We start from the raw sequence: 288,358 nt of genomic DNA on the forward strand, positions 1-288,358 counted from the left end.
CCTGCAACTCTGCACCTGGGGGTCCTTACTATAGTAGAGTTCCATCAACATTGGTCCATTGGATTTCGAGAAATCACCTGGACAAAATTTGTTGCAAGAAGAAAAATAATAATAACTAGAATTGCCATTGCAAGCAATAGCGGATGTCACCCTTCCCCCAATGGCCACTAAGCGGCAGCCATTTCAAAATTGTTTAACAGTGAATGCACATATATATATATGCATTGTAGTAAATCTTTCTGTAAATTTTCAGTACATCGAGAGCATTTTAGAAAATTTCACATTTTTGCTGTTTCCATGGCAACGGCAGCCATTTTGAAAATTCCAAAGTCAAAAGTCTCATCTATACATGCCAGTCAACAATAATATTAAGTTTCAATAAGTTTGGAGCATTTTGAAAATATTTGACATTTCTGCAGTTTCCATGGCAACGGTAGCCATTTTGGAAATTCCAACTCCAAAAGTCTCATGCAGACTTGACAGTCAACAATCATATTAAGTTTCATAACTTTTTGAGCATTTTGAAATTTTTGAAATTTTTGATATTTTGGCGGGTTTCTATGGTTACACAGACCATTCCAAATTTGTAATGGCAGATACCACATTGGTACATGGGAGGGACCATACCATCAAAGTTTCAAACAATTTGACCTACCATTTTAAGAAAGTAAATGCCACTTTAAGGTTTTTGGACCATTTTGACCTGTTTTGCATTGTTTCCATGGTAACGGCAAACATTTTCGAAATTCCAACGCCAAATTCCACCTCTACCAATGTTGCTCATCGTTACTGTGAAGTTTCATAAAATTTGGAGCATTTCCATATTTTTGAAATTTTTGATGTAGTATCCATGACAACATAGCAGTTCCAATGATTGCCAAAATCATCCAAAACCAGTATATGCCCGGCACCTACATTGTATCAAAATATAATGATTTTAAGTTACAGCATTTCCAAATAATTCATCAAAACCAAAAACTGGAATTTTCCATTATTTTTCGGTTTCCATGGTGATGGCAGCCATTTTTTAGTTCCAAAGTTGCACTGCAACTGGAAAGTCAGGGTTCCTTGTTATAGTGCACCATCATTCAGATTGGTTCCTTTGGCTCTGAGAAAACTGCCGGACAAAATTAGGTGGAAGAATAATAATAATAATAATAATAGTGAAAAAGAAACAGAGGAATAGCAATATGTCACCCGACATTGTCGATCGGGTGACATAATAAGAAAAAAAAGAAACGTAGAATAACAATATGTCACCCCAACTCCGTTGAGGGTGCCATAAAAAGAATCGAGCAATAACAATATGTCACCCGACCTCCGTCAGGGTGACATAAAAATAAAAAAAACAAAAAGAAACGTAGAATAACAATATGTCACCCCAACTCCGTTGAGGGTGCCATAACTAGAATTGCTATTGCAAGCAATAGCGGATGTCACCCTTCCCCCTATTGCCACTAAGCGGCAGCCATTTCAAAATTGTTTAACTATTGCCACTAAGCGGCAGCCATTTCAAAATTGTTTAACAGTAAATGCACATATATACATGACAATACATCTTTCTGGAAATTTTCAGTACATTCAGAGCATTTTAGAAAATTTCACATTTTTGCTGTTTCCATGGCAACGGCAGCCATTTTGAAAATTCCAAAGTCAAAAGTCTCATCTATACATGCGAGTTAACAATAATATTAAGTTTCATAAAATTTGGAGCATTATGAGAATATTTGACATTTCTGCAGTTTCCATGGCAACGGTGGCCATTTTGGAAATTCCAACTTCAAAAGTTTCATGCAGACTTGGCAGTCAACAATCATAGTAAGTTTCATTACTTTTTGAGCATTTTGAAATTTTTGAAATTTTTGACATTTTGGCTGGTTTCTATGGTTACACAGACCATTCCAAATTTCTAATGGCAGATACCACATTGGTACATGGGAGGGAGCATACCATCAGAGTTTCAATGGATTTGACCTACCCTTTTAAGAAAGTAAATGCCACTTTTAGGTGTTTTTGGACCATTTTTACCATTTTTGCATTGTTTCCATGGAAACGGCAGACATTTGGGAAATTCCAATGCCAAATTCCACATCTACCAATGTTGCTCATCGTTACTGTGAAGTTTCATTAAATTTGGAGCATTTCCATATTTTGGAAATTTTTGGTGTAGTATCCATGGCAACATAGCAGTGCCAATGATTGCCAAAATCATCCCAAAACCAGTGTATAGTGGGCACCTACATTGTATCAAAATCTAAAGATTTTAAGCATAACCATTCTCAAATAATTGGCCGAACTCTAAAATAATATTTTTTCACCATTTTCCCGTTTCCATGGTGATGGCAGCCATTTTTTAGTTCCAAAGTCAAAAAGTCTAAAGGAAATTCAGGGTTCCTTGTTATAGTGCACCATCATTCAGATTAGTTCCTTTAGCTCTGAGAAAGCGGGCGGACAAAATTAGGTGGAAGAAAAATAATAATAATTAAAAACCAATTGTTCAGAGAACAATTGAAGGTCTTTCCATATCAAAGAAATTTTGATAAGAAGATAGTTGTTCATACTGATACGATAAATAATAGTTTAATCATATTTTTAAGTGATATAAAGGAGACAATATGCTACTTCCGGTGAAATGAATGTCACTTCCGGTCTAATATGATAGCTTCTTTCACACTGATTCCAAAAATATATAGTTTCTATATACTTTTGTATTAAGAATGGGAGATACATGGTCACTTCCGGTTTGTTGGAAGTCATTTTTAGTCTTCAGTAATGAGTTTATGTATCTATATGACAAAATATATGGATTCTGAGTACTTTTATACGAAAAAATTGCAAAAAAGGTTACTTCTGGTTTTCTCAAGGTCACTTCCGGTAGTCATTTTTCAAGGTCATTTGTCATCCAACCTTTTGCACAAGGTCAAATGCCATTAAAATGGACTTAGTTGAAGTTATAATCAAATAACCTCATATCAAGACATTTCAGGGGCACTAACTCCTATTAGATGCTATTTAATTGTATCAGACCAAATGTAACATATCTTCATAACTATATAGCAATCATTTTGCACTTGTTCTTTAATATGTTCCTTTTCAAGGGTTGGAGAAAATGCAAACACATGGAAAATTCCGAATTTAGAACTTGACCTTGACCTTTGACCTTGACCCCATTTTCTAATAAAGGGCCTAGGGATCTCAAATAAATACATTCCAGGGTTATACGGTTGACAGTTTATTAGTTAATAACACATATTGAGAAAATAATTTTGTAAAGGTAGATAACTCCTATAAAATTTCATCGAATCGCTTCGATCCAAATAAGCCAAATTTTCCTTAGGATGTAACGAACAATTTGTAAAAAGAATTTTGTCGCTATCTTTTTTTGTTACGAAGGAGATGCACTCTGATGATAAACAGTGAATAGGGAGATAACTCTTACAAAGAAAAGTGTTTGGCTTAGCAGGGTTAAATGTAAAAGCGCATAAACTGTACGATACAATATGAAAAATATCTAAGCGACATATTGAGAAACAAACATTTGTCGCAATATCAAAATTAGGCGGAAGAAAAAAAAAAAAAAAAAAAAATAATAATAATCAGAAGAAATACAATAGGTCTTTCCACAGAAAGGTGGAAAGACCTAATAATAATAATACAGAAAAAGAAACAGAGGAAAAGCAATATGTCACCCGACATTGTCGATCGGGTGACATAAAAATAAAGAAAACAAAAAGAAACGTAGAATAACAATATGTCACCCAAACTCCGTTTAGGGTGCCATAATAAAAAGAAAAAAAAGAAACGAACAATAACAATATGTCACCCCAACTCCGTTGAGGGTGCCATAAAAAGAAACTAGATTTGCCATTGCAAGCAATAGCGGATGGCACCCTTCCCCCATTGCCAGGCCAGCGGCAGCCATTTAGAAAATGTTTGCTGTTTCCATGGCAACGGCGGCCATTTTGAAAATTCCTAACTCAAAAGTCAAGTCTACAAAAGCTTGGCAACATCTATTATAAGTTTCATTAAATTTAAAGCATTTTGAAGTTTTTCATATTTTTGCTGTTTCCATGGTAACGGCGGCCATTTTGAATATTGCAAAGTCAAACCCCCACTTTTCCCTCCATAATCATATACCATCATATACCTTTTAATATGTCTCTAGAATAAATTTAACATTGATGTTCTGGAATGTTCTGTGAAAATTCAAAGTTTTGACCTTTTTGCATTGTTTCCATGGTAATAACAGATATTTTGAAAATTCCAACGACAAATTCCACATCTTCCAATGTTGCTCATCGTTACTGTGAAGTTTCATGAAGTTTGGAACATTTTGGGATTTTTGAATTTTTTGGAGTAGTTTCCATGGCAACATAGTAGTTCCAATGAGTGCCAAAATCACCCAACACCTGTATATAGTGGGCACCTTCATTGTATTAAAATATAATGGTTCTGAGTTCAATCATATCCCAATAGTTCACCTAAACAAAAAACTGGATTTTTTCACATTTGTTTAGTTTCCATGGCAACGTCAGCCATCTTGATGATGCCATACCCCGTTTGCACAATTTCATATAGTGGACTACATTATGGCATAGTTTCATCAATATTGTTCAAGCCAATTCCGAGAAATAGCATGGACAAAATGTGTGGAAGAATAAAAATAACTAGAACTAGATTTGTAATTGCTAGCAATAACGGATGGCACCCTCGTCCCCCCATTGCCAGGCGAGTGGCAGCCATTTTGGAAATTCCAAAGTCAAAGAGTGCATCTACACCTGCAAGTTATCATTTTTGCAAAATTTCATTAAGTTTGGAGCATTTTGAAAATTTTGGACAATTTTGCTGTTTCCATGGTTACGGCGGCCATTTTGGAAATTCCAACTTCAAAATGCAACTCTGCACATGCCAGTCACTATTCCTGTAAAGTTTCATCCAGTTTGCAGCACTTATTTTTTTTTGGAAATTTTGAACATTTGTGCTGCAACCATGGTTACAGTAGATAATTCCAAAATTCTAAAAGGGTCAATGCAAAACTTGGCCCCAGTTTCCATGACAACGGCGGCCATTTTGAACTATCCATATATTGTCTTGACATCTTGGCATACTGGAGAACATTTTCATAAAGTTTCATCCAGTTGGATGTTATGACGAAAGAGTTAGAATTTTTGATATTTTAGCTGTTTCCATGGTAACGGCAGCCATTTTGAAAATTCCAAAGTCAAACTGGAAATCAGCACATGCCAGTTAACATTCATGTGGAGTTTCTTCCAGTTTGGACCACTTTGATTTTTTTCGCATTTGTGCTGTTTCCATGGAAACGGCGGCCATATTTTACCATTCCATAGCAAGGTGCACAACTTCAAGTGGGGTTCCTCATTATAGTTGAGTTCCATAAACATTGGTCCGTTCAATTCTGAGAACTCGCGCGGACAAAATGTGTGGAAGAAAAATAAAAATAATAAGAAAAAAAAGAAACGTAGAATAACAATATGTCACCCCATGTCACCCCAACTCCGTTGAGGGTGCCATAATTGCCATTGCAAGCAATAGCGGATGTCACCCTTCCCCCCATTGCCACTAAGCGGCAGCCATTTCAAAACAACTTAACAGTGAATGCAGATCTATTGATTGCGATATATCTTTCTGTAAATTTTCAGTACAATAAGAGCATTGTCAAAAGTTTCACATTTCTGCTGTTTCCATGGCAACGGCGGCCATTTTGAAAATTCCAAAGTCAAAAGTCTCATCTATACATGCCAGTTGACCATTATATTAAGTTTCATTAAGTTTGGAGCATTTTGAAAATATTTGACATTTCTGCAGTTTCCATGGCAACGGTGGCCATTTTGGAAATTCCAACTCCAAAAATCTCATGCAGACTTGACAGTCAACAAATATATTAAGTTTCATCAATTTTGGAGCATTTTGAAATTTTTGAAATTTTTGACATTTTGGCTGGTTTCTATGGTAACACAGACCATTCCAAATTTCTAATGGCAGATACTTCATTGGTACATGGGAGGGAACATACCATCAGAGTTTCAATGAATTTGACCTACCATATTAAGGAAGTAAATGCCACTTTTATAGGTTTTTTAAAGCGTTTTGACCATTTTTGCGTTGTTTCCATGGTAACACAAGACATTTTCGAAATTCCAACGCCAACTTACACATCTACCAATGTTGCTCATCGTTACTGTGAAGTTTCAAAAAATTTGGAGCATTTTGATATTTTGGAAATTTTTGGTGTAGTATCCATGGCAACATAGTAGTTCCAATGAATGCCAAAAATCATCCAAAACAAGTATATGCCCGGCACCTACATTGTATCAAAATATAATGATTCTAAGTCTAAGCATCTCCAAATAATTCCCCAAAACCAAAAAGTGGAATTTTTCACATTTGTTCCGTTTCCATGGTAACGGCAGCCATTTTTAATGGTCCTATGACCTACTGCAACCCGAAATTTTGTGTTCCTCATTATAGTTGACTATCACTAAGATTGGTTCCATTGCCTTCAAAAAATCTGCCGGACAAAAATCATTGGAAGAATAAGAATAATAATAACAAAGAAACGGAGGAAAAGCAATATGTCACCCGACATTGTCGATCGGGTGACATAACTAGAATTGCCATTGCAAGCAATAGCGGATGTCACCCTTCCCCCAATGGCCTCTAATCGGCAGCCATTTCAAAATTGTTTAACAGTGAATGCACATATATATATATGCATTGCAGTACATCTTTCTGTAAATTTTCAGTACATCGAGAGCATTTTAGAAAATTTCACATTTTTGCTGTTTCCATGGCAACGGCAGCCATTTTGAAAATTCCAAAGTCAAAAGTCTCATCTATCCATGCCAGTTAACAATAATATTAAGTTTCATTAAGTTTGGAGCATTTTGAAAATGTTTGACATTTCTGCAGTTTCCATGGCAACGGTGGCCATTTTGGAAATTCCAACTTCAAAAGTCTCATTCAGACTTGTCAGTGTACAACCATATTAAGTTTCATCAATTTTGGAGCATTTTGAAATTTTTGAAATTTTTGACATTTGGGATGGTTCCTATGGTAACAGAAACCGTTCCCAAAATTGAACGGCATATACCACATTGGTACATGGGAGGGACCATACCATCAAAGTTTCAACCAATTTGACCTACCATTTTAAGAAAGTAAATGCCACTTAAAGGTTTTTGGACCATTTTGACCTGTTTTGCATTGTTTCCATGGTAACGGCAGACATTTTCGAAATTGCAACATCAAATTCCACCTCTACCAATGTTGCTCATCATTACTGTGAAGTTTTATAAAATTTGGAGCATTTCCATATTTTTGAAATTTTTGGTGTAGTATCCATGGCAACATAGCAGTTCCAATGATTGCCAAAATCATCCAAAACCAGTATATGCCCGGCACCTACATTGTATCAAAATATAATGATTCTAAGTTAAAGCATTTCCAAATAATTCATCAAAACCAAAAACTGGAATTTTCCATTATTTTTCGGTTTCCATGGTGATGGCAGCCATTTTTTAGTTCCAAAGTTGCACTGCAACTGGAAAGTCAGGGTTCCTTGTTATAGTGCACCATCATTCAGATTGGTTCCTTTGGCTCTGAGAAAACTGCCGGACAAAATTAGGTGGAAGAATAATAATAATAACTAGATTTGTAATTGCTAGCAATAACGGATGTCACCCTCATCCCCCCATTGCCAGGCGAGCGGCAGCCATTTTGGAAATTCCAAAGTCAAAGAGTGCATCTACACAGAGTGCATCTACACTTGCAAATTATCATTTTTGCAAAATTTCATTGAGTTTGGAGCATTTTGAAATTTTGGACAATTTTGCTGTTTCCATGGTTACGGCGGCCATTTTGGAAATTCCAACTTCAAAATGCAACTCCGCACATGCCAGTCACTATTCTTGTAAAGTTTCATCCAGTTTGCAGTACTTAATTTTTTTTGGAAATTTTGAACATTTGTGCTGCAACCATGGTTACAGTAGATAATTCCAAAATTCCAAAAGCGTACATCTCATTGCCACATGTCATGTTATATATCAATACAGTTTCATTGACTATGGTGCACTACTCTCGGAAAAAATGCTGATTTTATGCATTTTTCCATAGGGTCAATGCAAAACTTGGCCCCAGTTTCCATGACAACGGCGGCCATTTCGAACCATCCAAATATTGTCTTGACATCTTGGCATACTGGAGAACATTTTCATAAAGTTTCATCCAGTTGGATGTTATAACGAAAGAGTTAGAATTTTTGATATTTTAGCTGTTTCCATGGTAACGGCAGCCATTTTGAAAATTTCAAAGTCAAACTGGAAATCAGCACATGCCAGTTAACATTCCTGTGGAGTTTCTTCCAGTTTGGACCACTTTGATTTTTTTCGCATTTGTGCTGTTTCCATGGAAACGGCGGCCATCTTTTACCATTCCATAGCAAGGTGCACAACTTCAAATGGGCGTCCTCATTATGTTATAGTTCCAACAATATTGGATCACTCAATTCTTCGAAACACGATGGACAAAATGTGTGGAAGAATAATAAAAATAACTAGATTTGTAATTGCTAGCAATAACGGATGGCACCCTTCCCCCATTGCCAGGTGAGCGGCATCCATTTTGAAAATTCCAAAGTCAAATAGTGCATCTACAGATGTCTAGTAACATTTTTGCAAAGTTTCATTAAGTTTGAAGCATTTTGAAATTTTGGATAATTTTGCTGTTTCCATGGTAACGGCGGCCATTTTGAAAATTCCAAACTCAAAAGTCAAGTCTACATAAGCTAGGCAACATTTGTTATAAGTTTCCTTAAATTTGAAGCATTTTGAAGTTTTTCATATTTTTTCTGTTTCCATGGTAACGGCGGCCATTTTGAATATTCCAAAGTCAAACCCCCGCTGCAATTTTTTGCCCTCCATAAACATATACCATTTAATGTCTCTAGAATAAATTTAACATTGATGTTCTGGAATGTTCTGTGAAAATTCAAAGTTTTGACCTTTTTGCATTGTTTCCAAGGTAACTACAGATATTTTGGAAATTCCAACGCCAAATTCCACATCTTCCAATGTTGCTCATCGTTACTGTGAAGTTTCCTGAAGTTTGGAGCATTTTGAGAATTTCGAAATTTTTGGTGTAGTTTCCATGGCAACATAGTAGTTCCAATGATCACCAAAATCATCCAACACCTGTATATAGTGGGCACCTACATTGTATTAAAATATAATGATTCTGAGATAAAGCATATCCAAACAGTTCACCAAAACAAAAAACTGGATTTTTTCAAATTTGTTCTGTTTCCATGGAAACGGTAGCCATCTTGAACCATTCCATGCTTCCTGCAACTCTGCACCTGGGGGTCCTTACTATAGTAGAGTTCCATCAACATTGGTCCATTGGATTTCGAGAAATCACCTGGACAAAATTTGTTGCAAGAAGAAAAATAATAATAACTAGATTTGTAATTGCTAGCAATAACGGATGGCACCCTTCCCCTATTGCCAGGTGAGCGGCGGCCATTTAGAAAATTCCAAACTCAAAAGTCAAGTCTACATAAGCTAGGCAACATTTGTTATAAGTTTCCTTAAATTTGAAGCATTTTGAAGTTTTTCATATTTTTGCTGTTTCCATGGTAACGGCGGCCATTTTGAATATTCCAAAGTCAAACCCGTGCTGCATTTTTTGCCCTCCATAATCATATACCATTTAATGTCTCTAGAATAAATTTAACATTGATGTTCTGGAATGTTCTGTGAAAATTCAAAGTTTTGACCTTTTTGCATTGTTTCCAAGGTAACAACAGATATTTTGGAAATTCCAACGCCAAATTCCACATCTTCCAATGTTGCTCATCGTTACTGTGAAGTTTCCTGAAGTTTGGAGCATTTTGAGAATTTCGAAATTTTTGGTGTAGTTTCCATGGCAACATAGTAGTTCCAATGATCACCAAAATCATCCAACACCTGTATATAGTGGGCACCTACATTGTATTAAAATATAATGCTTCTGAGATAAAGCATATGCAAACAGTTTACCAAAACAAAAAACTGGATTTTTTCACATTTGATGTGTTTCCATGGAAACGGTAGCCATCTTGAACCATTCCATGCTTCCTGCAACTCTGCACCTGGGGGTCCTTACTATAGTAGAGTTCCATCAACATTGGTCCATTGGATTTCGAGAAATCACCTGGACAAAATTTGTTGCAAGAAAAATAATAATAACTAGAATTGCCATTGCAAGCAATAGCGGATGTCACCCTTCCCCTATTGCCACTAAGCGGCAGCCATTTGAAAACAATTTAACAGTGAATGCAGATCAACGTATTGCGATATATCTTTCTGTAAATTTTCAGGACTTTTTGATCATTGTCAAAAGTTTTACATTTCTTCTGTTTCCATGGCAACGGCAGCCATTTTGAGAATTCTGAAGTCAAAAGTCTCATCTATGCATGCCAGTTAACAATAATATTAAGTTTCATTAAGTTTGGAGCATTTTGAAAATATTTGACATTTCTGCAGTTTCCATGGCAACGGTGGCCATTTTGGAAATTCCAACTCCAAAAATCTCATGCAGACTTAACAGTCAACAATCATATTAAGTTTCATTACTTTTGGAGCATTTTGAAATTTTTGAAATTTTTGACATTTTGTCTGGTTTCTATGGTAACACAGACCATTCCAAATTTTTAATGGCAGATACTCCATTGGTACACGGGAGGGAACATACCATCAGAGTTTCAATGAATTTGACCTACCATTTTAATGAAGTAAATGCCACTTTTTAAGGTTTTTTAAAGCGTTTTGACCATTTTTGCCTTGTTTCCATGGTAACACAAGACATTTTCGAAATTCCAACGCCAAATTGCACATCTTCCAATGTTGCTCATCGTTACTGTGAAGTTTCATTAAATTTGGAGCATTTTGATATTTTGGAAATTTTTGATGTAGTATCCATGGCAACATAGTAGTTCCAATGAATGCCAAAAATGATCCAAAACAAGTATATAGTGGGCACCTACATTGTATCAAAATATAATGATTCTAAGTTAAAGCGTCTCCAAATAATTCCCTAAAACCAAAAAGTGGAATTTTTCACAATTGTTCCGTTTCCATGGTAACGGCAGCCATTTTTATTGGTCTTTAGACCTACTGCAACCCGAAAATTTTTGTTCCTCATTATAGTTGACTATCACTAAGATTGGTTCCATTGCCTTCAAAAAATCTTCTGGACAAAAATCATTGGAAGAATAAGAATAATAATAACAAAGAAACGGAGGAAAAGCAATATGTCACCCGACATTGTCGATCGGGTGACATAATAAGAAAAAAAAGAAACGTAGAATAACAATACGTCACCCCAACTCCGTTGAGGGTGCCATAATAAGAAAAAAAAGAAACGTAGAATAACAATATGTCACCCCAACTCCGTTGAGGGTGCCATAATAAGAAAAAAAAGAAACGTAGAATAACAATATGTCACCCCAACTCCGTTGAGGGTGCCATAACTAGATTTGCGATTGCAAGCAATAGCGGATGGCACCCTTTCCCCATTGCCAGGCCAGCGGCAGCCATTCAGAAAATTATTGCTGTTTCCATGACAACGGCGGCCATTTGGAAAATTCGAAACTCAAAAGTTAAGTCTACATAAGCTAGGCAACATTTGTTTTAAGTTTTATTAACTTTAAAGCATTTTGAAGTTTTTCATAATTTTGCTGTTCCCATGGTAACAGTGGTCATTTTGAATATTGCAAAGTCGAACCCCCGCTGCAATTTTTTCCCTCCATAATCATATATACCATCATATACCATTTAATGTCTCTAGAATAAATTTAACATTGATGCTCTGGAATATTCTGTGAAAATTTAAAGTTTTGACCTTTTTGCATTGTTTCCATGGTAACTACAGATATTTTGGAAATTCCAACGCCAAATTCCACATCTTCCAATGTTGCTCATCGTTAATGTGAAGTTTCATGAAGTTTGGAGCATTTTGATATTTTTGAAATTTTTGGTGTAGTTTCCATGGCAACATAGTAGGTCCAATGAGTGCCAAAATCATCCAACACCTGTATATAGTGGGCACCTACATTGTATTAAAATATGATGATTCTGAGTGTAAGCATATTCAAACAGTTCACCAAAACAAAAAACAGAAATTTTTCACATTTGTTTCGTTTCCATGGTAACGACAGCCATTTTTTACCATTCCAATGTCTCTTGCACAACTTCACATGGCGGTTCATATTATGGTATAGTTCCATCAACATGGGTCTGATCAATCCCGAGAAATAGGATGGACAAAATGTGTGGAAGAATAAAAATAAAAATAAGAAAAAAAAGAACGGAACAATAACAATATGTCACCCCAACTCCGTTGAGGGTGCCATAATAATAATAATAATAGTGAAAAAGAAACAGAGGAATAGCAATATGTCACCCGACATTGTCGATCGGGTGACATAATAACTAGATTTGTAATTGCTAGCAATAACGGATGGCACCCTCGTCCCCCCATTGCCAGGCGAGCGGCAACCATTTTAGAGATTCCAAAGTCAAAGAGTGCATCTACACCTGCAAGTTATCATTTTTGCAAAATTTCACTAAGTTTGGAGCATTTTGAAATTTTGAACAATTTTGCTGTTTCCATGGTTACGGCGGCCATTTTGGAAATTCCAACTTCAAAATGCAACTCTGCACATGTCAGTCACTATTCCTGTAAAGTTTCATCCAGTTTGCAGCACTTAATTTTTTTTGGAAAGTTTGAACATTTGTGCTGCAACCATGGTTACAGTAGATAATTCCAAAATTCTAAAAGCAGACATCTCATTGCCACATGTCATGTTTTATATCAATACAGTTTCAGTGACTTTGGTGCACTACTCTCTGAGAAAATGCTGATTTTATGCATTTTTCCATAGGGTCAATGCAAAACTTGGCCCCAGTTTCCATGACAACGGCGGCCATTTTGAACTATCCAAATATTGTCTTGACATCTTCGCATACTGGAGAACATTTTCATACAGTTTCATCCAGTTGGATCTTATAACGAAAGAGTTAGAATTTTTGATATTTTAGCTGTTTCCATGGTAACAGCAGCCATTTTGAAAATTCCAAATTCAAACTGGAAATCAGCACATGCCGGTTAACATTCCTGTGGAGTTTCTTCCAGTTTGGAGCACTTTGATTTTTTTCGTATTTTTGCTGTTTCCATGGAAACGGCGGCCATTTTTTACCATTCCATATCAAGGTGCACAACTTCACATGGGGGTCTTCATTATAGTAGAGTTCCATCAACATTGGTCCATTGGATTCCAAGAACTCGCGCGGACAAAATGTGTGGAAGAAAAATAAGAAAAAAAAGAAACGTAGAATAACAATATGTCACCCCAACTCCGTTGAGGGTGCCATAATAAAAAGAAAAAAAAGAAACGTAGAATAACAATATGTCACCCCAACTCCGTTGAGGGTGCCATAAAAAAAGAAACGTAGAATAACAATATGTCACCCCAACTCCGTTGAGGGTGCCATAAAAAAAGAATCGAACAATAACAATATGTCACCCGACCTCCGTCAGGGTGACATAAAAAAAGAAACGTAGAATAACAATACGTCACCCCAACTCCGTTGAGGGTGCCATAAAAAAATAAAAAGAAACGTAGAATAACAATACGTCACCCCAACTCCGTTGAGGGTGCCATAATAACTGAAAGCTATTTCAAAGCCAATTACACCTAAAAGGTACATCATGTTATTCAAGACTTAAGTTTCAGTCACACATAAAACACCGAACTAAGAGTAATTGTAACTAGATTTGTAATTGCTAGCAATAACGGATGGCACCCTCGTCCCCCCATTGCCAGGCGAGCGGCAGCCATTTTGGAAATTCCAAAGTCAAAGAGTGCATCTACTCATGCAAGTTATCATTTTTGTAAAATATCAGTAAGTTTGGAGCAATTTGAAATTTGGACAATTTTGTTGTTTCCATGGTTACGGCGGCCATTTTGGAAATTCCAACTTCAAAATGAAACTCTGCACATATCAGTTACTATTCCTTTAAAGTTTCATGCAGTTTGCAACACTTTATTTTTTTTTGGAAATTTTGAACATTTGTGCTGCAACCATGGTTACAGTAGATAATTTCAAAATTCTAAAAGAAGACATCTCATTGCCACATTTCATGTTATATATCAATACAGTTTCGTTTACTTTGGTGCAATACTCTTTGAGAAAATGCTGACTTTATGCATTTTTCCATAGGGTCAATGTTAAACTTGTCCCCAGTTTCCATGACAACGGCGGGCATTTGGGAGTTTCCAAATATCGTCTTGGCATCTTGGCATACTGGGTAACATTTTTATAAAGTTTCATCCAGTTGGGTCTTATAACGACAGAGTTAGAATTTTTGATATTTTAGCTGTTTCCATGGTAACGGTAGCCATTTTGAAAATTCTAAGATCAAAATGCAGCTCAAGCAATGCCTGTTAATATTTAAGTGAAGTTTCGTGCAGTTTGGAACACTTTGAATATTTTCGAATTTTTGCTGTTTCCATGGAAACGGCAGCCATTTTGACCATTCCAAAGTCAGGTGCACAACTTCACATGCTGGTGCACATTGTGGTATACTTCCATCAACATTGGTCAACTCAATTCCAAGAAACTGCGTGGACAAAATGTGTGGAAGAAGAATAAGGAAAACTAGATTTGTAATTGCTAGCAATAACGGATGGCACCCTTCCCCTCATTGCCAGGCGAGCGGCAGCCATTTTGAAAATTCCAAAGTCGAAGAATGCATTTACAGATGTCTTTTAACATTTTTGCAAAGTTTCATTAAGTTTGAAGCATTTTGAAATTTTTGATATTTTTGCTGTTTCCATGGTTACGGCGGCCATTTTGAAAATTCCAACTTCAAAATGCAACTCCGCACATGTCAGTCACTATTCCTGTTAAGTTTCATCCAGTTTGCAGCACTTTATTTTTTTTGGAAATTTTGAACATTTGTGCTGCAACCATGGTTACAGTAGATAATTCCAAAATTCTAAAAGCGTACATCTCATTGCCACATGTCATGTTATATATCAATACAGTTTCATTTACTTTGGTGCAATACTCTCTGAGAAAATGCTGATTTTATGCATTTTTCCATAGGGTCAATGCAAAACTTGGCCCCAGTTTCCATGACAACGGCGGCCATTTTGAACTATCCAAATATTGTCTTGACATCTTGGCATACTGGAGAACATTTTCATAAAGTTTCATCCAGTTGGATCTTATAACGAAAGAGTTACAATTTTTGATATTTTAGCTGTTTCCATGGTAACGGCAGCCATTTTGAAAATTCCAAAGTCAAACTGGAAATCAGCACATGCCAGTCAACATTCCTGTGGAGTTTCTTCCAGTTTGGAACACTTTGATTTTTTTCGCATTTATGCTGTTTCCATGGAAACGGCGGCCATCTTTTACCATTCCATATCAAGGTGCACAACTTCACATGGGGGTCTTCATTATAGTAGAGTTCCATCAACATTGGTCCATTGGATTCCAAGAACTCGCGCGGACAAAATGTGTGGAAGAAAAATAAGAAAAAAAAGAAACGTAGAATAACAATATGTCACCCCAACTCCGTTGAGGGTGCCATAATAAAAAGAAAAAAAAGAAACGTAGAATAACAATATGTCACCCCAACTCCGTTGAGGGTGCCATAAAAAAAGAAACGTAGAATAACAATATGTCACCCCAACTCCGTTGAGGGTGCCATAAAAAAAGAATCGAACAATAACAATATGTCACCCGACCTCCGTCAGGGTGACATAAAAAAAGAAACGTAGAATAACAATACGTCACCCCAACTCCGTTGAGGGTGCCATAAAAAAATAAAAAGAAACGTAGAATAACAATACGTCACCCCAACTCCGTTGAGGGTGCCATAATAACTGAAAGCTATTTCAAAGCCAATTACACCTAAAAGGTACATCATGTTATTCAAGACTTAAGTTTCAGTCACACATAAAACACCGAACTAAGAGTAATTGTAACTAGATTTGTAATTGCTAGCAATAACGGATGGCACCCTCGTCCCCCCATTGCCAGGCGAGCGGCAGCCATTTTGGAAATTCCAAAGTCAAAGAGTGCATCTACTCATGCAAGTTATCATTTTTGTAAAATATCAGTAAGTTTGGAGCAATTTGAAATTTGGACAATTTTGTTGTTTCCATGGTTACGGCGGCCATTTTGGAAATTCCAACTTCAAAATGAAACTCTGCACATATCAGTTACTATTCCTTTAAAGTTTCATGCAGTTTGCAACACTTTATTTTTTTTTGGAAATTTTGAACATTTGTGCTGCAACCATGGTTACAGTAGATAATTTCAAAATTCTAAAAGAAGACATCTCATTGCCACATTTCATGTTATATATCAATACAGTTTCATTTACTTTGGTGCAATACTCTTTGAGAAAATGCTGACTTTATGCATTTTTCCATAGGGTCAATGTTAAACTTGTCCCCAGTTTCCATGACAACGGCGGGCATTTGGGAGTTTCCAAATATCGTCTTGGCATCTTGGCATACTGGGTAACATTTTTATAAAGTTTCATCCAGTTGGGTCTTATAACGACAGAGTTAGAATTTTTGATATTTTAGCTGTTTCCATGGTAACGGTAGCCATTTTGAAAATTCTAAGATCAAAATGCAGCTCAAGCAATGCCTGTTAATATTTAAGTGAAGTTTCGTGCAGTTTGGAACACTTTGAATATTTTCGAATTTTTGCTGTTTCCATGGAAACGGCAGCCATTTTGACCATTCCAAAGTCAGGTGCACAACTTCACATGCTGGTGCACATTGTGGTATACTTCCATCAACATTGGTCAACTCAATTCCAAGAAACTGCGTGGACAAAATGTGTGGAAGAAGAATAAGGAAAACTAGATTTGTAATTGCTAGCAATAACGGATGGCACCCTTCCCCTCATTGCCAGGCGAGCGGCAGCCATTTTGAAAATTCCAAAGTCGAAGAATGCATTTACAGATGTCTTTTAACATTTTTGCAAAGTTTCATTAAGTTTGAAGCATTTTGAAATTTTTGATATTTTTGCTGTTTCCATGGTTACGGCGGCCATTTTGAAAATTCCAACTTCAAAATGCAACTCCGCACATGTCAGTCACTATTCCTGTTAAGTTTCATCCAGTTTGCAGCACTTTATTTTTTTTGGAAATTTTGAACATTTGTGCTGCAACCATGGTTACAGTAGATAATTCCAAAATTCTAAAAGCGTACATCTCATTGCCACATGTCATGTTATATATCAATACAGTTTCATTTACTTTGGTGCAATACTCTCTGAGAAAATGCTGATTTTATGCATTTTTCCATAGGGTCAATGCAAAACTTGGCCCCAGTTTCCATGACAACGGCGGCCATTTTGAACTATCCAAATATTGTCTTGACATCTTGGCATACTGGAGAACATTTTCATAAAGTTTCATCCAGTTGGATCTTATAACGAAAGAGTTACAATTTTTGATATTTTAGCTGTTTCCATGGTAACGGCAGCCATTTTGAAAATTCCAAAGTCAAACTGGAAATCAGCACATGCCAGTCAACATTCCTGTGGAGTTTCTTCCAGTTTGGAACACTTTGATTTTTTTCGCATTTATGCTGTTTCCATGGAAACGGCGGCCATCTTTTACCATTCCATACCAAGGTGCACAACTTTACATGGGGGTCCTCCTTATAGTAAAGTTCCATCAACATTAGTCCATTGGATTCCGAGAAACACGACGGACAAAATGTGTGGAAGAAGAAAAAGAAAAATAAGAAAAAAAAGAAACGTAGAATAACAATATGTCACCCCAACTCCGTTGAGGGTGCCATAACTAGATTTGCCATTGCAAGCAATAGCGGATGGCACCCTTCCCCTATTGCCAGGCGAGCGGCAGCCATTTTGAAAATTCCAAAATCATAGAGTGCATCTACTCATGCCAATTGTCAATTTTGTAAAGTTTCATTAACATGATTAAGTTTGGAGAACTTTGAAATTTTTCAAATTTTTGCTGTTCCCATGGTAACGGCGGCCATTTTGAATATTCCAAAGTCAAACCCCCGCTGCAATTTTTTCCCTCCATTATCATATATACCATCATATACCATTTAATGTCTCTAGAATACATTTAACATTGATGTTCTGGAATGTTCTGTGAAAATTCAAAGTTTTGACCTTTTTGCATTGTTTCCATGGTATCTACAGATATTTTATAAATTCCAACGCCAAATTCCACATCTTCCAATGTTGCTCATCGTAACTGTGAAGTTTCATAAAGTTTGGAGCATTTTGATATTTTTGAAATTTTTGGTTTAGTTTCCATGGCAACATAGTAGGTCCAATGAGTGCCAAATTCATCCAACACCTGTATATAGTGGGCACCTTCATTGTATTAAAATATGATGATTCTGAGTTTAAGCATATTCAAACAGTTCACCAAAACAAAAAACAGAAATTTTTTACATTTGTTTCGTTTCCATGGCAACGGCAGCCATCTTGATGGTGCCATACCCCACTGCACTATAGAATGTGGTGCTCTACATTATGGTATAGTTCCATCAATATTGTTCAAGCCAATTCCGAGAAATAGAATGGACAAAAAAGTGTGGAAGAATAAATATAATAATAATATGAAAAAAAGAAACGAACAATAACAATATGTCACCCCAACTCCGTTGAGGGTGCCATAACTAGATTTGTAATTGCTAGCAATAACGGATGGCACCCTCGTCCTCCCATTGCCAGGCGATCGGCAGCCATTTTAAAATTCCAAAGTCAAAGAGGGCATCTACACATGCAAGTTATCATTTTGTTACATTTCATTAAGTTTGGAGCATTTTGAAATTTTGAACTATTTTGCTGTTTCCATGGTTACGGCGGCCATTTTGGAAATTCCAACTACAAAATGAAACTCTGCACATGTCAGTTACTATTCCTGTAAAGTTTCATGCAGATTGCAGCACTTTATTTTTTTTTGGAAATTTTGAACATTTGTGCTGCAACCATGGTTACAGTAGATAATTCCAAAATTCTAAAAGCAGACATCTCATTGCCACATGTCATGTTATATAACAATACAGTTTCATTTACTTTGGTGCAATACTCTCTGAGAAAATGCTGATTTTATGCATTTTTCCATAGGGTCAATGTTAAACTTGTCCCCAGTTTCCATGACAACGGGGGCCATTTTGGAGTTTCCAAATATCGTCTTGGCATCTTGGCATACTGGGTAACATTTTCATAAAGTTTCATCCAGTTAGGTCATATAACGACAGAGTTAGAATTTTTGATATTTTAGCTGTTTCCATGGTAACGGTAGCCATTTTGAAAATTACAAGATCAAAATGCAGCTCAGGCCATGCCTGTTACTATTTAAGTGAAGTTTCGTCCAGTTTGGAACACTTTGAATATTTTCGGATTTTTGCTGTTTCCATGGAAACGGCAGCCATTTTGACCATTCCAAAGTCAGGTGCACAACTTCACATGCTGGTGCACATTGTGGTATAGTTCCATCAACATTGGTCAACTCAATTCCAAGAAACTGCGTGGACAAAATGTGTGGAAGAAGAATAAGGAAAAAAAGAATCGATGAACTAGAATTGCCATTGCAAGCAATAGCGGATGTCACCCTGGTCCACCAATTGCCACTAAACAGCAGCCATGGTAACGGCAGCCATTTTGGAAATTTTAAAGTTGAATGCCGCATTTAGATTTACAAGTCGTAACGTTTCATACATTATTGAAGAATTTTCAAAATTTTGTTATTTTTGAACAGTTTCCATGGCAACATTTGAAAATTCCAAAGTCATACTGCTGCTTCATATTGTGCTCCCCATAATATTATACCATCATATAACATTTAATGGCCGTAGAATTAATTTAACACTAATGTTCTGGAATGTTCCATGAAAGTTTTCATATTTTTGCTGTTACCATGGCAATGGCAGCCATCTTGGAAATGCCAACCTCCGATTGCACATCTGCACATGGGGGTTAACATTATGGTAAAGTTCCATCAGCATTGGTCCATGCAATTCCGAAAAATAGTCTGGACAAAAAAGTGTGGAATAATAATTATAAATAAAAAAAAGAATCGAGCAATAACAATATGTCACCCGACCTCCGTCAGGGTGACATAATAACAATACGTCACCCCAACTCCGTTGAGGGTGCCATAACTAGATTTGTAATTGCTAGCAATAACGGATGGCACCCTTCCCCAATTGCCAGGTGAGCAGCAGCCATTTTTGAAATTCCTAAGTCAAAGACCCCATCTAAAGTTGTCTGTTAACATTTCTGTAAAGTTTCGTCAACTTTGGAGCATTTTGAAATTTTTGAAATTTTTGCAGTTTCCATGGTTACGGCGGCCATTTTGGAAATTCCAAAGACAAATACCATTTCTGTAAATGCCAGCTAATATTTGTGTGAAGTTTGAATCATTTTTGAGCATTTCAGTTTTTTTTCACATTTTTGCTGTTTCCATGGCAACGGTGGCCATCTTGAAAATGCCATACCCCGATTGCAAATCTGCACATGCTGGTTAACATTCTGGGATAGACCCATGACCATTGGTTCATCCAGTTCCAAGATATAAGCTGGACAAAAAAAGTGGAAGAATAAATAAAAATAAGAAAAAAAGAAACGTAGAATAACAATACGTCACCCCAACTCCGTTGAGGGTGCCATAATAACTGATAGCTATTTCAAAGCCAATTACACCTAAAAGGTACATCATGTTATTCAAGACTTAAGTTTCAGTCACACATAAAACACCGAAATAAGAGTAAGTGTAATAACTGATAGCTATTTCAAAGCCAATTACACCTAAAAGGTACATCATGTTATTCAAGACTTAAGTTTCAGTCACACATAAAACACCGAAATAAGAGTAATTGTAATAACTGATAGCTATTTCAAAGCCAATTACACCTAAAAGGTACATCATGTTATTCAAGACTTAAGTTTCAGTCATGAAGACATGAAAAAGTAACGAAGCAAATGTCGAAAGTTTGGAAAATAATTGATGCTTTACCCAACCGCATTATTTACCGATGACGCCAAGGGTAATTGTGGAATATAAATATGGTCCCTCGCTGAAATTGGGTGTCCATTTGGATGTGATGGGTGTCTTAATAAGCAGCTACGTCCGTTCAGATTTGTGACGATCACTTCGATGACTCGCATTGAAAGTGGCATCTGTACGTAAAAAACATTGCAACAACTCTTTGAGAAGCCCATAGGTGGCGTTTTGAAGGATAAGTCAATCTCTCACCACCATCTCATCCAGATCAACCTTAATCATTCCACCTTCATATTGTATGTTTTTGGTAATTAATAATGTACATGCATACAATATTTATCATAGGACGCTAGGAAAACAACAATCAATAATATTGCACGTGACTCATTCATTCCATTTATCATTTCTATTCTATTTTTAAAAGTTAAAATAAAATATGTAGAAAACCTGGGCTTCATAATTTAAGGCTAATATTCTTATCGTGCTGACAATTTCAAAAATGGCAAATGTTTAGACAATCACATTTGTTTTGTGATTCTAAGTGCTTGTAGGTATACTGACTTTGGTAGGATTGAATGTAGTATTTCATCAGAAATACTGATCAATACTACCACACTTTATTTTCGAATGAGAATTCTTATCAAGTCCGGCTATCAAAAATCAAGAAACACGGCAAAGTCCTATGGCTAAAAGTGTAAAACACATACGTGAAAAATTTTAATGAAATTCATATGGGTAGGTATAGACTTTAAGATGATTATAATTACCAGAATGACCAATCAGTTGGATTTTGGCATCACAGTAGAAAGACTACAATACTGTCCAGTGGCGGATCCATAACTTTTCATAAAGGGAGAAAGGGGGGGGGGTGGGGGGGGGGGGGGTGTGGGGCTCAAGTCATGGTTCAGTGATTCCTTATATAATCAACCAATTTTTTTCCCACGAAAGGGGGGCCGGGGCCAAGCCCCTCCCATAGATCCGCCTATGTTGTCGCAACGAAGCATACATGCAGTGTTAAAATGTGTAATGATAACGAACGTACCGTATGCCGGGAAATAAAGACACGTTGAACCATGTGTTAAGTTTTGCTTCTAGATACCACATAAACCTATACGATATTTATAAGTTTGTTAATTTTAAACAATGAATTTTCAAAAACGTAGGATATAAAAACTATGAGGCACGAAAACTTGTTTTGAATATTTAAAAATAGCAAGCATGCTTTTAAGTTAAGTTAAGCCTTCCAATTGACCAAAATATATAATTGATATTGATATTTTATCGTGTGTTTTTCTATGTTGTGATGTTATACTAATATTGTTTCAGAAAAGGGAAAAGGTTTGGTACCATTAAAACGCTTAATCCTGTTGCAAATATTTGCACCTGTCCTAAGTCAGGTATACATTGTCGTTTGTTTATGTTATTTGTACGTGTTTCTCGTTTCTCGTTTTTATATAGATCAGACCGTTGGTTTTCCCGTTTGAATGGTTTTACACAAGTAATTTTGGGGCCCTTTATAGCTTGCTGTTCGGTGTGAGCCAAGACTCCGTGTTGAAGGCCGTACCTTAATTGACCTATAATGGTTTACTTTTATAGATTGTGACTTGGATGAAGAGTTGTTTCATTGGTACTCATAGACATGATAGACAAATGGTGGTATACGTAAATATTGTCATTGGAGTCTTGAAAAGACTGGAAAAAAAACCATAAATATTCCGAAGATAACGAGGCTTTTTAAATAGGAAACAATGATTTAAATTGTTCTGATCGTACAACTCATCTAGGGATCACTAGATCAACAAAAGATGAAACCATCAGTTTAGCAAGAAGAACTGTATAATATTCTCTCTTAAAGACACTTTGTGTTGTATGTGTATCTGATGTTATTACATGTATGTTTTGTTTATTAATATCAGTCGGTTAAAGAGCTCTTAAGAGCTCATGTTCTTTGTTATTATGTATATATGAAACCCCGACTTTAAATAAAGATTACTTTACTTTACTTTACATTGCTCAAATGGTTGTAACCCTAAATCATCATATAGGATCCGATCTACCAAGAACACGTCATACCAAGACTGCTACATATTGTTTTTCGTTAATTTTTTTTTTAATGAAAATTAGGCCGTTAGTTTGAATTGTTTTACATTGTCATTTCAGGGCATTTGTCCACCTCGATATTGATATTTTGAGACAACTACAGTCTTTTCCTTAAAGCTCAGCATGTGCATCAGTATACCTACTTCTTGGAGCTCTACCGCTTGAAATGCTGAAATTCATAAAAGACATTTTTTACATTTAATTTACTAATTTATATGTGTATACACAGTACGTGTGGGTCGTTTATTCAAGGAGATACACATGAAAAATTAAGCGGAATTGATGCAAACCGTCTTTGGCTCTAGATATTAATATGGCCAATTTCCCGCGAAATCACATCGAACTGGACGGTCAAGATTTTAACCACAGCTGGGACATAATATATTGTAATTTTACTATTCCCAGGCCACGTGTAAGACATTGTTACCCAGAAAACGTCAATCTTCTTTCTTTTCTTCGTATAAGCTTCCTATTATAAGGAACACCCCTTAACGGGTAATATTAAAATATCAAAATATTTAAAAAGGGGGAAGAAACAAGGATAAAATATATTACATTAAGGTAAAATCCAGAGGTGGTGCACTATACATAGACAGTGAATTGCATAAAAAACAAAATCATATCATATAAAATATAAAATTATTTACATAAAAATGATAAACCGATCTACAGAAGTCATTTAAATCAAACAATTAGTCAATCATTTTACCAGTAAATAGGTTCTTATAGTTTTATAACAACACTGAATATTTGTTATAAAATATAGTGAAATAACTATATATACTATAACATTAGTTTATAAAATTTAGTCTTCTATTTGAATTTTCCATTGTCTATATTTCAGTATCTGTATCTTAATGATAACTGTCATTCGTCTAGCTTTTTCAGTAGAGATATCCTCTTGTAATGAAGCTTGAAACAGAAGTGTCTTGAAAGCGATTCCAGTTTAAGAATTAACTCTTCTTTGAATCCAAGTTGTTTCGTATATTTTGTACAATCCAATACCAGTTGTGTAACTGCTAGTTTATTGTTAAATAGCAGCTCCCAAGTTCCAGGGGGAGAGTTTTCAGTCACAAGTTGTTTAATGGGAGTGAAGTATTCTTTTCTCTCATTGCATAGAACTGGACACTGTGTAAGAATATGCAGTATATCCTCTATTTCCCTGTGGCATAGCAGGCAGATGGGGTCAATTGTATATTGGCTGAACTTGTGCTTGTCGGCTTGCACCATGTAAGTCCCTGTGAGCATCCTTACTTTAGTTGAGGCTTTTCGAATTTCTATCAGATTCTGCTCTACTGAGTCCCATACTGGATGAGTTGAGTCTGCATTGCCAAAGTTGAGGTTTAGAAATTTTAAAGAGGACATTTGTTGAGCTTCCTCTTTGAGTTTGAGGGTCCAGAGGGATGTGATTTCTGTTTTTACTAGTTTCTTCCAGGATAGTTTTGATGGAATTGAGATGTTTTTGTCAAAGATATCTGGTAGATTATATTTTGCTAATAATAATGCAGTTTGGAAGAAGAAGCTGTTGTTGTTGTCAAAGTTCACTGCTATTTGTCTGTTGATGATTTCTTTTATTTTATTGTTGGAGCAGGTTGTAAGAGAATGTAAGAATGTCAATTTTCTCTTGTGAATTTCTGCTTCTACCGGGAGAACTCCGAGAAGTAAGTATACCGCAGGTTTTGCTGTTCTTGTGGCAAGAGTTTGTATTGCACGCATTGTACCAATATGGAACCTCTCCAAAATCTGAATCTGGGTCTTTGTTAAACAAAGGATTTCAAGACCATATAGAAGTCTTGGTAGCACATATGTCCTATATATTGTGTAGGAGATTTTAGGGCTTAATCCATTTGTACCATGCAGTCCTGAATTCATAAGGGCATATTTCGTTCTTCGTGCAGATTTTATACGGTCTTCTATATTTACTTCATTTTCCTTTTTGCTTGATCTTTTTAGGCCTAAATGAGTAGTTTCGTTTGAGAGTTCAATTGTATTATCTGATAATTTCCAGGTGTTTGTTCTGTGATTCATTGCAGATCCGTAGCAGATAACTTTCGATTTTGTTGGGTGGATATTGTAATGATGTTGATTTGCATATCTTCCAATGGTGTTTAGCATAATTTGTAGTTCTGCTGGATCAGAGCTTATCAGGGCGATGTCATCGGCACAGGTAGGCGCTCCACAGTAAATATCTCCCAGACTGAATCCTGTTGCATTTTTCTCTAATTCTACAAGGAGATCCTCTACAAAAATTTTATACAGATGAGTTGATAGTATACCTCCCTGTCTAACTCCTTGGAGTATATTAAAGCTGTCACTAAGTTCTCCTTGCCATTTGACTTTGGAAGTAAGGCCAGAGTATAGGTCTTTGATGACAAACCATAGATCTGGGTGTATATTCCTATGACATTGATAACGAACGATAATTTAAACTGGTATTAAATGACAAAAGGGTTTGGCATGTGGGGTTCACAGTCCTGAAAGGTATATTTAGGGAAAGACCATTAAACTTCAAGTACTTTGGGGTGGTCTACATTGAGTCTATTGGAGCAATATATTAACTTAAAACAGTGCTTAATCAAAAATGTTAAAAAACTTTAGGGTAGGGGATAACAATTAGGGTACATATGTAGGTAGGGGTACAGTAAAAACACATACTTTTTGTTTGGCCACACACTTATTAGGACTAGAAGATGTGGTATGATTTAAATTTCAAATATTATATTGTCTTAATCATGATAATATTAAAGCTACTTAATCGTTAATTGTCGTTCTCAAACATTTATTAATATTCAAAAGAAAAAGTTGCAAATTCACTAAACATGAAAAAGTGATAGCAAAAGAAGGACAAGGTGTCCACTTATAGTCTTAGCAAAAGTTAGGCAAGATGTCCACTTATAGTCTTAGCAAAAGTCATATTCTTAGGATAAGGTAGCAAAAGTACGGCAAGATAACCACTCATATTCTTAGCAAAAGTAGGGTAAGGTAGCAAAAGTAAGGCAAGATGACCACTCATATTCTTAGCAAAAGTAGGATAAGGTAGCAAAAGTAAGGCAAGATGACCACTCATATTCTAAGCAAAAGTAGATTGTGTACTTGTCATTCTCAATAATCAATTATTAATATTGAAATAATAAAGCTTCAAGTTCACTAAACACGGAAAAGTAATAACAAAAGTAGGACAAGGTGTCTTAAGTGTGCACCACAGCATTAAGTGTGTTTTTATATCATCTTTTTTAAAGTTATATGTCACAGGAAATACACTTACATTTAATGTGATAAAAAGTACAAAAACTATCGCGTAATTCCTTTCTGTTACGTTCTGTCATGTTACCTGATAAAAAGTAACAGCACAACCATCATCAGTAACAGGAAGGATGTTAAAGACAATTGCACTGATAAATCGAAAAGTTAATCTACTATATATATGCCAACCATTTCATTTAATGTAAGTTATCACCACCATATCAAATAAATTTGAAAATGATATACAGTATATTGAATAATAAAATAGGTTTTTTGCTTTTGATAACAGCAGAGAACATTGTGCAATTCTTGTATAGTAGCAGGCACGGATCCAGAGGGGGGGTTCCGGGGGTTGGAACCCCCCCTTTTTTTTGGACGATCAATGCATTTGAATGGGGACATGTAATTGGAACCCCCCCTTTGTCCTGGGTTAGGAACCCCCCCTTTTTAAAATAGCTGGATCCGCCCCTGAGTAGATAGTAACAGAAAGGAATTTATTTTAGAATTTTTCATTACCTAGGCAGATTTTTCATCTTGCAAATACAGTTTCAAAGGATAAATGGCATTGTTTGCTGTTATCTTCCAATTGTGATCAATTTAAAATGATGTATTTTTCTTAAACTTTAAAATAAAGCAGAAAAATCCTTTCTGTTACCAACTCTGTCCTGTTACCGTTGTGCTGTTACTCAAGATCCTTTCATGTTACCGACATATCTGACTATATTTAAGTATATTTCTAAACCTTTTGTATTGCAAATGCTAAAATCAATAATCGGCATTTGATAAACTATTGCAGGATATACTAGTAAACCACAAATAGTGTCTTAAACTTATTCCCTATTCCCATTAGAAACTTTTTAAAATTGATTCACTTTGGTAACAGGAAAGAACTGGATTTTTTTTGTACCATTTTAAAAATTGCCATTGTTTCCTTATTAAACAATTGTTCGAATTACAGACATACAACAGTTCCTAGATCCCCAATGTGTGTTCTTCGATTTGTGCTATTAAAATACTGGGTCCTTTTTATTTCCAAAAATTAGACTTTTTCAGATATTGTCTCATATATATAAAGGGCTAAAAAAATGACTAGTGTAATACCAATCAAACAGGAAAAGCAACGGTCAAACACTTTAAACTTGGGTTAGAAGTTTGAGATGTGAAGACATATTGCACATCTTCACATCTCAAACTACTTACCCAAGTTAAATCAAGCTGTAAACATTTGATCTCAGTGGCAAAAATGCTCTGACATAACACATAGATCTACTGTGCAATTGAATAAGATGATATCTTTTTGCAGTTATTTCCCTTTAGTTATAATTTGAAGAAATTTTCAATGTTTTTGGATATTATCTAACAATTAAACAATAATGTATAGAGAGAAACATTGACACAATCTACAAATATTACTTTGGGGAGAGCCATATATAATGTCATGAATGTTACGGGATGGAACTAATTAAAATATATGTGAATAACTTACTTATTGTGACTATAAGGTAAAACATAATGTGATCCAGGCCTTGATTTGATTTGACTATATATATTCGAAAATAAAAATTGTTATTACATGTACATGTGTAACATAAAATATTGTCCCCTATGAAATATTGTCTGTCGGACAAAATTTCATATAAAATATTGTCCACTGACAGTATTTCATAATGAAATATTGTCTTGGACAACATTTCATTATGAAATAGTGTCCTTGTCCATGAAATTTTGTCACCTCCATCTGAACAATATTTCACAATGAAATTCTGTTCATGACAATACTTCACTATGAAATACTGTCTTTGAAAATATTTTTTAATCGAATTATTACACAATTAGAAATAGTACACATGCATGCAGCATGCACATTTTTTAGATTTATAACTGAAATTGTTTTGTATAGTAAGGAATTTAAATTATTACTAATAATGAGTTTCAAATTTGCATAGATACATTACAAATGGTTAATTTTAGATTAAAGAATTGTCTAACGTATGTTTCATTTTATAGTCATGATAGTGTACAAATATAAGTAATGACAATTGCTTATTTTGTAAATATATACACAGCCACGTGTCGCAGAAAAAAAATTCCTATATACCTTCGCTAAAATGAATATGTTGATAACCTCCCCTTCATGAGACAAAATCCCATGACATCTGTCTATGAAATATTGTCTAAATACTCACAAAATTTTAATCAAAATATAACCTCCCTTTAACAGGACACAATTTCATAGTATTCATCTGTGAAATATTGTCTCAATCCACACAAAATATAACCTCCCTTTAACAAGACAAAATTCCATAGTATTCATCTGTGAAATATTGTCTATATACAGATAAAATTTCTTTATGAAAATTTGTCCTTCTCTGGACATTTATTCATAGACGAGGACAATATTTCATGATACATAGTTATGAAATATTGTCTTATGGTACAATATTTCATAGGACAATATTTTGCTTTACACATGTATTGAGAAAAATAAATGTGAAAGGAGAAATTGAAAAAAAATAAAAGACTGCAAGATTTAGCCAGGTTATTTGAGCCAGTCTCCAACTTTTCTTTTCTTACAGAGCAGTTTTGATATAAATTATAAATATAATTCATTTTCTTTAAAGTTTTGAAATGGGAAGCCAGGGTAACGTTACAGATCTATTAAGAACCACACCAGGATAGAACATTACTGTTTGAATTTAATTCTGAATATATTTTATTTATATTTTGCATTTAATAAAACATATAAATTTTCAGTTGAGAATCACCTGTTATATCCTAATATTTATCCTATTGATAATACAGGTAGCCATTTCAAGTGGAAAACAAACGAACAAATCCAAAATCAGATTAGCCGTTATAATCACATGGTAAACATATATATATTTAAATACCAGATTTTGAAACAATATTCCCTGATAAAGCACAGATATGATTCAGCTGGTTTATGGTTGTCTTTATAAAACGGTAACATTTTGTTTGTGAAATATGTGTATTGGCCATTGTATAATGGAGAAATATCTGTCTTTGGATGCTAACCTTCACGCTTGACTGAACGAGGTCCAGGTTGCTAACGTCTTTGAGATAATACGGATTAGGAAAAGACTTGGAAAATCTCCCGTCACTTAACAGTACAAAGATACCGAGTCATTTTGGCGATTTATTGATTTATTTGACTATTTAGTATTTTATCATACATTTGAATTATCGTATCTTAGGTTTTGTTTTTGGATATGTCTAAAATTTTATTCCTGGATTAAGTTTTGTGGATTACGTGATTTTCTCTCTCATAAATAAGGATTAATATTTGTTGTTTTACTGATGGACCTGACACAAGAATAGTGCTGTAACAAGGATATATATCTGTGTTAACAAATTTATATTCACCTGTGAAATACGCCAATTTGATTTTCCCTGAGTTATCACCTTTTCAGGTAAGATTATCTCTTTGGTCATTAGGGTCAGTTAGGTCAGTTTTATTTTAAAATTTCAATACAAAATCATTGACTTTTGATAGTTTATTCGTTTTTATCTCAGATTTTCAACATTAAGCATTAAGATTTAGTAACATAATATATATAACTAGATATACATTATATAAAATTAAGTTTTTCTAGGAAGCATAATACAGTATATATAGAGATCTATAACTTGTAACATGTCAAATGAAGTTTTTTCTGGAAGCATGTAGAGATCTATAACATGTAAAATGAAGTTTTTCCTGGAAGCATGTAGAGATCTATAACTTGTAACATGTAAAATGAAGTTTTTCCTGGAAGCATGTAGAGATCTATAAATTGTAACATGTAAACATTCTACACTGGTATGATTATATTCTATGTGTTGTTTGGTTGTTTTCTCATTGACGTATGACACACTTGATCTTTTATAGCTCACCTGGCCAAAAGGCCATATATCTTAAAAACTACATAGGAAGAAACTATTTAAAGCCAAAATGATTAAAAAGTCCAGATCTTCTAATAAGACAGATGACCAACATGGTCAGTGGGCTCCTCACTGAAGTTATTGTCCTTAGTGAACTCCTTACTGAAGTTGTTGTCCTTAGTGAACTCCTTACTGAAGTTATTGTCCTTAATAGTGAACTCCTTTCTGAAGTTATTGGCCAAAGTGAACTCCTTACTGAAGTTATTGCCCTTAGTTGACACATTACTAAAGTTATTGTCCTTAGTGGACTCCTTACTGAAGTTATTGCCCTTAGTGAACTTCTTACTGAAGTTATTGCCCTTAGTGAACTCCTTTCTGAAGTTATTGGCAAAAGTGAACTCCTTACTGAAATAATTGCCCTTATTGGACTCCTTACTGAAGTTATTGGCCAAAGTGAACTCCTTACTGAAATAATTGCCCTTATTGGACTCCTTTCTGAAGTTATTGCCCTTAGTGGACTCCTTACTGAAGTTATTGGCCAAAGCGAACTCCTTACTGAAGTAATTGCCCTTATTGGACTCCTTACTGAAGTTATTGGCCAAAGCGAACTCCTTACTGAAGTAATTGCCCTTATTGGACTCCTTACTGAAGTTATTGCCCTTAGTAAACTCCTTTCTGAAGTTATTGGCCAAAGTGAACTCCTTACTGAAGTAATTGCCCTTATTGGACTCCTTACTGAAGTAATTGCCCTTATTGGACTCCTTACTGAAGTAATTGCCCTTATTGGACTCCTTACTGAAGTTATTGCCCTTAGTGGACACAATACTGAAGTTATTGCCCTTAGTGGACACATTACTGAAGTTATTGCCCTTAGTGGACACATTACTGAAGTTATTGCCCTTAATGGACTCCTTACTGAAGTTATTGCCCTTAGTGGACACATTACTGAAGTTATTGCCCTTAATGGACTTCTTACTGATGTTATTGCCCTTAGTGGACACATTACTGAAGTTATTGCCCTTAATGGACTCCTTACTGAAGTTATTGCCCTTAGTGGACAGTGAGTCCTTACTGAAGTTATTGCCCTTAGTGGACAGTGAGTCCTTACTGAAGTTATTGCCCTTAGTGAACTTCTTACTGAAGTTATTGCCCTTAGTGAACTTCTTACTGAAGTTATTGCCCTTAGTGAACTTCTTACTAAAGTTATTGCCCTTTAATGTCCATTTTCCCCCATGTTTTTCATTAAAAATTGCCTTTGATTTTGACAACTATATTTTGTATAATTAAATTGATAGATTGAAATATTTGATAGCAAAAATGATCAGCAAATGTATTTAGTCAACTCTTTTTTTCCCTTTAAAGATGTCTTTAAATACCATTTTTGGCAATTTTTGCCTAATATCATGTAAAGTTTAACAGATAAAAATGTAGATAGACACTTTTAAAATCAGAAATAATCAGCAGGACAAGAGTTGGAGGGGTCCTGATCTCGAAATCCCACTCTTGAAAACATGAAATCCAGAGGTTCAGAAAAAGGTCCTGCCCCCTCTTTTAAGGCTGTCCCTTCTCTAGATCTGTTTCAAAAAAACAAGCTATTTAAAAGACTATTATAAATATTAGTATATATGGAGAGTTGTCCAATTGGCACTTGTACCACATCTTCCTATAATTATATAAACACAATGTAATGAAACTTAAAAAGCAGAAAATAATGAAAGGTCTGTATGTATCCTTGTTTTGGAGAAATAATCAATTGAAATTTTGGCTGAACAGATTCTCTCCAGAGTTTTCTTAAATGTAACATTGGCACCTTTATCTTTAAAAAAGTATGAAAAAGTAAAGATTTTATTAGATTAAAAAAATGCCCTTTTAAAACTATTATAATATATTATAAAATTTTGAAAAGAAAAGTAAAGGTTTGGCTGGGAAATTTTATATTTACACTACATACACTACCAGATTCTGAATAACCTTTATAAGTTTGAGATGTATATAATATAATGTTTTTGATGAAAGAATAAATTGATGGTTAGCCTATTCTTCTTTGTCAAAAAATAAATTATAAAAGTAATATGAAGGTACAGTCAGAAAAGAACAGAGAATAAAAGTAATATGAAGGTACAGTCAGAGAAGAACGGAAAATAAAAGTAATATGAAGGTACAGTCAGAACTGAGAATAATAATGGTATGTTTATGGTAATATTACATATTTGTCAATGCATATAAGGTTGCAATTAAATACTCCATTTGAATTTATTTTGCATTAATTAAATTTTTTCTGAAGAAATGATTTAGAAATTAAAATGTAAAGGCACATTTATTTGTGTCTAGTTCTTCAAATTAAATTGAGTAGAATGGAACTAAAGTATATAAATTTATTATACGTACATTATAAGATAAAATTGAGAATGGAAATGGGGAATGTGTCAAAGAGACAACAACCCGCCCAAATAAAAAACAACAGCAGAGGGTCACCAACAGGTCTTCAATGTAGCGAGAAATTCCCGCACCCGGAGGCGTCCTTCAGCTGGCCCCTAAACATATATATACTAGTCCAGTGATAATGAACGCCATACTAATTTCCAAATTGTACACAAGAAACTAAAATTAAAATAATACAAGACTAACAAAGGCCAGAAGATGTTTGTTTGATGTAAACAATTGTTTACTTAACAACTTTCCTTGGAATCTTTTTAAAAACAAAAAAACAACAATTACAAACAGATTTTATTGGAATCTTTATAACTGTAAATCATTTGAGACTTTACAGATAAAATTGAAAAGGAAAGCAACATTTTCAACGGTTGCTATCTTTTTAAATTTTTACTATTTATTTGACTGTTTTTCTCTCTCATGAAATTCCTTTCCTTCATTTTTTAGGCTGTCATAACAAATAAATGGTTATTTAGTGGCCAGGGGCCTCTGTGGCCGAGTGGTCTAAGTAGTTACTACTGTAATCACTTGCCAGTCAACACTGAGGTTATGAGTTCGAACCCTGCCTGTGTTGGGGCACTAGACTCTAATCTTAATTGACTAGGATTGTCAGTTTTCCTATCGAAGGTCAGTGGTTTACTCTGGGAACTCCGGCTTCCTCCACCAATAAAAACTGACCGCCACAAAATAGCCTAAATGCGGTGCTAAAAAGTGGCGTTAAAATACTAAAAATCAAATCAATCAATTTAGTGGTTGTTTGTGGCATTAACTATTTGTATTAAACTTCATACTTTTAAAGACTTTTGTATCTTGAACCTCCCATTGGTATCTTTGGTATCTTTCGCCTTCCTTTGGAATCTGTCCTTCCCTTTGGTATCTTTGGCTTCTGCCTGGTATCTTTAGGCCTCCCTTTTGTATCTTTGGCTTCTCTTTGGCATGTTTTACCTCTCTTGTATCTTTCACCTCCCTTTGGTAACTTTAGCCTCTCTTTGGTATTTTTTGTGTCTCTTTGGTATCTTTTGCTTCTCTTTGGTATCTTCCGCCCCTGTTGGTATCTTGGTCTTCTTTTGTAGCTTTGGCCTCTCTTTGGAATCTTTGGCCTCTCTTTGGAATCTTTGGCCTCTCTTGTGTATCTTTGGCCTCTCTTTGGAATCTTTGGCCTCTCTTTGGAATCTTTGGCCTCTCTTTGGTATATTTCACCTCTTTATGGTATCTTTTGCCTCTCTATTGATTCACTTCAACAATTCAGTAGTATTGAACAAAGCTAAGTTACAACAGCCCCTAAATTAACTACCAAATATATTTCACCATAAACTGTATTGCATTAGACAATCAATGGGTAACACCAACAGCCCTTAAATTAAATACCTAATATATCTGACTATAACCTGTATGATAGACGGAGAGTAACCAATCTATCACACTATATAAACATTGTACTTTAATCACAGTTAGTGGTTGCCTTGTCTGATCACCATTCTTTACGTCTGAAAAATTGCAGGAAGTTTAAAAGTTTATCACATTTGAACATACAACCCTAAATAATTGAGTGTATTATCAATGATGTGGTATCTATGTTGTGATGATTAAGGACTGTTTAGTATTATGTATTTTATTGCTGTTTACTGTAGTTTGATATGACAAACAGTTTATATTATCAGTCACATAAGTACCTCTCAACACATTCTTGGGGACAATACAAAGTTTATTGAATGCACCAAAGTTTCCGGGGGTTTTACCTTTGCAACTAAGAATTTATATGAAGTATTTATGGTATAAACCTTAATGTAGTACTAGAAATTGCACTTTCATCTATTATGGACTGACAGTAAACATCAATAGTCAAATTTTAGATTAACTTCATTTTCAGATCTTCTATCATTGTCTATGATTCAGAGTCAATTTTTTGATTGCAGCTGAAATTAATTCATATTTTTCAAATCCTGGTGTGAATGATTCAACATCCTTTGATACTATGGTGTAAATGATGCAACATCCTTTGACACTATGGTGTGAATGATTCAACATCCTTTGACACTATGGTGTAAATGATGCCCCATCCTTTGACACTATGGTGTAAATGATGCCACATCCTTTGACACTATGGTGTAAATGATGCCACATCCTTTGACACTATGGTGTAAATGATGCCACATCCTGTGACACTATGGTGTAAATAATGCCACATCCTGTGACACTATGGTGTAAATGATGCCACATCCTGTGACACTATGGTGTAAATGATGCCACACCTTTTGACTTCATGGTGTAAATAATGCCACATCCTGTGACACTATGGTGTAAATGATGCCACATCCTTTGACACTATGGTGTAAATGATGCCACATCCTTTGACACTATGGTGTAAATGATGCCACACCTTTTGACTTCATGGTGTAAATGATGCCACACCTTTTGACTTCATGGTGTTGATGATGTCACATATTTTACATACTGATGCCACATCATTCACACCAGTATACTTGTATGAATGATGCCACATTCTTTGACTTCATGGTATGAATGATGCAACATTCTTTGCCCTCATGCTATAAATGATGCCACATCTTTTGACATACTGGTTTAAATGATACCACATTCCTCGACTTCATGGTTTTAATGATGCCGCACCCTGAGACAATGTTGTGATTGATGCCACATCCTGTGACACAATGGTGTGAATGATGCCACATCCTGTGACACAATTATGTGAGTGATACCACATACTTAAATTTAAAGGTGTGAATGATGCCACAACCTATGACACAATGGTGTGTATTGTGTCACTTCTTATGACGTAAAAGTGTGAATGATGCCACACCTTTTGACTTCATGGTCTTAATGATGACACATCTTTTACATATTGATGCCACATCATTCACACCAGTATATTGGTTTAAAGATGCAACACTCTTACTTCATAGTGTGAATGATGCCGCATTATTTGACTTCATGCTATGAATAATGCCACATCTTTTGACATACTGGTTTGAATGATGCCACATTTTTTGACATTATGCTGTGAATGATGCCACATTCCTTGACTTCATGGTTTGAATAATACCACATCCTGAGACACAATGTTGTGTCAATGATGCCACTACTGCTATATTTGTTTAAAAAATAAATATAAGTTTTATTTGAACTAAATGATTTTTTAACTTCATTTTATTATAAAATATTTAATTTGTCCCATGATTTGTTTTAAAATTAAATTGAGCATTTTGAGTCTGTTATAAAACATTCTTGTTATTTACTTGATCAGATATAATAAAGAAAGAAGGAATTTAAATCACCAATAAAACATCAATAATGAAAGTTTGTAATTATCTACTCAGAGGTTCTTTAAAGACAAATTAGATTCCATTAAACTATACTGCCAGCTGATCTGATCTTTGACACCTGACCTTCTATAACTTAAAATTGTACATTGAAAAACAATACAGACTGATATGTTAGAAGGTGTTAATCTTGACACTGATTAAGAATCAGTAAATACCCATCATCATCTGATGTTTCTACCTGAGCCTACCTATGTTTATGTTTACCTGATGTAAACACCCATCATCTTTAGATTGTTTGTTACCTAAGGTGAAGTTATGTTTACCATTTAAATATATTTATTGATGGGTTGTATTGTCTAGTTAAATCTATGTGAATGATGTCCTATTGTAACATATTAACATTTAGCACAGCGTCATCGTCATATTATATATCTCATTGTCAATGTCTCTTTAAAGTGTAGAATTCTAGGTGATCTTGATTGATATGTAATGATAACTTGTATTCTGTTTAAATACAAAGAGTCAGATTTTCTCACTTGAACGAGTCAAGCTGAATATAACAGTTTTGTATGTTAAAATTAGAGGAGTCGGATTTAAGATTTCTAAACCAAACAATCGTAATGAAATATTTTCCCATTTTTCAGTATGGTGAGATATTTGGATAGATTTTAGTATGTAAGTGTTTAAAGTTTGTCATATCCTCATCTGAATGCCACTGGATCCTGAGGATTTATACTATTTATTTGATCTATATGTGGACTGAATGAAAGTTCCAAGTGAGCATGCTGTTCCTTCATCTGTCTGAACCACATGGAGCTTTCTACCAAATATCAGGTTCGGATCAAGTTTGGATTTTCTCAGTCTGACTTGGTACAATTGCCAGGATGTTTTTTACTAAAAGAGTAAGGTTTTCTCTCCAAGTATAAGTTTTAATTTTACACCAGTCATCCAGGAAATACTTGAAATATTTGCCATTGGACATTAAGCGGGCAAAAATTAATCAATAAATCTTAACTCACTTGGGTTTTAATTTTGATGAATCTTATTTAGTTTTATTTTCATGTCACAAATTTTGATAATATATTTAATCTTTCTTATTTCAGAGTAGTGACAACAGATTTATAAGTGTAGGATTATAGTACAAAGAATATTGGATTTAACATTAAGGATTATTTTACACAGAGAGAATACAAAGGTTTGTACAATTCCTAAACCTAATCAAACTTATTTCCATTAACCTGCTTTTAATACCAAGAATAGTATAATTGTAAGTATCATTCTCCTTTATAGAGTCACCACCACCACATGAACTTGAAAATAAGTATATACCATGTGAGCTGCGTCTTAAAGAAACCAACCATTTGCAAGTGCATGTGTACATGTACATTTAGATGACCTCGATTAATTTTGACATTGAAAACAAATATTATTTTTGTCTGTTTTGTAGGGCTTCTTGTTTAAAAACAAACAGATGTATTGTATTCCCTTGCTTAAGATTGATTTAAATTGGACAGAGCTTATGCGTTACAGAACTTCTCATTACTACAAAGACAAAAAAGACAAACAACTGTCAACAATGTATTACACTACAGTGATATTGAATTCTAGTTATTGTACCCTGTAAACCATAGATTGGTCCAAATATAGATCCCCCTCCATTCCCCTCCTGGAATTTCTACACTGTTGTACCATGTAAACTATTGATTGGTCCAGGAATTTTCACAGTAAGGTGCTTCAAATGATAGTTGCTGTAGGTTGTAAACCATAAATTGGTCCAAATATAGAAACCCCCTCCCTCCCCCTCCTTGCATTTCCACAATGACAAGCTTACAATGACAGTTATTGCAAGACATTTTAGGTTGTAAACTAAGATATATTGGTCCAACTTTTATCAGGGTATTATCAATTAATTTCACATTTGCCTGTGTATAAACAATCTACACAATACCTGGGTCTGATAAATATGTTTATTTTTGTTATCCTTACAAGTCCTTATCCCCAAGTCAATAATTGTTTATTTTCCTTTTTTTATTCTGTTAAATGACCTTATCCTAAAGTCAACAATTGTTTATTTTATCAATCAATCCCTTTTTAATGATATAGTCAGAAGAAAGACATAAAAATTTAAGAAAGTGAAATAAATGTCAAATTATTCTGATTTATTATGGCCTTGACTACAAAAAAAATTGAAAACAACATGTTTGATAATTTATTGTGTCCAAATCGCTTTTCTAGATTTACCTTCATCAAGAACACTCAAAGCCAAACATTTGTACAAAGTATTCTGTCAATCAGTCTGTCTGTCTGTCTGTCTGTCTGTCTGTCTGTCAGTCAGTCAGTTGGTCTGGCCGTCTGTCCATCTGGTCATTCATCAGTCTGTTCATCAGTCTGTCTGTCTGTCTGTCTGTCTGTCTGTCTGTCTGTCTGTCTGTCTGTCTGTCTGTCTGTCTGTCAGTCAGTCAGTTGGTCTGACCGTCTGTCCATCTGGTCATTCATCAGTCTGTTCATCAGTCTGTCTGTCAGTCAGTCAGTCAGTTGGTCTGGCCGTCTGTCCATCTGGTCATTCATCAGTCTATTCATCAGTCTTGTCTGTCTGTCAGTCAGTCAGTCGGTCTGGCCGTCTGTCCATCTGGTCATTCATCAGTCTGTTCATCAGTCTTGTCTGTCTGTCAGTCAGTCAGTCGGTCTGACCGTCTGTCCATCTGGTCATTCATCAGTCTGTTCATCAGTCTTGTCTGTCTGTCAGTCAGTCAGTTGGTCTGGCCGTCTGTCCATCTGGTCATTCATCAGTCTGTTCATCATATAAAAAAGAAGATGTGGTATGATTGCCAATGAGACAACTATCCACAAAAGACCAAAATGACACAGACATTAACACTATAGGTCACTGTATGGCCTTCAACAATGAGCAAAGCCCATACCGATAGTCAGCTATAAAAGGCCCCGATAAGACAATGTAAAACAATTCAAACAAGAAAACTAACCGCCTTATTAATGTAAAAAAATGAACGAAAAACAAATATGCTACACATAAACAAACTAACCACTGAATTACAGGCTCCTGACTTGGGACAGGCACATCAGTCTTGTCTCTCTGTCAGTCAGTCAACACATAAACAAACTAACCACTGAATTACAGGCTCCTGACTTGGGACAGGCACATCAGTCTTGTCTCTCTGTCAGTCAGCTACACATAAACAAACTAACCACTGAATTACAGGCTCCTGACTTGGGACAGGCACATCAGTCTTGTCTCACTGTCAGTCAGCTACACATAAACAAATTAACCACTGAATTACAGGCTCCTGACTTGGGACAGGCACATCAGTCTTGTCTCTCTGTCAGTCAGCTACACATAAACAAACTAACCACTGAATTACAGGCTCCTGACTTGGGACAGGCACATCAGTCTTGTCTCACTGTCAGTCAGCTACACATAAACAAACTAACCACTGAATTACAGGCTCCTGACTTGGGACAGGCACATCAGTCTTGTCTCACTGTCAGTCAGTCAACACATAAACAAACTAACCACTGAATTACAGGCTCCTGACTTGGGACAGGCACATCAGTCTTGTCTCACTGTCAGTCAGTTGGTCTGGCTGTCTGTCCATCTGCTCATTCATCAGTCTGTTAGTCAGTCTTGTCTGTCTCTGTCTGTCTGTCTGTCTGTCTGTCTGTCTGTCTGTCTGTCTGTCTGTCTGTCTGTCTGTCTGTCTGTCTGTCTGTCTGTCTGTCTGTCTGTCTGTCTGTCTGTCTGTCTGTCTGTCTGTCTGTCTGTCTGTCCATCTGACCATACATCTGACCATACATCTGACTATTGGCCTCCATTAGTCTTTCAGTCTCTCTATCAGGCTTTCAGTCAGGTAGAATAAATTTTGACTTGTATGTCCATCAATCTGTCAGTCTGTCCATCAGTATGTCAGTAAATGTGTCCATCCATATGTCTGCATGATCTTCCATCAGTCTGTCCATTACTTTGTTTAAGCCTCCATAATTTCTCTATCTGTTCATCTGTCTGTCTGGCCCTCTATCTGTCAGTCTGCCTGTCCATCTGTCCGTCTGGGAATCCAAAGTAGGTTTGGAATATGGTTTGTGACTTGTCTGTCCGTCCCTCTGTCTAGCCCTTGTCAGTCTGTCTGTCTATCTGTTTCTCGAGTTATGTTGTCCCTTTATAAGGTAATATGGTTTGTGACTTGTCTGTCCATCCCTCTGTCTAGCCCTTTATCTGTCAGTCTGTCTGTCTGTTTCTCGAGTTATGTTGTCCCTTTATAAGGTAGTATGGAAAGGGGGCTTTGTCTGTGTCCCATTTATTGTTTCATGAATTTATTCACAATATCCACTCTTTTTCCACAGTAATAAGAAGTCTTAGTCATCAAACAATATTTTACTTTTTTCTACTCTTTGTTGGGTTGTTAGGTTTTTTTACACATTCCCTTTTTCTATTTTTTTTCTACAACTGCATGTATTTGAATACAAATGTACTTTTGAATAATTTATGAAATTAAATTTATTAATGAATATATTTTAAAATAAATTGAATGCTTCAGAGAAATTTGCACTTTAATTAAAGAAAAAAATCAAATCGTTTAGAAATGTTTAGACATTTAATGTAGAGAATATAATTAATGTTTTATGTTCTAATTCATTGAATATTACAAAGTTTTTGATCTTTGTTGATTGAATATGCACATTTAAAGTATGAGCCTTGAGATACAATTAAAAAGGCTCGGATAAAAAGGAAAGAACCATTCACAAACATAACACTGGAGTCGTATTATCAGTTAAAATGGTTGCGATGAAAAGGCTGTGAACCATTTACAAACATTTGAGCCGTATTGACAAGTTTTAATAAGATCTGATAAAACATATTTAGAAGGTGGATACCATTTAATGGACATTGTTCAATATCTGCAGAACAGTGCACTGTTTAAATAAAATGTATCCATGATTTATATAAGTCCTTTGAAATTTAATCACGATAAGGAAAAATAAATATTTAGTTTATCATTTCTATTGTATAATCATATGACGGAATATAAATGAATTAAACCAAGAGGAATGGTAGTCGCAAATTACCAGATTTTAGTTTAATTATATAATGACCAAGGCAAGTGTTGTTCACAATTGAATACCAGAATTAAAATATTAACGCTGGATCTGACCAAGGCATGTTATGATCTTAATTTATATATTATGTTATCATGCAGATTTGAGTTGACCTGGTGTGATTTGACCAAAAAATATTTCTGTCATAAATTCACCAGATATTAGTTATTTTAGCCTACTTTGATCAGGACATGTTTCAGTCACAATGTAACCAGATTTAAGTCTGAAATAGGAATAGAATTCCTTTTTGTCCATTTTACTAGAATTTTGTCACCTTTTCTCACTTTGATGCATGATTCTATATGTATCCCCACACTTTGCCCAGTGGAATCAGGTGCGGATCCAGGGGGGGGGAAGGGGTTGGAACCCCCTTTTTTTTGGACGATCAATGCATTTGAATGGGACATGAAGTTGGAACCTGTGCTTTGTCCTGGGTCAGGAGCCCCCCCCCCTTTTTAAAATGGCTGGATCCGCCCCTGGGAATTTAGGTTGTAAAGTACAGAATGTGGTTTATAGAATATTTCAGAAAAAAGGGGGGGGGGGGTTACCCACAGTGAAAATATTAGAAATTTTTAAAATAAAAAAAATTGGTGTACATTTATTTAGGTGTTTTTCATTCGTTTGATGTGTTTGAGCTTAAAATATTTCACGACATCATCACAGATGAAAAAAGGGCCAAAATAATTTTTAACTAGTTCACCAAAGTTCTCCATTAGTTTTAGGCCAAATTTTTTTGTAAATAAACCTTTACAGCTATGATGTAAATAACCTTCAATACTTAATAAATACCTTAACTGTAGCAAGAACAAGTTTTGACTTCAATATAAAGATAAAAAGATAGCATGTAGATTTGTAACATTACATATAATGAGTGAGTCTTTTAATTTGTTTAATGTATAATATTGTGAATAATTAAATATCAGTTGAATTGAAAGATATATCAATTAATTTCATGTCTTTACATATTCAGTTGAAACACCCCTTATCAGATTTCTGATATGAAAGTATCTAAGACCATTGAGATTTATTTTATGTCATAAGTTAATGACAATGTAATGTAATGTCTATTTACACTGACAATGTAATATAAAAATGTAGTATGATTACAATGTAATGTTATGATGCACTATAGTTTAATAGTAACAGTTAGGATTATTGATATTTCACTTTTACAATTATTGCAGTCACTATGGGACAAATTAAAATTTCAATATTTTATGATTTATGAATTGTGCCATGGTGTTATATTCCTACATCAAAGTGAGTAAAAGTGATTAGAATGGAGGGTTGAACCATTGGATTGTAAGTTGATCTCTATAATGACTTTATTGAAAGGTTTCTGTTTACGCTTGTTATTATTGTATTGTAAGTTGAAAGAAGGAAATATTTATTTTTGTATTTTAGATACTTTGAACATGTTGAAGGAGAATCAGTATTTAAAAATAGACTTGTGATTTGTATCTAATGTTGACTTTCATCTATGTTGAGAGAAAGTTATAGTGTTTGTTTATTTTTATGGTAAAGATAGATGGATTGAATAATACAAATGGTGAATACAGTTTTTTTTTATACCATAATATTTTTTTACTAAAAATTATATCACCTGGAGCTACATAATAATTTTGTGTGTAAAGATTCATATATATGAAACCCATTAGAATGTAGAGAAAGAAGCATTAAAGTATTAAGATCAATTAGGGCCTTGGTGGCAAAATGTTCTAAGAACTCCAACATCAGTGATAGCTAGTCTTTTAATAGCTCTTACTAGGTACTGAGATTGACCCTTGCTCATGGCTCAGGTGTTTTCCATTTAGATCTGTTAAGTTTATTGACAATTGGTAGTAGTTCTGTAGTTCCGTTCTGTCTCCTATTTGATATCAGAGAAAAAATGTGTTCAAGATTTAAAAAAAATTTAAAACATAAACAATTTTTGTCGAGCCTGCAACTTTTGTTGCAGAAAGCTCGACATAGGGATAGTGATCCGGCGGCTACGGCGGTGGCGGCATTAGCTAACTTCTTTAAAGCTTTATATTTTAGAAGCATAGATGCCAACCATTACAATTTTTCCGTAGTTTTTCCGATTTTGCGATAAAAACTAGGCTATTACGGTCAAAGTCGAATAGTTACGGATTCCCAATCATCGACGTTCAATTTTGTAAAACGCGGATTTTTATCATTACTTTTCCGTCCCGGTCCAGTATTTAGGAAATGCCAATGTAATGCTTCCGGTTTCTCGGGAGTTATCAACCTATTGTTGGGTAACTAACTGACTTCCGAAGAGGCAAACTTGCATTTTATTAAGTAGGTTTCCCGCTTTCTCTACTTCTCCTTGACAAAACAAAATTGTTTGAGTCGAGAACATCTGAACAATTAATGAATGGAATACATACTACAGACAACATGTTAAATGACAAATTTTAGTGTACATCACTTTGCAACCACTCGCCAGTAATTTTTATTGGTAAATGCACGTTTAGGAATGATTACTGAAAACTTTTCAAAAATACGGAAAATTTGATAGTTTGTTACTGATTGTGTCAAAAGGGGGTTGGCATCTATGTAGAAGGTAAAAGACCTGGTTTCTTCATACTTTGTATATAGATGCCTCATGTTACGAAGTTTCCGTCAGTCACATGTCCAATGTCCTTGACCTCATTTGCATGGTTCAGTGACCACTTGAAAAAAAAGTTCAAAATTTTTGTAATGTTGAATTCTTTCTTATTATAAGTAATAGGATAACTATATTTGGTATGTGTGTACCTTGCAAGGTCCTCGCCCGTCAGACAGTTTTCACTTGACCTCGACCTCATTTCATGGATCAGTGATTAAGGTTAAGTTTTGGTGGTCAAGTCCATATCTCAGATACTATAAGTAATAGGGCTAGTATACTTGGTGTATGGAAGGACTGGAAGGTGTACATGTCCAACTGGCAGGTGTCATCTGACCTTGACCTCATTTTCATGGTTCAGTGGTTATAGTTAAGTTTTTGTGTTTTGGTCTGTTTTTCTCATACTTTATGCAATAGGTCTACTATATTTGTTGTATGGAATGGTTGTAAGGTGTACATGTCTAGCGGGCAGATGCCATCTGACCTTGACCTCATTTTCATGGTTCAGTGGTCAAAGTTAAGTTTTTAAGTTTTGGTCTTTTTATCTAATATTATATGCCAAAGGTCAACTAATTATATTTGGTGTATGGAAATATATTATGATCTATATGTCAGTCCCGCAGGTTTTATTTGACCATGACCTCAATTACACGGTTCATTGCACAGTGTTAAGTTTTTGTGTTTTGGTCTATTTTTCTTAAACTATAAGTAATAGGTCAACTATATTTGTTGTATGGAAGCTTTGTTAGCTGTACATGTCTGCCTGGCATGGTTCATCTGACCTTGACCTCATTTTCATGGTTCATTGGTCTTTGTTTAGCTATCTTGGTTAATGTTAAGTTTATGTGACAGTTGTAATCAAGCTTTATACTTAGGACTATCAACATAATATCAATGATTAGTAAAGAAGGCCAGACGTTTCAGTGTGTGCACTCTTGTGTAAGATTATGCTCATTTTGGTTCATGTTGAAATCACATACATTGTGATGGTAAAAATCATTCATCAATATAAGTAAATATATCGGAAAATAGATTTAAGATGTTCCTTGACAAGTATGAACTGAGAAATTCTGTTTTAATGTTGTAATTTAAAATTTAACATTTAAACTTGAAATATCTGTGATTAATAACTTAAAATCTCAAATTTTGAACAACTAGATATTTTTATTTTATATCTTTAAAAGCTTTGAAGTGCATAAAACATGAACATTTATTACCATTTGAATTTAAAGTGCATTTTATTGCATTATTTATGAACTTCACAAACAAAATATAGTCAGTTATATGGAGTGAAACTGCTATAAACATTCTGAATTATATAATAAAACCCAGATGGTTGGTTAAGACAAGATGTTGTTAGGATAAAAAGGTCAATATAAAATACAACTACATTTACAAAACTACATATACATGTACTTTTGAGACTGGATATATATATATATCAAACGTCTGAATAATAGTCAACGATTTTTCCCACGTGGGAGCTGGATCGTTACAAGTAACGATACATGTACACAATAAAATAAATTATATAAACGCCTAAAAAGTGTACATAACAACACCAATGATATAAAAAGGAACTATAAATGTAATTATTTATAAATATTTCGGATAACAGATATCCTTCGTCAGTCAGATTCTGATGTTAAATGAATCATCTTTAAGTCTTCTTAGATTAAACTTTTACTAAATCTTGAAATTTATACAATAAAAAAGGCAAACCGAACATCAGTTAAGACGCTTGCACCATTCTAAAAATTTGTTGAATATGACATAGGTTTAATATATGACTAATTACATCAGAGAGTTCACATATATGCTTTAAATAAAAATAATAATGTGCGATGTGAACTAGCACAATTTTAAAGCTTTAACGGTGTCGATATTATGATGTTACAAGAAAGATTGCGTCAATAAGAATTCCAAATAAACAGCACTGAACGGTCTAAATTTCTAAATATTTCAGATTTGACAACTGTGGTGTAGTTACATTAGAGTCTACGATGTTTAAAACAAACGGCCGTTAAAATATAATAACAAATTTTGACTAAAGTAAAATAGTTGGACGTGGCTTGGTACTTATACATCCCTCAAAAAATTAAGCAATTTAAATTGTTATATTCAACAGATTTATTTTAGAGATGAGTAAGGTAAAGAAATAGAAACGGAGACTGTAATAATAAGTAATATAACCTAGATGTGAAGCACTGCATGGTGTCGAACTACATCTTTTCATTTATCCCATTTGGTGCCAAAGTTGTTAATTTTCTAATCCAAAATCTTTCCTGAGTAAGTCTATCCTCCCTAGACCAAGCAGAGTTGTGGTCAATGATAGTAATGGTCAGTCGATTGAGATCTGCCTTAGTGTGGCCAGGGGATCTCAAATGTCGACTAAGAGGGAGGTCTGGCTTGCATTGGTAGTCGCTACGATGACCGTTCATTCGTTTGTGAAACGGCTGTTCTGACTCGCCTACATACTGTTTACCACATTTACACTGTAGGAGATACACAACATTTGTAGTCTTGCAATTAACATTGCAAAATATGGTGTATTCTGTACCAGTGAAGTGACTGTTAAAAGTCTGGGTATCCAGTATTTGTTTGCAAGTCAGACATTGTTTGTTTCCACAACCCTTACAAGAGCCCACTGACGAAGAGCCTGCTTGAGAGGATAACTCAGCTCTCACCAGCAAGTCTTTAAGGCTTTTGGGCCTGGTATATATATATATACAACTCGTCTAAACATCAACCCAACAATGTTAGATCTGTTTCGAACCCATGCTACTGTGATATCATGACACCAAATCGCCTGCACTGCAGCCGTCCCGCTAGACCACACGACCACCTGGGCTCTCAAAAAAAGAGCTTTCGCTGGCCGTGTGTTACCTTTCCTCGTCAGTTTTAATCTAGCGGCGTACTACAGTACATGATATATAAGGCATGAAGATGTTATTGTTACAGATCAGCTAAATTATCTATAGTAAAGGATCCTACAAATTAATGTAATATATATACAGTCACAGAAAATAATTATATTTATAAATACGTCTGAGTCAGTGACAACTCTACAACAGATGTATCCATCGGATCGCCATCAATATATATATATATATATTATATATATATATACATTAAATTGAGAATTATGGAAATGGGGAAATTGTGTCCGAGACATTTGCACATTTTGAGACTGAAATTGAGAATGGAAATGGGGATCACTAGCTGTCAAATGGGTCAAAGAGACAACAACCTACCAAAGAACAAAATACAGTCATTTTAGGCCACCTGTCAATGACAACACAGCGAGAAAATCCTGCATGTACAATTGGAAACTGATTGTTTTCCGACATATTTCTCATTCAAAATTTTATGTACATTTGAGACTGAATATAATACATGTGTATTTGAGACTATATACTTTTACATTTTTGGTTAAGGTAACATCTAAACCATGAACTTGTGTAAATATGAACTTCAATTTTGGTATGTTGGTTCATTATAATATGTGGACTTTTTAAAACATGTGTCAAATCATATGACTATGACCTAGTTTCATGTTTTACTAAATATTGAAATCAGATGGTATGAGTGCATGGACAGGGTGTCCTTATAATGGACGCATATTAATGTTTACTATCATTAGCTGAATGAACTGCTGTTGGCACCATTATGTTTATGTATAAATAAGGCCATAAAGTTTTCTCCTTTGAATTGCATTACATTTGTCATTTAGGAGCCTTTTATTTCTGACAATGTGGTAGGAGCTTTGTTCATTGTTGAAGACTGTAAGGTGACCTAAAGTTGTTAAATTCTGTGTCATTTAGTCTATTGTAGAGTTGTCTTGCTATTGGCAATCATACCACATCTTAATTTTATATATATCATTCGAACCCTTAGACCTAATTTGAGACAAACACAGTTTTCCCTTCTCCTTATAAGACAAAGTTTTGTTATTATATATTTATTAGAAGCTATTGCAAAATCAAAACTTAATCTGCTTATTTGATATTTTATTTTAGAAGGTAGCTAGAAGAACATATATCACAGTCATTCAATAGTGAAAGTGTAAAATAGAGAGAGAGAGAAGATTAGTGATTCTATTGTAAGTATATATAAACAGTCCTGTCCTAAGTCAAGAATCTGATGTTCAGTAGTTGTCATTTCTTGATGCGGTTCATAAGTGTTTCTCATTTCTCGGTTCTTAAATAGATTAGACCATTAGATTTCCCATTTGGCTGTTTTTACACTTGTCATTTTTGGGACCCTTTATAGCTTGTTGTTCGGGGTGAGCCAAGGCTCTGTGTTGAAGACTGTACTTTGAACCGTCATGGTTTACTTTTATAAATTATGACTTGAATGGAGAGTTCAGTTCTCATTGGCACTCCTACCACATCTTATATATTCTATATATTCATGATTGTGTTCTGTTTATTCATATGGCGTTCAATCATTATAGAATTAGCAAAAATCATATGTAAAAATGTATAGAATTCACCTCTAACCCTGTTTTAAGGTGAGACACTTGACCTTTAACCTCATTGATTTACTATCATTAATTATGATTAGTCATGCAGTAATGGAGAGCTGTAATTAAACCCTGGATAATTTATTTAAATCTCAAATATAATCTTGAATTTTCTAAAGAAAACTGTTGATCAGGATATAAATAGAGGCATTTAACTGTAGATCATAGTTTATATGGAGATATTTAAGTTGATTAAAAGTTTGATATTGAAATTAAAGACAAGATATGGACAATGATATTATTTATGACAAGAACTGATTATATGTAGGGCCTTTATTGAGAGAAATAGTTATAAGTTTATAATATTCCATTTGAGTTTTCCATGAACTGCTTATAGAATAAAAAATGGAAAAAGGGAATGAGTCAAAGAGCAGAAAACAGCCCAAGGCTAACAATTGGTCTTCAGCCCCCATGCGCCAGACCCCCAGCTGGCCCTTAAAACAATAACGAAAAAATATGTTAGCAAAATGGATGCCTCATTTAAATCTGAAACATATTCCAAATGAACCAAATTAAAACAAAATAAAAACCACACACAAAACTAGAGGTTCTTGACAAAGGACAGGTCAAATAAGTGGCTAGGATTTTTATAAGATCTGTTAATCTATTGGCTGGAGTGATAATATAATACTAGGACCATGTCCTGGACAGAAAATTATTGTTGATAGGACAGATGAAGAATTCATTTATTTATTTATTTCAGAGACCAACAAGATTTCCTCCATAGCAAAGTCCTTCGACAATGAAGAGGAAGATGTCAAGGTCATCAAGATGCCAGAGAGTCCAGAGGAAAATTTAGGTACAAATATGTTAAAAAACTACAGTGGATTCATTATTATTTGTTGGATACCAATTTTCATTAGGTTTCGTGGGTACAGATGAACCACAAATTCAAATGTTTAATGAATTTAAAAATTTCTGTCAGATTTGTATGCACAAATTGGCAAAATTACAAAATCAAATATCCACAAAAATGCTCATTTAAATAGCCACGAAAAAAAATTACTTTGATTCCGCAGTATTAATTATTATTGATGGATGAAATTACAAACTAAAGGCTTAATACCGCAAAGTAAATAAACTCATCATAGATACCAGGACTAAATTTAGTATATACGCCAGACACGCGTTATAGATCAAGTTCAATTTGGGTTGTGGCACTAGTTACCATTCTTCTCATTAGTTATGTCCCTTTATAACAGTATTTGCCAGAAAGCTACATCATCTGACTTCCTAATAGACACATTCTTCATTTATTTTTAAATTATAATATCCAGTACACATACACTAGCTTAGTTTGTATATTATATTACATCACAAGTTTACTATGATCCAATACAGTGTTCTTGTCATATGTTATAAGACAAGTAGTTAATACTGTAAAGTAACTATGATACAACATCACAATATAGGTGATTTATATCAGTACCAATTAACAATTGCTAAGAAATTGTGAAGGTATTAAAATTTATTAGTTCGTGCATTTCTATAACTACTTAACCATGTTAACAACAATGGACCTGATGATTTATTAAGTATTAATTCAGATACAAGGCACAATCAATAAGAGTTTATCTAGTTTTAACAAATAAAGACACAGGTACCTTTTTCATTGACATGTTTAATTACATCTCAATTTTATCTTGGACATGTTAAGGTGGTACCCAACACATTCACTAAAATTTCTCTTTTTTAAACCACCTTAAACCTGTATACGTTTGCACTGTTTAAGCCACTAGTCCAATGCCCCAGACTTAAGTGAAATTTGGACTAGTAAGTTTTTGTAAAACTTTGTTTGGACAAATAAGAAAAAAGCGGAATATTTGTTTTTCAAACTAGAATTTGAAAAAGTTTTTGGTGCAGACTGCTTGTATCTCGCCATGTACAAGTACTTGTGTTACATACACACCCTTAAACTTTGTAGCCTGTATGTTTATTCGTGTATGCACACCAAAAAATATTGGTATTTCAGAATTGAACATTGTCAAAGTTTTAGAAGAATAGTTCTGTTGAGATATCATTGCATGATGTATGAACTTACAGCTGACTTGCTAATATATTCCCCTAGGTTAAATCTTTCACATTAACTTTGCACATGTTTTAATGAATATTTTATACCCAAAAATTACCAGTGACTTTGCACTTGTTTTGATGAATATTTTATACCCAAAAAAACAACAAGTAATGAGCATATCATAAGCTTTTACACTCAAATATTCTTCAAAAATAACCGCTTAAAATAATATTAGAAAAAGAAATAAATTACTAAATTGAATAATTTATGTAGCTTACTATGGCATGTATAGTTGTTGTTGGTTTTGTTTATTGTTGAAGACTATACCATGACCTATAGTTGGCATTGGTCTCTGATGAACAATAATTATTGGCAGTTACACCACATCTTATTAATTTTTTACTAGCTATATAAAAAAGAAGATGAGGTATAATTGCCAATGAGACAACTCTCCCCACAAGAGACCAAATGACACAGAAATTAACAACTATAAGTATGCATATTTGGTATAATCACACATTTCTAAGTGTACATACATTTAGTTTTCTCGTTTGAATTGTTTTACATTGTCTTATCGTGACCTTTTATAGCTGACTATGCGGTATGGGCTTTGCCCATTGTTGAAGGCCGTACGGTGACCTATAGTTGTTAATGTCTGTTTCATTTTGGTCCCTTTTGGACAGTTGTCTCATTGGCAATCATACCACATCTTCTTTTTTATAATTGTGGTCTTCTTGTTGCATGTCTATTAGTGTGTAAATTGGGTATATCTTTTGTTAAACAAAGACATGTTTTAAAGATATAGGAAGATTCGGTATGAGTGCCAATGACAATAAGACAACTCTCAATCCGAGTCACAATTTATAAAAGTAAACCATTATAGGTCAAAGTACAGTCTTCAACACAAATCTTGAGCCTTGCTCACACCGAAAACAGCAAGCTTAGTCCAGTTCCATTTTATAAAATTGAGAATTGAAATGGGGTATGTGTCAAAGAGACAACAACCTGACCATAGAAAAAACAACAGCAGAAGGTCACCAACAGGTCTTCAATGTATCGAGACATTCCAGCACTATATTAAAAGGGGGGATAGGAGGGGTTATGATCCCGAAATCCCGGGCTTAAAAACACGAAATCCCGAGGTCCCGAATTTAAATAAATAAAAATCCCGGATCCCGAAATTCGAAATAAAGAATTCCCGGATCCCGAAGAGGTAAATCCCGAAATCCCGAGCTTAAAAACACCCGATCCCGGAGTCCCGATAAAGGTCCTATCCCCCCTCTATTAAGTATATAGAGAAATGTTCTTAAAGCAAAGAAGGAAGTGTTTATCAGAAGACATAACAATATGTTCTGTTAATATTAAAAGTTATATGTATTTGAAGTCATGAGAAAATGTTGAGCAGAGTGGTGCATGACAGTGAAAGGAAACCTTGTCATAACATGGTGATACATTGAGACATTTAATAAAAGTCTTTGTCGGTAGATTTGTAAAGGGGGAACATTGCACCAATACAACCCCCTTATTTCTCACAGAAACATGTTTGATTAAACAGTTGTCAACATTTACAAACAGATAAAGAGAGTTAAATACCAATTTTATTATTGACAAAGTCAATATTTAGAAACAGATTGTTTTTCTCTTTCATTTGATACACCACTGTTGACATGTACTTGACTCTTCAGGGTTTACAAACTGTCCTTCAATAGATGAACATTTAAAGGGAACTTATAATTATATGTAATTTGAAGGCTAAATACTAATTTGCATATATTATTTTAATTTTTCATTTGATGCACTATTAAAATATTGACACAAACTTGACACTGGTTTGCTGAATCGTTTATGTTTTCAGTGAAACAAAAAACTTTTAAAATAAAGTCTTCTATAAATGGACCCTGGCCTTATAAAGTGTGTCTAGCAATAGACCATGGCCCTGTAAATTGTGTCTAGCAAATGACCCTGGTCTTGTTAAGTGTCTAGCAATGGACCCTGGCCTTATAAAGACTGTCTAGTAATGGACCCTGGCCTTATAAAGTGAGTCTAGCAATGGATCCTGGCCCTGTAAATTGTGTCTAGCAATAGACCCTGGCCTTATAGCCTTATAAAGTGTGTCTAGCAATAGACCCTGGCCCTGTAAAGTGTCTCTAGCAATAGACTCTGGCCCTGTAAAGTGTCTCTAGCAATGGACCCTGGCCTTGTAAAATGTGTCTAGGAATGGACCCTGGCCTTATAAAGTGTGTCTAGCAATGTACTCTGGCCTTATAAAGTTTGTCTAGCGATGGACCCTGGTCTTATAAAGTGTGTCTAGCAATAGACCTTGGCCTTGTAAAGTCTGTCTATCAATTGACCCTGGTCTTGTTAAGTGTCTAGCAATGGACCCTGGCCTTATAAAGACTGTCTAGTAATGGACCCTGGCCTTGTAAAGTGAGTCTAGCAATGGACCCTGGCCTTATGAATGTGTGTCTTGCAATAGATCCTGGTCCTGTAAATTGTGTCTAGCAATAGACCCTGGCCCTGTAAAGTGTCTCTAGCAATGGACCCTGGCCTTGTAAAATGTGTCTAGCAATGGACCCTGGCCTTGTAAAGTCTGTTGAGGAATGAACCCTGACCTTATCAAGTGTGTCTAGCAATGGAGCCTGGCCTCATTAAGTGTGTCTAGCAATAGACCCTGGCCTTGTAAAGTGTATCTAGCAATGGAACCTGGCCTTGTAAAGTCTTGAGGAATGGACCCTGACCTTATCAAGTGTGTCTAGCAATGGACCCTGGCCTCATATAGTGTGTCTTACAATGGCACCTGGCCTTATAAAGTCTGTCTAGCAATGGCACCTGGCCTTATAAAGTCTGTCTAGCAATGGACCCTGGCCTTATAAAGTGAGTCTAGCAATGGACCCTGGCCTTATGAATGTGTGTCTTGCAATAGATCCTGGCCCTGTAAATTGTGTCTAGCAATAGACCCTGGCCCTGTAAAGTGTCTCTAGCAATGGACCCTGGCCTTGTAAAATGTGTCTAGCAATGGACCCTGGCCTTGTAAAGTCTGTTGAGGAATGAACCCTGACCTTATCAAGTGTGTCTAGTAATGGAGCCTGGCCTCATTAAGTGTGTCTAGCAATAGACCCTGGCCTTGTAAAGTGTATCTAGCAATGGAACCTGGCCTTGTAAAGTCTTGAGGAATGGACCCTGACCTTATCAAGTGTGTCTAGCAATGGACCCTGGCCTCATATAGTGTGTCTTACAATGGCACCTGGCCTTATAAAGTCTGTCAAGCAATGGACCCTGGCCTTATAAAGTCTGTCTAGCAATGAACCCTTGCCTTATAAAGTCTCTCTAGGAATTGGACCTGGCCTTATAAAGTCTCTCTAGGCATTGGACCTTGCCTTATAAAGTCTCTCTAGGAATTGGACCTGGCCTTATAAAGTCTTTTAAGGAATTGGACCTTGCCTTATAAAGTCTCTTCAAGAATTGGACCTTGTCTTATAAAGTCTCTATAGGAATTGGACCTTGCCTTGTAAAGTCTTTTAAGGAATTGGACCTTGCCTTATAAAGTCTCTTCAAGAATTGGACCTTGTCTTATAAAGTCTCTATAGGAATTGGACCTTGCCTTGTAAAGTCTGTCATGCAATGATACGTGGCTTAGTAAAGTCCATCTAGCAATAAAACCTTACCTTGTAAAAGATTTACACCTGGCCTTATCTAGTCTTTCTAAGGAATGGCATGCAGCCTTATTAAACCTTGGTCTAGGAATGGAACCTGACCTAGTAAAAGTCTGTCTAGCAATAACACCTGGCCTCGTAAAACATTTATACCTGGCCTTATCAAGTCTTTCTAAGGAATGGCATGTAGCCTTATTAAATCTTGGTCTAGAAATGGAACCTGTATTACATGCACACAATGACATTCTTACAGTAATTATCATTACCTGGGAGGATTTAGTTATTGGCCTTCAGTAACAAAACAAAGAATTGATTTAAACAGTAGAAATTGACATCAAATAATCCATTATGTTGTCCAGATAATTGATTGTGTTTTTATACAATAGAAGATTCCATTCCAAAGGATTTATCTTGGCAGAGTTATTGAAAATCAACTGGACATTAACTCTATGAGGGTCAAGAACATTAATAAAAAGAGTTATTGAAAATCAACTGGACATTAACTCTATGAGGGTATAGAAAATTAATTAAAAGAGTTATTGAAAATCAACTGGACATTAACTTTAAAAGGGGTCTAAAAAAAGTATAAGAATAGGTATTGAAAATCAAACGAACTGGAGTCAATTTTACAATATTTCATCTAAGTTGATCTTATATACGTCATGAAGAATTCAGTATATTTACTATGGTCTTTTTATCAAACCAACCACTGAACATTAGCTTTAACAGGGTCTAAAAATGAAGTCAAAGTGAATTTAAGAGATCCAGAAAATATATAAGCAAAGGTACAGAAAGTCATAGTGAATTGGACATCTAAATGTTCTGAGGGTCAAGAAAATTTAATAAATGGGTTTATTTGGAAAACAAAGTTAGATTAAGAGAACCTATATTGAACAATCCCTGCAGCATAATACCTCGGCTCTGCAAATATTTGTACTAAAGACTAAAACAAATTTGACCAAATGTTAAAGATGATGACCAGCAAAAACAGACATATATTAATTTACTCTGACAAAATTCAAATATTCCCTCATCTGATTATATAATATTGATTGTGAAATCGTGTATTGAAATTTTTCTTTTATTGCTATAAAAACTACATCAATATAATTAGCTAGAAATTATTATTATTATTACAAACATGTTTCTAGTGTGTACTCTGGACAATTACTATTGCCTGTGGTCAGTTTGTCAATTATTAAACAAAAACATTTTTATATCAAATCTGCAGTATTATTTGATTAACCATACAGGTTTTTTGTGTGTATTATTTATACCTTAATTTTTTTCAGGATGTAATAGGATTTTTTATTCAATTTTTTTCCCCAGTTAGATAGAATTCTTTTTTTCTAACGAAAATAATTTCTGCACTGAATCATAAGGCCAAGCACAAACAACATTTAGAATCTCCGTCTTGAGTTAAAGATGTAGCTAGCATGAAGTTATTTTTGTCAAAAAAATTCAAGAAAGCTTGACATAGGGATAGTGATCAAGCATCGCACCAGCGGTCAATGGGACAGCGTAGTGAACTGACTAACTATCTAACTACCCCTCAATAAATACACTTTACACAGTCATATGTATTTGTGAACATACACAGGCGGATCCAATGGGGCTCTGGGTGGCCCCCCTTTCGTTGGAAAAATTTGGTTGCTTATATAGGGAATCACTGAAGCATGACTGGAGCGGTCCCCCCCTTAGGTCAGTCAGCGCCCCCCCTTATGAATGAATTAGCCACTGACATATAATGTTGACTGATGGTATAACATTATATTTATCTTTCATTAACAGCTAACAATCTTTATTGTATAATACTATTAATTTCATATTGTAAATCAAAATTTTATTTAATTAAGACAAAGTTCAAAGGACATTATTATTTGATACAAACTGAAATTTTATTGAATAAAACAAAATTCCCTTTGAAAATTTAATGAAGTTTTAAATTAAGTGCATTATAATTATGTATAAACAATTAACATGTTTTTAACAGTGGTCAATATACCTATAGGTTCCATATTAAACAATCAGATAAATCATTGAATTAAACCATTATAATTAAATACCTACATGGTGTTAACTGTTGTGATCCTTATTACGCTTTAATATATTTTGAATTACATGGTATTATAACAAGTCGAGTGGAAAACCTTTTGTGTAACATTTCTTCAATCTAGATTTATATTTCATTGTATGAGGGGGACAGATCGATAGATAGGAATGACTGCAGATTCACAATAAATCTTAGAGGTTAATAAAGGTCAAACTGTTAATGATTTCCTTCTGTATAAGGGGAGATAACTTAATTTATTCTAACATTTTTAATATTTTCTACCTTTGCTAGAGTAGTGTTAAATTGAATATCTGAATGACTTGAAAACATTAACAATTATGAATGAAACAGAGTACACTTCATATTAAGTTGCAATGAGATATTTCCAGGATATTTGGTCAAATTAGAGCTCCCAGGTGTACAATTCTAGACAGATTTTCATGAAACTTTGTGTCATAGGTTTTTATAAGCAATGTCAATTATGGCTGATCAATTAATTTTAATAGAGTCATGTTTCTTGGATACATTTAATCATAGGTTTAATCGGCAATGTCTTTTACTATTTGGAAAATAAGTTCTGATCAAATATATTTATTAAGTTTATATAATGTTTGAAAATATTAATCACATTGCAATTTGCTCATTTCTCCTAGATAATAATTTTAAAAAGTTAAAGGACAAAAGAAAAATCCTTTTTATACGTGACGGGACGTATTATGGTATACAAATGTCCGGTGTCCGTCCGTCCGTCCGTCCATCTGTCTGTCTGTCTGTCTGTCCGTCCGTCTGTCCGTCTGTCCCTCTGTCCGGCGTAAACATGTCGCACCGTAACTTGAGAACGACTTATCCAAATTTCATGAAACTTAATATAGTTGTTTCTTATGATGGTCAAATGATCTGTATACTTTTTGGTGAAAATAAGATTTAAACTTTTTGAGTTACGGCACTTTGTAACTAAAACAGGGGTGGTTTTTTTTTTCACATGTCGCACCGTATCTCAAAAACGTTTCTTGATTATTGCTTAAAACTTTACACACTTCTTAGTTATATTAATCTTAATATCTGTATACTTTTTGGTGATGATTCAAAATTTCATTTTTGAGTTTTTGAGTATTTTGTAAAAAAGGGGGAGGTTTTTTTTACATGTCGCGCCGTATCTCAAAAACGATTTATGATTATTGCTTAAAACTTAACACACTTCTTTGTTATATTAATCTAAAGATTTGTATACTTTTTGGTGATGACTCAAAATTTTATTTTTGAGTTATTGAGTATTTTGTAAAAAAGGGGAGGTTTTTTTTACATGTCGCGCCGTATCTCAAAAACAATTTATGATTATTGCTTGAAACTGTACACACTTCTTTGTTATACTAATTTATTACATTGGTTGCAATGAATTACATTGATTTCCCAGTTAGATAAATCCGATAATTTCACATGTGAAATAAACGTGGTTATTTCACTCTCTGACGTCATACAACAATAGGCGTTGTCAAGACGTCGATAACGTCGAAACAAAACATGCGTAGGAAAACCATATAGTTCCTTACATTTTCTACATTAATTTCATAAATAAAAGCAATTTGGCAATGTAATAAAAAGTATAACTAATCGCCGTATTTGAATATCAAAAATAAGACAACTTGTGACCGAACGCCGCTATGGATTAAACTCGTGCTGCGCACTCGTTTAATCCATGCGTCGTTCGGTCACGCGTTGTCTTATTTTTTATATTCAAATACGGCGATTAGTTATACTATAATTAAAGATCTGTTTATTGTTTGGTTTGATTCAAAATTTTATTTTAGTGATATTTGTAAAAAAAAACAGGGGGGGGGGGGGGGTTGGATTTCACATTGTCCCGCCGTGTCTCAAAACAGTGATATTGTTTGCCTCAAATTACAGCCGAAATTCGGCCTTTTCCCCTAGAGAAAATTTCCAATTACTAAAAAAAATGGCTTAAAATTCCTTCCAAAAAGTTTTACATTTTCCCCAAACAGTGATGGCATTGGTAGTAATGTTTGTAAATATTGTATTCATGTTATTATTTTGATATTAGAAAGCACTTTTTAGATCCAGTTTTCTGATCAGAATCATCATGGTATTTGTAACACATGTAGTTTTCAATGCATTAAGTACAATCATTGCTTCTGTTTCTTTCCCCTCTTCGAAAAGTACCTTTCAGATTGAAAATGTCTGACAACCAAAATATACACGAAAAAAACAGTGCAAAAAAGACAGCAAAGCCATAAAAAAATCAGTGATGTGTTTAGAATAAAATATACAAATTTACCAATTTCAATAAAAAAATATGCATTTTTCCCAATCAAAAACGGTAGAGGTAGTTTTGAAAAAAGACAACCATATCACTGCAAAAACAATAAATGGTTATTGCTTAAAACTTCTCAAAAACTATTTATGATTATTGCATAAAACTTCCACACAAGACGTCGGGCGTATCATGCGCTCATGGCGCAGCTGTTTATTTATAGTTATTGTCCTTGTGCTTTGGATAGATAAAATATGTACAAAATTGGTTCACCAGTTTAGAACGGTAATTCATAGCTACATTTTGTAGTTTCACATAGTTTCATTTGCACCATTTGAGGCCAGTATTTCGAGCTGGTTTTATATATGGTTAAAGGTTTAGAAATAAGATCCAGATATAAACAAAATATATGAAGTAATTTAGTATTTTATTGCTATAAAATTTAATATAATAGTTATATAAAACACATGTTGTGTTAGGCTCTGATCCTGTCCATAATGTTATAGTATGGTATTAGTTTTCTGTTTTGCTTTTTCCAATCATATTGTGTTGTAAAATGATGCCCTTTATGGGTTCTTGATTAGATTAATAAAATTCTTATCTTATCTTTTCTTATGGTTTCATTTACCATTTGAGGCCAGCTTAAATCAGAGCTGGTTTTTATTTGGTTTCATAAACTGGATGATGCAAGTTATTTAAAAAGAGCTAAGTTTAATATAATTTTATTTACTAGTTGAGGCCACTTATTCAGTTCTTTCCAAAGACTATTTCACCAAAAATTTCATCCCTCTTTCACAAAAGTTTTTATGACTAGGACAGTGAGTTTAAGTATTATTGATTGTGAGAAAATTTGAAATGTTCATATCGACTTACAAAGAATTTTTTTCAAAAATTTTTGTTGAGATGCAGACAGATAAAAATCTTTTTTTGTTTCACAAAAGTATCAATAAGAAATAATTTATTGGATAGAAATGAAGTGGTAATGGGACATTAAAATCGGCATTCTATATAAAAACGAAGAAATATTTAATTTATTTCCAATAGTCATAATAGTGAAAGGTTTTATGTTTTAGAATGCCGTAAATTAATGGTGATGGAATTGATTTCTATGGAGTAGAAATTTGAACTTAATTGCATAATTACCTGCCTTATTAAGCATGTCAAAGATCAGAATGATTTATGGGTTTATATTGGAAAAGGATAAGGTATTGTTTTGTTTGTCAACAATGGGAGTCTATTAGGGGAATTCATGTGGGGGTAAATTAGGGGAATTCATGTCACATTGAAGAGAAATAGGGGCAGATAAACCACTGTAAATTCTTGCTTATAAAAATTAGAAGATGTGGTATGATTGGGAATGAGACAACTCTCCACAAGAGACCAAAATGACACAGAAATTAACAACTATAGGTCACCGTATGGCCTTCATGCATTTATAATAAAGGGACACACTGTTACCATAGGGGTATTATTGGTTAAAGGAACTTATTGAGTTGTTTCCAACTGCCACCAGGACTGAATAGCCAGTCAAGGTTGTTAAAAACTCCCAATATCTGGAGTTGTTGAATAAGTGGTGTCTGTGTGTCAGGATATATATATTATATAAGGTCCAAGTGGAAGAAATATTCTATAATATTATTTCCATCATTCATACAGGACATTGTCATGTGGACTTAGGTGATAAAAAAAAGTGAAAGAACCAAAAAACTCAAGAGAAAAATTCAAAATGGAAAGTCCAAAATCAAAAGCTAAAAAACCAACGCAAATAAAGAAATCAATGTAAATGTAGGCATAATTTATGGTCAGAGGAATTGTTCAAGGGACTGTCCCGGACATAATTTATGGTCAGAGGAATTGTTCAAGGGACTGTCCCCGACATGATGTTAAATGTTTTGTATTTTTTTATGCCCCACCTACGATAGTAGAGGGGCATTATGTTTTCTGGTCTGTGCGTCCGTTCGTCCGTCCGTTCGTTCGTCCGTTCGTCCGTCTGTCCCGCTTCAGGTTAAAGTTTTTGGTCGAGGTAGTTTTTGATGAAGTTGAAGTCCAATCGACTTCAAACTTGGTACACATGTTCCCTATGATATGATCTTTCTAATTTTAATGCCAAATTAGAGATTTTACCCCAATTTCACGGTCCACTGAACATAGAAAATGATAGTGCGAGTGGGGCATTCGTGTACTGAGGACACATTCTTGTTTTATAATAAATGAAACGATTACGTATAAGACTCAAGTCTACAAATAAGGTATTTACTGTTCTCTTGTCCACATTGAGAAAATGAAATGTTATTTGTACATTTATAGTCCAAAATGTTTATTTATAAAACAGACCAGAAATGGGAGGGATTAAAGGTGAATATGGGGATTTATTTGGACAATAATGGGATTAGGGAGGGTTAGTTCTGTTTAAAGGGAGATAAGTATGTTACACAAAGTTTAAATACTTTACATATCTTTATCAAAAGGTGGAAAATAAATGCAATTTAAATTATTGATTTAAATATTTTTGCTTAATTAATACATTTAACCTATATATATATATATAATATATGAGTTAGACTGTTCCTCTGGTATCTTTAGACTCTCTTTTTCTCTCTTTTAGTCTAGTTTAGGAAAATCTTGATTTGCTTATTCAAAATATTCTTGTGGATAATGTGTATTTTAAAATATAGAATTCACTGCATAAATATGGAGACAGTTATTGCAGAGAATATGATAAAGTCAGATTAAATCTGAATATAATTAAAATAAATGATATGACATTGTGTTTGTAAATGAAATGGAATGTAGAAAATAAGTCAGACCCAAGTTGATTATCTCTAAACATCATAGTCAAACTATATATAGACATCAGTGTTCTAAAATGGATTTTTTTATCTCTGTTATTTTCTCCCTGAATGGAAACATTAAATGACCATGTAATTGATAGACATTCTTTATGTAATGCAGTCTAGAATGCAGTATGGGGTTTTACTCATTTATTGAATGCTGTACCATATAACCTATAATTGCTTAAACCAAAAGTCATTTAATAATGTACTCTAGCTGTTGGGATTATTTTTTCATTTGGAATCATACCACATCTTTGTTTTATATATATAGAAAGAGAAGAAGTAGATGTTATATATATATTGAATTATAGTGTTTCATATGAAGGAATGATAATGCTGAAAAGTTGCACACTAAATAAATAGATCTTTTTCTATGTTGTTTCACCATTGGAGAATTGCAGGCACCATGCAATGTATGACTACTGTACATAGAGAAATTTGAACATATGTTAGTATGGATAAAGTGTGGTTTGATTTAAACAGGAGGCACCTTACACGATTGTGTCATGGAAAAACTGCATGTAGCTTTTTTTGTGTGGTATTATTTGTAAATGAGTCTTTTTATATGATAGTTCTTATGCTAAACTAACTTAAATGGCATCCTAATAGAGCTAATTATGGAGTTATATCAATATTATATTTGTGGTTTATTTGATTTTCTATGGCAATGCAATGGATGGATTTATAGTTTTCTAAGTAGAAATTAAGATAATTCACAAGGATAAAAATAGTGTTTCATATCATCAATTATGATGAATTAGTCACTGGTGTTACGCTGCTATGTGCTTTCTGACCCGGCCTGAATTAGTGGTGTTAAGCCGCTATGTGCTTGATGACCCGGCCTGAATTAGTGGTGTTACCCCGCTATGTGCTTTCTGACCCGGCCTGAATTAGTGGTGTTACGCCGCTATGTGCTTTAAATTCTGACCCGGCCTGAATTAGTGGTGTTACCCCGCTATGTGCTTTCTGAGCTGGCCTGAATTAGTGGTGTTACGCCGCTATGTGCTTTCTGACCCGGCCTGAATTAGTGGTGTTACGCCACTATGTGCTTGATGACCCGGCCTGAATTAGTGGTGTTACCCCGCTATGTGCTTTCTGACCAGGCTTGAATTAGTGGTGTTATGCAACTATGTGCTTTTTGACCTGCCCTGAATAAGTGGTATTACACCGCTATCATCATCATCACAGTGCTTTCTGACCTGGCCTGAATTAGTGGTGTTACGCCGCTATGTGCTTTCTGAGCCGGACTGAATTAGTGGTGTTACGCCACTATGTGCTTTCTGAGTCGGCCTGAATTAGTGGTGTTACCCCGCTATGTGCTTTCTGAACCGGCCTAAATTAGTGGTGCTACGCAGCTATGTGCTTTCTGAGCCGGCCTGAATTAGTTGTGTTACACCATATAAATGAGAGATGTGGGATCATACAGATGCAGATTCTGGATTTTGAAAAAAAATAAGAGGGGAGGGACACCTGGCAAGCCAATATTTGGAGTGATAATTGTAAAAAGTATATGAAGCAAGCTACACAAGGGGTTTATGACATATGTCTCTAAATCTTTGATAGGGTTCCACTTTAATACTCAATAGATAAGGGTGCAGATGGGTTCTGTAACCCCACCCTTTTCATCTAATTAAGATTTTCAAAAAGTTTACCTTTTCATATATTGCATAGGTAAAAATGTAACATTTTGGTTGGGTTTTATGTGGTGTTTTGGAAATGTGGAATATCAAAGTGTCAAAATAGAATAACAACAGCATAATAAATAAAAATCACCTTTGCTCAAAGCCCAAATAATGAGGCTTTGATTCCTTCTGTAATGCTTTCTTATCAGACTTTTGACTGTGCTTTTCATTTAACCCGAGTGAGTAATCAAATGAACTTTATTGACCTTCTTGGATACTTGTAATAGATTTCCCTACCTAATCACATATTTTCAAGCTGGAAAATGTGACCTAATTCAGCGGTACATCCTTAATCACCTTGTATATAGGAATGGAATATAGATGTGAGTTATGCCCCTTGGAAATGTAAATTATGCAAAAAATTGGTGTGTAAAAATTATAATAGAGGATTTTGTATTGAGTGAGCCTGTAAAGAACAAGCACTTATTGCTCAATAATTGTGGCAACTTTCATGCTGTAATCATTTGTTGCATACTGTATAAAACATTCTACATATATGACAGCCAAAAGTGACATAAAACATCATCAAATGGATTAAAACTATTAAATTGATTCCATTCACAATTCTTTGCAATAATGAAAATAGATTTAGTATTTTGAGTTATCTCCCCTTGTACATACTCTTAAGGAATAGTGACATTGAAGATATTAATTGAATACTCAAATGATAAAATAAACAAGTTGTCTGCTCTGTGGTCGGGTTGTTGTCTCTTTTTTATTAAGAAAATATGAGATTTTATAGTTGTTTGTTGTGATAATTCATCAATGTTTAATTCCAGGTGAATCTGCTTTCAAATTTGTATTGCAGTTTGTTTTGTATTTTTTGAAGAAAAAGTCATCTTTCTGTAGTCAGTATGATGCTTGTGCTCTAATAAAATGTTGAGGAGAGAAAATGTAATGTGCAACATTTAATCTGCTTCAGATTGTTGAATTGTATCAAATCATACTTTAACTGATACTGACAATATAAGTTTGAAGAAGGAAGAAAAAAAATACTTTAATGAGAAAAAAAGAGAGCCATTTTATTGTTGTTTGTTCTTATAATTCATTATTGTTTAATTCCCAGTAAACTTGCTTTCAATTTTTATTGTGCTTGAGTCTGTTTTGTATTCTGGAAGAAAAACTCTGCCTTCTTGATTCAGTATGATGCTTGTGCTCTGATTAAATGTTCAGGAGACAAAAAACAGTGCTTCAGTTTGTTAACGTTTTATGAAATCTTATTTATGAAATGGACGGAACAGTATGGAAACTCAATTTCACATATTTCTTATTAATATTTCTTGCATTTCAGGTAAATCATGATTGATTTATTTTTGGTGGCTTATTGTCCAGAGCAGTAAAAATACGGCAAGTTTTCAAATCCATTTGACCAATAAATTCCTCTATTTCAGATGATAATATGAAGACTAGACTTGTGTGCTCTGCTCCTATACTAGAATGTCTGTCCTTACCCTCCAGCAGAAGTTCTTCCACAACTAGTCAGTCAATACAAGGTGGCAGTAAGAATGAGGACGAAGAGAAGGAAGAAAGAAATGAAGAAAAGACAGATGAAGGGGCCATAAATTACTCAGGTAATGATGAGCAACTTTTGAAAAGTTTTAGTTGTTTCCAAAGTACTGTAGATTCATTAATATTCGTTGGATACCAATTGTTGTGGATTTTGTTTGAACATGAAAATCAAATTGCAAATTTGCAGTAACCAAGAATTTAAATGTTCAACAAATTGCAAATTTGCGGTATGATAAACCACGAAATCAAATGCCCATGTAAATGCAAGTTTTACCTAAATCCAAGAAAATTGGTACCCACGAAAATAAAAGAATCCAAAGTTTTCACCATAAAGGAGTTCTTATGGGAAATTACTTTGCCTGTCTTCACTAGTACAATTACAGTACTTGCAACCTTAGGCGTTACTATTTCAGCGATCAGTCAGCGGTCATCGATCAGTCACCGATCAGTCAAGTTCGCGTCAAACTCACGTCAGCAATCCGTCAGACTTATAGTAAAAGTAATTGACTGATCGGACTGATCGGACGGATAGTACCGATCGACCTTGATGACGGATTGAACTTTAATACGTCACATGATAAACTAATACAAATTACGGAATCTGAGTTTCGTTTAATCTAATTAAAATGGCGACTATTGAAAATCGAACGTTCAATTATACATTTTGTTTATTAATTATTTAGCAAAGTTTTATGAATTGAAATGAAAAGAAATGTACAGATAAAACCTAAATTAAAATATCATCATTAAAGAATGGTCTTTTCCGTTTTATTTAGGTTATATATTTTCAAAACCGGCGAGTTCTAAAACGGTGTCTACATCGCGGTTTTTATTTTATTATTTTCCAAACATTCTCGGGAAAAACAAAATGAAAGAATCAGCTATTGAAAAATGTAGTCTATTTTTTTCAATATTTTAAATTTTTGTATCCTTATCATCATAAAATTCTTAAAAAAAAACCTATCATAATCACGGACTTTCTATATTCTCGTCACAATCGAAGCATTTAAAACAACAAATTACAAAAATAACTGCTTTTAACAAGAAATGGAAATAATTTTCAACAATGCAAACAACATTACATTATATTTTTCTGAGAGTCTTTTTTTTAATAAAAAAGATAACTACTCCTAAACAATAAAAAGTACATCATTACATCTCAATTCTAATTAGCAGACTTGTCTCAAGATGGTAAAATAACTGATTTCAAATAAAATAATATCATCTTTAACAAAAAGAAGAATAATTTTGGTTATTCTAAACAATGCGAATAAAATTTTAGTATGATTTCTCTGACATTCCTTTAATTTTATGAACAAAAAAACTATTTCAAACTATAAAAATTACAAAATCCAATGGCGGTCAATAATTTTCAGTAAAATGAAGAAATATTTGCATTTTAGGCAACGCATACAAAAATTTAATATCTTTTTCCTTAAAGTAAGCATGTTTTATGAGGAACAGCCAATCCTGATAAGTAATGAAATCATATGACGGTTAATAATTTGTATCAAAATAAATCAATAACTGCATTCTTATTCCACAAAAATAAAAGTTTAAGTATTTTAATTCTCATTATATCTCAATTCTAATAAGGAGACTTGTCTCAAGATGGTAAAAATAACTGATTTCAAATAAAATAGTATCATTTTTGATAAAAAGAAGAATAATTTTTATTATTTTAAACAATGCGAACAAAATTTTAGTATGATTTTTCTGATATTTTTTAAATTTTATTAAAAAAAACTATTCTAAGCTATAAAAAGTACAAAATTCCAATTTTTGATAAAAAGAAGAATAATTTTGATTATTTTAAACAATGCGAACAAAATTTTAGTAGGATTTTTCTGATATTCTTTCAATTTTATTGAAAAAACTATTCTAAACTATAAAAAGTACAAAATTCCAATGGCGGTCAATAATTTTCAGTAAAATGAAGAAATATTTGCATTTTAGGCAACACGTACAAGAATTTTATATATTTTTCCTTAAAGTAAGCATGTTTTATGAAGAACAGCCAATCATGATGTACAAAAAGTACTGAAATCATATGACAGTTAATAATATGCATCAAAATAAATCAATAACTGCATTCTTATTCCACAAAAATAAAAGTTTAAGTATTTTAATTCTCATTATATCTGAATTCTGATTAGAAGACTTGTCTCAAGATGGTAAAAATAACTGATTTCAAATAGAATAGTATAATTTTTGATAAAAAGAAGAATAATTTTGATTATTTTAAACAATGCGAACCAAATTTTCGTATGTTTTTTCTGATATTATTTTAATTTTATGAAAAAAAAATATTTTCAACTATAAAAAGTACAAAAATCCAAAGGCGGTAAATAATTTTCAGTAAAATGAAACAATATTTGCATTTTAGGAAACACGTACAAAAATTTTATATCTTTTTCCTAAAAGTAAGCATATTTTATGAAGAACACCCAATCTTGATGTACAAAAAGTACTGAAATCATGTGACGGTTAATATTAGTATCAAAATAAATCAATAACTACATTCTTATTCCACAAAAATAAAAGTGTAAGTATTTTAATTCTCATTATATCTCAATTCTAATAAGGAGACTTGTCTCAATATGGTAAAAATAACTGATTTCAAATAAAATAGTATCATTTTTGATAAAAAGAAGAATAATTTTGATTATTTTAAACAATGCGAACAAAATTTTAGTATGATTTTTCTGATATTTTTTTAATTTTATTAAAAAAAACTATTCTAAGCTATAAAAAGTACAAAATTCCAATGGCAGTCAATAATTCTTAGTCAAATGAAAAAATATTTGCATTTTAGGCAACACGTACAAAAATTTTATATATTTTTCTTAAAAGTAAAATTATTTTATGAAGAACAGCCAATCATTATGTACAAAAAGTACTGAAATCATATGACAGTTAATAATATGCATCAAAATAAATCTATAACTGCATTCTTATTCCACAAAAATAAAAGTTTAAGTATTTTAATTCTCATTATATCTGAATTCTGATTAGAAGACTTGTCTCAAGATGGTAAAAATAACTGATTTCAAATAAAATAGTATCATTTTTGATAAAAAGAAGAATAATTTTGATTATTTTAAACAATGCGAACAAAATTTTAGTATGTTTTTTCTGATATTATTTTAATTTTATGAAAAAAAACTATTCTCAACTATAAAAAGTACAAAAATCCAAAGGCGGTAAATAATTTTCAGTAAAATGAAACAATATTTGCATTTTAGGAAACGCGTACAAAAATTTTATATCTTTTTCCTAAAAGTAAGCATATTTTATGGAGAACAGCCAATCTTGATGTACAAAAAGTACTGAAATCATGTGACGGTTAATATTAGTATCAAAATAAATCAATAACTACATTCTTATTCCACAAAAATAAAAGTGTAAGTATTTTAATTCTCATTATATCTCAATTCTAATAAGGAGACTTGTCTCAAGATGGTAAAAATAACTGATTTCAAATAAAATAGTATCATTTTTGATAAAAAGAAGAATAATCTTGATTATTTTAAACAATGCGAACAAAATTTTAGTATGATTTTTCTGATATTATTTTAATTTTATTAAAAAAAACTATTCTAAGCTATAAAAAGTACAAAATTCCAATGGCGGTCAATAATTCTCAGTCAAATGAAAAAATATTTGCATTTTAGGCAACACGTACAAGAATTTTATATATTTTTCCTTAAAGTAAGCATGTTTTATGAAGAACAGCCAATCATGATGTACAAAAAGTACTGAAATCATATGACGGTTAATAATTTTTATCAAAATAAATCAATAACTACATTCTTATTCCACAAAAATAAAAGTTTATGTATTTTAATTCTCATTATATCTGAATTCTGATTAGAAGACTTGTCTCAAGATGGTAAAAATAACTGATTTCAAATAAAATAGTTTCATTTTTGATAAAAAGAAGAATAATTTTGATTATTTTAAACAATGCGAACAAAATTTTAGTATGATTTTTCTGATATCCTTTTAATTTATGATAAAAAAACTATTCTTAAATATAAAAAGTACAAAAATCCAATGGCGGTCAATAATTTTCAGTAAAATGAAACAATATTTGCATTTTAGGAAACGCTTACAAAAATTTTATATCTTTTTCCTAAAAGTAAGCATATTTTATGAAGAACACCCAATCTTGATGTACAAAAAGTACTGAAATCATATGACGGTTAATAATTTTTATCAAAATAAATAAATAACTACATTCTTATTCCACAAAAATAAAAGTTTTTGTATTTCAATTCTCATTATATCTCAATTCTAATAAGGAGACTTGTCTCAAGATGGTAAAAATAACTGATTTCAAATAAAATAGTATCATTTTTGATAAAAAGAAGAATAATTTTGATTATTTTAAACAATGCGAACAAAATTTTAGTATGATTTTTCTGATATTATTTTAATTTTATTAAAAAAAACTATTCTAAGCTATAAAAAGTACAAAATTCCAATGGCGGTCAATAATTCTCAGTGAAATGAAAAAATATTTGCATTTTAGGCAATGCGTACAAGAATTTTATATATTTTTCCTTAAAATAAGCATGTTTTATGAAGAACAGCCAATCATGATGTACAAAAAGTACTATAATCATATGACGGTTAATAATTTTTATCAAAATAAATCAATAACTACATTCTTATTCCACAAAAATAAAAGTTTATGTATTTTAATTCTCATTATATCTGAATTCTGATTAGAAGACTTGTCTCAAGATGGTAAAAATAACTGATTTCAAATAAAATAGTATCATTTTTGATAAAAAGAAGAATAATTTTGATTATTTTAAACAATGCGAACAAAATTTTAGTAGGATTTTTCTGATATTCTTTCAATTTTATTGAAAAAACTATTCTAAACTATAAAAAGTACAAAATTCCAATGGCGGTCAATAATTTTCAGTAAAATGAAGAAATATTTGCATTTTAGGCAACACGTACAAAAATTTAATATATTTTTCTTTAAAGTAAAATTATTTTGTGAAGAACAGCCAATCATTATGTACAAAAAGTACTGAAATCATATGACAGTTAATAATATGCATCAAAATAAATCAATAACTGCATTCTTATTCCACCAAAATAAAAGTTTAAGTACTTTAATTCTCATTATATCTGAATTCTGATTAGAAGACTTGTCTCAAGTTGGTAAAAATAACTGATTTCAAATAAAATAGTATCATTTTTGATAAAAAGAAGAATAATTTTGATTATTTTAAACAATGCGAACCAAATTTTAGTATGTTTTTTCTGATATTATTTTAATTTTATGAAAAAAACCTATTCTCAACTATAAAAAGTACAAAAATCCAAAGGCGGTAAATAATTTTCAGTAAAATGAAACAATATTTGCATTTTAGGAAACGCGTACAAAAATTTTATATCTTTTTCCTAAAAGTAAGCATATTTTATGAAGAACACCCAATCTTGATGTACAAAAAGTACTGAAATCATGTGACAGTTAATATTAGTATCAAAATAAATCAATAACTACATTCTTATTCCACAAAAATAAAAGTGTAAGAATTTTAATTCTCAATATATCTGAATTCTGATTAGAAGACTTGTCTCAAGATGGTAAAAATAACTGATTTCAAATAAAATAGTATCATTTTTGATAAAAAGAAGAATAATTTTTATTATTTTAAACAATGCGAACAAAATTTTAGTATGATTTTTCTGATATTCTTTTAATTTATGACAAAAAAACTATTCTTAAATATAAAAAGTACAAAAATCCAATGGCGGTCAATAATTTTCAGTAAAATGAAAAAATATTTGCATTTTAGGCAACGCGTACAAAATTTTTATATCTTTTTCCTGAAAGTTAGATTATTCTATGAAGAACAACCAATCATGATGTACAAAAAGTACTGAAATCATATGACGGTTAATAATTTGCATCAAAATAAATCAATAACTGCATTCTTATTCCACAAAAATAAAAGTTTAAGTATTTTAATTCTCACTATATCTCAATTCTGATTAGAAGACTTGTCTCTAGATGGTAAAAATAACTGATTTCAAATAAAATAGTATCATTTTTAATAAAAAGAAGAATAATTTTGGTTATTTTTAACAATGCGAACAAAGTTTTAGTGTGATTTCTGTGCCATTCTTTTAATTTGATGGAAAAAAAACTATTCAAAATATAAAAAGTACAAAAATCCAATGGCGGCCAATAATTTTCAGTAAAATGAAGAAATATTTGCATTTTAGGCAACGCGTACAAAAATTTAATATCTTTTTCCTTAAAGTAAAATTATTTTATGAAGAACAGCCAATCATTATGTACAAAAAGTACTGAAATCATATGACAGTTAATAATATGCATCAAAATAAATCAATAACTGCATTCTTATTCCACAAAATTAAAAGTTTAAGTATTTTAATTCTCATTATATCTCAATTCTGATTAGAAGACTTGTCTCAAGATGGTAAAAATAACTGATTGCAAATAAAATAGTACAATATTTGATAAAAAGAAGATTAATTTTGGTAATTTTAAACAATGGGAACAAACTTTTAATATCATTTCTTTGACATTCTTTTAATTTCATGAAAAAACAACCTATTCGAAACTATTAAAAGTTCAAAAATCCAATGGCGGTCAACAATAACCATTTTCGTAGAAATAAGTTCATGTTAACTGAGTCATATAATACAATTATGTATTATATGTCTCTGAGGTTTATAATATTTAATACGAAAATATTAATCAACACAAACAATTTAACGCTCTAAGCATCTTATTCTGTTAAACTATTTTTACTTTTTTATTGCAACCAATTTTATTACAAATTATAACGTGTAAATTAAGGTGTCCTCGTAGAGGTCCGCGTTCATCGATTGTAAACACTGTGGAGTTCGGTTTATATAAGAATTTTAAATATATACGTATCCGTCCGATCCGTGCATAAATTTAATTTACTGATTGATCGGTGACAGTTGTCAGGGTAACTCTTACATAGGTTATTTGACTTATCTGACGGATCCTATGGGTCACCGATCACCGATCAGTCATCGATCAGTCAAACATCCGTCACCGATCATTCAACGATCAGTCAAGTTCACGTCAAACAGTAACGCCTAAGGTTGCAAGTACTGTACTACAAACAACTGGAGATAACTCAGATCAGGAATAAAATAATATATTGTTGTTATCTCCCTTTGAATGGTAAGCCGATATCATATGCTTTAATGATCTGAGAAACCAAAACCTTTAAAATACATGTATATATTTTTTTCTGTTACAAACAATGTTAACACAGATTTCCATTTTGTGCTACTCACATTATTGAAGGTCTGAAGCATTGTGTACTTATCCACCATATAGTAGAACATGGAGTGCATCAAAGAATGGCAAGACTTGCTGTACTATAATGACATGTTTTATGTACAGGGTGGGAAGAATAGCCGTACTATAATGATGTGTTTCATGTACAATAGACTTTGAAATCTAGAAATCTAAATGACTGAAGCTAAATTCTACAATAAATTTTGTTTGATTATTTTGACCTGTGGACAGGCCTGACAATTAAGTTTCACAAATATGGTTTTGAGGTATTACTCCTGAAGTTTTTATTTGTAACTTTTTTGCTAATATAGAAATGGTTAGCATGGCAATAATTCTTAAAATTCTTCTTTTTAGCTCACTCAACTTGAAAGATTAAGTAAGCTTTTGTCTTGGTGTTCGTCATGTTCATCGTCGTAGTCTGTTAACTTTAACAAAAATCTTGTCCTCTGAAACCACTGGGTCAAATTTAACCAAAGTTGGCCACAGTCATCACTAGTGTATCTAGTTAAAAAAAAATGTTTCTGATATCCTGCCTGCCAACAAACATGTCCCAAATGGCTGCAAATAGAACATAGGGGTGAAAAGCAGTTTTTGGCTTATATTTCTGAAACTAAAGCATTTAGAGCAAATCTGACATGAGGTAAAAATGTTCAGCAGGTTAAGATCTATCTGCTCTGAAATTTTCAGACGAATCTGACAACCCATTGTTCAGTTGCTGCCCCTAAATTGGTAATTTTAAGGAAATTTTGCAGTTTTTGCTATAATCTTATATATCATTATAGTATCTAATAATATCTAATATCTAATACTATTATTATGATTTAAACCTTATTTTACATGATTCCCAAAGCATGATATAGATGAGCGACACAGGTCTTGAGAGCCTCTAGTTTTGAGTTATATGAAAACGACCTATAGCTATTTTTCCTTATTTTCCCAATTGTTGTCTGTTATAATGAAAACAATAAAAACTAGGTTTAAAGAATAAACTACAGAAAAGTTTCAGAATGACAACATGTTATTGCAACTGAATAAATATTTCTTTGCAATCATGATTTTTTTTTTATATGTGTCAATTTTTTTTCTTTCTCATATACAATTAAATTGCTGTTTAGAATCTGTTTTGATTCGAACACATTTTTTAAAAATTTTGATTTGGCTGTTTATGAAAATTTGTGTACAAAGTAGGGCTTCTTTAGTGTACCTGTCCCAAGACAAGAGTCTGTAGAGTTAGTTCCCCATTTCTGTACTAAGTGTACCTGTCCCAAGCCAAGAATCTGTAGAGTTAGTTCCCCTGTTCTGTACTTAGTGTACCTGTCCCAAGCCAAGAATCTGTAGAGTTAGTTCCCCTGTTCTGTACTTAGTGTACCTGTCCCAAGCCTGGAATCTGTAGAGTTAGTTCCCCTGTTCTGTACTTAGTGTACCTGTCCCAAGCCTGGAATCTGTAGAGTTAGTTCCCCTGTTCTGTACTTAGTGTACCTGTTCCAAGCCAAGAGTCTGTAGAGTTAGTTCCCCTGTTCTGTACTAAGTGTACCTGTCCCAAGCCTGGAATCTGTAGAGTTAGTTCCCCTGTTCTATACTTAGTGTACCAGTCCCAAGCCTGGAATCTGTAGAGTTAGTTCCCCTGTTCTGTACTTAGTGTACCTGTCCCAAGCCAAGAATCTGTAGAGTTAGTTCCCCTGTTCTGTACTAAGTGTACCTGTTCCAAGCCAAGAATCTGTAGAGTTAGTTCCCCTGTTCTGTACTTAGTGTACCTGTTCCAAGCCAAGAGTCTGTAGAGTTAGTTCCCCTGTTCTGTACTTGGTGTACCTGTTCCAAGCCAGGAATCTGTAGAGTTATATAAAAAAGAAGATGTTGTATGATTGCCAATGAGACAACTATCCACAAAAGACCAAAATGACACAGACATTAACAACTATAGGTCACCGTATGGCCTTTGACAATGAGCAAAGCCCATACCGCATAGTGAGCTATAAAAGGCCCAGATAGGACAATGTAAAACAATTTAAACGAGAAAACTAACGGCCTTATTTATGTAAAAAAATAGTGTGCCTGTCCCAAGCCTGGTAGTTCCCCTGTCTTGCACTTAGTGTACCTGTCCCAAGCCAGGAATCTGTAGAGTTAGTTCCCCTGTCCTGTACTTAGTGTACCTGTCCCAAGTCAGGAATCTGTAGAGTTAGTTCCCCTGTCTTGTACTTTATGATTTTGAAACAGTTGTTAAGAAATTATAACTGCTTAATAAAATGAATTAAATGAACCGGTTCCGCATGAGGTCATTTCTCCATGTAAATCACATTTAAATCACTGAACAGACTTTGACATTAGTTTAAACCATCATTATCTAATCGAATATTAATTGTTAAAATCAGGTGTGTGAATTTTTTAAAAGCTTGCTAAACTTGGGGGTATATTTAATACGTCTAATATCATTATGTAAACAGAATAATAAAAACTGTAACTACCATAACCTGTCATGGGTTGAAAGCCTCCAAAGATAAACCGTTTCTTTATCCAAATTTGTTTACTGTTAGTTAAGCTGAGTTAGGTTAATTTTCTCTTAGATCTTTGTCATTCGTGGAGTTTAAAATATACATTGGATTTTAAAAAGTTTCTCAAGGTAGAAAAGTTTTAACAGGTAGGAACAAAAGTTATCTTAGATCTATACATTGTTAAATTAAGTTTTACATTTGTAAAATTGAGAATGGAAATGGGTTTATTTTCACATGTACATTTTTTTTACTGACATTTTTTGCCTTTGTACATTTACTGATTCTTTTTCTTTACACTTTTTCTGTAACATATATATTGACCCTTGAGTTGTTCTGGTTGCTTAAGGATTAGAAACATGGATTATTTTTTAAAGTTTTTTTTTTATTTGAAAACACCTTTATATTAAGCCACTAACATCAGAATCCTCTGAAAACATACATACAAACAACTAAGAACTACAACCTCTTCCCTTGATACCATTTATAGTATTGTTTTAGCAGTTGAAACTTGCTTGGTATCTATAAAGAGTTTATTGCCTGTTATACATCCTGAAGACAGCAACCCAATAACTCAAAAATCTTAATGTACATTGACTTTTGCTGTACACATTTGATGAATGCCATACATTATTGAATGGTGATCTGAATGTGGAGAGGGCTTACATAGGCTATGCCTGTTGCCCAATCCAATTCAATTTATTTGAATAAAATATTGTTTAAACTAAATTAAACTGAATGTTGTCCTTCATCATGAATCAGTTCACTTAAAAAATGCAGTCTGTACCTATCATTTCTTATACCTATTACCAAAAAGTAAAATCACAAAAATACTGAACACTGAGGAAAATTCCCTAATAAAATGGCAAAACCAAATGATAAAACACAGCAAACAAATGGACAAAAGATCAACAAACCAATTGAAACTTAAATTCTCATTTACAAAGACATGTCAATATTGACGACTTTAAGTCTTATAGTTTTTAATGAAGTAGTCCAATCAACTTGAAACTTAGTACACATGTTCCCTATGATATAATCTTTCTAATTTTTATGCCAAATAAAGTTTTGACCCCAATTTCACAATCCACTGAACATTGAAAATGATAGTGTGCATGGGGCATCCATTTATTATGGACACATTCTTGTCAGATGTTTTCACTCCTTTGAGATCTTCCTTCAAGTAAAATATTTTTGCTTCAAGCACCCTCTTAACTTTCCATCTAAGACTTCAATAGCTTATAAAATGTCATTTACCAAAATTTTAATCAGATTCTAGATTTATCTTCTACAATTTGAGACCCAAATAATGCCTATGCCAAATATAAGGTTAAACTCAGAGTCAGCCCTTTCCAGCCTTGTTAGAAATTAATCATCTAGAAAAAGAGTTCCAGTGGCAGCATAAACTATTTGTATACATGAAGCTTTATATTTTAGAAAGTAGAAGACATGAATGCTTTATATCTTCTATGTAGGTAACCTTATGCAATGAAGTTCCTGTCCTTCACATGTCCAATGTCCTTGACCTATCATGGTCCAATGACTGCTTGTATATAAAATTGAGAATGGAAATTGCGAATGTGTCAAAGAGACAACAACCCAACCAAAGAGCAGAAAACATGTCTGTCTGACAGCATGTAATCTGACCTGTAGTTTATGTGATGCTTTTAGTAAAACATTTATCTTTAAGACTTTAAACATAAAATAAATGGTCAATAATTAAAGGGCCACGGTTTTTTAATTTGTTGGTTTACGGATTTTTCGCATAAAAAAGTCGGGTCGGTCGGTCGGAAAAAAAAAGAAAAAAAATATCTTTCAAAACAGAAAAAATATGCAAAATAAAATATATATTTCACCTTACTAACAAAATGTTGGTCTTATATGCTGTTTTGTCATCATTTCTTAACATTAAGTTACTTGAAATATTATTGATCAGTGATCATGAACATCGCATGACATCGTTTAATAATTTCCTGTAAAAAAGGGGGGTTGCACGGACAAAGACGAAATTAAATCGTCATTTTACAAACAAGAAAAACAGATTCGCGTAGCTCTCAATCAATTCCAGAAAACTTAGTGAATAATGATCTTCAAGCACAAAAACTGATAAAGAAAAAAATATAAAAACGTCGTACAAAAATAAGTTTCAACACACGTGTCGAAAAACGTAATAGACTCGTCCACTGGAAAAACGACAATATCAGGTTAATCAGTTGTCATGCAATCCGGTTTTTATCCCAATGATCGATATTTTTTGTTATCTATGAAACATGAAAATTTCAAATGATTTGTTAATATTCAGTACTTTAATTGATGTATTCCACCTGTCCACATTTGGACAAGTCTATTTCTCTGAGATGATGCATCTTACGGACTGATGACAAATAAGGGAAACGAACTTATTTTGTAAGTGGTTTTAAACACAGGTTTCGTTCCACAAAATTATTTGCGCAAAAGACATTTCAAGGTCAGTTATAATTGATTTGTCTATTTTTAGAAACGTAAATTATTTTTCACAACAGAAAGGGTTACAATCAACTTTGTTAATGATTAATGCATTTCATTTCATAATAAAGAAAAATTTAATTATTTTTCAGGGATAATGCATTTAAAAGGGTCGGCGGGAATAAAAAAGCATGAAAAGTCAATTTTATTTTTATTCTGAAAATCGGCAAAATCAGGTCGGCGGATCCGTAAACCAACAAATAAAAAAACCGTGGCCTAGCATACAATACATTGCAGTGTGCACACTCTTGTTTTAATTACACTTGACTTAATCCTTAGTTCATCAACTGGAAACACAACTTCTAAAAACTGATTCAATCAGTTAAGGATTATGCCAGGCAATAAGCAATGCAAAAAAAAAAGACATAGATTCATTTTCCAAAAATGGTTAAGGCTGTGTAGTTGTTCATACAAATAGGAATTAAACTCTGAATGGTTCTATGAATGGACATACTGCAGCAGTCATTAAAGACCAAAATGTTGCTAAGCTCATGTCCTGTAACCTCAATGAAAAATATATGACCCTCATAATGATGCAAATGCAAAATTAATTATTGCAATTCAAAAAATACAGTGTTCTTACATTTTATCAAATTTTATTTTTGCTATATATATTTCATCACCATTTTCATCAAATAAAAACATTGCAATTATTCTCTTCTTTTTCAGTATCTTAAGATTACACATAAGAATACAACTTTGAGTTATGACGAGTTCTTGAACATGTATATAAGTGGGAAATTATCTCCAATTAAAGGGAGATAATGACAATCTTTTGTATAAATAATTCATTCTATTCTTTAACTTCACTATACCTAATGTATATTTATTTTATTTCTTTATACCTTTTAAATGATTTTTAACCTTGGTATTTAGGAGAAGAAAATGTGGGGTACTTTAAGGGGTTGACTTTTTAAACTAATTCATTATTTTTGTTTTCGCAAGTAATTTATTGAATGTAACCAACGTGGCTTTTATCTAAAAAGAAAATTTACAATTTAGTTTTCTTTAATTCATTGTGGCTCCCTTCCTGTGAATTAGGGCTCCCTTGCCCTTGTGTGTCTAACTCTTCCCCCTTCAGAACACCTCTCCCTTGCTGTTAGGTATCTAATTCTTTCCCCTCAAGAAACCTTTCCTTTATGTCCGTTTTCATTTCACCTGATTATATTTTGATTGTAAATAGTAGCAACAATTAACAGCTTTAATTGCACTTTTCAACCATTAAATCATATTTAAAAATAAAATATTTTTGTGAGAGGCCTCAGACTTCAATCATTAAGTTAGTGTGTATAACATTAAACACTTTAACAGACATACTATTGTGAAAGAATACCCATTAATTGACTCAATAAAACCAGACTTAAAGGCAATGATTTTGAAGTATGAATTATTTGGGAATATAATAACTGTCTGTTTGGTAAGTCAAATCAAATCCTTAAAATAAGTAAACATGTTAACAATTTCACAATGTTACATGTATTATCAGGCCCGTAGCCTGAATTTCCAAGGGGGGTTCGTTGGACTCATTAACTCGACTTTAACAGTCACAATTTGAAAAAAACGTTGACTTTAACAGTGCTTATTTGATTCCGAACCCCCCCCCCCCCTCCTGGCTACTGGTATGGTATTATGGACTTTTGATTTTACCATTTCAGGTACATAAGTGTTCAAGCAATTGAGGCATGTATTCAACACATTGGGAATGTAGATATCACAGATATGTATTCCACACATTGGGAATGTAGATATCACAGACATGTTTCAAAACACACCACATTTTTTATGTACCTGTCCTAAGCCATGAGCCTTTGTAATTTAAGTTCAGTGGTTGTGGTTGGTTCATATTTTGTTTGTTGTAAATTTGTTTGTTATTAATTAGGCCTTTGGTTTCTCAATTGAATTGTTTTATATTTTCATGTTGGGGGCTCTTTATAGCAAACCATTTGGTATGGGGTTTCCTTATTCATGAATGCCATATCAGGTTGCCTTCAGTTGCTTACATCCATTTCATTTGAACTTCGATGGATGGTTGTCTCATTGGCTATCACACTACTTCTCCTTATTTTCATATGTATGAACAGTTGCTTACATCCATTACATTTGAACTTCGATGGATGGTTGTCTCATTGGCTATCATACTCCTTCGATGGATGGTTGTCTCATTGGCTATCATACTCCTTCGATGGATGGTTGTCTCATTGGCTATCATACTCCTTCGATGGATGGTTGTCTCATTGGCTATCATACTCCTTCGATGGATGGTTGTCTCATTGGCTATCATACTCCTTCGATGGATGGTTGTCTCATTGGCTATCATACTACTTCAATGGATGGTTGTCTCATTGGCTATCATACTCCTTCGATGGATGGTTGTCTCATTGGCTATCATACTACTTATTTTCATATGTATGAACACAGTGAAGTAGGACATCATCTTTTAAGATGAGCTGGTTTAGGTTAATATGTATGAACACAGTGACGTAGGACATCATCTTTTAAGATAGAGCTGGTTTAGGTTAATATGTATGAACACAGTGAAGTAGGACATCATCTTTTAAGATGAGCTGGTTCAGGTTAATATGTATGAACACAGTGACGTAGGACATCATCTTTTAAGATGAGCTGGTTTAGGTTAATATGTATGAACACAGTGAAGTAGGACATCATCTTTTAAGATGAGCTGGTTTAGGTTAATATGTATGAACACAGTGAAGTAGGACATCATCTTTTAAGATAGAGCTGGTTTAGGTTAATATGTATGAACACAGTGAAGTAGGACATCATCTTTTAAGATGAGCTGGTTTAGGTTAATATGTATAAACACAGTGAAGTAGGACATCATCTTTTAAGATGAGCTGGTTTAGGTTAATATGTAGGAACACAGTGAAGTAGGACATCATCTTTTAAGATAGAGCTGGTTTAGGTTAATATGTATGAACATAGTGAAGTAGGACATCATTTTTTAAGATAGAGCTGGTTTAGGTTAATATGTATGAACACAGTGAAGTAGGACATCATCTTTTAAGATAGAGCTGGTTTAGGTTAATATGTATGAACACAGTGAAGTAGGACATCATCTTTTAAGATAGAGCTGGTTTAGGTTAATATGTATGAACACAGTGAAGTAGGACATCATCTTTTAAGATAGAGCTGGTTTAGGTTAATATGTATGAACACAGTGACGTAGGACATCATCTTTTAAGATAGAGCTGGTTTAGGTTAATATGTATGAACACAGTGAAGTAGGACATCATCTTTTAAGATAGAGCTGGTTTAGGTTAATATGTATGAACACAGTGAAGTAGGACATCATCTTTTAAGATAGAGCTGGTTTAGGTTAATATGTATGAACACAGTGACGTAGGACATCATCTTTTAAGATAGAGCTGGTTTAGGTTAATATGTATGAACACAGTGAAGTAGGACATCATCTTTTAAGATGAGCTGGTTTAGGTTAATATGTATGAACACAGTAAAGTAGGACATCATCTTTTAAGATAGAGCTGGTTTAAGTTAATATGTATGAACACAGTGAAGTAGGACATCATCTTTTAAGATAGATCTGGTTTAGGTTAATATGTATGAACACAGTGACGTAGGACATCATCTTTTAAGATAGAGCTGGTTTAGGTTAATATGTATGAACACAGTGACGTAGGACATCATCTTTCAAGATAGAGCTGGTTTAGGTTAATATGTATGAACACAGTGAAGTAGGACATCATCTTTTAAGATAGAGCTGGTTTAGGTTAATATGTATGAACACAGTGACGTAGGACATCATCTTTTAAGATAGAGCTGGTTTAGGTTAATATGTATGAACACAGTGAAGTAGGACATCATCTTTTAAGATAGAGCTGGTTTAGGTTAATATGTATGAACACAGTGAAGTAGGACATCATCTTTTAAGATAGAGCTGGTTTAGGTTAATATGTATGAACACAGTGAAGTAGGACATCATCTTTTAAGATAGAGCTGGTTTAGGTTAATATGTATGAACACAGTGAAGTAGGACATCATCTTTTAAGATAGAGCTGGTTTAGGTTAATATGTATGAACACAGTGAAGTAGGACATCATCTTTTAAGATAGAGCTGGTTTAAGTTAATATGTATGAACACAGTGAAGTAGGACATCATCTTTTAAGATAGAGCTGGTTTAGGTTAATATGTATGAACACAGTGAAGTAGGACATCATCTTTTAAGATAGAGCTGGTTTAGGTTAATATGTAGGAACACAGTGAAGTAGGACATCATCTTTTAAGATGAGCTGGTTTAGGTTAATATGTATGAACACAGTGGAGTAGGACATCATCTTTTAAGATAGAGCTGGTTTAGGTTAATATGTATGAACACAGTGAAGTAGGACATCATCTTTTAAGATAGAGCTGGTTTAGGTTAATATGTATGAACACAGTGAAGTAGGACATCATCTTTTAAGATAGAGCTGGTTTAGGTTAATATGTATGAACACAGTGAAGTAGGACATCATCTTTTAAGATAGAGCTGGTTTAAGTTAATATGTATGAACACAGTGGAGTAGGAAATCATCTTTTAAGATAGAGCTGGTTTAGGTTAATATGTATGAACACAGTGAAGTAGGACATCATCTTTTAAGATAGAGCTGGTTTAAGTTAATATGTAGGAACACAGTGGAGTAGGACATCATCTTTTAAGATAGAGCTGGTTTAGGTTAATATGTATGAACACAGTGAAGTAGGACATCATCTTTTAAGATAGAGCTGGTTTAGGTTAATATGTATGAACACAGTGAAGTAGGACATCATCTTTTAAGATAGAGCTGGTTTAGGTTAATATGTATGAACACAGTGGAGTAGGACATCATCTTTTAAGATAGAGCTGGTTTAGGTTAATATGTATGAACACAGTGAAGTAGGACATCATCTTTTAAAATAGAGCTGGTTTAGGTTAATATGTATGAACACAGTGAAGTAGGACATCATCTTTTAAGATGAGCTGGTTTAGGTTAATATGTATGAACACAGTGAAGTAGGACATCATCTTTTAAGATAGAGCTGGTTTAGGTTAATATGTATGAACACAGTGAAGTAGGACATCATCTTTTAAGATAGAGCTGGTTTAGGTTAATATGTAGGAACACAGTGAAGTAGGACATCATCTTTTAAGATAGAGCTGGTTTAGGTTAATATGTAGGAACACAGTGAAGTAGGACATCATCTTTTAAGATAGAGCTGGTTTAGGTTAATATGTATGAACACAGTGGAGTAGGACATCATCTTTTAAGATAGAGCTGGTTTAAGTTAATATGTATGAACACAGTGAAGTAGGACATCATCTTTTAAGATAGAGCTGGTTTAGGTTAATATGTAGGAACACAGTGAAGTAGGACATCATCTTTTAAGATAGAGCTGGTTTAGGTTAATATGTAGGAACACAGTGAAGCAGGACATCATCTTTTAAGATAGAGCTGGTTTAGGTTAATATGTATGAACACAGTGAAGTAGGACATCATCTTTTAAGATAGAGCTGGTTTAGGTTAATATGTATGAACACAGTGAAGTAGGACATCATCTTTTAAGATAGAGCTGGTTTAGGTTAATATGTATGAACACAGTGAAGTAGGACATCATCTTTTAAGATAGAGCTGGTTAAGGTTAATATGTATGAACACAGTGAAGTAGGACATCATCTTTTAAGATAGAGCTGGTTAAGGTTAATATGTATGAACACAGTGAAGTAGGACATCATCTTTTAAGATAGAGCTGGTTTAGGTTAATATGTATGAACACAGTGAAGTAGGACATCATCTTTTAAGATAGAGCTGGTTTAGGTTAATATGTATGAACACAGTGAAGTAGGACATCATCTTTTAAGATAGAGCTGGTTTAGGTTAATATGTAGGAACACAGTGAAGTAGGACATCATCTTTTAAGATAGAGCTGGTTTAGGTTAATATGTATGAACACAGTGAAGTAGGACATCATCTTTTAAGATAGAGCTGGTTTAGGTTAATATGTATGAACACAGTGACGTAGGACATCATCTTTTAAGATAGAGCTGGTTTAGGTTAATATGTATGAACACAGTGAAGTAGGACATCATCTTTTAAGATAGAGCTGGTTTAGGTTAATATGTATGAACACAGTGACGTAGGACATCATCTTTTAAGATAGAGCTGGTTTAGGTTAATATGTATGAACACAGTGAAGTAGGACATCATCTTTTAAGATAGACCTGGTTTAGGTTAATATGTATGAACACAGTGACATAGGACATCATCTTTTAAGATAGATCTGGTTTAGGTTAATATGTATGAACACAGTGAAGTAGGACATCATCTTTTAAGATAGAGCTGGTTTAGGTTAATATGTATGAACACAGTGAAGTAGGACATCATCTTTTAAGATAGAGCTGGTTTAGGTTAATATGTAGGAACACAGTGAAGTAGGACATCATCTTTTAAGATAGATCTGGTTTAGGTTAATATGTAGGAACACAGTGAAGTAGGACATCATCTTTTAAGATAGAGCTGGTTTAGGTTAATATGTATGAACACAGTGACGTAGGACATCATCTTTTAAGATAGAGCTGGTTTAGGTTAATATGTAGGAACACAGTGAAGTAGGACATCATCTTTTAAGATGAGCTGGTTTAGGTTAATATGTATGAACACAGTGAAGTAGGACATCATCTTTTAAGATAGAGCTGGTTTAGGTTAATATGTATGAACACAGTGAAGTAGGACATCATCTTTTAAGATAGAGCTGGTTTAGGTTAATATGTATGAACACAGTGAAGTAGGACATCATCTTTTAAGATAGATCTGGTTTAGGTTAATATGTATGAACACAGTGAAGTAGGACATCATCTTTTAAGATAGAGCTGGTTTAGGTTAATATGTATGAACACAGTGAAGTAGGACATCATCTTTTAAGATAGATCTGGTTTAGGTTAATATGTATGAACACAGTGAAGTAGGACATCATCTTTTAAGATAGAGCTGGTTTAGGTTAATATGTATGAACACAGTGAAGTAGGACATCATCTTTTAAGATAGAGCTGGTTTAGGTTAATATGTATGAACACAGTGAAGTAGGACATCATCTTTTAAGATAGAGCTGGTTAAGGTTAATATGTATGAACACAGTGAAGTAGGACATCATCTTTTAAGATAGATCTGGTTTAGGTTAATATGTATGAACACAGTGACGTAGGACATCATCTTTTAAGATAGAGCTGGTTAAGGTTAATATGTATGAACACAGTGAAGTAGGACATCATCTTTTAAGATAGAGCTGGTTTAGGTTAATATGTATGAACACAGTGAAGTAGGACATCATCTTTTAAGATAGACCTGGTTTAGGTTAATATGTATGAACACAGTGACGTAGGACATCATCTTTTAAGATAGAGCTGGTTTAGGTTAATATGTATGAACACAGTGACGTAGGACATCATCTTTTAAGATAGAGCTGGTTTAGGTTAATATGTATGAACACAGTGACGTAGGACATCATCTTTTAAGATAGAGCTGGTTTAGGTTAATATGTATGAACACAGTGACGTAGGACATCATCTTTTAAGATAGACCTGGTTTAGGTTAATATGTATGAACACAGTGACGTAGGACATCATCTTTTAAGATAGAGCTGGTTTAGGTTAATATGTATGAACACAGTGACGTAGGACATCATCTTTTAAGATAGAGCTGGTTTAGGTTAATATGTATGAACACAGTGACGTAGGACATCATCTTTTAAGATAGAGCTGGTTGAGGTTAATATGTATGAACACAGTGACGTAGGACATCATCTTTTAAGATAGAGCTGGTTTAGGTTAATATGTATGAACACAGTGAAGTAGGACATCATCTTTTAAGATAGAGCTGGTTTAGGTTAATATGTATGAACACAGTGAAGTAGGACATCATCTTTTAAGATAGAGCTGGTTTAGGTTAATATGTATGAACACAGTGATGTAGGACATCATCTTTTAAGATAGAGCTGGTTTAGGTTAATATGTATGAACACAGTGAAGTAGGACATCATCTTTTAAGATAGAGCTGGTTTAGGTTAATATGTATGAACACAGTGACGTAGGACATCATCTTTTAAGATAGAGCTGGTTTAGGTTAATATGTATGAACACAGTGAAGTAGGACATCATCTTTTAAGATAGAGCTGGTTAAGGTTAATATGTATGAACACAGTGAAGTAGGACATCATCTTTTAAGATAGAGCTGGTTTAGGTTAATATGTATGAACACAGTGACGTAGGACATCATCTTTTAAGATAGAGCTGGTTTAGGTTAATATGTATGAACACAGTGACGTAGGACATCATCTTTTAAGATAGAGCTGGTTTAGGTTAATATGTATGAACACAGTGACGTAGGACATCATCTTTTAAGATAGAGCTGGTTTAGGTTAATATGTATGAACACAGTGAAGTAGGACATCATCTTTTAAGATAGAGCTGGTTAAGGTTAATATGTATGAACACAGTGAAGTAGGACATCATCTTTTAAGATAGAGCTGGTTTAGGTTAATATGTATGAACACAGTGACGTAGGACATCATCTTTTAAGATAGAGCTGGTTTAGGTTAATATGTATGAACACAGTGACGTAGGACATCATCTTTTAAGATAGAGCTGGTTTAGGTTAATATGTATGAACACAGTGACGTAGGACATCATCTTTTAAGATAGATCTGGTTTAGGTTAATATGTATGAACACAGTGAAGTAGGACATCATCTTTTAAGATGAGCTGGTTTAGGTTAATATGTATGAACACAGTGAAGTAGGACATCATCTTTTAAGATGAGCTGGTTTAGGTTAATATGTATGAACACAGTGAAGTAGGACATCATCTTTTAAGATAGAGCTGGTTTAGGTTTATATGTAGGAACACAGTGAAGTAGGACATCATCTTTTAAGATAGAGCTGGTTTAGGTTAATATGTATGAACACAGTGAAGTAGGACATCATCTTTTAAGATAGAGCTGGTTTAGGTTAATATGTAGGAACACAGTGACGTAGGACATCATCTTTTAAGATAGAGCTGGTTTAGGTTAATATGTATGAACACAGTGACGTAGGACATCATCTTTTAAGATGAGCTGGTTTAGGTTAATATGTATGAACACAGTGACGTAGGACATCATCTTTTAAGATAGAGCTGGTTAAGGTTAATATGTAGGAACACAGTGAAGTAGGACATCATCTTTTAAGATAGAGCTGGTTTAGGTTAATATGTATGAACACAGTGAAGTAGGACATCATCTTTTAAGATAGAGCTGGTTAAGGTTAATATGTATGAACACAGTGACGTAGGACATCATCTTTTAAGATAGAGCTGGTTTAGGTTAATATGTATGAACACAGTGACGTAGGACATCATCTTTTAAGATAGAGCTGGTTAAGGTTAATATGTAGGAACACAGTGAAGTAGGACATCATCTTTTAAGATAGAGCTGGTTAAGGTTAATATGTATGAACACAGTGACGTAGGACATCATCTTTTAAGATAGAGCTGGTTTAGGTTAATATGTATGAACACAGTGACGTAGGACATCATCTTTTAAGATAGAGCTGGTTTAGGTTAATATGTATGAACACAGTGAAGTAGGACATCATCTTTTAAGATAGAGCTGGTTTAGGTTAATATGTATGAACACAGTGACGTAGGACATCATCTTTTAAGATAGAGCTGGTTAAGGTTAATATGTATGAACACAGTGACGTAGGACATCATCTTTTAAGATAGAGCTGGTTTAGGTTAATATGTATGAACACAGTGACGTAGGACATCATCTTTTAAGATAGAGCTGGTTTAGGTTAATATGTATGAACACAGTGAAGTAGGACATCATCTTTTAAGATAGAGCTGGTTTAGGTTAATATGTATGAACACAGTGACGTAGGACATCATCTTTTAAGATAGAGCTGGTTAAGGTTAATATGTATGAACACAGTAAAGTAGGACATCATCTTTTAAGATAGAGCTGGTTTAGGTTAATATGTATGAACACAGTGACGTAGGACATCATCTTTTAAGATAGAGCTGGTTTAGGTTAATATGTAGGAACACAGTGAAGCAGGACATCATCTTTTAAGATAGAGCTGGTTTAGGTTAATATGTATGAACACAGTGAAGTAGGACATCATCTTTTAAGATAGAGCTGGTTTAGGTTAATATGTATGAACACAGTAAAGTAGGACATCATCTTTTAAGATAGAGCTGGTTTAGGTTAATATGTATGAACACAGTGACGTAGGACATCATCTTTTAAGATAGAGCTGGTTTAGGTTAATATGTATGAACACAGTGACGTAGGACATCATCTTTTAAGATAGAGCTGGTTTAGGTTAATATGTATGAACACAGTGAAGTAGGACATCATCTTTTAAGATAGAGCTGGTTTAGGTTAATATGTATGAACACAGTGATGTAGGACATCATCTTTTAAGATAGAGCTGGTTTAGGTTAATATGTATGAACACAGTGAAGTAGGACATCATCTTTTAAGATAGAGCTGGTTTAGGTTAATATGTTTTACAGCTTAACTTTTGACCTTTTCTATTAATTAATTAGATCCCACACAATAGACCATGCTTGTTGCCCTTGCTCTGTATAGACATGGATAGAGTTTGTCTTAAACTGATGTCTTGTTCTCTTTGAAAAAATAAATCTTGTATTTATAGACTATCGTTGAAGACCATATTTTGATTGTTAGATCCTTTTTTTTCCCCAGCATAATAGATAGAGTGTCTTGCCAGAAAAGATGTTATGCTAGGGGTTTCTTAATCTGTTTTTTTTGTCCTGTACTGCAAGAAAATGTGTTCCATGTATTTTACTTTATTTCCCAAAGATAGTGATAATTAATCATCTCCAAAGATAATTTTATATCAAATAATATATATGTGTTTGAGAAAAAAGATTACATTCTATTGTTTGAGACACATATCCATGTAATTTATGAGATAAGTGATGTGTAGTAAGATATGATCTTCAGGTATGATATTATGATTGTGCCAAGAATAAAAAAAATCATATTTTAAATGTTAAAATAAAATAATTCTAGTGTTATATAATCAGGCCAAGTAAAACGTTTTTATGGTTCTTATTTCATACTCTAAAAATGAATTAAGTATATATATTCCCTTGGCATCTAAAACTACAATTATTGTATGAAACATTTAGGAAAAGGTCATGGTTTTATTACTGTGTTCATTTGGAAACTGCACCAAAATAATTAGGTAATGGAGAACAAACATGATTTATTTATTGAAGCGTCATTGACATCTTGTTTTGGTATTTCTGGTATTATTTTAAATTCTTTTAAATCTTGTTAGGAAACACAGAAGCCACATGTATATAACTTTTGACCTCAGTGAAAACTTTCTTCTTTAATTAAAGCGAACAATAGAACACAATATTTCTTTAAATGTTTTCATACCTAAAATTTACTGAGTTATCTCCCATTGATCAACATCTAAATATATTGATACTCATTTAAAATTGTTAAAATCTTCCATAAAAGTTATTGGAACAACTATGCCAGTACCATTGTAGACTACCAAGGGAGACAAATCTGTGCAGGACTAGAATATAAACCATAACATTATTTTGTACAAACTTTTCTTCAACTCTTCATTGATATGATTTAAGAAATTATTAAGATATATGATAAATCCCTGAGGCAAAGTTGACCATAGAACAGTTTGAATAATTTTGATGATACATTTTGTTATTTAGGCTTTTAATATTACATCGATCCTTCATGTATTTCAAATGTTTGTGTTTTATCATTTCTGATGACATTAATCCAGAAAAGCAGGTTGAACCCAATACATGATTAAAGTACCACTTTCCTTTACAACAAATTAATTCCTCGCGTAAGATATTGACAGAAAATTTAATAAATCTGATTTATAAAATGACGTCTAATCAATCAATTGTGGATTTATAAGAGATTAATGGATTAATATTACAATATAGAATTGTTTTTTGCTTTATAAAGAAAATCGTTAATAATTTGCTGGTAGTATTGACTTTTATTAGTTATATTACACCTGTATAGATTATGAATTCATAATTGGATGAAATAACAACAAACTTAATTGGTTTTATTTAGTTTGGATATTATAGCTAGATGTATTTGGACTGATACGTTTGTATTGATGAAACGGTAAGCTACCATAATTTCTACTGAGTAATCATTCTGACTACTTCAGGGTTAATTTCCCAATTTAATGTAGTAGATGTTGAAACAGTCAAAATAAAGTACTCACTTAATTTTATCTAAACATCCAAAATATGAAATGTTACTTTAAGACGAATATTCTACCTAAAAGTAAGACATAGGCATTACTCTTAAAGACCACTATTCTACTTAAATATCCAAAATTAGAACATTATAATAGCCATTACTTAGAAACTACTATTTCAACTAAACTCTTCAAATATAGAGCATAATATTACTTCAAAACCCTTATTCTAGCTAAACATCCAAAATACAGAGCATTTATAACTCCAGAACCACTATTCTAGCTGAATGTCCAAAATATAGAGTATTACTTATAGACAACTATTTTTCTAAGAATCTTAATTTTTGGTGCAGTATACTTAGCATTACTTCACCTTGTAAACATTCCAATTCTCCTACGTTCACACCCCTCGTAGATGTAGATGAAACTCTTCATGACTATTAAAAAGAAGGTGTGTTGTGTATATTACATACTCTTTCACTTCAAAAAGTACTGTGATATTAAAAAGTGCTTAATTTAGAAATTGGATCTCAAGCATAAGAAATCAGGATATTTACTTCTGTCTAAAAGAACCAAATGAACACTTAATTATTTTGTGAAGATAGTCTTAACATGGAGAGTTCATCAATAAGGCTGAAATAAAAACAAGAATGTGTCCAAAGTACACGGATGCCCCACCATCATTTTCCATCTTCAATGGATCATAACATTGGGTTAAAAATCTAATTTGGCATTAAAATTAGAAAGATCATACCATATGGAACATGTGTACTAAGTTTCAAGTTGATTGGACTTCAACTTCATCAAAAACTACCTTGACCAAAAACTTTAACCTAGAGCGGGACAGACGCACGAACGAACGGACGAATGAACAAACACACAGACCTGAGAAAACATAATGCCCACCTACTTTCGTAGGTGGGGCATAAAAATATGTGTATTTTTATTGCCTAATTGATGTTGTTTTAACTTTCTATTAAGCAGTATCAAAATTTTAAATAAAATAGAGAAAGGAACCTGGGAATTTGTCAAAAGACAACAACACTATTAGAGAGCAGAAAACAGCACAAGGTCACAAACAAATGTCCCCCCTTTATATGATAGTATGTTAATATTTGTTCTTTTCTGCTCCAATCCAACCATATAGTTGATAAATAATATTAACATTGCATGGTTCTTCTTATAAGTTCCTAACACAACAATGAAGATAATATGTCTAATATTGTTTTTTTTTAGATCCATCTCCATCATGGCGGGAATCAATAAGAATACAGATGGAGGAGGAGTTAGAACAGCGTGTGAGAGAGGCTCTCGAGACTCCGCCCCTAGAACGTGCTAAGAAGGCAGATCACAACAGACAAGATCGTAAATCTAGTCAGACTTTAAATGAACTTAATTCTCATATCGTGTTTGGATTAGCTGGTAGCAATCGTGATGTTTTAAAATCCAGAAAATGGCGAGCGTTACAGGCTAAGAGACAAGTTCAAAGGTTAATGAGAATGAATTATATCCAGCCTACTCCGCCTGTAGATTACGTATTCCAGGACGGTCTCTCACGGTCCAATCAGGCTGAGTTTCCTGGAGTCTTTGGTCTATCTAGTCTATCTGAAGGAGTGAAGGACTTAAGACAGAGCTTTGACAAGTATCCTTCACTAACACAGATACAGAGACAGTTTTATACTAAACATGGTTTTCTTGCCAATTTAAATGGACAAGGCAATAATTTTAGAAATGAGAATGGGAAATATAAGGACCGTTATGGAGTTGAACGGGACCAAGATGGACCATTCTGGCCTAGTGATTGTGGTCCATTGTTTGCAACACCACGATTCAAATGGTTTAATGATCTACCTCCAGAACCCCTGTTCTTCCATGTACACAGTAAGTACCATATCAGACCTAAACCCTGAGCCTCAAGAACCAACACAGTAAGTACCATATCAGACCTCAACCCTGAGCCTCAAGAATCAATGTTCTTCCATGTACACAGTACATACCATATCAGACCTCAACCCTGAGCCTCAAGAATCAATGTTCTTCCATGTACACAGTAAGTACCATATCAGACCTCAACCCTGAGCCTCATGAACCAATGTTCCTTCATGTACACAGTAGGTACTATATCAGACCTCAACCATGAGCCTCATGAAACATTGCTCTTTCATTGTACACAGTAAGTACCATATCAGACCTCAACCTTGTGCCTCTGAAAGCACTGTATTTTCAGGTTATCATTAAGTACCATATCAGACCTCAATACTTAGCTTCGAGAACCAATGATCTCACATTTTGACTATTCCATTTCTTCTGAGTGTATCTCCTGTTTTAGTGGTTTTAAGATGTGAAGTAAAGTGTCTTTTAAAGTTTCATTGATTAGTGTCCTTTGTCTGTCATTACATTTATATTTCATCAGTCTGTGAAGCAACATGATACACCAGGTCTGTGAAGGGATATGATACACCAGGTCTGTGAAGGGATATGATACACCTGAGGTCTGTGAAGCGATATGATACACCAGGTCTGTGAAGCGACTTGATACACCAGGTCTGTGAAGCCATACGATACACCAGGAATAATGTTTTTATATTGATTGTCAATGATTTCTATAAATCTTAGTTCTTTAAACTGAAGACAAGTTCTAAAGTTGTAATGTCAGACACAAAACAGTTTCCTCGGTCACATTGGATTTATGTAGCCAAACTAAGTGATAATATTTTGTTGGGTTAGAACTCCGCCAGGTCAGGAAGAATATAAAAGAAAGTATTGCATATTACACACAAAATAGTTGATATGCATACATGTAGCTGTAAAGTACTTGGGTAAAAGCCAGGCTTAAGTTTTTTTTAACTTGGAATGACTGTCACTTCATTAACATCAGACAGAATGGCTATAAGTGCCTGAAATTTTGAACCATGAATTAGTGGCTTGATAATTAACAAGTACATGATTGGAGTAATGTAATAAAAGTAGGTAAGTAATGGTATCAGTCTTGTATTTCAACACCAGTTGTGAAATAAAAACAGTCCATTTTTTCTGGATTCAATTTTTTATTTCTGATTGAATAAAAGTTTATGCTGGATTGAAACATATATTAAGATTAAAACAAAACATTGCATTTTTTTTGAGACATCTTACAAGGAAAGTGAAATGATATCATGTTTACTGGAAGTGGTGTGGCCTAGGAAAAACATCAAACAGAAAGTAGAAAAAAGTTGTACGACTGCAGGGTTTCATAACTGTTTATTTTGTAATTAATAATATTCCTAGCTAAACTGTGTATGTTTAAAATTGTGAACTCATTTTATGCTGAAAAATTATATAAATATATAGTTAAGGAACATGATATTTAGCTAAAAAGTTTGCATTCAAAACGAATTGTATTCCCTTTACGCTCCAACCTGGATTAGTCATTGATGATAATAAGAGTTCTCACTGGGGTAATGCAGCAAAGTTCAGACAAACAATGAAAACTAGAGTTATCTTTCCTGTTTTATAAATCAGGTATATGGGAGATAACTCTAGTGACTTTCTGTGTTTTGCTGACCCTATGTGATATAGAAAATGATTTTCTGTTATATTTTTGAAGTTATTTTGATATAGATCAATACAATAGTACATTACCTTGTTTTGTAATACACATGTTTAAATGGTATTATAATTGAATAAACTACATTGAGAATGAATCAAGACAGTTTCTGCACAACTATTGGTGTTTATATTTTTTGTGAGGATTTAAAATTATGTTCAGAATCTCTTATTCATTTAGGTCTCAACATTTGCTCCCTTTAAATTCACTAAAATGATTAAATTTTTTTTCCCTAACCACACCCCTCCAAAAAAATCACAAGAATTTGTATTCCATGATGATCAATGATTTCTTCCTATAAAAAACCTGTTTAATCGTGCAAGTGTATGTAATCTATACTTCTGTAGATTCTACAACAGTACAAACAACTCAATGTTAAAAGTAAACAACTTTTAAAAACCAAGTAGTTTAAAAAGTAAGAAACAAAAGTTCCCAGAACTCAGCTAAAACAATTTCCCAGTATTTTAAACACTATATATGTAGGACTCTAAAGTGCGGTGGTACTCTAAAGTGCGATGGTCACGCTAAAATGCGATGGTCTACGCTAAAGTACGATGGTGTCTCTCGCTAAAGTGCGATGATACACACCCCTTACAGTGGTCATTGTAAAAAAATAACAAATAAAAAATTTGATTATTGTCGGAATATTTAACATAATTTACGCATGAACACATGCACATTTATTTAACCTACGTTACTTTTCAATGAAAGCGACAATATTATAACGGGGACCGCAAAGTAAACTGCAACATAAATAATAATTTTAATGTATCCGTTCGCTTCCAATAAAACAGGATACAGGATAGTTATGCAAATACAATTTTGTATCTAAATAGTAAAATGGTTGACTGCTGCGCAGGATACAAGTTCATCTTACATTTGCTTCAGACGACAAAGAACGGTTAGGTGAAATTAATTAAGTCATTGACATAACATATGGTTTAAAGGTTGTTAAATACTTGTAATTTATCTTGAGGTGTGTTCATTTTTAGCTCACCTGGCCCGAAGGGCCAAGTGAGCTTTTCCCATCACTTTGCGTCCGGCGTCCGTCGTCCTGCGTCCGTCGTCGTCCGTCGTCGTCCTGCGTCCGTCGTCGTTAACTTTTACAAAAATCTTCTCCTCTGAAACTACTAAGCCAAATTTAATCAAACTTGGCCACAATCATCATTGGGGTATCTAGTTTAAAAAATGTGTCCGGTGACCCCGCCAACCAACCAAGATGGCCGCCATGGCTAAAAATAGAACATAGGGGTAAAATGCAGTTTTTGGCTTATAACTCAAAAACCAAAGCATTTAGAGCAAATCTGACATGGGGTAAAATTGTTTATCAGGTCAAGATCTATCTGCCCAGAAATTTTCAGATGAATCGGACAACCCGTTGATGGGTTGCTGCCCCTGAATTGGTAATTTTATGGAAATTTTGCTGTTTTTGGTTATTATCTTGAATATTATTATAGATAGAGATAAACTGTAAACAGCAATAATGTTCAGCAAAGTAAGATTTACAAATAAGTCAACATGACCGAAATGGTCAGTTGACCCCTTAAGGAGTTATTGCCCTTTATAGTCAATTTTTAACCATTTTTCGTAAATCTTAGTAATCTTTTACAAAAATCTTCTCCTCTGAAACTACTGGGCTAAATTAATCCAAACTTGGCCACAATCATCTTTGGGGTATGTAGTTCAAAAAATGTGTCCGGTGACCCGGCCATCCAACAAAGATGGCTGCCACGGCTAAATATAGGACATAGGGGTAAAATGCAGTTTTTGGCTTATAACTCAAAAATCAAAGCATTTAGAGCAAATCTGACATGGGGTAAAATTGTTTATCAGGTCAAGATCTATCTGCCCAGAAATTTTCAGATGAATCGAACAACCCGTTGATGGGTTGCTGCCCCTGAATTGGTAATTTTATGGAAATTTTGCTGTTTTTGGTTATTATCTTGAATATTATTATAGATAGAGATAAACTGTAAACAGCAATAATGTTCAGCAAAGTTAGATTTACAAATAAGTCAACATGACCGAAATGGTCAGTTGACCCCTTAAGGAGTTATTGCCCTTTATAGTCAATTTTTAACCATTTTTCGTAAATCTTAGTGATCTTTTACAAAAATCTTCTCCTCTGAAACTACTGGGCTAAATTAATCCAAACTTGGCCACAATCATCTTTGGGGTATGTAGTTTAAAAAATGTGTCCGGTGACCCGGCCATCCAACCAAGATGGCTGCCATGGCTAAATATAGGACATAGGGGTAAAATGCAGTTTTTGGCTTATAACTCAAAAATCAAAGCATTTAGAGCAAATCTGACGGAGTGAAATTGTTAATCATGTCAAGATCTATCTGCCCTGAAATTTTCAGATGGATCCGACAACCGGTTGTTGGGTTGCTGCCCCATAATTGGTAATTTTAAGAAAATTTTGACGTTTTTTGTTATTATCTTGAATATTATTATAGATAGAGATAAACTGTAAACAGCAATAATGTACAGCAAAGTAAGACCTAAAGATAAGTCAAACATGACAAAAATGGTCAGTTGACCCCCTAAGGAGTTATTGTCCTTTATAGTCAATTTTTAACAATTTTCATAAAATTTGTAAATTTTTACTAACATTTTCCACTGAAACTACTGGGCCAAGATCATTATAGATAGAGATAATTGTAAGGAGCAAGAATGTTCAGTAAAGTAAGATGTACAAACACATCACCATCACCTAAACACAATTTTGTCATGAATCCATCTGCTTCCTTTGTTTAATATTCACATATACCAAGGTGAGCGACACAGGCTCTTTAGAGCCTCTAGTTAGTTTGTATAAACGACTGTTAACGTCATTATCAAACTATGTTTCTTATGTCTATACTTTCGCGGACCATCACACTTTAGCTTATGGGGGCATCGCACTTTAGCCTATACCATCGCACTTTAGCGTGACTATCGTACTTTAGCGTCCCCATCACACTTTAGAGTCCTACATATATACTGATGCAGCCAGCTAAGAATAAGATGTCTTTTATTTAACAACAGCAGGATTTTTTGTTCAAAGAATTTAGAATTATTGAAAAATTAAGCCCATCATGGTTATGAGTGAGCCCAACTCTTAATTTGTGAAGAAATAGTGTCCTTTATAATTTTGATACTTGAACACAGTGAGACATGATAACATTTACATTGTCTGACTTAAGGTCATTGGTGGGTCCTACACTATATGCATAAACCTGTGTAACATTCTTATGTTGGACCCATAAGGCATGAGGACATCTGCCTCTAAAATTCCTGAATGGTAATTTAATACTATAAGTGCAGAAATCATTCTTCATTATAGCTTTTTCTGTAAGCCATGTGGATATATATAACTGGTTAAACCGTATGTGCAGAAATGTTTGTAACTTTCTTCATGATGTTAGTGTCTTAATGTCTTAAGGTAAGGTGACATCTACACTGTCTCTGTCCCTGAGTTAGTCAAATATGTAGAAATCTTGATCATTTTCTTCATACAAAAAATTGTTCACCAGGTACCAATTAAGGCAGCAGATAGGATTCTATATCATGTCTGTTAACTGGACCTTAAGATAGAAATCTTTAACTCTCCTCATAATTTTGATGATTTAATGCATGAGAACATCTGGATGGTCTACCTATATATATATAACTGTTAATTTCTGTGTCATTTGGTCTCTTGTGGAAAGTTTCTCATTGGCATTCATACCACATCTTCTTTTTATACAAACCATATTGGTAGAAATCTAGACAATTTTCTACATAATGTTGAGACCGTAAGACATGAGGACATTCACAATGTCTCCTCTGGCAGGCAACCTTTACATGATTGCTTATAAAACAGAATATTTACAAGTAATTTGAAAAAAGAAGGTGCCCTCATAGTCAGAACTGTTCATATTTGTATAGATTCTAGGTGGCCTGAGTCTTCCTAAATTAAATTCTACAACCACAGACAGTTAGGTGACAAAAAGTTATTCATGTTAATTTAGAACAATTTATTAAGGTTATAATATATATTTTTTAGAGTTTTTTTTAAAACTTATTATGACAACCTTGCATATATATATTGTCTTTGTCAAGCTTAGATAACCAAACTACCTTTATTTTATAATAGGCCTAAAAAAGAAACATTGTGACCTAGTCAGTGCATTTTTTGGTATAATTAAACTAATTTGGATAAATAGAGTGGAAAAGAACAAAAGATTATTGTTGTAAAGTGGTATTGTTATAGTACCATGCAATGCATGTGTAGACCATTGAGTTAATGAACCATAGACAGACACAAACAATAGATATATCTTATATTAGATCTATTGTAATTACATATACCAAGGTCTTTAAAATACTCTCTCTGTCACATGTTGTATTCTGACTTGAAAGATAAGAATAGTTTTGTATAAAAGTGACGAGAGAATAAGACCTGTATCAGGCAGTGTCTAGCAGTATGCACTTAGTATTAAGTACTCATTAATTAGTTTATGTACAAAAGACGTAAGTCCTGTCATGGTGGTGTTACTCCTGAAAGGAGGAATATAAAAGTGACATATAAGACTACCACAGGCATTGTCATGACTGTGTAGAAGATGACTTGTTATGGGTTAGTTGAGGAATTTGTACAAATTGCATGTGTAAAACTTTTCATTATGATATTATCATTGGTAACAAAAAAGTGGTTATACGTAGACCCACTGAGTAAACCTGAGATTGATAGAATTTTTAAAACTTTACAGAAATGTTGTTATTAGAATTGCCCTATGTACATGATATACTGCAGGGTAAACACCAATGTGCTGAGCAGTGGCGGGTTTTTATAAGAAGGTGCCCACTGACTGCCCTAAGGAGGGGGAAGGGGCTTCCAGTTATGCTTCAGAGATTCCCTATATTAATCAACCAAATTTTTCAAACTGGATCCATCTATGGCTAGTGCTCATATGAAACAAATACTATACAATAATATTTTCATTGTTCCCGGCCCCCTTAAATACACTATTGGGTCCACCCATTTTTTGACAGATTTACTTGCCATTGTTTATATGAAATACAATGGGAGTGATTTTACTGACAAGTTCAAGGAGCCTTTTCTTTTGTTCTGATTCTTTGGTCTATTAATTTGTTAATAATAATAGATTATATAAGAATGTTACAATGCCTAGCTGTCCTTGATAACACCTTCAAAGCAGTGTAAGAATGTCATATGGATACAATTAATTTTGGTTTGGGATATCATTGCTCTATTGGTTAAATTTGATGTGGCAAAAGTATTAAAAATTTGGTATTTGTTGCTTCTCAACTTAGTTAACAACATTTTGAGGAATAACAGCAAAGACTGAGTGTTTGGATCCGAGTCAGAAATAATGGATCCCGATAAGGTCAAGTATCTTCCTGTTACCTTGAGAACTAGCATGTTACAAAAATCCTGCTCAGCATGTCAGTCTACAAATATAAAAAAGAAGATGTGATATGATTGCCAATGAGACAACTCTCAACAAGAGACCAAAATGACACAAAAGTTAACAACAACAGGTCACCGTACGGCCTTCAAACATGAGCAATTTAAGCACATACCGGCCCGCAAAGTCAGCTTTAAAAGTCCCCGAAATGACAATGTAAAACAATTCAAACGAGATAATTAATAGCCTCATTTACAGTACATAAAAAAAAAAAATGAACGAAAAACAAATATGTAACACATAAACAAACGACAACCACTGAATTACAGGCTCCTGATAAAGCAGGGATATGCATGTATACACTTACATGTTCTTGTCCTGAATATGAATATGAATATTGATTTGAAATTGAAAGTTAAGCAGCCATCAATCAACATCATCATCATCACATGACTGTCATGTGCATCTTCTTGAAATATTTTCCCCAATAATGAGGGAGGATCTGGGAAGTTTTGTGGGCTTGATCAAATGTATTTTTACGTGTGCATCGATCTTCTTGATATATTTTTCCCAATTATGTGGGAAGATTTGGGAAATTTGTGGGCTTGATCAAAGATCAAATGTATATATTTAACTAAATGTCAATCATAAAAACTGAAAAATCTTAAAGATCACATCATGTGAAAACTCAATTATAAAAACTTTAGCTACAAAAGTTTGTATGTATTAAAATGAAACGAGGTGAAGATTTTAATGGTAATTTTAATTGAATTTTACTGAGTGCTTTAAACTTCTTTGATGGTTGATATATTGTTAGTTAATTGAAATCAACATAACATTTTAGGTGCATATACAATCTTTATGTTACAACTTAACAAACTTTTGTCAAAAGAAAACGTAACTGGAAAACAGCGATGACAAATCACAGGGTTAGAAATCAGTTCTTTATGTAATTTAAAACATCTTATTCCAGAAATGAAAGAGTTGTCAAGGAATAGAAGTTCCTTCATAATATAAGTTCCAAAAGGAAGAATTATTCTGGAATATTATTTCCACAGGAATAAATATTACAGTATATGTTCCTAACGGAATAAATGGTATAGAATATTTATTCCAACAGGAATAGGTATTATGACACTATTTATAACAAAGTTTCCAGTGGAACTTCTGTTAGGCGGAACAAATATACGTTGACAGAGTGTTACAGGATCTTAATCAGTTTTGAACATTACATATTGGTGTTTGTTTGTTTATTCTACATTTGCTAGATGTACAGAAGGAGAGATGAGATCTCACAGAACAAGTTTGTGTCTGTCTAAAGTCTGAAGCCTATTGTCTTTGTTAATCTTGTATGTTTTTTAAAATTTAGTTCATTTAAATGTTTCGAAGTTTAAGTGTGACATCTATTTTCACTGAACTTATTTAAATACACTTTATTTAGGGGCAGACAGAAACCTGCCTCCAGGTGCCTTATTTTCTCTCTATGAAGCCCCATTGGTGTCCTATGGCTGTTTTCTGCATTTTGGTTTGGTAGTTTTCTTTTTGACACAATCCTCATTCCTTATCAATTTAATCATTGGGACTTAAACCTCTGCTTTAGGAAATGGTGAAACAAACTTGTTAAAATTCTTTGAAACAACACCATATTACATTGGATAAAAGGATTTGCTGGTCGTCAAAGTATCAGCCTAATTGGCTGTCATCAGAAAATAATACAAAGATCAAGATTATACAAGTTGAAAGTGTTTATATTGGAAAATATTCAATAATTTTCATAAAAGTTTTAATAAATTTCTTTATGTGAGATTTAAAACTTAACTTGTATATTTGGTAGCAGATAGTGTCACTCTATAAAGTAATCATGGATGATTGTTATAATTCGGAATAATAATTAAGTTTTTCTAAAATTGTTTTTTTTCATTGATATCTTTTGTGCTGTCAATTTGTAATCTGAGTGACATAGAGACAAGTGCTAAAACTAACACAAGGTTTGACATTATCATTATATTAATAAAAAGTTTGAAAGGGGGCACACATAATGTACATGTCATACAGAAGTAATTGTGGTTGTTTACTGACTTACCTTAACTGTGCAAGGGCTGTATTATCAAGTCAAGGTCGTTAAAAACTTCCATTTGTTGGGGTTGGGGCTGGACACAATACATGTCATTATTAAAAAAGTGATTGGGGTTTTCAAAAATTTTGTTTTGCTTCCATGATGATTATAAGAATGAAAAAACAAAAAGGTTCATGCAAAATCCACACAGACATTATTTGATATTATTTAGGACAACATATGGTGCACAATTAACAAAACATCTATTTATCTTTATCTTATTCAAAATGTGATCACAAAATTCTGTCCAAACATTCTCTTCAGCATGCATATCATACGTCTATTCAAGTTTTTGCTAAATTCCCAGCTTAGATGGATGCTGCTGCAATATTCATAATGGAAATACTTCTCAATCATCTTATAATATAGAGAAAAGAAAATGTTTATCTTCAACTTTTATGCATCATTATAAATGAGTTGTTTGGGAAATTCTTTATTAAGAATATGAGACTCAGACTCATGGTTATAAGTCAATATTGGTATGTTTATACCTATTTACATGATTTAGTTACCTGCAATCTCTGATGTCTGCCCAGAACTTCACCAATTTAATAGTCAATGTTATTTCAATTGTGACCTATATTTTCTAATGGAACTTAGATATGTTTTATTCATGTTCATTCATTTGTTTTAATTTTGATTCTTTAATCTGTTCATTATACTTACAGTTGTAGTTTTGATGTCATAATATGACGGTTGTTTACAAAATATCAAAACTATGTTTTTATCAGGGATTTAATAGTCTGACAATAGTCTGACCACTGTTTACCTATGTTTTATCTCTGATGTCATAATCTGACCATTGCTTTCCGAAGACCACAAAAAATATTGTTTGTCTGATGTCTTATTTGACTAAATTTAATCAAAGGACAACGTTTACATTTTAATCTAATTAAATTACAGTAAACAAGACTTTTAGGAATTTCGGTCCTCAATGCTCTTCAACTTCGTACTTTATTTGGCCTTTTTAACTTTTTTTAGATTCGAGCGTCACTGATGAGTCTTTTGTAGACGAAACCCGCGTCCGGCGTATATACAAAATTTAGTCCTGGTATCTGTGATGAGTTTATTAACCTATTTTCTAATTAGTGAAGAAAAAACACTAAAGATGAACAAAACTGTGAGTGAATTTAGTAAATGTTTTCATATAGACTTTCCTTTCTACAGATAATGAAAATATTGGTGCATGTATTGGTAAACACTGACTGGACGTTAAGTTCTCAACCTTAACAAACCTTAAAAGTTTGTAATTCTGGACCACCTGCCTCTCCCTTTTTCATATTTCTTAAAGAACAACATTTTATTTGTGAATACATCAACTAACATGTTCATCCAATAGGTCTTACTTTGGGTTCATCATTATTTGTTGCCATGGATACCAATTTTTGTGTTTTTCGTGGGTAAAGATGAACCACAAAATTAAATGTTCCAGGAATAACAAATTTTCAATAGGCAGACTTTGACTTAACTACGAAATTAAATATCCATGAACATGTAAGTTTTCCTTTATCGAAGAAAATTATAAGGTATCCACAAAAATAAATGAATCCACAGTACTCAAAATCAAATGAAATTAATGGGGGATGTCCTGTTTTATTCAGAATTCTTTCATAAGATATATTGTATTGTTGCAACTAATATAAGTTCCATTAGATTTTATATAGTTACAAATTTTTGTAGTACAATTTTATATAATGACCAATTTTAGTTGAAGATTTTTATATACCGTAGCAACCAAAATTCTGAGAAGATTTTAATTTAATGACCAATTTTCATAGTACATTTTTATATACACCCATTTAGAAAAAGATTTTACTTGAGACCGTTATGTTTTGAAGAAGGGGATTAAAATTGATAACAAACTAAAACAATGATCAGTATATTTGGACATTAGTTTGATTGTGATAAATTACCTTACATAAAACATTAGTATATTCCATTTTCAAATCTGACTTTTTTTAAATTTATTCATTGTATCAGGAGGGAGACTTTTGTAAGCCATTTAGAGGCAAAAAAAATAAGTCTTAAAAATCAGATGAATGATTAATTAAGAGTATATTTGGTCAGAATTTTATCCTCAAGAAAAATAATTTAAACAAATTTTTTGCAATTTTTTTTTTTAATGAATTTGTATAATGTATTTTTAGGGGGGAGTTTTTGTAACTCTTTACGATTATATTTTGTCTTCCCCAATTGTACGTCCAGTTTAGGTATAATTACCTTGTTGATTACATAGAGATAATATTTACACAGCGATTCCCTATTGTGTACCGCCACTTCGATCCCTTTCACTCTGTTATCGACAAAATGTTTTACCAATATTTATCTCCTCATAATATAACAAGAGACCGCTTAACAAAACTGACAGGAGAAATACCGTGTGATAAGGGACTATTGAATTGGTAAGGTGGAAGAAACTTTCTACTTTTAAAATACCAATTGCAAACTCGTTATTAATTTGAAAAACTTTTTTAGTTTCTGTTGACGGCGGTATATTATATAGTAGAGGAAAATACCAAACTCGTTATTAATTTGAAAGACTTTTTAGATTCTGTTGACGAAAGTATATATTATATAGTAGAGGAATTATTTAATACCTAACTCTATATTAATTTGAAATACTTTTGAAAATTAGATTGTTGACAGAGGTATATTATATAGTGGAGAAGTTATTTGATAGATTTGTGGAAGTTTAATTTTATATTGATATTAAAGGCTATCGTTGTGGAATAATAATTTGTAAGATTTCATGGATTAGTTTCTATGGATAATATAAGATACTGTAGGTTATTGTAATAGATAGTGGAAGTTTATTATTGAAAGTTGACATACTGCTTAATAAGCTTGCAAGTTTCTATAGACTAGTCATAAGACCAGCTAGTTGGTTGCTATAGAAATATATAGTCCAGCTTGTGAGTAACTGTAGAAAAATGGATAGTCCAACTAAGTGTGTGTTTCTATAGACAAGTGGATAGTACAGCTAAGCGTTAGTTGCTGTTAACAAGTGGATAGTCCAACTTTTAAGTTACTGTAGAAAAGTAGATAGTCCAGCGGATAATAAAAGTCTTATTTGACATGTGTGGCGTACAACAGATCTAAGTGATCCCGGAGTTTAAAAGACCAGTACAAATTCAACATGTATAAAACCTATCAACGATTCGCTTCATTAGTAACTTGTAATAAATGTAAAAGTTGGGAACTTTAAATTAAGAAATAAGAAAGTGTTTAATAGTGGGGAAAGTGTAAAGAATTGAATACATTTTTGAACCTCGAAGAATTACAATTTTTAATTTGATATTTTGAATGTCCAGGATAATATTTACACTAAGGAATTATCATTTAATGTGATGGATGTAAAAGTTTGATACATAAAAACCAGAAAGGTAGGTCTTGTATTTATTTCTCGTCAGTTAATGTATTCATAAAACAAGAAAAGTGCATAAATTCTAAACATTTGAACAATCAAAGATTAAGGATTTCTTGGTTTTAGTAAAAAAAAAAAAAAAAAAAACATTTCACAAGAAAAAAGTACTAGTTCTAAACAAAACAATCAAAGATTAAAAAAGTTAGTTAATTACACATTTTATTTATCTATAATGAAATATTTATAATTTCAAAATAAACAGATTTTCTTTCAATAGTTCATACTTTATCTTCTAAAGTAATATATGTATCCTAACATAAGCCTGTCCAATTTGTTTAATTTTATTTGACATACTCTGTTATTTTTCAAATGTAAAGTTTCATGAATAAAATAACCAAAGTATAATGCAGAGTATACTTTAAAAAAGTTCTAATCAGAGATCATACCAATCAAAAAGGCAAAAATAGAAATCTGAATTGACAAAGCCTCTGAGACTTAAACCCCTCCCCCATATGTTTGCAAAATGCACTGCTTTACAGGCTTATGATAGGATACAATGATTGTGTGTAATTACTGACTTTGATATTTTAGTCTCAAGTTATGTACAGTATAACATTGAAGGCTCTAGATTGTCTATCTTAGAGAGTTGTCTCCCTGTGGTATTTTAGTGGATCCAGATTGTCTATCTTGGAGAGTTATCTCCCTGTGATATTTAAGTGGATCCAGATTGTCTATCTTGGAGAGTTATCTCCCTGTGATATTTAAGTGGATCCAGATTGTCTATCTTGGAGAGTTATCTCCCTGTGGTATTTTAGTGGATCCAGATTGTCTGTCTTGGAGAGTTATCTCCCTGAGGTATTTAAGTGGATCCAGATTGTCTATCTTAGAGAGTTATCTCCCTGTGGTATTTTAGTGGATCCAGATTGTCTATCTTGGAGAGTTATCTCCCTTCACTGCTAACTTGGATAAAATCTAAAACAAGAAATGAGGATGAGAAGGATATTTAGTGGATAGTTGGTCATTGTTGATCAAAACTAAAAATGGACAGACACTGAAAGTAAATGATAATTGTTTGGTCTTTTAACTTTTTGGATTCAATTGATGAGTCTTTTGTAAATGAAACAAGTATCTGGTATCCCGACATAACAATAAGTAAGCTAGGCACTGGTACTGTTGAAGAGTTTATAATACGATTTATATACTTTATGTATATATCCATAAATATTTATTTTTTACTCAATCCATGAAAAATTAATAAATCCATAGATGTATCATCATACAGGTTTGCTCATTGTTGAAGATTCTACAGTTACCTGATGGGTTTTACAGCCTGTCATTGAGTGATAGTTCGTCTCCTTGGCAGCTGAATCATACCCCATCTTTTTTAAACAGTCATGTAACTTATGTAAATTAATTGGTCCTTAAATGTTCATTTAACTTTCAATTAATACCAACCTGAAAGTTTTAGACAATAGTCCTGATGTACCACTCCTACATATTAATGGCATCAATTCTTAAACCTGATACATTGTAAATCACTGCATCATTAAATGCATATTGATATCAAAAGTCAATGAATTTATTTTTGATGATATATTTCCCCATCATGAAACAATGATGTAACTGCATCGTTTGTCAAGGTTTGAGATCAAGGGCAAGTAATTCTTGATATCAAATTCAGATAATTTTATCAATAACGTTATTGCAACAGTATGACGTGGGTCATTTGCAACTGTCAAAAATTATCTCAATGCAATTCATATTGGCAAAATTAATATTCATATAAAAATATTGGAGTCAAATTAATTTTGATTACTAATTGTAAATTATGCCAAATGATGTATGACTTGTGTTTTAGTCCAGTTTTGTTATTTTGAACACGTCTGTTTTATTGGAGATTGGTGATTTAGATGAACTCAGCACTTTTTATTCCTTTATGATAAAGATGTAACCTTGAAAAGTTACAAAAGTTAACCAAACAGTTGTATATACTACTAAAATGACTTTTGTTTCATCGGTAGGAAGATTTAACCAAACAGTCAGAAACTCTATTACTTCTATTAGATTATGACTTTTGTAACATATAATATTATAGATTGAAATAAAACGGTCAGTTGTAATCCCTGGGAGAACAGCTAAATTCTTTGCGATATGATGATTGTTGTTACAAAGTGGTTTAAGTTAAGTCTAACTTATGTATCTCTAGCCTGTCAGATAAGTTGAATGTGGCAGCAGGGCTCCTACTCAGATCTTAACGGATTCAGATTGTCAGTTTTCATGGTTGAGACTCACAGATTCTGGCAACTTTGGTTTCCTCCATCAACTAAAACTGACTGCCAGAAAATAGTGTGAAAATGACATTTAACACCTATCAATCAATCGTGTTGCATTAGAAGGTAGATTTAACAGTTTGACACCCCCCGTAACCCCGGCCCCACCCCTCATCCTCAGAACAACTCAACTGTTGTGTAACAATAGATTAGGTCCCCTACTGACAGTTTTTTCAATGGTGTTAATTATCATTTGCCAAAAAATAAACAAAATATATAGTGTTGAAAGTGTTAATATGATTGAATTGATTATAAGTTTAAAGTTTGTTTGAACAAGGTTAGGTGTTTTTTTTCCCTTTTTGTGTCAGGCATTGAATGGGACCATGAAGATTTGAAATTGAGCAGTTTTCCTGTTGATACAACCTATATATCTATCTGCACTATAATTTACGATCTGTAATGTATGTACATGTTTGTTGATTTTATGATGATCATTCTGTAATGCATGAAGATATATTTGTACAACCTAATGTTTGTTGTTGGCACTCTAATTATAATTCTGTAATGATTGCATATATTTGTTGAAAGTATGATCATTATTCTGCAGATATATTTGTACTATAATTATAATTCTGTTATGATTACATATATGTTTGTACAGGACGCCCACTTCTATTTTTGGCTGCTGTTTCAATGGATATTTCTGCTTTATTACTTAAAAGTAAAAAGATCATGTAACTAAACATTAAATAAGAAATGTTGCTACTTTATTTAAATCATAATGAATATTTGAATTGAGGTTTACATTGTTGAATTAATTATATATTCCCTTCACAATTGAAGTTAGAGTATATATCAGATTTTGAAAACACGGTATAATTGAATACTGCATTAAGTTTGGTTACAATATAAGATTTTGCTAACATTGTAATTGTACCAATGGTTACAATAAAAACCTTCAGTTAGAATAAAAACCTTCAGAGAAGAAAATTAAAACCTTTGTAGAAGTTCTATATTAAACTATTAAAAGCGCAAAAAACATTCGTGATATAAATTCTTAATTGAAAAAATTATCTTACAAGAAGTTCTAAATATAATCTTAATAGAATAAAATTATGTCTAAACTAACTCTATTTAAATATCTGGTTAAAATTTAATGAAGCTCTAAATAAAGTATGTAAAGAAAGTAAATTAAACAGTCAAAACAGCTCCTCATAAAATCTGAATAGATTAAGCACAACTGACGCATTGTATTAAAGATCTATTAAGAATAAATTCAGATCCAGTTTTAGAAGCTCTATGTAAGATCTAGTTAAAGAGTAAGAAACTGTTTTAATGAATAGAGGCTCTATGTAAGATCTAGTTAAAAAATAAGAAACTGCTTTAATGAATAGAAGCTCTATGTAAGTTCTAGTTAAAGAATAAGAAACTGTTTTAATGAATAGAAGCTCTATGTAAGATCTAGTTAAAGAATAAGAAACTGTTTTAATGAATAGAAGCTCTATGTAAGATCTAGTTAAAGAATAAGAAACTGTTTTAATGAATAGAAGCTCTTTTAGATATTTGATTACTTAGAAACCAATTGGAGATGCTCAGGATCTTTTTGATATCTTATTATAATGAGAACGGATCTGAGAAGCTCATTTTGATATCATAGAAATTCTAAATCATCATTTACAGATAAAATTATGTTCTAAGATTGAGACATAACCTCTTTAAATTTTTACTCTTTTGATGATATTAAAATCAAATAAAACAGGAATATAAAGAGTAACTTGTATGACCTATAATAATCTCCAACATTTTTATTACCAAACTTTCCCAAAAATTCAATTATAATCATAAACATTTGATTCTTTCACATCAATTTATATTTGATCAAAAATGAAAGAAAATTTTAATATTAAAATGAAAATTGAGATAATTTATGACGGGTAATTTATAAAACTTGTAACAAAAATAAAATAATGTTGTAATAAAGTCTAATGATTTATGATGGTCAATTACAGTTTTAAAGGTTTCATTTAAATTTGTTAGATTATGTGATCAGAATGATATCTGATTTTAAAAGTTCCAATAAAGAAATATTTTATGATAACAGAAATAATTATTGGACCCACACATGTTGATCATTTGATGTTCAGGAGTTGTGGTTTGTTGATGAGTGTTTCTCTTTTCTCATCTTTTATATATAGATAAGACCATTGCGGTTTTCCAGTTTGAATGGTTTTACACTTGGAATTTTTTGGGCCCTTTATAAGCTTGCTTAGGTGTGAACCACTTAGACTCTGTGTTGAAGACTGTACTTTGACCTGTAATGTTACAGACCCATCAGTGGCCTTGGGCTGTCTCCTTTGTTTCTTTTACACATTTCCCATGTCCATTCTCAATTTAATAGCTTTCATCTTCAATGTAATTTGGTCTGATGGAGTAGTCACTAATGTAGTTATTTGGTAATATACCACATCTTCTTTTTATATTTCTAAGTGCATGATGTAAACAGCATCACCCATTAACCATGCAGGCTCAGATCAAGAAAACCATAAAAGGTTCACATTCCCATTTGAATTAATAAGTTTTACACTAGTCATTTTGAGGCCCTTTATAGTTGGCTGTTTGGTGTGTCAGCTGAGGCTCTGTGTTGAAGACTGTACTTAATTTGATCTATAATGGTTTACTTTTATAAACTGTGACTTGGATGGAGAGTTGTCTCATTCCAGGCACTCATACCACATCTTCCTATATCTACTGACAACAGATATTGATCTTTTTTTACATTTTTGGAACACAACATGTAAACAATTTGTAGGTCTAAGGTACCTACAACAATTGCTTTCATTTATAGTCCTTGAGATCTGAAGTCCAGTGAGACGTAACCTTCTGATATTCAGAAAGTACCTGACTTTGAAAAACTGCTGGATTGAGATAAAGAGTATTAACAAAAACGCTGAATTTCACAGGAAATTAAAATAAGGGGGAACCATAAAACCTGACAAAGTCAAATGGTCAACTATAACGGCACCTGAACAAAGCACATAGAAAACATAACATTCCTAACTTAGACATACTATTCTTTTGCTGTATTCTTGTTTTGACTTAATTCCTTATCAAAGTTAAAAAGAAAAAAGTAACAGTTTGGTTGAATGTAACTACATAAATATAAAATATTTGTTGGATATTTATCAAGTTATCAATATGAGAATTGTAATACTTTTGACATATTAAATAAATATAAATGTAGGCTAAAATTGAGAATGGGAATGGGAAATGTGTCAAAAAGACAACGTTACCCCTCTAAAGAGCAGAATACAGTCACACACGTGTACATACAGATCTATTTTAGACTTGAACTAGTTTATAATGTAATATCAGAGACATATAATACAAGTAGTATATGTCTCTGGTAATATATACGTGGGACTGAAACAGTTCATAAAGAACTAGCTTAGATGGGATTAACTATAATTCTGATAGATTTCAGTGCTGTTTGAACTATAGTTAATTTATGTACATGTATGTTCTAACTCTTGGCAGGAGATATTTATCTTGTGTTGTATATTTATTTTAAGAAAATGAAATTGTTATCAAAAAGAACAAGTACAAATATACAATACAATATAAGCGTGGGGATAAGAACTACTGAAATTGAATTGATTTACAAATAAGTAATTCTTTGATCTACATCACTGCATTCCTTGCAACACATCTAGGACAAACATATGTATTTTATAGGTGGATCATTGTAGTAAATATTGAAAGACCAAATGTTATGCCTCGTTCACACGTTTACCTTTAATTCGAATTGAATTCGAATCGAATGCAAATCAAATTCGCTAATCGCGTTCACACACTCTTCTTTTTTTTAATTCGAATTGATTCGAATTGGCTAATTCGAATTAACTAATTCTCATTCGAAATACATTTTTGTTAATCCTAATTAAAAGTTAACGTCGTTAGGACAGTAAAGCAAATTTGACGCACATTCCAATTCGAATTAGAATTGACGTTAGGACGTTGAAACGTTTCGAATGCGAATTAAACTAATTCGAATAAGTTAATGTGAATAGAATTCGAATTACATTGAACGCAGCATTATATTACAAGGTGGCTTTTTCATTCTTTTTATATACTCTATAAAGTAGCCATGCATAAGATACCTTTTCCTGTTTTCTATGAAATGGCCATATGATACATTCTCCTGTTCCCTATTAAATGGCCATATGATACGTTCTCCTGTTCCCTATCAAATGGCCATATGATACATTCTCCTGTTCCCTATTAAATAGCCATATGATACATTCTCCTGTTCCCTATTAAATGGCCATAATAATGTGTTCTCATGTTATCTATAAAATGACCATTTGATTGTTACATTCTCCTGGTCTCTATATAAAGGCTGTTTGATATATTCTCCTGTTCTCTATAAAATGGCCATAATAATGTGTTCTCCTGTTTTCTATGAAATGGCCATTTGATACATTCTCCTGTTCTCTATAAAATGGTCATTCTCAAATGATGTGTTCTCCTGTTCTCTATAAAATAACCATAAGATGCATTCTCCTGTTCTCTATAAAATGGCCATTTGATACATGCTCCTGTTCTCTATAAAAAGGCTGTTTGATATATTCTCCTGTTCTCTATAAAATGGCCATAATAATGTGTTCTCCTGTTTTCTATGAAATGGCCATTTGATACATTCTCCTGTTCTCTATAAAATGGTCAAATGATGTGTTCTCCTGTTCTCTATAAAATGGCCATTTGATATATTCTCCTGTTCTCTATAAAATGGTCAAATGATGTGTTCTCCTGTTCTCTATAAAATGGCCATTTGATATATTCTCCTGTTATCTATAAAATGGCCATAATGATGTGTTCTATATAAAATGGCCATATGATACGTTCTCCTGTTCTCTATTAAATGGCCATAAAATATGTTCTCCTGTTTCTATAAAATGGCCATAAGATGCATTCTCCTGTTCTCTAAAAAATGGCCGTAAGATGGCATTATAAATATGTTCTCCTGTTCCCTATAAAATTGTCATATATAAAACCTATAGAATGACCTCTATCATATGGTCTCATGTTCTCTAACATTGGCCTCATCATACCTTCACCTGTTCCCTATAAAGTGACGTTATGAAAGTTTTTACTGTTGTCTATAAAATTGCCCTTTGATACCTTCTCCTTTTCTCTATAGAATAACCTGGTCCGTACCTTTTCCTGTCCTTAAAAATACACTTTGATTATATGTAACCTTCTCCTGTTCTCTTTAAAATGGCCTGATGATACTTTCTCCTATTTGTTTCGAAGGAACTGCAAGCTTTTGCTATCACCTGGCGTCTGTCTCCACCCGTCATTGTATGGGTATCTAGACTATAGTTTGTTTTTAATTTTCTGTTTCGCCATAAACATAACCACCATGGCCAAAATAGAACATAGGAGTAAAATGCAGTGTTTGGCTTATATCTCAAAAACCAAAGCGTTTAGAGCAAATCTGGTATTCCCAACTAGACTCTGGGAAGAACTTTGTAGAATCTCCTTCATCCCTAGCTTTACTTCATATTCCAAAAAAGGAAATGTCCAAAGTAAATATGTGATAAGAGAAAAAAAGGAGAAATGATTTTTTATACTGATTTTAAATGGCTGTTGTACATAACTTAATTCAAATAAATCATTTATTCTTTGTAAACAGTGGAGTATACATTATATAGTTTCATTGTTGTGTTTAAAAACCTCCAATTTACATTGATGTTTAAACAACAGTTACAACTTTATGACTTCATTAAAAAAAGTTAGTTTGTAAAATGGCCACAAAGAAAACCTTTATTAACAAAGAAGAGAATAAAAGAGCATTGTATTTCTCCATAGTCTTGAAGTAAACCACAGCCCATGTTACTGTTAGATTGCTTTGTTAGACTTATCAGTAATGTAAGTACACGATTGCATGTCAATCTATTCTGACTTTTATAAGCAGGTGTATACCCAAGACAAGTAATTATATGTAGATAAAACACAGTACCTTTGTATCATCTGTATATACATGCTAGGTTGCTGTCTCATTGTTGTATGTCTCAACATCATGCTATATCTAAACTATAAGTATTATTTTAAAAAAAACCACGGGAACTGACATTGTTGTATAAAGTACATGTTGTATAAAGTACATGTTGTATAAAGTACATGTTGTATGAAGTACATGTTGTATAAAGTACATGTTGTATAAAGTACATGTTGTATGAAGTACATGTTGTATAAAGTACATGTTGTATAAAGTACATGTTGTATGAAGTACATGTTGTATGAAGTACATGTTGTATAAAGTACATGTTGTATAAAGTACATGTTGTATAAAGTACATGTTGTATAAAGTACATGTTGTATAAAGTACATGTTGCTTGTTGAGATTTGAAGTTTGATGCAACAATTTAAATTTGAAAAATGAACCATTTACCATATTCGATTCCATGATAAAGATTCATCAGACATCAAACATGCTTTTGTTTATTATGCAATATACCTGCAAATGTAGTTTTGCTCATTGTTGAAGGCTGCACAGTGCATGACCAATAATTGTAAAATTAACCTACATCATTAGGTCTTTGATGGAGAGTTGTCTCAATGGCAATCATATGGCATCTTCTAAAATTTTTTTTTATAAAACTCTTCCTTTCAAAATATTTCAATTTCCTGTAAAATGATGTGAACTCTGACCCTTTCATTGATCTAACACAATAAGCTGATGTTTACATTAGATGACTGAGATGTATATTTTATGAAGGTTTAATATTCAAAGCAAACTAATTTCCTCGATATATATCCATATAGTAAACTTAACCTGAGCTCCCCCATATCTATTGCTATAGTATGTATTACTGGTGGAATGTTTTGTTTTCACAAAGATTTAACTTGTCATTATTACACACTTTAATCTCTACTTATTAAAATAGAACATATTAAATTTGACAAATATTGAATGTAAACTATATTGTTGATAGCAATAACAAACAAATTAACAGAATAATATTAACTTCAAATATTTAAACCCAGACTCGTAAAAGTTATTTCTACTTTAACCTTTTGACCTGTCCAACATGTCTTTTAATTCTATAAATGCATCGTTGCATGAGCTCAGAAGGTATTTTAGGTAAAGTATTGACCCTTTTGAACCTCATTACCGAATCTGTACTGGTCCAAGGACACAGTTATCGTCCTTTGGTTTTTGTTGTCTACGAATATAGTCCCTAGTGTAAACAGTGTATAACTTGCATGTTTTATTTGATACACTTTCCCAATTTATTGCTTGATATTAAATGCATGAAATATTAAGTAGGGGGATGTAATTACATGTTAAAAAAATTTGGGTGCTGAATCTTTATGTTTAGTAGTGATTTGGTCCAGTATAAAAAGGTCAAATTTTATCACGTCTGAAGCTGTCAAACTGAATTTTACACCCCCTTAACACAGAATTGTCAATATTTTGAGTTAGAGCTGGTAGAAGTTTCTATAATTTTGATATTATTTGTCTCACTGGTAGTACACTACACTGTAAAAATCTTTTTAAGAAAGAGCAGGTGCGATTTTTTTAATTTGAATTTATTGTCTAAAAGAAATGCACTACAAAATAACTGTGTTCTCGGGCCTACTGATCTGGAATGAGCAACACTTTGGGTATAAATGTGGAGTAGGATCTGCTGCGTTACACTTCGGGAGGACCGATATTATTATTTCAACATCTACAGTTCTTGGTGCCCTTTGATTAATGTTCCTTCTCTAGTTTTCTATCTTGTGTTTTTGTAAAATAATGTTTTTTTGTGGATTTGCTGTGCATGGTATTGTCAGTTTGTCATTGACCTCAGAGTTTAGATATTGCTTTGGGATGTCTTCCATCTCTCTTTTTGTTTTCAATGTAATATTTTGTAGATTAATATTTGTCTTTTTTCTTTTTTTGGTTTGAGGTTCGCTTCTCTTTAACGTATGATTTTGTAAGGCATAGTTTTTACCTTAAATTGATGTTGTTTAGGTATGAAGAAATCTTTGTGTCCCTCGACTAGAATGTTATATGTCCCTTTGGGTTTTTGAACATAGCTTATTAGTACAGCTTTTAAATCTTTTTTCATAGTTGGGCACATTGGGATGATTAACGAAGAGTGTCCAGAGCGAGAAAGACAGATTTTACTCTTGGCACTTAAAAATGTAGTTCATTATTGTCAGATAAATGTGTGATTGGCCTGGACATTGTGTTGTGCAGGTGATGTAACTAGTATTTACTTATTTCCTACTGCACCTGTGGTTACTCTGTTAAAACTACTGCAATTTATTTCATTCTTTTCACTGTATGAAGTAAAGAAATGATAGAATTGATGACAATTGAGGTTAAATCTCCATTGTAATAATAAGATTGGTATATATCAATTCACCTGTCTTGGTATGTGTCAATTCACCTGTCCTGGTATGTGTCAATTCAATTGTATGCAGCAATGGTGTTGACTCAATGAAAAAAACATTGATCAAGGTCATACTTGTCATACTTGTACCAGATTTTTAAAGTTTTATGGTTCTTTACCAGAGAAAGATTAATTTGATGAATTATATTTGGTTTATAGAATAATTGTGAAGTGTATATGTCCTGGTACTCACTGGTGTTATTATGACCTTGACCTCATTTTCATGGATCAGTGTCAAGTTTTTCTGTATTGGTGTGGTACTCTGAAATGGTATGCAATAGATCAACTATATTTGGTGTATGGAAATATTTTACATGTACGTACCAGTCAGGCAGGTTTTTATTTGACCTTGACTTCATTTAGATGGTTCATTGCTCAAAGTTAAGTTTTTGTATTTTGGTAGGTTTTCATTAAACTGGTAAGCAATATGTCTACTATATTTGGTGTATGGAATGATTATAAGGTGTACATGTCTGTCTTGCATGTTTCATCTGACCTTGACCTCATTTTTTTGGTTCATTGGTCAATATAATTTTTCAAGGTTTTATCTGTTTTTGTATACAATAAGCAACGAGTCATATACACCATGTATGGAAGGATTGTAAGGTGAACATCTTTTTCTGGGTAGGTTTATTTGGTTCTAACCTCAGTGTCTCCGATAATATTTAGTTTATGTGAAACTTCATATTTAGGACTAAGCAACACAAAGTCAATGGTTAGTAAAGCAGGTTAGACATTTCAGTGTGTGCAAATGTGTTCACTGAATCAGAAGAGTTGGTATATCTCTCAAATTCTCAATTCAGGTCAAGTATCTTGCAATCTTCTTTAGGCCTTAATGTCGAACATCTCAGGTCAAATGTTAAAATAAAATATAATAATACCTTTATCAATTTTAATAGTGTGATAAATATAAATGCATTTCAAAAGAAAACTAATGACTTATTTAAATATCATAAAAATATACAAAGTAAATATATGTATTTTGACTTAATATTCAATGAATTAGATTCACTCATGTGAAATGAATTTTTAAAGTGTTTTAATGGATAGTAAAAAGAGTCTATTTTGTTAAACCACAGGAAATTGATGGGGACAAAAGTAACATGTTAAAAACCGTTAGCATTCGTTTAAAAGGAGGAAGATTTCTGTTGAACAAACTTATGAACGCTTGGTTTTAACTATCTGAATGTTTGGTTTGATTTAAGTTGTCTGACAGGACATATTTTAATACCCTATCTTTACAATGTTGTTTTTTGCACTCAGATTCGTGTATTTATGTGTTGAATTTACACTGGAAAGTTGAACAGAGAGTTGACCGTAGGTTATTAAACCTTTTCATGACTTGATGTCATATAATAAACTGTTTCACTTGTGGATTTAAAAATTTAGTGTTTCAGAAAAAAACAATGAATATTTGATATCGGATATAGTTGCACAATTAAACTGTTTGAATGAAATGTTCCATAGATGTTCAAAATATTATGTATGCTGAATAATATTTCATGTACCGAGTAATATATCATTTCTCAAGTGATATTTCATATAGGAGTGATATTATTTCTTTTACCAATTAGTACTATACTGAGTGATATTTAAAATGTTGAAATTGTTTGTCTTAATTGAAGTGGTACAGAAAACAACAAGGTTAAACCTTAATTGACACATAAAATCATTTATCTTCTCACAAAATATTTGATGGAAAGGAAATTTTAACAAGATTGTGAATTATTTGAATAACTTAAAAACATTTTTGTCAGTTGCAATGTAAACTGTAATTAGCATGAAATCACTTAGGAATACATTAATCATAATGTTAAAAAAGAATAGTTAAGTGCCATAGATGTTACTCCGTAACCAAATCTACGGATCCAAACTAATTTATTGAAATCGGCTGGACACATTTTACAAGTTTAGACAATTTATCAATGTTTTATTGATAACGTCGTGGGTGCCTCGGAAATTGAATTCTAATGACAAGTTTTTAATAAAAAGATAAGTGGTAGGTTTTGTGCATGTCAAATCTGATACTTTTTCTACAAACACTTGTCTGATTCTGATTTGACACTTTCTGTGGAAAGACCGTTGTCTGATTCAGTTATGACACTTCTCTAGAAGACTTGTATAAAAAAACATCTCATTATTTCTGTGTAATATAAAGTATGACAGAAGGAGGTTTTGAGTTATTGAAACTAACATCTCTTCATCACATTGGTGAATTCTCCTATTGGTGTTTAAAAGCTCGTCACAATTTTCAGGGACTCAATGATTTGAATATTGTGCAGATATTTGAAGACATAGCTTTAAAAAGTATAAAGTATCAACTGTTTACAGCTGGTCAAACCTTTTTTTAAATTTTTTCTTTTTTTTTTTAAATTTTGAATTAGATAGATATTCAAACTATTGAATTTGGCTTTGAATGTCCTCTGAGTAAGACATGATACGTCACATGATTGGATACAATTTACATTATATATATTCTGAAATCGGAAGACATTATAGTTAGCAATGAAATAATATAATTGTTTGAATGCATGACAACTGAAGAATGACTAGATGATTATCTGACTTAGTAATTACAAATTTTCATAACAAACCAACTAATTGTACAATAGGCAACAATTGATCATTTAAACCACAGTGGTTTTTTTTTTATCAAAGAAAGTCGTATAACTGCTTACATTTAGGACACACATTATACATGGTGTCTCTTTCTTTTATCTATATATAACTTATAAGGTATGATCTTCAACTTTCATTTACCACGGAAAACTTTGAATTAGTGTTGAAAAAACAAATACTTGACGCCTTTTATTAACACTTGAATCAGCTAGTATTGATCAATGACTCTTGAGTGGTTTTAGATTAGACCTATAGTCAACTTTATACTTCTCACAACGATCGGTCAATTTGCAGAATTGCCACTTGAATCTGACATGGATTTTTAATCGTAATATATCAACAGTTGAGTCCAAATATTAGTGATGTATGTCATACAATTGACGTCTTGTATTTTAAAAGAGTCCAAATATTAGTGATATATGTTGAACAATTGACTTCTAATATTTCGAGTCCAAATATAAGTGATGTATGTGGAAGAATTGACGTCTTGTGTTTAGATATGAGCTTTTGGGACATTTAGTTATACTCCAAAGTTTCGTTTGAAGTCTTGACTATTGTATGATTAATTATTCTCCACTGCATTGTATATGGAGGGTAAAACAAATTGACTTAAATGAGGTGCACCTAACATTAGGAGTTATTGAACGTGCAGCTGCATAGTAACATTAGAAAGTGTTAGTGACTATAGGTGGAATGTGTTGATAAATTATCGTCGTTGTCATTACGATCGTAGAGATGGTTTTCACTTTTAAAGAGTTAATCAATACGTTGTGATAGTATTCATGTAACTTACATGTTAAAAACAAAGAAAGATTGGCAGATAATTTTATAGACTTCATAGGGAAAAGTTTCTTCAATGAATTTCTGAGAAACTAATGTGGACGTTAATTGATAGTCTTCGAAGTCTGTAAATTTGAATTTGGAGTAAAACAGAACATTCTTTATGATATTTCCGAGGATTTCTACACGATTGTCAATTGATATCTGTAGGATGAATTGTGATAAGATGGATATATATGTTGACTATTAGACAGTATTTTGAGATTTAATTTGACAGATGTTTAATGTAATGTGGTAAAGTCATTTATTTATTGAATGGATGTTTGACATCCTGTATTTTTTTTCAATTTTTTGGTTGAAATGATTTTAGTTTTTGTTGACTGTTTTGGATGGTAATTGTTAAGTTATATGTGATGTCAGGAGTAATGAAGCGATATATGACGATATATATTAATACTACATGACTGATAATCTCTCCTTTTATTGGCTCACAGTCTATTGGATAACTACAGTTATTGTAGTGTTTAAATTTTTCATTTTTAACATAAAAAATCCTAATATACTTTGATGAGAAATAATACATTATGATTTATTCATAAAGCAGTTGTGTAGATGTTTGAAATACACACAATTTGTCATGTTCGTTAATACACTATTCTTTGAATAATGCGTTGACAATGGATTCAGAAACTGAAAAGGGGCATAAAACTCGACAATGTATCAAGATAGACAATCTAGGTCCAAACCATAACTTCAGACGAAAATCATTGAAAATAGCTCATCTTTATTTATCATCAGCTTCACTCAGAAGGAGGCCAGCAGGAGACAACCCAGGAGAAGAGCAGATGACAGAAACAGATCACATGACAGAACACATGACCAAAAAATAGGAATCATGTGATACAGAAGTGAAACTTATTTTCTTATAGTGCAATAATGATATTTGATTTGATTGAAAATTTGGAGTTATCTCCCATTATTTTGAGAAGTGATTGAAAGTGTTGTGTTAAAAAGTCGTTAGATTTTTGTTTTATTTCAAAATGGAAGTATTGTAATAGGTGTTGTTAGTTTATGATTTATGAAAACTTCTAATAATGGCGTTAGTTTCAACAGAAAAGACTAAAATAAATCTTTACCAATCACGTAATGAGTTACTAAAGACTAGTTACTGGAATTACTCAGAACAATTGGAGGATTTCATTGCTCGTTATAAAACTCGTCCTCCAGACATAAAATTCTGGCCCTATGGACCGTACTGGCCTAAATATCATGAAAGGGAAATACTTGAGACTCCACGATTTATAAAAACGGCACCAAATTTTCATGAAAAATTCATTGACAAATTAACCGAAGGTAAGTTATATATAACATGGATATTTATCATTGGCTAATTAACGGTAGGTACATCAGTTGAGAGTGGACACTATATCATGGACTTATTAACAGCCAAGGTAAGTTTTTATATAGATTCAAGATTCAAGATTTATTTTTACATTTTTTATTGTCACATTGTCTGAATATACATGCCACCAAATTTTATGTCCACATTAAATAAAAATTGTGAGGCACTCATTTATGTTTAAATACTGATAGAGGCCACCTTTGAATTTAGGCTCACAGTTTACATCGGTATTACTTCAAAGGGATATATAAAGAAGTGACCATAAAAAAGAAAAAAATTGTTTACCCTAACCCTACATACCCAAAAAATAGCTGCCTACTAAAATTTTGGATTTTCCTGTTGTGAAAAAGTATTTTTTTATTCAGATAGGCATGAAGACTAAAAAACATATGACACTTCAAATTCTCTTTGCTAAATAAGCAATAGAAAATGCCTACCTACCCACTGTCTCTACCTTTCGGTAGAGTTTGGACAAACCAAAATATTTTTAATTATGGCCCTAACAATACAGGTTTGTATGTAAAAGAGGTGCATGACCTTGAGAACAGGTTTTACTGTTTTTCATATTAAATTTTATAGTTGTAAATTTATAAGTTTTATTTCTTTTATGTTTTAACTCAACTTAATAACCCGTTATAAATTTAAAATTCAAATTATTATATTAGTTTGTTTATTAACTTTTATGGCTTATTTATATAAAGACTATAATAATATCTAACTTAAAATGCCATCATTTCAAAGATAAAAGATAAGCTTATTGATTTTTTAAAGTAAAATAAAAAGTTTGATGATAAATTAATTGTGTTAAGGTCAGTACCCAACACTTTCACTAAAATTAATTTGGCTCGTTTAATTTTCATAAAATTTTGCTAAGTATTTACTTTGACCCTTTAACAAAAATATAAAAAATTCAAAAAATTTGAACCAAGCGTTTTATCAGAAAAATTACACTGGTTATATAGCAGTTTGACAAACACTAATTTTGATCATTGAGAAGCTTTATATTGCCTTTACAAGGCAACGTAATTAAAACGTTTAACTGATATTACAGAGTTATCTCCCTGTAGTGTTAGGTACCACCTTAAAATATCCTAAGTCAGGAATCATATGTTCAGTAGTAAATGTCCTTTTGTTATGTGGTTCATATAAGTCTTTCTCGTTTCTAACAAATTGTTACTTGGATGAAGAGTTGTCTCATTGACACTCATACCACAACTCTGTATATATCTATTCACAAATATTATTGTTTATAGAGATACAATTGTTATGCCATCATACAGTAACGCAATAGAGCCAATTTGCAGTACTTGTATTCTTAAGATTCCCATACAGACCTTGAGTGAGGACTGCTATTATGAAAGATTCCCACCCTGATGCTATTGGCACTTTTTGTACTTTAATGAATCATAAAAAGTTGTGGATCTCTCAGAAAATTGAGGCAAATAGATTGAATCTCTACTTCTTCCATTATAGTATAAGCAATGACTTAAGGATGTATAGGTGAGGTTTGGGAATTTGTGTCAAATGTTCGGACTCCTTGGTGTTTTTCCATACTTTACAATGTAAAATATTTTGCCCCATAACACCCATTTATTTTTTTCATATAAGACTTAACAGCTCATGAAAAGTCTTTTACAAAAATTTTAGTAGACTCTTAATTTCTTTCTTTTGTTTTGAGACCTAATACCAATGCAAATATTAGGTAAAAGTCTGAGTTACTGCCTTTTCCCACCATATTTTTAATCTCAAATATCTCGAAAAAGAGGTCCATCACCTATCAATATTTTTAGCTTATTTTTATCCTTAAATGATGCTCTACCAGCTTATAGTATCAATTTTAACTTCTTAATTTATTAATTTTCACCTAACCTCACCTAAGTACATCCTTAAAACACTCTCAAGCCAGTATAATAGTTTTGTGTTTGATATAAATATAAGATATAGAATGGCACATACTAAACTGATATGAAAGTTAACTTATATTAAAGGTGAACAACTTATTTTATCAAAGATATATATAGATTATTACCTTTATAAATTAATAAAGGTTTTATAAATGGATAAATTTAATTTGATTTTTTCCTTCATTTATATAAAGTAATATTTCGAAAGTCTATATCCAACAGATTTAATATTAAATCTTTTCTGCCCTGAATAGATCCAAAATTTACAAATATCTTGTGGCTTTATCATTATTGATACTTAATTTAGATGTAAGAAATATTTCACATGGCTTAATCAATACTTTCTGCTACATTTATATCTCATGGAATTTCTGTTTACATTAATCACACTTCATTTCACCATGATAATCATATGAGAAGTTTTATAAAATCGACAATGGATTACTGAAACCAAAGATTATGGGCGTTTTACAAAAAAAAATGACATTAACTTATAAGGATCATCATATATATTATATCAGCATGTCATATATGTTAATATTGAGACATAAAATTGAGAATGGAAATGGCAAATATGTCAAAGAGGCAACAACTGACCAAATAGCAGACAGCAGCAGATTTTAAGGCCACCAATGGGTCTTCAATGTAGCTATAAAATCTTGCATCTAGGTGTAGTCCTCAGCTGGTCCCTAAATAAAGTCTGACTTAAGATATAGAAACCTATCTTCTTCTGATATAAAGATGATACATAATATCTCTTTCTGATAATAAGAGAAACAATTTATGCATCATATCAAAACAAACTTCAACCACAAAACCTTAAGAATGTGCAATTGTCAACTGTAAAACACTTTACATTTCAGATATAATCCTTTAAGTTTTTTTATTCACAATAGATAGTACATACTTTTATTTTACTTATAAATGAGTAAATTGACACTTTTATTCCTCATCATCTAATTATGTCTGCAAAACATTGTCCTGTGTCCACACTTATTTTAGATTTTAATATAACATTATTTTTTTCAGATCTTCAGTATCCTAAAACATTTGACAACCAAGTTACACATTTTACGTCTAAATGGCGAGGGGTGTTGATTGTGTACGACTCCGAGAGAAGTAGTCGGGACAGACAGCCACAACCAGTCCCTGAAGGATGTTGTCCGAACCTTGTCTTTGAATCTAGATTTGAGAGTGGTAACCTACGGCAGGCCAGGAGAGTGTAAGTTTATATATATCTTTGAATCTCCATTTGAGAGTGGTAACCTACGACAGGCCAGGAGAGTGGAAGTTTTTATACATCTTTGAAGATATACAAATCTCAACTTATTTTTTTGCCCTCCACAAAGTTGAGCTGATTTTGAGTATTTTAGTCTTCTATGATGACATTATCCCCTCCTTATAATGGCTTCAATTTTTATTTGTGAGTTTGGCCCTTCATGTCATTCTGACACATATAGCTTATGATCAGGTTACATCAGTTAACAAAGGTCAACAGTGTTAATGACGTCTTTTTTGACTCCCATCTTAGAAAAATATCATGGAAATAATTTGTAGCAAAAGAAATGTAACAGAAGTATTTTTTACTGGTTTGAGATGCAATTGTCTTCTATTCTATTTGGTCCGAGAACACAATTATTAGGTCTTTCCACCTTTCCGTGGAAAGACCTATTGAATTTGTTCTGATTATTATTATTATTATTATTATTTTTTTTTTTTTTTTTCTTCCGCCTAATTTTTTTTCTTGCGTATTATTGATGTTTCAAAAGATGTCGCTTAGATATTTGGAATATGGTATCGTATAGTTTATAAGCTTTAAAAATTTACAACTGTGTAACAAAATACTTTACGTTGTAAGAGTTATCTCCCCAAACACTGTTTTTCTTGTGGCCACTACTCCTTCGCAACCGTTAAAGATTACGACAAATTTATTTTACCAAATTGCTCGTTACATCTTCAGGATTAGGATATTCATTTGGACTGAAGCTTTACGGAGACTCCATATGAGAGTTATTCCCCCTTTTCCCTTAAATAAAGTGATATGCATTTCTAAATGGTAAACCATAAGTGATAAAGACATAGGGTCTTTAGATTTGGGGTCCTTGGTCGAAAATAATAAAAATGAGGTCAAGGTCAAAGGTCAAGGTCATATTCTAAATTTTGATTTTGGCTTATTTTCATTGATTTTCAAATACCTTATGACATATCGACAAATAATTTTTCATAAATTGTTAGTTGCGACATGTCCTTACTTGTATATTTTGATTGAAAGGGTGCGCAGACAATAAATAGGAGTTTTTGCCCATCTTACATTTAGAATTACGCGTAAAGTGATATTACTAATAAACCAAACATATTAAAGACCTTGGGTCTTTTGATTTAAGGTCCTTGGTTTGTGAACTTGAAATTGAGGTCAAGGTCATAGGTTAATATGACGTTCTAGATTTTGACCTTTGCTTTAAATTCATATAAATACATCATACAGCCATAGGAACTAACATTTTAAACTGATTTTTAATATTTCAATATCAAAAAAGATCTTTTCTAGTGGAAAGACCTACAATTGTTCTCTGAACAATTGGTTTTTAATTTCGTAGTGCATTTCTTTTAGAACATAAATGAAAATGAAAAAAATCCCACCTGCGCTTTCTCAAAGAAACTTTTACAGTGTGTTGTACTACTTTTGGGACAAATTATATCAAAATTATAGAAAACTTCATCGGCTCTAACTCAAAATATGCACAATTTTATGTTTAGGGCATCTTGAAATCTTTTGACAGCTTCCGAAGTGCTAATTTTCAACCTTTTTCAGCTGGACCAAATCACTACTTTCCTTTAAAATTCTGGACCCAAATATTTTTACAGTGTAAATTCACCCCCCTACTTGCAATTTGAGGCATTAAACATGGAGAAATAAATTTGGAAGGGGTATAAAAATTAATGGCAAGTAACCCACTGTCAACACTAGGGACTATATTTGTGAACAACGAAAATCAAGGGACGACAATTGTGGTCTCGGACCATTTAAAGAGTCCAATAATTTAGGAGGGTTCCCTCTACACTCATGTGCCCTTTCAATTTGACCTTATTTTCACCTGAAAGACTAAAGATTTATGGTCAACAGTAAATTGGCATTTAGTATGGCTAGATATACAGTTACTGTACTAATTGATCAAAAACTTTAAAATTTAATTTAATTATGAAATTGTATTTGAAAGAACTCCAGCCAGCTGCACCAAAAACTTTTTCAACTACTAGTCCGAAGACCAATATTCTGACATTTTTCTTATTGGGCCAAGCAAAGTTTTGCAAAAACTTACTAGTCTGAATGAAATTTTACTAGTCTGGGGCATCGGACTAGTGACAGACTATAACCGTGCAGACTGCCAGTGCTCTTTATTGTGATAAAAGGATATTATAATGAAAGTCATTTATCTGTTGAGTGAATCATTAGGGGGTAAAATTCTCATAGATACTTAGTTGCCAAACTTTCTTTTTAATATCACAAAATTAAAGTTGAAATTTAAATAGATAATAACAGATCAATAGTAAAATGATGTATTATAACTTTGAAAATCAAATTAAACAAATTATACATAGATTGAAATTGTATAAAACATCAATTATTGTAAGTGCTGTTGAAATATATTAAATTTATCTTTCCTTTGTTGGTTTGTAATTGTTAAAATTTCACATGGGAAGAAAACCCATTGTTATATAGTGTAAAATTTGAATTGTTAAAACATTAATGAAATTAGTAAGATATTATAAAGATGCCATCATTTATATTTAATAATGACTGAAACCTTTTATAGAAGAAATTTAATGATATCTTTTGTATGGAGAGAAATAATTCTGGCATATGATCTTGATAGTCACATGACGGACAAGAACATGTAATAGGGTTAAACTTTTCTTGTTAATATATGATTCCCTCTTTTAATTTCAACAAGTTAATATATGATTCCCTCTTTTAATTTCAACAAGTAGACCATGATCTTATTGTTACAAACAATAACTAATTTCCAGGATGTCTGTTATTTATATGTTTTGGAGTTGAGGAAGTTCGATCCTCATGTTTTTGAATATTTGTTAGATATTTGGAATCCTCTGGTTTTATCTATGTAGTGCCATTTAAAAAAATTGCCCATTAACCCCTACTTTTTTGTCCATTATTTGATTAAACATCAGTTTAAAATATCTTCTTTGAAAATCTTATAAAATCCTTGTTATTATTTCAATTGTTGTTGTAAGAAATAAGGTGTCAATGTTAAATATATGAAAAGTCTAGAGAGAATTATTTCCCGCCAAATTTTCAATAACTTATATCTCGAAAAAGAGAACACTGACCCATTTTTTTGTTGTTGCTATTTTTGTTACTTTTAAATAACTTTTTAAAAGCTTGTTATTTTGGAATAGTCTGTAGCGAACATTATTAAAGTGAGACATTCATTTTTAAGTGCCTCTGCATTTTGTACTACATGTGGGTTTAAAAAAAAATGCAACATTTTGGCTAATTCATGGCGGCTAGTTTTTATTGTTGGAAGAAGCTGGAGTGCCCGGAGAAAACCACCAACCTTTGATAGGAAAACTGACAATTAAGATTCAATGAGTCGAGAGCGGGGTTTGAACTCACAACCTCAGTGTTGACTGGCTAATGATTACAGTAGTAACTACATAGACCACTCAGCCACCAAGGCCCCCTGTAAGCAAGACACTGTCAAGCCAATGTATGATTCACTATATTATTTTCTTTCCCTTGCTTTCTATTATTTGAACCAAAAACTAGTTTAAGTCATTTGAATACTTACTCTGTAATTGTACAGCATTAGATATGATAAAGTGCATGCTAAAATCGGTGAACAAGTTAAAAAGTGACCTGAATTATATTTTAATGTGTTTTTTACAGTCTAATGCAAAATATTTAAATATTTCTTATATTAATTTTTCCTGTCTTTCATACAAATTTGTAATTTGATCCTGAAAATAGAAAGTAATTTAAACATCCAGCTGAGAGCTATTACAAATTGGACCATTTTTAAAGAAAAGTTGAAGTTGAAATCCTTTTATTTCTAAAGAAGACATTTGTTGTACATGCTCATTTAAATTTGATATTTGAAAATATAACTTTAGATTAAAACAAATATTTCATTTCGGTCATGGGGAGAAACTATATGTTTAGTTAAATTAGATATTAAAAATGATAATATAAGATTAAAAAAAAAGCATTTCAGTTCACTGTGGGTCTAAACTATTTGCCCCTTTAAATTTGATATTTAAACATGATAACTTTATATTAAAAAAAATATCTAATTATTTTTTTGCCATGGCCACATCATATTCATCATTCTGTTACAGTGTAATAAACCAAACATATATAGTTATATATATTTTGTTACACTGTTATTATAATGTTATATATATTTTGTTACATTGTTATTATAATGTTATATATCAAACACATTTCTATTTGGCTACAATGTTATAAACCAATCACATAGTTAATATTTTGTTACAAATATTATAAACAAAACATATATTAGTAATATTTTGTTACACAGGTTATAAACTAAACACATAGTAATATTTTGTTACAAATGTTATAAATTAAACACATAGTAATATTTTGTTACAAATGTTATAAATTAAACACATAGTAATATTTTGTTACAAATGTTATAAATTAAACACATAGTAATATTTTGTTACAAATGTTATAAATTAAACACATAGTAATATTTTGTTACACATGTTTTAAACAAGACAGTTTGATGTCAATTTGTTTAACACATGTTATAAACCAAACACATATTTATTTGTTTTACACATGTTATAAACCAAGCACATATTTATGTGTTTTACACATATTTTCGTACACATATTTATTTGTCTTACACATGATATTTTCTGTTATATTACAGAGGACAGTTTGAATATGAATTGGTGCTGAAAACTGACCTCTACACTAACAGACACACACAATGGTATTACTTCAGAGTATCAAACACAGTACCTGGTGTGGTGTACAAGTTTAGAATAGTCAATCTCCTCAAAAGAGATAGTTTATATAATTATGGTAGGTTTATTTACATTGAAGGTTGTGGTGTATAAGTTTAGAATAGTCAATCTCCTCAAAAGAGATAGTTTATATAATTATGGTAGGTTTATTTACATTGAAGGTTGTGGTGTATAAGTTTAGAATAGTCAATCTCCTCAAAAGAGATAGTTTATATAATTATGGTAGGTTTAAATACATTGAAGGTTGTGGTGTATAAGTTTAGAATAGTCAATCTCCTCAAAAGAGATAGTTTATATAATTATGGTAGGTTTATTTACATTTTAGGGTTAATGACAGATATAAATGTAACTAGCTGTCTAAACCATAGTACTAAAACAAGAATTCTGTCTGACTGTCACTAAACTATATTTCCTGTTAATATGGTGTTATAAGGTCCATTTCAGTCGTTCTTTCCACAAAAAAACTTTATTAAAACACTGAAACGATCTGGACCTAACTAAGTTATATTATTCTGTGGGGATCTAGTATAATGGATGTTTGGATGTGTTTAATTCCTAACATTAAAAAAGAGTGAAATGCATATAAAGAGATGATGGTAGCGCCGATGGTAGCATATATCAAGCTCTAAGATTTTTATGCTCCGTCTACGATAGTAGTAGGGGCATTATGTTTTCTGGTCTGTGCGTCCGTTCGTCCGTCTGTTCGTTCGTCTGTTCGTTCGTTTGTTCGTTCGTCCGTTCGTCCGTCTGTCCCATGTCAGGTTAAAGTTTTTGGTCGAGGTAGTTTATGATGAAGTTATAGTTGCATCCATTTGTAACTTTACATACATAGTCATTATAATAGGGAATTTCTAAAAAGTACTTCAAATTTAGGTTTTGGTCCTCATTTCATGGTTCATTGAACATGAAAATGAGATTGTGTGAAACAGCTCTTTGCCAGGTTAAAGTTTTTGGTCGAGGTAGTTTATGATGAAGTTATAGTTGCATCCATTTGTAACTTTACATACATAGTCATTATGATAGGGAATTTCTAAAAAGTACCTCAAATTTAGTTTTTATGCCCCACCTACGATAGTAGAGGGGCATTATGTTTTCTGGTCTGTGCGTCCGTTCGTCCGTCTGTTCGTTCGTCCGTCTGTTCGTTCGTTCGTTCGTTCGTTCGTCTGTTCGTTCGTCCGTCTGTCCCGCTTCAGGTTAAAGTTTTTGGTCAAGGTAGTTTTTGATGAAGTTGAAGTCCAATCAACTTGAAACTTAGTACACATGTTCCTTATGATATGATCTTTCTAATTTAAATGCCAAATTAGAGTTTTGACCCCAATTTTACGGTTCACTGATAGAAAATGATAGTGCAAATTTCAGGTTAAAGTTTTTGGCTTCAGGTTAAAGTTTTTGGTCAAGGTAGTTTTTGATGAAGTTGAAGTCCAATCAACTTGAAACTTAGTATACATGTGCCCTATGATATGATCTTTCTAATTTAAATGCCAAATTAGAGTTTTGACCCCAATTTTACGGTTCACTGAACATAGAAAATGATAGTGCAAATTTCAGGTTAAAGTTTTTGGTCAAGGTAGTTTTTGATGAAGTTGAAGTCCAATCAACTTGAAACTTAGTATACATGTGCCCTATGATATGATCTTTCTAATTTAAATGCCAAATTAGAGTTTTGACCCCAATTTTACGGTTCACTGAACATAGAAAATGATAGTGCAAATTTCAGGTTAAAGTTTTTGGCTTCAGGTTAAAGTTTTTGGTCAAGGTAGTTTTTGATGAAGTTGAAGTCCAATCAACTTGAAACTTAGTATACATGTGCCCTATGATATGATCTTTCTAATTTAAATGCCAAATTAGAGTTTTGACCCCAATTTTACAGTTCACTGAACATAGAAAATGATAGTGCAAATTTCAGGTTAAAGTTTTTGGTCAAGGTAGTTTTTGATAAAGTAGAAGTCCAATCAACTTGAAACTTAGTATACATGTTCCCTTTGATAAGATCATTCTAATTTTAATGCCAAATTAGAGAATTTTTTCCAATTTCACAGTCCTTTAAACATAGAAAATGATAGTGTGAGTGGGGCATCCGTGTACTGTGGACACATTCTTGTTTAAATTATTTTAAAATAGACCATCAAAAATGTTCAATCATGACCATACAATTGTTATCTTGACTTGCTCATGCATACAGTAGTCATATAAATGAAGGCTATACTCAGTAGAATTAGTTGCCATCTCACAATTTCGTCAGCTTTGACAATACTTTGTTTATGGTCATAATTTCTTCAGCTATAACAAACATTTTATTTTATATTGAGTTCAAATCTATAATATAAAGAACAATTTCATTGGAACTGACCAATGTCTAACCGAGTAAACATTAAAACCCTGTTTATACAAACAATATATGTACAAATATTCTTAAGGGATAAATATCAGCATGATCAAAGGACAAGCATGACATTAATTGATTTAATCCATTAACAAAGTAAATATTTATACAAAAAGATATTTGATATGGACTTTCAAATCTACGTATTAAGTTTTGTATAAATATTTAACGAACTTAATAAGTGTCAGTATCGTCATTAGGCTCGCTTCATTTACTCCTGGTAACACGATAATAATAAATATTTTGTTTTAAAGACAATCTGATTTATAGCTCTCTAGATTTTATCCATTCTAATTTTGTAAAAAAATTCTCAAATTAGAAACAGTTTAGTGTTACCACTAGTTTAACTGCACTTGTTTTCTACCTAACTAAAGTTATGAACCATTCTTTGTAATTTATTGTTGCACTTTGTTAAAGGTCACATGTAATCATGTCCATCTTCATTTATATAATTTGTGCTGTCTTCCAGTTATGAATTTTTGATAGGCATTGAACTTGTGCAACAAAACAATGTTCTGATAAAAAAAACTAAATTGGCAGGTGTGTTTGACTTCAATATTAATCTTAAAGGCATGAGATACAATTACAGTGAAGGAAATCATGTTGCTAATGTCAAATATAATTTGTCACAACGTCTCATTGTGGCATATCTGGAAAAGATGTAATTTTCATCAAAAATGGGATGTCACACTTTACACCAGAACATATATTATCAAAATTTAAAGAAAACTTACTAACAAAGGCCAGTGGCTCTCGACTACTTAACTGTTGATACCCTCAATAACTAACAATTTAGCATTTAGTCTATTTTGTTGATATTTATTTCAGGCATGCGTCCATTGCAATACTCAGAGAAAGAAGCCAAGTTACTTGGTCGAGGATGGATGAGAGCAGGTCATCATATAAGGTAGTTATCTCCCCTTATTGAACATAAGTTATCTCCCCTTATTGGACATTAGTTATCTCCCCTTATTGGACTTGTTGGTTTATATTGTTTATAAGCTTTTAATTCCAGTTTTACAAATTCTTGAGTGGAGGAAACAAATTTTGTTTTTGGTAAACTAACTCCTGAAAGTAGTGCATGTCAATGTGTCAATTCTACCTCCCATCTTTCAGCTCTATGTAGAGTTAAATCAAAAATTTATATAAGGGCATCATCATGTTCAGTGACTTTGAATTTATTAGCATATTTCAATGTTGAGCGTTTTGCTTAAGTCAGATTATTAGGAACATTATAATGCTAGTTATAGGAAAATAATATTGGTTCTATATAAAAAAAAGATTTAGAAGTTGTCGTATATGACTTCTAATGAGCAACGATTTGAATTTTGACAATAAACTGATGATAGATACCAGGACTAAATTGAGTATATACGGCAGACACGCGTTTCGTCTACAAAAGACTCATCAGTGACGCTCGAATCAAAATTCTTTTTTAAAAGGCCAAATAAAGTACGAAGTTGAAGAGCATTGAGAACCAAAAATCCTAAAAGTTTTGCCAAATACAGCTAAGGTAATCTATGCCTGAGGTAGAAAAGCCTTAGTATTTCAAAAATTTCAAAAATTTGTAAACAGTAAGTTTATAAATATAATCATATCAATGACAATTCATGTCAGCACAAAAAGTGCTAACTACTGGGCTTGTGATACCCTCGGGTAAATAAATCTCCACCAGCAGTGGCATCGACCAAGTGGTTGTAAATAAACTCACATACTGACAATACAGCACCCTCCACAAGACAAATATATGAAGGTGAACATAAAGGTGGTAAACTCTGATAATAAACAAAAGTCCTTTGATTTGCAATGTGAATAAATCATAGTCATTTTAACTTTTCTTTCAGTTACTCTCGTAATGTCATGCATTTACACTGCCCCTTACTGACACGAGGAATAGCATACTACATGTTGGAATGGCAAATGGTAAGTCAAATAAGCAGTAAAATACAATCAACAAATGTTACCACTAGATTATAGCACAAGTCTTAACAAAACATTTCACCACACTACTAACACATGTACTATAGAAGTGCTGCTATTGGTCAAGAACGATGTCGTCAGAGTAGGCGTGACTTCTATCTGTTGAAGATTACACAAACTATATCTTAATCTGCCAAGAGTGAAGATGAGACATGTTCATCCTTGGCTAGCTTGATGATGAGGATGATGTTTCTTAATTGTACCTTCACAATGAGAATAACCCATAATTATAGTTGGCTTTAAATAAACCAACATGAAAAATGTAAAATACAAATGAGGAAACTAACGGCCTAAATTATAACAAAAAAATTTATGAAAAACACACATGACAGACATGAACAATTGATAATTACCACTGATAAGTTGATAATTACTATATATTTTAAGGGTTTTCCACATGAAGATGATGCTTGCTACCTATTTTTTATTTAAATTGTATATTTTTCAGGATTTCCCACATGAAGAAGATGCTTGTTATCTGGCCCATTGTTATCCCTACACATTTACAGATTTAAAGGAGGATTTAGACTCCCTAATCAACGCACCAGACAGAAAGGAATGTATGAAGAGAGAAGTCTTGTGTGAAACACGAGCTGGAAATAGTTGTTTTCTTGTAACAGTCTCTAATTTTGGTATGTACAATTTATATGCTAATTTGACTGGAAGTAGATGTTTTTATTGGCATAGTTATGTGCCAATTTGGCTGGAAGTAGATGTTTTTATTGCCATAGTTATGTGCTAATTTGGCTGGAAGTAGATGTTTTTATTGCCATAGTTTCAAGAAGAAATAATTGTTAGTTTAGTTCAAGATATTTTGGTAACAAGTCATCTGGATCACAGTGTATTGTCTATCAGCTCATAGACATAATTTTGACATGTGGCTGTGACGTCAGGAACATTTTTTTTAATGTGGTGCATACTTTGAATGAACCTCTAAGTGGATAATTCAGTTAGCACCACATATTTTTCAGACAGGAAAAATATTACAGTCATTCCTTTAATAATTGTTGATTTCGTAATAGATTTAAAGGTAATTAATCATGATTGAATAATTTATAATTACATTTGGGTTGCTGTGACCTATATTTACTGTTTCTATATCTAGGTGCATCTAAGGAGGAACAACACAAGAAGAAGTTTGTTGTCATCACTGCCAGAGTTCATCCCGGGGAAACACAGGCGAGCTGGATGATGAAAGGACTCTTAGAGTACATAACCTCTAGTGACCCGGTCGCTAAGGTCAGTTGTCAACTACATTATTTTGATGCAAGATTTGATTTTAAACATATTTTATTCATAAAGATATAAAAAGGATTAAGCAACAGTCACATTCTATAAAAGCTCTCTCCATGTATGGTAACTCACTATTTTGAAGCAAGCAACTTTTTTTCTTGACAGTTTATAAATATCTCTAGTCTCTGTATGCAAGTGACAAAAATCTATTTACAGATTAATCTACCAGTAAACATGATTTTGTATAGATTCAGTAACATAAAATTCAGATATTTTTTGGGGGATGTTTTTATCATTGCAAAAGTGTGGGATAGGTTGCACAGAAATACTAATGCTTTAGATTTTAAACATATTTGTACTGTGCCTCTCTGTAATTTGCAACAATTATTATTGTGTCTGTTATTAAACAATTACAATAATATAAATTATGCACAAATTTCTAATTTTACAGTATAGCATATTCATATAGTATATAAACTTATCTGTCTTTTCTCCACAGGAACTTCGCAATAGGTTTATATTTAAAATTGTACCGATGTTAAATCCTGACGGTGTGATAGTGGGGAATTATAGGTGTTCATTGGCTGCTAGAGATTTAAATAGAAATTACAGACATCCACGTAAAGAAAGTTTCCCTACAGTATGGCATACAAAAACACTTATAGAAAAAATACTGGAAAGACACGAAGTAAGTAGGCTTTATACATCCACGTAAAGAAAGTTTCTCCACAGTATGGCATACAAAAACACTTATAGAAAAAATACTGGAAAGACACGAAGTAAGTAGGCTTTATACATCCACGTAAAGAAAGTTTCTCCACAGTATGGCATACAAAAACACTTATAGAAAAAATACTGGAAAGACACGAAGTAAGTAGGCTTTATACATCCACGTAAAGAAAGTTTTCCCACAGAATGGCATACAAAAACACTTATAGAAAAAATACTGGAAAGACACGAAGTAAGCTTGCTTTACATTTTTAAATGTGATTTCCAATTTAAGTGTAAGACACATTTTCTTTAATGTTAATATTTAATTTAGTGTATAGCATGAGTTTTTTTAAAGCTAATATTGAATTTGATATGTAGAGGGCATGTTATTAAATGTAATATTTGTTTTAGTGTTATACATATGTCTTAATGCAAATATTTAATATGATGTAAAGGGTACATATGTTCTCAAATGTAAATATTTAATTTAGTGTAGAGCACATGTCTTTTAAGTTAATTTAAATTTGATGTGTAGGGGGCATGTTTTCAGCAGGTAACACTGAGTATAGTGTGTCATGTAAATGTTTTTATAGTCTAAAAATCTTAAAACCAAAAACTTTTAAACTGAAACTAAACAAGCATGATTGAATTGGAGAAAACCCTACATATATAAGCTTTGAAAACAAGATATTATATATTCCAATTGTATTGCATCGCTTAAGACATTAACGTTCAGTGACAAATATTTCATATAGACAATATAAGAAATAAGTCATTCTTTGTTATTTGTTTCTTTTTATTGCAATCATTACCATAACGTTTCTCTACTTTCTCTACTTTCAGATTTTATTATATTGTGATTTACACGGACACAGTCGGAAACATAATGTGTTCATGTACGGCAATAATACCTCAGAGGAAGATGTCAATGGACTTGGTGCTGCTAAATCATTCCTTAATGAGAGATTATTTGGTTGGTTAATGTCCCAGAAGGTGGGTACATAGCGAAATGATGGATTGAAGCTGTTTTATAAATTCAAAATAGTGATAATGTCAAAAATTTAAGAGATGTTAAAATCTTAATCTCTATAAAAACAAACAAATATGTCAACGAAGAAAAACAAAAAGACATATAGACAAATTAAAGCACATGAGAAAAATGAAACACAAGAATACAAAAAAATATCGTCATAACATAAATGAAGGGAAGATAACTCAGATTATTTTAAATAGATATAAGAAGATGTGGTATGAGTGCCAATGAGACAACTATCCATCCAAGTCACAATTTGTAAAAGTAAACCATTATTGGTTAACATGGAGCCTTGACTCAGATCAAACAGCAAGCTTATAATAAAGTTGTTTTATGGCGGAGATGAAAATATTGAATAAAAACAATTAACAGATAGTAATAACACACTTTTATTCCATAAACATTACAACAACAAATAACACTGTTCCACATGTGACACTTGCCATGTTTCTTGTGATATGTTGGTAAATATTACTTCTGTTACACTGTCAAGACTTGACAATGTTGAAGGCCGTACATTGACCCATGATGGTTTACTTTTATGGATTGTTATTTGGATGGAGAGTTGTCTCATTGGCACTCATACCACATCTTCCTATATCTATTGACAACAGTAACTAATCCAGATGAAGTTTTCAAAGAAAATAGGTTGAAAGAATGCTTTTGTGACCTTCTGCTGTTGTCTGTTCTGGGGTCGGGTTGTTGTCTCTTTAAATCATTCCACATTTCCATTGTCAATTTTATTTTGTAAAAGTGATTTATTAGATAAAAGTTACAATGTTATTGTTGTTCTAAGAATCAATTTAGTCTTTATTACAGGCTCCTGACAAGTTTGCCTTCAAATCCTGTAAATTTAGTCTTTATTTCAGGCTCCTGACAAGTTTGCCTTCAAATCCTGTAAATTTAATCTTTATTTCAGTCTCCTGACAAGTTTGCCTTCAAATCCTGTAAATTTAATCTTTATTTCAGGCTCCTGACAAGTTTGCCTTCAAATCCTGTAAATTTAATCTTTATTTCAGGCTCCTGACAAGTTTGCCTTCAAATCCTGTAAATTTAATCTTTATTTCAGGCTCCTGACAAGTTTGCCTTCAAATCCTGTAAATTAAATTTAATCTTTATTTCAGGCTCCTGACAAGTTTGCCTTCAAATCCTATAAATTTAATCTTTATTTCAGGCTCCTGACAAGTTTGCCTTCAAATCCTGTAAATTTAATCTTTATTTCAGGCTCCTGACAAGTTTGCCTTCAAATCCTGTAAATTTAATCTTTATTTCAGGCTCCTGACAAGTTTGCCTTCAAATCCTGTAAATTTAATATAAAACGGTGCAAAGAATCCACTGGTCGAGTTGTAATGTGGAGGCAATTTAAAATACTCAATAGTTTTACATTAGAAGCTACGTTTAGTGGAACAATTATGAATAAGTAAGTCTGTTTTAACATTCAAATTTTATGATCCAGAGTAATATATTTAAAATGTAGGCTTGACAAAGACATTTTCATTAGTTTAATGTTGAAAAGAGAGGCAAAATATACCAGAGGGACATTTAAACTCACAACATAAACTGACAATAACATGGCTTAAAAAGAAAAAGACAAACAGATACACAGGCAAACTGTAGTACACAAGATAGAAAACTTAAGACTGAGCAGCACAAACCCCACCAAAAACTGGGGGTGGTGTCAGGTGTTCTGAAGTGGTTAGCTGATCCTGCCACACACGTGGCACCCGTTGTGTTAATAATGTTAGTACAAACCTGGTAATAAGTCTAATTCTGTAGGTCATATTCAGGAAGCTATGTATAATTAATGAACTATGAGCTTATACATATTCTTCATATTTCATTAAATTAGAATTGAATGTTATTCAAACAATAAATAACTTTAATATATATTATGGTCGGTTGTTTTCTCTTTTACACATTCCCATTTCCATTATCTATTTTATTCAGTCAACCTAAAATCTAGTATATTATGTACAATTTAAAATATGATTAATTCTCATTAAGGCTATCCTTGAGTGGCAAATAAAATATTGTTTTACTAAAATAATCTTCGATCAATTGGCCGTTTCAGAATCTAAAGCATCATGGGTAATTTCATTGTTCGTACCCCAAAATGAAAATAACGTCACGTCATTGGTTAAATTTTCATTGTTTATGACATTTTTAACCAATCAGGACGTTTTGGTGTACACTTGAAAATATTACCCAGGATGCATTAGATTCTGAAACGGTGAATTGTCTTACAAATGTATGATGATATTGTGTATAACTATGACACTTTCATGAGATTGAACTTTAATTTTAATTTAATTTCAGAAATGAATATCGCCATTTTAATGTGCATGATTTTCAAGAGATGGGAAAAGTCTTATCACAAACAGTGCTAGAATATCAGAGAACACAGGAAAATAATGCGTAAGTTCAGAGGTCACTTGGTTTCAATAGAAGATTAGCATAATTTACCAAATTTTTAGGAATCAAAAAAACAAACAATAGTAAGAATAACTACAGTTCACAAAACCAAAACTTTAGAAAGAGTAACATAAACCCAAACTAAAACTGGAGATAACCTTGGGCACTTTTCAAGGTTAAACAATTTCTATAGACTTTTGATTGTTGCATGTTTTATGGCATACCATAACACATTATGTTCTATGTCCACTATTTTGATGATTTAAATCATTTAACCAATGTAACCTACCTTTTCAAAATGAGTCAACATAAATAAATTTAAAATGAAACTGACTTCCTTTAAGCTTGTTGAATTAAAGTTTTCTAAAGTGCTAATTAACATCAAAGAATTGATAGAAGTGTATTTTGAATGTAAAAACATATTTAGAAAATGCTGGAACCTAATGCATTGTGAATCAGACTCTGAGGACAGTTACTGCTACTTTTTTATGAATCATTAGTCCATTAAAAGAACACTGTTATAACAGGCCAATGAGATATTAAACAATAGTACCATCAAGTGAGGTACTTTTTTATGAATCATTAGTCCATTAAAAGATAAGAACACTGTTATAACAGGCCAATGAGATATTAAACAATAGTACCATCAAGTGAAACAATAGCAGTAAGCACAGGGTCTTCAAGCTTTTGTGTAAAGTAGAAATTTGAACTCACCTGGCTGTAGTTAAGGTGTTGAAATAAGGAAGTTTATTTTTACAGTAAGAGAAAGCGGTAAGGAGATTTGAATCCAGTCACCTCTTTGAGTCGTACTCTAAATTAATATCAATCTGATTAAATTCCTGTGTCCATGCCTGGCTTACAATGATCTGACAACACCCCATTCTTACGTTTTATTTTCAATACTTTTCTACATCCTCTGGTTTTGTTCAAATGATACACTCTTTCCAATACTTTTCGTTCATTTTTTTTTTTTTTTTTTTTTTATACATAATAAGGCCGTTAGTTTTCTCGTTTGAATTGATTTACATTGTCTTATCAAGGCCTTTTATAGCTGACTATGCGGCATGGGCTTTGCTCATTGTTGAAGGCCGTACGGTGACCTATAATTGTTAATGTTTGTGTCATTTTGGTCTTTTGTGGATAGTTGTCTCATTGGCAATCATACCACATCTTCTTTTTTATATTGGCTGATGTAAATTACCAGAACAAAAAGTAGAATGGAGAGTTGTCAGATCATTGTAGGCAAAGTTTGGACACATAATTTGTATTTTAATCAGTTTGAATTAATGTGTACCTATCAGTATATTATACATGTATCCCTTGCACCATCTAAAATAATCTATTTTGTACTAACAAGGCTGTGATTGGTTACTTTTCACTCTACATTTCAGTTTGAAGTTTGAATCAATACACACTTACTGTTTGATTGACATATCTCCCTCACTTATGGAGGAGACTTTATATACAACATTGGAAAATACAAGTAAACTATTAAACCAATAAATTCTCTAATTCTTATCCACTAATCTCAGTTTTTTTATATATTGGTTAAAATTCAATAATGACATCAAATTTTCTTGCTGTCCTTTAAAATTCCCATCCTGATATCATGCAAAAAGATAACGATGCCATGTTGATCATGCCTAATGGAGTCAGGTATAGAGAACTTTTATTATTTCCCAGATATGGGAAAAGTTTGTCTGTATATAGCTTTCAACTAATTTAAAGAAACTGCTAGGTTCAACCATCATACCGTATTTTTTCACAATTGACAGTTGAAATTCGAAAATTGAATAAAGTGGAGACATATCATATCACACTCAATGCCATGGTAGAATCTAATACCTGCTAAATGTCACTATTTTCTGGGTATTTTCCCCATGGAAGCTCCCATTAGGACATCTTGAAAAAGCAGTTTTGTCCACATTTTGATACAACAAATTAATTTTACCATGGGTGTATCTTTTTTAAGTATGAAGAAGCAAATAAACAACATTAAAATAAATTTTGATGCCCCTTTAAAGGTTGTGTAGGACTAAAATGGAGAGCCATTTTACACATAAAACACACATGGGCATTTTGAAATGTTGGCAGGTATGGAACCTATATTCATACATTTTCTGGTTCAAGTGTTTTTCAAGTTTGTTTTATTTACTTTTAGTGTGTTGGCCTTTTGTCTTTTGTGTCTGTTGTCTGTGATGAATAAGTCAGGCTACAATTTATTCAGAAGAACTTTATATCCAATTATGAGTCATCTTTTGTGAACTACTTTTCTAATGATAATTTTTTACTAATTATTGTTTTAACAGGAAACAGTCAGAAATGGTGTTAGAACTAACGAGATATGTTACACAGCAAGTCATGGAACAACGAGGTTTGATGGAGCGACCTAAATTACCAAACTTTAAGTCAATGATGAGGGGAGACAAAAATGTTATTAATAATACAGGTGAGTAATAAAGAAATGTGATGCAGCAACCTAAATTACCACGGTTAATAATGAAGGCAGACTAAAATGTTCTAAACAATACAGGTAAGTAATAAATAGGTCATGCAGATGCAGCGACCTAAATTACCAAATTTTAGGTCAATGATGAAGGGAGACAAAAATGTTATAATTGTATTAATAATACAGGTACATGTAGTAATAATACAGGTGTGATTCATGGAAAGTATAAAAATGGTAAAAAACAGTGGCGGATCCAGAACTTTTCCTAAGGGGGGGCCCGCTGCCTGACCTAAGAGGGGGCCCGATCCAGTCATGTTTCAATGTTTCCCTATATAATCAACCAAATTTTGCCAACGAATGGGGGGGGGGGGGGGGGGGGCCTCGATCCGCCTATGAAAAAAAAATGGTAATACTTACAAGTCACAAAAGTACAAGGATATAGGAACATGATACAATATTAAACTTAAAGTCATGAATAAATGGAGAGATAAACAGAAATGTTATTGTCAATATAGAAATGTAAAAGGTTGTCACACTGAGACTACTTTGTTTGTTGCCCTTTAATAACCTAGTATTGCTATTGAGTGTAGCCAAAGGAGACTACTTCAGCAATATAAACACTTAAAGCACTGGTTCTATAATGGTTAGTCAAGGGGAGACAACTCATGAACCACAATTAAAAAACACCAAGCAGCTTTCTATATTTTCCTATAAATACTACAACAATAAAATACACTAAGTAGCTTTCTATATTCCCCTATAGACACTACAACAATAAAACACACTACGTAGCTTTCTATACTCCCCTATAAATACTACAACAATAAAACACACTACGTAGCTTTCTATACTCCCCTATAAATACTACAACAATAAAACACACTACGTAGCTTTCTATATTCCCCTATAGACACTACAATAATAAAACACACTACGTAGCTTTCTATACTCCCCTATAAATACTACAACAATAAAACACACTACGTAGCTTTCTATACTCCCCTATAAATACTACAACAATAAAACACACTACGTAGCTTTCTATACTCCCCTATAAATACTACAACAATAAAACACACTATGTAGCTTTCTATACTCCCCTATAGACACTACAATAATAAAACACACTACGTAGCTTTCTATACTCCCCTATAGACACTACAACAATAAAACACACTACGTAGCTTTCTATACTCCCCTATAGACACTACAACAATAAAACACACTACGTAGCTTTCTATACTCCCCTATAGACACTACAACAATAAAACACACTACGTAGCTTTCTATATTCCCCTATAGACACTACAACAATAAAACACACTACGTAGCTTTCTATATTCCCCTATAGACACTACAACAATAAAACACACTACGTAGCTTTCCATACTCCCCTATAGACACTACAACAATAAAACACACTACGTAGCTTTCTATATTCCCCTATAGACACTACAACAATAAAACACACTACGTAGCTTTCTATACTCCCCTATAAATACTACAACAATAAAACACACTACGTAGCTTTCTATATTCCCCTATAGACACTACAACAATAAAACACACTACGTAGCTTTCTATACTCCCCTATAAATACTACAACAATAAAACACACTACGTAGCTTTCTATACTCCCCTATAAATACTACAACAATAAAACACACTACGTAGCTTTCTATACTCCCCTATAAATACTACAACAATAAAACACACTACGTAGCTTTCTATATTCCCCTATAGACACTACAACAATAAAACACACTACGTAGCTTTCTATACTCCCCTATAAATACTACAACAATAAAACACACTACGTAGCTTTCCATACTCCCCTATAGACACTACAACAATAAAACACACTACGTAGCTTTCTATATTCCCCTATAGATACTACAACAATAAAATACAATAGTAGCTTTCTATGTTCCCCTATAGACACTACAACAATAAAACACACTACGTAGCTTTCTATACTCCCCTATAGACACTACAACAATAAAACACACTACGTAGCTTTCTATATTCCCCTATAGACACTACAACAATAAAACACACTACATAGCTTTCTATACTCCCCTATAGACACTACAACAATAAAACACACTACGTAGCTTTCTATACTCCCCTATAGACACTACAACAATAAAACACACTACGTAGCTTTCTATATTCCCCTATAGACACTACAACAATAAAACACACTACGTAGCTTTCTATATTCCCCTATAAATACTACAACAATAAAACACACTACGTAGCTTTCTATACTCCCCTATAAATACTACAACAATAAAACACACTACGTAGCTTTCTATATTCCCCTATAGACACTACAACAATAAAACACACTACGTAGCTTTCTATACTCCCCTATAAATACTACAACAATAAAACACACTACGTAGCTTTCTATATTCCCCTATAGACACTACAACAATAAAACACACTACGTAGCTTTCTATACTCCCCTATAAATACTACAACAATAAAACACACTACGTAGCTTTCCATACTCCCCTATAGACACTACAACAATAAAACACACTACGTAGCTTTCTATATTCCCCTATAGATACTACAACAATAAAACACACTACGTAGCTTTCTATACTCCCCTATAGACACTACAACAATAAAACACACTACGTAGCTTTCTATACTCCCCTATAAATACTACAACAATAAAACACACTACGTAGCTTTCTATATTCCCCTATAGACACTACAACAATAAAACACACTACGTAGCTTTCTATATTCCCCTATAGACACTACAACAATAAAACACACTACGTAGCTTTCTATATTCCCCTATAGACACTACAACAATAAAACACACTACGTAGCTTTCTATATTCCCCTATAGACACTACAACAATAAAACACACTACGTAGCTTTCTATACTCCCCTATAAATACTACAACAATAAAACACACTACGTAGCTTTCTATATTCCCCTATAGACACTACAACAATAAAACACACTACGTAGCTTTCTATATTCCCCTATAGACACTACAACAATAAAACACACTACGTAGCTTTCTATACTCCCCTATAAATACTACAACAATAAAACACACTACGTAGCTTTCTATATTCCCCTATAGACACTACAACAATAAAACACACTACGTAGCTTTCTATATTCCCCTATAGACACTACAACAATAAAACACACTACGTAGCTTTCTATACTCCCCTATAAATACTACAACAATAAAACACACTACGTAGCTTTCCATACTCCCCTATAGACACTACAACAATAAAACACACTACGTAGCTTTCTATATTCCCCTATAGATACTACAACAATAAAACACACTAAGTAGCTTGCTATATTCCCCTATAGACACTACAATAATAAAACACACTACGTAGCTTTCTATACTCCCCTATAAATACTACAACAATAAAACACACTACGTAGCTTTCTATACTCCCCTATAAATACTACAACAATAAAACACACTACGTAGCTTTCTATATTCCCCTATAGACACTACAACAATAAAACACACTACGTAGCTTTCTATATTCCCCTATAGACACTACAACAATAAAACACACTAAGTAGCTTTCTATACTCCCCTATAGACACTACAACAATAAAACACACTACGTAGCTTTCTATATTCCCCTATAGACACTACAACAATAAAACACACTAAGTAGCTTTCTATACTCCCCTATAAATACTACAACAATAAAACACACTACGTAGCTTTCTATATTCCCCTATAGACACTACAACAATAAAACACACTACGTAGCTTTCTATATTCCCCTATAGACACTACAACAATAAAACACACTACGTAGCTTTCTATACTCCCCTATAGACACTACAACAATAAAACACACTACGTAGCTTTCTATACTCCCCTATAGACACTACAACAATAAAACACACTAAGTAGCTTGCTATATTCCCCTATAAATACTACAACAATAAAACACACTACGTAGCTTTCTATACTCCCCTATAGACACTACAACAATAAAACACACTACGTAGCTTTCTATACTCCCCTATAGACACTACAACAATAAAACACACTAAGTAGCTTTCTATATTCCCCTATAGACACTACAACAATAAAACACACTACGTAGCTTTCTATATTCCCCTATAGACACTACAACAATAAAACACACTACGTAGCTTTCTATATTCCCCTATAGACACTACAACAATAAAACACACTACGTAGCTTTCTATATTCCCCTATAGACACTACAACAATAAAACACACTAAGTAGCTTGCTATATTCCCCTATAGACACTACAACAATAAAACACACTAAAAAGCATTTTTTTTATTTCCCTATGGATACGTGTTATTAGTCTTGTTATGGGAAGATAACTATAAGAAAAAGAAAAAGTGGTATGATTGCCCTAAGACAACTCTCCATCAGAGACCCAAAGACATATAAGCTAGCAAAGATAGGTCACTGTCCAGCCTTCATTTATGAGCAAAACCTATATAACATAAAGTAAGCCCGCATTCAAGGGCCTTAAAATGATGAATGTAAAACAATTCAAACAAACACTAAGACTGATATATTTTTTTCCTTATAGAAAACGGTAACGATTCTAGTCAAGAGAAGACAACTCCTGAACCTCATGTCAGTACTCCAGTTTTTAAAGAAGCGGTACTGACTGTCATGGATCACGAGAACAGTACATTTGTTATGGAGGATAAACGAGGGAAACGGTCAAAGAAGAGCGAGAAAGCTCAGTCTAATCTGAGTCGGAAGGATGTAGATAATCTGCTAGAAAATGCTTCACTGAAAACAATGGATGGATGTCTGAAAATCCTGGCTCAGTTAAATGTACGAGAGGTCATGCAGGAATCAGAGTGAGTATAATCCTGGCTCAGTAACTGTTGAATGTGTGAAGGTCATACAGGTCTAAGAGTTTGTATTATGTCTAAACTTTTCCTCATATCTAAGCTATGCAAAAAGTTTGACTGTGTAATGGAAGGTAGAATGCACACAATCACAATTGTAATGCAATAATTTTGTATCAGTGGTTCTTTCTGTCTATTTCCTGATAATCATTATGTTTTCTATCTGTTCACATACAAAAATGAAAAACATTATGTAAGCTATCTATTTACAGTAAAAAATAATAACCATTATCTTTGCTATATGTTCATTGTAAAAAATTGATAACAACTATGTTTTCTATTCGTTTACAATAAAAAATGATAAATATTATGTTTTCTATCAAAAATGAAAACCATAATATTTGCTATCTGTTTACAGTAAAAAATAAACCATTATGCATTTTATCTATTAACAGTTCTAGTGACAGTGACAGTGAATCTGAACCAGAAATGAAGATTATTGAATCAAAATCAAAGAAAAAGAAACGGAAGTCTCGTAAGCAGAGAGATAGAGAGCAGGCAGATAGAAAAAATGGCTCTGGTTCATCTGATAAAAAACAGGAAGAAGTTCGTTCTAAGTCTCTTACGGTATGATTTTTGTTTTTAGATACCTGTACGTAATGGCGTGTTTTATAACTGAACCTAGTGTCGTGGATTATTGTAGTTTTAAATTATGCATGAAATCTGATGTAGTTTTGCTATACTGTAAATCAATTAATTTTTGCTAGCATTTTATTTTCATGGCTTTGGCGAGTAAAAATATGACCCCAATAAATTGGCACATGCATGTGACAATTGATTATTTAATATTTTTTAATATTTAATTCATTGAAAACAAATAAATTGAGTGTATTTACTGTCTTCTGATTGGTTAAAAGTATTACTTTTATTTTCAGTGTTATCAATTTATATGGCGACACGCCCACTCTGACTTGTATTCAAACACCAACATGTGTGTACGTTGTTATTGTTAATTTAAATAAAATAAAAAGTTCTTTGAGCCTTATTTTTGATAGAAAGTTATTTATAATGAATGGCTATTATTTATTTTGAATTTATAGAACCATAAAATTAATTCTTGACTCTTTACATTGAATAATCTGCAAAGCCAATTATGTAAAATGTTAAGAGTCAAAAATTAATTTTATGGTTCTATAGATTCAAAATAAATAATCGACATTTATTAAATATTTGAAAATCACGAAATCCAATCTCTGGGAAGTGGGTTAGAAAGGGCTAAATGTGATAGTATCTGTGAAGATGTCATAACTTTTGTCTCTGGGAAGTGGGTTAGAAAGGGCTAAATGTGATAGTATCTGTGAAGATGTCATAACTTTTGTCTCTGGGAAGTGGGTTAGAAAGGGCTAAATGTGATAGTATCTGTGAAGATGTCATAACTTTTGTCTCTGGGAAGTGGGTTAGAAAGGGCTAAATGGGATAGTATTTGTGAAGATGTCATAACTTTTGTTTCTGGGACGTGGGTTAGAAAGGGCTAAATGTGATAGTATCTGTGAAGATGTCATAACTTTATCTCTGGGAAGTGGGTTAGAAAGGGCTAAATGGGATAGTATCTGTGAAGATGTCATAACTTTATCTCTGGGAAGTGGGTTAGAAAGGGCTAAATGTGATAGTATCTGTGAAGATGTCATAACTTTATCTCTGGGAAGTGGGTTAGAAAGGGCTAAATGGGATAGTATCTGTGAAGATGTCATAACTTTATCTCTGGGAAGTGGGTTAGAAAGGGCTAAATGTGATAGTATCTGTGAAGATGTCATAACTTTATCTCTGGGAAGTGGGTTAGAAAGGGCTAAATGGGATAGTATCTGTGAAGATGTCATAACTTTTGTCTCTGGGAAGTGGGTTAGAAAGGGCTAAATGGGATAGTATCTGTGAAGATGTCATAACTTTTGTGATAAATTAACCTTGTATTGATCTATTAGTTGATTTGCCGTATTGTAATAATTTGACCTTGAATGACCTTAACCAAACAAAATTGCTGGGATATATTGCTAGTTGATTCACAGTAGTATACTTCTGTAATAAAATGACCTTCAGTAAATAAAATGACCTTCAGCAAATAAAATGACCTTCAGCAAATAAAATGACCTTCAGCAAAATAAATTGCTAGGAAATATTAGTTGGTTTACAGTGTAATAGATACCTTTGTATTATTTTGACTTATGACCTTCTTGCTATTTGATGTTATCAGGAGTTGACACCAATATTCCCAGCAGAACAGGTAGTTAAATTCATACTTATAATGACATGCTGGTCAGACAATCTTAGGTCAACATTCAAATCAGGTTTCTTGAACATAACTTGACCATTAAAGCTGAAATTTTCTTTGAGAATATTCATTTTCTTCATTTTCTTATTTTGACATTTTGGAATGATAGCAAAAATAGATGGAAAACACTTTTTTGCATTCTACCTTTAAAACATGTCAGGAAGAAATAAATAGTAAAAAAATTACAAAGAATGATTTACTGACTTTCAAATGAGTATAGTATATCATATTTTTAGTATAACCTTGAGTATTATAACACATTTGAAGTATGACCTTGAGTAATACCCTATTTTTAGTTTGACCTTGAGCAATTTATCATATTTTTAGTATGACCTTAGATTGGATTGATCCTATGACATGTCTTAGTTATTAACTGAGGAGGTGGGATTATTATCTTTCAAAACTAAAATCATGGAAAATTTACTAAATTATCTCCCCATTATTAATAACAAAGAAACTTTCTTACTTCTATTATCTGATTAAATACTGACTTGAAAATCCACATCTTGTACTCTGTAATACTGTCATCTTATTATCAGTATATATTGATATTAAAATTTCTTATAGGATATATTCTTATATAATATACTTATTATTAGATAACATTCATGATTATGAGCTGTTTTGGCTAAAAAGAAGGGACATAACTCTTAGTTTGCCTAATGAGATTGCCAGTTGTTTGGCTGAAATTCAGTGTTTCTATCTAAATATACTGATTACCACAATGCAGAAAAGTGTTTAGAAAGTGATGTAAAGTTCTTTGTGTTTAGATCAGCTATGATAAGTTCTCCTTGCTTCAAATTTACATATGGAATTTTCCTTATATATCTAATCTATTCTCATATCAACTTCTAAGTAAATCTTATGTATAGATCTATATTATTATTTGTATAATTTGTTTACATATAAGTGACTCCAATCAAATACCTGAGTGGAACCAGGTTAAGAATAAAAACAATCAGTTTTCCTTTAATAATAGTGCATGCATATATATATATATATTTATACTAGTTATCCTAAGCTAAAGTTTTATTACATAATTAATAAAATTCCTCTTTTCATAGCACAGTAGTTATTTCCCTTGGAGAGAACACTAATTATCTCCCTTGAGTGATGACTGGTTGAACTAATAAGTAGCTTATTTTAAATCATGGACATGAAAAGTTTATTTTGACATTAAATGTAAATGAATTTTCTTGATCCCTATTACTAAAATAATTATCTACAATGTTGTAAAGATCAGTCTTTTCAGTCCATTATATTTATTCAAAGGGAAATAACTCAATTATGAAAGGAGAAATGAAATGTTTTCTGCATGTGTAACATATTAACAATGTAATTGCACACAGTTTGTGCTTCATTATTTGAATTTTTCTTGATAAACATCCTTTCAAAATAATAAAAAAATAGATTTGGAAAAAAAAAGATTCAGATGCTGATTATAAACATGAAAAGTTGTGCAATTACAGGTTTTATTATCTTTCTGCTTATTAATGTATTTTTCTGTCTTTTTTTATTTTACTTTGAACCTTCAACTTGCATGATGTTCTGGATTTTGACCTTTGACCTTTTAACATCAGGCCTTACCTAATATACCTGCCTGTTCCGAGTTGAGTGACAGAGATAAAGGAGATAAATCTCTATCAAAGCAGGTAAGAGTTATCTCCACTTCATTTTGTAACTTGGGGTTGTGGCAAAGACTTGCAGATGGTTTGTTTATTTCATTCGTCATGTTTTTATTACTGTTAATTCAGAAATTATTGCGATGATTTTATTAATGTGAAAAATGCGACAGGGTTATATTTTTATAACCGCAATAATTTAAACTTGCATTTTGAAATTTTTTATATGCTTTAAAAACAGAACTTTTCTGAATATCGCAAAAATAAAACCGCATTTTAGTCTAAAATGACAAAATCGCAATAATAAATGCAAGCAATAATTTCTGAATTTACAGTAGTAAATCTTTGAATAACTGTAAAATATTTGGTTACTTTAAAAACAATTGTAAATTTTTACATGATAAAGAGTTTGCACTGCAAGTAAAGCCCCTCCAATATTTTGAAGTATTATATTATCATTTTTCTACATTATGAACATATTAACCTTTTCACATTGCTATGTTTATTGCTAACAATTGATAATCTTGAACATTATACATTATGACATATATTTCCATTGCTATATGTACAGTGGTAACCTGATAATCCTGAACATTATATTTTGGAATGCTTTCTTGCAATCAATGTCTGTTGTATACATTTAATAATTTGAGTGTTTTTTCTTTCTCCTACATGTTTTGTTTAACTTTTAAACTTCTGTTTAATCTTTGATTTTACACTGGAGGCTATAGCTGGCACCCCTAATTTTATTAACCTTGTTTGATCTTTGAACTATATTTAGCTTGTACACATGAATTGTTGTGTGTAGTTAAATATGTGTTATATTTGACCTTTGAACTATATGTAGTCTGATTAAGTGTTGTGTATTTTCATGCTGCACGTGTGCAGAAAGCACCGATGGTAAAATCTTGTAGTTCTGGTGTTCTAGACGTAGCTGTAAAATATAATAAAAGCAATACATTGCCAAGATTTATAAGTACTGTCCCTTCAGTGAGACAAAGTAAACAAGCCAAACTGTCAAAACTTGACAAAGGTCTAAAATACAGTCCTTGTTTGGAAGTTGTGAAACCAAAACCATTTTTGGCCAAAAAATCATTTGTTTATAACCAAAATTCACTTGTAAAATTTGGAAATGAAAGTAAATTTAGTGGGCCTTTATCAACTGGACCTGTATCAAGTGGACCCCTTGTGCTGCTGTCTCGAGACCAATTAATGAAGATTTCTGTTTCTGAAAGAAATAACAAAAATGAGAAACCAAATGTTGAGGACAGTCAAATCAATAGTTTATCTAAAATGTGGAACATGAAATCAGAAAGAACTCAGATCTATTCACCAACAACATTCATACACTGTAAAGAAGGATCTGAGGTTACTCAGGAATGGAAAGTTCACAAGGAGAAATCTTTAAAGGGAGATAAATCAAATGAAGGAGTGATTGATGTGAAACCAAAGACATTTACATTAGATTTAAATGTTAACAACACCTTTACACAAATTAAACGTAATAAAACATGGTTACAAACTGGGAACCAGTTCAATAGATTACATCCAAGAGAAAGTAACTCTAGTCTTCTTGCTCATACAAAAAAGACAGATGTTGAGAAAGGTGTTGGGAATTTTAAATTTGTGAACTTGGACAGATGATTAACAATGACATACGTGTACATTGAAGTGTGCTATAAAATCACACTATTTTTCGTTATAGAATTTATAGAATAGCGTTTTAAAGAATTAGATGAACTTAAGCATTTGCAATTAAAATTTTAGCTGTAAACATATCATTATGTGTGTATGTGTTATTTCATTACTTATATTGCTTGTTTGTATGTCAATGATTCACTATTACTGAATTTACATTAATTCATAACATAAAATCACTACATACACTTGACAAAATAAGCTTTAATTGCTGTTCTTCATCTTAAAAGTCAGTGAGTGCTTCAACAAGTAAAAACAGTTTACACCTAATGACGAAGTACAGAACAAAATCCCTAGGAATGGTTGAAGTAGGATTCCTGGCTTTACCAGTCATATACACCACATCAATGCAATGCACATGATGCAGGAATTAGGGAAAAGGGGGTCAACAAATTGGTTAATTAATCTAAAGGAAAAATATCATAATGTTTGGACTACCTCATTGATTCTATCTGTTAGAATATGCTATTTAGTTTTAAATCACAATGCTGATAACATAAAGATTTTTTAATCAAATTATTATATATCCCTGACTTTAAGGGAGATAACCTGGTATTTATTTTTGACAGATTTAATATTGATATTTTAGCCTTGTTTATTACCGTTAAAGAATGCAAGTATCCTCTTACCTATTAGCAATGATTAGATTAGTCAGGTTGTAGAATCAGGTGACATCTTTGTTATAGACAGGTGACATACTCGTAGAAGAAGGTTATATGTTTGCTGGCTGAGGAAGGAGTTACAATTTAATTTAGATGCAGACTGTTATTTTCTTTCCTTCATTAAATGAAATTTTTCATAAAATATTTTAACCTTTTAAATATTTTTTTTTTTTAACTTGAGGATTACGGCATAGTTAATAAGAACTCTTCAGTTGTTTGTTACCCTTCGTGATTACATGAATTTTTATTTTTTTTTTTGGGGAGGGGGGGGGGGTGTTTTAATATCTTTAGTTTCTGTTTTTATACGCCCGTCAAAATTTTGACGGGACGTATTATGGTATACAAATGTCCGGTGTCCGTCCGTCCGTCTGTCCGTCTGTCCGTCCGTCCGTCCGTCCGTCTGTCCGTCTGTCCGGCGTAAACATGTCGCACCGTAACTTGAGAACGACTTATCCAAATTTCATGAAACTTAATAAAGTTGTTTCTTATGATGGTCAAATGATCTGTATACTTTTTGGTGAAAATAAGATTTAAACTTTTTGAGTTACGGCACTTTGTAACTAAAACAGGGGTGTGTTTTTTTTTCACATGTCGCACCGTATCTCAAAAACGTTTCTTGATTATTGCTTAAAACTTTACACACTTCTTAGTTATATTAATCTTAATATCTGTATACTTTTTGGTGATGATTCAAAATTTCATTTTTGAGTTTTTGAGTATTTTATAAAAAAGGGGGAGGGTTTTTTTACATGTCGCGCCGTATCTCAAAAACGATTTTTGATTATTTCTTAAAACTTTACACACTTCTTTGTTATATTAATCTAAAGATCTGTATACTTTTTGGTGATGATTCAAAATTTTATTTTTGAGTTATTGAGTATTTTGTTAAAAAGGGGGAGGGGTTTTTTACATGTCGTGCTGTATCTCAAAAACGATTTATGATCATTGCTTAAAACTGTACACACTTCTTTGTTATATTAATCTAAAGATCTGTATACTTTTTGGTGATGACTCAAAATTTTATTTTTGAGTTATTGAGTATTTTGTAAATAAGGGGAGGTTTTTTTTTTACATGTCGCGCCGTATCTCAAAAACAATTTATGATTATTGCTTGAAACTGTACACACTTCTTTGTTATACTAATTTAAAGATCTGTATACTTTTTGGTTTCATTCAAAATTTTATTTTAGTGATATTTGTAAAAAAATAACAGGGTGGGGAGGGGGGGGGGGGTTCACATGTCCCGCCGTGTCTCAAAAACAATAAATGGTTATTGCATAAAACTTCCACACAAGACGTCGGGCGTATCATGCGCTCATGGCGCAGCTGTTTATTATTGTTTTGTGGACTTTCTCTTTTCTTTTTTCCTCCTTTGCCTATTGCCTTTGATTATCTCCCCTTTTACAGTCTTACTTTGATTGATTATCTCCCTTATTATCTACTAACTTTATTTAGTTATTATTCTATGAAGTTTGGCTGTCACAACAGACTTGGTTTTAAAATGACGGCTTTCTGCACTAATATAGATTTGTAAACTATTGTGTTATTTTGATTACTAATATACAGTTCTATGCTTGTATGAAATATAACAGGACTCAAACTGGGGACAAAAGTGTAAATATGTTCATAGCAATAACTATTTAACAAAGAAATTATTTTTAGTAATGTTCAAACTACTTTGTTAATTTTAGGTTTTTCGGGGAGCTCTTGTACTTGAGAGGGCTAAGGTAAAACTGTTTGTTAATGTTTGCATGTTACAAGTGGTACAGCATGATTATAGTATTGACCAAGTGTTGTTTGGATTGAATAGTAAAACACTTATGTCTAGGTGTTGTTGTAACACAGGGTATTCACATTTTTTCCTTGTAATTTGATGTAGTACACTCAGGAATTCAATTATTTCCATGGAATTCGACAAAGTACACTGGGTATTCACATGTTTTCCTTGTAACTTGATGTAGTACACTGGAAATTCTTTTATTTTCCTTGTAATTCAACGTAGTATTCTGGGAATTCATTTGTTTCCATGGAATTCAACAAAGTACACTGGGTATTCACATATTTTCCTTGTCACTTGATGTAGTACACTGGGAATTCAACATTTCATACTTGGAATTCATTTATTTCCATGTAATTTGACGTTATACACTGGGAATTCAATTATTCTTGGAATTTACTGAGTACACTGAGAATTCATTTATTTTCTACAGAATTTGACGTTTTATACTTGAAATTCATTTATTTTCAATGGAATTTCCATAATACAATAGGAAGTTTTATTTTCTGTGATACAGCTTATTTGAACAAATAATAAAAAATATAGATCACTGAAGAGTTAAAAAAGATATTTCAATTTAAGTCCAAAAAAATCACATTTTTGCACAAAAGGGAGATAATTGGGAGCTTTTTCAATGATATGTTTACATTTTGAAAATTTGGGCCAAAACAAATCGATTTTTTTGGATGATTTTTGTACCAAATGAAAAAGTAACAACTAATTAAGTAATAATAATAAAATTTGTAATGAAAAAAGAAATTTTTATTTTTTTCCTGAAATTTTTGTACCCTCTAGCCTCTTTAAGGTATATTAGAAATGATTTTGTGGAACATCTATATAGAATTGTTATGATGTTTGGGTACTGGTGTCCTATAGACAAACTCTTGTTTATTGATATGTTATGTTTTCACTCATAATAATTGTATATTTGTGAAATTAGAATTATTGTTTGTAATAACTTGTTTTAAAATTTATTTAAAGTCTTTGAATATACGGGTAAAAATTCAGGATTTTTGAAAGTTATATTGAACCATTGAAATGAAAATGGTAGGATAATATTAAGAGAAAAAAAATGACTTTTGTAAACACAATTTGCTTATTAAAAAAATGATGTATAAATAATTTTCACATTTTATTTCACAGTTTCAACTTCGTACACGGCTCCCTAAGGTTAAACCAATGAAAAACAAAAGACCCTCGTCTTTACCAACCACTAAATTAGTTTCCGTAGACTTGAAACCAGTAAGAATAGTCAATGGTCATAGGTCCTTTTCTCTGGTAGCCATTACTAAATTCTCTTTAGACTTGAAACTAGTAAGAATAGTCAATGGTCAAAGGTGTTTTTGTCGAGCCTGCAACTTTTGTTGCAGAAAGCTCGACATAGGGATAGTGATCCGGCGGCGGCGGCGGCGGCGGCGGCGGCGGTGTTAGCTTACTTCTTAAAAGCTTTATATTTTAGAAGGTGGAAGACCTGGAGGCTTCATACTTTGTATATAGATGCCTCATGTTACGAAGTTTCCGTCAGTCACATGTCCAATGTCCTTGACCTCATTTTCATAGTTCAGTGACCACTTGAAAAATAAGTTCAAATTTTTTGTAATGTTGAATTCTCTCTTATTATAAGTAATAGGATAACTATATTTGATATGTGCGTACCTTGCAAGGTCCTCATGTCTGTCAGACAGTTTTCACTTGACCTCGACCTCATTTCATGGATCAGTGAACAAGGTTAAGTTTTGGTGGTCAAGTCCATATCTCAGATACTATAAGCAATAGGGCTAGTATATTCAGTGTATGGAAGGACTGTAAGGTGTACATTTCTAACTGGCAGGTGTCATCTGACCTTGACCTCATTTTCATGGTTCAGTGGTTATAGTTAAATTTTTGCGTTTTGGTCTGTTTTTCTCATACTATATGCAATAGGTCTACTATATTTGTTGTATGGAACGATTGTAAGGTGTACATGTCTATCGGGCAGATGTCATGTGACCTTGACCTCATTTTCATGGTTCAGTGGTCAAAGTTAAATTTTTGTGTTTTGGTCTGTTTTTCTCATACTATATGCAATAAGTCTACTATATTTGTTGTATTGAACGATTGTAAGGTGTACATGTCTAACGGGCAGATGTCATGTGACCTTGACCTCATTTTCATGGTTCAGTGGTCAAAGTTAAGTTTTTGAGTTTTGGTCTTTTTATCTAATACTATATGCCATAGGTCAACTATATTAAGTGTATGGAAATATTTTATGATCTTTATGTTAGTCGCACAGGTTTTATTTGACCATGACCTCATTTTCACGGTTCATTGCACAGTGTTAAGGTTTTGTGTTTTGGTCTATTTTTCTTAAACTATAAGTAATCGGTCAACTATATATGTTGTATAGAAGCATTGTTAGCTGTACATGTCTGCCTGGCATGGTTCATCTGACCTTGACCTCATTTTCAAGGTTCATTGGTCTATGTTTAGTTATCTTGGTTAATGTTAAGTTTATGTGACAATTGTTATAAAGCTTAGCTTTATACTTAGGACTATCAACATAATATCAATGATTAGTATAGAAGGCGAGACATTTCAGCGTGTGCACTCTTGTTCTTTGGTAGTGGTTACTAAATTAGTCTTCATAAACATCAAACCAGTAAGAGTAGCCAATGGTCAAAGGTCTTTTACTTTGGTACCGGTTACTAAATTAGTCTTCATAAATATCAAACCAGTAAGAGTAGCCAATGGTCAAAGGTCTTGTTCTTTGGTAGTGGTTACTAAATTAGTCTTCATAAATATCAAACCAGTAAGAGTAGCCAATGGTCAAAGGTCTTTTTCTCTGGTAGAGTCTTGGTGTTTATAGGGTTTCTTCTATCTCTTAGTCGGTTGGCTGGTCGCTAGATCTTTTTCTTCTTGTTCAGTTTAAAATCATGTATTTATAAAATTTACGTTTGTTAGATTTTTCTGCGATGGTTATTTGTTTTTCTTTTTGGTGAACTACTTATAAATTTTAACATAGCTGGAAGTTTTCATCTAATAAATAAATAGTTATACTAACACTGTAAGAGTGATATTTAAAAATGTATTTATCATATAATAATATGTAAAGAAATGTTAATCCCTTTAGTCATACATAATGCTATTAAGTTCATAAATTCAGATTTTCTCACACATTTTTATCATATATTGCAAAATAGTATTTGTTCATACATTGCTATTAAAGATTACAAAATATTTTTTTGTATTGCCAAGGGATCATAAAATGTGATTTTCCAATTGTATCTTACATTTCTGAGGGATCTGCGGTCGTATCAGGCTGAGATCAGCGTAGCATTATATTTATATTGCCAATTTAAGGGATCACAAAAATTTGATTTTTCTTTTGTATCTTACATTTCTGTTGGATCTCAAATGAATTCTTTGAAAGTATAATGCTATTAAGGATAAAAAGAATGATAATAATTTCCTCATCAAATAATAAGGGATCTCAAATGACATGTGTGATACATTGCTTATAGTTATCCCAAAGAGAGGTGTGAGTAACCTTTTTCATACATTTACAAGGGCTTTAATTTTGTCACTGTGATTGAGTGGTCTATTAAGATCAAATACTCAGTATTCGCTTGTCTGTCCGCACAGAATTAATCTACATCAAATACTCAGTATTCGCTTGTCTGTCCGCTCAGAATTAATCTACATCAAATACTCAGTATTCGCTTGTCTGTCCGCTCAGAATTAATCTACATCAAATACTCTGTATTCGCTTGTCTGTCCGCACAGAATTAATCTACATCAAATACTCAGTATTCGCTCGTCTGTCCGCTCAGAATTAATCTACATCAAATACTCAGTATTCGCTTGTCTGTCCGCACAGAATTAATCTACATCAAATACTCCGTATTCGCTTGTCTGTCCGCTCAGAATTAATCTACATCAAATACTCTGTATTCGCTTGTCTGTCCGCACAGAATTAATCTACATCAAATACTCAGTATTCGCTTGTCTGTCCGCTCAGAATTAATCTACATCAAATACTCTGTATTCGCTTGTCTGTCCGCACAGAATTAATCTACATCAAATACTCAGTATTCGCTTGTCTGTCCGCTCAGAATTAATCTACATCAAATACTCAGTATTCGCTTGTCTGTCCGCACAGAATTAATCTACATCAAATACTCAGTATTCGCTTGTCTGTCCGCTCAGAATTAATCTACATCAAATACTCCTTATTCGCTTGTCTGTCCGCACAGAATTAATCTACATCAAATACTCAGTATTCGCTTGTCTGTCCGCTCAGAATTAATCTACATCAAATACTCAGTATTCGCTTGTCTGTCCGCTCAGAATTAATCTACATCAAATACTCTGTATTCGCTTGTCTGTCCGCACAGAATTAATCTACATCAAATACTCAGTATTCGCTCGTCTGTCCGCTCAGAATTAATCTACATCAAATACTCAGTATTCGCTTGTCTGTCCGCACAGAATTAATCTACATCAAATACTCCGTATTCGCTTGTCTGTCCGCTCAGAATTAATCTACATCAAATACTCTGTATTCGCTTGTCTGTCCGCACAGAATTAATCTACATCAAATACTCAGTATTCGCTTGTCTGTCCGCTCAGAATTAATCTACATCAAATACTCTGTATTCGCTTGTCTGTCCGCACAGAATTAATCTACATCAAATACTCAGTATTCGCTTGTCTGTCCGCTCAGAATTAATCTACATCAAATACTCAGTATTCGCTTGTCTGTCCGCACAGAATTAATCTACATCAAATACTCAGTATTCGCTTGTCTGTCCGCTCAGAATTAATCTACATCAAATACTCCTTATTCGCTTGTCTGTCCGCACAGAATTAATCTACATCAAATACTCAGTATTCGCTTGTCTGTCCGCTCAGAATTAATCTACATCAAATACTCAGTATTCGCTTGTCTGTCCGCTCAGAAATAATTTACATGTACTTCTCAAAATAATCTATATAATTTTAAACTTGCTATCATGGTGTTTGATAGACCATTGCACATCAGTGAACAGACCATCACTTTCAGTGTTGCCATCGCATCTCAGCTTGACCATTGCACTTCCGCCTCCCCATCACATCTCGGAGTCCTACATTTTAACAAACCAATGATTGCATGGGTTCTACAAAATGAGAAAATATAAAAAAAATTGACTTTTTTTTGTTTTTATTCTACATTGAATTCATTATTCTCCAGACAACAACCAGTTTTGAGAAATTTATGAGAAATCAAAAGAAGGACAGCCATTTTGTCAGTAAATATGAAGGGAGGAAAAATGGAGGTATACCATGTTTTGCTGAAGAAAGGAGTATAGAAAGAGCTCAAAAGGTAAAAATTTTGTGTTTCCATTTTGTAAATGTTTTAACAAGCAAGTACTCCAGTATCACTAAGGAAAATTTAAAGAGTACTTAGTTAGTACATCCTCTCTGAGTTGACATCCCTAATATATAATTCATGCACACAAAAAATGTATGTTGATTTAGTGGTTATCTGTTTGTATGCAGACTTTGACAAAACCCTGAAAAAAAATATCCTTAAAATTTAAGTTTTCCTCAATCCAAGAAAATTGGTGCCTACAAAAATAAAGGAATTCAAAGTATATAATTTACATTAGCTTATCAGGGGCGGATCCAGCCATTTTAAAAAGGGGGGGTTACTAACCCAGGACAAAGGGAGGGGTTCCAATTACATGTCCCCATTCAAATGCATTTATCGTCCAAAAAAAGGGGAGTTCCAACCCCCCGAACCCCTCCTCTGGATCCGCGCCTGCTTATTATGGAATATACCTAAATGGCTTCTGAAATATTTACATAGGTGATAAAACCATTTTTGAACTAAAATATCTATGTTTTTTTACATGTATTATTTATTTTTCCCTCAGAGAATGGCTGATATGAAGAAAAGGACAGAGGAGGATAAACAAAGAGAATTAGCTTTCTTTGTAAGTTTAGATAATTGGACAGGAATATTTGGCGAACTTTTTCACTGTTCTAGGCAGTTAAATTGATTTGTTTGAAAGAAACTTTTTCATTAGAACACTCAAGAAATTTAAGGACTATGCTAAAATAAGGATTTCATTTTAGTTTTAAACTCTTTGATTAAAAACGTAAAGGAGTTAAGATTTAAAGCTGTCTTTTTTATTCCACCAATGGTGGAAGTTTATAACGACCACTTATTACTTTTTATTACACAATTTATAATATTTTACTAGTCATATGACCAAATGATGGACTATATAAACAGACAGAGACAACCTCCACCTTTATTTGAAAAAAGAGTATGTTTATGAAATTTAGTCTAACCCCCATTGTTTGTTACATAACATTTGGTGGCAGCAATTGTATATTTAATTAAATATTGCAACAACACAGTTGCTAAATAATGTAATAAGAATGGCCTAATTTGATAACATTCCTAATTACCTCAATCCTGTAAGCTTACAATCTATTTGCATGAATATAACTTAGTATAAAATATGAATTGCATGGATAGATTTTAGTATTTTCCTTCAGTGTATTTATCATGAGATATCAGTACTTTGCAATTTATATTATTTATAAAATGGGTAAAACAATCATTGCTTTGCCTAAATTGGTACAGAATTTAATTGCTTTGGCCTAACTTGATATAGTATTTTAGTGTTGTATACTGTAAACCAACCTATTTTCACAAGCAATTAATTTTCCCAACTTTTGCAAAGAGGAAAAATTTCGATAATATATAAATTGTCACAAATATGTAAAACTACTTAACTACATCAATTATTAATTTGAGAATTGCAAGATTAAATCGCTGTGAAATGGGCTACAAAGGGTCAAACATGATCCAATTAAAGTATCCCCAAAATAAGTTGGTTTACAGGAATCACCTTGCATGAGGGGGAGATGAATCCAATTGTTTTCAGATCATAGAATTTATAATTATATCTTGTATGTAGGATCAGTATAATAGTGTAATGCATCGTTTAACTAGCATTAGCAGTTACAAGAAAATGAAATTTACATGAATTGTATTTTGAGCATATTACTTTTAAGACAATTGCTATAAGACAATTCAACTGATTGAATTTGTATGAACAATCTGTACTACTTATAATGGGGGTGTTATAAGTTACCTTACTATACAGGGGGAGAAGGGGTCAATATTTGTTCTTGACCATTCAGGGGGAGAAGAGGACAATAGTTTTGCTCTTGACCATATATATATATATAGCTACACAGGGGGAGAAGGGGTCAATATTTGTTCTTGACCACGCAGGGGGAGAAGAGGACAATAGTTTTGCTCTTGACCATATATATAGCTATACAAGGGGAGAAGGGGTCAATATTTGTTCTTGACTACGCAGGAGGAGAAGGGGTCAATATTTGTTCTTGACCACGCAGGGGGAGAAGGGGTCAGTATTTGTTCTTGACTACACAGGGGGGAGAAGAGGTCAATATTTGTTCTTAACTATGCAGGGGGAGAAGAGGTCAATATTTGTTCTTGACTACACAGGGGGAGAAGAGTTCAATATTTGTTCTTAACTACACAGGGCAAGAAGGGGGTCAATATTTGTTCTGACTATACAAAGCGAGAAGGGGTCAATATTTGTTCTTGACCATGCAAGGGGAGAAGGGGTCAGTATTTGTTCTTGACTACACAGGGGAAGAAGGGGTCAATATTTATTCTTGACCATGCAGGGCGAGAAGGGGGTCAATATTTGTTCTTGACCACACAGGGGGAGAAGGGGTCAATAATTGATCTTGACCACGCAGGGCAAGAAAGGGGGTTAATATTTGTTCTTGATTACACAAGGCAAGAAGGGGTCAATATTTGTTCTTGACCACACAGGAGGAGAAGGGGTCAATATTTGTTCTTGACTACACATGGGAAGAAGGGGTCAATATTTGTTCTTGACTACACAAGGCAAGTAGGGGTCAATATTTGTTCTTGACCACAGATAAGTGTTAATTTTATCTCTTCTAGACCCCAGAACCTCGACTACAGGTAATACCATTGTTTGGCTGTTGTATGTGAGCTAATATTTATCTTGTGTTGCAGAAATGTAAAGTTCACTCATTTGTTTCACAGTTTGTCATTGTTGCCTTGTTGTTTCACAGTTTGTCATTGTTGCCTTGTTGTTTCACAGTTTGACATTGTTGCCTTGTTTTTTAGCTTTTTTTTTTATATCAGCACCCATGTCACTTCAACAGCATATGTCTCAAATATAGAAATAAGGAAATGTGATATGATGGTCAATGAGACAACTGTCCACAGTACAAATAAAGTGGATTTAAGAAACTTTAGGTCACAACCTTCAACAATGATGCAAACTCATACCTGATAGTCGGCTATAGAACTTGCCTCTGCTTGACAAAATGTAAAACAATGTAAACAGGAAAACTAACAAGAGTATGAATAATATTAAATAAACCAGCTAGATACTCTTTTGTTGTGTCCTCTTGAGATTTACTGTGGAATCATTATTTTCATGGGTATTAATTATAATGGATTGAGGAGGACAACGATGGAAGACTTTAATGACCTTGACTGGCTATACACCACTTTCAAGGTTGGTAATTATAATAGATTGAGGAGGACAACGATGGAAGATTTTAATGACCTTGACTGGCTATAACACCACTTGCACGGTCGGTAATTATAATGGATTGAGGAGGACAACGATGGAAGATTTTAATGACCTTGACTGGCTATACACCATTTGCATGGTGGGTAATTATAATGGATTGAGGAGGACAACGATGGAAGATTTTAATGACCTTGACTGGCTATACACCATTTGCATGGTGGGTAATTATAATGGATTGAGGAGGACAACGATGGAAGATTTTAATGACCTTGACTGGCTATACACCACTTGCACGGTCGGTAATTATAATAGATTGAGGAGGACAATGATGAAGATTTTAGTGACCTTGACTGGCTATAACACCACTTGCACGGTCGGTAATTATAATGGATTGAGGAGGACAACGATGGAAGATTTTAATGACCTTGACTGGCTATACACCACTTTCAAGGTTGGTAATTATAATAGATTGAGGAGGACAACGATGGAAGATTTGAATGACCTTTACTGGCTATACACCACTTGCACGGTTGGTAATTATAATAGATTGAGGAGGACAACGATGGAAGATTTTAATGACCTTGACTGGCTATAACACCACTTGCACGGTTGGTAATTATAATAGATTGAGGAGGACAACGATGGAAGATTTTAATGACCTTGACTGGCTATACACCACTTGCACAGTCGGTAATTATAATGGATTGAGGAGGACAACGATGGAAGATTTGAATGACCTTTACTGGCTATACACCACTTGCACGGTCGGTAATTATAATGGATTGAGGAGGACAACGATGGAAGATTTTAATGACCTTGACTGGCTATACACCACTTGCATTGTGGGTAATTATAATAGATTGAGGAAAACTTGCATTTTGATGGACATTTTATTTTGTGGTTTTGCCAAAGTCTGCATACAAGCCTATAGAACATTTTTGTTTTGTTGAACACTTGAATTTTAACTCCAACATTGACCACAAACTCCATAAAAAATGGGTATCCTACAAATAATAATGATTCCACAGTAATTAAAAAGTGAATGATTTTTGCTTGTTTAACAACCCTAACTTGTAAATGGTTTTTAGGTCTAAATTTTGGACTTTCATTTGTTGTTTATTTGTTGGTTTTGTGTTTTGTTTTAGTTTTATGATAAAACAACTAATTATTTGATATTTGAAAGATTAATGTTGAACAAATAACAGTAAAATGAAATTTTTTGTGGATTGTTTGACATAGAAAATGTTTAATGATTTATCCAAAAATATTAAAGTCAATTCAAAGAGCTAAAATGTGGTCGAAAGTTTTATTCATTAACTAACCAGTGTGATACACTAAAAGGACAATATTGAAATTAGAAGAAGTGCTTCATGCAAACAACTTGTTTAATGATTGTTCCCATATTCTTCATTTCAAAGAGGTCTGAGCATATACAGATTTATAATTGTGAAGTGTTATATTATGTCCAAATATATCAGCTGTATATTTTAAGATGCTTAATTGGAGTGCTATGTTATGTGTTAAATGGGTGATGGGTGCTTTCCTAAAAAAAAAAAAGACTGGCTTGGATTTTTTTTGATTTAAGTGAAACAAAATGTTTTTGACTACAACTATTTTTGGCTATAATTTGTAACACAGATTTTCAGAAAATCCAAATAGTCAATGATTATTCTTATGACAGATCAAAGTGGAATTTGGTTTGTAATGGAATATAGATATTTGCTTGCTAGAAAGTTCAGAGAATTTCTTACATTTTGACAGCACATCTTGGACTACCCTAAATATAAAGTATGAAAATATTATGTAGCTATATTATGGTGGAAAATGGAATAAATAAATTATGTGGACTTTGAACATAGTAAAATGTGCTACATATTTTTGAGTAAATTAGCACAGCAATCTTCTTATCTGAGTTTGTACTGTATCAGAACTCTTATAGAGGCGATACTATAATATTTGCAAAATGTTAAGATTTTGAAAATTTTCACCATTCAATTATTTAGTTAATTCTCACATAAATGACATTTCTTTCAGTAAATATTTTTTTTCATTTATTATGGCCTTTAATTTATTAATTCAGAAAAAAATAATTTGTACACAGGGCTATAGCTGTCTTTAATATTTTTGTCCTAAAAATAGTGTTGTTAAAATCAAGATTCTCTAATTTTTACTTTTTACAATTTTGCTTACCTAGCTTCCATAAACTTGAAATTATAATGAAGCTTTTGCAAAGAAATGGCAATTAAGGGAACAGACATCAGAATTATTCTTTGATTATATTAATTTGGTTGTTTAACTATGTTGTTTTAAAATGAGGAAAAATTCTCATCGAAATTAAACCATATTTTTTTAGGGCTTAGTGTGAGCAAGAATTGTATAAAACTGTAGTTTGTATATTTTTTGCTAATTATAAGAATGGAATTTCGACTATAATTGGGCTGGTTATAGTTTGTGTATGGTTGCTAATTATAGATTTGGATTTTCCACTCTACATAATTTGGGCTATTCATAGTTTGCTATATTTTCTATTTTCTTGCTTTTCCTAACCTGCTACATAGTGTAATGAGGAAGACGGAATGTATAACCATCAAATCATGTCATTAAGACGATCGTTAACACAAGATGATTTAAAACATCGTCTACAGGTGGCGCTACACGAAGGATCAGCCAACATTGCTCAAACACTTGTAGGACTAAATGTTAGAACAGCCTACACTCATGCAGGTAAGGTTTATATGGGGATATGTTGTGAGTATGTCTACAGCATAAATATGTTTAGTTGCACAATATTTACTAAAAGTTGATCTCTTATGAAAAATCAGAAGTAAAATTTGTGACAAAAATTGGGTGGTCTGAAACACAAAACACTACCTGAACAGGTAATTTACAATTTTCAATTTTTCAAGGGAATGTCTGACCAGATCTGAGGTTGGGCACTTGGATAATTTGCATATTTTACATAAAACTATCAAAAGCCAGAAGACAATAAACTCATCTGAGATTTTCTACATCTGGATTTTTCTATGTTCAAAATAATGGTATCCTGACTGTTTAAATACAATTGCCTTATTAAAAGTTACAAATATATTACTTGGAATTTTCATTTTGAGATTAGCTTTCAGCCGAATATAAACTAAAAAGAGCATGTACGATTTCTAGTTTCTATAATAACACAGTTCTTTTTCTTTTTCTGCCTAACATAAGAGTTCTGATAGTGATTTCCCTGAAGCAGTCTCATCAAGGTTGCCACGGCGTATTATAACAGTTCAGCAAAATATACCAAGGGCACTAACTCCTCCACCACCCAGGAGGAGTTACCCTTTTGCTATATGTGAAGGTGTTCCTACATTGGAGGAAACATTATCACAGATAAGAAAACCACCTAGAGATCCATTCGAGAATTGTGAGTCAAGGTTGTGGTTGGCTGGCTATTTATTCTGTGAATTAACCAAGAGTTTGTTTGAGCTAGCCTGTCCTGTTTTAATTGTGTATGTCTTATTGTTTGACTGTTTACCAAGTTTTGTCTGTGTGGCTGGTCCAGGGTGTTATTTTCTAACATTTCTCAGCTCAAGACTTCTCTTGGCTAGTGACTTCGTTATTACTTGGAATATTTAACTATAACCTGTGTTTTGATTTCTATCTTAGAGACTGTAGATTGAATTCCTTATATCCTGCTAATGTACTCAGAATATAGTATATATTTTTATTATACACATGCTAGATATGTTTGTCTTGTATGTCTAATTGTTAGGTTTATAATATAGTTATATACTGACTTTGGTGTTGGACATTAAAGCAATAATGTGTTTGCTACTTTAATCAGTTTTGTGAAATTGAGGAAATTATACATTAATTTTGTTAATTGTACAAATTTAAAATCTCTTGTTATTTTTTTAGTTGTTACAATTACAAGTTGACCTAGATTTAATTCCTACTCATATTATAGTGCCTAACAAGATTTTGTGAGGGAATTCGATGCTATACCACTGTTCATTTCAACGCAAGTTATAACAATACCACTATACCAATCGAAATGAAATTTTTTGCAGTGTTTTGAGAAATGATTTTACTTTGTAGTCACATATTGTTTGTGAAACATTTTATGTTTTAAAAGGATGAATTTTCTGTATAAAGTCAATAATTATGTGGACTTTTGAAGCCCAAACTTTGTATTGCCTTAAATACATACATGAAAGTTTCGAAAACTGTACCAACACAGAACAACATGTTTATGAAATGATAGCAAAACTTTTGGTTGACAAATTTTTATTCGTTATTGCAAAAAAATTAACTTTGAATATCTTACATTTTCTCCCTACCCAATTTACCCCTATTACTTATTTTGATGTGGACCGGTCATTGTTATTGAAAATAACGCAATTTGATTGGATTGAATTATAACAGTTTACCTTCTAACTGTTTATGCTTTTCATACATGACTATTGATTAAATCAGAACGTGCATGAATGTGACTAACCCGAGTAATCCAGTCGTTATATTACGATCACTTCAATCACTCCATTAACTCTGGAGGACAATGACCATAAGGGGGCGCCGTAATTATTCGAGTTAGAATGTGACAGTAACTAAAATGACCTTCAAACTGGACACTGGATGAGTCCATGTTATGTTTTATCAATTAAAGTATAGGTACGGAAGGTAAGAATTGCCAATTCTCCTATTTTCACAATTTTCTCCAAATACACAGTAGATAGATTATTTTTTTAATAGGCAATTGTGGAGAAAAACAGAAAAAGTTTACAAATAAGAAGTTTTATTCCAATCAAAAAGTCATTTTTCGAAGAGAAATGCCAAAATACATTTTACGCACGGCTACGCCAGGAAAAAATATTATTTATCTTACAAAAAATATGATTTTTCAGTCTCATAGGAACATACTAATTGCAATTAATCCCAAACTAAAGAAGCCTTAAGTCAAAATATGTCTGATCTACCTATTTTGGGACCCAAAAAGTCAATACAATCGTTTTGAGGTCAATTTCGTCTACCTCACAAAATCTTGTTAGTCACTATAATTGAAGAAAGAAAATGTTAGTTTCCCCTAACATGTGGAAATTATCAAGCCTCAAGGCAGGAAAATCTTCATTTTATTTTTTGATTCTTCAAACCTGATTCTTTTTATTAATTCTATATTGAGGTTCAAGCTGTGTAAAATTAAAGAAATGATAATTGAGTAATGCTGAAATAAAAAAGATTGCTTACCAGACAATTTTATAAACCAACATTGAAAATGTTAATTTTCATTAATCCCTTTATGCTTCTCACAATACTACATAGAACTCTCTCACACACTCTCTCTCTCTCATTAGTGTTTGAATTAGTTAGATGTAGAACTTAGGAAAAACTATTTACTGAATTAGAGTGTATTTTTTTCTGGAGATGTTCAAAATTATTATTTACTTAATTTTCACCTCCTTCAATAGATAACTGTAAAACCATAAATTATCGCTGTCTTTATTATTGTGAAAAATGTGACAGGTTTAGCTTCCTAATATAAACTTCATTTTGATTTTTTTTTTTATAAGGCCATTTTTTTATTTTTTTTTTAAATTTGATGGTTTGTGGATCCACCAACCCGATTTTGCTGATTTCCAGAATGAAAATAAAATTGACTTTTCATGCTTTTTTTTTTATTCCTGCCTACCCTAACAAATGCATTATCCCTGAAAAATAATTAAAATATTCTATTTTTATGAAATGAAATGCATTAACCACTAACAAAATTGATAACACTTTCTGTTGTGAAAAAATAAAACTTCCAGTTTACGTTTCTAACAATAGACAAATCAATTATAACTGACCTTGAAATGTCGTTTGTGCAAATAATTTGGACAGGGTGAAGGCATCAAGTTAAAGTACTGAATATTAACAAATCATTTGGTATAATCTTGTTTCATAGATAATAAAAAAATTATCATCCATTTGGATAAAAAAAACGGGAATGCGAGACAACAGATTAACCCAATATTCTTGTTTTTCCAGTGGACGAGTCTATTAGGTTTTTGACACGTGTGTTTTATATTTTCGTACAACGTTTTTACATTTTTTTCTTTATCAGTTTTCCTGTTTGAAGATCATTATTCACCAAGTTTTCTGGAGTTGATTAAGAGCTACGCGAATCTGTTTTTCTTGTTTCTGAAATGACGATTTTATTTGTCTTTGTCCGTGCAGATCCCCCCTTTTTTTGCTGTAAATTATTAGACAATGTCATGCAATGTTTATAACAGCTGAGCAATAATATTTCATCTAACTAAATTTAAGAAATGATGATAAAATAGCATAACAAACATATTGTTAGAAAGGTGAAGTAGATAATAATTTTGCATATTTTTCTGTCTTCAAAGATGATATTTTTTCTCTTTTTTTTCCCCCGACCGACCATCCCGACTTTTTCATGGGGAAAATCTGTTAACCAACAAATTAAAAAAACTGTGGTCTAAACAAGATTTTTCTCAATATTAAGAAAAATAAAATCACATTAAAGTCTAAAATATCAAAATCGCAATAATAAATACACACAGTAATTTCTGAATTTACAGTATTATACATTTTATCATTTTATTTACAGTTTTATTTGAAACTGAAATAAGTGAGAAAATCTAAACTTAATTTGAAAATTAGAACACTGAGTGCATACTTTTCTCATCCTACAACAAATGTTGCCAAATGGCCCACATAAGATAACTTTCCTATAATGATTGATCAACTGTTTAAAGAGAGTTATGTCCCTTGGATATATTAAATTTATGGAAAATGGCCTTGTTAGCGCTTGTTTTAGTGTACATTTCTTGCCAGATTTTATAAAACTTAAATTATATTATATAAGTAATGCCCTTGAAGGTCTGTTTATGATACAATTTATTTTCTTTAATAAGATAATCAGTTACTTATAGATTGTTTTAAAGAAGATGAAAAATTACTTTTGTAGTTATTGCCCTTGGAAATATAAAATATATGCAATGTATGGGGATATTGGAAATTTGTTCTTTTATATTCTATTGAAATGCAAGACCTAATTAAATTTAACAACAAAGGTTAATGTAAATATTCTTATTACTTTTTACTATAAGATAAAGATATTGTCAATTTTATTTTTTTCTGTGCATTTTAAATTTGTGTTCATGGTATCTTTTAACTTTTACCTTACAGATGCATTTCGAGACATGAATTCTACAATGCCATCACTACCTCAGCCCAGAGACATAAGGTAACTTATAATTGTCAACAAATGTTCATTTTTTGTTCTTTCAGCTTATTTTAACATCAGTATTTCTTTTCAGTTTTTCATTGTAATTAACCATGTGTAAATGATGTAAAGTTTTTTTTTCTGCTTCTTTTTATTAACTTAATGCTTCATTTATACTATTTAATTGTTGTCTAACTTCAGTACAAATTTATAAACTTTTCTTGCAGTTATATATAAAAAGCTAAAAAATTTGAATCAAGATGTTTTAACTCAAAAAAACAAAGAATATAAAATGAGGCGATGTGGTATGATTGCCAATGAGACATCAACTATACAACAGAGCTATATACAAATAATTAGATAGAAGCAACCATAGGACACAATGTACAAGACCTTCACAACAATGAGCAAAACCATTTGCCCCCGGAAATTTGCCGTGAAGTCAGGCCCTGACAAAATGTGAAACAGTTGAACGAAAAAATATATGAAATATATTAGTAAAGACAAATACATGTATGTGTGTATTGTTAACACCTAAATATGTTTAGCAATGTATTTGTAGCATACCTGCCAACCTTCAATGGAAGATCTCCTTCTTCTATATCCTGTAGGAGGGATAATATTTGCATGTGCAATTTACCTTTTATCACAAATGCCTGTTAATCTTTATAACTGACTTGAAACATTACTTTATCTATATAGGGAGTAGATCTGAGTTAATTCCCCTCTTTTAATATTTATTGTCATGTATTAGAAGTTAAGGGGAGATAATAAATATATATAACTGCAAGAATTGTTCCTGTTTTATTTTGTGTTTGCATGCTATCTGTATATTATTTACTAACCAATGATTGCAGTACTGATGACGGGAGCGGTGAAAGTGAGGCTGACTTTACCTCTGCCACATTATCTCTAGCTGCTAGGAATAATCCCTATGTTCACCAAGACTCTGTTCAGTTACAAATGCTTCCATTAGATGTCACATCAAAAAAGTCATACAGGTATACGAATATACATTTTAATACAACATAGACGTATAGGACTATACATTTTAGTACAAAGTACAGGTATAAGAATATTTAGTCATATCAGCACACTAATAATTTTGGATATTTTTCACACTTCCACAAAACATGGGTTTTATGTTTTTATTCACACTCCCATAACAAGTTTGGAATTCCACACTCTCAAGTTGATGTTAATACCCACAAACCCACACTCTCAAGTTGATTGTAATACCCACAATTTCACACTCAGAATTAATGTTTATACCCACAATTTCCAGAAGTTAATACATCAATGCCATAAGCCAAGTTACTGTTCATACCCATAATTCCACACTCCAAATTAATGTCTAAGCAATTAAAATTTTGAATTATATTCAAAGAAAAACATTAACATTTATGTTGCTGTGTATTATAACATTTGTATGTTTAGGAAAGACTATTTCTAGCAACTAATTGTATTTTAAAATAAATGACTAATTTTAATAGGAAAAACTTAATTTTAACAAGGTCATAGTAAGACTATACAAATCCTTGCTTTTGAAGAAAAAATATGGAAATATTATTAGGGTAGGTTATAGGTTATAGGTTTAGCTGTAACACAAATATTTTTGTGTGGTCTAACTAACAGAAACTAACTTTCATACTTTAATGATATTTAAACTAACTTACATTATATAGTGTGACATTATTAATAACTGTTGATTTATAGATGGATTTCAGATAAATGACAAATACAAATTTTCAGTTATTTTTAACAGAAGAAAAGGTCCCTAGTAAGGACATCACAAGTCCTATATTTTGCCCATTGAAAAGTAGCCATATATGTTCTTTGATTTATCCTTACTACACTGAAGTTAAATGTATGAGGTGTTCACATTTCATGAAATGGCAATTGAAACAAACAATGACGAAATTTCTTTATTTTCTTTGTTTGTATCAAGTTCTAAGTATATACATTGTATGTGATTGGAAAAGTATGTGCCAAACCAAAGTTTGATAATATTAAGAAAAGGAGTAAGGGCAATAAGCCCCCAGGGATCCCTTATTTGGCCTAGATATTAGTGTCTTTCTTCTGTACAAATAAATAAATGTGGCCTTTATTAGTCTTGTATTATTTTAATTTTAGTTTCTTGTGTGCAATTTGGAAATTAGTATGGTGTTCATTATCACTGAACTAGTATATATTTGTTTAGGGGCCAGCTGAAGGACGCCTCCGGGTGCGGGAATTTCTCGCTACATTGAAGACCTGTTGGTGACCTTCTGCTGTTGTTTTTTTCTATGGTCGGGTTGTTGTCTCTTTGGCACATTCCCCATTTCCATTCTCAATTTTAAATGTTACCTCTTGACATAATACTTTTCCTTATATACATCTAGTAATATTGAAAACTGCTTTTTGTCTCGCCTTGACAGAGTCAAAAAGCCAGACATAGGTATGCTGTTTCCGGCAACAGCAGTGCAACAATGTATTAGTTTGTGATTAGGTCTAGTTGATGGTAAACCACTAGTGGTAGGTCAAAGATATTTGGTATACAGTTGTATTAGCATTGACACATCTCGTTACCATGGAGAATATATGTGATAACAGTTTATGTCACTAAAGTGTCAATATGCACAATACATTAAGGCAGGCAATAATAGTCAGGCGGGCAATAATAGTCGCTTTTTTCTTACACTCCTCTGTCTTTATAGTAAACATGGATATAATAGCAAGTTTCAAAGCTGGAAAATTTTGAAAGATGTGGTTAAATTTTGAATTAGTTGAGATCCTCAATACATCTAGGTATATCACAGTCTTGCAAATAACACTCCACAACCGCTCATACATGTACTGTTCAGTGTGAGCCAAGGCTCCCTGTTGAAGGCCGTACCTTGACCTATAATGGTTTACTTTTATAAATTGTTATTTGGATGGAGAGTTGTCTCATTGGCACTCATACCACATCTTCCTATATCTATATATGGGGTTAAAACATTTTTACAGGAGTGGTCCAATATCACGGACCACTAGAAGACAGCCCACAACGTCTATTAAACCTATGTGGAGTAATATTAAATTTTATTTTAACAGGAGTGGTCCGATATCCCGGACCTCTAGAAGACAGTCAACACCGTCTATAACTTTCAACAATACTCCCCCAAACATATTCCCTGTTACTGACGAGATTAAAACAGAGAAAAGACCTAGAATAACTCCTAATGCAGGACCATTGGTAAGGCTTATATTTATTATAATCTTCTATAAAGTCTATTTATAAAAGTCAAATGATTGACTATTTTACAATCTTTTTTTTGTTAATTCCTCTGCATCTGAGCACACATGTCACACGGTAGGTAAATAAAAAAATTAATTATATTTAAAATATTAAAATTATTTTAAAAGAAAAGCTAATGTTAGGGGATATATTTATAACCTTGATTTGAATATTTTGTTTTTTATAAATCTTTAAAGTATATTCTGGTTCGCCTATTCTGTTACATGGATAGCACACAGAATGATACACCTGTTTAGATGTCTTCTGATAGCTATAGCTCAAAGAACGATTACTTTAACCAGTTCAGACATCTTCCATTTGTTGTTTCATGTGAGATTCATATAATTAACACAAGTCATGTTTCATTTAAATCAAATAGGAGTCATTATTAAAGGGATTTCATTTAAGTCTAATATCTGAGAAGGAATGACATGTAGGTATGTGATGAGTGATCCCTTCAAACCCCTATATACAACTGATAGATATCTATTTAATCTGATATCTTAGTACACGTTCCAGTCAACAATTCCAAATCACTATAAAGAAATGTGTTTTTTCCTCGGGTCACAATTGTTTTTTTCATTTCTTTCTGTCTGCCAAACCTTAGATGTTTAATCAGTGTTAGATAATCAGATAATTTTAAAATGTTTATAGTGAGTTATTTCCCTTTGTCTGTGTAATATTTGGTTATCCTATAGTAATAACACTGTACTGTTTTGTGTGGTTTTGTGGTTTAGTGGGTGCTGAAGGCCTGAGTTTGATTCTGGCTCAGGGCTGGCAATTTCAGTACATCACACACACTTATCTGGTACTTAGACCAGAGTCTCAACTAGAATGGGTTCTTTGGGAGCCTTTCTTGGACAAAGTTGTCCTCTACTTTGACCTGGAGAACAATCTTCTGATATTACTCCTGTTTGTCTGTTTCCACCTAGTGGCCTGTTGCCTCCCCCACCATAATAACTACTCTGCCCTGTGTCATAGCACTGCCGTTTTGTTGTGGTGGGGATTTTTCTTATAAAAATTGTCGTAAATATGTTAGTGACTAGTGATACATCTCTTTTGGTCTTGATAGGGAGTGCACATGGATTCCACTTTACCAATACTATATCAAGGTTTAAATGTTATCTTTGTTTAGCAGACAGGAAGTGTACATACATGTATGCCACTTTACCAATACTATAGCAAGGTTTAAATGTTATCTTTGTTTAGCAGACAATATATGGAGAGGAAGCTGTACCAAAGGTAGACTGATTGAGAGTTACTCATATAAAAAGTTATCTTTGAGTTCATTTTAATAACTGATCCATTTGATCAATTGCTGTTATCAATTAATTTAAATAGTTTAAGTTGAAACTTTTCTAAAAATAGAAATTAAAAGTTTTTGAAATAATTATAGTATTTTGGGATATTTGCAAAGGGAATGGAATCATTGTTTTTTTTTAGAAAATGTTGTCTTAGAGTTAAGTTAAGGGTTTGGACAAAAGCATAAAAGCATCCCTGAAAAGTTAGGGAGAGACACACATAGGAATCAATGAGATAAAACATTTCCAGATTTAATACTATTATCAAAGTCAGGAAACAATTTTACAAGGGAGGTATAATTGAGCAGGGACAATTATTGGAGTAATGGATTAACTTAAATCAAATAACAGCCTGCATTTATACAAAATAATAAATTAATGATGAGCTCAAAAACATAAGCATTTGAAAGGAGTAGGTCCAATAAGACCCCTTTTTGGCCCCAAAATATAGCAGTTTTACAAAATTGTTAAAATGTAAACTTTTAGTTATTCAATGGACAGTAGAATGCTTCTGCTTCATAAATATGGGCTGTTTTTGACAATACAATGCACATTTTTCGGGTACTAGCACCAATAAGTCATGCTAAATTACTGAAATCTTCATAATTCTAGCATTTTAGTTAATTTTTTGACCGTTTCCGTGTGAAACAAAAGTGGCCGCATTCGTGTTCGTCCTAAATATTGGAATGTAAGTTGTATTTGATGATAATACATAACATTTATAAAGGTTGAGGATGAACACGGATGCGGCCACTTTCATTTTTGACAAAAACCATCTGAAAAGTGACATTTTTCAGCATGTTTGGTAGATTTTTTATATTTAAGCTTGAATCTGAACGTTTTTAATGACTTAATTACTAGTTAAAATCTTTTACATAAATTAATTGAATCAAATGAAATAGACACTTAAGTCTTTATAAAGTGGTCAAAATCTTTCGTCAGATGAATCTGAAATTTGAGGCCAAAATCGGTCCTTACCGGACCTACTCCTTTGTATTGCTTAGTATGCTAATGCTTATATTAAATCATTATAAGAATTGTAAACTAAAAACATGTCTCCTAACTCATAAAATCATAAAATAATTACTTTTTGCAGTTTATGCTGACCTTATTGCTTTTATTTGACTGTTTTTTGCTAAAGTAATTTTTGTGTAAACAAAACACTATATATGGGACTGACTTGATATCAAAATCTGCTATCTATAAAAGGAAAATGTGGTATGATTGGCAATGAGACAACTCTCAACATGAGACCAAATGACACAATCTGAAATCGCTTACAGAATGTATTCTTCTGACGTTTCATTCTCATTGAAATCTTGTTCTGGAATTATTCCAAAAATAGATGATAAAAGTGGAAAATATCAATGAATTTTAAAAATATGAATTTCGAACAGCTGTATACTTCTGTTGCCTTTATTTTGCAGAGGATGAAATAAAAAGGCTTATAAAAATTAAAAATATAGAATTAGTTACCTTTTTGCACCCTTCAGAATGGCATTGCAGAGGAAGCCATACAAAGGCTTATAAAAATAAAAATATATAATTAGTTACCTTTTTGCACCCTTCAGAATGGCATTGCAGAGGAAGCCATACAAAGGCTTATAACTAAAAATGGTGACGGTGATCCTCAAAATAAATCAGCAGCCATTGCTAGAGAATACATGAACGTTTTATTGGATAGATTAAAGAAGAGGGCAAAAACTGTTTTGTATGACCCAGATTTATTGTCTGATGTGGCTAAGAAGTATATCACACGTTTGGTATTGGGTGATGGGGAAAAATAGAATTCATTGGGTTATAAAGGTCAAAATCAAGTCATCTAGTCACATGTTTGGGTATTGGGTGATGGAGAAAACTTAGAATTCATTGGGTTATAAAGGTCAAAATCAAGTCCTCTAGTCACATGTTTGGTATTGGGTGATGGGGAAAAATAAAATTCATTGGGTATAGAGGTCAAAATTAAGTCCTCTAGTCACATGATTGAAATTGGGTTATGGGAAAACTTAGAATTCATTGGGTTATAAAGGTCAAAATGAAGTCCTCTAGTCACATGTTTGGTAATGGATGATGGGGAAAACATCCAATTTATTGGTTTATAGTGGTTAAAATCAAATTCACTGGTACATTTTATTGCTTTGATAAAATAATATAACCGTTTTTATAGCGATATCACATTACATTTGATAATTTACACATAATTTTTTTTTCATAAAACTGAAACCTGTTGGTTGAAAAGAAAGTGATTCCACATGAAAATAAGGCTCAACATGTTAAATGAATTTTTAATTCAAGAAGATTAAAGATGTAAAATGAATTTTTGATTTGAGATTTAACATGTAAATTAAATGCACTCAAAGGATTGGACATAAACATGCAGATGGAGTAGGGTTATTTATTTCATTTGATATTAGTATTATCATTTTGTAGAGGTGAGAGTTTACTGGTGGATTTTAGACATTGTACTTGAGTTCTGCAAAGCATACACAATTATCTGTTATTTTGTATATAAAGGTTTTAATCACCGTTAATTGAGTTTCATACTCAAGTATAAGTTTGTTAAAAATAATGCATTTTATATAATAAAAACATATATATATATATGTTATTTAAGAATTTAATATGGACATATTTATGAATTGGAGGTAATTTTTCCTTCTTACATCTACTCACCAAAAATTGAGATTTTGAATGTGCATTATCGCCTTTGTCACAATTTTGGTAGTTTGGAAAAAAAACAAGGAAAAACTCGCATCTAAATTTCAAAAAGCTTTTATATTTCATGAAATATTACATGTTCAAAATGAAAAGTAATGCATATTAAACAAATGAAATACTGGCAACAGTAATTATTGATTTACTGTAATTATTCATTTTTTTATCCATTGTAAATGAGAACATTAATTGTGGTTTTACTGTAACTTACATATTTTTTTTCCATTGTAGATAAGAGGAATAAAAGTGAAAACTGAGTCATGACACAGGCTTATCTATAGGATGTAATCAATTAGAAACTACCCATAATGCACCTTATTGCTATTTGTCAACAGCTACTGAACATATATCATGATCCTTTAATATTTGGTGTCCAGAAGAAAATTGTAAAAACAATGTTGGACCCCATACAACTATAGTGTTTGTTGTATGACGTCAATAGTTTAAGTGTCACGAAATCTTGCAAAGATGTGTTGCAGATTCTTAAATAGCTATGAGGTCTATAATAAAGACTTACTGCTTATTTTACCATTTAAACACATGAATCTTTTAAAAGGATTCTTTTAATTTTACATTTAAACACACAGATCTTAGAAATGGATTATGCTTAATCAACATATAAAAACATAGATCTGAGAAATTGATTATGTGTAATCAACATTTAAACACATATATCTTAGAAAAGGAATATGTATAGTAAACATTTTTATCTTAGAAATGGATTGTTATTGAACACTTAAACAGATGGATATTAGAGACAAATTAAAATGCTAATTGAACATTAACACATAGACCTTAGAAACGGATTATGTTAATTGAACATTTAAACACATAGATCTTAGAAAGGGATTTTAGTTGAAAATTAAAACACATGCTTCTTAGAAATGAATTATGTTAATTGAACATTTAAACACATGGATCTAAGAAATGGATTATGTTAATTGAACATTTAAACACATGGATCTAAGAAGTGGATTATGTTAATTGGACATTTTAACACATGGATCTAAGAAACGGATTATGTTAATTGAACATTCAAACACATAGAACTAAGAAACGGATTATGTTAATTGAACATTTAAAGACATGGATCTAAGAAACGGATTATGTTATAAATTGAACATTTAAACACATGGATCTAAGAAACAGATTATGTTAATTGAACATTTAAACACATGGATCTAAGAAACGGATTATGTTATAAATTGAACATTCAAACACCTGGATCTAAGAAACGGATTATGTTAATTGAACATTTAAACACATGGATCGAAGAAACGGATTATGTTATAAATTGAACATTTAAACACATGGATCTAAGAAACGGATTATGTTAATTGAACATTTAAACACATAAATCTAAGAAACGGATTGTTATAAATTGAACATTCAAACACCTGGATCTAAGAAACGGATTTAATTATGGATCTTAGAAATGGATTTTTATTGAAATTTGAATATTGTCAGGGATTATGTTTAGTGAACTTTTAGTGCTACAATTCTAGTTTGTTAAGAACAGCCACACTAACAACAAAACTCTGTTCTTGAATCACATGACTGTCACATGACAATATCTTTACAATGTGGTAATTATTTAGAACATTGTGTTTATTATAAGGATTTTATTTAAGTTATTGGTGACTGGAGCTTGTTAGATATAATGCAATATGTGGTCATATGAAATCATGCATCTATTAAAAACGAGAAAATTAGCAATGGGTTATATAACAAATTTGTAATTTTGTGTGTATAATTATTTATTTATTTATTGTTTTTTATAAAAAGCATTTAGAAATTATTTGATATCAAGTTCTTATTGATATATAAGGTTTACTGAACACATGTGTTAAGATGGGTTTAAATATGACATATGTTAATATGGGTGGAAATTTGACATGTGTTAATATGGGTTGAAATTTGACATGTGTTAATATGGGTGGAAATTTGACATGTGTTAATATGGGTTGAAATTTGACATGTGTTAATATGGGTGGAAATTTGACATGTGTTAATATGGGTGGAAATTTGACATGTGTTAATATGGGTGAAAATTTGACATGTGAGCATTTGTATATATTGTAATGAATGAAGTCAGGAATCCTCGAGCAGGAATCAAATGGTTAACATAATGTATATCTGTAAAGACTTGCCAATCAGTGCCATTATGTGTATAATGTGTAGGGACTGTGATTGTTTAATGCTGTGATATTTTCCTGAATTTTATTGAACGCTATTTATACTGCTGATTTTAGGGTTTTTTTCTACAAAAATATGTAAAATGTTTGGTTAACAATTTTGGTAGCCAAAAAAATTCTGGAAAATCATTGATCAAAATACACATAGATGAAATTTACAGTGTCTTTTTTTACCCTGCCATTAACCAATAGAATTGCTATCACCTAAAAAATGGATTAGAAATTTTACAGTCCATCTGAAACCACCTTGAGGCAGTTTTGAGGCTTTAGGAAATAGCAGAAGTGAAATAAGAAAGATACCAAACTCACAGGAAAATTCAAAACAGAAAGTCACTTATCAAATAGCAAAATCAAAAGTTCAAACACATCAAACGAATGGAAAACAACTGTTATACTACTGACTTGGTACAGGCATTTCCTCACTTAGAGAATGGTAGATAAATAAAGGCAACAGTAGTATATCGCTGTTCGAAACTCATAAATTGACTGAGGAAAAAAAACCAAATCTGGGCTATAAACCAAAACCGAGGGAATCACATCAAACCAGGTTTTATAGCTAGCTAAACCTCTCACTTGTATGTCACATAAAACTCCATTATATTGACAACAATGTATGAAAAAAACAAACAGACATAATAGGTAAAAATGTCTAAAAAGGGATACAGAAGTCAACATTGTGTTATGATATTAATCACAAAAAAAACAAACAAATGTGTCAACAAAGAAAAAAAAATGCCATATAGACATGATAGACAAAGAACATAAGCAAAAATGAAAGACAAGATTACATCAAATGACCACAGTACAATAACACATTGGTGGGATGCATAAGTACTGAGCCACACCAAAAAGATATTACCAAAAATGGACTAAATAGTAGAGGATAACAATTCACAAAGACAAATTAAAGAACACTATAACATGTAATGAATGGACTAAATAGAAGGGGATGACATTAACAAAGACAAATTAAAGTACACTATAACATGTAATGTATAAGATTGTAAACAACGTCCGTATATATCCTTCTATATGGTTGTTCGTCATTTGTGAAGTTGACAAATTAAAGAACACTATAAGATGCCTCTGCTGGTGGACTATTAGTCCCCAAGGGTATCACCAGCCCAGTAGCCAGTACTTTGGTACTGGCATGAAAATACGGATTTGTTTTTGTGTTATTAAAATTTGCTGTTACAAAATGATAGAAATTATTATAAATTAAGGAAAATTATTATAAATTAAGGAATGTATCTCCTTCATGCAAAGCTCTGATTCCTTTCACGGATTTGGCTATACTGTTTGGACCTTTTGGATTATAGCTCTTCATCTTTTATATAAGCTTTGGATTTCAAATATTTTGGCCACGAGCATCACTGAAGAGACATGTATTGTCGAAATGCGCATCTGGTGCAAGAAAATTGATACCGTTAATTTTATTATGTAATGTATAAGATTGTAAACAACGTCCGTACCTAGAATATATCCTTCTATATCGTTGTTCGTCATTTGTGAAGTTGATACCGAATATTTATCAACATGTTACTGATATATCCCATTAACTTTTAAAAAAAGATTTGTTCTGACATAACCCTGGTTCTGTTGTTCAGCATCCTTTTGCTCAGACACTGGTGACGTTTTATTTATGTCGTTCTTTTTTGTGCTGCCATGAATTATCATTGATATGGTTATATTTATGAATTAACTGTTTACAAAATTTGGAAAAAAAAATTAAAATACTAAGGCTTTTCTACCTCAGGCATAGATTACCGTAGCTGTATTTGGCATAACTTTTAGGAATTTTGGTCCTCAATGCTCTTCAACTGCGTACTTTATTTGGCCTTTTTAACTTTTTTGGATTCGAGCGTCACTGATGAGTCTTTTGTAGACGAAACGCGCGTCTGGCGTATATACAAAATTTAGTCCTGGTATCTATGATGAGTTAATTTTTTCAGTCTGAGTAGTAGCAGCAAATTCGTACATACTGTATGAGTTGGGAAATGTATATTTTATATGCGGTCGAAGTTGAAATTTTATTGCTACGAAGGTGAGGGGATTTGATAAAAAAAAATGAAATCGTCTTGTTTGTAATAGATTCTGGTTTTGAGATGAACGCTTATGTCAAATTAGAGGTATGAGTCTTCATAATCAATGAAGCTGTGTTTGTTATTTTAATAATTTCTAGTTTTGGAGGATATGTTAATGAAACCCAATCAGAAAAGTTTGGATTGTTTATTGGAAATAAGACTGAGTGTAAATATTCTAAATTTTGGATTAGTTAATACATGTAGATTATGGTTTATTCTTCACATATGTTCTATCAGATATCAACTTCACCAGGGTTTATGCACTAGTATGTGTTAGATTATCACTAGCACAGTAGTCAGCACTTCGGTGTTGACATGAATATCTATTATATGGTCATTTCAATAAATTTCCTGTCTTCAAACCTTAAATTTTTTCGAGAAACTAAGGATTTTCTTATCCAAGCAAAAAATTACCTAAGCCGTATTTGGCACAATTTTTTTGAATTTAAGGTACTTAATGCTCTTCAACTTTGTACTTGTTTGGCTTTATAACTATTTTGATCTTAGCGTCACTGATGTAGACGAAACGCGCGTTTGGCATATTAAAGTAGAAGCCTGTTTTTTTATAACTATACGCCTTTTTCACCATCTCTGTCATGGTATTATTTCCAAATTGTATGATTTTTTATAGCTCAGCTCACTTAACTTTACCAAAAGGCCATGTGAGCTTTTGCCATCAATTCGACAATAGGCTTTCAGCCGTCTATCATAATAAACTTTATAAATCTTCTCTGAAAATAATTCAATTACCTGCCAAGTTTTCAAAATGCCCATGGGGGTTTTGCGTGCAAGATGGCTGCCATACTCATAAAAAAACCTTCAAGGGGGCCTTCAAATACAGTGTAATGTTGGTTTTAGGCTTTCTCAAACCTTTATAAGCCTCAATTCATTGTAAAATTAATTATTTTTTTAAAATTGTGGACATAATTGCTCTTTAAAAAATTCAATTTGGGAGCCTTCATGGGGGAAACCCCCCGCAAATAGTGATAGTTGGCAGGTATGTTAAATTGCCAAATGTTAGGAAACCTTACCATACATAAGGTAGCAATACATAAAAAGGAGTAAGGTATCACATGTTCGGTTGCGGTTGATTTTTTAAGTAGAAATAATGGTGTGATAAAGATGACTAAATTAAGGCCTTCAAAGTTGGTTTATATGAATACTAAGATTTTTTATGGGCTATTTTCTGTTTGACAGTCCGTTTTTTATATCCAGATGGGCTATAGCTTTTTTAAATCCACACAAACTTTTCAACATAATAAACCATTTTAACTGGAAATCAAATTTATGGAAGATGCCGATTACATGTATGAAACCACATCAACAAACGACAACTACTGAAAATCAAATTCCTGACTTAGGATGCGTGAAAACAATTGCAGTGGGTTTAAACGTTTTATTTGTACCAAACCTACCTCCTTATCTGAAACAATAGCATAACATCACAACATAGAAAGACACACTTTACTATGTTACCCTATTAAACACACGTAAAGATATCACCCCTGGAGATTCAAATTCTACTTTTTGACCAAATTCAATTGTTTTCCTAACTTTATATTGCTACCTCATACCAATCAAGTTAATAATTCGTATCTGGGGTGTGAACCATAATATAACATGGTTACTGCTACTAGAAAATTGAGAATAAACATAGCCAGGGATTAACATATTGTTATTGGTAAATTTTTATCCCTAAATTGCAAGCAGTAAGAGCAAACTGACATTTAGTAACGATTATAAACTGACCAAGTTATCTTTTTTTCTAGGTATTTTCAGAAAAACTAGACACCCCCATCATGGAGCCATTGTCAAGGAAATCTCAAATAATTGTTTTTTTTTTCCAATTTCCTAATTCTTTACTATCTTGAGAACTGTAAAAGATAGAGAGGAATGTAAAAATATCCAGATGAATACGATCCACAATATAAGTTGCATATAGAGTTATTGCATGGAGTAAATAAAATTGTCAAAGCTTAAATATTCAGATAAAAAGATCTAAAATTAAGTCACTTTTGAGGAAGTCACCAATTTCACCTTACAGCATTTCAGCGGAAATGGCAGTCGCCTTTCAAAAACGTTTTTGACTTTGATTGACTATAACCTTGTCCTCCTTTTCTTCATTTATAACATCCCCGAATGTGATTATTTACTAGATTTGTACTTCAAGATACAGTTACATAATGAATGCCACCAGTACAGAAACTGAGTGCATCTCTTAATTTCTTAATGATTCATACTTTTCTTTTTTTTAAGTAGACCCATCAACAATCTGAAGCACCACTGTAATTTGCTTTGGTTTTTGTGTTATGTCGTATGTGCGTTTACATGTTTCGATATATATTAATTTTACAGATGAAAAACGTTTCAAAAACCAGAGACACATAGATCGGTAGAAACTCGCCCTTCCCCAATTGATCAGCCTCATACGAAAAAATTTATTTTGCTGACAATTGTTTATTTACTTGCATAAGAGATGCATGCATAGTGTTTTCGGATAACTCCTTCTACAGTTTAATTGCAAGTAAATTCTCGTTGCTGTCTCTTTGTACATATATTAAAGGTTTGTGTCCACGTGGTCAAGATTTTTATTTATTTAAATATTTGCTTTTTTAGGAGATAGTTCAAATTAGTGATTTCTTTTAGTATTACTTGCATAAAAGGTGCATAGCATTTCTAGATAACTCATCATACAGCGAACCATAGACCTATGTGCTCCACTTTGTGTATTTCAAAATAACACTTGGCATCTGCAGGCGCATTATTTTTTTTTCTCCCAGACAAAAATATCTAAATCAAAATAGTCCAACAATGACTTTGTTATGATACTTTTACTGTAGAGTGGAGTCCGGGGGCATTACTTTGTGAAGTGTTGGCATATTGTGGTCATAAACTCCACAAGTCTTTAAACATTTGAATCCGAATGCATGGTTTTTGTTGTTTCCAGCTGTAACTTTCATAAAAGCGTTCCGTATACAATAACATCGACTGGAAGAATAATGGTATACCGTTGTACGTCTGGCCGTCAATTTGTCTTCTCAAATGTTGTACATGAGCCAGAGAATGCTTTGATCAAGTATCATGAAAGTAAATAGAGAACTTTACCTGATAGACAATATTACCGTGTCACACAACATGACCTGATAGACAATATAACTGTGCCACACAACATGACCTGATAGACAATATAAATGTGCCACACAACATGACCTGAGAGACAATATAACTGTGCCACACAATATGACAAGATAGACAATATTACTGTGCCACACAACATGACCTGATAGACAATATAACTGTGCCACACAACATGACAAGATATACAGTATAACTGTAGCACATAACATGACAAGGGAGACAATGAAACTATCGGAATCGATTATTAGTTTTCAAAATTATATTCTATTCCTGAATAAAAAAAATTGACATTCATGAGACTTTCTTTGCCTTTCATTTAGTACAGTCGGCATGTTTTCTCTTAACCCCTTTAATTATAATTTGAATGAATGGCGAATCTTATTCTAAATGATAGAATTCTTTTATATCTAGAATGGAACGTCTTTTGTTATTCTGGTAGCTAAAATAACCAAAATCTGGCTCTCCATCGATAAATAATCAATTTTGATAAAAATGGAAACTTATATCTATCCATTACTTTATTTTAATCTTGTTCAATACATTGCATATCAACTTATAATTAAAGATAATAAGAATCAACTAAAAAACAACTATTAATAACTATATTGTTTAACCTTACACGTTCTCTTCACTAGATGAAGAAAGTAAAATATAGCGCAATGCCAAATATTTTCATCACACAACAAACATAATCAATTTTGGCGGGAAGGTAAAGTACTGGTATAGCTAGTATGTCCTTTATTCGATGTCTTCAAGGAATTGCCATTGCATGTCAGTTTTTGATAATTCTACCTCTGAATGAATCTAATCAATTTCACACACAAGGACTTTAGTAGCAGTATTAAATGTCAGTAGAAATCTGTTACTGTTTGGCTGGAACCGTATTACCCATGGAGGAGCCGTGATGGAATTGTCTAACTCCGATATGGGAATTATTCGTACCAGTTGTCCAGTAGATGTCAACTGGTGTATGTTTCTGGAACTATATCCAGTGATATACACGTTTCCGTCGCTATCAACGTCCTGGAAATACGGGTTCTGTAACAGACTATTGGTATACGTAAAGTCTTTTCCATCATTGCTCTCTCTTTTAATGGACTGTCCGCTGTCCCAGTAGATGTACTCATTTTTCTTGTAGCAATAAACATATCTCGTGTCTGCTGTAGTTGGTTGACTTCTAACTACTGTACCATTTTCAGCATTTAACCAAGATATTATTTTACTATTAGTAGTAACAAATTCGTTTTCACAGAACGAAATACCCCACACAGGATTGCTGATATTTAAAGTCTTCACGATAGTCAGCGGTTTAACGTTGATAACCACTATCTTCTTTTCATTTGAAGACACGGCGACTGTTTCATCATTCACTTTGGCTATGTCTGTTACATTGTGAGGAATACTTAACTGTTCTTGTGGTTGTCCATTTTTGTCGTAGTACACGATCATTTTGTGAGTCTTGTGAGTCAAAATAATATCATCATTAAAGAATATCCCGCTAACAGCAGGTTGAGTAACATTCATCATGAAGGCGATTCTGATTTTTCCTGTATGGTAATTTACTCTATTCATTCCGGGAATAGATGGCCGATGCTCATCAAAAATCAAACTTCCGAGAGAGGTTATGTCTGAAATAATATCTTTATGATCAAACTTTACTGATATAGTCCTCATTTCACGTAGAAGTTTATAAATGTCAGTTTCAGTTTGAGGAAGGTTGTTTAGAATCTCGTCCATCTTTACCAGACATTGTATTTCTGATCCTTGAGATATACAAGCTTGGAATAAACTCTTCCAGTTATCAACTATATTCTTTAGGCTGAACAAATCTGTTGTTTTTTTCATCAAGCTTAATAATATTTTCTTTCCTTCGACTCTTGACCTCGTCCCGAAGTTTTTGTTCCAGTTCATTTAAATGTTTACAAACTTTTTCTCTCAAACGTGTGATTTCTTGTAGAACTGTTTCTATTCCGTTTTCAAAGTTGTCTTTATTAGTCTTATGGTTTTGTAGAACTTTACCTAACGTGCTACTCGTTTCTGTTAACTTTGTCATGAGGTTTTTCGCTTTTTCGAATTCTTTTATCCCAGTCACCGCTTTATCGATAGTGACAACTTGTTCACATTTTCTGTGGTGGACAGTGGCACAAACTGTACAACAAGGTTTAGAATGATCCTGACAGTACACTTCTTTCGTCTTATCAGGATGTTCTTTACAAGTGACATGCGCAAATAGACCGGAAACGATAGTATCTGCCTTAATATCTGTGATGGGAACTATTTTGTGAGTTCTTGTTGCTTTGTATAGCTTATGACATCTTTGACATGATTCACAGTAAGCTTCTTCACACACAGTGCAGAATGAGAGTGCATTCTGGGAAATATTCTCTAGTTTACAAGTATCGCAAAGTTTTTCCGACTTTTGGATTGCCTTTCTATCAATAAGTGATAGAATAAAATGGTTCCCGGGTAAATTATTGGCCCAATTTTCCGAATTATCACCATGTTCATCAATTGGCACATACCGACGACATACGGGACATTTGAATCCATTCGGATTGTTTCCTGTCACGATTGAACCAATGTATGTATTAATACACGACTTACAAAACGTATGCAGACACGGCAGATACTTAGGTTCTTTGAAAATCTCCAAACAGATTGTACAAGTTAGCAGATCATCAAAATCCTCTTTCAACTTTTCTCCTTTCGTCTCCGCCGACATCGCTATTTTGTTGAATCTTTAACTTCCTGGTCCCAAGATCGGTTATAATTATGATCGGATATATATATAGCTTGGTTACCTTGACTTGTTTTAACACGTGACTATCATGTTCATGGTTCAGATTGCCCTCATATATCCTGGTTTCTACGTTTAAATTACTATGAACATTCTAAAATTTGTAAATTTTAACAAAAAAATCAAGGTTGATAAAATACATGTATTAAAACAGAAGTTTAGATTATCGAAAGGGTACCAACGGACCAATAAACGAATGTTCTTAAACGTCCTTGTCCAAAGATCTGTTATGACTATAATCGGATATATATAGCTTGCTTACCTTGACTTGTTTTAACACGTGAACATCAGTATCATAGGACATATTGTACTGTTATCTTCTGATTTTTACGTTTGAATTACTATCAATTTTCTACATTATATTGATTTTAACTCAAAAATCAAGGTTGGTGAAATTTCTTCTTATTTTATCACAGTAGAACATTGTCCTAAACCTTTTTTCTAATACTTTGGATTAATTTATTTTCGTGGTTATCAATTTTCGTAGATTGAGGAAAACTTTCGTGGATATTTAATTTTGTAGTTTGTCAATTTCTGCAAACAAAAGCCTATAGAAAATTTATAGTGCGTCGATTATTTTAAATCGTGTTTCCTCTGTACCCACAAAACCAACGAAAATTGGAATCCAACGAATAATAATGAGTCCGCAGAAAATCCAACTCAATCGGCATTTGTAGATTGACTGACCGATTGATCGATTCTCTGTAACTATCGTCCAGTGACAATGGTTTTATGTAACTTTACGTCCAGTGACAATGTTTTATGCATGTTTAGGACAAATACTACATGTATAAGTAGTTAAAATGGTTAAGACATTAAAGGGGCACTAGCTGTCAAATTCATTGTAACCGATTCGACTCAAATTCTCATATTTGGTTTATAACAATGTAAAACATTTATCCAAACTATCAAAAGTCTAAAATAAACAGTTTACAGAGCATGGGGTAGATAATATATAGGTTCGTTTCGTGTGTATTTTAGTCCAGACGCCATCTCATTAACTATCGATTTGACCTCAGATGACCATATAAGCGATGTAAACAAAAATAAAGATACGAATAGATTAAACCAACACGTGCAATTGCATTTTTATAGGTCTGTTTGATTTTATTTTATAGATTAAAAATAGATGTTTCTCATTGTTTTTAACCATATAAGAAGGATTTTATGTGCATCGAATTAGTAATCAAATGATTTACCGTAGTTTCACTTTCATTGTTGACATTCTTTTTCTTTAAATAACCAGTACACGTACAATGCATGCGTTGTCAATCTCTAGCTAGGGTTTAACTTGAAGTTCACATGAATACCGGTTAGAATGATGATGACGTTTTCACTTGCAAGTGAATCAGTCAAAAATTATGTTTAATCGCTTATTTCGACAAAATTAAAGGAAATTGATTGCTAAAAGCAAATTATTATTTCATTATTCCAATTTGATTAATGATTGATCTAAAAAAAAATCATACTTTATTTTTTTATATATATCGTAGCTAGTGCCCCTTTAAATACGTATACGTACTTGTTTGGATTGGGGATTCTTTTATCTTTTATCTCGTTTTTCTCTATTCTTTATATTTCCCTTTAATTTTTTTTAAGTCTACGCGTTTTGCCCAGTATTTTCTATTCCGTAAACACCATCTAGACCGTTATACGTAGATCAGTCGTCCATTAGATGGTCGATCTTGATGGCCAATAGAAAAAGTGCAATGAGCATGATGACAGATATAAAAAGTATTGAAAGGATACCTTCGTGTCCGTGAACTAGTGTGTTTAAGAGTTCTTTAGAATAGATTAAATGGTACTATATCTCTACATGATGCATATGATTTAACACTAAAACTCTGACCATACGCGTATACAAATTTATACATCCCACACGGCACAATTGAGGCCATACTTTGAGGTTGGTTTTACTGCCGGTTGTATATTCAGTTATTCATTGGTATTAACACAGTTTGATCAATCAAGAGGTATGTCCCTTAATGATGATTTCTTGTAGAAAAGAGTTGATTCAAAAGACATATGTGAAATCGTTTGGATGTTGGATGTGTTCTGATTGATAACATAATGTTTTATTTGTTATTGGCTTTGAACAAGAAGTGTGTCGATTCGATGAGTTTGAACGACCTTTTCAACTGAACTATACAGTTTTTGGATAGACGTAACAGTGAAATTGGTTAATATAATAAAACTTAAAAAGGTTATGCATGTATTTCTAACCGAAGTATATCGCAGTGCTAGATTTTAAAGCCCCGTTCACTAGATGGGCCACAGTCCAAATTCAAACAGTACCATGCGCTTTTTGTGGAGATATGTATCATTCATGATGAAGGATTAAAGGATTATCGTGTGCCGATGTTTTATAAATAAGGTAATGTCTTAGCAGTAGAATATGTACACTTGCCTATTCGCTATTGTTTTATATAAATTAGTAGGTGTAAATATTTTTATAATAGATTTTAAACTACTACATGATTTAAGGACAACAATATTTCTGTAAAAGAGGAACGAAAGATACAAGAGGGACAGTTAAACTCATAAATCGAAAATAAACTGACAACGCCATGGCTAAAAATGAAAAGAACAAACAGACAAACAATATTACACATGACACAACATAAGGATTGTAAGGATTGTATATATACTAATCTAGTCCGTTCCATGTTTTTAAACAATATTAGATAAAAATAAGGGCTTTTAATTTTTCTTACCCTGTGACACGGGTGCTCCGTTACGGAGGAATTTACATAGCGAAGAAGAAGATTTACGGCTTAATTGGATTTCCATGAGGGGTGTCACTAGAGGAGCAAAATGCTGACCTTTTCGGGGCATCTTAGTTTATTGCTCAATCTTATTTTTTTTTTCTGTGAGTGATTTTAGGACTTTTGTGTTGTTTAAGTTGTGATTTTTTGTTTAGCCTTGTCAGTCTTTCTTTTACTTTTAGATTTGAAGAGCGTCGTTGGAGTCTTCATTCACAGATCAAGATTCAGAGGGTGTTAAACTATGCCAATATTGTTTTCTTCCTTATTTGAACAACGGCTATAGTTTTTAAACTAGGATATTTTTATTTACCAAATGTATTATCATGTTTTCATATTATAAGAATGATTCGGTTTATGTATTTCAGACCTATAACTGAGCTAAACATGTATAAATAAACTCATCATAGATACCAGTACTAAATTTTATATATACGCCAGACGCGCGTTTCGTCTATAAAAGACTCATCAGTGACGCTCGAAGTTGAATAGCATTGAGATCCAAAATCTAAAGAACCATATCCGATATCATTTGTGAAACGGTTATTCCATAACGGTCAACCAACTCGTGCTGGCGTCCGTAAATAAAGGCAACAGTTGTATACCGCTGTTCAAAAAATTTACGAAGAGATTAAAGTATGAAGTTGAAGAGTATTGAAGACCAAAAATTCCTAAATGTTTTTGTCAAATACAGCTAAGGTAATTCACTCCTGAGTTAAAAAAGCCTAAGTATTACAAAAGTATAAAGTTTTGTAAACAGTTAATTTATAATTATGACCTTATCAATGATTATTCATGTCAAGTGCTTAATCGTTCGCTCAACCACGATTAATGATCACTGAAGAGACGGTACGCGTAGCAACAATAAAAATGACGAGGACACAGTGATCGGCTTAAGAATGATTGAGTGTGACAGTAGGTCGATAATGGTTCTGACAATATTACAACACTTATTGATCAATCGTCTCCAGTTCCTCTAGCTTTGATGTATTCTGGGTGTCTAAAAAAGAAATGTCTGAAACGAGTTATTTTACTCGTATGATTTTCCAAATTGACCATTGTTGTTTTTTCATCAGTACTTGTTAAGACATGGGTTGTTCACGTCAATTTTTAAAATTTATCTAACGATTCAATTCGTTTTTATAATTTTGATTTGCTTAATTGTATTTTGATACTTCGTCAGTACGTAATCGACAATACCTTTACAATAGCTGCGTACTAGTAAACCAAGTATTGTAAAATCGGGTTACAAACTTTAACCTAGAAACGGCCTATTTGATAAGAAATGCCATATTCCTGACTTAAGTGCAGGACATTTATAAAAAAAATAATAAAGTCATGAAAAAATACGAAAATACAAACAAGAGCACACAAGACGCAACATGAACAACTAAAGACTGAGCACGAATCTCGCGTAAAAATTGGCAGTTGTCTCGGAAGGGATAACAGACACTGCTCCACATATAACACCCTGTGCATTTAATGTGGGCTGACACTGAACAATGAAATTGAAGACAAGGACAAAGGATATCAATCTTAAGTTATTCAGAATAAACCCAATCTGACTTTCCATCGGGAAAATAATGAATGTTAAAACAAAATGGAATCTAATATATATCCGATACTTTTTTATAATCTTGTTTAAATACATTTCATATAAACTTATAGTGCAGATACTAATAATCAACTCAAAAAATACCTTAGTTTATCTTTGAAACATTCTCTTCACTAGATAAAAAGAGTTTGATATAACGCAATGTCAAATATTGTCATCACACAACGAACATAATCAACTTTCGCAGCCAAGTAACGTACTGCTTACTAGTATATATGTTATGTCATTTATTCGATGTCTGCCAAACATGGTCTTACTCATACTCCGTCTAGGTAAAAATTGTCCCCATCGCATGTCAGTTTTAAATAAATCTACTTCTGAATCTGTGAATGAATCTAATCGATTTCACACACAAGCACTTTAGTAGCACCACAATCAAATGTCAGTAGAAATCTGTAACTGCTTGACTTGAACCTTATTACCAATTGTTGAGCTGTGATGGTACTGTCTATTTCTGATATTGGAATAATCCGTCCGAGTTCTCCAGTAGATGTTAACTGGTGAATGTTTTTAGAACAATATCCGGTTGTATAAATATTCCCGTCGCTAACAACGTCCTGGGAGAAAGGGTGTTGCAACTGACTATGGTTGTACGTAAAGCTTTTTTCATCATGGCTCTCTCTTTTAATAGAATGTCCGCTATCCAAGTATATGTACTCATTTTTCTTGTAGCAACAAACATGTCTAGTGTCTGCTGTTGTTGGTGTCCTTCTAACTACTGTACCATTGTCAGCATTTATCCAAGATCTTTTTCTACTATAAGCAGTAACAAATTCGTTTTTAACAGAACGAAATACCCCACACAAGACTGCTGATATTCAATGTATTTAAGATAGTCAGCGGTTAAACGTTAATAACCACTTTCTTCTGTGCATTAGACAACACAGCGACTGTTTGATCATTCACTTTAGCTATGTCTGTTACATTGTACATTGTAAGGAATACTTAACTGTTCTTGTTGCTTCCCTTTGTGGTCGTAGTACACGATCTTATTTGAGTATAATGGGTCAAAATGATACCATTATTAAAGAATATCCCACTTACAGCAGGTGTTGTAACATCAATTGTGAACGCTATTCTAATTTTTCCTGTATACTAATTTGCTATTCTCATTCCTGGAACAGAAGGCCGGTCCTCCTTTAAAACCAAACTGCCAAGAGTAGAAATGTCTGAAACGATGTCTTTATGTTCAATATTTCCTGATATAGTCTTTATTTCACGTAAAATCTTGCTAATGTCATTTTCAGTTTGAGGAAGGTTGTTTAGAATCTGGTCCATCTTGACGAGAGCAGTTATGTTTTTCTTATAATGTAACAGACATAGCACAAGTGGATGATCAAACGGTCGCTGTGTCGTCCAATGCACAGAAGATTTTGCTTATCATCGTTAAACCGCTGACTCTCTCCAAGATATTAAATATAAACAATCCTGTGTGGGGTATTTCATTCTGTGAAAACGAATTTGTTACTGCTCATGGTAAAATGATATCTTGGTTAAATTCTGAAAATGGGGCAGTACTCAAAAGTCAACCAATAACAGCAGACACAAGACATGTTTATTGCTGCAAGAAAAATAAGTACATCTACTGGAATAGCAGACATTCTATTAAAATGGAGAGCAATGAAGGGAAAGGCTTTACGTATACAAACAGTCTGTTGCAATACCCATATTGCCAGGACGTAGATAGAGACGGAAACATCTATACAACCGGATATAGTTCCAGAAACATTCATCAGTTGACTCCTACTGGAAAACTCGTACGAATTATTCCTATATCAGAAATAGACAATACCATCACACCTGCACCATGGGTAATACGGTTCCAGCCAAACAGTAACAGATTTCTACTAACATTTGATAGTGGCGCTACTAAAGTCCTTGTGTGTGAAATTGATTAGGTTAATTTAGAAGTAGAATTATCAAAAACGGACATGCGAAGGGCACAAAGGTTAGCTGCAGGAAGGGTGAGCCCATTTCTTGTGAAAATATTGAATGATTGACACATGATATACTCAGTTTTACCTTCCAAAAAAAGAAAGAATTGGTTTGTTGTGTGATTACAATAATTAACATTGCGTTTTGAACTCTGTGTCATTTTAGGGGAACGTGTAAAGGAAATTTAATATCTTTATTATAAGTTTATATGAAATGCATTTAAACAAGATTAAAAAATATATTATGGGACAGAGATGAGATTACAATTTTTTTCAAAATTTGTCATTCACCGATTAATAATCAGATCATGTTCATTTTTAGCAACCACAATAACATTAAATGTTTAATTCTATTTTTAAAGGATTCTATCATTTAGACGCCACATGTGGAGCAGGATCTACTTACCCTACCGGAGCACCTGAGATCACCCCTAGTTTTGATGGGGTTCGTTGTCATGTTTTTCTCTGGCTGTATATGACGTCTTTACACTAAATCCATTGGATGTTGGATGTGTACGGATTGATAGTTTAGTCTTAGATGCATGATTTTTTTATTAGTTGTTAGTGGTTTTGAACAAGCTGTCAGATAACTGCGAGTACTCTCAGATCTGTTCATTGTCTTTTTGTGTCGGGATGTAAAAGTACCCGGCCACGTCCACTTGTATGTTTGTCCATCTGATGAGTTGAGTCTTTTTCAACTGATTTTTATAGTTCGTTCTTATGTTGTACTGTTATACCACTGTCCCAGGTTAGGGGAGGGTTGGGATCCCGCTTACATGTTTAACCCCGCCACATTATTTATGTATCTGCCTGTCCCAAGTCAGGAGCCTGTAATTCAGTGGTTGTCGTTTGTTTATGTGTTACATATTTGTTTTTTCGTTCATTTGTTTTTTATATAAATAAGGCCGTTAGTTTTCTCGTTTGAATTGTTTTACATTGTCTTATCGGGGCCTTTTATAGCTGACTATGCGGTATGGGCTTTGCTCATTGTTGAAGGCCGTACGGTGACCTATAGTTGTTGATGTCTGTGTCATGTTGGTCTCTTGTGGACAGTTGCCATACCACATCTTCTTTTTTATATTCGTGTTGCTTATTCTTTAATTTTCTATGGTGTGTAATGTGGACTATTGTTTGTCTAATTGTCTTTTTCATTTTTAGCCATGGCGTTGTCAGTTTGTTTTCTATTAATAAGTTTGACCGACCATCTGGTATCTTTCGTCCCTCTTTTAAAAGAAGATTCGCCATTTAATCAAATTATTAAAGGTTTAATAGGGAACATTTAGACTATACTAAACTAAAGAAGAAAAGGGTCTCAAAAATGTAAAAAATTGTATACAGGAAAAAAATGTATTGTTGAAAACTATTAATCGATTAAGCAATATGCTCTTCTAGTTTCATTGTATCAACTGTATAGCATAGATATAACGTGAATATTGTTTTATGAAATGTGTTGTTACAAAATTTTGAAATAATTTTAAAATCAGGAATATATCTTCCCCACTCTAAGCTCTGGGTTTTATTTGGCTATATCTTAGCTTTTTGGTTTTGTCCACTCTTCAAAGTTTGTATTAGATTTTGGATTTTCATGTTTTTTTCTTAAGCAACACTAGTGAGAGATCAACTGTATAAATGTGCATCTGGTGCAGGGAATTTGTTACCGTTAGTGGTACTGAATAAAAAGTAAAATCACAAAAATACTGAACTCCTAGGAAAATTCAAGCTGTCAGTCATTACGAGTACTTTCAGATCTGTCTTTTGTGTTAATACCCTGCCACGGTAGTCTGTGCTGTTGTTATTTGTTTTTTTTCTGCATCGTATTGATCTAATGCATTAGGCCCTTTTAAACGGATTTATAAAGTGTGATCTTATAATTAACGTGACACGACTGTTCCATACTAATTAAAGGAGTGTTTGTGACATCAAATATACAAATGTATTAAACCCCACTACAGTCTATATGTGCCTGTCCAAAGTTATGACCCTGTAATTGAGTGGTTGTCTTTTATTGCTGTTTCTCATATATTTTGTTTCGTTTATTCTTTGTATTTTATTCTTGTGATATGCCGTTACAACAATGTCTGAGGTAAAGATAGTGTTGACACCATTAAAACATGTTTAACCCCGCCATAATTCATCAACAGAAACACTGAACTGTAACAAAACGAAATACACAGAAACGGACTTTTTGATAACAAATGCCATATTCCGGACTTGGTACAGGACATTTATAAAACAAAACCTAAAAATTGCATGGCCAAATACGCATTACTTTCAGAAATCATAAATGTATCAAATAGATATGGAGGGAAATTGCACAGTGGAAGTGGATGCACAAACTTTCTTTGGTAATATTCTATTATGATAAAATAAGAAATTTTCTTACAACAAAATTCTAGAATGTTACCGAGCAATTGTTTTGACACATGTAAAGAAAGTTATGAGTATCGAAAGACCACATCAACGAGTTTTCGCAAGGGTTCTTTAGAAAACAGAGACGGTGGTATTATCTATCAACATGATGCATCTGATTTAACTTTCAACTCGGACCAAACGTCACTTCAAATTTATCATCCGACACAGCACAACGGACGCCCTAATGTTGCATGGGTTTTACTGCCGACTGTCATACAAGAGAGGGGTTTAGCTAGCTATAAAACCAGGTACAATCCACCATTTGTTTATTTAAGAAAATGCCTGTACCAAGTCAGGAATATGACAGTTATATATCTGTTTGCTGTGTTTGAAATTTTGATTTTGCCATTTAATTTTGAATTTTTCTTGGAGTTATGTACTTTTGTGATTTTACTTTTTTTGTATACCAAGTTAACACTTGGGATTAATTCAATGTGATCAACTAGGAGTTACTACCCTTAATAATGGTATCTTGTAGAATAGAGCTGATTCAAGACGCAAGCATAAAATCCATAGGATGTTGGATGTGTTCTTATTGTTGTGTACTCACAAAACACTTTGAACCCCGCCACATGTTTGCGCCTGTCTCAAATCAGAAGCCTCTGGTCCCTGTTAATTTTAGTTCAGTTATATGTTTTGGAGTTTAGTATGACGTCCATTTTCACTGAACTAGTACACATTTTTATGTAGGGGACAGCTGAGGCCCAAATCCAGGTACGGGACTTTCTTGCTGCATTGAAGACCCATTGGTGACCTTCGGGTGTTATCCGCTCTTTGGTCGGGTTGTTGTCGCATTGACCTTTTCCCCATTTCCTTTTCCATTGTCAATTTTAATTTATATTTTAGTTATAGATACATGATGTTTTATTAGTTATTGGCTTTCAACTAATCGTTGTATGCTTAGTGTCCAATATCAAATCGTTCATACATATTTAGGACGATTCATCATTAATGTGATATATTCAGTACGAAAAAATCACTTATTGGGATATATGTTTAACGTCCAGTAGCAAATATCTCATATCTCTATAGCTATGCTCAATGTACAGTAGCAAATCCTTCATACATAAATTTGTGTATATTAGAGTAAAATAGCAAAGCTATCGTACACTCATTGTTGTATGATGAAAGTCCAGTAGTAAAGCCTTCATATTTCAATAACGTCATTATAACGGGAAATAACAGGCAGTCAGCAAATATTCACATGGAAAAAAGTATTGCATCACCAAATTGAAATTCAAATTAAAAAAACACTCTTTATTTTTTTGTGATATATATATATATTTGTTGAAGTAGAACTAAAACCTTATTTAAATCTCACCTGAGTTTAATCAATAAATATCGACTCGATAACTTCTTATCTGCACATGCAGCTACTGTACCCGATGCCCGTAAACAGTTGTTTTTATCCTCATTGTTTTCAACACTTTAAATAACTAAGTTTATAAAGTTATGTTATTGACACCTTGCAAACTCATAACTGCAGCAAGATGGCAGATTATCAGCATGAAAGAAGCAGGTATGTCGCTGTGACAATTGCAAATAATTTTGGTCATCACCAATCCACTCTAAGTCGTTTTGAGAATAAAAATCAGGCAACAAACGATGTTAAAGACCTTCCAAGATCAAGAAGACCCCCTTTAACATCTGCTTAGGAAAATCAAGCATAATGAAGATTGGTCAGAAGGAAACCCATTGAAAACAATACAATCCTAAAAAAGAGAGTAGTGGCCATACAGGAGTCTTTAAACAAGAACTGTTGGAGATCGACTCATCGCTACTGGTTATCGTGCGATCAGACCATTTCAGATACCTTTGCTTACAGACACACTGTTGCCCGTATCCATTATAGTGTAAAGCTCGCCAAAGTGGGAAATTAGCATCGTGGAGGAAGATCCATTGTTCCAATGGAGTTCTATGTATCTTCCTTGGCTCAATCGTAGCCCAGATTTGAACCATATCGAGCATATATGGGACACTATTGAGCGTAAAGTACGCGAAAGGACACCCCAGTTCAAACACGTCATGAAATAATCACTGCCCTTCATCAGGAACGGTTGCTGCTACCTAAGCAACAAATTAGTTGACTTATGGCAGGAATCAGAAGACGTTAAGAGGCGGTTATCCGCTTTAATGGAGGCTGCGCACAAAGTACTAATTCTTTGACGTATAACGATCAACCATGATGTAAACACTCATCTTAAGATTAATTTTGAAATGACTGACATAGTAAAGTTCGACTACAGAAAAAGTTGAAATATGCATTTTTTGTACAAAAAACACTTCATTTTGTTATCGAAATTGTGGTTAGATAAAAACTTTTTTTTATACATTTTTTCTTCGTTTTAATGCCAATGTTATCATTAACTATGTTTCAATAATATTTTACAATTATTTTATCATATTCCATTCAAAATAAGAGGCTGATTTTTCAAGTTTTAAAGATGTTGCAATACTTTTTTCCAGGTGTATATACATATAGTTCCATTTCACTATAACTACCTTTTATATGGCCACGAACATGATGCTGGTATTGCACATGGCCACAAACTCCCCTTGTTGTTCCTTTACGTGGCCACAAACACCAAGTCGTCTTTAACATGAACAAGAACACCATGCTGGTCTTTCACATGAACAAAAACACCATTCTGGTCTTACACATGGACGAGAACACCAAGCCGGTCTTACATATGGACGAGAACACCATGCCGGTCTTTCACATGGACGAGAACACCATGCCGATCTTACACATGGAAGAGAACACCATTCCGGTCTTTCCCATGGTCACATACAACAAGCCGGTCTTTCACATGGTCACGAACAACAAGCCGGTCTTTCACATGGACGGGAACACCATGCCGGTCTTTCACATGGACGAGAACACCAAGCTGGTCTTTCACATGGACGAGAACACCAAGCCGGTCTTTCACATGTACGAGAACACCATGCCGGTCTTTCACATGAACGAGAACACCATGCCGGTCTTTCATATGGACGAGAACACCATGCTGGTTTTTCACATGATCACGAACCACAAGCCGGTCTTTCACATGGTCACGAACAACAAGCCGGTCTTTCACATGGTCACGAACAACAAGCCGGACTTTCACATGGACGAGAACACCATGCCGGTCTTTCACATGCATGGAAGAGAACATCATGCCGGTCTTTCACATGGACGAGAACACCAAGCCGGTCTTTCACGTGGACAAGAACACCATGTCAGTCTTTTACATGATCACGAACAACAAGCCAGTCTTTCACATGGTGACGAACAACAAGCCGGTCTTTCACATGGTGACGAACAACAAGCCGGTCTTTCACATGGTGACGAACAACAAGTCGGTCTTTCACATGGACGAGAACACCATGCCGGTCTTTCACATGGACGAGAACACCAAGCCGGTCTTTCACATGAACGAGAACACCATGCCGGTCTTTCACATGGACGAGAACACCATTCCGGTCTTTCACATATGGACGAGAACATCATTCCGGTCTTTCACATGGAGGAGAACACCAAGCCGGTCTTTCACATGGACGAGAACACCATGCCGGTCTTTCATATGATCACGAACAACAAGCCGGTCTTTCACATGGTCAAGAACAACAAGCCGGTCTTTCACATGGTCACGAACAACAAGCCGGTTTTTCACATGGTCACGAACAACAAGCCGGTCTTTCACATAGACGAGAACACCATTCCGATCTTTCACATGGACGAGAACACCATGCCGGTCTTTCACATGGACGAGAACACCAAGCCGGTCTTTCACATGGACGAGAACACCATGCCGGTCTTTCACAAGGACGAGAACACCAAGCCGGTCTTTCACATGGACGAGAACACCAAGCCGGTCTTTCACATGGACGGAAATACCATGCCGGTCTTTCACATGGACGAGAACACCATTCCGGTCTTTCACATGGACGAGAACACCATGCCGGTCTTACACATGGACGAGAACACGAAGCCCGTCTTTCACATGGACGAGAACACCGTGCCGGTCTTTCACATGGTCATGAACAACAAGCCAGTCTTTCACATGGTCACGAACAACAAGCCGGTCTTTCACATGGACGAGAACACCATGCCATGTCGGGTCTTCAAATGGCCAGCGAATCTTTTTTATAATAAAGACTCGTTAATCACTTATAAATAGATGAAATATTCGTCGTTCACGGAAGCATTAACTATAAAAAAAAATGTTTTACAAACTTTGCAATAAAACTCCATAAATAAATTAGGGACTTTTTAAATTAACTTTGCATACCGCAAGTCGAGAGTAAAGTCTGCATATAATTCTAGTTGTCTCCTATGAGATCTTTCGCTTATTATATATTTTGTATCGAAATTAAATGACTTTGGTACATGTGTTCTCTAATGGTGATTGTTATGTCAGGCGTCGGTTACAATAAACTAAGGATAGAGATCCCAAAAAATTATTTAAACTTGACTGCACAGTAATACGACGTTGGAAATTGAGGACTAACGAAGTTTGTAAATCAGGAGAAGAGAGACAACCCAATCCTGATAAATGGTAAAAAAAATTTCAAGAAGATAAAATAATATATGTATATGTGCGAATGTTCATTTAGAAAAATTACCTATATGAACAAAAGCAATAAATCAAATACGTATAATAGAAAAACAAAGGGTATTCATGACACAATATCAGTCATATGTAACAGTGGTTTGATTCCGTAAGTGTACTTTATTCCCTTTCATGAATGTGACCTACCTATTTAGACTATTTACTGGATTTGTTATAACATGAGCAATACGACGGGTGCCACATGTGGAGCAGGATCTGCTTACCCTTCCGGAGCACCCCTAGTTTTTGGTGGGGTTCGTGTTGCTTATTCTTTAGTTTTCTATGTTGTGTCATGTGTACTATTGTTTGTCTTTTATATTTTTAGCCATGGCGTTTTCAGTTTATTTTCGATTTATAAGTTTGACTGTACCTCTGGTATCGTTCGTCCCTCTTTTACCCGGAGGAAGAAAATAACTTCTGTTTTTATCTACCAACAAAATTTCGCTTGGTTTTTTTTTAATCCGGATCCAGTGTAAAATAAAAGATTCTTAAGAGAGATTTTGAAGAGGAAATATTCAAATACCCTAAAAAATACCAAGCCTCATTTTTTATGAGGCTTGGTATTTTTTAGGGTATTTGAATAGACGAATACTTGCATAACTGATTTATGTAAAACAATGTACAAAATAAACTAGTGTTTTTCATCAACGTTGCTTTGAACCAGGAAGTTTCACACTATAGTGATTTTGTACTTGGAATAATTGCAATAGGTACTTTAAACCGGGATTTATTACACTAGTATATAAGATGCTTACATTGATAAAGTATTTTAGTACTCACTTTGAACACACGATAACATAAGATAATGCTTTATTTACAAATTAAATTTTGATTAAAAAAAGGTGGAAAGAGACTGAAGAAACAAGATGTACAACACGGCAGTTAATAATCTTTAATGAGTTCTGTTGAACTGATGATACGTTAACATACATGTATAAATACCAAAATATGGTTGCGAAGTCAAACTATCTACCTTGAAAAGGTGTGTCCGTCCTGATCAAACATACTTACTTCTAAATTAATTTGGACTGAAAACTGGACAATGAATTTCCAACGCTTTGGAGGGTCAATCCAAATGTTTCTCCCTTCTTATCGGTCGACCTAGCTTCTATTCTGTTTAATGTATTAGTGTTATCATATTCCTACATTGTGTCACACGATTTAGCTCTTTGGTACGAAAAGGTAGAGCATGTTTAAATTATTAAGTTAGTTGTCGTCTGCCAGTGCAGAATCATGGCCTTTTATTAAAATTGAGAGAAGTAAAGTGTGAAGTGCAGTTAATTTGCCGTTCTTTTGTTTCTTGTCATAGTTCCCTGCATGCCAAGTAAAAATATTACATCGTTATCCATTCGTCCTGAATACGCATGTAATATGTGTCGCTGGACGTTAGGCAAACAACTATCAAGCCGCTATGTGCTAATGGTCACCACCCACGTGTTACTGGAAAAAAAATTGAAAACAACATATTTAATAATTTCTTGCGTCCGAAGAGCTTTTCTGGATTTACCTTCATCAGGAACGCTCAAAGTCAAACATTTGAAATCTGAAGATGTATAAGTACCGAAACCGTTGAATAGTTATGTCAAAAATACCTTAAATAAATAGCCAAATTCATCTAAAGCCAACTCTGCCTGAGGGAGTTGAAACCTTAGTTTCTTAATAATTTCAAAATTTATAAACGGACAAACATGTTTAGTAAGTTTGTTAAATCGTGTCAGTACCAAAGTACTGACTACTGACTGGTGATACCCTCTGGGACTGATAGTCCCAGAGTTACTGAACTTTCTCAATATGAGAATATTGATTAGATGTATAATGTACATTTACAATTGCCATTTTTTGTTCGGAAATCCAAACGACAATGCATGAATTTTACTACGAAAAAAAATTAACGTGGTGATCTAAATGTCAGTAATGAAACATCAATCACATATTATTCACCCTAAGTTTTTGATAATTGACAACAACGCGGAATTTAAGTTATGATCGATGTCACCTAGATGTTGCTGCACAACACTGTGGTTTAAAAGAAATATTGTGTAGGGTAAATAAATTTTTGTCCATCTCATTTGCGCCAAAAATAAATAGTTGGTCAATAACATTGAAAATTGAAAAATTAATTGGGGAATATGTCAAAGAGACAACAACCCGATCAAAATGCAGATAACAGCCGACGGCCACAAATGGGTCTCCAACACTGCGAGAAAATTCCGCAACCGGCGGTGGTCTTCAGCTGGCCCTTTAAATAAAATTATGTACTAGGTTAGTGAAAATGGACGTCACCCGTCTTGTTAAACTCCAAAAACATAAGAACATTTGTTAAGACATGTACCTTACCATATGACAAGATACTTCAAATTCCATAAAAATGTTTGTGGTTTTTGCTACACAATTCTAATATTTCAAATTCTCTGATAGTATCTTTAAATATTTCAAATCACTAGCAATAATAACATATTTTAAAATATTTAAAGTTGAGAATTTTGTCTATTGTAATAACTGTAACAGATTACACCTACTTAAATATAAACAAATGACAATGTGTATCTATAAGAATTTAGATTGACACTACTTCTATAATTAAAAGACAAGGTAAGGCCAAGCACATTTTATTTTTCGTGATATTTTATTTTCACGTCTGTATCAACTATATGAGAAGAGTAAATTAAAATACTTGAAATTAATATTTTGTTTCCTCAAACTTAAAAGATTTTTTTTCCTCGTATAGATTTTTTGGGGGTATGAATACTAACCGCGAATCAATATCGAGCTTAATACCTATATTTAAATACTTGTCATTAGTTATGATAAAACCGGAGAGCATCATTTATGTCTTGCAAATGGACAAAACTATTTTATTATTCTGCCCCGGCCTAAGAATTGTAGAATTTTAGAATATTTTTAGAATGAGTATATGCCAATTAAAACAACACAATACTCATGTTGGCGGTTATCCTAACATTTTTTTTAATTGTTTTTTAATCTGAAGGATTAGGTTTGAGTTATTTTTAATCTTCAATTCATTATAATCTGTTTATACTATATATTCAACAAACTTTATGGTAATACAGAAGAGACGTCTTAGAGTAGGTTTGAATTAGTGATCCTGGTCAATATATATAGAAGTGGACTCTTGACCAATTAAGGGATTTATTTTAATTTTGATAATCTTCACTGTATTACAGAGGATAACTGACATTAAATCTTTAAGAGGCTGTCCATTTGAAAACCAGGCAAGGGATGCATAAATGTTGGCACATTAAATTTTCTTAAAATTAGTTTTCTTGCATTAAATGCCCTTGTTATTAGATGCAACAAATAGTGTGTATTTGTTTTTTGGATGAAAGTTTGATATAGTCTAAAAATTTGGGAGGTTTTAGTACCTTGTTTTCCCCATTATGTCCATTGTAAAAGTGCAATTTTTAAAATTGTTTTTTTTTTGTTCCACATTTATTTGAAATGTAAAAATCGTTTAAATATTTATTTAGATGTGTAATCAATACTCTTAAGCTAAAAAAATATTGGGATCTACATTATTAGTGCTTATTTCTTTGTTTGAACCATATCATAAAACTAGTATCTGGATTACCTCCCTTTGAATACCAGTGGGAATATTTTCAATGAATACGTTATTTTGTCAATAAAATATTACAATGAATATTCTATCAATGATAATAAATTACAATATTGGGGAAAACACACAAAGATTGTGATAAAACTCTTTTTATTGAAAAAATTAATTAAAAAAAATATATTTGCTGCGGATTCATTTACTGCATTTGTATACAAGAAAAATGGAGGGAACAAATGACTTCTGCAGTTTCAGCAGGTTAGGAGACTGTTCTGGCCATATCATCCATTTTCGTGACTGCCAAAAAGATGTTGTTGCCCACCTTAGATATCTCAAAGTGTGCACTACAGGTGCAAACGTAAATGAGCAGGATCTAATACTGTATCGCGCCGGATTATTTGATGTTGATGCAGCCTGCAGGCAATTACTACTTATTTGCAAAGCCCATAGAGATTCACTTGGGACTTATTGGAAAACAAACAGTTTGAAGTGTGCCTATCCAGTCCATACAACAAAGTGTAAAGGAGATAGGGCTATTGATTTTAAAACATCGAAAGAACTATTTTTCCTTTATCAATCCTTGATACCTGTTGGAAGTGGCCATGGTACATGTAAGTTACATTTTGTACATGTACATTTAATTCAGGTTGTGCCCTTTCTCTAATATGTGTCCATTACCGGTAGGCTGCCAAGCCTACAGAACAGGTACATGTACACATGTAGTATATATGGTAGACTCAAATCGAAGCCCAATTTAATTTTATATGTCATAATATAAAACAAGCATCCAAATGAACGTCTGATTTTTGGCTCCTCAAATCGACGTCCATTTTCGAGGAACTGCTGCATGACATTTTGCAGCCAATGACTTTATTTATGGCTTTTTTGTGTCTTTCGAAATATAAATAAAATACAGAAATAATTGCAGGATAAAGACAATAACTGCTAAAAGCTCGCATACACCTAGTTTCCTAGCATCGTACAAATACAGCTGATTTTTAAAGACACTAGTTATAGCCTACATGTATATATTATATGCAGTAAGGGAGCTACCATTTGGTTTTTAGGGGGGGGGGGTTTAGGATGAAAAATTTTGTCCTGCATTTTTGTTTAGTTGTAATCTCAGTCCTGCCTTTTTATTTTTCACTATATTTGCATTGGTCCTGCATTTTTACAAGTTTATCTTAATTTTTTTGCCACCGAGTTGCTCATCTTGCCTTTTTTTACTCAAAACTCCTGTCCTGTCTGTTTTTACCCAGAATTCCTATCCTACATGTACCTATAAATGTTTTTGTAGCAAATGTGCAAAGGACAAAATCCCACACAATACATATAAAATATACAAGTTTTCAATCAATAGGGCCTTTATTCCTGTTCTCCATCTTGATATTCACCCCACGGTCTTCAACATTGAAAGAATCATTGTACCCTACAAGATGGCCACTAGAATGAATAGGGTCCGCTGAAACAGTACTATTGATAAACATAACCATGTTCAGCCTCAGGTTCTTGCACTCTCCCCACTGTGGCGTGCCTACTAGGATGATATGTGTGTACTGCATTTTTCAAGTCAAATGCACCAGGGATACAAGAAAAAATGCAGTGATTTTAAAAGAAATTACCCCAAAAACAAGCTTTGAAGCTACAAATGTTGGAAGCACTCAATGAATTTCAAAACTTTTAATTACGGGCAGGTTTGCTGATGCCAAATAAAATAATGTGTGTGTTTCCTATTACATCTTTGAAAGAAATAGGGTAGGTACATGTAGGTAGTGATTCTAGTAGGAAAATCCTTACTTTTAAAAACAGTGCTTATTGAAAAATGGCAAAACAAACTTTAAGGTACATGTAGGCTATTTTTAAGCTTAAATATAGGGAAGTAGAAAACACACATATTTTTTATTTGGCCTTACACATACATTGTATTTGTCAATTACAGTCATATATTTCCCAACAAAAGACCAATACATATAAAACGAAACAAAAATGATAGAAGGCACTTAGCACATTGACATATAATATATTAGGCGCGGATCCAGATGGGGGTTCTGGGGGTCGGAACCCCCCCTTTTTTTTTGGACAATCAATGCATTTGAATGGGGACATATAGTTGGAACCCCCCCCCCCCCCCCCACTTTGTCCTGGGTTAGGAACCCCCCCTTTTTAAAAGGGCTGGATCCGCCCCTGCATATTATTATCTATGATGAGTTTATTATATGTAAAAAATCATAGCAGTTTTAAAATGACACAAAAAAAACAAAAACGATGACTAGGTCAATATTTTGAAGAAATAAAAAAAATACTTAATAGCCACAGGAGGTCAAATTTATTTATCAAAGAAAAAATGAACAAGTTGTAGATAAATGAACTCGATCTTTTTGTCTGTTTATGATTATTCCATATTCTGATTACATGAATATCTTGACTGACTTGAAATTTCCCATCTGTCAGACCTGTTTTCTTTCCCGTAAGTAAAATTCCGAATATTTTAATCTGGATTTTACCAGGGCATTTTTTTATGCCCCACCTACGATAGTAGAGGGGCATTATGTTTTCTGGTCTGTGCGTCCGTTCGTTCGTCCGTTCGTCTGTTCGTCCGTCTGTCCCGCTTCAGGTTAAAGTTTTTGGTCGAGGTAGTTTTTGATGAAGTTGAAGTCCAATCGACTTCAAACTTGGTACACATGTTCCCTATGATATGATCTTTCTAATTTTAATGCCAAATTAGAGATTTTACCCCAATTTCACGGTCCACTGAACACAGAAAAATGATAGTGCGAGTGGGGCATTCGTGTACTGAGGACACATTCTTGTTTTTTATTGTATTTACTTCCGATAGAAATTTTTCCTTTGTTTATATTGGCCTTGTAAAATTTGTTTATCTTTTTTAAAAACATTTTGCAGGAATATGTAAGCCATGTAGAACTTCTCACCCTCATGTGATTTCTACAAGGAGTCAAATGTACCGGACAACTTCATGTGGGGATGATACAGAATCAATAGAACTTGCAAATTTAGGTATGATATATATAAGTTGTTGTCTACTCTATATAATTTCTGTTATCCAGTGAACATAGTGAATCTGTAAATTTATGAAAAGCTTTAAGAAAAGCTTATGGTCTACGTCATAATTTCTGTTATCCAGTGTATCTGTAAATTTATGCAATCCTACGTAAATCTTACATTCGAAATTGAAGTCAACTCGAAGTTCAAATCTAAAAGTACAAAGAGCAAAGCTGCGTTATCATCTATCTTTTCTGGTTCTTGCATCCGTCTGTCAGTTTGTCCGTCTGTCCCGGATCAGTTTGAATTATTTAGTCAAGGAAGTTTATTATGAAGTAAAAGTCACACTAACTTGAAACCTAGTCATGCTAGTACACACGTCCCTATAGCATGTATAGCTAATGATAAGATTTTTATACCCCCGCTTTAAAAAAGGGGGGTATACTGTTTTACCTCTGTCTGTCCGTCCTTCCGTCAGTCCGTCCGTCAGTCTGTCCGTCAGTCAGTCCGTCCCATGAAACTTTCGTCACATTTTTCTCAGGAACTACACATCCACCCTTTCTGTACTTTGGTATCAACATTTATATATGTCAGCCATACCGTGTGATGCGTTTTCAGATTCATCACTTGACAACTTCCTGTTTACCGAACACTTGTCTGATTTTACACATGATAGCCAAGTTGAAAATTTTTGTCACATTTTTCTCAGGAACTACAATACAAGGATTTCTGAAATTTGGTTTTAGGATTTATATAAGTCAGCTATACCGTGTGATGCGTTTTCAGATTCATCACTCGACAACTTCCTGTTTACCGAACACTTGCATATTTTTACACTATTAATATTATCCACTTGCGGCGGGGGTATCATCAGTGAGCAGTAGCTCGCAGTTTCACTTGTTAATCCAAATTTAAAGTTCGGACTAGAAGTTATATGTATTAACTCTACAATAAATTTGAACATTTAGATTAAATTTTGGCCACGCTTTGCTAATGCAGCTTTCACTTATTTTTTTTTATTTCTGCAGCATGATACTTTTATTTTATGAATTGTTTTGGTGTTTTTTAAGAAACTTTTTTATAATTCACTTTCTTCATGAATAATTTTAATGCCAGTCTTTTTCTTGATTTTTAATTTTAAATTTAAACTAAATATATATATATTTTTTTTAACAGATATTTATCATGAAGATGATAAGGATGATTCATGCAATAACCATACAAGTACTAAAGATTATGAATATGCCGCAGAAAAAGAGGAAAATTTCACAAGTGCCAGTCAGACTTCTGATTGTGCATGTAAGTAAATTAAGTAATACAGAAAACCAAAAAGTTTGTTTATGAGAAAGTTTGGGGACACTATGAATAAATGATTATGGTCCAAATAGCACAGTATGATACATTTACCGGAGATGAAAATTCCAACCTTTCAAGGGCTACCAAATTGTTTAAAAAAAAAAGACTGATATTGTTATTTTGAGTCAGCATTTTTTTTTTTAAATATCTCTCTGATTTTAAATTGTTACCTCTCTTCACTGAATTACTAACAAAAGCACTATTGAAACAATTTGTCGGAAGTATATGATAAAGAGATTAATGCATGACCTTTTCCATATCAGCCTGGGTATCATCCCTTGACCCATATTGGCACTCAACTAAAGTCTCAGGGTGATATGGGGGTCACTGGATGATACCATGGCCGATATAGAAAAGACCATGTATTAATCTATATATAAGAGCTACATGTATTGTCCTTAAAAAAGTAAAAAATGACATTTTCTCTGGATGTTTAGCTAATTATATAATTTGCAGTGTAAATCATAATAGATAATTAAAAACTTTTTGTTTCACTCTTGGGTAAAAAAATGTTAATGAGATTTCTAATTTTTCCAGGTACGCAATTCAGGCATTATAGAGCCTCTATTAATATTGGTGGATCCAGGGGGAGGGTTCTGGGGGTTGGAACCCCCCCCCCCTTATTTGGGGGCGATCAATGCATTTAAATGGGGACATATAGTTGCCCCCCCCCTTTTGTCCTTGGTTGGGAACCCCCCTTTTTAAGATGACTGGATCCGCCCCTGATTAATATTTATTGCAGAAATAACTAATATTCATATACATGTATTTATTTTTCAGCTTATTTTTTTCCAACTCAAAGTACTGCCACGTTGAGCAGCCATGAAGAATGGGAACCTGAAATGTCTTGCTTAGAGAAAGTCAATGCTGTCATCAAACTTGTTTCTGATGGCTCTTTTCCACTATTGAGGTAATGTTATTTTTTGAAAATTTTTTGGTCGTACATTGGTATCACGTCGTCATAGTCGTTGTCTTCTGAAGACATTTGGTTTTCGCATTCTAACTTGAGTAAAAGAAAATAAAAATCTATGAAAAGAAAGGTTGGGATTGATTTTGGGTGTTTTGGTCCCAACAGTTTAGAAATTAGGGGCCAAAAAGGGCCCAAATAAGCAGTTTTCTTTGTTTTCGCACAATAACTTTAGTATAAGTAAACAGAAATCTATAGAATTTTAATACAAGGTCTATGACTACAAAAGGAAGGTTGGGACAGACTACGCGAATGAATTTTATTTTTACAGGACATTCTGTCTGGTAAGCATCCTAGCTTTACCAGACCGAATGAAATTTTACCAGACCAATTTTTTTTTACATCTAATTGTATATTATCCGACAAAAAACAACAAACATATGACTTTGTTGTGCCCTACTCCTCCCCGAAATGCAAAAATTAAAACAAAATGATGTAACAAGAGGGGATATTGTTATGAAAGTTGTGCACAATTGCTTGAATGCATTTCAGTGAAGAGTAATGTCCCATTTTATTGGATTTTGACAATGTTTGTGAACTAAACATAATTTACTAGAGTTTCTGTATAAAATATTATTTCCTGTTTCTTCTTTCTTTTTCATATATCTTTTGGTTTTCAATTCTTGTGGTTATATTTCATAGCTAAATTTTGTGATCTGCTTGGATGTTTATTCATTTATTGTATTTAAATCGGCAAACCCGGAATTATCCTTATCCGTTCCCAGAATCTGATCCGGTTTTATTTACATTTCCGGTTGTGCCAATGATGGCATCCATTGTTGTTTTTGACAGTCAGATATGTTTTTACCCGGATTTACACATTACTGGTTGTCGATGTTCGGCATAAAGCTAGCGGTTGAACAAAATAAACATCGCTGTGGTGAATAATAAAGATGAAAATGAATTTGAGATCGTTTGGCAATTTTGCTAGAATGTTCCATGAAAAAAAACACCGGACATTCGGACCGGAATTCAACAAAATTTTACCAGACCGATCCATTATTCACCGGATTTGTCCGACGGTCCGACGTATTTCGCATAGTCTGTTGGGATTGATTTTGGGAGTTTTAGTCCCAACAGTTTAGGAATTAGGGGCCAAAAACATTTCCCAAAGAAGCATTTTTCTTGTTTTTTGCACAATAAATTTAGTGTAAGTATATAGAAATCTATCAAATTTTAACACAAGGTTTATGACCACAAAAGGAAGGTTTGGATTGATTTTGGGAGTTTTGGTCCCAATGAATTAGGAGTCAAAAGGGTCAACTATTTAATCGCAATCCAAATTCAGAGCTGTATCAAGCTTAAATGTTGTGTCCATACTTGCCCCAACTGTTCAGGGTTCTCCCTCTGCAGTCGTATAAAGCTGCGCCCTGCGGAGCATCTGGTTTTACATGACTGCACAAAAATGTATTTGTAATTTTATATTGCTATCAGTCTATCATGTTAGTGTCATTGTCAGTAGACATTTGGTTTCTAGACAATAACTTTAGTATTTATAAATGAATCTCTATGAAATTTTACCAAGAGGTTCAGTACCACAAAATTAGGCTTGAGATTGATTTTGTGGGTTATTGTCCCAACTGTGTATAAATAAGGTGTCAAAAATTGTCTGAAAACAAAACTCAGTATTCGCATCAGCACAGTATTGCACAACAGCAAGAAATCTTCAATTGAAAATAAAACGGTACAAATCTTTTTACCAATTTCAATGGGCATTAATTAATTTAAAATGCAAAAGATTAATATAGCAACCCTATTTAGATTTATGGCCCCTGACCTGACAATGTTAACTGTTCCTGCAGTTTTTGTCAATATTATACATGTATGCTTGAAAATAACAGAAGAATGATGTTTAAAAACAAATTTTTAAACTTTGTAGCTTAGTTCATCATCCAAGATGGCTGCTTATTTTAACTTAGGACCCTATAGGAATTACATACAAATGTCTCCTTTTAGAGAACCACTGAATGGATTGAAACAAAACATGGCATGAATGTTCCTTATGGGGTGCTGACTAAGTATTGTTTATTTTTATCCGATCCATCATCCAATATGGCTGCCAGCAGGGGACTTAGTTTAACATATAGGACCCTATAGGAAATACATGCAAATTTCTTCTTTTAGAAAACCACTAAATGGAATGAAACCAAACATGGTATGATTGATCCTTATGAGATGATGACCAAGTGTTGTTACTTTGTAACTTGATTCATCATCCAAGATGGCTGCCAGCAGGGGACTTAATTTAACTTAGGACCCTATAGGAAATACATACAAATGTCTTCTTTTAGAAAACCACTTTATCGATTGAAACAAAACATGACATGAGTGAATTTGAAAATGGGACCAAAACTTAAGAATCTACATACACAGTTAGATTCGGCATATCAAAGAACCCCAATTATTCAATTTTTTATGAAATCAAACAAAGTTCAATTTTGGACCCTTTGAGCCCCTTATTCCTAAACTGTTGGGACCAAAACTCCCAAAATCAAACCCAACCTTCCTTTTATGGTCATAAACCTTGTGTTTAAATTTCATAGATTTCTATTTACTTATACTAAAGTTATGGTGCAAAAACCAAGAATAATGCTTATTTGGGCCCCTTTTTGGCCCCTAATTCCTAAACTGTTGGGACCTCAGCTCCAAAAAAAAAAATCCCAATCTTCCTTTTGTGGTCATAAACCTTGTGTTTAGATTTCATTGATTTCTATTTACTTATACTAAAGTTATTGTGCGAAAACCAAGAATAATGCTTATTTGGGCCCTTTTTTGGCCCCTAATTCCTAAAATATTGGGACCAAAACTCCCAAAATCAATCCCAACCTTCCTTTTGTAGTCATAAACCTTGTGTTAAAATTTCATAGATTTCTATTCACTTTTACCAAAGTTAGAGTGCGAAAACTAAAAGTATTCGGACGACGACGCAGACGACGACACCAACGTGATACCAATATACCACCAAAAAATTTTTAATTTTTGCGGTCGTATAAAAACCAAGTACAAATGTAAATAACTGTTTTTTTTTAAAATATCAAATATACAATTGGCAAGGCTGATGGTAAATTGAAAGGCCCAAGTAAAAAATTGTATAAAAACAAAATATAGTTATGACAACTTTGAGGCAAATTTTTTGCCCTAGGTGCACTGTCTTCTCCTTTTCTAGAAACATTCTCAAGTTTAACATGGTATTACACTGTCATGCCTGTTATTTTTTACCCTTGAAATAAATTCACAAAAAAAAAAAAAAATTTTAAAGAAAAAAAAACCTGACCCTAATTTTTGAATGGATGTAAAAGGAAGCACAGAAACTTTTTCTTTTTGTCGAAGAACACACTAATGAATTCATATTGGATAAGAAGTGTACAATGTTATAACTTTAAAATTACTACAACTTAAGTTTGTATTATTAATATTTTTTTACTTGACTATATTGTAGATACTGGAAATGCCAAAAGTTACTAGAAAAGGAAAGAGTAAAATAAGACCAAGAAAGAGCCTTAAGAGGAAGCACAGTGAAACGAATAATGAAAAGGTTTTCATTTTTTTTCTTAATTTTATGATGTACAATATGAATAAATGAATAAGAAGATGTGGTATGAATGCCAATGAGACAACTCTCCATTTAATACACAATGTAGGTGAAGTAAGCTAGGAGTTTTACCAAATCAGCTGTAAAGGGCCCCAAAATGGCCAGTAAAAAACTTTTCAAGCCAGAAAAACAACAACCTTATTATAACGTATACAAAATATAAATGAAAACTACACCAACACACGAAAACAACAGACTGAATTAGAAAAGGTTTATATAAAATGCAGCAAATTTGTATGTTTTAAGTTCATCTCCCTTTTGGACTCCTCAAATGTACATTTTACATGAATGTTGAACTAAGTAATAATATATAAGCTTTAAAAGTCCAAAGCTTGCTCAAAGATCCTTAAACTTACTAAGTTAAATTTTACATGTTTAAAACTGAGTTATGTAAAATTGACTTTCTTATCTGTTATCACCTATATTAATTTTAGATAACAACATTGGAAATATGTGTTTATGATTAGTATATTTTTACAGGAAAGAAATGAAACAGAAGATGCTGAAGACAATATAGAGGAAATAAATGAGCAGAACACAGAGGAAAATGCTGCTAGTCATGACCAGATGAATGAGGTAACAGATACATACAATGTATATTCTTTTATTGTTAAAATCACTATCCTTTCATCTTGCAAAAGAAATTAAGGATGGACCAATCTTTCTAGACTTTGACAATATTGTTCATAGATATAAGAAGATGTGATGTGAGTGCCAATGAGACAACTCTCCATCCAAATAACAATTTAAAAAGTAAACCATTATAGGTCAATGTACGGCCTTCAACATGAAGCCTTGGCTCACATCGAACAACAAGTTATAAAGGGCCCCAAAATTACTAGTGTAAAACCATTTAAACGGGAAAACCAAAGGTCTAATGTTTGTTTAGGTTTTGTTAATGTCCTGTGTTGTTAGTGTCTTTATACCCCAAAAAAACCAAGTTTTTAGGGATATATATATAGGAATCACCCTGTCGTCCCTCCATCCGTCTGTCCATCATGTCTCATAAGTGCAACTCTTCCTTAATATTGATGAAACTTCAAACAGTTGTAGTACACAACCAAAGGATGTGGAAAAAGGAAAATATTTCTGGATGGAACTATTTCAAGGGAGATAATTGAATTTACATGTACTTAGTTAAATATACATCTAGCAATAAATGGCAACAAGTCTTGTTAGCGCAACTACTCCTAAAAAGGTTAATACTGATGAAACTTTACCCAGTTGTTGTACACAACCTGTAGATATGCACGAAGGAGGATATTTCTGGTCTGATTTTTTTCAAGGGAGATGATTGAAATTACTTAAGTTTTAATACCCACAAATTCGTTCACAGTATACATGTATGCATGATATAGTGATTCAATTCTGCTGTTTTTCACTTCTTTTATACAAATGTAATTTTTCTTTTGCAGACTGATGACTATACTTGTGGTGAATGTGGTCTAACATTTGTTAGTCTACATGAATATAACATTCACCAGGACATTGGAAATCATAATATCAGGCACGCTGATCGAGTAAAAACTTTTTGGAGTAGTAAATGCACTAATATAAAAGAGTCAATGACAAGTGTTTTTTCAAAAGCAACTGATGATCAGACACCACAGACTAAAACACAATGTTCACTACATTCAGGATGGTCATTGAAAGGAAGAAGAATGAATAAGAGATTTAGCATAGCTGTAAAAGACTATTTACTTAATTTATTTATGGAAGGTGAACAAACTGGCCGAAAATATACTCCAACAGAGGCTTCCAAAAAAATAAGAGCAGTCAGGGATGAAAATGGGAATAGGCTTTTTTCACCAGAAGAATGGCTGAGCTCACAACAAGTACAGGGTTTATTTTCCAGATTTGTCAATCAATCTGGAAAAATTCCTAAAGAGGAATCTGATGATGAATTAAATGATGCTATTATAGAAATTACTCGTCAGGAAAATGAACTTGAACTAATTCATTCCATTTGTCAATGATTTTTCTTTTATGCTGGAACTAAAATATGTATTGCAATGTTTTGACCAACCTATTGTGATATTCCTTTAGATTTATATTTTGTATCTGCTTCATAATTTTTATCTAGCCATCATAGTACAAGATTAAAAAGTAGGGATGAAGTGTAAATATTCATGACACAAAATTCTAATATATATATTTATGTATTTGCATGAATCATAGCAATGCATCAGGGTTTTAGCTGAGGTGCTACCAGACTATTGGGGATGGCGGATAGGGTTAAAGGTGTTAAAAATTGTTTTCAAGAAAATAACTCAAAAAGTTTATATCCCTGTCAAACCCTAAGAAATTCTGTTTCTTATGAAGTAAGCAAGCAATGCTAGTTAGGGTAAATTTCGTCAAAAGGTCACAGGCACAAAAAATGAAATTACACGTGGGTTTCAGACAATAAATCTCAAAAACTTTACATTTTATCAAAAGAAACTTGATGATATGGTTAAAATGTCTAGTATGTAAGAATTGTTATAATTTACACTTACTTTGCTTGTTAAAGGTCAAGGTTTCAATTACTAAACATGATAAAAATATTTCAGAAATTAGTTTTTGAATGGAAGTTTGCTTGTGCACTATGGTACCATTTAGACTTTTATTGCTGTAAATTGAGAGACAAGAAACATGGAATAAATACTTGCACCTGACTGCAAGTTTAAGGAGGTCATTGTTAAATTCTTAGTTTATAGATTTGTAGTGCATGTACATACAATAATCATTGCTAAAGAAAATAGAATTTGTTGCGATTGGTCTTAGAAATGGGTATGCATGTGAAGTTCACCGATACTTTCCTTGCCTATTTTATTCTGTAATTTTTGCAATATTGTGTTTTTTTTCAACTTATCTTGAACCTTGTTTAAATATAAGATTGATCTATGGAATAAAAATAAATCTTTGCCATCACTATTTGCTTATTTGTGAGTTTGTGTGTAATTTAAATACATGATCATCTTGTATCGTGATCTTATCCATGTAGAAATTGAGGCTGCACCCATGTTAAAATATATTAAACATGAAAAGCAGTTATTAATTTTGAAGTTACTGATACCCCTTTCATTAAGAATAATGAGATTTGACTTTATTAAAAGAAAAATATGCATGAATGTGTAAAAGTTTGATCTGGCAATAATACAGTTTGAAGCTGTTTTTTGAGCTGAGAGGGGTATGCTGTTCCGGTTTTTTTTAGCCTTACAGGAATGTGATCCCACCAAATTTTTTGTTCTTTTTATTAAAGAATATGATAATCTGTTAGCTCTATATGGTACATTTCCAATATTTACCATGGATGGAATTCCAGAAGACTTCAAAAATGGCTGATTTTGGCAAAATGAACAATTGGCGTTTTGGATGTCCTTATTAGGTGTTTTTTTTTCCTTTGTCAATATATTGATTATAACAAGTAATTTATGGAATAAAGACACTAAGGTGGATATTATCTTGTATCAATATAGTTAAGCTCTTCAAATTGTGATTAAGAAGAAATGTTGAATTGAAAATGTAGTAAAAATCAGTTTTTCTTGGCTGTTTCAAAGGCCAAAATGATGATGCTCGTGTTGCCATGGCAACCGTGCACAATTTTTTTCCCCGACATTTTTTTTTTTCATTTCATGTCTTTAATAGACTTCATGTAAAGTTTCATTGAAATCTGAGTCCCATGATGTGCCAACCATTGCCTGAGTTTTCCTTGGACAGCCTCTTAAGCTTTTAAAACGTTGTTTTTATTCAGGGATCAAACAATTTATAATCATTTTATTTCTACACAGAGGTCATTCGGTTCCGTGAAGAAGATTTTGTTTCTACACAAAGGTCAGCCAGTTCTGGAGAAGATTATGTTTCTACACAAAATTGAGACAGTTCTAGAGGACACACAGTAAAAATGACAATGGAGTTTCAGGGCTATTTAAGTTGTGTAACTCTTTGATTCGAATGAAGGAGTTTGTAGTAATTTCAAAACTGCATAACTTACAAAGTTCACTGGAAAACACCAAGAGAAAAATATAATTTCATTAATAGAAATAACTGTACATACATACACATGACATATTTTATACTATTGAAGTTGAAATGAAGCTGTGATCGATTCATTGGAATTCTGGCACGACATCGGAAATTCTGGACAACATCAGGAATCCGACACGGCATTCAAGACAGACAACTGTAACTTTTAAGATAATTGGAATCGTATCAAAACAAAGCAGTAAGTTTGATTTAATTATCTATGTCTTTAATGTTTGTGATGTTCATTGTATTTCACCTTCATGTATCAATAAAGTAAAATAGTGTTATCTTAACTCGAATAGTAACTACTGCATTATTCGGGTTAGTGGTAACTACGATTTTTTTGTCATTACATAAAAGGTATAATTACTTCCATTGAGAATGGAGACCTTAATTTCGATGCCTTGTGTAGAGATAGTGTCTCGCTACCTTGAAACATCTCGTTGATGTCCGTAGGTGAAATGTCTGTCCCTATCCAATATGCCCTCATTGATCAGTCATTGCCAGTGGCAATCCGAATTTCCCACCCTTTAATCCTCTTTTCGGCTTTATATGAGGACCTACAATTATTGTTAACTTGTTCTCGTCCTGTACATGCATGCAAATTTTGCTTTGAATGTTGTGCTCTAAAACCATTGTAGCAGGTTAAATCATAGGGGTTTGGCTCCCGCAAACATGTTAAACACCGTCGCATTATGTATGCCTATTCCCAAGCAAGAAGCCTGTAATTCAGGGGTTGTCGTTTGTTGCTATATACTAATTATTAGGGTTTCGTTTATCATCCTTTAAACGAAGCATGTCGTTAGTTTTCTCGTTTGATTTGTTTTAATTTTTTAATTTCGGGTTTCATAAATCAGGCCGCTAGTCGTTTGATTTAGTTTACATGCGGATTTTTATATCTTAATTAGTATTCGGTATTGGTTTTGTTCATCGTTTTACATTCGGACTTTTATAACTTGGTATTCGGTATTGGTTTTGTTCATCGTTATACACTCGGACTTTTATAACTTGGTATTCGGTATTGGTTTTGTTTATCGTTATGCATTCGGACTTTTATAACTTGGTATTCAGTATTGGTTTTGTTTTTTGTTTTTACGTTCAAGTTTTCATAACTTGAACTTGACATTCGGTATTGGGTTTGTATTACACGGGCTTTCAAGAGAATAATTCGTCTTGGTTGATATATCAAAAATATACAAAAAAATCAAAACAAATAACAGTCAAATAATATGATATTACTTCTCTTAAATGATATTTATCCTATGACAGATGTCGCTCCGCCTAATTAAATATCTATTAATTAAAAATGTAAAAATATGTAAAAATTGATTTAACCCGAGGACATATCACGCGGACAGGTATGGATCATATAAACTTAAAGTGTCAAAATGTGATAATAGAGCTCTTTCAAATACACTTATTACATTTTCAAATAAACTAGAGGCTCAAAGGAGACCAGACTTATTAACTTAGACTTTATCTATGAATGGAAACACAATGTCCAAGCCTCACAATAGTTTCTTATTTCAGATTATTAGCAATGTTTCCAACCCTCTCTCCCCCCCCCCTTTACAACCCCTCATTTATCACAGTCGTTTAGGAAGAAACATTCAATCAACCGTATGTTGTTTACCTACACTCCGTTTCATACTTTAATTGTTCTCCTTGTTAAAAAATAGCGATGTTGAACCTCATGTAGCTATGTCTGACCCCATGTATCTATGTTTGACCTTTTGTATATCTTTCCAGAATATCCCCACAGGACTTTAATAACGAAATACATATTATGTTATATAAATAAAGAAAATCTTAAAGTAAAAATCATGAGAGATGAAAGTCACGATTTGTCTAATCACAGCACATTTATATCTATATATTATATACTTCATTTTATAGGATAATATTTCATATTGGGGTACAAATATAGTGTCAAATTTTTATAAAACTGATTTATAAAAGTTATGTTTATAGTACTGTAATAAAAAAGTGCATGTTTCTATAATTAGGAAACTTAATATCCAAATAAAAACTGACGAAATGATTATGAATAATATAATTTAACCTTCACACGCGAACTTGTGTTGTAGTTTTAGGAATTGTATTTAATGTTAAATAAATAGCCACGAGATTGTAATGTCATGCATGCAGTTAATTTTGATATTAAATTAAATCGTGGATCGGAGCATATTTTGTATGAAATCCCATGTGCAGTTTTTTTTTAAAGATTCGCAAACCACTTTTTCCTCTTACCTTGACCCTAGTTACGGCCGTGACCTTACACTCTGGAAAGTTCTTCCTCTCATGTCCATTTATCCAATTAAAATTGCATTCCGATAAAAGGCATTTGCTTTAGCAACTGACAGACTGACGGACGGGTTTAAAATTTATACCCCGCTACTTCGTAATGGAGAGTGGGGACATAATAAATATTAAATCCTATATTTAATTCCGCCTTAGATTGCGAACTTATAAAAGCCTGCATTGTAAGCCAAGTTATTCAGTCGTGCCATTCCACTGTATACAATATCGGCTAACTTGCCTCGGGGGTGCCATTCCACTGCATACAATCGGCTAACTTGCCTCGGGGAATTTCGCTTCTCTCCATCTGTTGGCTGAACGCTCGTGGCTGGAGGTACGGAATCAGCCGGGATGTTACGAATGATCTCACTGCCCTGCGATGAGTACACTTCGAGAAGGGACTGAATTGTTCGATTCTTCTTTATCCCATGGGGAATGTCAATTTGAAAAGGTCAATGATCGTCGTAATGATGACAGCCTCGATTTTATATGAGAGATGAAAAAAAATCCATTTGATATTTCATATTCCTGACAAAACAGTACAATACAAGTTATATAACACTATTCCCATGTAACAATTAGAATGATAAAATCATATTTTTGACAGATAGACATAATCGATAATCAGGTGTTATTTTAACAAATGATTATTGATTTCAATGCTACAATAATAATAAACACCTGTCTTTTATGTGAAATGTATCAGTTTCTTTCTCTGGCATGCGACAGTTCTTCTACACTATATTTACAGTAAGTTTGTATTTATTATCGGTTTTCATTCTAATATACAAATACTTTATTAATACATTGAAGTACGTCGATCCACTAAATAATCGTTCATACGATGGTATCATTCATATCTGTTTTTTTCTCTGATCTTCTCTTGATGATGCCAGTTTTTTACGACCTTGACTCACTGGCACGGTCGGTAACTTTTTCTCTTCATGAAGCACCACTCGGAATGTATTGACAAAATAAACACTCAATATTGACTGGCAGTAAGAATGTTTGGTCACAATGTGACAAGAATGTGCCATTGTTTATAGACATTTTTTGCTAAACAAAAGTGTCAACAGACCGTAAGATGATTACGTGAAGCATACCTGTAATAAAACAGCTGATTTTTTTTTACCTTTAATTGAAAAAAAGTATCATATAAATGATCATACATGGAGAAATTGAGAATAACACATGTGAGAGGATATAATACAATCAATATATTTTTTTTTAATTTCTGGATATAAATAATAAGGTAAGTTGTTATAGGAAATGAGACGTTATAATGTAAAATGTTCTAATCAAAATGAAAAATATAATTAATATAAGGATGTTTATATATTGTCATAATTAAGATACGAATCTTTGATTTTACATAAACACCGATCGACCATAGCAGCAGAGATTTGTATTAGTCTAAAAAAAAGTAACTTGAAGATAAACAATGTGTGTTTTCTGTAACATCTTTGAAAAAATTAGGGTTCGTAAAGATTTTATTTTATTTTTATTATTTTTTAGTCTATGGGAGTGCATTCTGACTTTAACAGTGCTTATTGAAAAATGACAAAAAAAAAACTTTTATAGAGTAGCCTTTTTTAAAGCTTATTAAAAGGGAGGGTAGGGTAATAGCAAACACACATCTTATTTATTTGGCCTTATGCATACTCCGGTTACTTCCGTCTTTTGAGGAATTAAAGAAATTATTGTATTAGTAATATTTAAAGTTTGTGAAGACTGTATCAATAACATACCTGAGCAATACAGTTTCGAAAATAATGTTTTAAAGATCTGCCATTTTAAATATTACCATTAATTAAGGAGGTTGTACTTATCTAATTTCCAACTTCCCTACAAAGAAATAGACATTTTTATAAAGGAATTTGAACAGGAATAATTATAATAGAGAATTCGGGAGACTTTTTAAAACGATTTTGATCATTTCAAAAAGGTTCTTGAATTTATCGTTGAGGACTTTGAGATTTGAAAATAGTTTGTTCACGAATGTATGTATATATTTATATTTCCTAAATGAATTATAGATTGATCCCCGTGCTGACCCTGTAATTGACAAGAGATAAGATTACTACGTAATAACATGTCATACGGTGACGTAAGATTACATTGAACAATTTACTCATTAAAATACCTACTGAGATTATCCCATTAAATTTAATTGATTAACAAATAGAGAGAAGAATGGGTGGTAAATAGAAAGAAGAATAGATATTGTCCTCGTCTGTTACGTAAAGTAAATACCACATGTTTTACCCAATAAGCCCGGGATTTACCACCTCGTAGTATAATTTGATTATTTGAATTTTTTCTTTGTACATTAAAACCGTGTTCAATAAAATATAGTGAAAGTGGTAGAGACGATTTACAAATGATAATTTTTCCTAAAACGAAAAATAATGAAATCACTGCGGAGGAATCGGTGATAAGTAAACATTGAGGGTGAGTCTCATTTATTTCTTTATTGTCAATGAGTATATTTAAATACTTCTATATACACTACTGTGTGGTTAATATTTCATTGTTTCTTATGATTTGGGGTTGCAGACTCATTACCTGGAAAATAAACTAATAGTATATATAGTTTGTTACCAATAGAGCTTCAATTTTATAAAACAGTCATCGGCTGTTGTCTGCTCTATGGTCGGGTTGTTGTCGCTTTGACACATTCCCCAATTCCTTTCTCAATTTTATCAAAGGATTTGTATAGTAAGAATAACTATACAAAGTCTTGTCGTCATTTAAATAGCCTTTGCAACAGTTTGGAGACCTTATACTTTAACTTTCAGAGAGCAATACATGATTTGCGACTTATAATGCCAATTTAAAAAAACCCAACTTATATCAATTTCAATTTAAAATCTGTTACTAAACTTGCATTGATTTATGCCCAAATCAGTATATTGGTATTGTGTCATGAACTATTTACATGTAGCACTTAGCTGTTCTATAAATATATGTTTCATATTACCTTCTTTCATTTATTTTATATGTGCACGCAAAACAAAATTCTTAGTAGAGACCAGGGTCTAAACACAACAAAAACAACATTTTCCAAAAGACCCCAAAAAGTGAAAAAGTATATTTTAACAAAACGCATTAGATGTATCAACAGTAAAATTACTTCTTCTTAACTATAATTTCAACATATGTAAACACTAACACTATTTCATTAAACATGTTTATTTACGATATTTGCACGCGTGTGTATGTATATATTTTTTTTCATATTTCTATTTGTTTTTATCTATTTAAAAAATATATATATATGTTATCACATCTTATATCTTGCATGCATGTTTTTACAACCTTTATAACATTTGAACTAGGATGATTTTATGAGAACAAAATATCTACTAGTATTTAGTTTTTGTTAGTAAATATATAGACGAGACAGAATAATGATTACATAAAAACGAATCTTTTATTCTGTAAAAACTAATTTTCCAATTACTGAGAAGAAATGCCCAGACATGGTTAACTATAACATGAACATGTTATCTGACCATCTTTATCTTGTAATCAGGCCAGTTAACCGATGACCTGAAAGATAGATTTTTGTTGACACAACAGAAATCCAATGTTAGATTTAAATCTCTTGCATGTTGAAATGTATATAATTTATTGTATTGTATCTCTCTGTCTGTGCCTCAATAATACTTGCAGATCATCTTTTGTGAAATTTTGCAGTTCGGTGCAAATTAACAAGATAAAGATAAACGCGTTTTAAAAATGACAAACAATTAGAAAAAATGACGATTAAGTAACAAAACAGTATTCAATATATTTCTAGTTTTATAGAAAGTATTTGTTAGGGAGTAACCATTTAACTTTAAGGTAAAAAAGGGGGGTGTCAGGATTATTTTTTTAGGAGAAAACCTTATTGCTCCCTCAGAATCAAAGCAAAATTGATATCAAAACTGAATTTTTACTAAAATATCAATTTGATAAAATCAAATGCCGACGTAATTATAAAGAAAATAACATACCAAATGAGACTCCTAGCTGCTAACTGAATAAAACTAGATATATATGCAGAGTCGGATCATCAGTTAAGGGGGAGGGTCCCGAGCCCCTTTTTTGTGAGAAAAATTGGGTTGATCACTGAAGCATGACTGGAGCGGGCTCTTATAGACAATTAGTGGGCCCCCTCTTATCACAATTTCTGTATCCGCCACTGATATGCTTGTATTGTTCATTTAGTCGTAGATGTACATCTATGATTCTATCGTTTATTAATCGGTTGCCTGACATTACAACCACAGATATACTCATAATGTGTGACTGTAATATAACTTTATAATGTTTTAAGGGGGAAGGGGGAGGAGGACATTGGAAGGGGGACGTGTTTATTGTTCAGTTATAAACATCGCCATACTTATTTGTAACCTTGTATCTCGAACCTCCATCTGTTCAAAAACGAAAATCAGTACACCTATCAATTAAAGATCATTAAACAATTAATATTACCTTTTCATAAAACAATTTAAAACTTCTCAATTATTTATGATCTCTTGTAAATATAACTGACAAAAAAATTAATAACATAATATTTGTCATATTAGAATGAAATATTCTTATTATCATTCATAACGTAATATGATTCTTTTAATCGACATTTTCAGGGTCACGTGTTAGTTGTGTTCGTAAAAGATTTGCACATTAACCACAAAGCTTACCATTGTTAATCGTGACAAAATAAAGTACTGTATTAAAATCAGATTCTTTCAATTTAATTTACTAATAAAACATCTTGTCGGGATTTTTAAAGTTTATAAAAATAGAAACCAATTGTCGTGAGTGGGTTAGTAAGTGGTGTATGTATACACACAAAACCAAGGACGGGCTTTAAAAGATTGTTTATATTGTTTTGTTCGGTATATTTAACATCATTATGCGACTTGTGCAATACACAAATACATCTTATTATTAGGAATAATTTATAATAACGCGGGAATTATAGTTATTGTATGAAATTACACAAGATCTTTTAAAGGTAAAGTTATTTTAGATTATACTTTTATTTCATACAAGTTATACACATGCACTTGTCTCAGAAAAAAATTCCTCTATACCTTAATATAACATAATATATTAAGGTATATAGATTTTTTTTCTGAGACAAGTGCCTGTGAAGTTATAGATTTAATTAAAACGACAAACGACGATTTACTTTTGGACCCACTAATTTACTTTAAACAGACTACAGTGAATCTTAGTATAAAAAAGTAAAATCCTCAAATCACAGAACTTCAAGGGAAAAATTCAAACAGGAAAGTCCGTAATCACTGAAGAGGCAAAATCAAAATCTCAAACACATCAAACGAATGGATAACATAATATTAATGATATATTTCACCATGACCAGCTAATTTATTTCTCTGACCAGTTAAGTGTTTGTTATTATCAGTTTGGTGTACTTTTCACTGACTAGTTCACGTGTCTCTAATCCAAGGCATTTTGATGTGTTTTCCCTGACCATAGTTCAATTTTGTCGACCCTTACCGTAGTTCAATTTTTCCCTTACTTTAAAAACCACGATTAACATATGAGCTGCGTCGGATGGAAATCGACCTTATGCAAACGAAAATCAATACCTCTGTTATTTTGGGTTGAAATAAATTTTACGGAAAATCTGTAATTGTTCCAAAAGTAGATTTGTAGAAGAAGACAACCCTTTAGAACGGACCAAAATGCATCTTTATATCTAAAATTATTCCAAAATCGATCAAAGTCTTATACATGAACCTAAAGAGACCTAAAAAAAATTAATTGTACGATTTCTCTATCTTTTTATATCTATGTTTAAATCGCTTATATATGACCGTCGGAAGTTTTCGGAGGTTAATTCGATAGTTAATTAGATGGCGTTTAGACTAACGTACACACGAAACGAGGATTCAAGTAATTCAGCCCTGACTTGTAAATTGTATATTTTTTTACTGTTATGATAAGAATATACGTTTTAGTATGTTATAAATTATATATGAGAATTTGAATCAAATCGCTTAACATAAAATTGACAGCTAATGCCCCCTAAATTTTTTAATTTTTAAAACGATACAAAAAAAAAAAAATTGTTGATGTGAACTCCTTTCGGGGCCTATTATAGCTGACTATGCGGTATGGACTTTGCTCATTGTTGAAGGTAGTACGGTGACCTTTAGCCGGTTGTAAATTTCTGTGTCATTTTATCTCTTGTGGAGAGTTTTTCATCGGCAATCATACCACATCTTCTTTATATATATTATACTGATAAACTAAGTTACTTTGTACCAGAGACAAATGTATTTAACTACAAATCTCAGTTCGTGTGTGAAACCCAGAAAACGTGTTGTTGACCTGATTATGATTAATATATAACAAAAGGACAATTTCAATATAAACTTATGTTCAAACCGTCAAAATTTGTCAGGAATTCAACAGTTTCAGGTTTAATAACTTTGTAACACAGAAGGTAATTTTTCTAATTGTCCTGTTTACATCACTAAGAAATGTGATAACTATCATTTTATGTCAATATTTTCCACTTCAATAACTCCACTTGTAGACTATTATAGATTAGATGTATTTTACCCAAAGTTTCAGTGGTGTACCATTACCGCCATCAAAGTTAAATCTTTTGTACAGATAAAGGTTTTTTAAAAATTGTTGAATTATAGAGACATATGATGCAATTTAAAAAGGTAGGAATCTTTCTTAGTTTTTACACAACAAATAATACATTAAAAAAAGATAGATACTCATCCCCAAATAAAATTGAATAATCTTATAAAAAGAAGTAATGATTTCCAGTTTATTCGGTTATGAATGAGATGACCGTTTTGTAGAAAGAGTAAGAAAACAAACGAACGACCATTCAGGACGATATCGCTTGTCATAATGTGTAGACACATGTCTATTGCTGAATAAGAAAACATACGAACGAATTTTCAGACCGATTTAGAGCTAGTAAAATGGTGTAGTCACCGGTCTATTGTTTAAGACTTTAGCAGAGTCGGATAAAAATCGCTCTTTTGAAGTTCTCTTAAACATGTACATGACTTTTTGTATAAGACGTTGGTTAATTTTATAACTTTTAAACACGAAATATAAGACGAATTTAGTGTGGGGTTCTTATATCAACTCTTTTTTCAAACAGTTACAAACATTGCATTATTTTCTCAACCGAAAAAAAAAAAATATTGCTATTCATTTGCATAAGGTTTGTTTCTGTCCACCGCATCTCATATACATTATTGCCTTCTATTGTAGATGTCTGTTATTTCTGTCGTTAGGTTGCTACCTCATTGACATATTCACAACTTCTCATATACACATTTAAATAAATACAATAAATAAAACTCTATTTAGGTTAAGAAAAGTTAATAAGATTTGGTGGATGGGATATAATCAGTAGTTTATCTTTTAAACTATCTGTATATGTAAATATGTAAATAAAGATGTATTATAACTTACTGGCTATACAAATAAACGATCATAAACAGAGTAATACATGTAAACTTCTGTAGGTAAGACTTAAGTCTACTTCAACTTCTGGTACATGTATAACAAACCATGGGAATAATTATTGATAGACTTCAACGAATATTTCCCATACCTCCTTAATTGTTTCTTAATATCAAACACTTTCCCAGGAAAGAGGTTTGGCGCCAAAATACATAGTTAACAACGCCACATTATGTATGTGCCTGTCCCAAGTAAGGCGGAGGTCGATTAAGATGGGTTTACAAGGGCTTGCGCCCCTTTTGTGGGAAATAAAATTGAGAATGGAAATGGGGAATGTGTCAAAGAGACAACAACCCGACCAAATAAAAAACAACAGCAGAAGGTCACCAACAGGTCTTCAATGTAGCAAGAAATTCCCGCACCCGGAGGCGTCCTTCAGCTGGCCCCTAAACAAATATATACTAGTCCAGTGATAATGAACGCCATACTAATTTCCAAATTGTATTTGATTATCTAGGGAATGACTAAATCATGACTGGGCGGGACCCCTCTTAGATATTCAGTGCCCCTCCACTTTATGAATAAATTCTGGATCCGACACTATCAAGATCCTATAGTTTGATAGTTGTATAGTAGTTCATTTTTCGTTAATTGTTTTAGTAAATTGTTTGGTAATAAAAAGGCCAATAGTTTTTCTGAATTAAATTGTTTCGTATTTTTTTTCATGTTAGGTCTTTTACAGCCGACTATACTGTATGCTTTTTTTTCATCCAGTTCAATTGAACACTGGTGGAAAGTTGTCTTCTTATTTTCATATTTCCCTGGTGTTCTTGGGCAAAATTAAATTTGAACCATCTCCCATCAGGGGAAAGGTAATCAAGTCAACTCCGTATTCGTCACTCTACCGCCAGGGCCAGGGTTAGTAGTGTTTATCATATTATAATTTATCAGTACCTACTTTGATGCACACATCAATTTTTCAAATTTGATAAGTAATGTCGATCGCGTCAATATCGAGAACAAACATATATTGTTAAAAAAAAACAAGACCCATGACAGAAAAAGTATATTCTGATAAAATATACCCATATTGGTCAATTAATTGTTCCCAAATTAAGTTAAGAGTGGTGGGGTTGGGGGAGGGCAGTGAAAACACTGATTGATGTCGTCCCTAAGTCAACCCTGAATTTGTCACTCATCCACCAGGGTCAGGGTAAGAAAGGGTTCAATATGACTTTTGTATGGTGACTTTTTTTTTTATTAATAAGTATGATCTAGCTAGTACAAACAATTTTAAAGGTACATCATTCCCTATAATATAAGTTGTATAGACATGTCACATACCATAACTACAATTATGACAGTAGGTAAGATTAAATTGTTTTGATGTGTGGGAGTCAGGTATAAGTAGTTTATAATCACTTCAAATATTATACAAATATAGCCTTTGTATAGGTCGATACAAGGATATATTGACCTAAAAGAAGTATATTGACTGAGGACGAAGTCCGAGGTCGATACAAGGATATATTGACCTAAAAGAAGTATATTGACTGAGGACGAAGTCCGAGGTCGATATACTTCTTTGGGTCGATATATCCTGTATTGACCTCATACAAAGGCTATATTTGTTATATTATTAATTTCAGACCAGTATGCATATTTGTATCAAAATCGTCATTTGATTTTGTTTGAATTTTATAGATGTCATCTTGTCTCCTTGACAATAACAACATGTAAGTTGTTATTTAATTTCTTTTTTTTTGTTTGTTTGACATCTTATGATTTTTTTCGTCAAATATTCGATCACAGATATCATTTGTTTCAAAACGTTTAACGATATCCTGATGTTTATTACATGACGTCACAAAGTAAATCGGGTTTTAGATATTCTAAAAATAACCGTGCAATATGTTCTGTGTAATATGCATTTTGCTATCCGCCGTTTTTCTCTACCTTCGAAAATATAGTTTAACATGTGACTATCCCTAAACGAATCAAATTTTCTAAAATATACGAATTAATAATATTATAATATATCGTCATGTATGCAGTTAAAAGCAAATAGATATTTTAATTATTACGAAAATGTATGTGTATAAACAATGTCAAAACGACAGGATTGGTCACAATAGGAACAACAGGCATAGGCAAATATTATGAAGTTAAAATGATAATACTAATTATAATTATAATGACAAAAGATAATTAGATAAATAAAAAGATTATGTCCCTAGTACACGGATGCCCAATCCGCACTATCATTTTCTATGTTCAGTGGACCGTGAAAATGGGGTAAAATGTGCATTAAAAATAAACAGACCAAATCATAGGGAACATGTGTACCAAGTTTTTAGTTGATTGGACTTCAACTTCTTAAAAAACTTCCTCGAATAAAAACTTGAACCTGAAGCGGGATAGACGGTGACGGACGGATGACCAACGTACGAACGCAAAGACGAACACACAATGCATTACAGTTTAAGAAGGAGTGGGTCATTCAATAAAATGTTAGTTATATTTGAAATGATGACAGATGATGGTGTTACCTAATTCTAATGCAGTATTTAAAATACGTATTTAAACAGATCAGATTTGTATGAAATATAAGGAACGGCTATAGATATTAGATGTCAGGGAAGAGAGTTAATAAAACCACCACGTAATACCATTACTATTATTATTATATACACGTCATATTTTGGAAGGTGTCGGTTTACAATAGGATATTATGACTTAAGAAATTATAATCTATTGCGTTTTCTACAATAGGAAAGGAAACGATATAAACGTGAGTGCATGCTACATGACTGAACAGTGGCGGATCCAAAACCTTTCAGGGGGTTATTTTGGAGGGGCGCTGACTGACCTAAAAAGGGGGCTCCAGTCATGCTTTAATGATTTCGTATATAATCAACAAAATATTTCCCACAAAAAAGGCCCCTGGCCCCGATGAACCCCTGTATCCGCCTTAATGAGCATGAAACAGTTCTAACAATGAATTTCTGTTTTTTTTTGGTGAGTTCGAGTTATGAGAGCTTGCATGGATTGAGTTCTTTTAGAAAGAGAATACTGTCAAAAAAGAACCGGAGAAAATGGTACAATTGAATAAGACAGCATAATTGTGTAAACATAAATAATAGAAAAAACTAGGCTAAAAATAGAAAGAATAGAGGAATTGTTTATAAAGAAAATCACGAACTGAAAACTCCATCTCCTCATTTATCAATAGTCAAAGAAAGAAGACCATTTTTTTACTTGATAATTATACATTTATCTGTGTAGTAACTGTATTCCTTGTCATACCATGGTTTTTGGAATTTACTCTTTCAATACTGGAATCAGAACTTTATGTCTAAAATCTATACGACTAAGCTTAAGAAATAATATTCAGTTGATTAACATCGGTGTTTATATTATACATGTTATATTTAGATAAAATCAGACACCCGGAAGTGAATACCGTAAGTCACAATACACATTTGTTACAATAGCATGTGAAGACGTCGATATACAATTAATTATTGTAAAAGGTTTTGTTCTTGTGATGTAATTATAAAGATATTGTCAGCGTAACTACATGTAAGATGTAATATATATGGGTGGATACAAACTTACGTACCTCCATGTAAGAAGTATTATTTCTTATGCAGCAAAAATACTGCAATCTGATTGGTTGACTACCCCGGTGTAAATAACACCCCACCCTTGTTCACCCGGGGATAAATAAAATTTTGCCAAAATTTTTATAAAAATGAAACTTTGCAAAAAAAAAAAAAAAAAATGCCAAAATAAAGAAAAAAAAGAAAAAATTAGAAAAAAAAAATAATAATTAGAAAATGCTAAAAAAAAAAAAAAATTAAAATTTTTTAAAAAATATTTTGTTTTTTTGTTTTTTTTTGTAAACTCAAAACACACAAAAAAAATTCTGACTTTTGCTAAAAATAAAGTTAAAAAGTACTTGACAATGTGCAGCAACATGGACATTGAAAAAATATTACGCTGGAAATTTTTGATTACCATTTTTACAATTTTACATCCTGGCTTCAAAATGAGTAAAGGAATTGTTCATAAGAAATAAATTCGTTATCTTGGTGTAATCAGGGGTGTACGGAATTTTGCGCCTCAGGGTGTATGAATTTTCAACAACGGTGTAAAATTCTGTACACCCCTGATTACACCAAGATAACTAATATTATATATGGGCGGATATAAGATTTTTAAAATGGACAACTAGTATTCTGACATGATATAGCCGAGGAAAGTGATCTATTTCTGAACAGATTTTACCTTACTTTAGAAAATATCTTGTGGCTGCTGAATAATCCTCTATTATTAAGAAAAATGTATATTGTTGAAATAAAAAAAAAAGAAGAAAAAGAAAAAAAGAAGAGTAGCTTTCCTTAGACGAATGAAAAGATAAATGAAAAATGGAAAGAAAGAGTGAGAGTAACCCTCATGAGATAGACATTTAGGAGCAAGAGTAAAGACCTGTCGGCACTGAGCCAGAGCCATGTGTTCGAGTAAGATGACTACGTGCGGACTGTAAATTACCTTGAAGTTCTGAACTAGCACATTTAACATCTGGCTCAGCGTGGCGGTTTACTACGTAGAAGTTTTATAGTAACATTTACTCGTCCTAAATATGCATAAAGTTTGCCACTGGACGTCAAACAGAAACTCTTAGGAAAAGGGAGAAGGTTTAGTACCATTAGACTGTTTACTCCCGTTGCAAATATTTGCACCTACCCCAAGTCAGGAATCTGATGTACAGTAGTTGTCGTCTGTTTATGAAGTTAATACGTGTTTCTCGTTTCTCGTTTTTATATAGATTAGATCGTTGGTTTTTCCGTTTGAATGGTTTAACATTAGTAGTTTTAGGGGCCCTTTATAGCTTACTGTTCGGTGTGAGCCAAGGCTCCGTGTTAAAGGCCGTACCTTGACCTATAATGGTTTACTTTTATAAATTGTTATTTGGATGGAGAGTTGTCTCATTGGCACTCATACCACATCTTCCTATATCTTCTCCTCATCATCGTCATGTAAATGATGGTATGGAAAATTTGCACTTAATATCGTATTGAATAGAGCCAAACGATTCTAAAGTTTGAACTATCAGTTTGTGTACTGATATTAACCTGTGTTCTGATTAAATATAAGTAAGTTTGCCAGATAATTACAGAACATGTAGTCAATAGTATTGTGATGTACCCACTTCCGCAGAACGTTCAGTCTATACTAATTAAAACACTCGTGTGCTGTTCGTTATACAGTATCTGTTATGATCATTGGTGATTGATGTCTTTCTACATGTTCTATATCCATACGAAATGTATAATCATTCTCAGTTTCAAGGAAGGGGTTGATTGCAAGATATTTCATTTTTTACCATATAGTTCTCTAAAAATGTCGCCTCGGTTATACTCGGCAATAATTTTTATGCGCCACCTACGATAGTAGAGGGGCATTATATTTTCTGGTCTGTGCGTCCGTTCGTCCGTCTGTCTGTCTGTCTGTCTGTCTGTCTGTCTGTCTGTCTGTTCGTCCCGCTTCAGGTTACAGTTTTTGGTCAAGGTAGTTTTGGATGAAGTTGAAGTCCAATCAACTTGAAACTTAGTACACATGTTCTCTATAATATTATCTTTCTAATTTTAATGCCTAATTATATTTTTTATCCAATTTCATGGTCCATTGAACATGGAAAATAATAGTGCGAGTGGGGCATCCGTGTACTTTGGACACATTCTTGTTTAGTTATAGATTCCCTACTTTAAAAAATCCTGGATCCACCCCTGTATATTTATAATCATATATATATAATGCAATACCATTTAGTTTATCTTTTGTCCAGTGCCAATGAAACAGGCCGTTACAGGCGTGGATCCGGCCATTTATCAAAGGGGGAGGGGATGTTCAAAACCCATGGAATACCACTAAACATGTACATAACAAACATATAAAAAAATCCTGAAAACCCATCGAAACCGCCAATGCGTTCTAATTAATATCCGCAGATACCCATTGTAATTTATAAAGGATTTTTTTTTAGATATTTTTGAGTACTTTTTGTCGTAAGGTTTCTGTCACGTTTTACCCATACTGCTTAATTGTAATGTATTTGATAATGTTCTGAAGTAAAGATATTTTCAATAATTGATTTGATATCACATTATTAATTTTATGCCAAGAAATTTTTTGAGCATTCTTCCTTCATTTATAAAGTTCTATGGAATGTAAACCAGTCGAATCCAGTAGGTGGACTTGAACAATTATCTTGATTAGTCTCATCAGAGAGAGAAGAATGTCAGATGATTGTAATGATCTGCGTCAGTGATGTGCTTTCTACGATGTAGCAGAAATTAACATTTGTTCTATGGAAATGTACCAAAAAATACTTAATCGCTTTCTCTTCTTCTTTTTCAGATCAGCGCGTGAATACACATAGTGTCGTCTGCTCCCAGATGGTAATATATCGGTAGCTAGAATAAATGGATAAAAAAAAGTGATTTAAAATTTTAAAAGACTTCACCTTGTACTTGGAAGTAGTAAGTTTGTTTTATGAGAATTAAGAAAAACAATACTTGAATGATGTGAGCTAAACATTTAGTGAAAAAACATTCTTAATTATTTACCAGTCAAACATTCAAAATGGTGGATTTCGATAAGTTGGACAGCGACACCTTACAAGATACCTTTCGGTTATTAGATGATTTTAACGAGGAAGGATTTAATTGGAGGGACATGAACATATTTTCTCAACCTGCCGATGAATACATAGAGAACTTTTTTAGTCGAAAGAAACAAAAAAGTCGGACGGACAAATTATTTTCTTCTTTCCCCTCATTTGCATCAAGTGCAAGAAGTTCTGTTGATGCGGACGCTAAATTTGCCGATGACGTCTTTTCATTTACTAAAAATAGATTCAGACGTTCAGAGTCTTCATATTCCACGACTTCCGGTTATGAAACATCGAGTTCAAACGAGACTATATCTGAAGAAGTGAATGACAGGAGGAAAGATTCCACAGCAACGCCTTCTCAATCAAACTATTCTAGCCGCTGTTCAACGCCGTCAAAATCTAAATATTCGCCAAGTTCGTCTGCTTCTACGCCATTAAAATATAAATATTCGCCATCTTCGTCTGCTTCCACACCATTCAAAACTTACAACAAACAACGCCAAAGGACATATTCACAACGAAATGATTCAGATTTATCTAAAAGACTAGAGAATAAGTTTATGAAAGACGAGAGACATTCAGTACCTCACGAGATTTACTCTGATTGTCCGACAACTCCAGAAGATCACGAACGTCCGCATTCCGTTCCCGTTCATGGCGCGGACGTCAGTGACAGTGATTCTAACTCTAGTATACGCTATTTTCCGAGTATTAGTATGAACAGTTCTCGAGACTCATTGTGTTCTGAACCTTTAGATCGTTTTATGTCTAGATTATCAAGTTTTTCGTCTGGATCCTCTCGGGCGTCATCGGTGGTCCAAGATGATCCATATTCTAGTCCCCGGAAGTCACAACAGGAATACTCACACAAGGGCGACAACCCTTCCAAATTAGAATCAAATAGTTCAAGTAATTTACCAGACGTCCTGAAAGGAGACCCCAATGGACCTCAAGTTAGAAATGTCCCAATTGCAATGCCGCATAAAGAAAAGGAGACATGGACAGAAAAACAAGGAAGAATTGAAGATGCGTTGAAATGGCTTCGGTCAGAACTGGTAAGACATAATTTAGTATTAGAATGTTTCCCCTCTGCCTGTATTTTGATCAGTTGTTAACAATTGCGCTTATAAAATCACTTATATGTGCGGTCAAATTTACCGTTGTCCGGCAGTCCATAACTTAAAAATAACTTAACACCGATGTCATAATGATTGACCTTACATTAATAAATTGCCACAATAACATAACACAGAGGATTTATTTCAATTAAGGTATATCAATATAACTGAATGCAATATAAGATATGTAGAGGCTTTTCATCGACATGTTTACCAATAAATTTCTTAGTATTGCTGGCGAAACTAGACAAAGAAGGGGGCATTAAGTTTTACCCTTGTCCGTTTGTCCGGCCGTCCGTACGTCCGGAAGTTGGTTTCAGTTATCTAACGTTAGTTTGCCTCAACCATATGTATAAAACTTCTACACAATGTTTATTACCACAACACACAGATCAAGTTTCAATTTGGTCGTCTATCGAAATTATAAATAACTTCAAGATCTACTTCCGGAAGCCCTTCTCAACCAATCTTATAAACGAGGTCCCTAATATGCAAAACATACAAGACGTACACCCATATCTTATCAAAATATACCATACTTTCATTGACACATACTCCATATCTCGTTGACATACCATACTTTCATTGACACATACTCCATATCTCGTTCACATACCATACTTTTATTGATACATACTCCATATGTCGTTGACATACCATACTTTCATTGATACATACTCCATATGTCGTTGACATACCATACTTTCATTGACACATACTCCATATCTCGTTGACATACCATACTTTTATTGAAACATACTCCATATGTCGTTGACATACCATACTTTCATTGACACATACTCCATATCTCGTTGTCATACCATACTTTCATTGACACATACTCCATATCTCGTTGACATACCATACTTTCATTGACACATACTCCATATCTCGTTGACATACCATACTTTCATTGACACATACTCCATATCTCGTTGACATACCATACTTTCATTGACACATACTCCATATCTCGTTGACATATCATAATTTCATTGACACATACTCCATATCTCGTTGACATATCATTATTTTATTGACACATACTCCATATCTCGTTGACCTACCATAATTGTATCGATCTATGATAATAAGTTCATACACCATATCTCATTAAAGTTTACTCCATATCTAATTAAATATATCGTAATCTCATTGACATACACTCCTTATTTTATTGGCGTATACCTCATATCTCATTGACATACACTTCATATTTTATTGGCGTATACCTCACATCTCATTGACATACACTCCATATTTTATTGGCGTATACCTCACATCTCATTGACATACACTCCATATTTTATTGGCGTATACCTCAAATCTCATTGACATACACTCCATATTTTATTGGCGTATACCTCATATCTCATTGACATACACTCCATATTTTATTGGCGTATACCTCACATCTCATTGACATACACTCCATATTTTATTGACGTATACCTCATATCTCATTGACATACACTCCATATTTTATTGGCGTATACCTCACATCTCATTGACATACACTCCATACTTTATTGGCGTATACCTCATATCTCATTGACATACACTCCATATTTTATTGGCGTATAACCTCATATCTCGTTGACATACACTCCATATTTTATTGGCGCATACCTCATATCTCGTTGACATACACTCCATATTTTATTGGCGCATACCTCATATCTCGTCGACATACACTCCATATTTTATTGGCGCATACCTCATATCTCGTTGACATACACTCCATATATTATTGGCGCATACCTCATATCTCGTTGACATACACTCCATATATTATTGGCGCATACCTCATATCTCGTCGACATACACTCCATATTTTATTGGCGCATACCTCATATCTCGTCGACATACACTCCATATTTTATTGGCGCATACCTCATATCTCGTCGACATACACTCCATATTTTATTGGCGCATACTCCATATCTCGTTGACATACCATACTTTCATTGACACATACTCCATATCTCGTTGACATACCATACTTTCATTGACACATACTCCATATCTCGTTGACATATCATAATTTCATTGACACATACTCCATATCTCGTTGACATATCATTATTTTATTGACACATACTCCATATCTCGTTGACCTACCATAATTGTATCGATCTATGATAATAAGTTCATACACCATATCTCATTAAAGTTTACTCCATATCTAATTAAATATATCGTAATCTCATTGACATACACTCCTTATTTTATTGGCGTATACCTCATATCTCATTGACATACACTTCATATTTTATTGGCGTATACCTCACATCTCATTGACATACACTCCATATTTTATTGGCGTATACCTCACATCTCATTGACATACACTCCATATTTTATTGGCGTATACCTCAAATCTCATTGACATACACTCCATATTTTATTGGCGTATACCTCATATCTCATTGACATACACTCCATATTTTATTGGCGTATACCTCACATCTCATTGACATACACTCCATATTTTATTGACGTATACCTCATATCTCATTGACATACACTCCATATTTTATTGGCGTATACCTCACATCTCATTGACATACACTCTATACTTTATTGGCGTATACCTCATATCTCATTGACATACACTCCATATTTTATTGGCGTATAACCTCATATCTCGTTGACATACACTCCATATTTTATTGGCGCATACCTCATATCTCGTTGACATACACTCCATATTTTATTGGCGCATACCTCATATCTCGTCGACATACACTCCATATTTTATTGGCGCATACCTCATATCTCGTTGAGATACACTCCATATATTATTGGCGCATACCTCATATCTCGTTGACATACACTCCATATATTATTGGCGCATACCTCATATCTCGTCGACATACACTCCATATTTTATTGGCGCATACCTCATATCTCGTCGACATACACTCCATATTTTATTGGCGCATACCTCATATCTCGTCGACATACACTCCATATTTTATTGGCGCATACCTCATATCTCGTCGACATACACTCCATATTTTATTGGCGCATACCTCCTATCTCGTCGACATACATTCCATATTTTATTGGCGCATACCTCATATCTCGTTGACATACACTCCATATTTTTTTGGCGTATACCTCACATCTCGTTGACATACACTCCATATTTTATTGGCGTATACCTCACATCTCATTGACATACATTCCATATTTTATTGGCGTATACCTCACATCTCATTGACATACACTCCATATTTTATTGGCGTATACCTCACATCTCATTGACATACACTCCATATTTTATTGGCGTATACCTCATATCTCGTTGACATACACTCCATATTTTATTAGCGTATACCTCACATCTCGTTGACATACACTCCATATTTTATTGGCGTATACCTCACATCTCATTGACATACACTCCATATTTTATAGGCGTATACCTCATATCTCGTTGACATAAACACTCCATATTTTATTGGCGTATACCTTACATCTCGTTGACATACACTCCATATTTTATTGGCGTATACCTCACATCTCGTTGACATACACTCCATATTTTATTGGCGTATACCTCATATCTCATTGACGTATATACATACCTCATATTACACTGATATACAACCTAATTCTCATTGACATATTAGTATACTCCATATCTTATTAATCATTTCTCATTGACATATACCATACATTTCATTGACATATAGTCCACCTTATATCTTATTAACATCGATTAGATACTCTAGTTAACGTGAACACGTGCTGGATATTTTTCAATCAGGATTACGTATACGTACGTTTGCTTAAAACTTTTTATAGACTGATTGTAACAGGACAATCTTACTTTGAAAGTTTTATGCAGACTGGTTATAAGTTGGTGGTATCAGTGACGGATAGATTTTCATGAGTGGGGGCCCACTGACTGCCTAAGAGGAGGCCCCTATCCCCTAAATCTGCCCCTGTGTAATACTTTGTACAGATAAGTTGCGGCCAAGTTGTGGATTTTACTTTGTACAGATAAGTTGCGGTCAAGTTGTTTACTTTGTACAGACTAGTTGTCAAGTCGGGTATCTGGCTTTGTAGTCACTGTTTTGAGTCTATAATCCCAATTTTAGATCTATGTACGAACCGGATGTGAGTGTAAAACTTTATACAAACAGGTTGTACTTTTAAAACTTTATAAATACCGGTTGTACGTTTAAAACTTTATACAGACCGGTTGTAAGTTTAAAACTTTATACAGACCGGTTGTAAGTTTAAAGCTTTATACAAACCGGTTGTAAGGAGATGATTACTTAAGAAAAGAATCAAGCAGGCATGACAGTGATTATTATCTTTAAGTAGAAAATTACTTCTGCCAAAAGATAAAGTTAACAAGGCACGCGAGCTGGTGATTTATTGTTTTTGTCTGCTGATAAAGGTACAAAGCAAGGATGCTGTTAGGATTTGGAAATAACATACAAATGTCATTTATTACACTTAATGCAAACAATTTTCACTTTTTAACTTAATTGTTATTGCGTATAGAGTTTGCAAATGAAGGGGTGAAATCTTGGTAAACTAAATGGAAAAGAAACCTTGAATTATCCATGACGGGAACATTTAAAAATGATTTCCTTTCCTGTACAGAAGGAACTTTTGATTTATATAATAATTCCATACGGAAATAATTTCGTTTGGGGAGAAGGGGAAAACAGGGTGGGGGGTTATCTTCCTAAGTTTTGCGTTTGCTGTATTTAATCTGTTTTTGTTTGATCAATGTTTAATTTATCTTATGAAACAAAAAAAAAACAAAAAAAAAATTAAATGAAGCTTATAATAGATTTATAAAAGGTGCTTGATAAAAACGTATCAAGAAAAGTGTATACGTTATATCCCCTACATTTGGTCTACCTCTTAAGGATAATTTCCATGATTATATATAACTGATAACAGTTTTAATCTGTATCTTTGAGTATAGTACAACAATCAAATAACACAAATACCGAACTACAAGACAAATTTAAAAAGTTGAAGTCTATAAAAGTCTGACAAAATAAATCGCTATCAATCATGCAACGGTTCAAGTGAAAACAACCGTAACCAAACCAGTCAAATACAAAGTAGACCCTTTTCTTTCGCTTAATTCCTCCTTTTTGTAACCCCAAGTATACATACATACATCATTATCAATGACAATTATATCTTAGTCCTCCTTTTTGTAACCCCAAGTATACATACATACTTCATTATCAATGACAATTATATCTTAGTCCTCCTTTTTGTAACCCCAAGTATACATACATACATCATTATCAATGACAAATATATCTTAGTCCTCCTTTTTGTAACCCCAAGTAGACATACATACTTCATTATCAATGACAATTATATCTTAGTCCTCCTTTTTGTAACCCCAAGTATTCATACAAACTTCATTATCACTGACAATTATATCTTAGTCCTCCTTTTTGTAACCCCAAGTACATGTAAACTGTACATACATACTTCAATCATTATCAATGACAATTATATCTTGATTTGAAAGTAATCGGTGCTGACAGAACAAAGCCGATTACATCTCATGATGAATCTTCAAATGCACACAGAGTGCATTGTGGGTAATCTTGATTATGAGGTAGCTGAAGAGTATCATTTTGATATGCTAATATAATAAACTGGAGGATCTTAGGTGATCTATCGAAACATGCAAAACGAAAATGTATTGAAAACGCAAAATGTAACCTGAATTTTACATCGATAAATGAAAATAATCAACATTTCAGCTTACTGAACAAGTTTTGCTTATTATTGAAGGATCTACAGTGACATCCAGTCGTCCTTTAGTCATGTCATTGATGCATCATGGTTAATCATATTACACTCCACGGTTTTTATTGATGCTGGACGATATTGTTCAATCCCAAAAATATTACGAGTATGAAACATTAAGTTTGGCTGTTAATCATACCTAAATTGATTCTAAAGTAAAACAAAATTTCTTTGATTATTGACTTCATTCAATTACACTAAAGATAATGTACATGGGGACTTTATCATTTGACACCGACCATAGCTGCACATGTTAAAACTTCGAGATGGTCCCATGTGCCCACTTTTTATATTGGTCGAGATGGTCTCATTTGCCCACTTTTTGGATTGGTCGAGATGGTCCCACTTTATAACTCTTCAGATTGAATGAGATGGTCCCGTGTGTCAACCTTATGAATTGGTCGGTCTGGTTCTTTGTGCCCACTTTTAGGATTGGTCGATCTGGTCCCATGTGCCCACCATATTTGATTGGTCGTGACGGTCCCATGTGCCAACTTTTTGGATGCGCAATGTAATTTCGTTTTTTTCAAAGTAATAACTGACCGTGTAAACAGTACCGTCGAAAAAAATAAAAAAAGTCTTATGAAATATTTTTAATTTTGATTACGGCTCCTCTTTGCTCATCTTACTCCTCATGTATTAAAGGATCGTTCACTATCTATGCTTGTTATTTATCGACCGTGCAAGGGCTGTATAGCCCGTCAAGGTCGTTAAAAACTTCCATTTGTTGATTTGTTTGAGCGTTCCTATCGAAGGTTTATTTGTACGTTCCTACCGAAGGTTTATTTGTACGTTCCCACCGAAGGTTTATTTGTAAGTTCCCACCGAAGGTTTATTTGTACGTTCCTACCGAAGGTTTATTTGTAAGTTCCCACCGAAGGTTTATTTGTACGTTCCTACCGAAGGTTTATTTGTAAGTTCCCACCGAAGGTTTACTTGTAAGTTCCCACCGAAGGTTTATTTGTACGTTCCTACCGAAGGTTTATTTGTACGTTCCTACCGAAGGTTTATTTGTAAGTTCCCACCGAAGGTTTACTTGTAAGTTCCCACCGAAGGTTTATTTGTACGTTCCTACCGAAGGTTTATTTGTACGTTCCTACCGAAGGTTTATTTGTAAGTTCCCACCGAAGGTTTATTTGTACGTTCCTACCGAAGGTTTATTTGTACGTTCCTACCGAAGGTTTACTTGTACGTTCCTACCGAAGGTTTATTTGTACGTTCCTTTTGTACATTCCTACCGAAGGTTTATTTGTACGTACCTACACAGCGGACGGTTGATTTCAGAAAAGTGCTTTGGACGCAATAATTGTATACAGTATTTATTTCAATATTCAACGTATTTTTCTTGGGGTTTCTCAGTACAAGGGCCTATAGAAAAAGACTAAATTCACTTGAGTGTCACAGATATTCTCATAGAAACATTTTAATTATTTCCTGCTTTGTAGGTTGGACTTCGAGCTCAAGACAAAGTACTACTGTCACAATTAAAACGTTGCCATGACACCATAGAAGATCTAAAGAAACAACGATCTCAGAATCCCCATAGTGAAGACGACGAGGAAGACGGACACTGGGAGGACTGGGAAATAGCAGGTAAGGAAACCACTCTGGCTCCAAAAACAGAGAGGGCTTCTGGGAGGACTGGGAAATAGCAGGTAAGGAAACCACTCTGGCCCCAAAAACAGAGAGGGCTTCTGGGAGGACTGGGAAATAGCAGGTAAGGAAACCATCCGGGTCCTGAACACAAAGAGGACTTCTGGGAGACTGGAAAATTGCAGGTAAGACAACCACCCGGGCACAAAAACAAAGAGGGCCACTGGGAGGACTGGGAAATTGCAGGTAAGACAACCACTCTGGCCCCAAAAACAGAGAGGGCTTCTTGGAGGACTGGGAAATAGCAGGTAAGGAAACCATCCTGGCCCCGAACACAAAGAGGACTTCTGGGAGACTGGAAAATTGCAGGTAAGACAACCACCCGGGCACAAAAACAAAAGGGCCACTGGGAGGACTGGGAAATTGCAGGTAAGACAACCATCCGGGCACAAAAACAAAGAGGGCCACAGGGAGGACTGGGAAATTACAGGTCAGACAACCACGAGGGCACTAAAACAAAGAGGGCCTCTAGGAGGACAGGGAAATTGCAGGTAAGACAACCACCAGGGCATTAAAACAAAGAGGGTCACTAGGAGGACTGGGAAATTGCAGGTAAGACATCCACCAGTGCACCAAAACAAAAAGGGCCTCTAGGATGACTGGGAAATTGCAGGTAAGACAACCACCAGGGCATTAAAACAAAGAGGGCCACTGGGAGGACTGGAAAATTACAAGGGATTAGAGAAAAGAAAAAAAAAAGCTCACAAAAGATTGACATTAAATAATGAAAACACAAACACCCGGCCCTAACGACCACTAGGGTTAGAGAAAAACGGAAATAGGCCCTAGCAACGGATTGAAACTAATAACGAAATGACGACCACCCAGGCCCATTTAAAGAGTGTATTGGTAGGGTTTTACATAAAAGAGAAAATAGAGCTCTCAAAATTAAAACTAATCCCCATAGCGAAATTGAAAAGGAAGAGAGAAGACTGGGAAATTGCAGGTAAGACAACAACCCGGGCCAAAAAAAGAAAATAGGGCTAGCAAAGAAGAAATTAAACAATGAAAACAATTCCCGGGGCATAACGACCAAAAAAAACATGATGAGGTTAGAGAAAATAAAAATAGGACAAGCAAGGGATTAGAGAAAAGAGAAAAAAAGAACTAACAAAAGATTGACATTAAGTAATGAAAACACAACTACCCGGGCCTAATGATCAGTGTATGGGGGTCTACATAGGGTTAAAGAAAGGAGAAATAGGAACAGCGAAAGATTGACATTAAATATCGAAAACACAACCACCCGGTCCCAACAAGTTAGAGAATGTCTAGATAGTAATTTACATAAAAAAGAAAATAGGAATAGCGAAATTAAACAGAATCCCCATAGCGAAGACAAGACAACCACCGGGTCTTGCAAAACAAAGAGGGTCTAGTTGTGGTAAGAGAAAAGAGAAAAAAGGACTAGCAAAACAAAGAGGGTCTAGTTGTGGTAAGAGAAAAGAGAAAAAAGGACTAGCAAAACATTGACATTAAATATAAAAACACGAACACCAGGACGTCTTAACGACCACTGTAAGATGGTCTACATGGGGCTAGAGAAAGAACACCAGGACGTCTTAACGACCACGGTAAGAGGGTCTACATGGGGCTAGAGAAAATAGAAATGAGAACGTAATTTTCTCAGATAATTATTACTGGTTACATATGTTGGGGGTTAATCATTTGGTCTAATTCTATGCATGACACGATAAGAGGAACTTTCTGAATAATTATCCTGTCTTAAGATATGCCTTACTTACTGGTTAAATCATCCTGCATAAAAGATAATACAAAACTTTTCTTTTTCTTTTTCAGAATTTGAAAAGAGGTATGCTGAAAACCCCGAATTAGCAGAAGACTTGTTTAATTTGAAAGCAAAGAAAACTGGTACCCCAATCAAGCAAGATATTGAGGCAGCTCTCTGAACACGTTAACGCCAGTTAATAACATCCAAAGACTACGCATGCGCAAATTAGAAATCTTAAATTCATCCAGGTTACCTGCCTGGTTCATCTTGCGTTTTTTTAATCGTTGCTGCAAAGACTTTCGTGAAATGATGAGAACGATGTTCAAGTGGAAAGTAATAGTGAGATTTGAAATAAGAAAATATACTTGACACTTTATAAACAAACGTTATCTACAAAATTGTTTAGTATTTGATTTACCAAGGGTGCAAACGAGGTCTTGAATTGATTATTAAACTGAAAAAGAAAGAAATGAAATCCACTGTTTATAGATGAGTCGGGAAAAAAATTAGTTTTGAGTTGGATCAAGAATATAACAGATTTTGAATATATGTGTTCAGAGTCTAGATAAGAAAAAGTAATGTGTGTGTTTATGTACATTCAAACGATAAATAATTGTAAGAATACATTGAAAAGTTGTAAGAACACATCGTTCTCTCTCAGCAATTATCCCCTGTGCCAAATATGCATCACTAATGAAAAAATCAAAATGTTCAATTTTTGCTTCAATATTGTGAAATATTGGGCTTTTGTTGTTGTTGTTGTTTTTATTTTATAATTTTGTTGGATTAACAGCCAATGTGATTCATATTGTTAAATTCCAGAATGCTTTAATAAAATGCTTTATGTTAACTGATTGGTATTTCGACTTTCAATATATGACAAAGAATTGAGAATTGATGCAGGGAATGTTTTAAAGATAAAGATAAAGATATTTTATTTCCTAATCATAGGGCTCATAACAAGCATGTAATCACATAAAGTAAAAATAAAATAAAAAGCCTTTCTCTCCCACTCGCATACACTCACACATACAACTATCGTTCTGGTTAAGGATGATTGATTTAACAGTACAACATGTAAATGAAAAATAAAGTACAGATAAAAATACAGACACAAATGTATTTTTATTTTTTTATGAGGAGAGTCAAATGTGTAGACAATATTACGACCAAAGAGCAGAAAACAGCGCAAGGCCACAATGGGTCTTCAACGTACCGACAAAATTCCTCCGCCGAAGGTTGGTTTCAGCAGGCACTATAACAATGATGTATACTAGTTCAGAGAAATGGATGCCACACTATAAAGTCTAAACATGTAAAAGAGGGACGAAAGATACCAGAACGACAGTCAAACTCATAGATCAAAAATAAACTGACAACGCCATGGCTAAAAAAAAAAACCCGGGCAAATAATAGTACAAAAGACTAAACATAGAAAACTACAGACTAAGTAACACTAACCCCACCAAAAACTGGGTGTGATCAAACCAAACTTAGAAAAAATAGACATACAAGACTAATTAATGTACGCCACATATATGCTTTACATTTGTCTCAACTCGGCCGATTCCGTACCGAGTAGCGGATTCTACCGAGGATTGCCGAATGATATGCTATAATTTGTTCTCCTGTAAACTTTTTTCGGTTCAATTTGTGCGTCTGTCCGTTCATTCGTCCGTCCCTTTTCAGGTTAATGTTTTTAGGTAAAAGTTTTAGGTGAAGGTAGTTTTTGATAAAGTTGAAGTTTAACCAACTTGAAACTTAATACACATGTTCCCGAAGATATGACCTTTCAAGTTTTAATGACACATTTCTTTTTCAACTCAATTTCAAGGTCCATAAACATAGAAAATTGAAAAGACCCTTTTTTGTTTTGGCTTTTTTCCCCATCTGAGCGTCACTGGTTAGTCTTGTGTGGACGAAACGCATGTTTGGCGTATTAAATTTTAAACCTGGTACCTTTTGTTAGCTATTATTCGTGTGTTTCTCTGTCCTATATGTTCAACCATTTATTTGTATTGTAGTCCTGTCATGTAATGTTGTCATTTCAATGTTATATTTAACATTGTCATAAAAGCGGGAGGTTTGGCATGCCACAAAACCAGGTTTTACCCACCATTTTAAGATTTATTTTTGTGTGTGTTTCATTTTAATGTGTCGTTGTTCTCCTCTTATATTAAGTTTTAGTTTGTACCCTGATTTGTTTTTTTCTCAATCGATTTATAAATTTCGAACAGCGGTATACTACTGTTGTCTTTAGTTATCCTGAACTATGTGGACTTAATATGGTTTTGTCATTACTCGATGTGGTTTCACAATTGTTTAATCATTGTGGTTGTGCCATTTTAAATTAGCGATGTGGTTTGAACATTACTGGCTGAACGAAATGTAGTTGTTTCATTACACATGAGGTTTTGTTTTTTCGTAAACCAATTATTCTTTATATGCTTTAAACATTACAATAATTTTTTTTCAAAATTTGACTATTATACATAATGTGTTCGTTCCATTAATTAATGTGGTTCTATCATCCTTAGTCTGATGTCCTTGCTACGTAACCATTTGGGAAAATCTAGTTCTGTATTTGAAACTATTTGAACATGCTCATTGTGTTAAAGTTTGAATTAAATTTTCGATTTGTTGTTCAGAGTTATTCAAAGGGGAACGACAGAAAAAAATGTATTATAACAACATAAGGAGGATATCCTAATAAATGTGAAACAATTCAAACGAGAAACCTAGCGATCTAAATGATGAAGACTCCGACGCGTTATTAAAGTCACAGGCTCGACACAAATCAAGTGACTTGTACTTTATTGTCAACAAATTACGCACTTTTAATCAACTCACACGTAAGTTACGGGGAGAGGTTCAACAGAAGGGTTGGGATCTCACAATATTGTTTTAACAATGACGCAATTATTCCCCTGGCACAAGTTAAGAGCCTCTGGCCTTTTAATTTTGGTTCATTTATATGTTTTTGAGTTTAGTATGAAATCCATATTCACTGAACTACAACACATTTTTATTTAGGGGGCAGCTGAGACGCACCTCCGGATGCGAATTTTTCTCTCTTAGTTGAAAACCCATATTGGTGGTCTTCGGCTGTTATCTGCTATTAAAGCGGGTTGTTGACGCTTGCCAGTGAGACAACTCTTCACAAGAGACAAATAAAAACATGTAATTTACAGCTATAGGTCATTTCGGTTTTTTTTCATATAAAAAAGAATATATGGTATGAATGCCAATAAGACAATTCTCAACAAGAGACCAAATAGCATAGAACATTAATATAATTGAATTATTGAAAATGTTGACAGCTTTCTTACAAGCAAGAAACCCTAAGCGTAAAAATATACGGGCATACATCTGATATTGGACTAGCTCACTACTGAAGGCCATTCGGTTTCCTCTAGTTGTAAAATTCTATGTTGCTATCTGTTATTGGGCTAGCTCATTACTGAAGGCCTTTCGCTTTCGTCTAGTTGTAAAATTATATGTTGCTATCTGTTATTGGGCTAGCTCACTACTGAAGGCCGTTTGCTTTCCTTTAATTGTAAAATTCTATGTTGCTATCTGTTATTGGGATAGCTCACTACTGAAGGCCATTCGGTTTTCTCTAGTTGTAAAATTCTATTTTGCTATCTGTTATTGGGCTAGCTCTTTACTGAATGCCATTCGGTTTTCTCTAATTGTAAAATTCTATGTTGCTATCTGTTATTGGGCTAGCTCACTACTGAAGGCCATTCGCTTTAATTGTAAAATTATATGTTGCTCTCTGTTTTTGGGCTAGCTAACCACTGAAGGCCATTCGCTTTAATTGTAAAATTCTATGTTGCTATCTGTTATTGGGCTAGCTCACTACTGAAGGCCATTCGTTTTTCTCTAGATGAAAAATTCTATGTTGCTATCTGTTATTGGGATAGCTCACTACTGAAGGCCATTCGCTTTCGTCTAGTTGTAAAATTATATGTTGCTATCTGTTATTGGACTAGCTCACTATTGAAGGCCATTCGTTTTTCTCTAGATGAAAAATTCTATGTTGCTATCTGTTATTGGGATAGCTCACTACTGAAGGCCATTCGCTTTCGTCTAGTTGTAAAATTATATGTTGCTATCTGTTATTGGACTAGCTCACTATTGAAGGCCATTCGTTTTTCTCTAGATGAAAAATTCTATGTTGCTATCTGTTATTGGGCTAGCTCACTACTGAATGCCATTCGGTTTTCTCTAGTTGTAAAATTCTATGTTGCTCTTTGTTATTGTGCTAGCTCACTACTGGAGGCCATTCAGTTTCCTTTCGTTGTAAACTTCTATGTTGCTCTCTGTTATGGGCTAGCTCACTACTGAAGGCCATTCGCTTTAATTGTAAAATTATATGTTGCTCTCTGTTTTGGGGCTAGCTAACTACTAAAGGCCATTCGCTTTAATTGAAAAAATATAAGTTGCTCTCTGTTGTTGGGATAGCTCACTATTGAAGGCCATTCGTTTTTCTCTAGATGAAAAATTCTATGTTGCTCTCTGTTATTGGGGTAGCTCACTACTGAAGGCCATTCGCTTTCGTCTAGTTGTAAAATTATATGTTGCTCTCTGTTATTGGGCTAGCTCACTACTGAAGGCCATTCGGTTTCTTAAAGTTGTTAAATTCTATGTTGCTATCTGTTATTGGGCTAGCTCACTACTGAAGGCCATTCGCTTTCGTCTAGTTGTAAAATTCTATGTTGCTATATGTTATTGGGCTAGCTCACTACTGAAGGCCATTCGGTTTCCTAAAGTTGTAAAATTATATGTTGCTTTATGTTATTAGGCTAGCTCACTACTGGAGGCCATTCGGTTTCCTCTAGTTGTAAAATTCTATGTTGCTATCTGTTATTGGGCTAGCTCACTACTGAAGGCCATTCGCTTTCGTCTAGTTGTAAAATTCTATGTTGCTATATGTTATTGGGCTAGCTCACTACTGAAGGCCATTCGGTTTCCTAAAGTTGTAAAATTCTATGTTGCTCTCTGTTATTGGACTAGCTCACTACTGGAGGCCATTCGGTTTCCTCTAGTTATAGAATTCTATGTTGCTATCTGTTATTAGGCTAGCTCACTACTGAAGGCCATTCGATTTTCTCTAGTTGTAAAATTGTATGTTGCTATCTGTTATTGGGCTAGCTCACTACTGAAGGCCATTCTGTTTTCTCTAGTAAAATTATGTGTTGCTATCTGTTATTTGGCAAGCTCACTTCTGGAGGCCATTCGGTTTCCTCTAGTTGTAAAAGTATATGTTGCTCTCTGTTATTGGGATAGCTCACTTCTGGAGGCCATTCGGTTTCCTCTAGTTGTAAAATTCTATGTTGCTATCTGTTCTTAGTCAAGCTCACCACTGCAGGCCATTCGGTTTCCTCTAGTTATAGAATTCTATGTTGCAATCTGTTATTGGGCTAGCTCACTACTGAAGGCCATTCGGTTTCCTCTTGTTGTAAAATTCTATGTTGCTATCTGTTATTGGGCTAGCTCACTACTGAAGGCCATTCTGTTTCCTTTAGTTGTAAAATTGATTTAGCTCACTCCAACAGGCCATTTGCTTTAGTTTAACAATTTTATGTTGCTATCTCTTATTTGACTAGCTCACTACTGAAGACCATTCGGTTTCCTCTAGTTGTAAAATTATATGTTGCTATCTGTTATTTGGCTAGCTCACTACTGAAGGTCATTGGGTTTCCTAAAGTTGTAAAATTATATGTTGCTATATGTTATTGGGCTAGCTCACTACTGGAGGCCATTCGGTTTCCTTTAGTTGTAAAATTGATTAAGCTCACTCCAACAGGCCATTTGCTTTAGTTTAACAATTTTATGTTGCTATCTCTTATTTGACTAGCTCACTACTGAAGACCATTCGGTTTCCTCTAGTTGTAAAATTATATGTTGCTATATGTTATTGGGCTAGCTCACTACTGAAGGTCATTCGGTTTCCTTTAGTTGTTAAATTATATGTTGCTCTCTGTTATTGGACTAGCTCACTACTGAAGGCCATTCGGTTTCCTCTAGTTATAGAATTCTATGTTGCAATCTGTTATTGGGCTAGCTAACTACTGAAGGCCATTCGGTTTCCTCTAGTTGTAAAATTCTATGTTGCTATATGTTATTAAGCTAGCTTACTACTGAAGGCCATTCGGTTTTCTCTAGTTGTAAAATTCTATGTTGCTATCTGTTATAGGGCTAGCTCACTACTGAAGGCCATTCGGTTTCCTCTAGTTGTAAAATTCTATGTTGCTACAGACCTTCTAAAATTCAAACTGACCACACGCACGATACACGCACGCACGATACACGCACGGTGAATGCACGATACACGCACGGTACACGCACGATACACGATACACGCACGATGAGCGATGAGCGTTACACGGAGGATTAACGCAAAATGAATGATGAATGATGAACGCACGATACACGCACGATGCACGATGAATGATAAATACACGATACACGCACGATACACGCACGTTGAATGATTCATTGACGACTGAACAACGAACGCTTTTTACACGATTCTCAAAGCTATTTTATTTAGAATAGTATTTAAAATTGATATGAATTTTCATTAAAGGCAATACTTGTAGCTGTTTTGCCGATACCACCATAATAGATAATATGCTATTTTGCCAGCTCAGATTCAAATAACTTAATTAAAGTCGGCTATTTTATAGGCACCGGAAATATTTTTGAACTTGGACAGAAGCTCATAACAATCAAAATATAGTGTCTTGATTTTGTTCAGCCTCACCCTGAGAGTTCAAGTTTACGGCAAACGAAGGCGAGACATTGTGTTCCGCGAAACTCTTACTAATTTTATTTCATACAGTTAAAAATCGAGATTTTATTTTTATGCATACAATGTCCGACGCATTATATCTACAGAGAGTGACTGGTTCTAGAAATTATTTTAACTAACATGTTTGATATAATTGATTGCAATAAATGAATGATCTATGTATTTTTACATGTTATATATTTTTTCACTTTGACGGATACATTTTATAAACAATTATATATGTATATATCTAAAACATATTGTAAGCTGTTTTCGTTTTCACTACAAGCATAGCAGAAATTATTTGATTCTTTTATGTTAACATTCACTGCAAATTTTTGTAGTTCTGTACATATATACTTATCAACAGGACATATTAGGTTATAATTTCACCAATAAATGAGTAGTTGAACAATCTTTAGAACGTGTCGGTTTTTCCTTGATATTGCCGAAAATCACTGATCCGACTGACACAAGCGAACTGACATAACACCTGATTAAACGATCATAATTTCTTTTTTTAAGTTACAAAGTTCCTTATATTATCCATTGTTATCAGAATCGTATGTGTTAAATTGAGAGCAAAAGATATTATTTTGTCAGAAAAATTTGATTCGTACAAATTAATTAGAACTACCTAAGAAAATGACATTTACTAAATAATTAGAAAATTTAAACATTTGTAATACCAAATACTTCATTATGTACTTCTGAAACGACTTTTCGTCCTGAATATGCATGAAATGTTTGCCACTGGACGTTTAAACAACCACTGAATAATCAATTAATCAAATTTTGATCTCAGTAAAATGACTTCAACAATATAAGACACAATTGGTGTATGTTGTTTGTTTGTACAGTAAACATACTGAATGTGTTTATATATTCCTTTCCAATTTCAAGTATGTAAGAAAATTCATACATATTTTCAAACATCTTAGCTGACACTTCAAATTTCTAGGAGGTGAGATTCACGGGGTTTTACCTTAAACTCTTTGGGAAAATGCAATTTTTAATTCCAATTTGAAACCTAACGGTAATAGATATCCAAAGGTTTTTTTTTAAATGCATGTCTAATTTGATAAGGAGATTTGAAAAATCTATCTCAATGGTAGTTGAAATTATTCAGTGCAATCATTTTGTGTCCGTCGTTGTCTTTCATACATATCAATGAATTGGTGTATCCACTGTTTGCTGTTCGTAATCTGTTTTTTATGGCAGTCAGGCCTCGCGATTGATTCCAAATTCAAGCTCCCACTTAGGTAAATTAATGATCATTTATAGGGGAGGGGCTATTTTTCTCGATGCAAACATTATTTTCCTTCCTGAAAAAAAAAACCAGCTTAACAATTTTCTATATGTTTTCATTAAATCATAAACCGATGCATATTAAATGATTTTTTAAAAAATTTATGGTAAATATATCTAAATGTCTGGGTAATTTTCCTCTCTAAATAATATTTTTTTTTTCATTTTTTAAGGTAATAGTGTTATCAGTTATGTAATTTGACACGTGTCTTAGGCCGTGTTCACACCAAACGCCGTGTAGAGTAAACATGTTTACAATTAGTTTATTGTAGTGTACACTGGTTTCACATTACATTTGTTCACATCTTTACACCTTGTTTAGCTACCTGTACATAAGATTTGTTCCCACTTGTAAACTATATGTCATTTAAATGTTCATTACGTAGAACTGAATTCAAAATTTTTGGAAATTTTTTCTAGCGGTAAGGGAACAACCAATTGACTTCAAAAGGGGGGCGGAGGATGGGAATGGAAATATTCCGATCTCCAATTTGATAAAAAAAAATGGTCATACAGATGATAAAAAAAAAAATGTTCTGAATCAAGAGTGTCTCCATACATTATAGTGTTAAATATTGAAAAAAAAAAGTATTTGATAACCAGCATCGAAAAAAAAAAGGAATAAAAACGTACGCGCGAAAAAAAATCTGACTCAGATAAAAAAAATAACTCTCCCCCTTTTTTTAAGTTAAATGGTTGCTACTTTAAGAAAGCCATTTTTATAATTTGCAGTAGTTTGAATATACAAGAGAAGTCTCGATAACGCATTAGAAAACGTTAGCTGCAACAGCGTGCTTACAGCCGAAAAAAAAGGATTGAGATATTAGGGATCACTACATTTTTATCTTTTCTGTTCGTTTCAAATGGTATTTCTTCTCCAAGGAGTATTTGGTAAAGGAATAGGGTAACGTTTTTTTTTATATTTATTTTACGTGTTATTTAATGGATCTGAGATACTAGACAAACATATCATTTACCTCACACTTGTTTTAGTCATGCATTTACATGTATTCGTGAATCGTTTTTTGAGTAATGACCAGTGGCGAATATTTCTGTGTACGTCAAGTCAATTCGGGAAGACCTTTTCAAATGAATTAGGCAACAATTATTTACTTCATTTTTTGTGGAGGGGGAGGGGGGCGTGAGCTTTTGATTTTTTTCAGGACAAATTTTGGTGACAAGTCGAAATCAATTTTAGCATTATATATAGTGGCAGATGAGGGTGAAACAAACAATTTTTTTTCAGGGCCAAAAACTGGAAACTTTTTTAGTTTCCAAAACAAAATCCATAGCTCACCACCCCCACCCCCCTTGCCTTTATGTTTTATACTCAACTATAATAGCCCCCCCTCCCCCGAAAATCAATTGGTTGCTGCCTTATGGGTTCGGCAATGATGCTGCTTTGAGTCTTGATTAGGGATTATTAAAGTACGTTAAATTTTTTTAACAAAAAAAATCTGTAAAAATTTAGACAACTTATAATTATCAAAAATATCAATTTTACTCAAAAATAGTTTCCTCCTTAAATATATACACGATAAAACTAATGTCCTAAATGCCTAGTTTTGTGTACACTTAACCTACACAAGGCCTACATTGACTATCGACTGTGTGTAGGTAAAACATGATTTAAACTACATGTAAACATTGAGTTTTATCAATGGGAACGCAATTGTGTTTAGTTTACGTGTCAGTTACACTAACACAACACCAAATTTAGGTCAATGTGAACACGGCCTTATAGTTCAGTGATTTTCGGAAAATTAACGAAAACCGGCACAGGTTTTGTTCAATTATTATCAGTGATCTTTTATTGATTAAATTTGAATATATGCATTAAATATCAATCTCAATCTAGATAAGAAATTTGTTTACACTGCACATCACTCTTTTAGTCCTTAGTAGCATATTATAACATATTAGTGCACTTATGAGTCCTTAGCCGTGTTAAGACGCACCATTTTCTGCTCTTTGGTTCAATTGTTGTCTTTTTGACACATTCTCCATTTCAATCCTCCATTTTATTCAATTAGTTGTGATTCTCTTTATCTCTCTGTTTTATGTTTTTGCAGACAAAAACAATTCTCAGAATTAATCTAAAATATATATTATGAAGAAATTAACGACTTTTTTTAACTAGATAAATATTCAACAAAAATATCGTTTTTTCTTAAATCAATTTCTTTTAACAAAAATCAATTATTAACAAAGAATTGTTACACAAATGTAGGAAGAACCCAATTTTGTAACGAAGATATTCCTTATCTCTTTACCGAACTCTGCATATCTTTATATTTTGAAACATAAAATGTTAAGGGTGTCTGCTCAAAGGACAGAAATGTCCAAGAAACCGAAATATTAAGTAAATGTCGAATAGTTCAAACCCATTTGTCTTTTAAATTTAGCACATGAAGATATAATTTTAAGAACATATACACATGTACAAATTGATTTTGTAAAAAAAATCACTGTCGGTCTAAAACTGTATCGTATGCCTATAAATGTCATAAAGCTTTAAATGTCAGATCATGAGGGTCTGAATGGGGATTCAGTATTTCTGTATTCTATATTTTTAGGCAATTTGTTTTATAATTCGTTTTACCTTTTGCCGATCATTCTTTATTCCATATATTCTAGGACCTCATCATTTTCTTTTCTATTTGTCTGGTTATTTTTTGTATTCTTTATTTTTTTGTCTATAATTTCCTGCTATAAACCCCCATTCACACCCTCATGTATAATGGAAGACGATAAACATTTTAGTATACATACCACCCGTTGTCACTTTCACCTGACATACAAATCACATATTGTTATTACGGCCCGTTATTTCCACCTGGACACAGGACTTATATGATATATATATTACGTAATAATAACGGATATAGTAAATTCAGTAGAATATAACATGTATCAACGCACTGACTTCTTAAATGTATTTTGAACTGACAATTGTAAATATTATTTTAGTTATTTTAAAACTAAGAATGAAAATCGGGAATGTGTCAAAAAGACAACAACCCGAAAAGAACAATTGACAGCCGAAGGCCACCAGTTATATTTGCTAATGTTTTTGTTTCGAATAAGGCAAAAGCCATTGTATTTTCAGAAAATCTCTAAACGGGTAATGAGAGTTTAGCGACCTTGACTTGCTAACAGCCCTAGCACGGTCTCTAAACATTGTCGAATTTAAGAGCCTATATCAATTAAGGGATATGCTACCTAGCTTTTAGAGTTTACAAAAATATACATTTCAGAACCAAATTTTGGCTTCTTTATATTTATACCAAAATTGAGTTCAAGGCAGTATTTTGTCGAAGAGAACTATTACCCAAAGTGCAACATGCGAGAAGAAATTTCATTTCCCTTATTGTTTTTAGTGATGTGACTAATCTTTCGAGGTTACGTCACGGAAATATATCTTAAATGAAAAGGTGCAATTGGGTGCATCCCTAAAAAACAAATTAAAAAAAAATGCTTTATATACTGACATTGAAACAAATATACTGCTGATAATAATTGCACATATGTAGACTTTAATTAAGATATCCCGCGTTTTATAAACCATCGCACTCCATTGCGCCAAAGTCGTCAGCTTGAGTTGTTCGTGGAGCGTTTTCACAAATTCTGGTATTAATACTTTGTTGTTTCCAGTTAATCGCCATTTTGAATACGTGTTTTAAATATTTGCAAATGATACTTGTCCACACATGAACATGTTGAAGCTGGTTACGAGGTTTCAATACATATTCGTACAATCGTTCTTAAAGTTTTTGAAAATACGTGTTGAAGTTTTGATAACAAGAAAAAGATGTGGTATGATTGGGGATGAGACCACTCATCGCAAGAAATAAAATGACACAGAAGTTTTCACCATAAGTCACCCCACGGCCTTCAACAGTGAGTAATGAACACACCACAGTAATTATTTCATAAATTATCTCATACAATATGTTAAACAGACAATTTGTTAAAAAAAATGAGGAAATAAATCAATAAAATATTCCTGTTGATACTATCTTTTGATTGAAAAAAGCTTCTGTCCAAGTTTGATAAAAAAAACCAGGACAGTTTATGAATCTAATAAGTGTTTTAAAACTTCTTGATACTATCTTATGATTATTAACAAGCTTCTGTCCAAGTTTAATAGAAATCCAGGATAGTTTAAGAAACGGTCATTAAAATTTCAAAGACGCCGACGGAATGTAGAATCGCTTAGTCTCGCTTTTTCGACTAAAGTCAAAGACTCGACAAAAAACATACAAATCAGATTTCTTTCTGACATACGGGCGCACTGCGCTTTTTTATACGCCCGTCAACATTTTGACGGGACGTTTTATGGTATACAAATGTCCGGCGTCCGTCCGTCCGCATGTCGCATTATAACTTGAGAACCGCTTATCCATTTCATGAAACTTAACATAGTTGTTTCTTATGATGGTTTTCGGAATTTACTCATATTTTTAGTGAAACCATTTGTATTTACACGCATCTTTGTCGGAATTAAAATAAAAACAAAACACTTATAAATATATATATTCCTTTTGTCTCCGTATATCTTACATTTTAACAAGCTGACCACACTCTTATTTATAAGTTGGCGCACATCAAAGTCGTGCTCCTATGGCAAACAATTTGGTTGCAAAAGAAATGAAACAGCAGCAAAATTATTTGTCCTTTTCATCATTTTAAATAAGAACAACACATTAATTAAATATTTGAAGCATACATCTTTTCGATACAATTGTTTTAAATAACTTAAAATAAAAAAAGATCGTCATTGTTTAATCAGTTGCTATATATATATGTCATTTGGCACGTGTCAAACGGTTCATCGATTTTCGGCATATCAAAGAAAAACCGGCACGTGTCTAAATAATGTTGAATATCTCGTTTATTTATGATTATTTTTCTATAAAATTTGAAATTTATGCAATAAATATCAATCCCAACACGATATATAAAAATAATACATATAACAGCACTCCTTCTATTCCTTAGTGGCATTGTATAGTCAAAGCCTTAGTGCACTAAGGATTCCTTAGCAGTGTTAAGACGTACCGAAAACAAACCAACATCCGTCATTCTTTAATAATCATAGAAGGTTAACAACTAGTTTGTTTCTCGGCCGTTATTGAAATTCTTGACAATACCTTAATATTTTTATGTTCCGAAGGCATACTGAATGTTTTACGGAGGGGACCAACCTAGTCAGTAACAACGTACTATTGTGAATTATTTTTCGGATAATGATCTTTTAGACATACATTAAAAACAGTGTCATTGATAGGCAACCATGAACACAATGAAAAATGAATCCGTGAAAGTGTTCCATGTTTATTCCATTCAAGTAAAGACTTGTTATGATAATACCATATATTTAACTAATTTATATAAAAAAAAAACAAGATTATATCTTAAACTTGTAAATCCAATTTAAAGTTTTAAAAGTTCCTCAATTTAAAATAATACATTATATTTGCGTGATCTTATATTTGTTTAATTAAAATAATGCCTTCAAATACATGTATTGTAATGTTTATTTTTATTCAATTTTCCACAAAACATTTTAGCTTAGTTTAAATGAAATTCAGAACAGAGAATTCAAGCACTGTTGAAGAGAATATACATAATCGTGTTAATTCGCCTCAGTTTAATTTGTTAATTCATGTTTGACATTTAACATTTCAATCCGCAATCCACATTTACCCGACAATCTTGTATATTGTATTTTATCAATGAAATAACATAACGTGCATGTGACCATCAGAAACTAAGACAAAAATGATATTTATAATGGTATTTATCAAAACTTAAATATTTTGAAATATCTTAGTAGCATAGGAATTTGCCAAATAAGCGAAGAATTATAATCTACCTAGGATTTACAACCAAGGATTTGTATAGTTTCTTTTCAATAAAATATTGTTGGTGTTTTGGCGACTATAGCAGATGGGTGCGGTCCTAACCTTGACAAAAGTTAACTTAGAGTTAACTTGTTGACTGCTTTCTAAGTTAACTTGAGAATTTTTAAGCAGTCAAGCAAGTTAACTTCGTCGTTGGTGGACCAGACCTACGGTCTGCTTTTTTAGGACTGCTGCAGACCTATCGACAAGTCTGCTCCAGACCAGACCTGTGGACAAGTCTGCTTTTGACCAGTCCTGAGGACAGGTCTGCCCCAGACCAGACCTGTGGACAAGTCTGCTTTTGACCAGTCCTAAGGACAGGTCTGCCTCAGACCAGACCTGTGGACAGGTCTGCTCCTGACCAGACCTGAGGACAGGTCTGCTTTTGACCAGACCTGTGGACAAGTCTGCTATTGACCAGACCTGAGGACAGGTCTGCTTATGACAGATTATCGTTATAAGAGTTTTCGTATCAGACTTGAGCTTTCATTAAAATATGTGAACAACATTCGCATTGTTTTTCCACAGATATCATTTATTATTTACTCGCTAGACTCTACTAGATATTATACAAATGCTATCTTTTATTTGATATACATGTATTTTTATATAAATAAAAAATGGCTATACGATCACACAGAGTTTTTTTTTATTAGAAGGCGGATAGAAAGGTTATCCAACGCATCGGAACAATATTCTTATATCACGGGATATCGACAACATTGTCTACGTTACTTCGTTCCCCGTTGTTTACCTGTCCCTTCCTAAATTTTACTTTATGCATAAATTTATACTTGCATGGATATTTCATTGATATTCAACTTGTTTGCATTGGATTTACTATTCTATTTCCCGCAGAATATTCTAACAGAAATTGTACAGTGTCCGTAAGCATACGATGTGGTAAAACTATCAACAATCTCGTCAAATTCGTCAGATTTATCGAGAGATTTTGCCGATATTTATATGGGACGTCATAAAATTATACTCAATGCGCACTTTAATGAAATAGTTGCCACTTGACGTTTAACTATAAACAAAATCAATCAACCGACATAATAGATTCCAAGAAGAGAACCTCGTATACTTTTTTTTTATTAAATCATTGTAAATAGTACAAATGAATTCAGACATGTCAGTGTTGGTACTTTGATGATGTGGCATAATAGTTTTGTTTTACACGTACACCATCATGAACTCCTATATATGATGTGACTGTTATTATAAATAAAGAGATGAAATTCTGACATTCTCAATTTATTCAGAAAATTTTTTGCATTAATGGTTTTCCAATATTATTGATTACGTGTACATTTACGGTCCTACTAAAATGTGAACAGGAGCGCCAGGAGAAGACATTAAGGCGCTCGGTACAATGGTATTCGGGTATATAGATTTGCAAATAAAAGTGCACATATGATCAGTTTTGGTCAAATAGTTTTGTTTTCCAAGTCAGCATGAGGTATTAAAACTACTGAAATTTTGTTACGTATCAATATTTTGAATAAAAGGAGGACACGCTGGTATCCTAAATTTATGCGAACAAAAATTTGTTGTTATTAAATTGCAATATTGCTGTCCATTGTCATGATTATGTTATACAATGATTCCTGACATAAAAAATATGGCTGATTAATACTATGCGGGTACGTCATGGTGTATATAGATTTACAAATTAAAGTGCACATATGGTCAGTTTTGGTAATGCGGTCAAATAATTTTGTTGTACAAGTCAGCTGGAGGTATCAAAACTACTGAAATTTTGTTACGTATCAATATTTTGAATAAAATGAGGACATGCTGGTATCCTAAATTTATGTGAACAAAAATTTGTTGTTATTATATTGCAATATTGCTGTCCATTGTCATGATTGTATATTATACATTGATTCTGGCATAAAAAATATGGCTGATTAACTATGCGGGTATATAGATTTACAAATTAAAGTGCACAAATGGTCAGTTTTGGTGGATGCGGTCAAATAATTTTGTTGTACAAGTCAACTGGAGGCATTAAAACTACTGAAATTTTGTTACGTATCAGTATTTTAAGTTAAAAGAGGACATGCTGGCACCCTTAATTTAGGTGAACAAAAATTTGTTGTTATTATATTGCAATATTGCTGTCCATTGTCATGATTGTATTATACATTGAATCCTGACATCAAAAATGTGGCTGATTTACTATGCGGGTATATAGATTTACAAATTAAAGTGCACATATGGTCAGTTTTGGTGGATGCGGTCAAATAATTTTGTTGTACAAGTCAACTGGAGGTATCAAAACTACTGAAATTTTGTTACGTATCAGTATTTTAAGTAAAAAGAGGACATGCTGGTATCCTAAATTTATGCGAACCAAAATTTTTTGTTATTATATTGCAATTTTGCTGTCCATTGTCATGATTGTATTATACATTGAATCCTGACATAACAAATATGGCTGATTAACGATGCGGGTATATAGATTTACAAATTAAAGTGCACAAGTCATATGGTCAGTTTTGGTGGATGCGGTCAAATAATTTTGTTGTACAAGTCAACTGGAGGTATCAAAACTACTGAAATTTTGTTACGTTTCAATATTTTGAATAAAATGAGGACATGCTGGTATCCTAAATTTATGCGAACAAAAATTTGTTGTTATTAAATTGCAATATTGCTGTCCATTGTCATGATTATATTATACAATGATTCCTGACATAAAAAATATGGCTGATTAATACTATGCGGGTACGTCATGGTGTATATAGATTTACAAATTAAAGTGCACATATGGTCAGTTTTGGTAATGCGGTCAAATAATTTTGTTGTACAAGTCAGCTGGAGGTATCAAAACTACTGAAATTTTGTTACGTATCAATATTTTGAATAAAATGAGGACATGCTGGTATCCTACATTTATGTGAACAAAAATTTGTTGTTATTATATTGCAATATTGCTGTCCATTGTCATGATTGTATATTATACATTGATTCTGGCATAAAAAATATGGCTGATTAACTATGCGGGTATATAGATTTACAAATTAAAGTGCACAAATGGTCAGTTTTGGTGGATGCGGTCAAATAATTTTGTTGTACAAGTCAACTGGAGGCATTAAAACTACTGAAATTTTGTTACGTATCAGTATTTTAAGTTAAAAGAGGACATGCTGGCACCCTTAATTTAGGTGAACAAAAATTTGTTGTTATGATATTGCAATATTGCTGTCCATTGTCATGATTGTATTATACATTGAATCCTGACATCAAAAATGTGGCTGATTTACTATGCGGGTATATAGATTTACAAATTAAAGTGCACATATGGTCAGTTTTGGTGGATGCGGTCAAATAATTTTGTTGTACAAGTCAACTGGAGGTATCAAAACTACTGAAATTTTGTTACGTATCAGTATTTTAAGTAAAAAGAGGACATGCTGGTATCCTAAATTTATGCGAACCAAATTTTTTTGTTATTATATTGCAATTTTGCTGTCCATTGTCATGATTGTATTATACATTGAATCCTGACATAACAAATATGGCTGATTAACGATGCGGGTATATAGATTTACAAATTAAAGTGCACATATGGTCAGTTTTGGTGGATGCGGTCAAATAATTTTGTTGTACAAGTCAACTGGAGGTATCAAAACTACTGAAATTTTGTTACGTTTCAATATTTTGAATAAAATGAGGACATGCTGGTATCCTAAATTTATGCGAACAAAAATTTGTTGTTATTATATTGCAATATTGCTGTCCATTGTCATGATTGTATTATACATTGAATCCTGATATTAAAAATAAGGCTGATTTACTATGCTGGTATATAGATTTACAATTTAAAGTTCACATATGGTCAGTTTTGGTAATGTGGTCAAATAATTTTGTTGTACAAGTCAGCTGGAGGTATCAAAATTACTAAAATTTTGTTACGTATCAATATTTTGAATAAAATGAGGACATGCTGGTATCCTAAATTTATGCGAACCAAAATTTTTTGTTATTATATTGCAATTTTGCTGTCCATTGTCATGATTGTATTATACATTGAATCCTGACATCAAAATGTGGCTGATTTACTATGCGGGTATATAGATTTACAAATTAAAGTGCACATATGGTCAGTTTTGGTGGATGCAGTCAAATAATTTTGTTGTACAAGTCAACTGGAGGTATCAAAACTACTGAAATTTTGTTATGTATCAGTATTTTAAGTAAAAAGAGGACATGCTGGTACCCTTAATTTAGGCGAACACAAATTTGTTGTTATTATATTGCAATATTGCTGTCCATTGTCATGATTGTATTATACATTGAATCCTGACATTAAAAATAAGGCTGATTTTCTATGCTGGTATATAGATTTACAATTTAAAGTTCACATATGGTCAGTTTTGGTAATGTGGTCAAATAATTTTGTTGTACAAGTCAGCTGGAGGTATCAAAACTACTGAAATTTTGTTACGTATCAATATTTTGAATAAAATGAGGACATGCTGGTATCCTAAATTTATGCGAACCAAAATTTTTTGTTATTATATTGCAATTTTGCTGTCCATTGTCATGATTGTATTATACATTGAATCCTGACATAAAAAATATGGCTGATTACCCCTGTGAGATGATAATGAATAATTCATGAATATGCATGAACATTTCATGAACTGTTCATGAACAGATTTCATGAACAGTTCATCATATCTTCATGAACATTTGATGAGCAATTCATGAACTGAAAATCGACAGTAATGTTCATGAACTTTAATGTTCATGAACAATTCATGAACAAGAAAGGTTCATGAGCATTTAAATGTTCATGAACAACAATGATCATGAACCCTTTCTTGTTCATGAATTGTTCATGAACTTTGTTCATAAATTGTTCATGAACATTGAAGTTCATGAACACTTAAATGTTCATGAACCTTTCTTGTTCATGAATTGTTCCAGTAGATTCCACTGGAATTATCACTGGTAAATCCACAAACTGATTAACTAATATAAAAATTATGTGTGATATATAAACTTCTCTTCCTTTCTGTAATTCAAAACTTGCTGTCTCTGTATTTCCAACAATAATTGCTGAATAAAGGTATTAAAATGGAGTCTGCATAAAATCTGTTTCATATCATTGCTGGCAGCTCATATTTAATCCCCTAAAAGTACAAAAATATCCACAAAGAATCAATTGTTCAAGAGGTAATGATTGTATGAAGCAATACATTCAATAGAAACAGCATTATGCATCTTAAATTGCATTGGAAGTTTAAGTTAAACTCAAATTTAGTACCCCCCCCCCCCCCCCCCTCTTTATCCCTTGAAGATGAAACTGGCGACTTAAATTATTATTAACGTTTCACCAATTTAATTTACGATGAATATTATTCTGACACACAATTTAATTTCTACATATCAGATTATCATATATACCCATGTACCATTTACATGTCAGATTACGATATGTCTGTTAGGCCTAAAAAAAAAAGATATGTGTTTCCGATAACATCATTTTGAAAAAAAGGGTCGGTAGGTCGGAATTCTTTTTTTTTTTTTTTTTTTTTTTTTTTTGACATCGTAAATGAAATCCGGAAAATTATCATGGTTTTTCCAAGTCCGGATCCGTAATTAGTTTCAAAAACCGGAAGTGTGCCATTTGCAATGTTTTTGAAGCACCTGTTGTGCAAATTTCTTGGATTTTAACCTATTTGGAATACCTTTTGACATTAATAAAATGTTTTACTGGCTTTCTATGCAAGAGGAAGCAAGAGAGAAAAATATTATGTCATCTATCAGAAGCCTGTGTCAAAAACAGGGTCGGTTGATAAAATATTTTTTTTTTTTTTTGGAAGATCCAATAAAAAAGTTAGGGTCGGGGCTAAAAAAACAGGGTCGGTCGGGTTACCGGAAACACGGGTCTTTTTTTTCTCGGCCTTATGAATGTGACAACAATATATCAATTTATCATTCTTCATTAATTTATTGTCTGCCTAAACTTTCTGATGTTTTGCTCAGATTAAAATCCTAAATGTTTTATATTGCCTCAACAAATTGTATTTCATAATCATTATATGTTAAATCAAATACTTATCTGAAAACATCTGCGTTTGGATTCTCCATTTTTGTTATCCAGCGTAATCATATGACGTCATATTTGCAAGTGCGTTTAAGTCAAGGTGTCAATCTCGTCCCATATAATATCGGCCCGAAGTTGATTCGTCCCTGTTATGGTATTTCAGTGAACTTCTCAAAATCGGTCGACCGTTGGACTACGGAAACAGCCGATTTGCGGGGTTTGCCGGTTTGTAGAAATTTAAAATCACAAGAGTTACTTCCCCTTAATATGGGTGTTTGAAAATGTTTTGAAAATGTATTTCACTTTCATTAAAATATACGTTTTCCTTTTAAAATTTTAGTTTTGTATATAATATCTATCTTAAAATACAGCTACAACTTCTATTTCATCTTATTTTATTTTTTTATTTTGCAGGAATAAAAAAATAAAAACACCATACATTTATGATATTTCACGAATAATTATGTAAAATGTTCTACTCTGAACGGTCGAAACGGTACCTATGATACTCATTTATACGTGTGATGTAAGTTATAAATGTTACACCTAGTGATTCATCAAAACTTCATAAACATTCATAAATACTTTTAATGAACATTTCATGAATTTTTATGAGCAGCTAGTGATTCATCAAAACTTCATGAACATTCATAAATACTTTTAATGAACATTTCATGAATTTTTATGAGCAGCTAGTGATTCATCAAAACTTCATGAACATTCATAAAATACTTTTAATGAACAGTTCATGAATTAGATTCATGAACCTTCATTTATGAATTATTTATGAATCTTCATGTACCATTCATGAACATTCACGAACCATTCATGATAGTTCATGAAGTCATGAATTTCTTCTCGCCGGGGTAACTATGCGGGTATATAGATTTACAAATTAAAGTGCACATATGGTCAGTTTTGGTGGATGCGGTCAAATAATTTTGTTGTACAAGTCAACTGGAGGTATCAAAACTACTGAAATTTTGTTACGTTTCAATATTTTGAATAAAATGAGGACATGCTGGTATCCTAAATTTATGCGAACAAAAATTTGTTGTTATTATATTGCAATATTGCTGTCCATTGTCATGATTGTATTATACATTGAATCCTGACATAACAAATATGGCTGATTAACGATGCGGGTATATAGATTTACAAATTAAAGTGCACATATGGTCAGTTTTGGTGGATGCGGTCAAATAATTTTGTTGTACAAGTCAACTGGAGGTATCAAAACTACTGAAATTTTGTTACGTTTCAATATTTTGAATAAAATGAGGACATGCTGGTATCCTAAATTTATGCGAACAAAAATTTGTTGTTATTAAATTGCAATATTGCTGTCCATTGTCATGATTATATTATACAATGATTCCTGACATAAAAAATATGGCTGATTAATACTATGCGGGTACGTCATGGTGTATATAGATTTACAAATTAAAGTGCACATATGGTCAGTTTTGGTAATGCGGTCAAATAATTTTGTTGTACAAGTCAGCTGGAGGTATCAAAACTACTGAAATTTTGTTACGTATCAATATTTTGAATAAAATGAGGACATGCTGGTATCCTACATTTATGTGAACAAAAATTTGTTGTTATTATATTGCAATATTGCTGTCCATTGTCATGATTGTATATTATACATTGATTCTGGCATAAAAAATATGGCTGATTAACTATGCGGGTATATAGATTTACAAATTAAAGTGCACAAATGGTCAGTTTTGGTGGATGCAGTCAAATAATTTTGTTGTACAAGTCAACTGGAGGCATTAAAACTACTGAAATTTTGTTACGTATCAGTATTTTAAGTTAAAAGAGGACATGCTGGCACCCTTAATTTAGGTGAACAAAAATTTGTTGTTATTATATTGCAATATTGCTGTCCATTGTCATGATTGTATTATACATTGAATCCTGACATCAAAAATGTGGCTGATTTACTATGCGGGTATATAGATTTACAAATTAAAGTGCACATATGGTCAGTTTTGGTGGATGCGGTCAAATAATTTTGTTGTTCAAGTCAACTGGAGGCATCAAAACTACTGAAATTTTGTTACGTATCAGTATTTTGAGTAAAAAGAAGACATGCTGGCACCCTTAATTTAGGCGAACAAAAATTTGTAGTCATTATTTAAATGAATTAAACTATTGCTGATTGTGGCTGCATAGTTCAAGGATGTATAACTAACAAGGACGTATACACCTAACATCAAATATACTTCTTTTCAAAAATATACATAATATGATTGAATTTGATATCGGAATATATATATATATTCAGTGCCTGTTATCATTGTAACCGAGATCGTTTTTATAATAGATAGATTGTCAGATCACAGATAAATTTGTGTTACGTTCTGTGCGTACTTATTTTCAATTATTTGTGTTTAATCCTGTTCATAAAACGGAAGTATTAATTTTCAAATTACTTTATTTTCGATGTTTCTACTGCGAAACAAAGATATTAAAAATATTTTTTTTTAAATCAACGAAGAGCGGTCCTGGTTACAAGTTAACTTAGTGTTGACCAGACCAGTCAAAAGTTAACTTGGGAACAGGTCTGGTTTTGATCGGATTTGTTCAAGCAGAAGTTAACTTTGTGGCAGGACCGGTTTCCAAGTTAACTTAGGTTAACTTTATGACAGGACTGGTTCCGAAGTTAACTTATGTTAACTTATGACGACTGGTTCGAAGTTAACTTATATCAATAGCGGACCTGTTTCCAAGTTAACTTTTTGGCAGACATAAAAACAGTCCTAGGTCCAAGTCCGCTTTTCAAGTTAACTAGATTTTGGTCCTAGGACTGGTCAGAGCAGTCCTACATTCGGTCACAGGTTAACTTTGACCAGTCCAAATGACTGGTTATCAAGTTAACTTGCTGTACAGGTTAGGAGTGCACCCATCTGTAGCAGCAACATTGCCGTTATTAAATAAAAATATTAAATTTTCGCTATCTGATAATTATAGCCGCGGGTTAAAATGTTCATTAAAATGTATAATATTATACTATAATGGGCATTTTAGAATGACATGAAGTTCATCTTCAATAGTAGAGCTACAACACATGTCATCTCGTGGACTTCTTTTCTTTCATACTTTCCAGTTTCTATTTTTTTAGTGGAGCTACCCCACATTTAAATTTTGCAAAAACACATTTGTTTTTAATCAAGGATTTGTACTATACAAATCCTTGTTTTAATTGACAGAATATTTTTAACAAATACCAGTTGGCCAACAGTATAATTTTAAGTCCATTTTCGCTCAGTTGAATAGAAATTCCAATTTTAACTCTTCTGTCGTAGAAATGTCAATATCATGTTATTGTTTGTACGTACAACATGTATCATTATATCAAAATGTGTCAGTCCCAGCCAAGATTCACCGAATAACCACAAAATCTTTACAGATGATAAAATATTTACACAAAAAGTCATGAATCTGTATGAACGTTATGTACGATGAAGTTAATTAAGAGTCTACAAGAAAGTAAGTATGACTGTAAATTTTATTTAAAGTCGGAACATACATATATATTATATATATATACATATACTTTAACCGCTCTATAACCGACTATCATATAAAAACCGCAATGTATGAACGTTACACAATTAGAGATGAACGTTTCACAAATGCACGTTATCTGATCTACACAATTATACACGATTGACGAACGCACGGTTAAGAATGAATGATTGATGAACGCACGATACACGCACGATACACGGTTAAGAATGAATGTTTGATGAGCGCACGATACACGCACGATACACGCACGATACACGATTAAGAATACACGATGCACGCACGTTACACGGAAAATACACGGAACGATGAATGATGAACGCACGATTGGTACACGCACGATACACGCACGATGCACGCACGCAACACGCACGATACACAATGAACGCACGGAATAATGGTCAGTTTGAATTTTAGAAGGTCTGTATATGTTATTTTGCAAGCTCACTACTGGAGGCCATTCGGTTTCCTCTAGTTGTAAAATTCTATGTTGCTATCTGTTATTGGGCTAGCTCACTACTGGAGGCCATTCGGTTTCCTCTAGTTGTAAAATTGTATGTTGCTATCTGTTATTGGGCTAGCTCACTACTGAAGGCCATTCGGTTTGCTTTAGTTGTAAAATTGGTTTAGCTCACTCCAACAGGCCATTTGCTTTAGTTGTACAATTTTATGTTGCTTTCTCTTATTTAACTAGCTCACTACTGAAGACCATTCGGTTTCCTCTAGTTGTAAAATACTATGTTGCTTTATGTTATTAGGCAAGCTTACTTCTGAAGGCCATTCGGTTTCCTCTAGTTGTAAATTATATGTTGCTATCTGTTATTGGGCTAGCTCACTACTGGAGGCCATTCGGTTTCCTAAAGTTGTAAAATTCTATGTTGCTATCTGTTATTGGGCTAGCTCACTACTGAAGGCCATTGGGTTTCTTAAAGTTGTAAAATTGTATGTTGCTATATGTTATTGGGCTAGCTCACTACTGAAGGCCATTCGGTTTCCTCTAGTTGTTAAATTATATGTTGCTATCTGTTATTTGGCAAGCTCACTTCTGACGGCCATTCGGTTTCCTAAAGTTGTAAAATTATATGTTGCTCTCTGTTATTAAGCTAGCTCACTACTGGAGGCCATTCGGTTTCCTAAAGTTGTAAAATTATATGTTACTGTCTGTTATTGGGCTAGCTCACTACTGGAGGCCATTCGGTTTCCTAAAGTTGTAAAATTCTATGTTGCTATCTGTTATTTGGCAAGCTCACTACTGAATGCCATTCGGTTTCCTCTAGTTGTAAAATTATATGTTGCTATCTGTTATTGGGCTAGCTCACTACTGAAGGCCATTCGGTTTCCTCTAGTTGTTAAATTATATGTTGCTATATGTTATTGGGCTAGCTCACTACTGAAGGCCATTCGGTTTCCTCTAGTTGTTAAATTATATGTTGCTATCTGTTATTTGGCAAGCTCACTTCTGACGGCCATTCGGTTTCCTCTAGTTGTAAAATTATATGTTGCTCTCTGTTATTAAGCTAGCTCACTACTGGAGGCCATTCGGTTTCCTAAAGTTGTAAAATTATATGTTACTGTCTGTTATTGGGCTAGCTTACTACTGAAGGCCATTCGGTTTCCTCTAGTTGTAAAATTATATGTTGCTATATGTTATTGGGCTAGCTCACTACTGGAGGCCATTCGGTTTCCTCTAGTTGTAAAATTATATGTTACTGTCTGTTATTGGGCTAGCTTACTACTGAAGGCCATTCGGTTTCCTCTAGTTGTAAAAGTATATGTTGCTATCTGTTATTGGGCTAGCTTACTACTGAAGGCCATTCGGTTTCCTCTAGTTGTAAAATTATATGTTGCTATCTGTTATTGGGCTAGCTTACTACTGAAGGCCATTCGGTTTCCTCTAGTTGTAAAAGTATATGTTACTGTCTGTTATTGGGCTAGCTTACTACTGAAGGCCATTCGGTTTCCTCTAGTTGTAAAAGTATATGTTGCTATCTGTTATTGGACTAGCTCACTACTGAAGGCTGTTCAGTTTCCTCTAGTTGTAAAATTATATGTTGCTCTCTGTTATTGGGCTAGCTCACTACTGAAGGCTGTTCGGTTTCCTAAAGTTGTAAAATTATATGTTGTTATTTGTTATTGGGCTAGGTCACTACTGAAGGCTGTTCAGTTTCCTCTAGTTGTAAAATTATATGCCATTTAATCTCCAGTGAATAGTTTTCTCATTGGTGATCATTTTTCTTGAAACATTGAAACATTTTATTTCACTAAAGGCCTCACATGAGGCATGATAGTACAACAATATAACAAATAATATATAATGCATGAACAAACATATTTACAAATGCATGAATAAATGGGAAGGTATATATCATTTGTAAATTGACATTACAATTTTACAGAACTTGGCTAAGCCAACAAGAACAAATTTATCTTTGCTGTTCATAAAATTAGAGAAACTCATAGTATTTTTAACTTTACAAATATCTGCAGGCAAAGATTTCAGCCTTTCAGCATTAAAGAAAGTACAATCATATATATAATGAAATTCATCTCCTAGCACATTGCTGTTACATAAATCATATATTCTTTCTGATCTATCAATGCTATAAAATCTGCCACATTCAATAGGTAACCTATGACTACTGCTACTGCACCTATATTTACACAAATTAATTCTTAGATCAAAAGGCAATGTAGTTAAATAATCTTCATATTAACCAAACTCAGACTTGTACATTCTATAATTTAAACATTTTGAGGTATTAAATATCTGAGTCATCCATTCATTTACAAACAAATTGTGGTAATACTGTTTCACATTCTTAGACAACTGACAATTTGTATCTATATATTGATTATTCCAGCCACATTCAGATATAATATCTTTTACACAATTCAACCACTTAGAGTGGTAAACATTACCAGAATCATGTTTATATAGCATTTCATACAATGTACGAGCATTTTTCTCTTTTTTGCCAGTAAGAATACGTTTCCAAAGACCAACCATTCTTGTTTTAATATTAACAGACATTGGTACTCTACCTAGTTCACCATATACAATGCAATTAGGTGTACATTTTTTAACTTTCATTATATATTTACAAAATTGTGCAATGATTCAATAACATCATTTTTCTCATACCCCAAACTTCTGCACCGTACATTTATATAGGGCCAACTATAGCATCAAAAAGTTGTAACAATACATCTATAGGTAAATACAATTTTCTTGCCTTACGTAATACATAAAACATTGTTTTTCTGGCTTGTTGAACCAGTTTAGATTTATTAACATGAAAAGTACCTTTTCTAGAAAAAAAACCTATACCTAAATATTGAAATTCACCAATAACAGATAAACGGTCATTATCATATATACAATGAACATTATCAGCATGATGACTTTTAGAAAATATAACAACATTGGTTTTTTTCAGTATTAACTTTGAGATTCCATGTTTCACAATATAAAAACATTGAATACAATGCTGATTGTAACTCAACTGCATTCTGTATATGCAGTAGTAGATTATTTAATCAGAGTTACATATTCCTTTGAACATTTCTTTAATAGTTATCCCACAAGGACATTGGATTTTTTCTACGTGAATTTTGATAGATAGTCTTTAAAGTGTTATAGTGGATTTGACGTTCCCGCCAAAATGTTACAGAACAAAGGAAAGCATGCATTACAAAGACACTCAAACTGGGGTGATCTGGTAGGGTGATCCGGCTCAGATCACCCCTGTTAGAACAAAGGAGATGGGATGTAAACTGTTATGGTCATCTTTTTCTAACAATAACAAATGGTTGTATTAAATAATTTTCTGATATATAAATACCAGAAGTAGCCCAGGTCGCATACTTAAGGGACCCTGTATTTTAACAGCCTCACTACCTGTGAAAATATAAAATGAGTTTATACTAACAATAGTTTTAGACATATTATATATTCAAATAACCAATACAATTGATTTTACCTGATACACATCACTGTATAATACATAATCAATATCGAATATATCCGGTTCACTGAATAAACATGTTTTGATTTATACCGCAGTCCCACTAGTCCACGATCGCACTACGATCTGTGAAAAAAATGAAAATTTTGACGATCGCAGTAAGGTCGTATCACGGTCGTGGTGAGGTCTTCAAGATCGTGATGAGCGTGGCCAACTTTGAACATGTTCAAAACAATCGTGGTGTGGTCGTGGCGAAATCAGGTCGTAGTAGAAGCGTAGTGAGAGCGCACTAAGGTCGTGGTAAGATCGCATAGGTCGCTGTGCCATCGTAGCGAGAGCGTAGCGAAAGCGTGATTCTATTCGGAGAGACTGTGCTACGATCTCACAGCGACGTTATTGCGACCTCACTACGACCACCACGTTCTCATCGAGACCCAACTACGACTGTACCACGTTTACACCATGCTGTTCAAGACCGTAGTACGATTCTAGCACGTCCTTGCCGCCATCATCGCGCTCTTCTTACGACCTGACTACGTTCATACTACGACCATCATTTTCTCATTGTCATTTTCACATAAAATATATTAATTCTCTCCAGGTTTTGTTTGTCTGCATGTAATTATGACTTCTTGTTCATTTTCTCTAACGGCTCAACCATGCTTCATTTCGAGGCCTTTTATAGCTGACTATGCGGTATGGACTTTGCTCATTGTTGAAGGCCGTACGGTGATCTATTAATAAAAACCCAACTTCTTCTTTTAATTATTTATTTTGTAATTAAAAATGATTTGATATATTTCGTGCTATTTATTCTTAACTAAGAATGATCATAAACCGATCCATGTTTACAGGTACCCCTCTTTTTGCCCCTTTTCTATTTTTGAAATCTTCATCAAAAATTTAAAAATCAAACTTCCAAAACGTGAAATAATCAAAATTGCACGTTAGTTTTAGTATTTTTAAAGTTTGATCAAATTTCTAAACTATCAAATATAAATAAAGGCAACAGTAGTATACCGCTGTTCAAACGATATTTAGAATTTTAATATTTTAATTATTTGGTTAAATATTCAAAATTTGAAAACTTTTACACAATTTGGAATTTTGATATTTTAAAACTTTGATCAAAAGTCTTAAATCTAAAATTAGAAATCTTTTTAAAACTTTGAATTGATAAGTGTTACACGGACGTAATATCTCGTTGTGATGCCATCGAATAAAAGTACGAAGGTGACAAGATGGAACTAAGACGGCAATAAATCCAGCTAAATGTAAGTTTATTTACGCGTTTAAATACTTTCAAAGTGCCCTGCGCGATATGCACTGGTCAGGCTAATACGACAGTTAAGAAAGACGTTCACAAAACATGGACCTCATATAATATGATTCTATGAGAACAAGAAAGGCGATAGCGTTGTTTCTATTAATTCAAATGGAACAAGAAGCTTAAGAGCAGGTATTACAGGCTCAGGATTTACTTTTACAAATATTTTTTTTGTCAATTTTTCATATCAAATAACACAATAAAAATCATAAACGCGCCTCGTATACACACTGCAGTTACACGTATATAGGGAAACCTACTTTTTTGTCGAGCCTGCAACTTTTGTTGCAGAAAGCTCGACATAGGGATAGTGATCCGGCGGCGGCGGCGGCGGTGTTAGCTCACTTCTTTAAAGCTTTATATTTTAGAAGGTGAAAGACCTGGATGCTTCATACCTTGTATATAGATGCCTCATGTTACGAAGTTTCCGTCAGTCACATGTCCAATGTCCTTGACCTCATTTTCATGGTTCAGTGACCACTTTAAAAAAAAGTTCAGATTTTTTGTAATGTTGAATTCTCTCTTATTATAAGTAATAGGATAACTATATTTGGTATGTGCGTACCTTGCAAGGTCTTCATGCCCGTCAGACAGTTTTCACTTGACCTCGACCTCATTTCATGGCTCAGTGAACGAGGTTAAGTTTTGGTGGTCAAGTCCATATCTCAGATACTATAAGCAATAGGGCTAGTATATTCGGTGTATGGAAGGACTGTAAGGTGTACATGTCCAACTGGCAGGTGTCATCTGACCTTGACCTCATTTTCATAGTTCAGTGGTTATAGTTAAGTTTTTGTGTTTTGGTCTGTTTTTCTCATACTTTATGCAATAGGTCTACTATATTTGTTGTATGGAATGATTGTAAGGTGAACATGTCTAGCGGACAGATGTCATCTGACCTTGACCTCATTTTCATGGTTCAGTGGTCAAAGTCGAGTTTTTCAGTTTTTGGTCTTTTTATCTGATACTATATGCCATAGGTCAACTATATTTAGTGTATGGAAATATTTGATGATTTATATATTAGTCGCGCAGGTTTTATTTGACCTTGACCTCATTTTCATGGTTCATTGCTCAGTGTTAAGTTTTTGTGTTTTGGTCTATTTATCTTAAACTATAAGTATTAGGTCAACTATATTTGTTGTATGGAAGCATTGTTAGCTGTACATGTCATCCTGGCATTGTTCATCTGACCTTGACCTCATTTTCATGGTTCATTGGTCTTTGTTTAGTTATCTTGGTTAATGTAACGTTTAAGTGACAGTTGTAATAAAGCTTTATACTTAGGACTATCAACATAATATCAATGATTAGTAAAGAAGGCGAGACATTTCAGTGTGTGCACTCTTGTCTTAATTATTCTGATTTTTTATGTATCGTCTGAGTTAATGTCACACGAATGTTTACTCCATAAACATTTAGTTTTTTATATGTCATATTTTGCCGCATTTGTTGCTTTCCCTACATCCTTCCTTTTGTCTATATTATTATGATATTCTCCTGGAAAGAATATTTTTTTAATAAAAGGGATCAACGAACCCATTACCTTACCTTTAAGATAGATCAGTAAACATGGACATAATTATGGGTGATTATTCAGACTAGTGCACACATTTTACAGTTCAAACAAGGCAATGCCGAGCGTGGCATCCCCTCGTAGGTAACATATTGGGGACAAATATATTTGTATATGACACATGCAGAAAATGGCAAATTGAATACGCATATTTGATACATAAACTATTTTTTTAGAAATCAACCAAATTATTCAGAAACTGGAAATACCCACGGTCTTCCGTCTTATGATTAAACCAAAAATTAAATGTACAATATAATATATATTCAATATTGATCAAACAATTTAAAACGCGTGATGCCTTCGGCATATTATTGAAATGCACAGTAAGCTGTACACGACGTCTTTTAGACATCGTATGACCATCACGCCATCATCGTAATCCATCGTATAGACTTCGTTATTCATCGTACTTGCTTCGGTCACTTTTGGGTATTTTAACGAGATCGGGACCAACACCGTACGAACTTACAATTTTCGCATTCGGGTGTCCATCGTATATAAAAATCGGGACAGTGTGACGCGGGCATTATAGAGTATTGCTCCTCACAAAGAATTTATTAAACCTAGAGTTCCAAAAGATGAAATCTTCCCTTTGTTTTATTTATGGACCTCATTATGAGTTTGTTGACCGTTATGGAATATCCGTTCTGAGATGACAACGAATTTGTTCCTTGTGTCGGAACTACAATATCGGTCCCTTTTCACAAATATGACCAATCTAATTAGACATATATCGGGTTTATTCTAATATAAACAACATATCGGATGCCCAATGTGCTGCTGATTTGCTTACTCTTTCGGAGCACCTGACATCACCTCGGAGCACCTGACATCACCATCAGTTTTTACTCTTTCGGAGCACCTGACATCACCATCAGTTTTTACTCTTTCGGAGCACCTGACATCACCATCAGTTTTTACTCTTTCGGAGCACCTGACATCACCATCAGTTTTTACTCTTTCGGAGCACCTGACATCACCATCAGTTTTTACTCTTTCGGAGCACCTGACATCACCATCAGTTTTTACTCTTTCGGAGCACCTGACATCACCATCAGTTTTTACTCTTTCGGAGCACCTGACATCACCATCAGTTTTTACTCTTTCGGAGCACCTGACATCACCATCAGTTTTTACTCTTTCGGAGCACCTGACATCACCTTGGAGCACCTGACATCACCATCAGGTTTTAAAGTGTGTTTGTTTTACTCAGTCCTAAATTTACATGTTGTGGTGTGTGTACTATTGCTTGTCTTTTTAGTTTTTAGCAATGCATGGCTCTTGTCAGTTTATCTGTGAATGTTATCTGGTATCTTTGCCCCTGCTAATGTGTTCATGAACCACATGAACAAACAACATCCACTGAACAACAGGAACCTTACATAGGACAAACAGATGAAGCGGGTTTAGATATGCATTTCATCTCCGGGTTATTGCCCGTAGATGATATTTTCGAAAATGAAATCCCTTTTGTTTCGAAACAATAGATAATATAGTGTTTGATTAGTATATATTGTACCAAGTTAGGACAATGGCAGTTGGTATATAATAGTTTGTTTCTATGTGTGTTGCATTGTCATTTTATTGCACTTCAGCGTTTCTGTTGTTTCGTTGTTTTCCTCTGATAGTTGATGTGTTTCCATTGGTTTTATTTTGGAACCCAGATTTGTTTTCTTTAAATCGCTGTATAACTTTTGAACAGAGGTATACTACAGAGGCCTTTATGAATGTATGATTTGAAGGCAACATTCTTTAACGGTTGCTTAGATATAACAAATCCAGCGAATATACATCAAGTTAGGACCAAAAAAAATTGCATAAACTCCAAACAGACAAGATTTCCTGTTTTTTATGATCCACTATCGGGAATAGGACAACTCATGGCAGACAAAATATAATTCAAAATTTAATTTAATCCCACATTTATTTATAATATGTCACCCACAAATGTATATATGATTAAACAGATGCAAAATGTTACCAAAGTATGTTTTCAACAAATGATTTAAATGATACCAGTCACCAATTGATATTCCCATAATATATCCTCATATAACATGATTAATATATATTTTACAAACACATGCGAATCGGTTATAGGTGTAAGTAAATTGCCTATCGTTTGGAAACAAAAATAAAACTTTATGTTAACTTCAGTGAAGTCCAGAAGCACAAACTGTATATTTGAACTCGAGTGAAGTCCAGAAGCACAAACTGTATATTTGAACTTGACTGATTGCTACAGAGTACGTGTTCTGAAACGAGTGAAAATAAACCACAATGACTGTATATTTGGACTCAGAAGAAACTTAACCACTAAAAAATGTTTCCTAACAAAAGAAAAATTGAACTCGACTTAATTTCACTATATTAATTGTATACTTAAACTTCATTGCAAACTGAAATGTTTTGACTCGAGTTGATGAAGCACATAATAATTGTCTGTTAGAAAAACAGAAAATAAACTGAAAACTTTCCCAATTAAATTATTATAAAAGCTATGAATGAAATTTCCCGCAATGATTGCGATAAATTCAGTTAAATGCAGTTTATTGTCAATCTTCTAGTTGTGTGAAGGTAAACAACAATGACCGTGCTTGTACTCGACTGATTCACACAGACTACATATACGTGTTCGGAAAATAAACAACAATGCCTGTATATTTGGAATCAAAAGAAATTTTATCACAAAAACTGTAAGTTAGAACTTAGCTTAATTCAAGAATAAAAGTTGTACACTCTGAGTACGTTGAAAAAACAATTAATGTTCACACTCTAACTTATTATGCATTAAAATTGTATGTTAGTATCGCAGAAAATAACCCAATATTTTCCCATTTAAATCAATATAAAAATCTATGAATGGAAGTTCCCACAATGGTTACGATAACACATTGCTATCGGTTGATGTCGGTTCGATGCCGTTTATGTCCAATCTTCTCGGTTTCTCGATACATATCAATACCAGCCGTTCCTGTTTGGTTTATTTCCTTTCTTATTGTGTCTCTTTTCTTTCTTTCCGTTCTTTCCATTCCTTTTTCCGCCTAAAGAAGTAGAAAATGAAATAAAAGTAAAAGAGCATCAAAGTAAAAGAACATAAAAGTGTGTTATACAAAAAGGGCAGAATTGCTCGTATTGTTCTACCTATATTACTGCATACTTATAATGAATGTGCATGCGAATATTGACAGATTCGTGGAATAATGTATGCCTGTGTGCATATCAATTGACTTATTGTTTTGCATACAAGTATTTAGGTTATGTGTAAACATTATTTTGTAAGAACTCTCATGAATTTAAACCAGCCTTTTCAATGTTTCATCACGTGACATCATGGAGCGGAATGACAAGGATGAACTTGTTCACTGTGATGTAGAAACCTATTCAAAAATAATACATCAAGTTACTTATTATATTATTATATTGAGATCAATCCCAGTTTTTGTTGGGGTTCATGTTCCTCCGACATTGATTTACTATGTTGTGTTTTATGTACTACTGTTGTGTGTCTCTTTGTCGTTTTCCTTTTGAGCCATGGCAATGCAAATTTGTTTTCGACTTATTGGTTTGAATGTGCCTTTGGTATCTTTTGCCTCTCTTTTAGTCTAAAAAGTCGATGCACATTTGACTGTTAAGTATTACCTGATTTGTTGTCTGACCACTTTCCTGACTTGTTGTCCGATCTTTTTCCTGACTTCTTGTCCAATTCCTTTTCTAGTGTGCTGCATGATTCTGTAAAAAAAAGTAAGAAAAAACTATTTTATTACAACATGAAAACAGAATAAGAGCAGCCTCAAATAAATAAAAGTCTAGTAATAATATTTATCCCCTTACTTGGCCTTATGTCAATTCATTTCTTTTTTTGTATCACTTTAAAAAGAATGGAAAATCATAATCTATATATTCAAAGATAGGCATGTGTTATTTGGTTATTTGGTTAACAACCCAATACACCACAATACTACTCATTGAATCAATGTGTGTGTTATACGGTTACCTTACAAAGATGTTTCGTTACGAGGAGATTGTTTTGATAAATGAGTTCTGCATAGGGTTTATAATGTTCAAGTCAGGAACATGACAGTTCTTGGCCATTCGGTTTTGATGCGTTTTGTTATTTGATTTTGCCATGTGATTATGGACTTTCCGAATTGATTTTCCTCTAAGTTCAGTATTTTTGTGATTTGACTTTTTTCATACCTGGACATACTCCTAGGTTACAACTGTCGGTGTCAATAGATTCACCAGAACAGTTATGCCCACCACCAGAAGGGACGGGGTTATTACATTCTCTGTTCATATTGACTGTACCGTCTCCACAGGTGACAGAACAAGTCGAGTTTTCCCAGTCACTCCATCCACCATCAACTGTTTGAATATAGAAAAACACTCTGTTAACTTTGAAGTCATACTCTGTATAAATCAACATTATACCATATTGACATTTTTCATATATGTTTATAAAAATATCTAAATGACCATTCGAACTCATTGAATCTATAATTTATGTATTTAGTTACTAGTAGTATATGTAGAACTGTGTTTGATTTCGTGTTGCTATATGAAAAGGTACTGTACAAGACAGTACCTGGTTAACGAACTGAAAAATTATCATTTGAAGTAAGGTTGCGCACCGAAAATATATTTTTGTTCCTGTAGACAGGTCTTTAAGTTTGTTTTTTTTGATAAATGAGTTCTGCATAGGGTTTACACTGTACATACCTGGGCATTCTCTTAGATAACAACTGTCCGTGTTAATAGATTTACCAGAACAGTTATTCCCACCACCAGAAGGGACGGGGTTATTACATTCTCTGTTCATTGTGACTGTGCCGTCTCCACAGGTTACAGAACAAGTCGAGTTTTCCCAGTCACTCCATCCACCATCAACTGTTTAAATATAACAAATACGTTGCAACATTTAGTTTGAAGTCATACTATGTATAAATCAACATCCTAAAACAACATCCTTACATATTAAGATTGGTCAAATATATTTATAAATTATAGTGTAAACAAAGACATGTGTGAATTGTTATTGTTACTGAAAACTGTAAACTCAAATTAACATGCATTTGATTTACAAACTTCAGGATAATAGATTTACAAACCTTAAGATTAAAAGATTTTTTTCACTGACTCAAGTATGTGTGTTTCAGAAAGTTGTTTGCTTTTAATCCGTAATAGATTCAAACAGGTTTAACCTATAATGGTAATACAAATTATGATATTGATTATTACCTTGAATTGAAATTAAACATGATGATGGTGTTTATAGTAATACCATAATAATGACGAAACCATATGTGTCATGTGTATGATAAGCTATGAAACATGAAAACCCTAGAGCTACATACCTGGCACAACACAGTCTGATGTATTAAAATTTAGTATTGCAGTAGTCTTGTTATGAGCAGTACAAGTTCCTTCAAAAATATCCAACGATCTCCTATTGACCCAATCTACAAATCCGGTCACTGAACAACAAACAAGAGGATTGTTGTCAACAGATCTACAAGGAAGCATGCGAGTGATACAGACATAAGGTTTCAAATAATAGAATAAGAAATGAAGATTATTGTAAAATCTTTAATTGATGATAACAAAAACAATTTTGATAAAAACAAAATGATCTTCTTTGAAGATCAATAATTAATTCAAATTTAATTTCAAGCTATACTTAAATAGGATTTTACTCACTGACTCAAATCACCATAATATTTGAAGGCAAGACAAGATATATCTGTAAACTGATGACATGTTAGTGTTTGTTTTGTTTTTGTTTACGCATCGTCGTCAATATAAGGGAATTGGATGAGACTATCATACAAGTGAGAGGTTTAGCTAGCTTTAAAACCAGGTTCAATCAACCATTTTCTACATAAGAAAATGCTTGTACAAAGTCAGGAATATGACAGGTTTTATCAATTCGCTTGATGTGTTGGCAATTTGATCAACATGATAAAGGACTTTCCGTTTTGAATTTTTCTCGGAATCTTTGTGATTTTAGTTTTTACTTTGTAATAATAATATGTGTTAATATATGCCATGAAGGGATTGAATGTGTTAATCCATACAATGTTATGACATTGGTGCAGAACAGACCTCAACCAAAAATTCCCGAAGTATTTATTTATGTAATGGCATGTGAGTGATACAGACATAAGGTTTCAATTTTAAAACTTATAATGATTTCTGTAGAATACAGATTTTTTTTTTCACATTGAAAAATTTGTCAAAACAGAAATTGAAAAAAAAAATAACATGACGAATAAATTCAGACGACAAATTGAAAATATTTTTTTTCTAAATTAAGAAAAAAAAAAGAGAAAAACAATCAGTTTTAAAGATCATCTTGAAAACACTCTATTCTTCAATCAAATTGATGTCAATTCATTTAAACGGGTATAAACGCATAGAGTATAACTTTATATAATCTGGAAATGTGTTTTTTTTCTAGCAACAACGTTTGGATATTATATTAATAGAAAATAAACATGTGTTAATATTATGAAGACAGATTATACATATTGTACCGAACCATTTATATAGTATAGTGAAGAAGTTTTGTGTACATGACTAAATTCAGGTCAATACACATTTTGTATAATTGTTAAGCTAAGATCATGCAACATTTTGTTTATTTTACTGCATGTCTATTTTTGGTTTACAGTGTATCAGTACTTACAAAAACTGTATCGATGTTAATCCTTCAAACACATTTTCTTCTATTGAGGTAATGCTATTGCCGGACAGAGATCTGCAAGAATGAACATCAAGTTTATCAATATGAAAAGATTCAATAAACCTTGTGCTAAATAATAAAATAAGGTTAAAAAATTTAGTGATAAGCTACAATGTTTCAATATCTAATTCATAGAAAATAAACATGTGTTAATATTATGAAGAAAAATCATACGTACTCTACCGAACTATTTACAATGTATATAGTATAGTGAAAAAGTTTTGTTCACATGACTAAAGTCAGGTCAATACACATTTTGTATATTTGTTAAACTAAGATCATGCAATGCTTTATTTATTTTACTGCATGTCTATTTTTGGTTTACAGTGTATCAGTACGTACAAAAACTGTATCGATGTTAATCCTTCAAACACATTTTCTTCTATTGAGGTAATGCTATTGCCGGACAGAGATCTGCAAGAATGAACATCAAGTTTATCAATATGAAATAATAAAATAAGGTTAAAAAATTTAGTGATAAGCTACAATGTTTCAATATCAAATTCATAGAAAATAAACATGTGTTAATATTATGAAGAAAAATCATACGTACTCTACCGAACTATTTACAATGTATATAGTATAGTGAAAAAGTTTTGTTCACATGACTAAAGTCAGGTCAATACACATTTTGTATATTTGTTAAACTAAGATCATGCAATGCTTTATTTATTTTACTGCGTGTCTATTGTTGGTTAACAGTGTATCAGTACTTACAACTCCTGTAGCGATGTTAATCCTTCAAATCCATTTTCTTCTATTGAGGTAATGCTATTGTCATCTAGATATCTGAAATTATGAACATCGAGTTGATCAATAGGAAGAGATTCAATAAACCTAGGATTAAATAATAAAATAAGGTTAAAAAGTTTAGTCATAAGGTACAATGTTTCAATATCATATTTATAGAAAATAAACATGTGTTAATATTATGAAGAAAAATCATTCCTACTTTACCGAACCATTTACAATGTATATAGTATAGTGAAGAAGTTTTGTTCACATGACTAAATTCAGGTCAATACACATCTTGTATATTTGTTAAGCTAAGATCATGCAACGCTTTGTTTATTCTACTGCATGTCTATTTTTGGTTCACAGTGTATCAGTACTTACAAAAACTGTAGCGATGTTAATCCTTCAAACATATTTGGTTTTATTGAGGTAATGCCATTGCCGGACAGATATCTGCAAGAATGAACATCACGTTTATCAATAGGAAAAGATTCAATAAAGCTAGTGTTAAATAATAATGTAAGGTTAAGACATTTATTGATAAGGCAGAATACAATTTTTTTCCATTTTGAAAAGTTGTCAAAACTTTTACTAACCATCATTTAGAAATTATCTAATAGAAATTAAAGCAAGAAAAGCAATTCTAATGATCATCCTGGTAACCCTCTTTTTTTCAATCAAATTGATGTCAAAATATATAGTATTCAATTGAATGGATATAAACGCATAGTGTCTAACTTGAGATGATCTTGGAATGTTTTTTTTTTCTAGCAACAACGATTAAATATCATATTAATAGAAAATAAAACATGTGTAAATAATCTGAAAACAAATCATACCTACTCTACTGAACCATGTATATAGTATAGTGAAGAAGTTTTGTTTACATGACTAAATTCAGGTCAATACACATTTTGTATATTTGTTAAGCTAAGATCATGCAACGCTTTGTTTATTTTACTGCATGTCTATTTTTGGTTCACAGTGTATCAGTACTTACAAAGTCTGTAGCGATGTTAATCCTTTGAATCCATTTTCTTCTATTGAGGTAATGCTATTGAAATCTAGATATCTGAAATTATGAACATCAAGTTTATCAATAGAAAACCATTCAATAAACCCAATGTAAGGTTATTTATATAAGATTCAGAATTGTTAGTGATAAGAAAAGTTATGTTCTTTTCCTACATTTGAAGTTAATCAAATCTTGTTCAAAATAATCATTTAAGTTGCTTTGTTACTGAAATTTAAAAAAATAAAAAAAAAAACAACGCATAATGATTGTATTCAGAATAAAAATTGAAAATGTTTTTTCGAAATTTGGGAGAAAGCATTTTGTAGTATTTCTTATTACAAGTACTGGAAACAAATAGTTTTCCTATTCGTAACATCCGGTGTCGTAATGCATCCTAATTTCATTGTATATCGGAAATAACATTTATAAATACACTGTATTGGTTATATAATAAATTAATATTCTGCTGTTCAAACAGAAATATATAAAAAGTCTTTAGATTGAAATTATCTAGTAACATATTCAAGTTCTTTGATAAAAGCTAATTCGAAATTGATAATTGAGTTGAAAACATGTAAAAAAGAAGAAATGAAATTAATGTAATCAGAAATAATAAAAAGAAAATAAGATAAATTAAGAAAACGAATCAAAATAAACAAGAATTTGTATTTTTGTATAATTAAGTTTAAATTAATCATTTAGTTATCAATTGAATAAACAATAAAAAAAAGGTGTAAATATTATGAAGACAAAATGAACAGTACTTACAAAGTCGTTGTAGATGAGGGAATATCATCTGGTATTTGCGTTAAACCTTTGTCAGAGCAATCAACAGTGGTGCCAGAACAAGTACACAAGTTAGGACATCCCTGGGCACGGGCTAAGTGAATTGTTGATAAGCTGAACATCAGCATAAATTCTACTGTATATAACATCGTTCTAAGTGATTTTATTTCTGCTCTGTAATTAATCTGTCTTTGAAAATAACATTAAGTAACAATTTTATAACGGGTTTGGAAATCAACACCGTCAGTTAGTAGGTCTTAAGCAATATGTTAGGTAGCCATACAATAACATACTTTTTCTTACCAAATATAAATTATTTTCAATAATTATACACAATGTACAATGCGTCATTAGTATGAGTGGCCGTTCGTGTCATTGGCGGTATGAACATACCGTATGGAATTTTCAACGCGTTGGTTTTTATTATCAACGCGTCGGGTTTTACTTTCAACGCGTTGGTTTCACTTTCAACGCGTTGGTTTTCACTATCAACGCGTTGGTTTTCACTATCAACGCGTTGGTCTTCCTTTTCAACGCGTTAGTTCGTAATTGATACGGTATGAAAAACCAACGCGTTGGTTTTCAATTCGATACTGTAAGTTTTTCCACTTATGTCTACCAATCAACATCTTTGTAACAAAGTACAATCTTATCAACCGTTCAAACGAACTCCAGATTGTTGTTAAGTTTGGCGGGGATATTCTCCGTTGTTGAAGATACCTGCTGATTTGCTACATGGATACACGTAGAGGAGACCGGGAGCGATTTTTAGATTGATTCGAGGAAATGGTGAATTATTGCAGCAGGATTAGCACTTCGGATTCAATGGACGATGATACATCAGAAAATGTTCGAGGAAGGTACACATGTTTGATACATGATATTAAGTCCAAATATATTTCTTGATAGTCTGTGTTCTCATCATAGTATACATTCAAGCAGAACCCACAACAAAGAAATTTGATTAGGTGGAAAACTTCTTCATAACTTTTTCAGTAAAAGCAATAACAAATGTTTTTTAGAAACATTTATTGAACATTTTTCCAATAACCTACAGTTCATAGTATTATATATTGGGATAAGGTTACGAAACGTCTTAGTTATGAAACGACCAGATTACGAAACGAACAGCACCCATGAAAGTTAAAACAATTGCGTTTCAGAGGTATAAAAAAGTTATCAAAGGTAACAGAATTATAATTTTGTACGCCGGACGCGCGTTTCGTCTACATAAGACTCATCAGTGACGCTCATATCAAAACATTTATAAAGCCAAACAAGTACTTGAAGAGCATTGAGGATCCACAATTCCAAAAAGTTACGTTCAGATAGGTTGCTATCAGATTTTCGTTAAAAAATATATATCCAATTTATATATAGTAATTTACAGTTTTTACACTAAATTTACAGTAGTATGAGATATTGGTAACTGGTTATTCATGTTATTCGAATCCGGTAATGAGAAATGAAAATCGAAAGCTAGAGCAGAGGGAATCAGTGGCAGAAACTGGGAGAAAGATGACTAAAAATTGGTTACTTAATACTTGACAAATAAAATAAAATAACAGGGGAACGGAATGCTTGAAATTAAATGTTTGGGAAGGGAAGTTAGAATTCAGAGGAAAGGAATCTATGACCCCCCATGTCTACTACTCTAGCCAACAAATGCCGGGAAGCTGCACCCATGAAGTATATTAATTTACAAGAAATGTTTATAACATACACCATTTCTAGTCATCTACAAGATCAATGGTTATATTTAGAACACAAGAGGCTTCACGAAGTTTCTTGAACTAATTGAATTGAAAAGTTGTATATTACATTTAATAACAACACGAGATGATGACACTGACATGACTGACAGGTTTAAAAAAGCTGTAACTAAACACTCAATACTGTACGGAAATAGTTATCTAAAAGGTCCTATCTAAAATTCGTCTGACCAACTAGACAAGTACTTTTGATACATATTACAACACCACATCAATAAAAAAATTACAGGGACGTATAAAAATGAACGAAATATTGTTTTGACGTAAATTTCGATTATCAAAAATCTTTAACCAGACCTTACTCAGACAAGAAATCATCGTCATCTTGATTTTCGACAACTTGTGGTTTTGTTGCTTTTGTATTTAATCTTTGTGCCCTGTTTATCAACATTTGCAGACGGGTTGCGGACGATTCAGCCATATTTTTACTTTACCGCAAATATCAAGAAAAATCCGGAGGCTGTCCGAATAGTTAGAAATTACTTTGTAACAAACATTTCGATTGGCCGACAAAAGTACAAAACTTACGGTATGGAATGAAAAACTTACGGTATGGAATTTAATTTCATACCGTATGAATTACGAACCAACGCGTTGAAAGTGATGACCAACGCGTTGATAGTGAAAAACAACGCGTTGATAGTAAAAAAAAAACGCTTTGAAAATAAAAACCAACGAGTTGAAAGTAAAAACCAACGCGTTGATAGTAAAAACCAACGCGTTGAAAGTAAAAACCAATGCGTTGAAAGTTAAAACCAACGCGTTGAAAATTTCATACGGTATGTTCATACCGCCAATGACACGAACGGCCAGTCATTTATTAGCCTATATGACTGGCTGAAAATTACTTGTATATATTAATGTAATTGTTTGTTATAATTCAGGTTGCACTTTAATATTAAAATATTCATTCATTCATTCATATTAGATAAAATTGAGAATGGAAATGGGGAATGTGTCAAAGAGACAACAACCCGACCATAGAAAAAACAACAGCAGTAGGTCACTACATTGTAACAGGTCTTAAATGTAGCGAGAAATTCCCGCACCCGGAGGCGTTCTTAAGTACAATTTGGTTTTAACTTTGCATTATGATTAATGCCATGAAGGAGTTACAACATTTAAATTAAACCGTATAACGAAGAAAATTCAAATCCGAACAAAAAAAAAATCAAGGATGCCAAAAACATTCCGAATGTCTAATAAGGTGAGATGTATTACAGGTATAATATTTATTAGCTTATTCTTCATTGCTTGTATATTATTAGAACTTCAGTTTGCCTAGTATTTGGAATACAAGTTTATAACCAGCATTATATATTGTCAGAGCTTATGATTGTCAGTTATTTGGTATACATGTTTGTAATCAGCATACAATCGCTTACCCTAACACAGAACATTGAGCTAGAACTAACTGAAATAAGACGGACGGCAGTATAACTAACTAATATTTGAATCGTTTTTACAGAAAAAAAACGTATGCTATTCAAATAACCTCCTATTATGAATAAACAGTAGCATGATCATGTGTAGTTTGTGTTTCACATTATTGCATATCAATCAATATAATATTTCCCACAGAAATGACCAAAAGTTAGCGTGCACTAGTGCAATAAATCTTCAAACGACAAAATCTAAGTTTAAACCAATTTTCACTTTAAAATATTATATTGCTATACAATAAAAGGGTTATTGCATGTATATTGGGGAATATTATCCCTCGTAGAACATATATTGCACTAACAAGCTCGTGCAACACAAAATTCTACTCGGGAGAATATTCATGCAATAACCGTATATTATTGTATTGGGCTTACCTTTAATTGTACAGCCGACTTTAATATTTGTTCAGTAAAGACAATGAGGTGTATTATTAACATAGCATAGACATAGATATCTATACAATATTCTACTATTGTATAAATATTGGTGCTTATTCAGCTTTGTGAATAAACCCCATGCTCTACATGCTCTACATCAAATAAAATATGCTTGCACAGCGTCTATTGACTACTTTAGAATAATTGTGTCTAATTGGCATGCATTTAATATAAATCATTAATTTAAAACACTTCCAAACTCCTAAATGATGCACATGTTAAAATCTCCTCCCTCTGAAAAATCACATTGTCATTCGTTTGCTTGTTTATAAACAAAACAGGGAGGTTCATGGAAGAGTCTATACAACACCATTAGAATTATACATCGGACATAGAAATTAACTTAATTGTCCTAATCAGAATCAAAATAATTCATGCAAGCGATAATTTATTGTAGTTTTAACATGGTTGGGCATTATATTCATGTTATTTTAGCCCCCTCTATTGCTAGGGCAAAAGTAATCGCGAATATAAAACCTGCCCATGCTAAAACCACAATAAAGTATAGCGGAAGCGCTTCATTCTAAAAATGTGCACAAGATCAACGCTTTTACAACCCTATAAAGTTACAAAAAGAAGCGTTCAATACTTATAATTTAGCTAGGATCATGAAAATGTAAAATCACAAAAATACTGAATTAAAAAAGAAAATCAATTTGGAAAGTCCATAATCACATGGCAAAATCAAATAACAAAACTCATCAAAAACATGACTTTTATCAATTTTGTATAAATTTACCTGTGCACTTGATTGTGGGACCTCGTGTCATCATGAATGCTAAATTTTCTTGTGTAAAGAAGTTGAGAAAGGGATCACGCGAGATGGCAGTTAGCCAACCAGAATAACTTATTAAAATGAAATACATCTAATGTAATTATTTGTGTTTAGAAAAATTACTTCGCCTGTTTAGTCTGTTTTTGTGGTACGCATTGGCTTTAGGTGTAATTCCTCCAAATCATGGTATGTCACATCAGGATGCATACGAAAATAACCCGAAAAATTCCCTTGAATATCACAGTTGTAGGAAAATATTCCACATTTTATTGCAGTAAATCTTAGATCATAACATATGGCTTGGGTATTTTAAAGTACCTTTTTGTTTTCTATTTGGGGTTTCTAAAGAATATTTTGGAAACTTAAGGTTACATGGTTGATTAAGCTTGTACACAGGTGAATAAAAGGGAAAAATTTCATCGGTTAATTTCCCCTGATGGTTATTTTTTGGCATGCAATGACATGTTATGTCATTTTTGTCTATAGTACTGGACATTTATTTGAAATAAAGATACATTCTGGAAAACATTTTGAAAAGACGAAAAGGGAAAAATCAATGATGGTATTACGTATTACACTTAAAGGACCAGATTGATGCCACGAGTTTCTACACAAAGACATCTCTGTACCATGTCAGGTATTTGGCAGTTGTAGTCATTCGTTTGGTGTGTTTGGTCTTTTGAATTTGGCATGTTTGCTTCAATTTTGATTTTTTTATAATTTGTTATTTTTGTAATTTTACCTTCTCCCATTAGCAATGTTCATCACACAACACCCTGTATCAACATAAACTATGATAAGTTGAATTTTAGTAAGGGTAACAAAGAAGTGTCAAACAAGTGAACACAGTCATGTGTTAAATTTGTCTACCAAAGGTGTTAACACAGTCATGTGTATTCTTGTGACAAAGTTGTTTTTTATTTGTGACTCTCCACTGTGAATTTTCCTCGAAATGATGAAACTGCTTTATAAAAAGACACAACAAAAGCAAAATAACGTGTTTTATATTCCTTGCAAAAAAATCGATGAAAGCAAAAAAATATCAATTAGATAAAATGGTGAACATTAAATATTTGCTCTAAACATGCACATCTAGTTCATAGGAGAACATAATATAATGTTCATTGTGTGATGTTCAAATAAATAAGGAAAGATGCAATGTGATTCTGTGCATTGTTTTATCTAGATATGAGCATATATTTTTTGTAAAATCTTAGTTATTCAACACGCAAGTGAACACTATGCCACAAAGCATCGGAATCGGTGCTATGTTAAAACCATTGACGCATGAATAAAGTAAAAATTCATTAGAGATAGGAACAAAATATTATGGGTCACAGGAATAAATTCAAAAAACTTTTATAAATTGATATTTACCGACTAATAAAACATAAAAAAATTAAAACTAGTTAAAATGCAATAAAATACTTGTCTTTGCTTACCTGAAACTTTGTTCCCAAATCATCTGAATCAAACAATCTAGTCTTGCTATCTCTGGTAGCTGGGTATAATGATATACCTGTTTATATATACCATGATAAATAACATATGTTTTGATGGCATTTGCAAACGAGGAAGAAGGAAGCCTTAGTTGATTAATTAAAATCACACTACAGAACGGAAAAACAAGAAAGAAAAGTTACAAAAAACAATTAAGTTAAACAAACATCAAGATAAATATTGAATTGTTTTAGTAACAGATGTCAAAAACAATTTTATTTTGTTACATGTGCGCACTAGGACGTCAAAAATGTCATTGGTTTAGTACGAAACATTTTGTGTTTAGATAAATAAATAAATATTTGAATAACGTATAGCAAATCCCATTACTGAACGAAAATATCCTGTATGGACTTTTGGTAAGCAATAGTAAGTACGTCGCCTTACTTTCAATGTTGCTATTAAAGTTATTAATCAAGATATGAGCTGCGTCGGATAGAAATCGACCTTATGCAAGCTTATGTTATATTTGTTATTCTCGTGGGATTTTGTCTGATGCTTGGTCCGTTTCTGTGTGTGTTACATTGTAGTGTTGTGTCGTTGTTCTCCTCTTATATTTAATGCGTTTCCCTCGGTTTTAGTTTGTTACCCCGATTTTGTTTTTTGTCCATGGATTTATGAGTTTGAACAGCGGTATACTACTGTTGCCTTTATTCACGTACACATGCACATGTTTAAAGCCTTTTGTGGATTTTGGAACATTCAAATGCGTTGCAACATTGACTAATTTGATGTAAAATTAGGATGAATATTAAAGTTTTGTTATTGTTATTTGTAGAAGAAACTATTTTCATATCCTGCTATGGTTATTTGTGACTTATTGATCAAATGTATTGTGACGAATTTTTATCTTTTATTAATTATTTGCTTATTATTCATAAATTGTAATTCATGAAAGGCAGCTCACTATCTTATTTTCATGGTTTATAAAGGT

The 288,358-nt window shown here is 32.9% G+C and overlaps 5 protein-coding genes across 15 annotated transcripts; 3 read left to right on the forward strand and 2 right to left on the reverse strand.

Annotated features, from left to right (window-relative positions):
- The first annotated feature begins 29,336 nt into the window (after positions 1-29,336).
- On the forward strand, positions 29,337-177,311 carry LOC143053849 (uncharacterized). 5 transcript variants are annotated; one of them, XM_076226634.1, is made up of 33 exons: positions 29,337-29,855; positions 37,127-37,218; positions 47,760-47,842; positions 48,969-49,064; positions 64,162-64,341; positions 90,090-90,734; positions 121,764-121,956; positions 126,656-126,810; positions 129,964-130,042; positions 130,980-131,058; positions 131,564-131,747; positions 132,221-132,354; positions 132,848-133,036; positions 133,903-134,052; positions 135,367-135,512; positions 136,409-136,507; positions 137,264-137,275; positions 138,814-138,953; positions 143,543-143,822; positions 144,269-144,440; positions 146,062-146,091; positions 147,720-147,791; positions 151,813-151,848; positions 157,108-157,239; positions 157,793-157,852; positions 158,123-158,188; positions 159,877-159,897; positions 163,685-163,883; positions 167,651-167,708; positions 168,545-168,688; positions 170,763-170,904; positions 172,156-172,188; positions 175,194-177,311. In XM_076226634.1, exons 4-33 carry the CDS (start codon positions 49,037-49,039, stop codon positions 175,224-175,226), a joined length of 3,891 nt encoding a protein of 1,296 aa, XP_076082749.1. In that variant the 5' UTR covers positions 29,337-29,855; positions 37,127-37,218; positions 47,760-47,842; positions 48,969-49,036; the 3' UTR covers positions 175,227-177,311. The 5 variants fall into 5 exon arrangements, with proteins under 5 accessions (XP_076082749.1, XP_076082750.1, XP_076082747.1 ...); XM_076226635.1 differs by lacking the exons at positions 137,264-137,275; positions 163,685-163,883; positions 172,156-172,188 and adding exons at positions 163,039-163,204; positions 173,819-173,958; XM_076226632.1 differs by lacking the exons at positions 137,264-137,275; positions 172,156-172,188 and adding an exon at positions 173,819-173,958.
- Positions 177,312-183,685: 6,374 nt separating this feature from the next.
- Positions 183,686-185,104, reverse strand: LOC143054218 (E3 ubiquitin-protein ligase Midline-1-like). Its single transcript, XM_076227146.1, has one exon. It carries the CDS (start codon positions 185,099-185,101, stop codon positions 184,181-184,183), a length of 921 nt encoding a protein of 306 aa, XP_076083261.1. The 5' UTR covers positions 185,102-185,104; the 3' UTR covers positions 183,686-184,180.
- A 17,133-nt stretch (positions 185,105-202,237) lies between these two features.
- LOC143054861 (uncharacterized) lies at positions 202,238-214,500 on the forward strand. 6 transcript variants are annotated; one of them, XR_012971853.1, is made up of 6 exons: positions 202,238-202,676; positions 204,967-205,080; positions 206,242-206,364; positions 207,202-207,331; positions 210,828-210,923; positions 211,461-211,503. XR_012971853.1 is itself a non-coding variant. In XM_076227935.1 (6 exons), exons 3-6 carry the CDS (start codon positions 206,251-206,253, stop codon positions 212,954-212,956), a joined length of 867 nt encoding a protein of 288 aa, XP_076084050.1. In that variant the 5' UTR covers positions 202,248-202,676; positions 204,967-205,080; positions 206,242-206,250; the 3' UTR covers positions 212,957-214,500. The 6 variants fall into 6 exon arrangements, 4 of the variants coding, with proteins under 4 accessions (XP_076084051.1, XP_076084050.1, XP_076084048.1 ...); XR_012971852.1 differs by having other exon boundaries at positions 202,238-202,670; XM_076227935.1 differs by lacking the exon at positions 207,202-207,331 and adding an exon at positions 212,396-214,500 and having other exon boundaries at positions 202,248-202,676; positions 211,461-211,556.
- A 5,139-nt stretch (positions 214,501-219,639) lies between these two features.
- On the forward strand, positions 219,640-242,582 carry LOC143054860 (uncharacterized). Of its 2 annotated transcripts, none has more exons than XM_076227932.1 (4): positions 219,640-219,734; positions 231,165-232,475; positions 239,789-239,936; positions 241,797-242,582. In XM_076227932.1, exons 2-4 carry the CDS (start codon positions 231,390-231,392, stop codon positions 241,904-241,906), a joined length of 1,344 nt encoding a protein of 447 aa, XP_076084047.1. In that variant the 5' UTR covers positions 219,640-219,734; positions 231,165-231,389; the 3' UTR covers positions 241,907-242,582. The 2 variants fall into 2 exon arrangements, with proteins under 2 accessions (XP_076084047.1, XP_076084046.1); XM_076227931.1 differs by lacking the exon at positions 219,640-219,734 and adding an exon at positions 222,130-222,288.
- Positions 242,583-274,121: 31,539 nt separating this feature from the next.
- Positions 274,122-280,137, reverse strand: LOC143054409 (thrombospondin-2-like). Its single transcript, XM_076227422.1, has 9 exons — positions 280,078-280,137; positions 279,679-279,750; positions 279,304-279,375; positions 278,905-278,976; positions 277,574-277,728; positions 276,939-277,106; positions 276,417-276,584; positions 275,859-275,948; positions 274,122-275,260 (listed from the first exon to the last, which is right to left on the reverse strand). Exons 1-9 carry the CDS (start codon positions 280,107-280,109, stop codon positions 275,175-275,177), a joined length of 915 nt encoding a protein of 304 aa, XP_076083537.1. The 5' UTR covers positions 280,110-280,137; the 3' UTR covers positions 274,122-275,174.
- Between the last annotated feature and the right edge of the window lie 8,221 nt (positions 280,138-288,358).

This window comes from Mytilus galloprovincialis, chromosome 12, assembly GCF_965363235.1.
Source record: "Mytilus galloprovincialis chromosome 12, xbMytGall1.hap1.1, whole genome shotgun sequence".
NCBI classification, from domain to species: Eukaryota; Metazoa; Mollusca; class Bivalvia; order Mytilida; family Mytilidae; genus Mytilus; species Mytilus galloprovincialis.

Bases quoted from the DNA above. Each gene is read 5' to 3' on its own strand.
- LOC143053849 (XM_076226632.1), top strand. From the start codon at position 49,037: ATGCCAGAGAGTCCAGAGGAAAATTTAG. The intron at 168,689-170,762 runs GTATACGAATAT...TTATTTTAACAG, and splicing joins ACATCAAAAAAGTCATACAG to GAGTGGTCCGATATCCCGGA. The intron at 170,905-173,818 runs GTAAGGCTTATA...TGCACCCTTCAG, and splicing joins CTCCTAATGCAGGACCATTG to AATGGCATTGCAGAGGAAGC.
- LOC143054218 (XM_076227146.1), bottom strand. From the start codon at position 185,101: ATGTCGGCGGAGACGAAAGGAGAAAAGTTGAAAGAGGATTTTGATGAT.
- LOC143054861 (XM_076227935.1), top strand. From the start codon at position 206,251: ATGAAGATGATAAGGATGATTCATGCAATAACCATACAAGTACTAAAG. The intron at 210,924-211,460 runs GTTTTCATTTTT...ATATTTTTACAG, and splicing joins GTGAAACGAATAATGAAAAG to GAAAGAAATGAAACAGAAGA. The intron at 211,557-212,395 runs GTAACAGATACA...TTTCTTTTGCAG, and splicing joins GTCATGACCAGATGAATGAG to ACTGATGACTATACTTGTGG.
- LOC143054860 (XM_076227932.1), top strand. From the start codon at position 231,390: ATGGTGGATTTCGATAAGTTGGACAGCGACACCTTACAAGATACCTTT. The intron at 232,476-239,788 runs GTAAGACATAAT...CCTGCTTTGTAG, and splicing joins AATGGCTTCGGTCAGAACTG to GTTGGACTTCGAGCTCAAGA. The intron at 239,937-241,796 runs GTAAGGAAACCA...TTTCTTTTTCAG, and splicing joins GGAGGACTGGGAAATAGCAG to AATTTGAAAAGAGGTATGCT.
- LOC143054409 (XM_076227422.1), bottom strand. From the start codon at position 280,109: ATGTTTGAAGGATTAACATCGCTACAGTTTTT. The intron at 277,729-278,904 runs GTAAGTACTGAT...GCTTCCTTGTAG, and splicing joins TTAACATCGATACAGTTTTT to ATCTGTTGACAACAATCCTC. The intron at 275,949-276,416 runs GTATGAAAAAAG...TTTTTTTTACAG, and splicing joins TAACCTAGGAGTATGTCCAG to AATCATGCAGCACACTAGAA.